The sequence below is a fragment of the Cheilinus undulatus genome, linkage group 11 (genome assembly GCF_018320785.1).
Source record: "Cheilinus undulatus linkage group 11, ASM1832078v1, whole genome shotgun sequence".
Lineage (NCBI taxonomy): Eukaryota > Metazoa > Chordata > Actinopteri > Labriformes > Labridae > Cheilinus > Cheilinus undulatus.
In genome coordinates, this window is record NC_054875.1 from 35,088,356 (window position 1) to 35,303,797 (window position 215,442).

General features: G+C 39.8%; 3 protein-coding genes and 1 long non-coding RNA gene across 11 annotated transcripts; 2 read left to right on the plus strand and 2 right to left on the minus strand.

Moving 5' to 3' along the window:
* Positions 1 to 3,240: 3,240 nt before the first annotated feature.
* Positions 3,241 to 11,565, minus strand: LOC121517860 (poly(rC)-binding protein 2-like). 2 transcript variants are annotated; one of them, XM_041799940.1, is made up of 13 exons: positions 11,415 to 11,565; positions 10,476 to 10,610; positions 10,280 to 10,303; positions 10,158 to 10,190; positions 9,915 to 10,031; positions 7,999 to 8,130; positions 7,784 to 7,912; positions 7,621 to 7,695; positions 7,332 to 7,373; positions 6,916 to 6,988; positions 6,764 to 6,819; positions 6,489 to 6,658; positions 3,241 to 4,629 (listed from the first exon to the last, which is right to left on the minus strand). In XM_041799940.1, exons 2-13 carry the CDS (start codon positions 10,542 to 10,544, stop codon positions 4,593 to 4,595), a joined length of 957 nt encoding a protein of 318 aa, XP_041655874.1. In that variant the 5' UTR covers positions 10,545 to 10,610; positions 11,415 to 11,565; the 3' UTR covers positions 3,241 to 4,592. The 2 variants fall into 2 exon arrangements, with proteins under 2 accessions (XP_041655874.1, XP_041655873.1); XM_041799939.1 differs by having other exon boundaries at positions 7,314 to 7,373.
* A 3,191-nt stretch (positions 11,566 to 14,756) lies between these two features.
* LOC121517544 lies at positions 14,757 to 34,028 on the minus strand. Of its 2 annotated transcripts, none has more exons than XR_005992562.1 (3): positions 33,946 to 34,028; positions 29,808 to 29,926; positions 14,757 to 15,015 (listed from the first exon to the last, which is right to left on the minus strand). It is a non-coding gene; the product is annotated as an uncharacterized LOC121517544 (long non-coding RNA). The 2 variants fall into 2 exon arrangements; XR_005992563.1 differs by lacking the exon at positions 33,946 to 34,028 and adding an exon at positions 33,276 to 33,615.
* Positions 33,737 to 187,804, plus strand: dlgap4a (discs, large (Drosophila) homolog-associated protein 4a). 3 transcript variants are annotated; one of them, XM_041799397.1, is made up of 12 exons: positions 33,737 to 33,858; positions 153,094 to 154,353; positions 158,641 to 158,873; positions 159,249 to 159,326; positions 159,867 to 160,011; positions 166,152 to 166,392; positions 176,918 to 177,360; positions 177,633 to 177,730; positions 180,886 to 181,322; positions 182,302 to 182,393; positions 183,876 to 184,028; positions 184,739 to 187,804. In XM_041799397.1, the coding sequence occupies exons 2-12, from the start codon at positions 153,163 to 153,165 to the stop codon at positions 184,961 to 184,963; spliced, it is 3,336 nt and encodes a 1,111-aa protein (XP_041655331.1). In that variant the 5' UTR covers positions 33,737 to 33,858; positions 153,094 to 153,162; the 3' UTR covers positions 184,964 to 187,804. The 3 variants fall into 3 exon arrangements, with proteins under 3 accessions (XP_041655331.1, XP_041655332.1, XP_041655333.1); XM_041799398.1 differs by lacking the exon at positions 159,249 to 159,326 and having other exon boundaries at positions 33,738 to 33,858; positions 153,094 to 154,365; positions 184,739 to 187,803; XM_041799399.1 differs by lacking the exon at positions 159,249 to 159,326 and having other exon boundaries at positions 33,738 to 33,858; positions 153,094 to 154,365; positions 176,921 to 177,360; positions 184,739 to 187,803.
* Positions 187,805 to 190,313: 2,509 nt separating this feature from the next.
* Positions 190,314 to 209,697, plus strand: LOC121517380 (6-phosphofructo-2-kinase/fructose-2,6-bisphosphatase 2-like). 4 transcript variants are annotated; one of them, XM_041799082.1, is made up of 17 exons: positions 190,314 to 190,425; positions 191,468 to 191,641; positions 193,153 to 193,278; positions 193,701 to 193,797; positions 194,010 to 194,076; positions 195,286 to 195,360; positions 195,452 to 195,508; positions 195,621 to 195,745; positions 198,158 to 198,365; positions 198,656 to 198,802; positions 198,893 to 198,997; positions 199,143 to 199,272; positions 202,718 to 202,780; positions 202,875 to 202,939; positions 206,059 to 206,259; positions 208,391 to 208,457; positions 208,534 to 209,697. In XM_041799082.1, the coding sequence occupies exons 2-16, from the start codon at positions 191,551 to 191,553 to the stop codon at positions 208,442 to 208,444; spliced, it is 1,611 nt and encodes a 536-aa protein (XP_041655016.1). In that variant the 5' UTR covers positions 190,314 to 190,425; positions 191,468 to 191,550; the 3' UTR covers positions 208,445 to 208,457; positions 208,534 to 209,697. The 4 variants fall into 4 exon arrangements, with proteins under 4 accessions (XP_041655016.1, XP_041655018.1, XP_041655020.1 ...); XM_041799084.1 differs by having other exon boundaries at positions 209,527 to 209,697; XM_041799086.1 differs by lacking the exon at positions 206,059 to 206,259.
* The last annotated feature ends 5,745 nt before the right edge of the window (positions 209,698 to 215,442 follow it).

The window sequence follows — 215,442 nt, forward strand, 5'->3', positions numbered from 1 at the left end:
TTTGGTGGAGGAGGGATTATGGTGTGGGTGTGTTTCAGGAGCTGGCCCCTTAGTTCCTGTGAAAGGAACTCTGAATGCTTCAGCATACCAAGAGATTTTGGACAATTCCATTTTCCCAACTTTGTGGGAACAGTTTGGGGATGGCCCCTTCCTCTTCCAACATGACTGCACCAGTGCTCAAAGCAAGGTCAATAAAGACATGGATGAGAGAGTTTGGTGTGGATGAATTTGACTGGCCTGCACAGATAGGGCCTGCCTAACCCTATCAGTAGATGCAGTGTTCTCTCATACACCTCGCTCCTCTGGCCGAGGAGGTGGCACAGGCTAATTCTCTCTCATAGCTGGAACTTCAGCCAGTTTAAACCAATGACCAGTAACATCTCATTTGAATATCATTCAGTACAGGTCACTGTACCAATAAAGGCTTACTTGGTTGTTGTGTATCGCCCACCTGGGGGTCACTTGGACAACTTTATTGTGGAACTAGACATGCTTCTCTCAGACATCCCTGATGATGGCACACCACTGGTTGTCATGGGTGACATGAACATCCACATGGATAGAGCCCAGGCAACTGATTTTATTTCACTACTGTCTTCCTTTGACCATAAACAGGTTTAAACACCTCCAACACACAAGGCTGGTGTTACACTGGATTTGATTCTAACTCACAATTGCTCCACAGCAAATTTGAGTGTAACACCACTTCACCTCTCTGACCACTATTCTATTCAGTTCTCACTTGGCTTACCTGAATTTCAACAATCTACCACTCAGTTATCATATCGCAGAACCTTTGGTCACTTGACCCATCACAGCTGTCTGACGAGGTCTCAGCTGCTTTAGCCTCATGTAACTAGTCCTTCACACCCAGGCTACAGACACATTCTGCTCCTCACTGTCCTCCTCTCTGGACAAACTTACCTCTGGTGTCCAAGAAATGCTCCACCTTGTCCCTGGCTCACTGAGGTCATCAGAGCACAAAGCACAGGGCTCAGGGTGGCTGAGAGAAAATGGCGTAAATCCAAACAATCCACTGACTTGACTGCTTAGCAAAAACTCTCCTCTTACCTCTGCTCTAAAATCTGCTGAGAAGGTGTTTTATCAAACAAAGATCTGTGCTGCCTCTGATGCACGCAAACTCTTCTCTGTTTCAACCCTCTCCTTCAAACCCACAACCCTCCAGTATGTTGACTCCGGACACGTTTGTCTCCTACTTTACTGACAAGGTTTCTACCATCAGTAACCAATTCTCTGAGCCTGTCCCACCAAGCTTTCTACCACCAGCTAGCGATGCCTCACTTAGCTCATTCTCTCCACTGAGTGAGAGGAAAGTCACCGGACTTCTGCTTAACTCTAAGCCCACAACCTGGCCGCTCGATCCGATACCATCACATCTCTTGCAGGCGACTGAGCCCACAATCGGCCCTGTTGTAATATGTATCATCAACTCCTCTCTGTCCACAGGTGTTTTCCCTGGTGCATTCAAGCAAGCACAAGTCACACCATTGCTCAAAAAACCCACTCTCAACCCAGACCAGGTTGAAAACTACAGGCCAGTCTCACTTCTCCCATTCCTATCAAAAATACTGGTGCACACAGTCTTCAACCAGCTCTCAGAATACTTGCAGAACAATGATTTACTTGATCAGAATCAATCTGGCTTTAGGAGGGGCCACTCTACTGAAACTGCACTTTTGCTGGAATCGCTGAGTTTGGCTAGAGCAGCTGGCCTCTCCTCACTTGGTATCTCAGGATCTGCCCTCCAGTCGTTTAAGTCCTACACAGGGAGATCTTTTAGAGTATCATGGAGGGGAGAAGTGTCCAACCTGCATGGCTTATCAACAGGGGTGCCTCAAGGGTCAGTGCTTGGTCCCCCAACTTTTTTACAATATAAACCACCTCACTTGGTGCAATCATCCGCTCCCAAGGCTTTTCTTATTACTGCTATGCAGATGATACACAGCTTTACCTATCCTTTCCACCAGATGACACAACTGTCTCAGCTCAGATCTCATCCTGCCTTGCTGATATTTCTGAATGGATGAGGGAACGTCACCTTCAGCTCAACCTGTCCAAGACTGAGCTTATCATTCCAGCCAGTCCCACTGTGGAACCACAGATCAATATCTATCTCCTTCTTGCCCACTACGCTAAGCCAGCGAAAGGCGACTGGTACTTCCAGCACATCAGGCTCCTAGGTCACTAGCTAGACTCTTCTTTTCTGTTGTCCCTAAATGGTGGAATGAATTATAGCAACTTCATTCAATTCGCAGAGTGCCTCTCCACTTTCAAGAGAAAGCTAAAGACCCTCTCAAATGTATGTCACTTTAGATAACAGCATCTGCTAAATGACATTGTAACATTGTGTTCTCAATCAGGCTTGCACATCTGGACAATTTTTCTCCATTCTTCTTTGCAAAACTGCTCAAGCTCTGTATGGTTACACAGGGATCAGGCATGAACTGCCCATTTCAAGTCCTACCAGAAATTCTCCATTGGTTAGAAGTCTGGGATTTGACTCTCAGATCTTTCACCTTGTTGTCTTTAAGCCATTTATGTGTAGCTTTCAGTGTATGCTTTGGGTCATTGCTCAAAGGAAAATAAATCTTCTCCTAAGCTTTAGTTCTCTTGCAGACTGAATAAGATTGTCCTCCAGGGCCAAATGTTGATAAGCATCCCCACAGCACCACTGTGCTTCATAGTGGAGATTGTGTTTGTGGTTATGTGCAGTGTTTGGTGTAGCATCTTGTCTGATGACCAAAAAAAAAAAAGCCCTATTTTTGTCTCATCAGACCATAGATTTTTCTTCCACTTGACCATGGAGTCTCCCACATGCCTTTTGACAAACTCTAGTCAAAATGCCATATTTCTTCCATTTCTTGATGATGGATTTAACTGAACTCCAGGGGAATGTTCAGTGCATTGGAATTTTTTTTACATCCATCCAGACTTAAACTTTTCAATCACCTTTTCTCTGAGTTGTTTGAAGTGTTCTTTTGTCTTTGTGGTGAAATGGTAGCCAGAAATACCGATTAACCAGTAACTGGTTCTTCCAGACAGAGGTGTCATACTACTATAACTGGAGATCCCGAGATTATGCAGTCATTTATTTTACATTATATATCTTTTTAATTGACATTACAATATAGAAATGTTTTCACTTTGACATAGAGATTTTGTTGTCAAAAATGCCAAATTAGTTTGACAAAGACTGAATTTCAAAATCAATTAAAGGGTAAAACATGCAAGGGGGGGATTTATCTTGTGTACTAGGTCTAAATATATACTTGGAAATTTCAAAATTGATGGACCAGAATCAAAAATTACAATTACAACACTTGTTTTCCACCCTAAAGTCAGGACATAGGAAGCAGTCAGGACTGTTTAGCATTTCACATCTTTTTTTTATTTCTGCATTTCATTTCTTCAACAATTTAATTGCACCCAGATCTACAATAGTTTGAAAACGTGCACAAAAACGTGAGTTTCTTCATCCTGCAAAGAATAATAAAAAATAAAATCTGACCCAGGCAAAAAAAGGATAGCAGGAAACTAGTGTTAATTCTATAATTCTCCTTCTAGTTAATCATAATTTAATACCTCAGCATAATATACTTATAAAGACAAATATGTCTTGTAGTTTTGCCCCTTGCAGCATTCCCCAGCCCTGCAGTTAAAAAAAATATTTTCTCTATTTAAAACAAACATTTCAATGTTATTATTTTCATCATCATCATCGTCATTACTATGGTCTTAGTAATTTCAGAGAAAAGAAAATATTTTCCTCTCATTCAGGCCCACCCCGTGTGACCAAGGCCCACCCACCCTCATCAGAATCCAATACACAACAACGCTCAAAAGTCCTGATCGAGAAATAAAACGGATGGAAACACAGGAATGACACAAAACAATTACTCATCAAATTGGAGGTGAGACAAAATGTAGCTTACAATTCTCCTTTGAACCCGCACTCAACAACAAGGGATAAATTACCTTCAGACTACAAAGGTTTTCACCTGCATACACAATCACCTGGAGATCATTTACACCCACTGAACCCGTTAAAACCCACAATGCCTCATTCAGGAAGTACAGACTTAAAAAGAAGATGGCAAATATCAATGAATTCTACTCTTACAATGAGCTGTGTATTAAATAAAAATAAATAGATATTTAAAAAGGAAGGGAAAGAACAGTCCATCTATAATGTTATTGTGTCTTTTTTTCTTCATTTTTACATTTTCTAAGAAAAATCTGACATAAGAAAAACATTATTTATGCCTTTTCAGATTTTTCTAAAACGTTTACCTATATCAAGAAGATCATACAGATATACAGTAAAATAAGAGAAAAAAATACAACAGAATGAAGTCTTTAAAAACTATATGCAAAGGGAATTTTTAAAACATAATAAATAAATAAAATACCAATATGATGAAGGTGTAGTTACAACTGAGAAGTTGTATAACCAAAGCAGAGGAGAAACAGTGAGTTTAGAGTACTTGGTTTTTGCATTAAGTTCAATAAGGGACCTCTTGGTAAAAAGTAGGGGGAGGGGTTACATTAGGTGCTGATGAAGATCCTCCATGTCAGTTGGCTGCGAGTCCAGTAGCTTCAGAAGACAGCCTGAGGAGGAGGACAAAAGAAAACAGGGTGACCTTAATATTTGATTTATAATATCTGACTGGGCAAAAACAAAAGTGAAACCTCAAAAAGAGGAACGCAGATAAGAGAAGGGCATTACAAATAATTCACATCCCACTTACAATATTATTGTCTCAGACTTTCCTGTCCGTAAAAACAGACTCTGCAAATCCTTTAATTATGATACACTTAATGTGTTCCAACCCACAATGAGTAACGCTTTGTTTCTACATCAACTTGCTTTCAAGTTAGTTAAAACCAATGTTTATATCGTTGTTTAATGATAAATGATAACCTTTGAATAAATAGATAACATACAAAAAAGAGTAGTGAGAAAAACCATTTAAAATCACTGATCTGGTAAAATAAAAAGGATTAAATGTGATTTAAAAAATGGGCTTGATATATTTTGCAAATTCAAGCTAAAAGGAAAGGTCTTTCGTTTGCTGCAGGTTTACTTCAAACCAAAACATTTGTTTATTCAAAGAGGACTAAAAGACAAAGCATGCAGTTCTAGCGCTCTCAATCTGAGAAAAAAAGAATTTGCATGAAATCATGGATGGGAGTTGTCACCTTTGTTAGAAAACATACGAGCCAGCAGAACTTATCTGTTGGGATTCTGGCAAATTTATGTTTCCAGTTGGGATGCAGGGTATTATCGGTATGATACCGGAATCAGCTGATATTAGCTTATGAAGTGGAATTCATCATTTTTACAACTAATAGTTTGGCTATAGAAATCTGCGTAATTAGCAGTAAATATTGGCCGAATGAACAAAGAAGTTGGTAGATTTTGTGGCTCATCTATGCTCTACACACACATAAAAATAGATCTGTGCATTTACAACCATCATTGCCCTAATACCAACATGTGTCTGTTATACTGGAGTGAGCATTGAAAAACTGATCCACTAGAGGTCGCCATCTCTCACAGATCTACTTTGATGCTGCTCCGTCCGATGAGTTTATATTTACTCATTTCATTCATTGATATATCCTCAGAAAACTCAACTAAGTTCCACCTTTTCTTCCAAACGTTTCTTCTTTGTTGTGTTTTGCTACTCTGGGTTCAACTGTTGGCTGCTTTGCTCAACGCTGCCCATGATGGGTGGCGGTATTTCTATGTTTGGTCTGTATCTGTAAACTTCAAGAATGGACAAAATGAATGTAGAGTTTGGACAGAAAGGTCCGACTGTATTTGTATGTGGTTCAAAACATAAATGAGCCTCAGCAACAGACCTGCATCAGCTGAAGTCTTTCTACACTTAAAGCGTGTCTTAAGGACTGACATTTGTAAATATGTTCATCATCTAACTTTAAATCATGCATTTTAAGGACTTATGTTTTAGGTCTGAACAACATTTAAATATCAGTGTCAGCTAGGTTAATTTAATAAATATTGGTTTACTGGATATCGACAAAACTCGACAAACTCATTTACTGTTATGAGCGAGAGTTAAATCTTACGCCTTAAATATCAATAGACACATATCTGAGAGAGGGAAATACAAACTATAGAAGGTCAGTTTTAAAATGCTATTACTCGCTGGTAGAACTGCTTTAATAAGTCTGATGCAGAAACAGCGTAAAATTTAACATCAAAACAATTTTGCTGTTTCACAAGAGTTTGACTTAAACATCACTGGGTCAAAACAGCAAGAAAAAAAAACTCCTGTAAATCCGTGTCAATGTTATTTTCCACTTAATGATACACCTCTATAAACGCCTTCTACCATCACATCTGACTCCACTCTGCAGTTTTATTATAGGGAACACTACTGTGTTTTCCATTAACCTGCTAGTCTATGATAGATGTTTTGCACGAGTATCAAGCCTCTTACCGAGCATTGATCAGGTACTCAGCCAGGCTGATGCTGGCGTGGGAGCCAGTGATGGTGACCTGTCTGTCAGTGGAGCCCTCCACCGGGTTGGCAATCTTGATCTGAGCCCCTGACATCTGACGGATCTCATTGATCTTTGCGCCCTGACGGCCAATGATGCAGCCAATGAGCTGAAGAGGAATAAAAGTTAAGAAATCATGAGGATCAGGATGCAAACAGCAAGACCAGAGAGGTAAGAAACAAAGAAAAACAAGTAAAAAGGAGATGTTTCTTACATCGTTTGGAATGGTAAGCTCATGAGAGCCAGTCTGTGCAGAGGCATCCATCCCAGCTGAAGAAATGTAAAGAAACCACAAATGTTTCGACAACTGAATATTTGAAATCCACAACACTCTTAATAGTTCCCATTTTCAATCTGCACACCTACCCTGGAAGCCCTGGTTGCTATGTGCAATAGGGAAGGGGCTCTGCTGCATGGCCAGCTGGTGAAGTTTGGTGAGCTGTTGAGCATTGAAGGAAGAGGATGTGGAGAACAAACAAACAGAGGAATCATGAGTGAGGAAAAATTTAACAAACATTTGAAATTTTGTAATTATTTCCCTTTTTGTAGTGATGAGAGGAAAATGTGAAATGGATGGAAGATGGAAGCCGTGATTTAATCTTAAAGGTAAAAGAAATATAAGTGTTAAACTGTTAAAATATTAATTAGTTAGGTTGTTGAATGGATTTCAGGCAGTGGTGTTGGTGAGGGGGGGTCAGAGGGATGAAATAAGAAGGTGGTATGGCTTCCCAGGACCGAAGTTGCAAATATATTGGATCACTTACAGAGGGCCCTTCACTTACATCAGGCTGTGGAATGGCGTGCTGCCCTTGGACAGCGTATGCCTGCAAGGAGAGAACAGCACTTAAGAGGGTGTGGTAGTGTCACACACAGTGGACTCCAATATCCATCAGTCCTCTGTCCTTGCTGTGCCATGCGAACAAAGTTGGACATGCCACAGACAGCTTGCCCTCAGCTAAAATGATAGTCCATGTATAATTTGATTAACTTGACCATTTCCTCTCCCAAAGACAGAGGAAATGGTCAATGACATCTATAAAATGACAAAAATTAAAGGTAGCTGTTGTTTACCTGACCACCTGCAAAGATGACAGGAGAGCCTGAGGGTTTGGGTCTGTACGGGATGGTCACTCCCTTTGGTGGAGACTAAAAAAACAGATACCCGACATTTATCATCAGTCAGCATTTAAAAGGAAACAAAAGTAAACATACAGCATTCCAACACTGTCCTTACCTCAAGCATGACAACACAAATCTGCTTGACACACTCGATTATGGACTGTGGGGTCCCTGCAACGGTGATGGCACGCTCTGTTGAGTTGGGCAACATGTCCCCTGCTACTTGTACCTGAGCTCCGGCTGACTGCAGACACAAAGAAGAAGAAAAGTTGAGTCCGCGTCGGGGATTAGACAGAGGTTCAAGTTACACAAAGAGACAGACGGACACACCTCTCTGATTTCCTTGATCTTGCAGCCACCCTTGCCAATGAGAGAGCCACACTGGCTGGCAGGCACAACAAGGCGCATGGTGACCGGCGGTTTGCTGGTGGCTGTACTGTTAGTCATTGAGGTGCTGATGTCCTGCAGGGAGGGTGAGACAACAAAGACAGCAAGGACATAAAAGGGTCAGATCATCTGTCTTACAGTGTTACAGCTGCTAATGGCAACTTCAAGTTAGAGCGGTGAAGATCTTTTTATAATTCAAGCTTTATTCAGCCAGGTTAGTCTCATTCAGACCTGTTATCAAGGGAGACCTGGCTAATAGTAACAGCAATACACAGTTTTAATAATTATAAACATTTATACTAGTATACCATTTTAAAAAATATCAAAACAACCAGTTTAAACATGCGCACACAGAAGGCCTGGATGAGGGTTAGCCATGACATGCATATTTTTTGTGTCTGAATCCATTAATTTCTGAAAAAATTAAATCAGTTTCTGGCATATTTAAACGCTGTTTAAACGCTGATTTTATTTTAAAAATGTTATTTGTCCACTTTCTAACAAAAGCAAAAGTAACTGTAGGTGTCCATGTATTTGCCTGTTTTATTTGAAACTGGTTGCAAATGTGAGGTAGCTCAACCAGGTAGTGCAACTGCAAGGGGCATCGCTAAATGAAATAAATAATACTATTTAAATCTCTAAGAATATTTACTTCACTTCTACTAAGATAAAGGAGGTATCACATCTTTTTTTAAAGGGTTGATTAAAGTTTTGCTTTGGAGAGCAGGTACACTTTCCATGTCAGGTGGTACAACAACTAAATTCAATTTACCATAAATTCTTTATTTCATTTCAAAAATATATCTATCCACTTTCTAAGTAGAAATAAAGAAACAACATGTATCGAGTTATTAACCTTTAAAAAAAATAAATAAATAAAAATTGCAAATGTAAGGTGGCGCAACCAAAAAGAATGAAGCCTTATACAGCATAAACCCATGAACTGATTCCAGTCGGTCCATTATCTTACAGCATCACACACCAGTTCCAACACTCTAAAAGACAATCCTTGAGCTGTGAACCCAGCTGCTGCTAACACTGGTATAGCATATTTCTGGACCCTCTGCTTTTAGAATAGCCTTACATCACTCGCATCCTTCCCTGTAAAAAAGGGCTTTCAACCAGAGCTGGATCCCTTGCATTAGTCTCCTCCTCTCAGAAACAAATTGACCAGGTAAATAAAGTAGTGAAAGCACAACATTAAGTAGTTTTGTATTCAAATCAACTGTTTGGTAGATGCATCAGAAATTGTTTAGTCATAGATTTACTGATTTACATCCTTCTCTAGTAATGACTGTCACACTGGTGTTGATCCATTACAATTCTGGCACACAAATCAAAAGCAACAAACTATGATGTAACTAGGGCTGGGAAATTAATCAAAATATAGATTAAATGTGCTGCTGCAATTTTCAAATCAGCATGGGTGAGTATGTGTCAAAATACCAGTTAAATACTTTTTGCAGCAGAGGTGTTACGTTATACACATCATGCAAACATGCAAGTGTCAAATTTTAGAATAGTTCACAGAAAATTCTACTTTCCTTATTTTTGTTTGTTTTCCTTAGGTAAACTGAGAACCTCATTAAAGCCATCACTCCAACAATTCACATCAAATTTGCAGTTTTGTTCAGAATTTTTCGGCCCTGGTTTATTCTAATATGGCATTGGTTGTAATACAGAATGATTTACTGCCAGTGTGTTTTGAAAAATACATTAGATGAACAGCTTAAAAAAAAAAAAATCGCATGAATCACAATGTTGGAAAATACTCATGATCAGATTATTTCCCCAAATTGTTCAGCCCTAAATGTAACATCTATCTGAATGTGATTTTAGTCACACCAGGCTTTTCTTACCTCCTCCAATTTCTCAATGATCATGGAGAAGGCTTTAAAGATGGAGGTGGTAGGTCCCGCCAAGGTAATGATCCTCTCCGGGCAGTTCCCCTCTGAGATGTTGATTCGAGCACCACTCTGCAAAAAATAAAAACAGGAAATATCAAATCACAGCATTATCATATGACACATGAGTAAGCAGAGCTAAAAACGTGAGCCTTCAAGAAAGAGCTGCATGTTCTTTTTCAAAATCAGACACCTTACCTCCTCTCTCATCTTCTTCACAGACTCCCCTTTCTGTAAGAGAAGAGCAAACACAAGATATTAACAAAATTAAAACAGGGTGCATATCAATTTTATGACCATGGCAGAAAATTACAGCCTACCTTTCCAATGATGCTCCCAACCTCCTGCAGAAGAGAGGCACACATTAGAGCCATGAATGCATATTCTTGTGACCATTAGAGGAAAAACTGATGTGCTTTGTTTTCATTATGCTGAGACTGCTTTTAAATCAATTAGGAGAAGAGGTGGGGTTTGATTTTAACCTTGTTATAAGACATTTCCTGCAGAGACACTCACCTTCCCATGCATGAGTAGCCTGATGGTTAAGGTGACATTAAGTCCTCCTTCGACAAGACTTGAGTCCATTGCTACAGCTGAATCCAGACTTTTAAACTGGCCAATAAAGTGGGTCTTTGGTCACTGGCTGAATGTCTGCAACAGAGTGGAAAATGTGACCATCAGAGACAAATTTACTTCCTGGAAACTATGAAAGCATCTATGTGGAGAGCATTGTTTACTATAAAAAGCTTCTGTCGATGCAGATGAATGAAGTGATGCAGGCAGTTAACATGTTGTCGATTTGAGGTTGAACTGTACATTAATAACGTTAGCTAGCCACTCTGAAAGAATAAGGCGTTTCAGTGCAGTAATTGACATTAGACTGGCCCGAGTCCACTCATTCACGCCAGCACAATGACCCACTGTCTTCCCTGTGGCTGAGTGTATTTCCTGGCATCCATTAGCTCCAGCGATATAGCACATAGCTCTCCAAATGTACTGATAAATTCAACAGCAAAAGCACCACCTTTCTATTAAAGCAAGTTTCTTTAGCTAATGAATGCAAAGTGAAAGAAGAAGCCTCACAGGATAACAACGCAAATCCTATTTTAAAGACAGCATCAGTTAGTCACGCAAGCAAGATTTGGAGGCTAAGTTAGCACCGTAACGTTTCTATCGTAACTTTCTGACTTACTGAAATAGAGAACAAATCAGCTGCAGTGATATTTCTCAACGACATCAGTAATATAATCAAGAAAACAAACTGTTTTAAACTAACGTGGTAACGAAGCTAAATACAGTTCGGTAATTTTCCATCCAGGTCGCTAGCGTTAGCATCGCCGGATTCAGGAAATAGCCTGATCCCGCGGCCTAGGGAGCGCACAGAGGCACGCCGAGTTATCCCCGTCCTTCACTCAGAGAGGAAAAACAACAAAGCCATATTTGAGGAGCTCTTACCCGAACCGTCCCTTGAAGAGTGTTCAGGGGGTGGGTAGGGTGGCAAGGGTGGAAGGGGAGAGGTTCGGGAGGGAGTTTTAAAAGGATCCGGGGAAGAGGGAAAAGACACCGCTGTTCGATCAGACTCCACTCTTCTGCTTGGCACAAAAGACAAAATGAATTCAACTCTGACTTCTGAACTGCCCCGCCCCTCTCTGCGGGTCAACTCCGCCCACTCGGGACGCTCAGGCGAATTTTTATATGTTGGATACATCCTTACGGTTGTTTAGTCAGATTTGTCAACGGGGAAAGTGCTGCATGCTGTGAATATTTCTTAGATAGCCACATTTTGTTGTTAATGTCTATAGAAAAAAACGAAGACCACTTAAAGTAGCCTAACTTGACCAATAGGATGTGATGTTAAGATATCTTAAAGCTCCAGTGAGGACCAGTAACAGTCACAAAAGCCCTAAGAGGACATGAATCCATGCAGTTCATTGAATTACTTTTTTAAATGAGAACATTTCTGTTCTCTCAAGATCTTAACTTAAAGCCTACATCTCACCATATCAACAAATGACCCCTGACTTTCCTGTGATAATGCCTTTTTTTTAAAGATTTATTTTTGGGCATTTTTGTGCCTTTACTAGATGGAGGAGGACAGTGGATAGAGTCAGAAACAGGGTCAAGAGTGGGGGAGAGACATGCGGTAAAGGGCCTCAGGCCGGATTTGAACCTGGGCCGCCCGCGTACATGGGTAGAGCCTTTAACCACTAGGTCACCTGCTCCCCATAATGCCATATTTTCAGCCGTTTCTCTGTCTAGCAAAAGCTGGGTAAAGTAATATGAATAAATACATGTCAGCTTAGGACATCCATAATTAATAGTGTTTTTTTCCCTTCCTCTTTGTCCAAACAACTCTGACCCTACTGTCTTTTAACAAACAAATGTATAATTTTTCAAATATTCCTATGTAATTGTCTACAAAAGCTGTTTCTGCAGTGTGCTGTTAATCACCTCATCTGACACTGAACCCATGTCAGTGGTTATGGACATGAAAAATTAATTTCACAGAAATAATCAGCCATCTTCCTCATGTTTTTATTTGCTTTTCTAACTTAAAGAAATGCCCCAGAATTAATTTCAAGTTAAAAACTTCTTACATAAGCTTTAAAGCTCACCTGAACATTTTCTAGGTGTTAATGAAACAAACTGAAATTAATACTGATGCCTTTATAAAACCTACAAAACCTAATGAAATCATCACCAACAACACTGACTATTACTGTGGTGTAGTTTTTAATTCCTTAAACAGTTGGCCCAGTGTGGGCACCCGACCCAGCGTTTTACTACAAGCCAGAGAACCAGCCATTTGAACTTTTTTCCCCCACAACAAGTATTCACATATACCTGACCTTTAAAAGAAAGAAGGATACGAAAAGGAAGTCACTGGGCCTATTAAGGCACAGTCCAGACCTTGAGGGATTTGGGGGTTTCTCCACCAGGATTATTTTTTTAAATAAAAAGCTCTATTTTGTAACCTGATATGCCAGATGGATTTGCTCACACATCCATCTGGAAAACCTCCCATGGACAGTGTTTGGGAGAGGGCAGAGCCTTTGAAAAAAAAACCTAGGAGGGTGATTGGATGAATGTTCTGTCTGTCACATCTGTACAGGCCAACCAGATCATGATTAGACTCTTGCCGAATCTGGTCAGGAGAAGGGTAAAAACGTCGTTTTCACAAAGAAAAGAACACAATGTTGTCCTTTGTTCTTCTTCTAATGAAGAAATGTTGTCAAGTTCAGATAAAACTGATGCTCTAGCAGCACGCTAATCTCTTCCCCCATAATTGCACCGGCATCTTGTCGCTGCTTGCTTGCATCACGACAATGCGAAAGTACTGCCTCTTACTCCTGATTGGTCCTGTCACTTTCTTACAGGGCCCTATCTGTCCACATAGGAGCTTTGCAAGGTGGATTCGTCAGTGAGAAACATAGAAACGGGTAAATCCATCTGCTTTGCAAGGTTATCTGTTTTGCTGGTTATATATGCATTTCTGCCTCTTTATTTGTAATCAAATTAATCAATGAAAATTTGAATGAGTGCCTTAAATTTGCTTTACAGTCAATATCACTGAGCTTTCATGGTTGAAATTTGGAGTTTCTGTGTATTTATTTACCATTAGTTCAATGTAATATATGAATATTTACAGTGTCATTTACAATGTCATTTAGCAGACACTTTTGTCCAAAGTGACGTACATCTAGGGTAGGTGTTCCTGATGTTAAGGACCTTGCCCAGGGACCCACACTGGATACTCATTGTGCCCTGACCTGGGACTCATACCCCCAATCTCCTGTATCAAAGTATGCTGTGTAAACCACTCAGCTACCCAGCCAGAATATTATTATATTTATACTACTATTACTATTACTACTACTACCTATCTGTCTGTCTGTCTGCCTGTCTGTCAACAAAATAAGTATTTTTTTAACAATATGACTTGAAGTTAAGCTGGAGATATGATAAACTATTTAAACTAGATAATAGAATAAAGTAGAGAGAGAAAGAGGGCAGGTTATTATAAAGAAAGAATACGACAGTAGCAGTAGCAATAATAGGCAGGTAGGTAGGTAGGTAGGTAGGGCGCAAATACAAAAACAAAAAACTATACAAGAAGGTAAGGTGAGAGGCTTAAGCAAATAAAGTATCAGATTTACTTACATATATACAAGTGGATTCAAGCATCCAAAGCAGCATCAAGCAGTTTTTATAGTGTTAGGTTGAATGGTAGTAGAAATTATTGACAAAATTTCTGTTCAGGTGCGTTCAAAATGAGTGTCTTGTAGCAAAGCCAAGACAAAAACAAAGTCTCAAATCTGCTAGCACCGATATATATAACATTGCCATATGGCTACATATGGATCCATGATGCCCCCAGATCTCATAAATGGTGCCATAAGTGTTTATATTCTTCATAATGTTGATACTTGTTGCTGTTTCGTCTGTTATAGTGTCTTATTTTGAAACTTAGATTTGAGATTAGAGTATGAAGCTCAGGAGTTCACAATCTGTTACTTTGGCGCGTCACTCAAAATGTTCAGGGCACCCGTTGGCACCCCCTTCAAAATGGCGCTCAAGGTGACTGTCTATATTGTGATGCCCAGAGCCAGCCCTGCAGACACAGATAGAGTAAGAGATCAGCTAAGGGACAAAGTGGTCCACTAGGGGCGCCAGAATCAATACAAAATAAAAGTCTCTCACAGGAGCTTTAAGAATCAAAAAGCAGAGAATATTTCATGTCATACATGCCTTCAACAGAAACACTGAAAATGGTTGCATGTGAACTGGTTTATTCTGTTTTCTTTACAATGTTGCAGATCGCTCAATCATGTACAGTTATTTAATAAAAAATCAAACTATTATTTTTCCCCAAAACAAAATAGCAAAGATTATGTAAACCCTGATGTAAAACGTGACTCCTCCACAGGCAACTGAGACATTTTCTCTTCTGTAGAGACTTTTTTTTTTTTTTTTTTTTTTTGCAGTGTCTTCATAGATCAATGCAGCACATTTGTGATTTCTTCAAGTTGCAGCTCAGGTTCCAGAATTTCATTAGCTGTAGAAAAACAAAAAGGTAATGATGAAACATTTAAAAAAAAAAAATCCCCTTTAGGTATTGCTTGTCTCTTGAGATAAATGTTCTGATTCTGACTAACTGAATCTGTCTGCACATTTGTAATTTTTTGTGTTGTGAGGCACATATTGTTGACAGGTTTAACAGGTGAATGCGGAGATGTTGTGTTGTCTTCCCCCTCCACTCCATGGAGGACAAATCATTATTAGAAATAGGGCTGACATCTCATGATAACATCTTCTCAAAATCTGACCAAGAGAAGCTCACTCTTCCTGTATTCTCTGAGTTCCTCCTCTTTTCTCAGATCCTTCCATCCATTCCTTCACTTCCCAAGCCTGTCCACCTCTGGCATGGTGTGTAGTTTAGGTAGACAATGGGTCATTAAACGAAAGGCTGCATAGGTGAAAATGGGGCATTGAGAGAAAAAATATAGAAGATATTTTTAGTGTTTCCTATTTAATGCCTAACAGTTTTAGTTTCTAAGAAATGACTTGTACAAATCATACTTTTTAGATTTCTGTTATACAGCCAGCGAATCTGCCGCCTGTTTTTGGTGCATAAAAAACATTGCTGCAGTTATCTGTAAATCCAACAGATGCCACTAGAGCTCTACTGGAAGCAGTTTGTATTTTTTTGTAAATCCTGCGTCATCTTCAGCACTCTGTGAGAGACTGGCGACCAGTCCAGGGTGTACCCCACCTCTCGCCTGATGACAGTGTAATCACCTCCACCTCCAGTCCCCCCATGACCCAAACAGGCTGCTCTGAAGAGCTAACGCATGGATGCATCGTCTCTTAGCTCATGTAAATGGAAGTATTCCAAACAAATCTTGAGACTAACACGCTCTGATCTCACTAACAGGTAACGGGTGCGTCATACTAACGCCATCCAGATGAATAAATGGCATTTCCCTCTATCAAAGAAGTAAAAATAAGCATAAGACTGATGATGAGAAGTGTTTAGGCCCAGGAATAACCAGCTGGATGAGTCAGCATCTTTAATTATACATTTTTAGACTGGCCAGCTCTTTTTGAACATTTAGTTGTGATTCCAGAAGAATCTTCTGAAGGACAGCTTAACCCCTTGAAGCCTGAAAACACAAATAACAGCCAGAAAATTCTAATTTTTTGGAACTGATATGTTCATTTTACTTTTTACTGAAATTTTTAAAAATCCAAATTTCTGTAAAATTTATCAGTTATATTTTTAGTATCTCATTTTATTCATTAGGTGTTTCTGGTAACTGATAATCCACTTGAGGGCATTTTTATCATTTATCAGATTGTATTCAGAAGTTTTTTTGAGTAATTTATTGAGCATATTGATTAGATAGAGGTATCATAAAAGTATGTATCAAATATGCGACAACAGGAGTTAAGGGGTTAATATTACTTTTGTGTTACTGCTAATCTCTCAGCATTGGTTCAATTCATACTCTGTTTGGGCACCTGAATAAGAGCAGAGTAACGTCAGAGTAGAAACGCTCTGTGACACGTAGAATCAAGTTTTTGAGATGTTATGGTCTCTTCAGCATTAAAGCATGTGCATCAATAAAAATAACCTAAAAGTGAAAAGACTTATTGCAATGACCGGTTTCTAAATTATGATTAGTCTCTTTTAGATTGTTAAAGCCAGGCACGGAAAGAAGCTAATTTATTTTACTCACATTACTTTGACTGGGTAGTTTTTCTGTGTTCATACTTTTTTGAGTAGTGTTTAGTATCTGTAACATCTCAGCAACAACACAGAGAGCCTGGGCCAAATCTCAAGTGTTGTTGCAAAGGTTCTGAATACTTGTGTCAATGCGATAGTTCAGATTTTTATTTTTAAAACACTTGTAAACATTTCTAAAATTCTGTTTCGATTTGTCTCGATGGGATACTGAATGTAGATTAATGAGATTAAAAACAAATTTAAACAATTGCAGCATCAGGCTGCAACATACCAGAATTTAAAAAAGTAAAGGGGGTCTGAAAACTTTCTGAATGCACTGTGTATGACATGATATGATACAAAACCATGCAATATGATGGGATGTGGTGTGATACAGTATGATATAAAAAGTGTCAATATCAAACCTGATATGATGCAATTCAGTGCCACCCAATACGATATGATAGCACACATGGCCCAATTAAAGGATGCCACAAAAATATTTCCAACACAATTACATAATGTATATTATCAGATTATATCATCAGATCACCTGATTAAATAAAGAATATAAAAGTAAAGTCCAGAATCAGTATATTTATTTACTGCAATTTAGTTCCAGTCTAACCTCTGATCAAGCTTCATCTTTTAACTTTTATCCACTCCAAATTATCCCTGTCCTCTTCCTCTTTTATACCACGTTCCACTTGGCCAATTAACTTCAGTTCATGTTACGCTCATTGATGTCATAATCACCCCCATGCAGAGTCATGAAGTAGAGATGCAGCGAGTATAATTGGCAGGGAAATCTGTTAAGTGTTTCTAATTTAATCATCAATAACTGGCACCACTGATTTAAAAAACACAGGAGTCTGGAGGAAAATATTTTTCTTTATTGGAATTTCATCCAACCCCTTGTAGGAAGAAGTTGTTACAGTCAAGAGTAATGTAGCCAAATACTGCTTCACTGTGGTACCATATCTTAGAGTTAAAGTCCCTGTGAAGTGAAATTCAATACAGTTTGTGTCTTATCACACTAGATATGTTGCAATAAGGTTGCTGTAAACATGTGAAAACACTGAGATCTACGTGTGACTGAGTTTTGGATCTAGACTATTAAGAGTTTTTTCACCTCTTTCCTGGCTTGGTTAAATTCGGCAGGGCAAATGTAGCAGCCCGTAACATCACCCGCTGCTTTTACCCCGCGAACCTAATGCTAGAAAATCACAGAGCAGTTCATCTCAATACACTCTGCTGTTAGCTGATGTCACTGCCTTCGCTGAAAGTTAACGGCCAGTTACATGCTGGTTTTTGTTCATTGTGAGGTAAATTTCCCAAATCTATCAGCCACTGTGGCCTACAGGTCATTAAAAGAGATTTGTGCCAGAAAACAGGGGGCAGGGTAATTACTGGAATCTATTTATTTTAAGATTTATTTTGGGCTTTTTATGCCTTTATTGACAGAGGAAGACAGTTGACAGAATCGGAAAAAAGGGATGAGAGAGCTAGGGGAGAGACATGCGGGAAAGGGCTTCAGGCTGTATTCAAACCCAGGCCGACTGCATATAGGTGACGCCTTAAACCGCTAGGCCATCTGCACCCCTGCTGGAGACTATTTTTAACTTGAAGTAGATGCAGCAGGAACAAGCACCTAACCTGGTGAAGGTGTGTTTTAATCCATATTTCATTTGTCTGTAGAAACAGACTATGGCTTTGTCTCTCTCAAAGCAAAGGCAGTTCAATTCCTCATGTCTGTCAGCGACATGATGCAGGAGTTTTGTAATGTATCAGATGATAGACATGCTCTATTCCTGCCAAGTCTGTCACAATAAAAGCCTCCGCTTCTAGTCATCATTGAAGACAACAAAGAGGTTTCATAAACAGAAGAGAGACATAACTTAAAAAAATAGATATAAGGGAAAAATTGAAGAGTTAAAAACAGGATGAGGAAATAAAATGGAGTCTTCTTAGCTCTAAACGGTCTGCCTGTCATGACATAAATGTGACTGTTTTCTCAGCATAGAAGACTGATGATTCCTGCATTCAGACGTTTTTTTTAAAGGTTGAAGGGATCGTATTTCTCATGAGTGGGGGTGGCTTCGGCTCATTCAACAGACACGCCCACACAATCCTAGAGCAGATTTTACTTCTTCATTTCTCTTGATTTTGAGCTTAATTTTATAAACTAAGAGACGTTTTTCATGACTGAAATTTGGCCTGATGGTTCATAACACAGCGGCCTGTCATACAACAAACCTAAATACGGATTCTTTTCACCACTTTACAGGGACTTTAAATATAGCATTTAAGTAATGTATTTAGTCACTTCTGTTTCTCAGTATTGCTTCTGTTGACCCTTGTCTGTAGTTTTGATCACAGGGTCAGATCACCTTATCAAGGCCGTGAAACTGCTGAGAAGTTATACTACTTATAGCCGTGGGACGGATCCACAGGAGTGTTTTGAATTACAAACTACTGTAAATACTGCTCTGACGTGTGCACCTCCAGGCTTTCACCGTGATTATATCTGAAAACCTGACACAATGATTTAAAAGTGAAACTGCTGATACAGTATCAACGTGGCCAAAAGGAACACTCCAGGAATTCACCCCGTGACCTGAAAATAATGAACCTCAGCTTTAATATTTGTGTGCTTTTGTATACAGTGAATATGATTGATGACTTTCCGCCCCATGATGGATTGCTTTGTTTTCTGCGCGGCTGTTGTTTTGTTGTTTCTGTCACATGATTGATGGGATAAATGGGGATCTTAATTGTCTGCGAGTGTTTATTTTGTATTAAGGGAGCGGAAACAAAAGCCTGTGGATTGTACAGTTAAAACCCTTTGAGTTATTTTATTAGAGTCCTATATAAAGCATGGGAGATAAAAAGGGAACAGTATAGCCCTATAACCATGTGCATGATCTGGTTGATGTGCCTGAACTCGCCTAGCACATGTTCATTAATCTGGTGCACATCACAGCACCCACAATACAATTAGTCAATGGTCAGAATAGCCCGCTATTGTCAGTAACCAATCTTCTACTCCCCTGAATCGTTAATCCTGTATAAATCCAATTCTCTATCAGGACTGATGTGGTTCACACACGGCTGTTTACATGCATGACTCATGAATCATGTCTGCCTCGCTTTAATGGATTCAAAACCATTCCTGGTTCGATTAATTGCCCCCACACAGGATGAAATGGAGCTCAGCTATTCTGAAAGCCGTTTGTCTCAGCACTTCCTGATTTCTTTTTCCCTTTCCTCAAACATGAATCCAGGCAGTAGATGTTGGTTTTTACAAAGCCATCTGCGGTGCCGCCTGAAAGCTGGTGGCAGGCTTACAAGGGCTGCTGGTGTTTTTAAAATAGAAGCATAGCTGACCAGATTTGCCCCAACCAGACACCGTCACGCTCCAGTAGCAGGTAAAACATTCACTGTAAGTACAGCCCCTGCATACTGCATGAACAGTGCTGCTTTTAGCTCTCCCTAAAAGAGAACAGTGAAGGGTAAATAAATTAAAAAACACACAAAGTGAAAGACAAAGACATGCCTTTTTTGGTCCAAACAAAGGAGTTTTAATTAGAGTAAAAGTGCCTGTGTCTTTGATGTGAAGAGCGATCACTGAGAGATGGATTATACAGCAGAGAGGAGGTGTGAGCTCTTCAGCTTTTCCAATCAGCCTGGCCTTTTATGTGCGTCTCCCCCTGTCAAGCAATTGCTTACATAATCATCTGCTTACTCTAATCTCTGCATCTGTCCTGCAATTCTGTGCTCTTTACACATCCCCACTTTTCTTCCTCGCACCCCATATATATACCAGCACAGACCCTATCTCTGTTCCCTGGTTTTCTCCTTCAGTGCTTTTATCTGACATGCCCACTGGTGCTCTCACCCTCTCTTCTGTCCCTCTTACCTCAGCTGCTGAGTGGTCATTGATTACCGTGTGTGGATTGTATGATGAAATGCCACTCGCCCACCTAACACCCTCTTGTCAGCCGCCCCTGACATCCCACTGAGCACGGCAGACCGTCTTTGGCAGCCTGTGTAATGTTGAAATACCTCTCTATGATATGGTTGGGTGTCAAAATTTTCCGTACTCTAATTCTTTTCAATACCACATTAAAAAACAATACAATTACCATTATTATAATGATTGATGATATCAATTAAAGCCAAAGCTTAGACAAAACTTCTACTCCATAAGTCTGGTGAATAGGAGAGGAATTGATTCATAAAAATTGCTAATCCTGATGAGTGAAAACAAGAAATTACCCAACAGAAGGAGCCTCGGACTTCTGTTTTTGTTGTCATGTGCTGTAAGTGAAACAGGTATTGATGTCATTTGGTTTTTACCAATATCATAATGTACTTTAGAATTTGAGTAGTGTGAAAGCCCATTGACTTTTAAAACATGGACATGGTCTCAGCGATGTTGTCAATTTGTTTCTGAAGCCCACTCTTGAAGCCAGTCAGTGGTGGTTTCCATATTGGAAATACAGCTGTATCTTAAAAAAAAATTCTGTCTGACTTCTTCAGACAGTTAAATTTCAATACATTCTAGATCAGGGGTGTCCAAACTTTTTCCATCGAGGGCCACGTGCAGAGAAATTGAAGGCTGGCCAGGTCACATTGAGAAAGCTCACTTATAATGTGTTATAGAAAAATATCCTACATGACAGCTCTCCATTAATGGCTTTTTCAAATAAAAAGCTCATAAGGATTTTGGAAAGCGCAGAGATGGCTGTCTGTTATCTTGGTTCTCAGTCTACTTTTGTTCAAAGTCATCAAGAAAAATGTTTGTTCACATATGGGCTACACTATGTTGAGCCAAACAGACACATTATTCTTTTTGAGTGGCGCATCATCAGAGGAAACTTTTCCTTATCCAAGCTTCGGTAGAAGTCGGGTGAAGCTGGTGTTTATTCTAACTTACACATTGTTGTGCCTTTTAAACTCATCAGATCAAGCAGCTCCTCCGTAAAGCAAAAGTTGACGTCAACTCCTTGTAAAAAGATTAAGAGCTGTGCGGTGTCCGGGCCATCAGTGCTCTCGTCACATGCATTGGAGTAAAAATCAAAAGCACAGGCTTTGTCTGAAACTTGTTGTTTTAAGTTAGCTGACAAGTCTTCAATTCGCCGGGCAACTGTGTTCCTGGGCAAACTAACATTGTTGAAGTCCTGCATTTTCTCTGGACATATTTTTTCTGCAACCTTAGTGAGGCCCTATTTTATGAAGTCTCCCTCAGAGGAAGACTTTCCGTGACGGGCAATAAGATGCAATCTCGTAGCTGGTGGTTGTGGCATTTTCTTGAGTTTCGTTGGCATGGAAAAAATGTTTTTGCTGAGCTAGCAAGCTGGCGGTCATCTGCTTAACTTTCTGCTCTCGCTCGGCACCGGTGTTTGAGGTGTAAGACTGATGCTTGGTTTCATAGTGTCGTTGAACATTATAATCTTTCATCACTACAACGGTTTCATTACAGATTAAACAGACACACTTCCAAATGACTTCAGTGAGGAAATATTCGTTTTCCCACCGCGCCTGAAACTTTCTACACTCACCGTCTATCTTGCGTTTCTTTGCTTCTGCCATGTTTCATCACCCATCAACTCTTCTTTGAGTGATAGCACCTGTCTTTTGACATGGATAAGCTGCCTCTTCAACAAAGCTGCACCACCTAGTGTCGAAACTAAGAGGTACAATAAAGTCAAGCACAGGCGTGATTTTCTCATACGGGCCATATTTTATTTTTAGAATGTGCCACGGGCCGTAAAAACAGCCACGGGCCGCAGTTTGGACACCCCCGGTCTTGATCCATCTGATACAAAGTGAAAATCTCAAGACTTTCTTTGCTTTAATCCTGATTATTACAGCTTATAGCTCATAAAAATCAACAAGAGTAGGTAAAAACCTAGTATCTGGCTGACTGTAACTATCTGGGATGCCTGTTGAAATGCTTGACTGAAATGTGTGTCTGGACAGAGTGATTTTGTCATGATTGTTAGTAGTTTATTATTTTTACCCAAAGTTACAGTAAGTAGTTACTGAAATGTAAAAAGCTATGTGTTGCCCCTCTCTCTGTCTGTCTCCTTCTGTATGTAATAAAGCCCTGAACAGCGTCGTCTCCCCTCCTGCTTTTCTTCTATCGCATCTGACTGGTTATGTCGTAATGTTAGCAGTATAATGTTAAGCCTGCTTAGGTCAATAGTTTTCCTACCACTAGAGGGAGCTATGATCAAAGTTATTGATTGGGTAAATTACAGGGGAAGTAGGATTTCCCTAACCTGACACGCCAACCTTCGATGTACAGCGTTTGGGAGAGGGCAGAGCCTTTGAAAAAAACCTGGATGAATGTTCTGTCTGTCACATCTTTACGGGCCAATCAGAGCAACAAAACACGTGATGTCGTAGTCACTACCAAGGAATAAACTCCATATAGAACAGCATAACGCGAACCATGGCAGCTATAGACATGTCAGTACCCGACTTTTGTCATTCTTGAATAGAAAACAACTCAGTGCAGTTCTTTTAACCATAAAACGTTGTCAAGTTCTGATAAAACTTGCGCTCTAGCAGCACCCACGCTAATGTCTTCCGCCATAATTGCACCGGCCTCTTGTTGCTGCTTGCTCACGTCATGACTCCGCCGCACCACAAAGTACTGCCCCTTGTCCCTGATTGGTCCTGTCACTTTCTAACCGAGCCCAAATGGTTCAGATGGGAGCTTTGCGAGATGGATGGACCAGTGAGAAACATGGCAAACAGGCAGATCCATCTGCTTTGCAAGGCTAGGATTTCCCATTTTCTGCAGAACACTTGAACGCCTCTTTGGTGTGTGTCTCTCGTCCAGTGTTTTTCCTGATGCAACACGTTGATGTGCCAGTTACAGCCTGTAAGAAGTCTTGCTGACATTCTAGATAAAGCGTGCAAAACAAATGAAGTTGTTGTGTGGTTCATTTAAAAAGTAGAAGTTACCACATAATTTTGGCGACGAGGTGAACCGGGTTTAAGCATCCTGGCGTTTTGTTTTGCTTGCATTAGGCTGCAGTGTGCTAGATATAGCTAGGTGGCCACATGAGCATCAAGGAGCTGAATGATGAGGAACTGCAGAGTGCAGGTGTGACCAAAGCGTCAGACTGAGCGTTCAGATGGCTGGGAATTTTTATGTTGTAGATATTCAAATTCTATGCATAAGTTTGTGCTATGATTATATTGTATTATTTTATTTTTTACCTGCTTGCACAAACATTTTAATTTAAATGAAGTTTCTCCCAAAATGAATTTCTGAATGATCTGCATATGTCTCTTAATTTGCCTTAAATGTGTACCTTTTGAAAGTTTGTGAGTCCAGCATTTTATTATTTCTTCAAAAGTATCAGTATCAGTATCAGTACAGATAAAATTACATCAAAAAATATTTGTATCGTATCGAATTTAAAAACATTCTCTAAAGTGTGCTCAGCTTAGGACCCCTCAAGGACCCAGATGCACTGTGAGCTGCCCTCTCTATGCCTGACTGGGGAGTTGGTACAGTGCTGTAATAAGTCCAGAGTCAAAGCTGTCAGCTGTCTATCTGGAGATTTTAGAGCACTTCATGCTTCCATCGGCTGAGATATTTAAAGATACTGATTTCCTTTTCCAGCAGGACTTGGCACCTGTCCACAGTGAAGCCAAAACTACTAGAGACTGGTTTGCTGACCATGGTAACTCACCTGACCTGAACCCTATAGGGAATCCCTGGGTAAATGTCAAGAGGAATATGAGAGACTATTACTTTTTCAGCCTTTTGTTGCCCCATCCATACTTTTTTTGAGAAGTTTTGCTGCCATCAAATTCAAAATGAGTACGTATTTTTCATAAAATGGTCAAATATTTCAGTTTAAACATCTGATATGTTGTTAATGTTCTATTGTGAATAACATATGGGTAATGGGGCTGCACAGCGGCGCCTCACAGCAAGAAGGTCCCTGGTTTGATTCCCGGTCAGGGCTTCTCTGTGTGGAGTTTGCATGTTCTCCCCGTGCATGCGTGGGTCCCTCTTGGGGTACTCTGGCTTCCTCCCACCACCAAAGACATGCTCATTAGCTTAACTGGTGACTAAACTGCCCGCAGGTGTGAGTGTGAGGGTACCTGGTTGTCTCTCTATATGTCAGCCCTGTGATTAAATGGTGACCAGTCCAGAATGTACCCTGCCTCTCCCCCAGTGACAGCTGGGATAGGCTCGGGATAAGCGGTATAGAAAATGGATGGATAAGAGTTCATGAGTGCCCCAATTTTTTTTAAACTGGGGTTGAATATGGTCTACAACCCTTTTATTTACAATGACATAGGGAAGACTAAATCCAGTTTATTTTCTGGTGCTATAAATTGTGTCAATTTAAGTAAATGATGTGGATTACAGTGTTAAACCTGATGACACACTCAAAGCCAGAGCTGCATCCAATTAGTCACCTAATTAACAAGTGAATGTTGTGTTAAATCATCAAAGGTCCTCAACAGAAACAGAAAACAAAAGGTTAAACCACAGCAGGAACCTCCAAGCTTTTTAATTTAATGTCAGGATTTCAGTGATACAATACGAGTTGCTGCTGTTTGTTTGTGACATACAAAGCAGAGAGTGTTTGTGTATTTGTGACAGAGGAAAGGTTGGGATTCATGTTTGACAGAGCCGTGGGCAACTTGTACAGATCTGTTAACTCACTAAAATGGAGACGCAGAGCTGCACAGTGGGGCTGAATTCACTCTGCAGGAGTGTGAACAGAACCAAAAGCCTGCGCTTGTAGGCTGACTGCAACGTCACAAACTTTTCCACAGCCATAGTTAGACATCCCTTCAGGGTCGCAGCGAGAGGTGACACGTGCCCGCGTAAACTGTCCAGTCAGGAAGCAGAGACGATGTCGAGCGGCTGTGGCTCCCCATCTTATTTTAAGAAGATCTTCCCCAAATAGGTTGCTCCCACAGAGACAAATAATTGGCGTGATATCTTGGGGGCACGAGCATGAGGAGCAGTCTGCATTTTAATGCCAACACTCCACAGGAAGAACCCAGTTATGCATGCCAGTGGGCACGATCTCTGGACTGAGAGTGTTCAGGGAAGACGTGCATCAGAACAGAGCTGAAGATAGGGTATGCAGTTTAGAGATATAGTATCGATAGAGAAATGTGTCAGATACTGCTTAAAAATCTATATTATTGCAGTAATTATCAGCAGTGTCAGTTTAAAATTAAATAAATAACAGATATGTTGCTTGTTAGTTGTATTGTTTTATTTTCACATAAAAGGTACATTTAGCTGGTTCTGAGGCAACAAAAGCCTCCAGTTGCAGCATTGACTGGCTTCGCTTATAAGTTCAATATCCATGTGGCAAAAAATTACAAAAGTACAACTTGTCATAACAGTTTGTGCTATAAGAGGAAAATGGAACTACTGGTCACTGATGACTTTTAAATTTCGTCTTTTTTTTTGTCTTCTAGGGAAATGTCTAGACAAGTATGACGAGAAATGGAATGTAATTTAGTAAATGCATGAATAAAAATAGCCTTGATGGTCCCCAAAAATTTTATTAAAGCAATAGTTTTCTTTTCTGTACTACCAGGCCCAAGCCTGGAAGACTGTAGCAAGCTCTTACTTTAAGGTATAACATGCAACTGTTAATGTAGATGTTGTAGATGTCGCACCAAACTCACAGACCAAAAAAAAGTGTGCCGTTTTAAAACTAAATCTAACTGAGGAAAGCGTTGTCCAATTTGTGTGAACACAAAGCCAAGAACAACAAACACAGAGGCAGGTTGAGTTCACTCTATTTAAAGAGGTCATTACTCAAAAATAGATCTAGTTAGGATATCTGATAGAGATGTATCAGTATCAAAGTCTCATGAGATAATACCTTGGTAACAAATCAACGGTAAAGTATTTACTGCGATATCAAAAAACCACTAAAAACAGATCACTGATCTGGACTTTGCTGATGTTGCTGTGCTCCTTGCGTAGACTGTAGATGTGGGGACTATGAACTTGCTGAGAGAGGAGAGTGAAGTGTTAGGAATGCACATCTCCTGAGCCAAAACAAAGATCAAGGCATTTGGGGATGCCTTGGATGCTGCCATCAAATCTGTCTGGGTCTATCCTAAGGTAGGTATCGTTATATTTGGGTCTTTGTATTTTATCGTACTGTCCAAACTGTCTGGTTTTAGTGTTGTCTGATTTTTATGTACATTTTTAATGTACTTTTTGTTGTATATACCATCAACCTGCTGGGGACTACAGATGGAAATTAGCCCATGGCTACAATCTGGCACATTTACATGTTTATGTTCATCAATGTGCATTGTCCCTTGTCATAAATAAATAAATAAAATAAAACAAAATGAATGGTGAGAGCCTGGAACTTGTAGAGCAGTTGACCTACCATGGTATCCATCGACCATCCATCCACTGACTGCAAGTCTGAGATCAACCACAGACTTGGACTTGTGCATGGGGCAATGGGTTTGCTGAGGAAGACAGTGTGGTATCTTTCCTGGGGTCTTTTGATTCTTGGCCCTCCTGGTCTTACTATAGTCTTGTGAGGCCTGGGTGTTGACTGATGTCCAGAGGTGCTGGCTGGACTCCTTTGTGACGGCTTCTCTTTGTTGCATCTTTTGGCATCATTGGATGGACAGTGTGCCATCTACATGTTACTGGAATGGCAGCTGTGATTTTACAGGCATGTGGTGCACTTTCTCTGGCCTGATCTAGCTTATAGCATACTGGATGCCCTAGACCAGGTCACCTGGTCCAGACATGCATTGTGAAGAGGGAAGATGGAAGGGTACCTTGGGGGATGGGGCATGGGCCTGGTGCAGGCATGGAGAATAGCCATCAGGAGCACAGCACCAAGGTTGACAGACAAAGTGGCGTATGCTCCCATGCCTGACAATATTTTTAATAAAACGTAAAGTATACTTACTGTTGAGTGGTGGATTGACTGGAAAGACTCGTCAGTAAGGACAACAAGTGACAGGCTAAGGAGGGCAGAGTGACTTAGAGGATGTGAGTCAGTCTCACAACAATCACTGCAGACTGAGAGTTGAGCTCCCGTACTGTAGCTAGTGGATGTGCAAACTCCATACGGCAAAAACAGCTGCACAGAGACTGCATGTTGTTGACTTTACTGAATGAAATTAAACTTGTCACACAGTAGGACAGTTTAAACCTTTTTCTTCCTGAGGGAATAAGAATAAATAGACTGTGCCTTACACACCACTATTAGACTTACATTCCAGATTTTAAGGTATCTTTCAGAGATTTTCACGAATACCTCAATTCATACTTGACCCTTAAATTCTGGTTCTTGAAAACCACACTAGCAAACAAGGGGCTACATGTCCTCTGCAAAGGCAGCAAAAACAAGTGCTGCATCTCTGTGAAACAGTTTGTCAGTCATGAAACAAGTACTTAATAAGAGAAAAGCTGTATAAAACAGATTGTCAATGACAGAACGGACTGATTTGATAAAGCTCACCACAGAGCCTGGCAGTTAATGATGGAACAGCTTTGCCCTCCTCCAAACGTTCACTAACTTATCATACACTTCTCAGGCCAGACACAAAGCAAAGACTGTCCTACTATTTTCACTCTCCCTGCCAATAATGTGTCACGATTTTGTATGGGTCACAATGCTGAAAAGAACCTCACTTTGATTCATATTCAAAATAAAATAGAACTGCATGCACTGCATCCCTTGAATTTTTTGTATTTGGATTAAATGAACCACATAAAGTAGAGCGAACTGACAGCGGTGGATAGATTTTGAAAGTAATTTCTATTTTGCTTCATCTGCTGCATAAAACAAAAAATAAAAAAGATTTTGTATTGAGGCAGATGGTAAAAATCACAGTAATTGGTTCGTTCAGGATCGACCTAAACAAATCCATATTGACTTACAGACTGATGGTTCTAAGCTATTTAGACATGGTCTGCTTATCTCACATCTTTTCACCACATTAAATCTCTTTAACTGTATTCAACTTCTTTACTCTTAGCATTTTAATACAGCAAAGCAACAGTAGATCCTCATTACTGTTTGACAGTTTATAGCTTTAATCATCATCTGCAACACTTAAATTCCTCAGTGCATGAAATTTACTGGAGAAGACAGACCATGACAAGACAAACATCTCAAAGCTCCTCACTTATGTGCAAGGCTTTTTATCTATCTGAGGAAAAATAGCTTATATGAGCTGAAGCATCTTCTACACTGCTAAATTTTAACCCTGCACTTGCCTTATTTTAACAGAGGTCAAGCCAATTGATGCTAGTAGTCCCACAATTGGTGAATTGGGATTATCTGAGTGCAGTGATTGTGATTGTAGTGTTAAGACACCTGTGTCTGAAAATCCAGTCACTGTTTAATCTGTATTCCTGGCTACCATTACACCAGGAAGAAAAGAACACTCCAACAACTCAGACAAAGGTTACTGAGAAGTTTAAGTCAGAGGATGAATAAAATTTTCACAAGGTACTTTACATCCATTGGAGTTCAGTTCAATCCATCAATAAGAAATGGAAGGAATCCTGTACATGTGTAAATCTGCACACCATCCCCACTGTGGAGCACGGTGGTGGCAGCATGGTGCTGTTGGGATGCTTCTCAGCAGCCAGCGCCCAGGAAGGCTTATGAAGGTAGAGGGTAACATGGGTGTGGCAAGATCTAGGAAAATCCTGGAGGACAATCTTATTAAGTCTGCAAGAGAACTAAAAGCTTGGAAGAAGATTTATTTTCCATTAAGACAACGACCTGAAGCACACAGTTAAAGCTCCACAGAAATGGTTTAAAGACAACAAGGTGAATGTTCTGGAGTGGCCGGTCAAGGCCCAGACCTCAATCCAATAGAGCATTTATAGCTGAACTCGAAAAAGGGCTGTTCAAGCCTGATCCCCATGCAACCTGCCAGACAGTCCACTACGAAGTAGGAAGCTGTTTTTTCATATTTGCTAATATTTTCACTACATCTTGGGAGGCTGACAAAAAGAAATAAGACAGACAGCATATTTATGACGATGCCTGGGTTTCTCACAGTTTTTGGAGATGTTTCAGAGAACCCCTGACACCAAATAATAAATATATTCAACTTACAACATAACAGCTGGCTGCCTCTGTGCCCCTTTGGATATTCACTCTTGGATCAGATGCAGAGTTATTAGTCATGGTCCCATCCAATCAGCCATCCTTAATTCTTGTGCTACTGGGCATTACTGTGGAGAGGACAGATTGTCTTTTATTGTCAGTTTGATTTCAAACTGGAGATTAGTCATATTCATGCTGCTGCTGGTGGCACAAGTCTGTGTATGTGTTTAGAAGTATGTGTGTGTGTGACTAATGCATGCATTTGTGCCTCCAAACATCTGTGTGGCTAATTATTCACTTTACCAAATGTTCATGACTAGCCATAGCTGCATAGATTAAAGGGAGAACTCATCCCAAAGTAGTCCTTTCGCATATTGTAAGTATGTTATTAAGAATTACCGAGCAGACTGTAGCAGTGATGTCACCGTTCGCTGCTCAGCAGACAGTAAATAATGGTGCAGCATGATGGCATCATGGTGATTTTGCCTGAGATATGGAGTATGTAGTATGTGGTGCTGTCATACTACTATACATTATATAGAGGGACTTCTTTTATGTAACAAAGCACAGAAGCTGGTTTATGACCCAAGGCCTTTCTTTGACTATGGGCCAATGGTCATCAAAACCATACAATCAGATGTCCTTGAACAGATGTGCTTGTATAAATGTTTTCAGTGTTCATATAGACAACCCTCATTCCTGTAAAAGATGCATTCAAAACCTGTGACATGGACTGCAGCAGTGACAACATACTGGGAACACAAGGCTGTGTGGAATGAGCAGTTTGCGAACTGATGTTCTGGCAATTGTTCTGGCAATCACAGAGATAATAATAAGAAACAAAATTATGGCAAGGCTCAGATACTTCCTATTGCCTTTAAAAAGGCTTTAAAGATAGCAGGAAACAGGAAATAAGCCCATGCAGCATCTGCTTTGGTGTTTAATTTATGGATTTACTGTCACATTTGGCTGAGAGTCACCAGTAAACAGATTTACATTTAAACAGAAACACCGTGAAGAGTAATAAAACATGTGAAAGAAAAAGAAAACCCTCTGATTTCATTTTATTCTACCAAGCAACAACCTGAAGGCAATGCAGCGCAAAAACTGCAGTTCCTTGAGTGTCCACTTGGGGCTGGCTGCAGAATCACAGGAATCCCATACACACCCCATATTAGATGCCGATGTGTGCAGAACAATTAAACTATTTCAGCGGTTTAAGTTCATGTCTTTACTGGCACACACTGTAATGTTTTTTTTCGAATCTTGATTGAAAATGCAGAATTAGGAGCATCGCTAATATGGGTACAAGCCGACACAGTGTGGCCATTTATCAGGAGGCTTTCAGGCCTATACTTCAGCTCCACTTTTATGTCTTTTCCAGGCTGACTTAAAGTTAGTGAAAGAGCCACAACTTGAAAGCTCACGTTATTTTCTAAAGCCTTTACGTTTTTACTTAGTGCTGGACTTGCATGTATAAACCAAATATGGATATGAATAATTATAATAATAAATTTTATAAAGCACTTTCTATGAATTTTAAAGACACTGTACAATGCAGAAAAACAATACAGACACATAAATGACAGTAAAAGAAGATAAAGCCAACAAAAATAGACAAACACAAATGACAGAATATCACAATCACAGATGGAGAAGGCTCCATCCCCCCAGGTTTGGTGCTTGGTTCTAGATGGCGGGGAGAGGATGTTGGTGTTAGAAGAGCGTAGGGTATGAGTAGAAATGTGATGGTGGAGGAGGTCAGTAAAGTAGGGGGGGGCCTGTTGGTTTAGGCCTTTATAAGTGAGGAGGAGGATCTTAAATTGAATACGAAAGGGGATGAGGAGCAATTATAACAATTTAAGAATCACGCAACAGGTTTAATCAGAAAAAATCAGCAGTGCAGCCACGTATGAATGACCACAGCAGAAATGGACACAGAATTTTGTTTATTTGTGCGGCAGATGGTTGAAATTTGCATTAATTTTTTTATGTAATAAAAATATATTTCAGGGGACTTAATGCACATAAGGGGGGATAAATTATGTGTACACCCAAATTAGAAGTAGATGTGTGAATGATGGCTCACTTTAGCTTCATTAGGTTTAGCTAAAGCTAACATAGCTATGCTAGCCATATTAATACACACAAGTTACGTTAGCTATGTTAGCTTTAGCAATGTGAGCTTTAGCGAATATAGCTAAAGCTAATGTAGCTAATGTAGTTGCTTTGTGACCTTACGTTAAACCTTGTTAGCTAGTAGCTATGTTATCTACGCAGCTAATGGAGCTAAATATGCAATGTTTGCTGCGTTACAGTGTTTTCATGGAGGAAAAAGCTTTTTCCCTGCAAACAGACTGTTCACTCTAACCTTGCAAAGCAGACGGATACACCCATTTTCTTGTTTTTCACTGGCGAATCCATCTTGTTAAGCTCCCATCTGATGCCATGTTTTGCGTTAATCCTGCGCACGCGCAGCTCGATAGCTGCTATGTCCTGTGTTTTGTTGCTCTGATTGGCCCGTAGAGATGTGACAGACAGAACCTTCATCCAATCAAACTCTGAGTTTTTCTCAAACGTTTCTTATTGAAGCCTTCCCAGATGGATGTGTGAAACAAATCCATGTGGTGTGTCAGGTTATGCTCACTCTGCTTCAATAAATATTTTTTCAGATTTTCAGGTCAGGTTTTCAACTTTTAACTTTTGGTATCCTAACCCTTATCTTATCCATAACTTTCACCCCAAACAGAGGTTGAACATGATTTTATTTTGAAAGTTTTAGCGTGTATTTCCGCTCTGACTGGTGTGGCACCCATATGAACGTGCTCCAGAGGGGCTGTTAGAAATGTAGCCTGCAGCTAGACCCCTCTCATACGGCAACAGTGTGTGAAATAGTTTGACCGCAACTTGGTAAAATATAATAGCGTTTGAGAATCAGCAATTAATTATAAACCAGTTCATATTTTACTGTAAAACTTAATATTTGATAACTTACCCGCACCAAACCGTCGAATAACAACAGTGAAAGTTAGCAAGCTCCTGGGTAAGTTAGCTAAGCTGTTAGCTATAGCCTATTCGATAGGACTTTGCGCTGTTCAAATCAATGTAACAGAAGGCTGTTTAACGATATTGGTAGGAAAATCCCATAGCAGTTGCTGCTTATGCTCACAGAATTATAATTTCAGCCACTTTTTAAAAACAAAACCCATCCTAAAAAAACATGTCTTACAAGAAATAGGAACTAAACTCGTGGTAAGTTGCTGAACTTGTTTACATGCTTACAGACAGAGAAAAACGATGTAAATATTTTGTCAATATTTATTAATTGACTTGTTTTCGTTGAGTACTGATGTAAAACACAAGACAGACCAGCCAAGTGAGTCGTCTGACTTAACGTATACCTCCATTAACCAAAATAGTTCACAATGCCACAACAGGATATTAATTTCTGAATAAATTTTCCCTTTAAAGTCTCACCCCTCTCTCCTTGAATCATCAAACAGCGTCACTCCTCAATAAAACACACTCACGCGCGCGCATGTTGCGTCTCTGTGCGCATAATGATTCATCAACCACCGTTTGCTCATGAGACCGTGATTTCGGGTCCGATGAGTTCATTTGCAGAGCTGAGTGTTTCGTCGTGGGCCCTCGGATGCCCCCACCCCCACCAACATCACCACCACCACCACCGACACCCCCACCTCCCTCATCCCGCGTCTCGACGGACCAAACGCTGCAGCAGCGGCATCACCGGCAGCCTCCAAACTGCGTTTTCCCTGCCGTGATGGATCCGTGTGTACGCCGGTGAGCTGCTATCAAAAGACCGCTGAACTGTGTGGAGGAGGACCGACGAGCGAGGACCGCAGCGAGACTGTGCCATACATCTAAAGGGATAAAAACACGTTTAAGAGGCTATTTCTCGCAATATTGTAGGACCGTCTTGTTTACCTTCAGACAAACAGCCGGGTGACAGTGATAATACGGCCGACATGTAAGAGCTGGATAACTATTCCTGTGTGAACGACACCCATCTGCAGCTGATCACAATAACATGAAAAAGGTAAGCTTGTTGACACGTTTGAGGGGTTTACATCGGGCGTTGCAGGTTTCAGTCCAAAGGAAAAAAAAATCCTTGACTCGATTTTACCTCATCAGACTGCATTGTTATATTGTCAGCACCTCCTCTTGAGTTAAAATCGCTTGTTTTGAGAATAAGTCGCTTCTGGTTTCACCTGTCGACTCGTGAGTATGTGGAAAAGACAGCAATGTGACTTCTAAATATCATGTCAGCATGGTTTGTTTCATGGATCTGACTGTGGAGCTGAGAGCTGCCTCCAGACTGCCTGAGCCAAAGTCAGTTTATATAAACCTGAAACATTTTTTGCTTTCTGGAAGTGCTATCATGTAGAGTGCAAAATACGTAGGCTCTGTGTAGGCTATATCCTGTATTGGACAAAGTTATAAAACCTGCTCTAGAGGGAAAAAAAGTGAATTTACAGAGCGTTTTAAAAGGGGGAAAACACGCCTATTGAGAACAATTAAGTGAATTTCTGTTGGCTTTTAACTGAGTCCAGAATTTGAATTAATCAGCACTAAATTACCATTTACTTGTGCTGGGTTGCTTTGCTCTTCTCTGGCTTTTGATGAGTCTGAAAATCTCAGGCTAAAGCAAAAACCACAGCGGCTTACTCCTTCTATCTTCCCTTTGAAGTTTCATCTCCCTCACTGTGAGATTAGTGAGAAATATGGCAGTTTTTTAGGGGGAATATAAAATGTGAAAAACATACTGTCCTCTGGATGGAGCAGGAGCACCCCACTGGATTCTCATTTGGATGTAACCCAGCTGGGGGGTGATCGATTCCTGCTTTGTATCCGAGGCCTGTGTTTCAGTTGTTGTCTAACAGTACTCCCTACAATTAAAAGCCCATTTTGTTAGTGGAAGGCTGATTAATTATTCATCCCCAGCTCAATAGGACCACAAATCTGAAGATGGCACAGTGAAGGATGTCTATGCAGCAGTGTGTAAGCCTGTGCTTGGACAGCTGGGGAGATTTACACACTATAGGCTGAATGGCAAACACCCCCCTCCTTTTTTTATGTTCAGTGAACACAGTTTTTAAATGCGTGCTCGAACTGTTTGCTCTTAAAATAAACAGCGGGAGAATAAAAGCATACAAGCTGAGCAGTGAGCGCTACAAACAGAAAAGCTCTGGGTGTCCTGTATGAAACAGCTCTGTTGGTGGTGGACTGCGGGCTCTCACTATAGGTGTCAATGTCATATCTGCTGCCAGGAGGCCAACAGCCGCGATGATACTGTAGCGGAGAGTTTGAAGAAAACCCAGCTGGCTCAGGTCCAGGACGGTGGGTGTTTTTAAAAACTGGCTTAGTCAGGGCTACTGCAGGCAGTGATTAGACAAGATGCTGTTCAGTATCACACACATCAGCATGACGTCAAAGGACACGCTGCTTTAAATGTCTTCTCACACCGGTGCCCAGTGGAACACGGCAATAACTGAACCAAACACTGAAATCGAGCACATGAGGTTGACATTTAGTTAAGTCTTCATCAATGTTTGTCTGTGAATGAGATGATTACAGCTGATGGATTCATGTCCTTAGAAAACTCTTCCACTGACAGTGCTAAGTACTATTCAGATGGGATTAGTTTACCTGTAGACCTCTGGTAATTTATGATTACCTCCTGACGTCAGTGTTTGTTGTGGTGCAGCCTTTCCCAAACTTTAGTCTGCTTCTGCCCAATTTGAGGCCTGAATATCTATTGGGACTCACCAAAAAGAAAGTCCTTGTACAGCCTTAAAATGAGGCAGAAATATTTACCTATCTATTTATTAGGGGCTTGACTGATACTGTTTTTTCAGGGCCTATACTGATACTGATTATTAGTACTTTATGAGACTGATAACTGATATTTGGAACCGCTATGCATTTATGTGTAAAATGTACTTAATGTGGCAAATATAAAATAGAATGATCAAAAAAAGGAGTAAGATAATCAGTTTAGCCCTCAGCATGAGAAACAGCACACAGAAATACAGTAGCAGCAGGAAAACAGGAAGTCATGCCATATGCTCACTGTGTCAGTGGCACCCAGGTGAAAGTGTTGATTGGCTAGTACGCATGTGACATCTAGCCAATCAGATTGTGTTGTATGGACATTTGGTGAGACTTTAGAGAGTGAAAACAGAGCCAGAAGGGAAGATGCACCTTACAGTGAAGCCGAGGTCGTACACTTTTTGATGAATTAATTCCATCGATTATCAAGTGCCAATTATAGGCCTCAACAAACAGCTGATAATCGGCCAACCTCTATTTGTCATAATTCTGTTTCATAAACAGATGATTTAAATGCAAATTCTTTGCTTTCCATGTAATGTTCAGATACATGAACATTACTTGTGAAGTGTCTGTGCTGTCACAAAGCAGAACTGGTGAGCTAAATTGCCATTTTTTGTTAATTGGGCATCTTTAAAGTCAACTAAAGTTTATTTTCTAATATTTATTTCTGTCAAGCTACCTTGTGGCCCAGCAAACTCTTACCAAGTAGCATTAATGTCTCAGTAAGACAGTAATAATTTCTTAAAATCGATGAGCAGCGTAGTAGAATGTTTAGCAAAGTGTCATCAGTTTATCCAAAACCAGTTAAACCATGACACCAGCTGTATACGTCAGACACAATAAGTAGGGAAAGGTGACATCAGTTAAAACTTTCAGCTGTTTTATTACTTTTGAGCCTAAAATAAAAACATGTAATCAAGTATTTTATGATAATTTAAAAGGTTATTCAATTCAAAAACAATATCTTTGATTTTTTGTTGTTGTAAATGACCTCTCACTGCCCACCAACAGAATGTACATGAAATCTCAGGATGTCATGTACATTCTAAATGTATTTTTAGCAGGAACAGTAAAACCAAGCTTCATGTGCCTTTTAAAGAGCTACAACAGCACTGTAACAACCTGCTGACAGATGGTGAGCTCTGTAGAGCACTAAAGCTAATTCTTTACAATTAAAATTAATTCTCCTAATTAAACAACAGGTTTAACAGCAGGTTGGTTCACTCAGGCAGTCCTGACAAAGTGCTTGAAACAATACAAAAACACATTCTTTTGAATCGTAAAAAAGAAGTTCAAACCGGAAACTGTAACTCTTAGGGCTTTAAAGTTGAAGGTATCAGAGTATAAAAAGAACCAAATTTAGACTCAGATAGGTATTTTGGCTTTGATTAAAACTCTACAAGCTTTTTATTCATCTGATATATTGAGGCTTTATGGTATATTTGCCAGTATATATGGTCTATACATAAAACATATAAAGCAGATTTGTCATTTTGGAGAAATGTTTATATTCGCTCAACAAAAATGGTATATCTACCAATACTCTTCTTTAACTTTTTAAGACTGACTGTGTAAGGACATTGTGTAAGTAAAAATATGAATATTTGGACTCCATACTAAAATCCGTACTGTTTCCTGGACTGTAAACATTGATATGTATTCATAAATCGAGTTTCCTGATATTTACATGGAGTTTAGATGATATTCGTAGCTACTGTGATAGCCCATCTTTATCTTATGTCTGTATGACTGTATTGTTAGGGCTCCAAATATCTCTATAAACATATTCAATCAGCTAATGATCTGTACATTGCTTGACAACTAGCCTACATCAACTTCAGATTCAGTGGAATAGTCCTTTTTTTGAAGGTCTAGCAGTGAACCAACCTAGAGATGTTTAAGTGTCTGTTGTGGTAAGAGCGATTCAAAATCTCTAAATGATGAGAAATGGAGCTTTATTCCTCCCTTCAGTATTTACTTCAGCACAGGAAACACTGGACCACCTTTCATGAAAGGAGAGACAAAAATATGACCTTTAGTCATAAAGTTATGTAAAGTGTAGTTCATGAAAACAAGCAAATGGACATGGATTGATAGAGTGGGTCATTATAGATTTGAACGCCATATTCACTGAATTAAACAATAATTTTCATATAATCAGATTTATTATTCATGTGAATGAACATGAGATGAGAGGAGACTGAGCAAAGCAATGTTCTTGATGTGACAACCATGTCACCTCACCCATGGTAGTTAAATATTCCTTTTTATTTCATCCAACCCTCCAATGAGTCCATCAATAATTCAGATTATATTTGTGTTGCTACTTTTTGATATTACAGATTAGTGCAGTCATAGAGTAACAATAGCTAATATGAAGCATGGTGTAGTTTTAAAGATAATGATGGCTCATAGACAAAACAGATTACAGTGTTTCCCATCATGAGTAAGCTAGTTAGGCTATATATTCACATAAACACATATTTGTGCATGCATACATGAATAAATAATCAAAATGTTTGACTTTATTTAATGAGGCACTTTGTTTGGCTTTATTTAAGTTGCATCGGTTACATTTTTATGATACTTACAGACAAAGCTGCCCATAAGGGGGGATAAAGGGGAGAGATTTCTGGGGCAAAGTCAACTTGGGGGCCCATGGAAGTCAGGAAAATTATGGTCCATAGTAAAGTTAATTTGTGACAATGCCATTTTTTGTATTTAACCTGAATTTTAAAGAAAAAACTTTCATCAAAGCAACAAAAATGAATCTTATTTGTGCTGCAGTACAAGACAGCATTTTTAAAAATGTGAACCTCTTTTCTGAACACAGAATTACCTCTTTCCTGCCAATAGACACACCAAAGGAAACCATTTGTAATGTCAGACTTCATAGCTAAGCCATGATGTGCACAAATGTCAGGATGCCAGAAAATAAATAGGCAGGAGTTGAAATAACTTTAAGGGAAAAAGAATTGACTAATCGGTCAAGTAAAAAGTGACAAAATTGGTGGGGCAAAAAGAGGTTACAGAGTTGCAACATTGTGTTAAATAAGGCAAAAACTTTTCACCAGTTTTTGCATCATTTTCTGTCCCTTTTCACCTTTATTTGACGCTGTTTTGCCCCGTTTAATACATTTGATCCAATTTTTGGCTATTGAATTATATTTCCAAAAAAGGGATAAAAGCTGCAAAAACTTGTGAAGATACAGTAGGTGGAAAGGGGTGGAAATGGTTAGCATGTGTTAAAAAGTTGCGGAAAATTGGTTAAAAGTGGCAAAAAGTTAAACAAAAAGTGGTGAAAAGTGGTTATAGAGTGGCAAAAATGTTTTAAATGAGACAAAAACTTCTCTAAGCTTTTTTCCCACCAATTTTTTTGCCACTTTTTAATTGCTTTTCTCCATTTTCTGCCCTTTTCACCTTTATTGAACCAAATTTTGCCTCATTTAACACATTTTTGCCAATTCTTGACTTCAGTGAACAAACTGCAAAAATAGGTTAAGATACATGAAAAAGGTCAGAAAACGGTGAAAAGCAGTTAAAAGTGGCAAATATGGGTTAAAAGTGGCAAAAATTAGAGGTGAAAAGTGGGGAAATGTGTAACAGAGTGGCAAAAATGTGTTGAGTGAAGCAAAAATGGGAATGAAAGCTGCAAAAACATGTTAAGATAGGCAAAAATGGTGAAAAGCAGTTAAAAAGTGGAAAAAATGGGTAGAGCAGCAAATTTTTTAAGTAGTTACAGAGTGGCAAAAATGTGTTAAATTAGGCAAAAATGGGATAAAAGCTGCAAAAATGTGTTAAGATTGGCAAAAAAGGTTGGAAAATGGTTTAGAGCCATTAAAAAGTAGCAAAATGGGTTAAAAGTTGCAAAGATGATGTAAAGAAGCTGTGAAGTGGTTAGAGTAGCAAAAATTTGTTGAATGATTTATGAGGTAAAAATTTGATTAAAGTTGCAAAAAGTGTTGAGAGGTGACAAGGGTTAGAAAAATGGTGAAAAGCAGTTAAAAAGTGGTAGAATGGATTGAAAGTGGAAAACATGGCAAAATGTCACATATAAATAATTTGAACATTTAAGCCCAATAATAGCTTGTCATACTTTTTGGCTCCTAAATGATGTAACAGTTAGCCCGGATGCTAGCGCCAATGCTGTTGATCCAACAAATATTGACATCATGAATAAATCATGACTAGGGAGGCCCATTCACTGGTTTCTCCTGCCAGTTCTGTGGGAAGGCCTCCTTCAGATGTTTGATAAGATTTTAGTTGTAAGACTGACATATAATGCAGTATTTTTATGCTGCTCTCAGTGTAGTTTGATGATCAATTGTTCAATCCTCTGCTTTGTGAAAACAGAGCATAAGCATTTAAATCTTGTGTGTCCAACCCTCTGTGTTACAGTGTCAGCATTATAAAGCTTTGTGAAGTATGACTGCGCATGCTGGGGCGCATTAGCCATATCGTGAGAAGGCAAAGAGCACAAATGTCACAAGGTATTTTCCTAATTGGCATTTCGATGAACATGGACAACGGCAGTCTCTGAGGCAAACAGTCTCTTCTGAGTCTCCCTTTCTGTTTTATGAACTCCCCGGCTTTCCTCTGCCAATCTCTGCACTATATCAGCCGTATGTGGTGGGTGTGAGGTCAGCTGACAAACAACAAGGTAATTACAATATTGTGCATTCACCAGCCTCTCATGTCACTCATCAAGCTGTTACATTGAATGACGGATAACTGTGTCACAGTGGATTACCTCTTATTACTGCTGCTGCTGTAGATGAAATATTTTTATTTACAACCCATTTGACCAACTTTGATTTGGATAAAATCGTTTAAATATAGCTGATATGTGATTTCAAGCTGTTGTATTCTCTCTCCATAGCAACGGTGTAAGATCACTTCAGGCCATGTGTACACTTCCTTCTTAGCACCACTGAAGTGTGTTGATGCTCCATCTGATCAGCGATTGTCTCACTGCGGCCTCTCAGATTTGAGGATAAGGAGGACTTGAATGGAGAGCGGAGCTGAAGAGAGAGAGGAGAGGGAGAGATTTTATGACCTTGGTGTAGCAGCTCGCTCTCAGTGCGTCTCCTGCAGGAGCTGATGGAGTGTTTGGAGGTGATTAGAGTCGGCCTCCTCTGATGCCGCTCACTGCTGCTGAGTCGGTGACCTTTCCTGCCATCAGGTCAATCTGCTCAAACATCTACTCTTCTCTTTTCTCCTCCCCTTTTCCTCGCTTCACATCTACTCTCACTACCTATTTTCTCCTGTCGGATCATGCTATTACTTCCCATACTCTGCTGCCCTCTCACCTCTTTTTTTCAAGCCTCTCCTCTACTTTTTCCTTCTGCCTTCTCTTCTTTTCTACTATCCTATTATTTCCTCTCCTCATCTTCATCCCCTCTCCCCTTGTGTCCTCTTTTCTCTACCCTGTTTTTCCTTCCTCTGGTCTTTCCTCCTCTCCTATTGACTTATGACTAGGGCTGTCGGATAATCACAATTTTTAATTACAATTCATCTCTGAATTTCTTTAGGTAATCATGATTAATGTCCCCTTTTTGAAATTCCACTATTTAGCATTTAAAACGGTTTGTTTCATTTTATATTTCTGTTCTCTCCTAAACTAAAGGACATTTCGTGTCAAACTGGCAGCGTGAGACGTACGTCTTGTCCGCGATGCAGTTGGCATGTTAACAAGTCAGGGCTATAAGACTGCCTGTGTGAGCGTTGCATCTCACGCAGAGAATTAAGGTCTTGCATAATTTTTTCATGCTAACCCAGGGTGTTCACAGGATCTTAAAAAGTATTAAAAGTTGATAAATCAATTTAGAAAAAAACTAAGGCTTTTAAAAGTATTTAAAAGTCTTTAGTAAAATGTTCACTAACACATTAATGCTTTAATTTTTGAGAAAATTTAAAAAAGGGGCATTATAAGTATCCTGAAGTGGCAGCTGTAGCTTGTATTTTTCTTTCTTAAACACCAAATATAAGCTGTTCTACTTTATAGCTTAAACTGCAGAGAAAAATATGCAAATAAGTACTTCTACATTGTGGTGTAACTACTTTCAGACCACTTAGGTTAAAAAAATAAGCCTTTTCGTTCAGATTCCTTAGAGCAGTGTTTCCCAACCTTTTTTCCATTGAGCCCCCAAGGACCCACATGAAAAGAGTGACATATTGCTGTCAAAAATACACATCAGTTGAATTATTTTCACCATTTAAAGCCAAACGAAATATCCAAAAACACACGTGTGACTACCAACCTTACCTTTGTAAGAACCGTTCATGTGTTTTATCATTATTTTAGGCCTTGTCCACATACAGAAAAAAACAACATATTTACGTTTTGTTCTGAAAAAGTTTTCCGTAAACACTGGATTGTTTATGCCAAGCCTGTAAGTGGCGCTGTAACGGTGCCATGAAAATGCACTAAAAGAGAGAAGAAGATTATGGAAAACTGCCCAAAACTTTCTCCTGGTTGCCCTTCTGGCTGTTTTTCACAGTGGATTTAAGAACGTCTGGTGTATGCTGTTCTCCATGACCATTTGTGCTCTGTGGTGGTAAAGGAGCATTCGATTTTGCTGTAAAAGCCGTAGCTTCTGCAGCAGGAACACAATCCTGTTATCTGCCATTGTTGTTTTGGTTAGACCCGTGCATGTGGCTTAAGTGGGCTACGTTATGTATGACGTAATCGTTTCAAGGAAGATGCGGTTAGCTGTCCACACAGGGACGAAACGTAAGTCTTGACAGATTTCTTCACTGTGGGACTCGGTTTCAAAAAGTAACGTATACGGCCTCCTAAAGCGCTGTTTCTGTGTGAATGAAACACCAATATGACAAAAAACCTTTGTGTATACTCCTGAATTCATCTCAGTGTGACCGGGCCTTAGACAGGTTGAGTGACCCTAATTTTAACAACCTCAGAGCAGACGGACCCTCACTCCCCACTTAAAATCTCTGGCGCTCCCTAAGGGGGTCCCAGACTCCAGGTTGGGAACTAAGTCTTCTAGTCTTATAGAATCTTTGTTTTGTTTTGTTTTGTTTTTTTTAGTCTCAAATCTGAAATGGCTCCAAGAAAGCCTAATTTTCATACTACAATAATAAATATTACTTACATTTTCTTTTTTGTAGTCACATTTTTTTCTATTGGCACAGAGCCCATATGTAGGTGTTGCAAATGTACGAAGATGCAGTAGTCTTAAAATGTATGAAGAGGGTCTTGAAAAGGTCCTGTAATGATTAAATTTAATGTCAGATTTTCTGTTCATACCCTGGTATCATGGGTATCTGCAAAATTTCCCCTCTCTATAACTTTCTTTCCTCTCCTACTCTATTCCTCTCTCCCTCTTCCCTTGCTTTCCTCCTCTCCCTCTTCTTCTTCTGTCCTATCTTCTTATTGCCTCTCCTCATTTCTCCTCCTCTCTTACTCAGCTCTTTCCTATCCCTCTTTCCTCATTTCACCTCTCCTCTACTGTCCTATCATCTAATTACTTCTCCTCCTCTTCATGGCTGTCCTTCCTCTCTCTCCTTTGCCACATTCTCCCTTCTCACTTTCCTCCTTGGCACTCTTCTCTGCTTGCCTCTTAAAGCCTTATTTCTCCCCTCCCTGTGTTCCTGTCCTTTTTACCTGTATTTTCTCCATTCATTTCCTCTTTCCCCTTTTTCTCCTCTTCTTTAATCTCTCTCCAACTCCTCCTTCATTTCACCTCCTTTTTTGTATGCTCTCTTCTCCCTTTAAATCCCCTTATCTCATCCTATCTCTTTATTTCTCCATCCATGTCATCTTCTACCTCTCTCCTTCAACTCATTCTCTCCTTTCCTGTCCTTTAATTCTTTGTTGATTCATCTATTCAACTCAGAAAAATAGAGCTGGAAAGGCTATTTTTGATTTTTAAGTTAACACAAGTCTTTTTTTAACAACCTTTTACTGTTCGGTCTTATAGTGTAACCCTCTCCTCTCATGTCCTTGCATCTTTTGTTCCCCATTTTCCACTAAATTTGTCATTGTCTCCTCTTTTGTCAATTTCTCTAATACTTTTTTAGTTGCTTATCCTCTGGTGTCCTCTCCTCTGCCTTTCCCTCATCCCCTCTTTTCTGTTTCCTCACTTTATCTCCTTCCTATTTTTGATTAACCCTCTTTCCTAATCCTTCCTGTACCCTTTTTAGAAGATTTATTTTTGGGCTTTGCCTTTACTGATATAGGACAGTGGATAGAGTCAGAAATTGGGGACAGAGAGAGAGATAGGGGAAGGACATGTGGGAAAGGAGCCACAGACTGCCAGTGTTTTTCTCAGCACTTCTCTTGGTGTAAGACTCTCACTGTACCAACAATTTCTCTTTTTCTGATCATGAAAATCAATTTAGGTGGGCCAAAAGATAACTTTTTTTGCCTAATGAAGAAACTATTTGATTCAACAATTAGGTATACTAGATGCCAGATGCCAATATTTGTCAGTAGGGCCAATATCAGCCAGTACTGATGTCAGACAGATGCATTGGTGCATCTCTACTCTGTACATGGAGCATGCTTACATAACCACCAGGCAATGCCTTTCAGTCCTGATGATGATGTCTAGGCTTTGTGCGGGCCAGTCAAGTTCTTCCACACTGCACTTGGGCACAGTTATGTTGGAATAAAAAAAAGGGCCTTCCCCAAAGTGTTGCCACTAAGTTGGAAGCATAGCATTTTCCAAAATGTCTTGGTATGCTGAAGCATTAAGTTTAGCCTTCACTGGAGATGAGGGGCCTAGCCCAAACCCTGAAAAACAGTCCCATACCAATAACCCTCCTCCACCAAAAGTCACAGTGGGCTCAGTGCAGTCAGGCAGGTAACGTTCCCCGGGAACCACTCCATCCGACGTTTGGCATTGGACTTGGTAATGTGAAGCTTGCATTCAGCTGCTCAGCCATGGAAACCCATGCCATGAAGTTTCCGCTGCACAGTTTTTGCGCTTACATTAATGCTAGTGGAAGTTTGAAACTCTTAAGCTCGGATATCAGCAGAGCGTTGGCGACTTTGAAGCACCATGCACCTGAGCAGTCATTGACCCTGCCCTGTGATTTTATGTATTTTCTATTTTATTCCTAAATGCTTCCACTTACTGATAATATCACTTACAGATTTACCACTCTTGAAGTCTGAGTTTTCAGAACAACACATTTTGTATTACAAATGTTTGCAAATGGCTAAGGGCTTGATTTTATACACCTGTGGCAACAGGTCTTATTGAAACACCTGAACTCAGTAATGAGCAGGCGTGGCCACTACTTTTGTCCATGTATAGTATATTCACCCTCACTTAAGGATGAACTGATTAGGTTTTGGAGGTCAAAAGTGAAGGTCATTATACCTCATTGTATGCCCTTGCTTTTAACATTTGTACCCAGGCCTTTTTCGTGACCCACCACTGTGCTTTCACTATCTGACAATTAGAAATTTTGCAGAGACATACAGTACAACCACCAGGCATTAGATTTAGTTTCTCCTGTCCCTGTGTACATGTCTCTCATATTTCCTCTCCTCCCCAGTCCTTTTTTGTCCTCTTCTACTCCCTCCTCCCCCGCCTCTTTAATTTCTCATTTGTTTAATGCAGCAAAAAATGAAGGACAAAGCAAATCGAAAGATAAACATTCTTGCACGTCACATTAAATCTCTCCCTCTCCTCTCTGCCTCTCTGTACTCGTCAAATTGTAACATCTCACATTTTCCACTTCTGGTATAAGAGCTGAAAATAGAAACAACTGTTTTACAGTCGGCCCCTGACAGGCGACTTGTTATCTCCCTGCATGTGTCATTTTACAATAAGTCCTTGCCCGGGCGTCAGCGCTGAATGGATCCTCTGACACATATTTGCATGTTAAGCTGAACACTCCTCAGCAGGGACGATTAATCAGCACACAGCAATTAATGAGCGTGTGTCCCCTGGTGATTAATGCGTCTCATGTGTCCGATGCAGGAAAGATCCCTGCAACATCTGTTTGTTCGTTTGAGTGCTTTTACGCCGGTCCATATTTTTCATTCAGAGTAATAGTTTTCTGGGGGATATTAGGCTTTAAATTTGTGCTTAAATGAATGGGAATTAATGAAGTTATTCTGCCTGCAGTTTATGAAAGGAATGCAGCTTGAAAATAATTGTTTTGCACTGAAAATCAAATGAATAAGCTGCCTAACATGACTGAGAGGCGTTTACTGTGTAAAAGAAGACGAAATACTGAGAAGCGGGGAGGATGCTGCAGAAATAATGCAGGGTGAGATTCAAAGCTCAGGGATATTTTGTTTTGCAACTACAAAGAGAATTTCTATAACCTTCGCTTGAATTGTTCTCAGGCAGTTCTTGGTTGATTGTGTCTGTGGGTGGTTGTGTTTGTGTTTATATATATAAAAATAGTTTTCTGGACAGGGACAGAGCTCACAGGGATTTATTGTAATATCTGGTGCCCTTGAATCACACTTTTGCTTTAATTCCTTTAATGTATATATAAGGCAAACACATTTCTGCTGTTTGGAAACCTGCCTCCTGCAGCAGGTCCAAAACAAATTCATATACATATCCAAAGAGCCGCTGGACAACAAAGGAGCGTTCTCATGTTGACTTTAATGTGTTTATGCATGTGGGAATGTGGTAAACAAACTAAAGAATGCAGAGAAGATGGAAGGAAAACTGTATCAGTCAAAGATCAATTCCTGCCTGCAGCGATTTTCTCTCATTAATGCAAAGTTAAATTAATTATGTCATTGTTAATTCTATACATTTGACTTTCATTTTTCTGACTCAGTTGAAGTTTTTCTTATGCCACATTTCTACAAATGCGTCAGCAGCATGCACAGACATCGGGTCTGATAGGATGCCAGAGAGCAGATCTGAGCCCTCTGAAGATTAACACCATGGGACGCCTGCCTTCTGGCTCGAGCCATCCACTCAGACTGAGCCCTGACCCCTGGGTGTGCCTGTGTCACAGCCCCGGACGGCCCCTGAGCAGCATATGGACCCAGCTTCTCGTGTTAGCATCCCTGTTGACATCCCCACTTCTCACTCACTGCAACAGAAGATTGCTGACACCTCCTGACATGCACGGATCCACATTATTTCATGCACAGATAGCTATATCAGTTCCCCGCCCCCCACAGAGATCTGACCAGCACTGATGTGGACTCATGTTTGGACAAATAGTTGCATAGTGTTTAATTAGCCTTGTAGCTGCAAAAAAATCTTGATGAACCCCACTTCCAAAACTGCCAACTGCTTTATTGGATTGTTCTTACTACCATCACCATGTTTTAAAAATGACATGCAAGAAACTATGAAAACATGGCACTGTAGCAATGTAATCTCAGTCTTGGTCGACGCCTGTATAACAAACAGTGTGGTTTAATACTACAGCAAACAAAATTTGATCTATCAGTCACAAAAACAACAATGCAGCAGCTTTGTGTTTTCTATTTAAAGCAGAACCAAACAGTCTTGTTTCAATATAGAAGTCAGTCTAATATGATTGCAATCTGATGTCATGCTACACCCAGCATGATCCTAACAACAGCAGGTCACAGTAAAGTTGGTTACCTGCAGCCTGCAGCCGGATTATATGCCTGAGTCACTTTCCTGTGGAGCAGAAAAGCAAGCATGGGAAAGGCAGACTCCACCACGAACATGACTATACACAAAATATGATGTAACACATCAAATCATCCAAAAGCTATTGAAAGATAAAATCTGGCCTTAAAAAGAGTCAAGAATGGGGTTTAGCTCTAAGCTAATGTCAAGATTTTTATCAATCCTTTGCAATATATGTCTACACAACTAAAGATGTATTCATGCTTCCTCAGAATATGAAAATATAAATGTGTTTTAAACGACATAGCCATCATTGCCGCAAGATTGGCATTAAAGTCAAATTCAACCATCACAGTCTTGTATCTACCCAACTTCTGCCTTGCTGCTATGCAGCTGACTTTCAGTTCTGGTCCCATCTCTGCCAAGCTGGTCTGGTGAAATGTGAGAGGGGTCTGGCTGCAGACCACAGATGTCAGACCACAACTGTGAGACTGCCCGCAAGTTTTAGACTTTTTTTTTTTTTTTTTTTTTTTTTAAATTCAGCCTTAATTATAAACAAAGTCTGGATGTTATATTCATGACATAACCACATTGCAAACATTACAGATTTAGCAACATTTCATAAATTAAGAATGAAAAAAGGTCTGATATTTAATCTGGGGTTAAATTTTATATATAAAGCTGTTTTTGAATGGTGGTTCACTTAGCTTTGTTGGATTTAGCTAAATATAACAAGCTAAGTAGATAATGTTACAATGTAAGCCAATGCAGCTGCGTTAGCTGAAGTTAAAGCTAAAGCATCCAACATCAGCCTAGCTAATTCTTAAACATGTCAGGCTTCAGCAAACGTAGCATAAACTAAAGTAACTTTGTTTGCTTTAGCCTTAGCTTTAGCTATTTTAGTTATTGCTGGCGTCAGGCCAAAACCGTGTATCTCCATTTTTTGTTTAATTTTTTTCTCATAGCTTTGTGCTATTGATCACATTAACATCTGTCAGTGAGTTTTAAACACATTTTTAAGTTAGTAGGGTCTAAAAAAATTGCTAACTGTGCACATTCAGTGTTAAATTGATTGAAAAAGATACCGCAGTTTTTCATTCTCTGAAAGGTTTTGTGTCAGGAGATTCAAGGTTTTGGCCTGACACCAGCATTATGTCGCTTCAATACCTATGTAGCTTTCATAGTAGATTTGGCTACATATCTTTGTAGCTTATGTAGCTAATGTTGCTTTGTTAGCTTAAGATTTAGCTATGTTAACTAAGTTAGCTACCTTGCTACATTATTTAAGCAGTATGTAGCTTCATTAGCTTAAGCCTTAGCTACATTAGCTGCACAAATGTTTTAATGGAGGAAAAGCTTATTTTTTTATGGAACATTTTGTAATCAGGTTTTGCAAGAGCAGTTTCTGATTTTTAACTTTTGATATCCTAACCCTTGCTTTAACCTTTATCCTAACCAAGTTTAATCCGATTTTATTTTTGAAGTTTGAGTATGTATTTTGATTCTGATAGAGCATCTCACCTTAGTGGTCTACAAGGAAGGGAGCTGCGGTCTGCAGCCAGATGGAAATATTGGTTACTCTGCTCCATGCTGCCCCCAGGATTCCTGCTGATATTACAGCATTTGTTTTGTATCTTTAAGCTTTCAGAAAATTTTCAGGAATGCAGAAGAAATGCAGATTGCAGTCAAAAGGCTCCCCCTGTATCCGTAGTCAGTGACATCAAAATGCCATCAAATTTTTATGTTTTTGTTCTTCTAATCTAGATATACCATAATATAGAACTGTTTGTATCTAATTACAAGAAGACTTTTGTTTAAGGAGGTTTCAAAGAAGTTCCTTCCTTCCAAAATCAGGACTATCAACCATGACAATGCTAAATTATTATGTTACATCAGTGCATCATGCAACATGGACTCATAGTCTTCATGTTTTCACTGTTTTCTTAGTTTGTATCCCTATGCATATGTCAGAAAATTAAACATAAATGTCATTTATCTTTTACATTCTAAAAAACTCAGTCATAACTGCAGAAACGTAGAGCTCTTTAATGTCAGATAGAGTTTGCTTTCAGCCAGGAAAATACTGGGGTTATAGCACATATGTAAGTGGGGTCGGGGGTAGGGTTGAGCAATTTTAACATTTGGTTAAGTTTAGGTGGCATTGGTTGGCCTAGTCCCCCATTCCCTACTCGCCTTGATTTCCTGCTGTATCCACTGCCTTTCCAAATAAAGGGAAAAAATCCCTGAAATGAATCTAAGAATGTCAAAAGGAACACCTAGTTAAGATTAGGAAAAGATGGTTCATAGTAATTAAAACTCAAAGATTCACTGCAGGTCAGTGCTGGAGCTTCATTTTAATGAGGCAGTGCAGTCCCTGGATGTAAGCTTTGAGATGTAATATCCTCCAGTATTGATACAATCCCAGTAAAATTGAAAATAGATATGAGCATAGTTCAGTGAGAAAAGGAAAAGCACTCTTATAATTCATTCTAAATATGTTAGATATTTGTTCATTTTCATGTGAACAGTTCCTCCCTGATTTGGACATATGGTAAAACAGACAGGCTGAACTGTGAAATCCCCCCACGTCTTTTTTATTTTAAACCACTTTCACCAGAAGAGGTAGTCACAGTGTACAAGAAAGTAGGTCTCTGTGTGCTAACAGACTGACCTTTTTAATATGTTTATGTGTCTCTACAGCAAAAGCAGTAACCAGGCATGTATCATCCCACTGAATTATGTTCCTAAAACATACACATGAAACCATTTTAGATTAAGTGAACATACAATGCATGCGGGAAACATCCAATTTAAAAACTAACAGAAAACTTCACATTGCTTTCATAAAAAAACATATAACTATGATGGAAACTGCAGCACCTCCACTGACACATGCAGACACACATATTCTTTGACTGGAGGATTTTTAGAAGGAAACTGTAGCCCTGTGTGAACTGCAGATTAAACTAAGCTTGAGTCGGAGACTCAGAAATCACACCATGGCTTTGCGTTGACTTAATCCTGCCTGTGCACGGTGTCAAGATCTTGCATAATGACACAAAGTCACCGGCATAGCTGGAGATAACAGAAAGTTCGAAAGCAGCATAACTTTTAACTGTAGTGTGAAATTTTTTTTACAAAACCATCAACAAGGCATGTAGTGTGACAACCCTATCTCTAAAGAAATGACACCAGAGCCTGCTTTTTGTAAGTGCAGGAAAAAATGTGTAATGTTGGCACTGCTTCTTTTTTTTGGTCCTTAAATACAGCCATTGTTATCAATGCATTTCAATTGAATGTTAATGAACCTGTGCCTGTTGCCTGTGCAGCAGGTTACTTACTTTCAGCTCAGTTTTTGGTCTCCACCAACTTTTATGTGAAATACACTACAAGTACATCTCAAAAACTTAGAATAACACAGAGTGAAATATTTCAAGCCTTTATTTCTTGAAACGTTGATGATTATGGTTTACAGATAATGAAAACCCAAAATTCAGTGTCTCAGAAAATTAGAATATTGTGAAAAAGTTCAATATTGGAAAGTCATGGTGTCATACCCTAATCGGCTAATTAACTCAAAACACCTGCAAAGGTTTCCTAAGCTTTTAAATGGTCTCTCAGTCTGGGTCAGTAGGCTACACAATCATGGGGAAGACTGCAGACTTGACAGATGTCCAGAAGACAGTCACTGACACCCTCCACAAGGAGGGTAAGCCATAAGAGGTCATTGCTAAAGAAGCTGGTTGTTCACAGAGTGCTGTAACCATGCATATTCATAGAATGTTGAGTGAAAGGAAAAAGTGTGGAAGGCAAAGGTGCACCAGCATAAGGGATAACCGCAGCCTTGAGAGGATTGTCAAGCAAAATCCATTCAAGAATTTGGGGGAGCTTCACAAGGAGTGGACTGAGGCTGGAGTCAGCGCATCAAGAGCCACTACGCACAGACCAACCCTAGACATGGGCTGCAAATGTGGCATTCCTCGTGTCAAGCCACTCCTGAACCAGAGACAACGTCAGAAGCGTTGTACCTGGGCTGTTATGGCGGAAGACATTAGCATGGATGCTGCTAAAGCGCCAGTTTTATCAGAACTTAACATTTCTTAGTTAAAAGAAGAGCAAAGAACAGCAGTAAGTTGTTTTCTTGACATGTCTACAGACGCCATGGTTCGAGTTATGCAGTTCTATATGGAGTTTATTCCTTGGTAGCGGAGACGACGTCACATGTTTTGTTGCTCTGATTGGCCTGTAAGGATGTGACAGACAGAACGTTCATCCAATCACCCTCCCAGTTTTTTCAAAAGCTCTGCTATTTCCCAAACACTGTACATCGTAGGTTTTCCGGATGGATATGTGAAACAAATCCATCTGGTGTGTCAGGCTAACAAACCAGTGTAAAATGCTGAAAAACTGGCTGTCATTACTGAAAGTCCAACCACCATCCACTGCACATGACCTGACGTGGCAGAAAATTTGTCCCCATTCATTGTGTAATGCTGCTTTACTACCCAAAACATACGGGGATACAAAACAATGTAGACCAGGCTAGTGGCGCCACTTTTTATCAGCTTTTCCCTCTCTTTAGGTCATAATCCTGCATTTAAAGAAAAGGGTGCTGGCCTACTGAGTTAATAGACCTTTTAGGAAACTGGTTTGATGGAATAGACTCCTCAATTAAAGACTATAAGAAGCCAGTGTAGATGGGCAGCGTGACTCGTGTGCTTTGGGTCTGTACTTCACAACTGTCACAGCAGGTGGAGAGCTTGACTACCACTGTGATAGCTAGCAGGAGTACAGATTATACATAGTGAAAACAGATGGTACCAAAAAACACAGTTTCTCCCCTCAGACAGATTCTCCCAATAGACTGCATTTTATATTACAGTGCAATTTATAATCTAGATTTTAGGGTAAATGTTGGGTTCCCTCTTTTCAGTGCCTCATTTGACATCTACCAACTTTGAAATTGAATGAATATATTTTAAGCTTCAAACTAAGGGTAACAGTTTCGTGACAGGGTTGCTAGTAAACACCTAATCAAATTTTCACTCTGTGTTTTGTAGGAGTGTTTCTCCATGTGTGAGCTTGGGTGGTTTGTGGTGCGATTTGAATTTAATGTGTTTTCGTGTCTGTTTTGCTGCCCCCGTGCCTTGTTTATTACTTTGGCAACCAACCTGACCATCCACTTTTGGTCAGGAGAGACTTTGTGGTGAAACCCACACAGCCCCCTTCACTGTCAGGGCCACAACAAGTCAAAAACAACCATCAAACCTGTGACATTATACACCACCATTCCCCTCTTCCCACACACACGCTGCCACACAACTGTGACTGCAGCGAGGAGTGATGGTGCACTGTGTCATCCTCAGCTGCGAGGAGGTTTAAAGCATGTCTCCCTTTTTCCCAGATGGATGCCACACGTCCCAGAGGACCGCCGAACACAAACACTCATGATCAATAACACTCACTATAACCTTGAAGCTAAATAAACTAAACAGTTTATCACCTAGTGTGCTGCTATATTTATTCTCTGTAAATACTCCACAATGTGCTCAATCTGTCAGCCTCCATGTTATTTACTTATTAGTTTACTTGAAAGAGACAGAGTACATTAACCACACTAGTATAAAAGTACAGAATATAACCAAGCAGGACTTAATAAGAATGCTAATCTTCATCTATGAGCTGATTTTTCGGCACCAGCATTAGGAGTGCAGATCCCACATAGTGAATGTAAAAGAGACTTTGTCTAGATGGGGGCATATGTTTCTCTTAAACCTCTTTATTCTTTTCAGCATAGTGCCCTTCCAGATGTGTAAGCTGCCAACTCCATAGGCACCGATGCAACCCTATACCATCAGAGATGACCTGTGCACTGATAATAAAATGAGTGGTCCCTCTCCTCTTTAGTCCACTGGAAACGACCTTTTTGGTTTCCAAAAAGAATTTCAAATTTTGATTTGTCTGACCACAGAACAGTTTTCCATTTTGTGTCAGTCCGTTTTAAATGAGAAGACTAGGCAGCGGTGTTCTGACTTCTTCTTTGCATGATACAGCTTTAACTTGCATTTCAGGCTGATTCTGGGGACTCCAACTTGAGAAGTAAAATAATCTTATTGACAAGGGATGAAATTTCACTGTAGTCTAAGTACTGGAGTACTTCCTATTGGACAAGCATAATTGAAAAAAGATGGAAGATCAAATTCACACGTGACTCATCAGCATATAAATTCCTAGATCTAAAAAGAATAGAGATGCTATGCCATGCAAGCAGTTAACGTTACTACATAAGCAAGTGTAGCAAAGTTAGCTTTAGCAATATGAGCTATTGCAAACATATCTAAAGCTAATGTAGCTAGGTAAGCTACATAGGTAACTTAGCTATGTAGATTATGTAGCTTTTGTTAGTGTCATAGCTTTGTTAGTATAGATAACCATGAGATTTGTGAGCTTTAGCTATGTAGCTAACGTCACTACTATGTAGCTCATACAGCTAACAGCGTTATCTCAGCTATGTTTGCTAAGCAAAATTTTTTACCTCTGCCAAAGGGGTTATGTGATTGGCTGGGTTTGTTAGTTAGTTTGTTAGCAACATAACTCAAAAAGTCATGGACGGAGTTTGATGAAATTTTCAGGAAATGTCAAAAATGGCATAAGGAAGAACTGATTAGATTTTGGGAGCGATCAGGATCACCGCCGGGATCCAGGAATTTTTTAAAGGATTCTTTACTATTGGGAGATAGGGCTGAGTTGCCTTGGCAGAGGTCTGTGCTCTCCGAGTACTTTTCTAGTTTCATAAAACACAAGCTTTGTTTTCTGTAAGAATACTCAGCTTTATGAAACATTTTGTCATTAGATTTTGCAAGTCAGATCTTTAACACAGTCATGGTCTGAGAGATGGTCTGCAGCCAGACCCTTCTTGTCTTGTCACTTATGGTCTTGTTTGTTAATGTAGCCCACATAGAGTCCCTACTATCAGTATCAGTCTATTTCATAGTCAGTTAAAAACTCCTCACAGGTTCTTGTTATACTAAAAGTTGTTCAAAATGTTGTGATTTATCTTTTGTTGATCCCCTCAGTGCTAGACCTCAAATAGGATGACACATCACCGTGTAAGGTTGTCAAATTTTCTGAACCCCCAGTAGGCCAACCACATTTTTTAAACAATGTAATAACTGTTTACATGTGCAACAGCTTTAAAAGACATCAAAACTTTAAAGATCTGCAACTATTTCATAATAAAAGTACACAGGAGAGGAAATAATCCAACAAAGAGTTTATGCAAATTTCTTCAGACTGCGCAAACTGCACAACATCACTAACAGTGTTTCAGTTTTGTGCAATTTAGACTGTTTACAGGAGTTCTGCCTGTGCTGAATGTACTAAAAGACTGGAAACAAGAGAAGTAACAACATTGTAAAATGACAGCTATATTATAAGACAGGATCATAGAGGAGAAGTAAATCTCTCAAAAAGTACAGGCAAACTCCTGTCTTAACTGCACAAAATGTTAAGGTACCCATATTTTTGTTGATGTATTTGTGAAATTCAGGCTCTGCAGGATTTTGAAATACAAAGTGAAAAAAATAAATCACCCATTCTACTTCTGTTATAACATTCAGTTTTTACCAGTGTAACAAAATTTAAATTCCTGCTATTGCGACTACCCTTTATTTCTAATGTTAGCTTTGCAAGAGATTTGCATGACAATTTGGCCAATTCTTCACACTTATATCTGCTTTAGCGCATTTAATGGCTGCCTTTTCTTCCATGCTTGAGTCTCATATTTTATTCACGGTGCCTCCGTGTGCATTCACACTTGATGCACAAAGCGGAGCTTGTTGTGTTTAAGTAGCACTCAATGTTGCATGAATAATAAGTAAAGCACACATTTCCATGAGGTCCTGTCATAATAGACCTTTTCATTAATTATGTCATCTTCATATATGTTAAAGAGCAGATTAGGATGAATGTTTTAGGGTAAAACTAAAGGAAATTAAAGTAGGAGCTAGCAAATAATATACTTAATAGACTTAATTGTGCTGTGTTCATTAATGTGTGCTAATAGACGTTTGCTCTTTCTGTTTTCACTGCATTTAGAGAGAGGATTCATGATGAAATAGAGAAACTTGTGTTGCTCCGTCACTGCAGCAGGATTAGCAACACAGAAAAAGAACTGACTTCTGCAATTTCTCTGCTGTCTTGTGTTTGTGTGAACCTAAACCCTTGCAGTCTCCACCGCAGGCTGTCTGTTATGCTTAGATTTCTTCAACGTGACTTGTCTCATTGTCGTCTTTCCGCGCTGAGTCGACGAGCAGGTCACCCTGAGCTGTCTGCTGTACAGTGCTACAGCGATTACTGTAAGACAGGAGCACGCCCAGCCTCCTTCCTCACTACACCGAGGCTATACGTCCTTGTTTGTGTTCCTACAGGATGTGCGCCTTCATTGTAAACACCACTGTTGCATAATTCACATCAGGAGGAAGGCAGCTGTGGCAGGTAATGGGGCAGAGAGATGCTTGATAGTCTCACAGGAGGCTGGAGGGCAAATCCTGAATCACTCGGAGGTGTTAACGCAGTTCCAACCTTTTCCAAAGGGACCCTGTCTGGGACTATGATTGTGGGTCGTTTATAAAGGAGCAGCGTTTGGAGCTGACTGATGATAGGACTAATATTAGGCTCAGATTTTGCTACCTGCATGGAGAGCATCTGCCCGTCATCAGAAGGCAATCTCACTCTTTATTAAGCTGCTGGGGGTGGTCATAAATTTCATCTGGAGAATTGCAAGGGCTCACAAAGGTCACTGTTTGCACTTTTGCTTCCTCTATCTCTTCGTCTGTGGCTCTAATCCTCCTCTCCTCTGTATTAGTTTGCTGTAAACACCATCAGGTTATGCAAAATGAAAAATCCTTAAAATTGAGCCATGCTTTTCTGGGTTTTATTTGAGAGACATGTTTGATGGGTGGCTTACCCAAAAGTATTTGAATTTGGAGAAACAAATGCACATTAGAAAAATAGAATTTCATGTTGTGTATCTCTATGTATAAACGCAACAAACTGATGCTTCCTTTTCTCCTACCTTTTTCTTAGACTGTTGTCTTCCCAATGTGCTACATACGAGAATACCTTGAATTTGACAGGATGTAGATTAGTAACGTGATATTACAAGCACTAGTTTTCAACCATCTGAGCATTAACCGTAATGAATTGTATTCAAATGTATGTACTTTAAAAAGAAGTAGGCCCCTGTTTTGTAGCTTTAACAGCCTAGACTTTTCTTGGAAGGCTTTCCACATGATTTTGGAGTGTTTCGTGGGAATGTATTTCCATTCATGAGCATTTATGAGGTCAGGCTCTGATGTTGGACAAGAAGGCCTGGCTTGCAATCTCTACTCCAGTTCATCCCAAAGATGCTTGATCAGGTTGAGGTCAGGGCTCTGTGCAGGCCAGTCAAGTTCTTCTACACCAAACTCATGAATCCATATCTTTGAAGTCCTTGCCCTGTGCACCAGGGCGCGCTGATGACTTCAGATGCAGAAGTTTTGCCGCGTACAGATCGAGCCAGCTTAAAAACTATTTTTGTACTGTTCTAAGCACACTTCTGTCTTATTAATTTAGTCGCTAGAGGCCCTGAATGTGTATCAAGTCCTAGCTCCAAACGTGCCGCTTTTACTGTGTCTGGATTGTAAGCTTTTACGCTTTAGACTCTGTGCGGGCTTACCGCCCTCAGCAACACTGTTGTTTACCTTAGCAACAGTCTGGTCTCTACCTCACCTGAAACATGGAGACTATTCACTGCGAGGATCGCCTCCTCCCACCGTCCCAGGCTGCTCATGGAGGCTGTCAACAGACACTCCAGTGGGCTCCCTTACCTTGAGCCTGCACGGGAGGGATCTTCCTGTTCACAGCCTCCACCCGCCCCGACTCACCAGGACAACAAGTACGACATCCGGGACAAACTTGAGTCTCCACTGCTCCCAGTCCTACCAAACTCCAACTTTGCCCACCCAGTTTGCCACAGGAGCAGTCTGAAAAGTCTGTCAGGATCCATTAAAAACAGACACCTCACCGGGGAAATGGCCACATGCCCACCTCCTCTCCATCAGACGACTCCTCCATCTACCCTCATCATCGGGGATTTGATCATGAGGAACATGCGCATGAGGGGGGCGATCACACTCTCATTCCCTAGAGCCACCGTCATGGACATAACAGATAAAATCCCCGACGTCTTAAAATCCTATCCGGAGGTCACCAGTCTCATCATTCATGTAGGCACCAACGAGATTCCTAAACAGCAATCTGAACTTTTAAAACAGGATTTCCTCCACCTCTTTCGTACAGTCTCTCACTCCCACTTCACTGTTTTCATTTCTGGCCCCACCCATCTGTGACCGAGGTGTGGGGCGTTTCAGCAGGCTGCTTAGCCTAAACACCGGGCTCTCCTCTGCCTGTGGCTCCCATGACGTGGGCTTTATTAACCATTTTGACTCCCTGTGGCAGAGGAGACATCTATTTGGGGCTGATGGGCTTCACTTAAACAGCTCCGGTAGACGTCTGCTCTCCGTGAACCTGGAATTTGGCGTCCTACACGCCCGCTCGTCAGCTCCCTCTCACTGCTACAAGCCCACAGTTGCAAGCCAGTCCGTCAGTGACTGATGTCCCCCCGGTCTTAGTGCCTATGACTTTAGTTCCACTTTTAGCAGTAACATACACCCTACTAGACTCTGACCCTCTGACTCGCTAAAAAACCCACCTATTCCTGTCATCACCCTCTTTCCCTCCTTTCCTTCCATACCAATAATTAACAATCCGTTGACCTCTGCGAAGTGGAAAAAACACGTTTGCAGGTCTTTAATGATATCTGGAAAAATGCAATGAAGAACTATCAAAAGGCAGTTAAAGACACAAGGGCAGCATTTTATTCTAATCTAATTTTAGTCATTCATTCTAATCCTAGAGTTTTATTTAAGGTTTTAGAGTTCATCACCGTGCCCTCCCCTTCCCATTTTACTGATGCTTCCAACGACACATGTGAGAAGTTTTTAGTTTCCTTTGATTAAAAAAGTCAAGGACATCAGGGATAGTATTACACCCCTAGCCTATATTTTAAACACAAGGAGGGAAATTTGTAACTCTTTTAGCAGTTTTGAGCCGGTGTCCTTGTCCTTTTTAGCTGAAATTTTATCCCACATGAAAACAGCTGCGTGCAGTCTTGATTTTATTCCCACCAAATTTCTCAGAGGTTTTTAGCACATTTGGGCCCAGTATTTTATCAATGATTAATAGTTCTTTTACAAAACGTGTAGTTCCCTCTGTTTTTAAACACGCTGTTGTCCAACCTCTTTTTAAGAAACCCAACCTTGACCTCTCTGATTTTAATAATTTTAGACCTATTTCAAAGCTTCCATTTTTATCCAAGGTTTTAGAGAAGGTGCTTTCTTCACAGCTTTTATCTTTTATGTTGCAGGACAACCTCTTTGAGAAATTCCAGTCTGGTTTTAGAGCAGATCACAGCACTGAGACGGCCCTCCTCAAGGTGACCAATGATTTGTTTTTAGCAGCAGATAAAGGGGAGGGAGCCATTTTAATTCTTTTAGATCTTAGAGCAGCTTTTGATACCATTGATCATACTATTTTAATTGAACATCTTAGAAACTGGGTGGGCATCAGGGACATTGCACTTAGTTCGTTTTATTCCTATCTTTTAGAGCGAACCTTTGCGGTCACCATAGGTACCCACTCCTCCTCTACCTCTACTCTTACCTGTGGTGTACTGCAAGGTTCGGTTTTAGGCCCGATTTTATTTTCTATTTATATGCTGCCCCTTGGCTAAATCATTAAGAATCATAAAGTCTCCTTCCCCTGCTACGCAGACGACACACAGCTATACCTGCCCCTGAGACCTGAGGACCCAAGAAGCCTAGCTGCTGTCATAGACTGTCTAAATGATATTAACAGCTGGATGGCACAAAACTTCCTACAACTCAATAATTCCAGATCCGAAATCATTCTTTTCAACATTCCAAACTCTCCCAATGCAATCACAAAACAGCCTTGGTCCATTGTCTTCAAATATTAAATCAACCGCCCTAAATTTTGGAGTAGTACTTGACTTCAACCTCACCTTCACAACACACATCAATAAAGTTATACAGTCATGCTTTTTTCATTTTCGCACAATTTCCAAAATAAAACCTATTCTCCACCAGTCAGATATGGAAAAGGTGATCCACGCTCTCATTTTTTTCCCGTCTGGACTATTGTAACTCTCTCTGGTCAGGTCTCTGCCAAAAATCCCTCTCTCACCTTCAACTGGTTCAAAATGCAGCAGCTAGGCTTCCAATCAGTTTTAACAGATGACATCACATCACCCCGATACTTTTAAGGCACTAAAGGGTTTGGCTCCAGAATATATTATAGAACTTTTAATCCCCTATGTCCCAATCTCAGATCCTTGGGTGGGAACCTCCTGGTCATTCCAAAGTCGAGACTCAGATCTAAGGGTGACAGGGCCTTCTCCATCAGAGCCCCTCGACTTTGGAATGACCTGCCCGAGGATATAAGGCATGCAGAATCATTGACATCTTTTAAATCACTTCTTAAAACTCATTTGTATACACTTGCTTTTATGTGATGTTGTCTTCTTCCTATTTGGTTTTTATCTTCTCATAGATTCTTACCTATTTTAGTTTAATTTCCTTTTAATCTCACCTTTACTCCCTGTTTTACCCTGTTTTGATATCTGTTTTTGCCCTCTTATTTACATTTTACTGTTTCTCTTTTAATTTTTCACATCTTTAATTTTGGTCCTCTCGATCTCAGCCTTTGTAGCTGGGTTCCTGCATTGCCTGGGTTCCTACCGTTTTTGGTTAGTTTCTTTAAATGTTTGGATTCAGCTCTGATGTTGTCACGTTCTGTCTTCTTGTCTTTTGTCTGGGTTTGTTGCTTTGTTTTCGGCTTGCTTCTGCACATGTAAAAGCACTTTGTAAACCCATGTTTTTAAAAGTGCTATACAAATAAAGTTATTGTTATTGTTATTATTGTTATTTCATGTTGGAAAAGAAAAGGGCCTTCCCCAATCTGTTGCCACAAAGTTGGAAGCATAGCATTGTCTAAAATATCTTGGTATGCTGAAGCATTAAGATTACCCTTCACTTAAGAGAAGTAGCCTAGCCCAGACCCTGAAAACAGCCCCATACCATTATTCCCCTACCGCCAAACTTCACAGTTGGCACAATTCAGTCAGGCAGGTAAAGTTCACCTGGTTGGAATAGGGATGGGAATCAAGAACTGGTTCCAGTTGAGAACCAGTTCCAATTGATTCAAACCATCTACATCATTTATACTTAATCTTAATGACTCCATTATCAATGTTGTACTTTCACATGCCTTTAAAAACACAACCTTTCAAGAAGCAGTCAGCACCAGCAAGAGCAGAGAAGTCAAGGGGAAACATGGCAGACTGTCACAAATACAGACTTAAGACCTAAAAACCTATATAGTCTACTTTTTTCAAAAAGAAAAGTCACAGGAAGCAATTTATAAGGGAATCAATAAAGAATTGAAATGATAAGAAGAACTGACAATGGCATCAATATCAATAGAATCTTATCAATTCCATCCCTATGTGGAATTGGAGTATTGGAAAATAACCTGTTGAAGAAAAAAACAGTCTACACCTTTAAGGTGGATAAAAGGGTGGATGTGGCAAGTAATCATGGCCTAGGCCAGTGGTTCCCAACCTTTTTTCAATGAGCCCCTCTTGTATCGAAGAGGAGCTGTGGACCCCAGGACCCACACAAACAAAAGGTGATACATGGATGTCAAAAATTAACATCAAGTTTTAAAGTTTTCATTGTTCAAATCTATATGAAATAGTCCCACACAAAGGTTTTCTTATCATGCATGCATGAACTATTCATAAGTATTTTATCATGATTTTAGTTGGTACGAGTGAATCCCCAAGGGGGTCCCGGTCCGGACCCCAGGTTGGGAACCAATGACCTAGGCTTCCATCTGGGCAGGTAGAGGGGTTACCACGAGTCCCTGGTCATGCTGTGGATATCAGCTCAGGTCAGGTATGGGAGCAAATGCCTGTTCAACACTTTGTTGTTTCAACCTTGAACTTGTACTGGTCTGGCCTCCTGATGGCCATCATCCACGCCTGCACCAGGCCCATGCCTCATCTCTCCAGGTATCTTCCCAGCTGACCCCTCCATAGTGTACGCCCTTGGGTCCTTGGCACCTAGTGGATGTCCAGAGGGCCCAGAAACCGTAAGTGGTCTCTGGGCGTTTCACCAGGGTTGAAAAGGTCCAGAGAAATGAAATGCTGTCAAGCTTGACCTTGGCTGCCAAGTGACATGTGTGTGTCTGCATGTTGAGCTTGACTCTGCTCCCCACCTCCAGCCTTGGGTCAAGGCACATAGGGCCCATGATGAATCCTTAGTGCCCTACATGCCTAAAGCTTATGCACATGACTGTGTATTGCACATCCCAGCATGGATACACACACTAACATTACTGCTCTAGTCCAATTGGCCTACCAAAAATGTTAATTTATCAAAATTAAGGCTTAAACCATTTTAAGAAGAGGGGCCCATAAAGCTGGATCTTTTCCCCCTTTAAGGGCAGCTTTGGTTACTTGTAGGGAGATTTATCTGGGTATTTGGACAAGGCTCTGAGACATTGCTAACATGTAGTGCATAGACCCCTGATATGAAAGCCATGATGGAGAGCTGGAGCCGACATGTGCCGCAGGCATCATGCAGCAAACAGGCACCAAGTAAGAAACAGGCGGGTAACAATAACTTGATGTTTTCCTTTTAAAGAAGTGTATTCAAACCAGCATCTTTTGTTTACATTTTTACCATACTGCAGGAAACGCAGTGTTGGATGCTCAAAATTTATAGAGAGCACTGATATCATATCATATATGGTACAGTGGTATAGTATCTTAGTGTATGGAATCATAGCCTGTCGTGCTATACCATGTTGTCTCATGAGTTACCCTGTGATTTCCACCCCTGGTAATTCCTGATGTTTTTGTCTTGCTGCCCTACTGCTTAGGATTCTGCAGTGTGCATGCTGTAAAAACAGTTTTATGTTGTAAAGATAAATCTCCTTGTCTTTATGTCTCTGTTTGCCTTCATCTATTTGTAATCAAATACTAAAGTAGACATTCAGTGCTCAGCCTGCAGCATATTCCTGCACTAACTGACCACAGTGTTTCTTCCCTGCAGTACTGTGATTGATGTTTGGTCGTTTGCCGGGGCTGCATTGTTGTGAATGCTTGGTGTGCAACATATTCGTCAAAATATTTTAGAAGTGGAGTGGACAGAGATGGAAAATAGAAAGGAGCAAATAACTTTTTTTTTCCTCCCTGAATGGAGGCGAGAAGAGGGTTTTCCACGAGGCAATATGCTCTGTGGTAGCTGCGTGATTGTTTCTGCCTGATCCTCCTGCATACGCTCGGTCACTGCGCTGCGTAGAGTCTCATTAGTATGGGTGTCACTACCTCTCCTTCAGCTGAACCTGCCATGCCACTACTGTAGTAGAGCTGCCTGCATGCCGCATTGTCCCTGGATGGCCGATGTGAAGCTGCCAGCTCTGTCTCCTCCAAGGATGACTGAAATGTGGGCGAGCGTCAGAAGCTGAATGTCATGATTCAAGCAAAGGAAATGTGTGTGTGCTGTGCGGCAAAGAGAAGCATGTTTCTATGATGTTAAAGGAACAAGGGACATAAAAGAGGCCTTTATGGTTATGACTACTACCAGATGCAAACATGAAGCCTGCAATAGACTGAATAGTGACCACAGAGGGGCTATAAAAAAAAACATTAAATCTATGTGAGAAAGGAGGACAGTTTCTTTTATTGAACTGGTTAAATGTAGATCTTAATATATAACACCACTGAAGTCCGTTTCCTTTCTCTCTCTGGTCTTTTTAATATATAATAAAGATGAAACGCTATTAAACATCCAATGTGTGGTACTAAATCCTGCCTGATTCTATAGCTGTAACTGCGGTGTATTTTTCCTATGTATACAAGCATTTTTTACTCCATTAGTCAGAAAAGGTTCAACATCTTCCAGAGATACGACACTGACAGCCGAGCGTATTTGTTTGTTTATGCTGACAGTTTTGGCTGTAGCTCCATTGTACCCTTTGGAGGTATCACAGGTGTTGAAAAATGTTAAAATCCAAGGGTATAACTGACAGTGAAAAGCAAAGAGGAGACATTATTAAGATACTAAACCTCTCAGAGAACAAACACATGTTTGTGAGGCAGGCCCAGCTTCTTCATGTGGGAGAAGATGACACAAAAGAACGTGGAAAGGAGCTCACAAAAACAAAACAAGCGAAGAGAGCCTGCAGTTGGGAATCTCGTATAATGCAAGAGAGCGAACCACGTCATTGAACTGTCCGGTCACAAAATAACGAGTAGGGTGAAAATGGATGAAAATGTACCTAGGAATCTAGAGGGTAAAAGGTATGGCAGAGCTGGCTTCTTCTAAATGTAAGAAAATCTATGCATTTACTCCTATGATAATTCATTATATTAATATTATATGTCTGTGAAAATTGATATTCATTGAAGGGCTAGACCAATTATTGACTGGGCCAATTTCTTTAAAGACTATTTTTTGGCTTTTCTGCCCTTATTTGGATAAGAGATAAATGAAATATGGGGAGAGAATAGGGGGAAGACATGCAACAAGATTGAGAGTTTTGCTTATGAGTGCCTGCTCTACTGACTGAGCTACTCTGGCGTAAGGCCTGGCTCATGTTGATGCTGATTGTGGGAAAGGCTGCTCATACAGAAACTGTCGTACACCCTGCAATAGGGCTTAGTCTAAGAAACGTACGTACACACTGAGCTTGTTAAGTGTCTGGAGTCAGAGTTTCTGGCATTCAGGCATTTTTCAAGACAAAACCACACTCACATGACCACTTACCAACAACACGAATTAAACATTAGGACTATAAATCCTCTCTCTTGGCCTTTGGCCATCCATATTTGCCAACCCAACAATGAACATCCAAAGGTCCAACCTTTATTACACTGATATTTGACACTTAGTCGATTATTGATATCTGGATTCCCCAAAAATCAGCCAAAATCTATATATTTAAAGGTGTGCTACTTTGGTTTCACTGCAAGGTGCGTCTTCATGTCTAGTTCTGTTTTTACTCTTCACAGCTGGCCCTAATATCCTGCATACAACACTATCTGACTGTCTTGACGTCACACAACTACCAGCTAATCAACATTGAGGCCAGGGTGGCCACATCAAATACATTTTGTCATATCAGATGCATATTAGTTCCAAATATCGGTTATTGGTCTCTAATAGTCGGTATTCATATCTGCCCTGAAAAATCGATATGGGTCAGCCCTTAGCTTTGAGTAGTTTGGCTTAGACTACACAAATTTTGTCCGATTTTGGGTAGGGATGAATATCAAAATCCAGTACCAACATAGTACCAACATATCCGAACTTCATTTCAATACCCTGCAAACCTCAGTGCAACCCTCTATCACCCCAAACAAAAGAAATATGTTATGGAATGTGTGTGATTTATGTGTTTAGTCGCACTGGTTTCCTTTTATTATCCCATGTTTGACTGCCATCTTTTCAAGATATTTCTGTAAATTACTTACGATACCCAGACAGCTTTTATTCTCTCGCTGACTTTCACACACGTTTTTTCTCTTAAAAGTATCAATACAAGCACTGTTTAGGCACTGGCACAGTATAAAAAGTATCACTTTAGTGCCGTATCAAAAAAAGCCCCCAAAATATCCAACCCTTATTTTGGCCCAACTGCATTGTTGCAGCTCATCATCAACATCGGGCCCAGGATCACCAAAATGCTCTTACAGAGTGACACCTTACAACCACAATCCGGCAAGACTAGTATTTCAGAATTTCTCTTGCATTGTCTGTCTAGTTTCATACCCTGACCTGACGTCATCAACGTGTATCCTGATGCCTACCAAAAGGAGAGCATTTGTTCCACATCTTTGTATCATCAATCACAAGAGTGACATTATACCAGCCCCTCTTATATGTTAATTTAGTGAAGCTGCATGTACTAGCTAGGCTAACTAAGTGTATTTTCTTTACATGTTACAAGTAACCAACCAGTGCTACATCAACTGTGCACCACTTTAAAATCCTGCATTATAATTAAAAATTGAGTCCTACTGTCAATTATCTCATATTGGTCCTCATAAACTGATGATCTCAACTGTAACCTCAGCTAAAACAGTAAAATCAAACCATCATGGTTTATTTAGAGTAGTCAAAAAGAAAGACAAAGGTGTCCACTGTGGATAGCTCAGTACAGTCCTCCTCTCATCAATGGCTTTTCCCACATTGCCGCTGCTAGTATAAGCTAGATTAGCCAGGATGCCCCGGGCGTGAACACCCAGCAACAGTAAAGTGAGTTGGTTCTCTCGCGGTCTGCCCTTACACTCAGTGCCCTTCTGCATGACATGATTCTGTGTTGAAAACAGTTTCATTTCATCTGAGAATTGGTCACAGGGAGATTTACCTACTCAACTAAGTCCACTAGTACAACTCTCTGCTTGGCCCAGGCCGGTCCTTGTCCCAGCTCAGCTATCTGCAGTTCCATTTGTTTTGGCCTCTTTATTACGAACTCAAGATCCTTCCATACTGCTAATTTCCCAGCATAGATTTCATTAGCTCTAAACTTCCCCAGAGGCATGCTTTGTTTGACGTCATCCACGTTGATCACTCAAATATTCACTTGCCGAAATTAGCCATGTGCTAGGGTTTTAGACAAACAACCCCTAGCAGCAAACCAAAAAAGGGTAGTAGAAAAAAATGCTTTATCTGCTAGGTAACACAATATATAATAGGCTATTGATCACATTTTGGCCTATAATACTTTTAACTGCCGGACTTTCAGCAAGAAACTCTGACTTTAAAATCAGCTATGTGACTTAAAAGCTGTGCCAAAAACAGCCTGAATTTTCAGTGTAAGCCTGACCTTAAAACATCTTTGTCTGGTTCCTCACAAACTGTACACTGAGCTGCTCTGTCTTGACTGAAGCAGACAAACAAACTGCAGTCGCATTGACTTCAAGAAGCTCATTGAGATGTCAAACCCACCCTGAGGGGCTTTCAAGTTCACCCTTTTCTTTAGCTCAGTGTTCTCAGCATTAAAGTAAAGTGAGGTTTATACTGGCATTGAATAGAAGGAAGGGATAATTGTATAAGCACGGAAAAGAGCTGAGCGGGGCGATGTTTATATATTCTTTCTGAGCGCACTCGGAGCCATTGTCCTTTGTCCCTCCTGGAGGCCAGAGGATAAACTCTCCTCTCACTTCCTGCTGCTATGTCATCACTCCTGGACTTCATTCAATCAGTATGACAATAGGATGAAACTGCGCTTGCCTTTGCAAAGTCACCTGATAATGCAATATTCTGTTTTTAGCCTTCACAGCAAACGCTCATCTATTCCTGTATTACTGCGCTTCAAAAAGCCACACAACACAAAAAAATCAAACCTAAAACTTTGTTATTATTAGAGCTTTGCTTTGATATCATATAAAATGTTTGGCTTCGATAGGCTGCGATTGAAGCGAGACCCTGCTGTGCGGCTTTCCATTATGAACAAAATCAAACCCACAGCATCATATCTCACTTTTCATGGTATATTAGACCCCCCACCTCCCACCTGCTCTGTGTAACACACCACAGAAATGAAACAGACCCTGACACCCACCAGTTTTGTTCCTCATGTGCTCACAGTGAGACATATTGACATGTTGTCTCAGTGTTTTTGATAATGCATTTGGTCCTAGAAGATAACAGGGCCATACATCAAATCTGACAGGTCTGTGGAGCTGCAGCCTCACCTCATCACTTAAAGTCTCTCATTCATCCTCTACTATGGTTTTAGTCTAGATACTCCTACGTATTTCTCTTTACCTACTTTTATTTTTCACTCCCTGCTGGCCTGCTTTCTCTTCTAAATGCTCCTTCATCATTTATATTCTCCCTCTCTTCTTCTTTTCTCTAAAGTGTTTCTCCTTGTCTCTGTCCTTGTTACTGTCAGTTCCTTCTATTTAACGCTGTTGCCATCCTGGCACACAGTCTGTCGCACTGACTCCAAATATCAGTTTGACTCAGACTCTCTCCTCTCCTCCCTTCTTCTTTCATTGAGGCTTTAATTATTGTAGTTTTAGCCTAACAATAAGGTGCAGTGCTAACCCTTTCTCCCCCTGCAGGTCCCAGCAGGCCGGTATGAATGGAAAAAGTAAACACCTGCAGAAACTGTATTTAATAATCAGGGAGGTCTGGGTTTGAAATTAGCTGTGTTAGCAGCTCCTTAGGGTAAACTGGGTGGCACAGGCTCATTTGTCACAAGCTGAAGCCTTAAAGGCAGAGTGGACTCGGCCGAACAGGTGTAACACAGAGGAAATGTCAGCTGAAGTAATGGTGCTTATGGTGTAGTGGAGAGGGCTGTTGGTGGTCACATAATGATTTACATGTGCTGTCATTCCCTGACATGATGAAGATAGGTGGCCAAATGTAGCTATCAATCTCTCTTGAACATTTGTGTGATCTCTGATAGCTTTGCAACATCTAATACTTCAAATTTAACCTCATAAAGATAGGTTTGCAATTAAGATGTTTCAGTTTAGTTGTGAACTTTATTTTAGGCTGTAGCATGATACATAGAGCAATGCATGAGCATGAGCATGGCAGGCTGTAAGCTTAGAGTTTTTCCTTGTTGCCTGATTGTGTTAAAATGCACGATAGGTGGTAGAATTAATGCTTCTATTCACCACAACTGATCACCTTGTTAACGCCCTGGTGTCTGCAGCTGAAGTAAGCACTTAATGTACAGTCCAATGTCATGATAAAGGCTAATTGAATTGCCAGCCAATGGGTATTAAGCACAACAGCATAATGCATCCAATTATACTGAATTACAGCCCTTCCAATGTTGTCTATTAAAAAGAAAAAGTCCTCAGTTCTTTTGCTGTTGTGCTGGTTGGTCGCCCTTGTCCATGCAAAGTAGCTTTGGTAAGATCCCTCAAACTAAGTAAAAAGTCCAGTTAGTTAAAAATTATTGATCAAATGTTAACTCTTTAAGCACCAAAGTCGCAAAATTGCAACAAGCAAAAATGCTGAATTAAACAGGCTCTAGCTGCAAATATGGTGCCTAATGTTGTTACTACTTTACACCAGGAGATGGCGGACATGAGTAACTTCAATCCCAGCAGCATTTGTGGGTGTGTTTCTATTCATCGCGATGTGTCTATACATTGTGAATAGTGATAGAGGTAGTGGGAATAAAAACACACCACGGAGATAGGGCAGACATGTTAGAAGCTGTGAGAGAAAACACACAGCCAATGGTGGTGGAGGCCACCTGGCGATGTCAGAATATGCAAATTAGATGAGTTAATTTACTCCCATCACAAACTTTGGGTCATACTGAAGATTTTTCTCATTTACAGTATGTCTTTATCTCTAACCACTTTCAAGCTACAGCCTTTTGAAATCTTGATATCAAAATTGAATATTTTCTTCAAAAAACTCTGGCACCCAAAGGGTTAGTTGAAACTGGCAGGATAAAAGCTAGTTAGCTAACTAAACAGAGTCAAACTCGACACAGGTGTGTTACTTGGCAGCCAAGGTCAAGCTCAACGGCATTTTTTTGTCTGGGCCTTTTCACCCCTGGTGATAAGCTCAGAGACTACCATGACTACAGGCTTGTGGCACCCAACTACCCACCTAGCCAGTGCTTATTCACCACATCCACCTTACCCCACCTCAAAAGTGTGGACTTTGTTGATTGTCAAGAGATTATTTTCCATGCCTCTGGTAATGTGCAAGGACATCTGAAGCCTGACCTGGGTTCTGTCAATCCTCATTCTCCGCTGATGGTGCTATCAAGGGGACATTCCTGCCATTACACACCTTGCTAAATATTTTGTTAATACTGTATACTGACACACATAATGAATGAAAGATTACACTGTACAATACAGTTGTCCTTTCTGTAGGATGCATGTTGTTTACATTATGGATAGATTTGGTGCTCCTTTTATCAGGTAGCGCTGCCACCTGTAGGACATCTCAGTACACAACATGGTTAAGTTACAGCCCACCAAACAGGCTGCTTTATCAAAACACACAATAGAATTGGTTTCAGTATCCATATTTGTATCTGTACTGGATCAGTATCAGCCCAATGAGATTATCAGTAGTTTTTTTTTTATTTCATGACATTATTATCAGTTTATTGAATGTTGGTGGAGGTCTTCTTGAAATAAAAAAGACCTGGATGCAAGAACAAGTAGTGACAAAACTCTTGTCCCTAGTTGGGCCTTTGAGTAAACAGTTCATAAAGATTTTATTTAAAATGTGTGCCATTTATTTTCTAAAAAGTTTAATATTAGCTCTTGACATGGATTTTGTGGCTGTTAACTCACTTCCATGGGTCTTAAGTCAATAAGGGTTGTACTTTATTTAGAAAAAAATGCACCAGGAAGTTGATCACCCAGAACTCATCAGCCTTGGTCCTCATCTTGTTTGATTCATGGGACACCTCCTCTATTGATTGAACCCACTTTGTACTGAGATCAAGGCCTACCCCCCAGCTCAACATGTGGTCAGGATTTGCATTCAGCATTTTATTATCAAAGACTTGACTGCACGCTGCTTGGTACCCAAAATGCTGATCACTTTTTCTGAGTGATTTATCCTTGAACAAAGAAACTCTACTGTACCTTTTGAATTATTTATGTCTGTGGTGTTTGGTATGCTAATAGTAAGGATTATTATTTATTTTCCCACAACATATGGCTGTTCTCATAAAAGTGGAACACAAACCAGGCTGACAGAGACCAGCAGTGACATAACCAGTGAAAGAAGGACAACTTTTCTTTTTCTCCCTATTATTAAAGGTTTGATATGCAACCTTTAAATGTTTATATAACTGGTATCAAATATATCATAACTAAATGTATCCTTTAGTAAGTAAAACTCCCTTTGGGTTTGTTGTTCTCAGCTCTGTGTTTACGCTGATCTTTTTGTTTGTTTGTTTGTTTGTTTTCTGGGTTTCAGAATTTTTTTTTCCCTTGTGTAAAGCTCTGCCTCTCCAAGAGAGCCCCACTACTACCATGTTGGGGAAGAGACATGGTTCTGCTCCCTTAGGGAGAGGGCATCAAAATTGAATCCTGAGAGAGGAACCAACCCAAAGACCCATAGAAAAGACTTTATGGTCTAAAGACTTAAGAAACAAATTTTGTTTAGCTGCATATCTGAATGGATATATGAGTACTTTTTTTGTGGGTCCTATTTATCTAGTATTTCTATAGTGATAAGTGTAATTATCTAGTAACTTCTCAAGAATAAGGTGGCATTTTTCAGTAATATTTCTGAAGTATTTCCCTAGTAATAATGTATTGATTATCAAGCAATTCTTCCTTGTAATATTGCAGCAGTTCTCTGGTAATTAGGTGGTGTTTTACCAAGTCATTTCTTAGAAATAAGATCATCATTTTCTATAGAACTTACTTGAAAATTCCCAGGTATTTTTTTTATTTTTGCCCTGTAAATCAAAGTAAGTCCTTCCTGAATAACTTTCAGGTAATTTTAAGGGTTCGGTTTAGGGGTTGGGTTAGGCCTAGGGTAAAATACCAACATATTACCAGAGAATTATTATTGCAACAAAGAATATCATACCAGATGAAAGATTTTGCCCTGAACAAATACCGCAGTTGTGAACCTGATCAATTTATTCCTATTGCTAGAATTAAACGATAAGGGAAAACCTGATTTAGTCCAGGATCATCACACTCTCATTAGCAACTGGGCTTAGAGGGGATATTGCTGAAAAATGAAGAAAACACACAGCCAGCATCAGGGAGGACAACTCTTGTCCAACCAGTGTTTTGAGTTCAATTTTGTGTAAATGTACAACTTTATAAAGTTAGTTCAGGCAGGCCATGTAGTCAAGCACTGCCATATAATTAAGATCAGCTGATATCACGCAAGCCCTCATCAGCTGATGTCCTGCTGATTTGCTCCAAGCATCTCATTGGCTAATCACATTCATGCTAGCGTATTAAAACTGCTCTTACCTCTACCTAAAATAAGAATGTATGACTTCTTAAACTAGAAAATTTAAATAATTTTTTCTCATAAATGCATGACTTAAAAACTTTTAAAAAAAAATATGAGTTTCTAGATTTCTAACTCAAAAATCTTCATATTTTTCTTGAAAATTAATGATTCAATTTAAAAAATAGTCATTTGTGGCCCTAATAAGACTCATAAACGTCAAACTTTTAATGGCATGGTTATTTAATGCATCTCTCTTTTACCTTTTTAACCCAAAGCCCTTAAAGCCACTATATTTGATATAACAGTCTTCATGTTTTCATCCATCATTACTGTTTGATGCAACAAAAAAAAAAAAAGCCTTAACTAAGTAAGCCCTTTATCTTGTCACAACCCACTCAAGATTTGAGATAACACATTAATCCCTTTTATTTTTTAAGCAGCTGCTTATCATTTAATGTATCAACCTCCTGCTCCAGTGAGTCTGCTCCTCAGCAGAAACCTCCACATTAAGTTAGCCTCAGAAATGAATCTGAATCATTAGCCTGTAACTAACCAGCCGGCCAGCTAGCTGACTCACAGCAGCGGGCTGTTTGATGTCATCAACTGGTTGTGCTGATGTCAGGAATTATTCCTTGCAGCCAGACTCTGCAGTCACTGAATCACCAAACACTTTTTTCTCCACTCTCTAAAGCCTTATTTCATGGGGTTCAAAATTATTTTGAGAAAAAGCGTTTTAAGAGCAGATTTAGAGACTGCATAACAGTAATTACAGTTTGTATGTGATTGGTTACACAACTTGTGAAAATATTGGTATAAGAGCTTATATTCTATGATATTTGATGCTGCCTCTACATTTCTGTCATGCTTGATAAAATGCAGACTAACAAACATGAAGAACCATATATGTATCAGCTACAATGCTGAATAGTTAATCTGAATATACAGCCCCGTTTATATTTTATTCATGCATGTTCCCAGACGTTATTCATCCACATTACATGCAATAAAAAATATAAATTAATTATCAAAGGCAGCACATTTAGCTACTGGAGGCAGAAATTGGCATGTCCTCCATATTCTGTACGAGGGGGCTGTAAACATGGCTGAAGACCAAGCATGGAATAACTGCAGCAACAATAGCTGTCAGATTATAAATTTAAACCAATGCTACTTTGAGATTTTAGCACCCAGTCGTTTCCTTCTCTTTTGATTATTGGTATTAGAGCAATAAAAATGGTTTCATACCATTCTTCTGTTCTTAATCCCCTTAATATCAAATCTCAGTTTGAACTCATAAAAGGCAGAGGTTTGCCTTGTGTGGGCTTAATGTCAAAAGACAAGGCCAAATCCAGCAAAAAGGGCTATAATTTAATACCTCTTTGGTTCATGCTTATGGTCTGTCTTCCTCAAGGAGAGACCTCATCCATCACTCAACCCTTTCACTTTCTTCTTTCAGTGCTTTAAGCCACAAGGAACTGAGGGTTCAAGTTATCATATGTAATTTTCTTTGCATACAAGATATGTCTTCATTTCTATACACCTTTTCTTTGCTGATCTTTGTGTTAATAGAGTTCAACCTCCTTGACGGGTCTCACTGTGCTTAGCAAGTATGATGTTTCAACATAGGCTAACCCCAAAGCAAGATGCAATAGAATTTTGTTTTGGATGTTTGCATGCATGGATGCATTTTGTTGTACTCTGTGCATCATTCAGTCTATAATTCAGTGATATACCAGTAAACATGTTTTATTCGAGATGGCTATGAAGTAGTATGTTCCTATGTGACGAATTGAAAAGAGAAAAAAAATCAATTAATGACTATTTTTCTCCTCTAAAGGATGAATCAAGCTCTGCTTTCCATCTTTTTCAATAGCAACATGTCAGATGGTGCAACAAAAAATCTTGTCCTGTCTTGGACGGCAGACTGGCAACACTAGAAGTGTGATCCCAACCAGTCATTGCATGTTGTCGTTACCATTGTCTTTGCAACTGTGCACAAGTTCATAGGTTGTCAAGGAGGCAGTTTGAGGAGTGTCAATCATATTTACAACAAAAGCACTCTGTGTGATGTTAGCGGGCTTGTGCTCTGAAAAGAAGAAGCAACAAAGAGGAAAAGAATGTGGGATCATCTTTATGTATCAGAAAAAAGACAATATGGACTTCAAAGAGAACTTTGGCTAAAAATGTGTAAACATGTCAAGAAAATTAGCGCAGTAAGCTTTGCTAAGCAAACTTTGCTGTATGAAGCAGAAGGACCCTGTAGGGAAAAAGATCTGGTATGGAAAACTGCATATTACTCTGGCAGAGGACAATGCAAAGTTGGGGGGGGGGGGGGGGGCAATTTGTAAAAAAAATAGGCGCATCTTGCAACTGGCTGTTTATCTACAACCATACACTGCGCTTTCAAGCATATTCCAAAATGGTTATTAAGTTGTGCAACTGGTTTGCGGTGCATAGGTTGTGGTGACACAGCAGCTGGCCTAGGCTTAGTTAGCTACTCCTGACATGGATAAACATGGCATTTTTCCCATGTTCGTACACCGTCTAAAATCACAATGACCGTAATAGAAAAGCCTGTCCAATGTTCCATCCACATTTATCATAAAAGAACGAACAGACAAGTTGCTTTTAAGAGGCAACTCTGGCGGGCTGGTAGTCGAGTATTTAAGGCGTGCACCATACACGCAGGCGACCCGGTTTCGTATCCGGCCCGTGGCACTATTTCCTGCATGTCTCTCCCCGCTCTCTTCCCTGTTTTCAACTCTATCTACTGTCCTATCGAATAAAGGCAAAAAGGCCAAAAATAAATCTTAAAAAAAAAAAAAGAGGCGACTCTTTTATGTGAACCATGGGAGACAAAGCATATTGGTTTTATTATTATGAATAATTTTGGACAATAAATGCATATTCATCAATCATGAGTCAAAGCATTACTGAACTTGACTGATTTAATAAAAGCGAAAATGAGCAAAAGATACATCTGAAAAACATATAAACGAGACTTTTAAAAGGAACTTACTGACATTCACTACAGTCCGACCTGATTGCACTCATCGTGTGAGAACTCAAACCATACTTGGCTATCAGACAGTAATGTGAACACATTAATCTCTTTTGGTTTGAGTCATGAACGTTTCAGTTGCACATGCAGTATGGTGAATGGACCACTACTGTTGAAGGTGGAAGTGTTGTCAAACTTTGGTTGTATGATGTCTTGGATGCTTTGTTAAATTACACCACACTGCAACAGCATGTCATTCTTGACATTCGTATACAGATGCAGTCGGACCAGAATCTTGCTAAGTGCAGAGGTGTCAAAAGTATTCACATTCATTACTCAGGTAGAAGTATAGATACTAGGGTTTAAAAAGACTTCTGTAGAAGTTGAAGTATCAACTCAAGCTTTTTACACAAGTAAAAGGATAAAAGTACTGGTTTCAAAACTACTTAAAGAATAAAAGTAAAAATAATGTAAAATTCAATTCCACAATTCCATCCCATTCTACCATAGTGCACTACCCCACCTCCCCCAAAAAACATTTTTCTAAAGGCCATAATGACTATAATGTTATATTAAAATGTTAATGTTGAAAAATTTGGGATGCACCTGTTTCAGCCATATTTATGCCCATTGAAAATGAACGCCTACTAGTTGACTAGTTGCCTATAAGTACTGGTCTTCTTGGCTACCAACCTCCTCACTGGTGCTTGGTTGGGACATTTCGCTCCAGTTCTCTTGAGTCTCTGCCATGGACATCTTCGTACTAGGCTACATACGTCTGCTATTTCCTTGCTGGAGTGTGACGTGATTTGTGTCGTGTCCAAAGGTGCAATGGATTGCGTACAAACCAGTACGGTGTCAGAATGGTATTATGTTTATACTTGTTATCTGACCACAATCAAATTCACTCTATCCGGATGGCGCAATTTATCTGGATAGTTTTTTGGGGGTTTTTTATTTGTGTTTTTTTTTAACGGTGCCGAGCTGGAATAAAAACAAGCTGAAATGAAATAGGGGTAATGAGGCTATTTTTAAAATGTAAGGAGTAGAAGTAAAAAGTCGGCTGAAAAATAATTATTCCAGAAAAGTACAGATACCCAAAATTTCTACTTAAGAAAGGTAACGAAGTATTTGTACTTAGTTACTTGACACCTCTGGCTAAGTGACAGTTGGACCAGAATCTTGTTACATGATAGATTTTGGTGCTTCATTTTGGTACCCCAACATGATCCCTGTCACTCCAAAGGAAAGGGACGAAATATGTTAGGTGAAGAGGTTACACATGTTTTCTTTACTTATATGTTCTATTGGCATTTTATTTCAGAATCATTTACAACACCAGGATTGCTTTAATTCAGCTGCTGACTTTTACAAACGTTTTTTCTCTAAAAAATATAAATTCAGGCATTGTTTAGGCACTGGCACCTTTTAAAAGGTATCTCTTTAGCATCGGTACTGGAAAAACCCCAAACAGTACCCGACCCTACTGCTCTATCTTTGGGTTAAACTATATTATTCTTTATTGTTATATTATTCCACAGTATTTATGTAATCACCTCACAAAGATGATGTTGCAAATGTTTGTCAGTAGTTCCCATTTACGCATCCAATGGATACAGAGCAAAAATGATATCCAGTGGATTTACTTTTTTCTGCTTTCTTTAGCAGAACTAATGCCAGGAAGTGAAAACTGCAGGTGAGTTTTTGGACACTGCTTAGTGTATCTTAGTGTATCTTGGCAAAGTTCTGTTTATTGCTAAGTATTTTTTGAAACGGATGTATGAGAAGATGAAATCTTAGTAAAGTACATTTTTAAAACAAATCTTACCATTATAACTTGGCATCATTTGCTATCAGTGAAAGATTTCCATTAATTTGATTCCATAAAAACAGTAACTTACAGTCTATTGATTTTTAATGACAGTGCACCAATTATAAACCCTGTGATGTATACTTTCCCACAGTAGCCTGTGGCTGTAATGTACAGATGATTTGTATTGATTAGGACATGTTTCCTTGTCTAGCTAGTGTTTACAATTCCCTCAAAGCTATAACTCACTGGTGCAGACAGCAAGCCAGTGAGGATGAACAAGTGGAAGTGCAGCGCCTATGCATCAATATAATGATGATTTCTCTCGTGACGTATGTGACTCTGTTGTCCTCTCAGCACCAGAGTCTCAGTGATAATCTGTGGTACCCAACGCCCCTCCGCTATGTGTGTTTTTGTGTGTGTGTTTTGGTGCAGTCGCCCTGACAGCAGCATGATGGCTGTGTGTGATGGAGTGCTCACAGCAGGACGACCAGAGTAATGGGAAGAGCTTGGCTGCAGCTGATACTCCAGGGCCAGGCTCACCTGAAATGGATACCAACTCACGCACCCACACAGCCACAACCTTGCTATTATACAATAAACTTAAAGCGTTTTAGAGGACGCTCATATCACTTAATTTATCAAGCTTTTTTGGACCACCTAGCTCCTGTGAGTAAGATTTATGAGTGATACTACCCAGGCTTTAATAGTGTAAGGCCTCCTTCACTTTATCAGAGATATTGACCAAGGTCTCATAAATGTTTCTGTGGAAAAATTGACAAGTTTAAGAGGATTGACCCATAAGGAGATAAATTCTTCCTATTTATCATGTCTGGCTGTATCAAAGCTTGCAGTAGTTCCTTTGGTCATGGATACAGCGGTTCAGACCTCAGGCGGGTCACTCAGGCATGATGTCACCATCGAATCGATAACATGTTCAGAGAAGTCTCCTGGGTTGTTGTCCTCTGAAGCCCCTCTGGCAGACATTTGATCAGAGGGGTTTGTCTTTAGTAGCTACAAAGACAGATGGGGAGAGGGGTTATTAAGACCCAGTGACTGAGCTGTGGAAGAATCCATCCAGTAAGTGCAGCTTGCTGGATCCAGTTTGTGGCTTAAGGCATCTGTAAAACATGAAAAAAGATCCAGAACGTTTATGAGCAGAAATTCAATAATGTATTTATGTGATACAACATTTGGATTATTAGGCAGGCCATAGTTGTACAACCCCAATTCCAAAAAAGTTGGGGCGCTGTTTAAAATGTAAATAAAATAAATGCAAATCTCATAAACCCATATTTTATTTACAATAGAACATAAACATCAGATCAGATGTTGAAATGAAGCCATTTTAACATTTAATGAAAATATTAGCTCATTTTGAGTTTGATTTGATCAACACATCTCAAAAAAGTAGGGACAGAACCATGTTTAACTTTGTGTTGCAACCTCTCTTCTTTTAACAACAATCTGCAAATGTCTGGGAAATGAGGAGACCAGTTTCTGGAGTTTAGGAGAGCAATGTTGTCCCATTCTTGTCTGTAGGACACTAGCAGCTCAACGGTATTGAGTCTTCATTGCCAGTTTTTTAATATAATGAGGCACCAAGTGTTTTCTCTGGTCTGGATTGCAGGCAGGTCAGTTCAGCACCTGGACTCTTCTCCTGCAAAGCAATGCTTTTTAATGGATGCAGTATGTGGTTTAGCATTGACCTGCTGAAATATGCAACGCCTTCCCTGAAGGAGACATTGTCTCAATGGGAGCATATGTTGCTGTAAAATATCTATATACTACTCAGAATTGATAGTTCCTTTCCAGATGTGTAAGCTGCCCACGCCACAAACACTGATGCAACCCCCCAGAGATGCATGCTTTTGAACCGTATGCTTGGTGGTGTCCTTTGTTGCCCTGTTCCTACTTTCTTGTGATGTGTTGCTGCTATCGAATTCAACATGAGCTGATATTTTTCGTGAAATGGTAAAATGTTTATGTTTTAGCATCTGATATGTTGCTTTTCCTTTACTGTGAATAAAATAAAGGCTGTGAGATTTTCAAAGCATTGCATTCCGTTTTAAGCACCCCAACTTTTCTGTACTTGGGGTTGTGTATCCTCCTAAGACCCAGCATGCACATATGAGGACATTACACTTCGGCTTTCCTACAACTAAGTAATCATTTCTGCTATTAGAATTTTTTAGATTTTTGCCCGGAATACCCATTTAAGTGTAAGAAATAAAATGTTGAGAAAATTTATTTTGGGATATTTTGGGGAATTTGCTTGGAAATTAGAAAGTCATTTTCAATGAAAATTTAGGGATATGTTGTTACATTTTTGTGAGTTTTATTGGAAGAATTTGGGCAAATTTGCTTAATTTTTTAGGCTTTTTTCAAAGGAAATTGGAGAATAAAACGTAATTTTTGGGGGATTGAGTTGGGAATTTGGAGGTAGAGGTTGTTTTTTAAACTTTCCAGAAATTTTCATGGAAATTTTAAGGAATCTATTCGGATATTTGGATGTTTCTGTCATTTTCAGGGAATATTGGATAAAGCATTGGTAATTTTTTCCAGAATCTGTGACAAATTTTAGGGTGAATGTTCTTTGATATCTGGAAAATTTGCTCGAAAATTGTCATGAATTTGCATGGAATTCTGGGGGATTTTTTTTATTGGGAATGTTTAAGCTTTATGATAAAGCTTCATGGAAAGATTTGATGATTATCTAAAGGAATTTTTGGGGTACTTTTTATAGGTTTCTTTTTGGAGAGGAAATTTTTTCAAGAAATTCCACTTTAAAACCAGCCCAATGTTTTAACATATCAGACCCTACTTACCCCAAATAATCAGGAAAAACTCAAAATGCTTTCCAAACAAAAGCTCACATCTCAGGAGGTTAATTCAAGACTATTGTGAGATTTACAGTGAAAATATTGCAGTAAAGCTACGAAATAACCCACAAAACTTTAAATTTACACTTGTGTGTTGTGATGGTAAGACTATCTAACTGAGACCTTGCTATTGTTTTTGGAGGCTTCATAAATTAAAGTAAAAGATCAGTGCATTGACAAGCAGAGTTTCCTCTAGATTTCAGCCAAGCCTTTGCTTGTGAGTCAAATCAGCTGTTACTCTTCTGCTGGATCCAGATCCTACACCTTTTTCTAAGCGACAGACTGAGTGTTTTCAAAGCACAGCTAAGCCAGTTAAGCTGTGTCTCATTCATTTGGACCAGGAAATGATATTGATGGGCTGTTCTACTCTGCCAAGTCACTTCTCTATTAATCAAGCTGTCTTAGATCTTTTTTTGTCTGAAAATGGCTTTTTGTAGTGTCTGTTGTGCTGTCACATGGAGTCCAAAGCCTATTAGTGGAACAAGACCATCTTTATGGAAAGGCCCATCTGGCTGAGAGATCCATTGAGATCCAATTAAAACACAAGTGAGTTCTCCATCATCCATTCAACCCACCATTCTTTAGACTTTGATACATCTGTATCATCAGTCTGGAGCTGTGTTTAAAGGATAAAGATATGATTTTATTTCTTTACTGTTATCACAGCAGCTCATCTTTCCCATCTGAATGAAGGCAGAAAGCCTAAAATGAAAAGTCTAAAAAATAGATTTTCTTTGGTTTGAACAGTCTTAGGTTCTCCTTGATTTGTACTCTGCCACTGCGTCTCTATATATAGTTTCTCTTAGTGGGCAGGGTAATGTCTCTTCCCCTACACGGTGGCAGAGCTAATGACTAATGTAGAGGGAAGGGATCACATGAAAAACATGTATGAAACACGTTTGAGCGTCTGAGAGAAACATAAGCTGAAGAGGCGATGTCAATATTTTTAGGTGAAAGTTGCAATGAACAAAAGAAAGATAGCACAGTTTAACTGGTACAAATACTGTACATTGTGCAACACATTTTTTTGCCATCAAAAACAAGAAATCATCCTGTATTGGATGCCTAGGACTTGTGTTGTTGCTGTGGATTTAAAACAGGTATTACTGGAGGTTATTTTCTCCTAGAAGTGTATTAAATTCTGGTATCGTGACAATCCAAGAAAGGTATTGTGTTGATGCACGAACAGGAAAAGCTTTTTGGACTTACCTAAAAGCACATTATGATTGGCATTAAGTTGCTTGACCTCTTACTTATCCTGAAGCTCTTATGGTGCACTCACGCTAGGACCGGTACTGTGCTGAAGCATGCATGTCTCCTCTACCCCAGTCCCCTGCTGGCTTGTACCTACACTGCTCCAAATCCAACAGGGCCTGGGCATCACATCAACATACATTATGTGGACAAAAGTATTCAGCCGCCTGGCCATTATTTTAATAGGAACTGGAATGACATTGGACATTTTATTCAAATACATGTACTTTAATATGGACTTGGATCCCCTTTAGCAGCTTTATCAGCTTCCACCCTTTTTTGGAGGCCTTCCATGAGATTTTGGAGTGTTTTGTGGGAATTTTTGCCCATTCATTCTGTAGAGCATTTATGAGATCAGACACTGATCAGACACTGATGTTGGACAAGAAGGCCTGGGTCAATTTCAGATTGTTCCAATGGTACTCAGTCATGTTGGAAGAAAAAAAGGGCCTTTCCCAAACTGTTGCCACAAAGTTGGAAGCATAGCATTGTCCAATGTCTTGGAAGATTTCCCTTCACTGGAAGTAGAGTATTATAGTTAACTAAAACGAACTAGATAATGAAAACAAAATTCTAAAATCATTTTAGTTAACTGAATCTAAATTAAAAACTAAGCTTTACCAAAAAGAGAACTAACTAAAACTCTGTAGCGTGCTTATAAAACTACGTAAAATAACATAAAAAAGAGACAAAGCATATCCTTAGTTTTAGTCATTGACACAACTATACTGACTCACATCTACACCCAAGCCTGGGGCATGTGAAATAGCCTGATTTGATTGGTTGATGGTAATTTTATGTCTGGAATTGTATTCAAACATAATCTTTGAATAAATAAAATGATAATGAAAATGTTCACCCAGCCCTGACATCTATCCAAAAAACACTACAATTAACACTGAAACTAATTAAAACTAAACTCAACTAAAACAAAGCATTTTGCAAAACTAAACTAAACTAACAAACCAGCAGTAAAAACTAATCAAAAATAAAGTGAAACTGAACACAGAAAGTGAAAAGAAAATAAAAATAAAAACTTAAGTAAAACACCAAACTATTGTAACCTTGGCCCAAACCCTGAAATAAAGCTCCATACTTTTATTACTCCTCACCAAACTTCACAGTTGGCACTCTGCAGTCAGACAGGAAATGATCTCCTGACATCCACCAAATCCAGACTCGGCCTTCTGACTGCCGAACCAAGAAGCAGGATTTTCAATTCACAGAAGACGTTTCCACTGCTCCACAGTCCAGTGTCAGAGTGCTTAACACCACTCCATCTGATGCTTGGCATTGGTCTTTGTGATGTGAGGCTTGCATGCAGCTGCTCGGCCATTGAAACCCATTCTTTAAACTTCACACCACACAATTTTCGTGCTGACATTAATGCCAGTAGAAATTCAGAACTCTTCTGTGGAATCAGCAGAGTGTTGCATTTCAGCAGTCATTGACCACGCTCTGTCATTTAATGTCATCTTCTGCTCTGTAGTTGAGTTGCTGTTGCTCCTAAACGCGTCCACGTTATAATAAATCCTTTAAAGCGTCCTAGGCATGGTGCAGATTGCCACCTCTAGTGAGAACACAAGGTCTCTTAACAACGGAGTCTTTAAGTTCAACACAGCCTTCCAAGGTCAGCCACACTTAAAAGAAAAGAGGGGGTTATAAACACATAATTTAAGTTTAGGGAACAATTTCTACTTTCATTCAAACCATACAGTATGACTGTCTATAAAGAGTGTGAACAAACAATGGCCTCGTCAGTTCAGTCACTCATGAACAATCTGTTTTGTGTGTTTAGTTTGTTCTATTTTAGTTAAGCAGTTATTTTCTGCCACTCAATGATTGTAGAAGTAACTCCCTGTGCAAACACATACAGCATGTCTGCAGAAAATCATCTAGGCCTGCTTTCGGGGCCTAAAATCTTCTCTAGCATCACTCATTCCAATCCAGACCACTGCATCCTCTTCTTCTTATTGATCTATTTCTGCTTTTACACTTCAGACAGTTATGAGAGCAATCTTTGCTGCATTTATCTGTATTTCTTTATTAAAACTATAACAAAGTCCATGAACTGAACTTTGGTGAAAAATCACAGTTCCCTTCCAAGTCTGGCCAAGACCACCTGCAGATTGGCTGTGTTGTTGTTTCCCGTCCTTGTTGAACCACAGAAGTTGGCGCCGCTTAATTCTCCTCATGAAGTAACTGATCAGCAGGATGCCTGTGCAGCTCTCTGATGTTGCTAAGCTGTTTGCAGTCTGCTGTCATGTCCTCCAGTGTCGTACATCTTGTCTTTGCTCTCTCTCCCTCTCTCTCTGACACTGACACTACCCAGTCATACTTAAAGATAGCTGAGATAATGACAGAAGCACAGACCATATGTTGAAACATCTGCTGACCGGATGTTCTCATTGATGTTAATGAATCCTGTCCCCCATCACTCGAAAAATCTTATTTAAGATTTCTAAAAGTACTGATTTTACCCCCTAGAGTGCTTCTTGTCCTTAAAATTAAGTAAATTCATTTTGATGTATGCCAGACAGTAAGTGGAACAGAGAAAAGCTAGAGACTTTTGAACCGCTCTGCACAGGTTTATTGAATGATTGAATTGTCTGAGCATGCTACCAATTTTATAAATAAACTTAAGTCACTTTAGAGGAATGTTAAGAGACTTTAAACTAGTGAGCACTGTTGCCTCACAGCAGAGAGATTCCTGGTCTTAATTCCTCTCTGTGTGGGAGTTCGCATGTTCTCCCTGTACTTGTGTGGCACTCCAGCTTCCTCCTGTGGTCCAAAGATGCGCTCCATAGGTCAATTAGGGACTCTACTTTTGCCCGTAGATGTGACTGTGGTTATGTGTGTTTGTTTGTCTCTATGAGTCAGCAGTGTGATTGCGCTGCGACCTGTCCTCTAACCTGATGACACATGGTATCAGCTCTGCAGCCCCGCGACCCCAAATGGCATAATCAGTGTAGATAACTGAGTGATGTTGTTGCAAGACATTAGCATAGAAATAGAGCTCTGTTTTGTGCCAAGTGTATGCATATAACTTCATTTACATGAAAGCACCAGTGGATGGTGTTTGCTTAGTGGAGGAGTATTATGCACATTAGACTTTTGCGGATGCTCTTTGAATCATCCAGTTTTTTGTAAATTCATGCAATGTGCATGTGTTAAGCACAATCTTTATCTTAATTCCACCCTAAGTGTGCAGGAACTACAGCTGTGACGTTGAAACAAATTGAACAATGTTTTGTTCAAACACTGCTAGCATATAACCTGGCACACCAGGTGGATGTCAAAAAAACTCGGAGGGTGATTGGTTGAGCGTTCTGTCTGTCACATCTTTTCGGGCCAATCAGAGCAACAAAACATGTGATGTAGCCGTTACCGAGGTGCGAACCTACCGAAGGAGTAAACTCTATAGAGAGCTGCATAACGCGAACCATGGCGACTGTAGACATGTCAGTACACGACTGTTGTTGTTTATGAAAAGAAAACAACTCACTGCTGTTCTTTGTTCTTCTTTTGACAAAGAAATGTTGTCAAGTCCTGATAAAACGTACGCTTTAGCAGAATCCACGCTACTGTCCTCTGCCATAATTGCACCGGCCTCTTCTCGCTGCTTGCTTACGTCACAACCCTGCCACACCTGAGAGTACTGCCCCTCAACGCTGATTGGTCCTGTCACTTTCTAACCAGGCCCAAACGGTTTAGATAGGTGCTTTGTAAGATAGATTCGCCAGTGAGAAACACAGAAACAGGCATATCCATCTGCTTTGCGAGGTTAGTTAGCATGAGCATGCTAGGATCACTGGCCTTAACAGCACCAAGACCACTCTCAGCTAAATCAATAACAACCTCCTGATTCTGGACACATCAGCCTAATCATTCTCCTTGACCTCTCCACAGCCTTTGGCACTCTCCCGCACCTCCCTCCTGAACTGCCTGTCCAACCACCAAGGTATTACTGGGACAGCTCCATCCTGGTTTCAGTCCTACCTCTCTTGTGGAAAACAGTTTTTCACCATCTTTAAGTCCTGCTCTCCCCAAGCCCCAGCTGACCGAGGCATGCCTCAAGGCTTTGTTCTTATCATTTACATGCTCCGTCTTGGTCACATCATACGCAAATATGGCCTCAGCTTTCAATCTTATGCCAATGATGCACAGTTTTATCTACACACCACACCATCCACTCACTGATCAACTGTCTGCAAGAAATCAAAACCTGGATGTCAACCAACAAATTCAAACTGAACGGCAACAAAACAGAGCTAATGGTTGTGCCCCCCAAAGCACTGTTCAGGAAGGTTGGAGATCTCTTGCTCAGTGAGAACAATAATCCCATCCTGGCCTCCACCCTGTCCTTCCAGTCCCATATCAAAATTGTGACTAGCACTGCCTTTTTCCACCTCAAAAACATCTCCAGACTCAGACCATCACTTTCAGACTCTTTGGCTGAGACCCTCATTCATGCATTTACCTCCTGTCTGGATTGTTGTAACAGAGTCCTGTTGGGGGTACCCAACAAAACCCTGGACAGGCTCCAGTATGTCAAAGCTCCGCTGCCAGGGTTCTCACCAGCACTAGGCCCTGGCAGCACACCGCTACCCTCATCCATCTCCACTGGCTCCCAGTCAAGTTCTGAATCAAGTACAACATTTTCTTTAAAAAAAGCCTTCATGCCCTTGTGTCCCAGTACCTCTCTGACCTCCTTCACCCATACATGCCGACCCAGAGTCTCCAGTCCTCAGCCTTCTCACTATTTCCAACACCAGACATTATACCTACGAAGACAGAGCCTTCAGGACCACAACCCCCACCCTCTCTAAAAATATAGGCTCCTTCTGTTGCCATTTTTAAATAACTCCAGCACCATCTCTTCAGCACAGCCTACGATCTCTCCTTAATCTGCCCCCTAACAGTAATCTTAGTGTTTGTCTTTGTGTTGTGTCTTGTCCTCTGTACTTTTGTAAAGGAAAGTTGTGTCCCATGAAAGGTGCCGTATAAACCAAAGCTATTATTATTGTTATTATTAAGTATTTTCTGGGTTGGTAGATCCTCCAGATACTCAAATATATGTGTAAACTAGAACTACCTCCTGGAGGCTGCATACCCCTGTGAAGTTTCTGGACAGTGAAACTGCAGTGGTTGGTCAAAAAGAAGGGCTGGGGTATTTTTGTGGTGTTAATACTTCAAGCAAAGGCTGAAAATGAGGCCTTATGATGTTCACCTTTGACCATTGACCTCCAAAATTGAATCAGCTCATCCTTGAGTGTAGAAAATCCCTAAAACACAAGAGCTATTGCTTTCACAAGCAAAGGAACCTGTGACCTTGACCTTTGACCTCCAAAATCTAACCAGTTCATCCTTGAGTCAGGATGAGCATTTGTGCAAAGTCTGAAGAAAATCCCTCAAAGCATTCTGGAGATACACTTTGGAGCACTTTGTTCACAAGCATGTTCTGGACAGACATATGGATGTATGGACAGACAGACAACCTGAAAACATAATGCCTCCTGACTCAGCTGTCCTCAGTGCTGAGGCATGAAAATATTAGAAGAGGGATTGTCATGATATGTCCCCTTTAAATGCAGAGAGAACTTAGCAGCATGATGGGGCCTAAAAATTGATTTCAGGGATATTACATCACTGACAGCAGATGGAAACTGCTGCCTGAGCTTGTTACAGTATTAGTCAGCATTTTTGGACAATTGTGTTTCCAACTCAGATGATGCAGTATGATTGTAGTTTTTGTTTTCTAACATAGAGAGTTCGAGCCACAACCTGACAGTGATTTTATTAAGCACTTAAATTTTATTGGTCTTATGTGAAGAGAGTTGCTGTGGTACATTCGTAGGCATGTTGAGAATCTGTAAGTTTCTCTTTAAGACTGAACGGCATCGTGTGCTTTGATGTTAGAAAGAGCGGGAGAGAGAGAGCTTCTTGAGGCGGGAGGGAACATAGTTTTTCCTACAGTGTGACGGTGTGTTTTTGAATTTTTTTGTCATTAAACCCTTCTTTTGACCTGATACAATCTCCTGTCATTCACGTCAGATTTAAGTGACTGTGCCTACAGCTCTGTGATGGCCTATTCAGACATTCTGAAGGAATACTAGACATAAAGCAAGAGTAAAACTTTAAATTCTAGCATGACTATTAAGTAAAAAAAGCTAAACATGTAAAGGTTTGCAGACTCTGGTTCACCTGTAAGGTATGAAGTGTATGTGGACAAGTTAAATAGTCATATAGTCATAAAGCAGTGGTGTCAAACTCAAGGCCAAATCTGGGCCATGGTACATTTATACCAAGATCATATATTTCTATATAACTGGCCCACTGGTAGGAAGTCTGCAGATTTCCTCCAGCATAAAAATGTAAATTTAACCATGATTTGAGATATCCTTGTTGAGTCATAAAAATGTGAAAAAGTACAGACTAAAAATAATAAGATAGGATGTGGAAAAGATCAAAAATTTTGTTTTCATTTCATAGTTTCAATTTTGCATCTCACAATTATGACTTAAACTTTTCTTCCATATTTTCCGTTTTTATAATTCTGTCTTTTTATCTCATATTTTAACCTTTTAGGTTCACAATTTTAAATTTCAAGTCATATTTTTTAACTCATTATTTCACATTTTATCTCACATTTTGACCTTTTCATCTCCTAACTTTGACTTTTTACCTCGTATTTTGACCTTTAAAAACATTATTTTGATATTTAATTTAGTGTTTTGACGTTTTCAACTAATAAATTTTGAATTTTTATCTATTTTAGTAATCTTTAATTACTGTTGAAAATAAGATTGGCAGTTTATGGATAAATGTTGACCCTCTTAGGTTAGACCTAAACTCAGCCGCTGGCCCCTGCTGTGGTTCAGTTTGACGCCCTGCTATGACGAGTCTTAGCTTGATTTTACAAGAGCCACTAAACCATGTCCTTTTAATGAAAAATGTGCATTTGGACCTTAGATGGAACAAAACAAACCTAAAACAAGAGAGAAGGGACACAAACTTTTTTTTTCTTTCTTCCTATGACAGCATGAAAATTCTGGCAAATTCATGAGGAATTACTTTGTTGGGAAAACCGACTTTTTTATCCTGAGAAAAGGAGATTAAAATCTTGAGAAAATGTCTAAAATATACTTGTTATCTCAGGAAAAGAAATAAGAAGTATGGATATGTGGCCACTTAGTTCTCTGATATAATGTGGACTTCCTGACCACAATTTCATTCTTAGCACTTATTTGCAAAAAGAACTGAAAGGGCTCCGCGACCCATTTTTAGGTCCCGACCCACCACTTGAGAACCATTGTTATAGATGACCTTATCACCATTTAACACTCAGGTAGTTCATGATTAGTGTGCTTGAATGGTTATGACATTTTGGCTAATAATCATGTATTAAAGCTGCATAGACTGAAAGATGTGGCTGATAACGGACAGCAGAAGGGAGGGAGGGGGCGTGTCCTATCCCTGCTCCCTCCCAGCTCTCTCTATGATGTTCTAAAGGCATTTTTTTAATTCCAGGGTAGATGCACCTCACCTTTTATTTGTTAACCTTGAAGCACCTCTGCTCTCAGACTCTTTTTTCCTTCTTTTTCAAACCCTCGACAAACAACACCAAATACACGACGTACTCTAAGCTGTTGAAATGTATCTCGAGCTTATTTTGACACATCTGACTTTTCCACTCAGGATTTGAGTCTGCTTAAAGGATCTGTCATGCAGGAAGAAGATAAAGGACTAGACTTCATTATGCTGACAGAGTTTACATATCTTAATTTTGATGAGGAGACTCTAAATAGAATTAACGCACGTAATTACACACATAGACTCATGCATGCTCACATCTGCCAAACTCTGAGTCGCTGCTTAGCAAGCAGTACCTATTTCCTACGGGGGTGGGGGGGTGAAGTCTCTGGAGGGCAGTGCCTATTAGTGCATGATTGACATCAGTGGAATTTGTTATGTAATCCGTGGAGGGACAAGGACGTTGTTTTTCGCTCGCTTTTTTTCTGTCATCTGAGTTTAGCAGCACTTTTTACCCCTGTTTGGTTCTGCTCCCAGGGCCAAATGATTCAGAGAAGCTGTCACATGACACAAGATAATGAGTCGCCTGCACTACTTCAGCATGACAGCAAGGAGGTCTGCTCAAATACATTGCGGCAAAGCGTGCCTGAGCATCCAAGGACAGTGCTTTGTCACTTAACTGTTGTGTGCATAGTGTGACATTGAGGAGAAGGTGTGTTCCAAAAAAATACTATGGCCTTGGTACGTAATTCAATCTAATATACTAACAAGCAAGCCTGCCAGTAAGAATCTGTGTCCTACATCCATAAGCAATCTGAGTTGGATGCAACTTTTTGTTTGTTTGATGCACAAACCCTACACGTTGTTAAAGCTGGAAGCGAATGCAATAGCGCGGTTGGATAATTTTCTCTCTAACTGATTTCAAAATGAGCACAGGAGTCGCCAGATGTACACCATGTGCTCTTTAAAACGTCTCTTTTCATCTGCGCCATGTGATGTGTTGTTTTGAGTTCTTCTCTGACAGCCACAAGGGAGACGATGGTTTCAGCACAAGATCTTCTCCAGTGAATTATCATACTGCTTTTACTGACTATTCACCGGAGACTGCAGTAGTTTAAGATTCCTCATAAGTCTGGATAAAAATGAAGCTTTTAATATATTACTTTGTAGCGCTCTTTTTTAAGTAGTACACTCAATACTTGCCCTGAATCAAAACATTCCCAAACAGAGAGATTATTTAGTAAAACAGGACACAATTCCAGGAGTAATTAAGTCATTTTTCTTCCCCTCAGTCCTGCAGGATTTTAAAAAAAATGCCTCAAAGTAGAGAAAAGTTAGAAACAGATGCAGCTTGCCTACAAGGTCTCTGGCCTTTATGCCTTCATAAGGCCAAGTTCAAAAACTGCGTACTCTACAGCTCCCATACTGCATCTCTACAGCCAAATAAGGAAGTGATAACAGGATTGCAAAAAAGGGTAAAAAACTGAAAAGGGTAACAGGTTATCATGGTATAAAAACAGGGCATGGTTTTCATACTTACCAGCAGATCAGGCCATGAAACATTTTGAAAACAGCAGCCAACCCTGGTTCTTTCAGCTGTTAACATTTAAAAATTCTTTCTTTTAAACACTTATGCCCTCTGACCTCTGACCTGGGTGGAAAGTAAATGATTACATTCACTGAAATTGCTTGTTCTTTATTGAGTATATTTCTAAATCAATCTTTTTGCTTTGTCTTAAAGGGGACATATTATGCAAAAATACTCTTTTTTCAGGCTTCTCTAACAAAAATATGTGCCCCTGGCCTGTCCACAATCCTCCCAAGAAAAATTCATTCTCTCCCCTACTCTCTTTTCTCCAGCTTTCAGAAAATGTGTGCTGAAACAAGCCGTTCTCAGATTTTCCCCTCATGATGTCATGTGGGGTTTTAGCACCGCCCCCAGGTTCGCTTGGCCGTCCCCACTTGAAAGAAAGTTCCGCCCTCCTCTCCTGATTGGTGAGGATCAGGAGAGCCACATACATTAAGCCACATACATTTCCTGAGAGGGGTGTAGTCAGGGGCGGAGTCAGACTGCTCATTAACATTTAAAGCTACAGACAAAGAAGCAGTTCGTTCTGAGCAGGGCTGAAATAGAGGCGGGTTTTTTAGACGTGCAAAAATCAAATACTGGAGTGTTTTTTCAGCAACAAACTGCACAGGCATGTTTTAGAGATCTCTGAGACCAATATAAACTTATCTTAAAAGGCTAAAATATGTGACCTCTAAGATAGTTTTAATCAGAGTTACTGTACTTTTACTTGACTACAATACTCCTGTACTCTTTTTCTGCCTCTGTTGACCTGTAGCATAAATAATTTCAGATCACATCCCAAACAGTTGTTTTACACAGCAAAAATGAAGTGTTGATACCTTGGGGTTAAATATTTCAGGGTTGATTTTAACTCAACATGTAATTTTAGCTACATTCTGAGTGAACTGGTCTTCAGTGTTAGAGTTACTTGACAGTGTTGATCCACCAGTTTTAGTTCAACTCTGTAAAGAGTCAATAGCTCAAAGCTCTGCCTACTGTCATTTCAAATCTGAGGAATCTGTGGGCAAAGTTACCCATCATGCCCTTGGGCAGAGTGTTTACATGTTTTCTGTGTGGTTGAGGGGGGGTAGTCTGGGTGTGTATATGCAATGGGAGCTGATGGAGTGGTTAGCTCAGCTGTAGCAGTGGTACAGTTGCAGTTTTTATCAGAACTGGAACACATTTCTTCAGTAAAACAAAAGAGCCACACTGTAAGCCCATCTTGGCGGAGAAAACGTTTTATCCCAACCGGCCACGGTGTTTAATCCACATCATAATCCACAGTTCCTAAAGTATGGTAGTGTTTGCTGGTAGGTTTTGTTACAGAGCTGTGCATGCACGCAACCACGGCATGTTTTGTCGGTCTGATTGGCCCATGATGAATGTGGCGGAGAGAACGTTTGTCCAATCACCTTCTGAGAATTTTTTTTTTAGTCATGCCTTCCCCAAATGCAAGTTTTCCCAGATGATTGGGAAATATCAATGCAATGCATGTATGAAGCAGTTTATCTGGTGTGTCAGGTTATAGATGTGTGCTTGTCAAGAGCAAAATTTTAAAAAATCAACCGTGGTTGTGAAAAATATTTATAACGTAGCAAAATGATTTTGCTGATCTGAAAGCTTGCATTGACTCTCTAATGCTTAAAAAATATTTTGTGCCAATTACTCACATGAAAAAACACATCTGGTGTGCAGTAGTTTTACAGTTACAAATGCCCTAATAATCCACCAATAAGCCCTTTATAGCTATGTTAAAAATTATTTATTTATAATATTTTGTATATGATGACTTAAGCTTTACTTATATTTTACTAATGCATCTATAGAACATCTCTAGCTTACTTTATAAATGACTTATAAAAGACTTAAAATGCAGAAGATGGAAGATAGAAGATGGGAAAAGCATTTACTCTCGCTTTGTAAGTGATTTATCAGTGCTTAAAATGTGCAATCATTATCATGTTTTACCTCAGTTTCCTATCAGTTCTCAACCTTTGAGGGCGTAACCATACTGCTCCTCCAAAGAGATGAGTCTGCCTGACATCAGGGGTCATGATTAGTTCAATGCATCTGAAAACAGCAGGACAGAGGGGACTGTGGATGACTATGGGGGTTACAGCCAAAAAGTGAGCAAGTCAAATCTAAAAAGAAAATGATGGCTCATTTTTCTTCTTCTTTTTTTTTCCAAACATTTTTGCTGCTAAGACATGAACAACATAATGATGACATCAGTAGTTCAGCTCCTGAAATGGGCAACCTTTAAAAGAGTTCTGCTGTCATTACAAATACATCAGACATGTTTTAGAGGCTAATTTATACAGATAGAGATTTTGCATGATATCTTTTCTGATGAACACCACATTAGATGATGGCTCATTAAGCACTGGTGAGTAAGAGCTATGCAAATATTTTACAATCACAAAACAAGAGCAGTTCTAGCAGCTCTAGGGAAAAATATTTACTTAACTCAATGTGGCACAATTCTTCTACCTTAGTCTCACTGGACCAAAAAAGAGAGGCACTTTATATTGAAATATATGTATTAAAAGCTCACTAAGAGACACCCCTTATTCTCATTTTACATTGTTATCTTTTTTCTACTTACAGTAAGTACTTTTCTTTTTTATTTCTTTATATAAATCATTATTTTCTTTATTTATAGAAGAGCTATAGAGCCAAAGACATAAGTACTACTTCTAACAATGGAGTGCAAAACCAGTGCTGTTCCCTTTAAATTTTTGTCTTTTTTAAGGTTTGTGACGACGTTGCTGTATAGTATTATGCAATACCCTTTTAACCTTTAAAATGCCAGCCTATTTTTAACGGAACACTTGAGTGAATAATGTCCTGAATGTAGCAACAAAAACAAGCACCACCTCGACAGTTCCACTCTGTGAACTGAGACTAATATCTACAGTAGAGTGTAGCTCTGGCTCAGCAGTAAAAGGCCACTCGTCACTGTTTTTTTTTTTTCAGTGTTTGCTAACGCTCCACCGAGTCTTCAGACACACTATCGGCCCGTGTTCTCATAAATGTACTATACATGTCTGTGTTCAGCGTCTTAGTCTTTTTCAGCGCAGAAAGAGCAGGAAAAGATCAGTCTGGCCACTCATGTGTATTCAGGCAGAAGGAACAACAGCCGGGCGCTTTCTGTAGCGACTACGGTGACTTCTATCTTCCTCTCCACATTTAGAAAGAGCATGCAGAATTAACCTGCCTGCTCGGGAGGCAAGCAAATCTTCTGTTCTCACATTCCTGTGCAAAGTGCCGACACTCACATTACCAAAAAGAACACACACAGGTTTATGGTGCAAACACAGCATGGGTACAACACTATGCATGCACACAGCACGTGCACGCTACATAAGACCCCCATCATGAATATAGATAGTAATGAGCTTTTCCTCTGTATCGGGCTTCATGCTGCTGAGAAAGGATTGTCCCTTATGGCAGCAGCAGCACTGTCACCAAATGAAGATATGCAGTTCATCTAAAATTGAATATCACCCTGGCTGGGATCCATAATTCATTATCTAAGTGGAGACGTGACTCTCATGAAGTGGATGAGATTTAAAGGCTCAGTGGGAGGGGTGGATAGAACAACGGCCCACACCAGGTGCCCTCATTCAGACGTTAGCCGAGATCACTCCCTCTGTCTCTGCCGTAAACCTCCGAGAGGTGAAGTTCAAGGCTTGTCATTTCAGAAGGTTATCTCGGTCTTCTAAAGAGCTGCCACCATCCCTGCCGCTCACTACTTATGCTAATGAACACGAGAAAGCACTTAAAAGCTTTTAATTTACGCCGTTTGACACTGTGCCATAGGTGATATGTCTAATATAAAAGCAGAACAGTAGTAAGCACGAAGAAGAGACATGGTCAGTGTCACGGTTCAACTTATTTGCATTTCCCCAAGCATTAATTACATATTTATATATAATTCTCGTATATAAGAGTATATCTTACATAGGAATAAATACAGATTTATACTGCTGCTGTATGTACAAAACCTGCATTTTACATTGCCTTACATGCAGTGTAAAATGCAGGTTTTATTTAAACAATATTATCTGAATGCCAACGTGCTTATAAATGATAAATACTAGGTATCACCGTGGCTGATTGGAATGCAGTTGTTTCTGCTTCTTCTGAAATCATGACCTAATAATGGTGCTACAGGAAAGTTCGTCAAATCACCACTGTTTTATGATTTCAAGTGGTTCAGAGAGAGGGTGCTTCCGAAGATTTCCAACTTTCACCTCACAACATCACAGGTCTTCTTGATGAAGGTCCCTTCCCTTCCAGAAAAGAATTCTCTTGAGGTTCTCTCACCAGCATTTCTGTCATATGGTGGATTTTACAGGATAGGGTTGTTGGCCCCATGTCAAACCCCCAACGTGGAGGACCAGTGGGTCAGTGGGTTCCTCTGGCCTCTACCTTTTGCCCTATCCAGCTTGGGTGGCCCTACCAGGAGTTAAACTACCACTGGCATAGCTCTAGATGTCACTGGGGTACACAATCTCCCTGACCATGACAAGGTGGTAACCCATTCATTCTTGCCTTCTGTTTTTTCTTCACTTGGTCAGTATTGGGTTTTTTATGTCATATTGAAATATCCTGCATTAACCTGAAACACCAGATAGACTGTTTCATATATCCATTGCATAGGCAGGACTTTTTAAAAAAAATTATTGAAAGGCTGTTGGATTAACACTCCGTCTGTCACATTCATCACGGGCCAATCAGAGTGACAAGACAAAATGAGGTAGAAGACATGCAAAGCTCCAGTACTAACCTGAGCTCTACAGGTTAGCGCTGCCGTAGTTTTTGAATGGCGGAACTTGTCGGTGGATAAAATTTGAACCAAAGCTGCTCAAATGACCTGCAAAAACATGATCTCTGCCAAGAGAAGCTTTGGGTGTGACTCTTTGCTTTTATTTTTATAAAGAAAGTGGTCCATTTCTAAAACAATGGACACTTTACTATAGCAACACCAGGGCTAATCCTTACAACGGTGGCAGCCATTGTTACTGGCTTCCAACAAGACTATACCACACCTGTAGCTACGGCCTTGGTCTCCTCAAACAACGCTAATTGAATAGATCCTTTTTGGACCTGGCACACAAGTTAAGGATTGGATCTTTGCAAGATGGATTTGCCAGGTGACAGACATGGAATCTGGCCAAACCATCTGCTTTGCAAGGTTAATCCTGCATGTCATGCAGCAAAACATTATAGGAGAAACAGGAAGGCCCTTCAACACATGTAAGCGGGAACATGGAAAAAGAATGTAAAAAGGAAACCTGAATAGGAAAACTTAAAATCAGCCATATCAGACCACTGCAAAAAGAGAAAACCACATCATGGATTGGGAAAATGCCAAGGTTATTTGTTCAGAGAGAGGAAAGAGGAGGCTTACATGTTGAGCCACACCTGGGATGCTATCCTAAAGAAGCTGACAGACATCAGGAGGCTTGGTCATCCTGTCAATCAAGACACGATACTCAGGGCGCACATGGCCTGATGGTTGGAGGCGCCCCAAATGCATGGGTGGCCCGGGTTTGAGTTAGACCTGTGGCTGCTTTCCCGCACGTCCTGCCCCTACTGTCGTACCCCTGTTTCCAACACTTTCCACTGTCCTCTATCAATACCAGCATAAAAAGCCCCAAAAATATCTTTAAAAAGACACGATGGCCAAGCCTGCGTGTAAGACATCGTGTGACTGTTCTGAGGAAGACGGTTCGAAAAGGAACAGAATTTTCTTTCTTTATAAAGTTGTTCTCTAAACTGCAAGTATTGCTGGAGATTTTTGTTCCCTTCAAGACTTTCTTCATCCTCCAAGTACCTTGGAAGTTGGTGAGGTTGTGCCAGAGTTACCCACTTCAGCTCTCCTTTGAAGACGGTTCGAAAGTCAGCAGTTGAAACATGCTTAAGACCACGAAACTCCACTCACTGGTCAATAAAAAAACTTTGGGGAAAAATAGTGATCATCTACTACAGTGAAGTGCCTGTCACTTATTGTATAGATAGGAGCCTGTTTTTATGAGTGCATGCTGCATTTTGTGTTTATATTGTGCATCAAAATGTGTTTTTCTTTGCCTTTACCACACTGTTTAATCAATTTGCTCACAAGCTTGATAATCATTAAATGTGTTATAATTTAAGTGTAATGTTGTTGGTTTGAGGAGTAAATGATTTAAAAGTATCTCATTATACTGAAGTGGTGTTGTAGGCTGGATAGCACTTTAAAACTGATTTAATCCCTGTCTCTGGCCATTTTTATTGCACTATAGTTCATTAAGTATAATTTAACACCGTGCCAAGTTTAATGGAGAAACCTACCTGACTGTTACTGTTACTCAGAGATTTTTCTCTCACCCTGTAGTAGCAGCTGCATCCAGTTTACCGTTATGAATAATTCAAACGATACACAAGGCCACATTTAATTTAGATATTCCGAGCCGCTATGTTTACTGCGTCATCCCTTTCACAGTCAGCATTTTTTTTCCCCCGTTTTGTGTTAAGCTGTGAGCGAGGGGGAGGGTGTGAGGAAGACAATGAGATGAAAGAGGAGGAGAACACGAGGAAGCGTTTATGCAGCGGGGAAGATAAGACTGTGACAGTGAACGCACCGCGCGCTGCAGCTCTCAGGTAGATCGTGGAGAGATGTGAGGCTTGTACATCTGCTCTCTAATGTCACACTGACATACCGAAACAAACAGCCGGGGTGTTGGTATTCAGACAGCTTGTGCAATCCACGGCTTACTGTAACCTATCACTGTTGGACGGTATAATTGATAGCCCTGTTCCCAATTAGAACAATAATTATACCTGCTGTTTTGCTGGAGCAGTGTAACTCCAGGAGGTTCAAGGGGATGTTTTCTCTGCACTTTTACCCTAGAATTACTGTAATGATTGTGATTAATTCACTGTAAAATAAAGTAAATTCTCATTACCATTGGCCTCGAAACATCAAATATTGACTATAGGTTTAACAGATGAGTTACTTTTAATTATTCCTCAGTTTTTCAGATGCACTGGTAAAATAACATGAAAATTAGGCTGTTTGAGTAAACAAGGCCAACAGTGTGAGATTGCAGCAGCCAAAGTTGGATACTTCTGCTTCTGTGAGCAAACCCTTCTCACGGCAGGACATGCCAGTCCACATTCACAGCTTTAATTATCCAGAAAGATGTCTTTGCTGCCCATCAGGCCCCAGCAGGACAGACAGGTGACGGACACGCAGGGATACGCACAGGTGATCCAGAAAGACACGCAATACTAAACCACCACTCACCTCTCAACACGGATCTCGTGTCAAAAAGGATCGGCCTGAGAGGGATGATGGGACAGGAGGTCTCTGCGGCCTCTTTTGTGTTTGCCTCTGTGTGCTATGTATATTTGTACACGTAAAAAGTGTCCTATTTCATTTCGAGCGGGGCTAAAGAAAGACAGGATGAGTCATACTGAGACTGTTTGCACTCAGAGGGGAACCGTAATAGTCTGTGATGGACTTCACCTTGTCTGAATCAGCCCTTTTATCAGGGAATATTCTCTGACCATCATTATTTCAGGGAACATAAAGAAAAGCCTTTCTGTGAATAATTGATGACTGACAGGAAGTCAAGTCTGTAGTTTGTTTTTTAGACTAACTCAAAGTTAACTTTCAATCCAAAGTTAGCAAATATAGCTCAGTTAGAGACTCAATTTGACAAAACTTGTGCTAGGAACCCACATCATAGATGTGTCCCAATTCAGGGCTTGCATCTTTTGAAGGACAGTAAGAGGACTGATTTCATCACAGTTATGTAGAGGGATTGTATATTTTAAAGGCTGCTTCAAATGCAGACAACAACTGTGCTCTTTTCCTTGGGAATACTTTATGGTCCAGAGTATCCCATGATTCATTGGTGGACTCTTATGTAGCGGAGGACTACAATTTTAAATGTGAGTAATTAATTCCAACTCAGTTAAGTAGCCAGCAAAACTAATTCTAACGAACAAAAGGGGCCTTAAAGCAGCAAGAGTGGTACTTGTGCTTTGATGAGTAATTATGTTTGTTTGTAAAGCTTGGCCAGGACACTCTTGAAGAAGAAATCTCAATGAGTTTTCATTAATTAGATAAAGAATTAAAACAAAATGAAAGAAGGGATAGCTCTGTTGCCTTACAGCAAGTAGGTTCCTGGTTCCTGTTGTTTTGTTTGTTATGGTTTACCTGCTGTTTGCATGAGTTACCCAAACTGACAATGACGAGTTAAATTTACCTAAAGATGTACATTGTGGCACACAGAAATGATGTCCAGAAGTGCCATTAACCCATTTTTGAAACATCATTTAAGCACGTTTGGATGTCATTTTGAAATGACTGAACACTAATGACAAAAAAAAAAAAAAAACAGGACGGCTGAGTTGGAGCTCAATTTCATTAGTGGTATTTAGAAAGGTATTTACTGATTTGCGTTTTTTAGAAAGGTATTTCCTGATTTGGAGTTTATGTAGATGAGTGGGAGAGAAGTTTAGGTGTTTTTTTTAGCTGATTAGGAGTTATTTTTTGGAAGAGTAGGGGAGAGACAGGGAGATAGACAGAAACAAGGTTTCAGCTGTTTGTGGATGAGAGGAGGGAGGAGGAAGACAACTGGATATTGTCCGGAGTAGATGATTGTTTGTAGACAAAACGCTTTTTTAATGAAAGTCAGTCGTGATAGTAACAGTCAGCCTCCTTACTTTTAAGATCCGCGCAGCTCTGAACTCTTCTTATGAATATTAGAGGATGCTACGTTAAAGCATGTCAGAGCTTAATTAGATAGCGAGAACAGGGCTAAACCACAGGATGAATAAACTCTTTAACCAACCAGTATAAGTCAGAAGAGCTGATGCTCTAATAAACTCTTCAGCAACAAGCAAAACACAGCTATGTATCTATGTGTCTGTGTAACCTGCAGTCAGAGAGGATCTCATGCAGTGTCTTTGGATCAAACCAACTACAGGGAGAGGGGTGGATGTTTTTGAGGTTTGGATATAAGGCACAACTAGAGGACTTGCTTTGACTTGAAAAATATTAGAGATGACATGGCCATACTTTAAAATAGGGGGATAATCGGGAGAAATTACAAGTAGGGAGTAGAGCGGGAGACAGTGTAAAAAAGCGGCTGCAAAATGAAGTGAAGTTGTATGTAACAAGACTGAACGCGAATGGTTTATGGAACGTTGAAATGGGTGGGGTCAAACACCGAATGTTGAGCGCCACCCAAACTGCACACTGCAATCAGAGGCTCTCGATGGCTTAGTGTCATGTATACTAGAGAACCTTTGTAACTTTTCTACTACTGTAAAACCTGTTCTTCGCAATCTGGGTATTTCTTTAGCCAGTCCTAGTCTCTAGACCAACATGTCAATAATCTGGTTCGTTCTTGTTTTTGCACCTCAGGAATATCACTCAACTTGGACATTTTGTTTCTACAGCTCAGATGCAGATGGTTATTCACACATTAATTTCCTCCCGGTTAGGCTGCTGTAACTCACTTTTCATCTGTCTCAGTAAAACATCTCTAAATGGTATACAATTAGTTCAAAACGCTTTAGCCAGACTACTTACCAAGTCCTCAAAAAGGTCACAAATAACACCATTCTGTGTTCTCTCCACTGGCTTCCCATACATTTCAGAATACATTTCAAGATTCTGATGTTTACTTTTAAAGCCCTGCATGGTCAAGCACCAGTATACATTTCTGAACTCTTACAATCCCAGCAGGACTCTTCGGTCCACTGATCAGGGTCTATTGGTTGTTCCACACTCCAGACTTAAAATAAAAGGAGACTGTGCATTTAAGGTAATTGCTCCAACTATTTTGAACTCACTTCCATCAGGTTTAAGATCAGTAGACTCTGTTGATTCCTTTTTAAAGCAACTTAAGACCTACTTGTTTGGTCTGGCCTTTACTTAATCTATTTTGTGCATTGCATATTCTTTCATTGTACTTTTGTATCATTGCCTGTGTTTCTTTTATCTCTTTCTAAAGCACTTTGTGACTTTGCTGTTCTTGAAAGGCGCTATATAAATAAGCTTATTATTTTACCTCCACCAAGGAGGTTATGTGATCAGGTGGGTTTGTTAGTTTGTTAGTTAGTTTGTTAGTTTGTTAGCAACATAACTCAAACAGTTGTGGACGGATTTTCAGGAAATTTTCAGGAAATGTCAGAAATGGCATAAGGAAGAACTGATTCGATTTTGGGAGAGATCTGGATCACCGTCTGGATCCAGGAATTTTTTTAAGGATTCTGTCCTTTTGGGAGATCAAGCTAATGGCATAGCTCTGCGCTGTTACCACTTTACACCAGGAGATGGCGGACATGAGTAACTTCAATCCCAGCAGCATTTTGGTTGTGTTTCCATTCAAAGTTTTGGAGTTTATAGAGTTTGAAAGACGCACGCCTGGTCGAGGAGACGAGTTGGAGCATAACAGAGAGAAACACAGAGAATTGTAGCAAGAATACTCACAATGCTGGGAGGAATAGAGGAATATTCACCCTCTGCCATGACTTCCAGCCATCCAGTGAGACCATGGGTGAGACTGTCAGGGCAGCTGTCGGCACTAGTAAGCAATGCTTCCGCCATGACAGTCTACCCGTAGCAAAGCCAATGCTTTGCCTCACTGTGTTTCCATCCCACCGGGGGAGGGAGTAATCGACGAATGCCGTGGTGGGGGTACATGGGGACAGATCCAGGAATTTTAGGGTAAGGGTTTTATGTAGAAAATTATTGCATCTATTTCCATTCTGACATAAAAGGCATCTCAGATTAACAATCTGAAAGTGGTCGTCAGAGATGAATGGTCTGCAGCCACACTGTCTTGCAAAATGTTGCCCTCACACATTGTTACCCATAGGCCAGTGGTTGTTGCATGTTCAAAAATGTAAAGTTCAACATTTTAAGCACTTTCAACAAGATTTATTTTTACAGTGTCAATAAATAAAATGTATGTGTCTTTAATAACTAGTTTCACTACATTATTTCAAATCAATGCAAAAAGTGCATGATAACCCTTTTTTGCACATGTTGGTCATATAGGTACCGACTGACATTGACCAATTGTATTATTTTGAAGTTTAAAGCTGTAGACCAAACAGCCATGGTTATTTATAAGTCTTTTCACTAAAAAGCCTTCTCAGGATGATTACGCTATGGTACAGATAAAATGATTGAATCATCTTTGGTAGAAAGCTTTACAGCTCACCATTTTCTTCTCTCTTAGTGCTGTATCATACATCCTAGAAAAAAAGCTGTTCTTTGCTTGCCAGAGGTCTCATCATGACAAATAGTCTTAGCAGAGCCTTTGGCCCCATAATTAACACCAGTCTAATGTGGGGCCGTCTTTACCTACAACATGACAGGCCTGTGCACTCTCGCCTCACACATTAAAGGGCCACTGTGTCAGAGCGGATCTCTGTTCACACCCATTTCTGTCCCTACGAGTCTCGTCTCTTTGCACTGCCCGGGGTTCTGCCGACACTGTTCCCATCAACTCTCACGAACTGTTAGATCAATACGATGACCGTCTGAATCAGTTTCCCTCTGCAGTTTCTATCGACATCGTAACATGGATTCTTTTGTGAGAGATGAATTTTCCTTAACCTCAAAAAGGCAGAGTGAATTTTGGGGAGCACGGATTCTATTTCACCCGAAAGAAATCCACCATGCTCTTGTTAAACCACGACATCCTCCACCGCTGCACCACCTCCTTTGACAGAGTGCCTCTTTAGTATGGAGGTGGAAATGGACAAAAGCGACTTGGGAACTGAGGGCTCAGCAAGATTTGTCACATTTTGACACTCGCTTTGCTCCAGTAACCCGTGTCACACTGGGTCAACGTAATCCACCCCGCTGCAGCAGAGAGATGTTTCCCTGAGCAGATGGGATGATAGAGGTCGGTGTGTGGCTGCTGTCTTATGTGAGAACCAAAGCTGTGCAGGTAGCAAGATTTAGCACCCAGGCGAAGTCGCACCTTGTGGGCCAGACGCTACAGTGTCAGAAAAAGTCAAAATAGTTGAGTTTGATTCATTCACCACATCTTATGTAGGGTTTAAAGACTCCTTTGTATTTTTCTCTGCTTATACCATCATTACTAGAGCTGTTCAATCACGTTATTGACAACAACGCCTGCAAAGTTAACCAATGCATTCTACATGGCCCTGCAATTTTGCTTAGCCGCTGAAACTTTTCAGCAGTTTTCTCCAGTCAGCCTATTTTTTGTGCAGTGATTGTGTACTCTTTCTTTCAAATTGTGATAAACCAGGAGCAAACATCCCACATTTATTCTAATCACAGAAACATATGATTTAGTTAACTGTTGGTTAACAAGCTACACCACAGAGAAGCTATGATACGTTGAACAATGCATTACAACTAGCAAGCCTAAATTACTTCATGTTGTCACAGATACTTAGAAATTCTTGACAATGATTTCAGAAATAATCCGTTTTTAAGAATTTTTTTTTTTTTGCCTTTTGCCTCTATTGAAGAGTCAGAGGACAGAGTTGGAAATAAGAGAGAGAAAGAGTCAGGAAATGACAAGAAGAATAAAAGCCTGAAGTCATACTCAAACCTGAGCCTCTTGCTTTGAGGACTGCAGCCTGCTTGGTTATGGCAAATCAGGAAAGCTGAGTATATTATGAATCATCTTACCAGGGGAATAACATGGTGTAAACTTCCCAAGATACACACACTGCCTAGCTCAAGTCTGCAGTGATTCCAGCAGAGACAGCAGAGGGGACTCATGTTAAACTGCACTCCCAGTGAAAACATAACTATAGAGTAAAAACAGTATTTACACAGTAAAGTTAAGGCACATGATAGCAAATGGAGTCATCACAGCTGCCACACTATGATCTAAATTTGTCACCAAACTCCCTTTCTTGATATTACAAACTGTACTAACACTATTTGGTCAGCCATGTCAAGAAAATAAGGAGCTATTGTTTATGTCTTCACTGTACTGTAAAGTTTTATGCTTAATACCTCTAGGTGTGATTGTCTGTCTTTTATAAGCCTTGGGATTCAGAGTTAAACTGTAAGGTTTTTGCAGAGCCTCTAGACAGTGACTCAACAATAAAAAAATCAAATACTTCATGTCTCATAGCCCTTACTGTCCATCTTTCACTGTAGAGAGGTGGGGGTCATAAAGGGCAAAGTGGTTATAAAGTTCTCGTCCAGTGGTTGAAACCCTCGACACTGAGTGGGACCAATGTAAATCAAGAGTTACAATAAGGTTTCTCTTATTTACTGTAAACTTGGTCAAAAATAACGTAATAGTGAAAACTGATAAAGTTTGACCAAAGTTAGAAAAGCCCATCGACCAAAGTAAGGAACGCCAACCCACCAAAGTTAGGAAAGCCAAGCACTAAAAGTGACGTGCGCCGTAAGGCAACACAGTGGTAGTGTAAAAAAAGAAAAAAAAGTATCTGTGTCTTGAAAAGCTGGTTGTAGCCGTGGTTACATGAATAGTGTTTTTAAATTCCGATTGAATTTATTCTGATTAGAGATTTAAAATTTATCCATTCACATGGACGCCAAAAGATATGATCCGAGTCAGATGCGTGTGCTCATGTATCATACATTTAATGTGAATAAAATCGCTGACACTCACTCATTTTTTCAACTCCTACTCGCACGAAACATTGGATTGTTCAACTACTGCTATACCTTATATTATCAAATCAACAATTTGGTGCTCTTTTTAAAGTTTTGAGTAGAGAAGCTCGACAACAGACCAGTTTTATTTTGCACCCGCAATGTTTCTGTCAGGTCCGTCCGTGAGGCAGACGTGCGCAGTAATACAAAACTCACCCCGAACAGGAGGAGATGATCAGATTAAATGTTTTCATGGATGCTGATCCGAGCGACTATCAGCATAAACCACCCTTCTCGATCGGAATCTAAACAATCTAAAAATAATCTATTTGACCTTGCACTGTCAAGTAAAACAAAGAATTTCGGGAGTTTAACCTACTATGATCAAAATGCTTTTTCATTATGTGTTAGCATAAATTTTTGTGCATCTCTTTACATCTAAACCCCCTGCCCTTTCTAGAGATTATGCACTAGCTGCCACTGACTTTTTGTCCGTTGTTGGAGTTGAAATGGGTTAGTCATCCACTTAGACGTCTCTTCATATATCTCTTGTCAAAGGTTATGTTCCTAACTTTCACAAGAGGCTCTGTTGCTAATGTATGTGTCATTGCTTATCCAAAAAACAGTCATTCTAATGTGAAGTAGATATCCCATTGTCTATTTTCAATGGTTTTACCTGCACTGTACCCAAGAAGAGGAAGCAAATCAACATAATGAATATAGTGTAGATACTGCTTTGTACACTTGTAAGCAATCTAATGGGCCCATGCATTGCAAACTAACTTTTGGCTGAAACAGCTCACTCAGGCGAAACATAGCTTTCCTGGAGTGTTCGCCCCAGTTACACATGCTGGTTGTGCCATTTGCTGCACAGAAAGGCCTCTCGCAGCAACTTGCATTGCAGTTTTTTAAAATAGCTATCACAAAATCTGCAACAACAATCACAGCATAATCCTACAAAATCCAGGAGGGACTGATTAACAAACCAAATGGTACTCATACGGAAGCAGAGTGACTTTATCCTTTAACAGCTCGCACATCCCTCCACACCTGGACAGCACGCACAGCGAGCCGCAAAGCCGAAAAAGTAACTTTGAGAAGCCGTCTCAGCCGGCATTATCACCTCCCCCTGGGATGCTCTGATTAACTATTCCTAACCACAGAGATTTATGTGCTGCTTCTTTTACATAATTCCTTATCTCTGCCACTATGAATAATTCATGTGAAACTGGAGAAGTGAGAAGACACTGTGCCAGAGAGAGCTGCATGACGAGCGAGGACATCACGCCTGGTCTTTGTTGTAAGTTTGTGACCTGAGGTAAATACTGAGGTTTATAATTAGACAGCTTTTCTGGAAGGACTGGGGGAGAAGAAAGGCGAGCCTGAAATGAAATCATGTCACTTTAGCTTTGGTGTTTAACCATCTGTATCACTTTTTTGGTAACCAACTTGTAATTATTGTCATATACAGATTAAATTGCGTTATAAGTCCATAAAATCATGCTCAAATAAGGATAACTGTGACAGCTAATGGGGGAACCTTTAAGCACAATTTAACCCTGTCTCTGCTTCAGTGACTCGGGTCAGTCACGTGTCCTCTTATGCTCCTCTTTCTCACTCCGCATGCCTGAACTTTCATTAAACTGTGTTAGCATTTAGTGCTGGTACACACTCATCTATTGATGCCCCTGAGCAAGGCACTGAACTTTTTTCCTCTTACAGCCTGCATCAAAACAAACCATTTAAGCTCCCATAATATGCTTTCAAACGTGTTATCTAGTTCAATTCTTTGACCATCATAGTACCTGAATATACAATAGCTGTGTTCCCTGGGGCCCTGCTACATCCTGCTGCTTCATACTGTTTGAAGGAAGCCTACAGCTTTTCTACTCTGGGATGGCAAGAAGGAGCTGCATGGTTATGCAGTGATGAGGGTTTGTTGCCTCACAGCAAGAAGGACCCTGCTTTGAAACACTTTTGGAGTTTGCGTGTTCTCCAAGTGCACACAAAGGTTCTCTCTGGGTACTCCGGCTTCCTCACAAAGTCCAAAGACATGCTTGTTAGAATAATTGGTGAGCCCAGTTTGCCCATTGGCGAGATTTTGAGTGTAAATATTTGTCTTACTCTCTGATTGGCTGGCAAGAAGTCCACCTCTTGCCTGAAGACAGTGGAGATTGGCTCCAGTCCCCCTGGACTGACCATGAGTTGGATAAACGGTGTTGATTATAGATGGACATTTGCAAGAAAGTACAAAATGTTCCAAGGAAAATTTTAGAATGGGATGACTACATATTCTTTTACATGTAGTTTGTTTTGACGAGGAATCAATATGATGGAAATAATCTGGTACAAAGTAGAGTACATACCATAGTCTTTGGTAGTAGTTTCAGTCTTAAAGGACTGGAGCAAGTTGCCTTTAAGGACATGAATGAGGATCTGTTTCTAATGTTAATGAGTCTGCAATAGGTGCTGAAGATTTTAAAAGTTGTATTACAAACTAATGCAAAAGGAAAAGTATTTTTGCTGTTACTTGATGGCACATCAATAAATGGAAATGAATTGTTAGGAGATAGACTCTTGTTAAACAAGACATAGGCTGCATACAACTTTATCTCCAAATATTGCCAAACCATGTTGCACCTTTAGCATGCCATCCATCCTGAACCTGATAGATAGACCAGATGGACTTTTATGCCTATTCATGGCATGGGATATTGTTCACATCCATCTGGGCAACACCCAATAGTTTGTTGCCCAGATGAATGGGCGAATTGCATAACCTGAGCTCAAGAGGTAGCTGTAAGTGTTAACTCTCAGTGGAGCCAGTTGCTGAATTCACCTCTTGCCTGCTGTCCATTTTGAATAAAACTTTATGATGCTGTGTCAATTGCTTCACAGGTCACCATTGTTGACTAGCTTGCAGTAAAATTAAACTCCACCTGTAGCTACTGCCTCATTCTGCTCAAATGACTCAACCTTTTTTCACAAAATAAAAGCAATATTTCTTGAATTTCGACTAAGTACAATTGCGCTTTCAATGTGTTTCCATTGTAGGGAGTTTTGGGCATAAGCCTAGCTATTCTCGTAAAATTTCATCTTGCGAAACTCTGCTGCAAGGAAGCTGGATGCTAAAAATCTATTGCGTGTTAGTACGGTTATAATTAAATCTACAGCGGTTGCCTTGACAATTTTAAACAAAAGACGAAGGCAAGGGATGATAGTTCAGAGGCAAAGTCCGTATGTATGGCAAAAGCCACGTGTAAGGGTGTAAGTATGATGTTAAGAAAAGTCTCGTCTCCCCTTCTGTCCACATGTACCGTGACATATTGTCTCGCAGTGAACTGGTCATATGACATCATAGGTTGGGTCCTGTGACTTGTAAATGTGGAAAAGGTGTTTCCATTGCACTTTTGCGGTGTTTTTCTATATTGAAATGTCTGAAAAATCTCCTCATGAGAGCGTAAAAACTTTTTAGCTAAATTTGAGAGGGTATTTACCAAATTCAGGTGTTTCCATCACCACTTTTTTATTGCACTATTTAGATTTTGCACATTTCTAAGGGTAATAGAAATACAGCTACTGATTGGTTCATTCATTATCAGACTTGGTACAAACATTTCAGCTTGAAAATGATATACCTGATGACGGACATGAAATCTGGCCAATCCATTAGCTTTGCCAGGTAAATCCATCCCCCAAATTTGGGAAGAACAGGTCAGTTAACCAAGGCTGCAACTTCACATAGTGGCAGTTGGCTGCTTTGCAGCTTATGCAAAACATTAAAGAGCCACTTAAGGCATGACTTAATATATTAAAAAATCAGTAACATGTTTAACAAACTCTTAACTCTGTTGCCTATTTTTAAGGCTGACATTTAATTGTAAAGAGATGTGTAATCAGTCACATCCATACTTGAACAGTCTTTTTTCTTTTTTGAAGATATATTTTTGGGAATTTTATACCTTTACTTATAGAGGAGGACAACAAATTGAATTAGAAATGGGGATGAGAGAGTGGGGGAGAGACATGTGGGAAAGGAGTCACAGACAGGATCTGAACCCTGGCTGACCACCAACGTGGGACACGACCTAACCACCAGGCAATCTGAGTGCCCTAGTTTGAACAGTTCTCTGAAGGTTTCTTGGGGCTTTCTTTTTCTTAGTTGATTGTTATTGTATCATATCCGAGCATGACTGCTCACCTCTCCCATCTCTCTCCCTGGTCTGCTTTCACATTAGTAGAATTGTTCAATGCCCGAGCGCACTTCATGTTTTGGAATGTGTATGTTTTTATTGCTTTTTTAAACCCCACAACAACCCTTATCTTACCTCCACATCTACCGTGTAGCTCATAGGATGAAACGGGTTTGTGGCAATGAATACAACCGTTATAACAAGACAGGTCAGGTTAAGTATGGGAGCATATGCTGGTTTGCCTCTCCAGCCTTGGTCCTGTCTTCCTCTGGCTGTCTGATGGCCATCCCCCAGGCCTGTGTCCTGTATCCTCCCAGCTGGCCCCTCATTGACCCACGCAGCTGCCACAGACCTCTGGACCAGCCCAATGGGTCCTGGCACTCAGTATGCAGTGAGCTGGAAATCACACCAGGTGCCTGATCACAGCATCTTCAGCAATGTTCAGATTAGTACTCCAGACATCATCAAACAACACTCCACAGCTCACTGCCTCTGTTAAGGGGGCTGTAATGTGTGGGATGTTAAGAATTGCCTTTACAACTCTACTCCCAGATGAGTACCCCATACTCGAGCATGGATGTGCTTGCATCTCCCAAGGACCATGCTCAGGTGCATTCAAACTGTACCTGAGTCCACCTCTTCAAGCAGGTTTGGTAGTGTCCTGAGTTTGGTACCCTAGTATTCACACTGATCAAATGAAGTGGGCTTTTGGGTCAAGTGCACTCAGCTTTAGGCCTGGGTCCCAACTGTGGACCCAGCTTTGACCTTCCTTCTATGCAGTTCTTGTGAATACATTTAACTGCTAATATTGCCCATCACACTACCACTGTTTGCCTACTTTTTCAGTAGACCTCCTTGAGATACCATTAAAAGCACAGGAGGATTCATCTATAGGAGCTTTCTCTATAGGAAATTTCTGTGATGTGACTCAGAAATTCATTAAAAGGAATGATATCCACCTTGTTGGCAGAGCTGTAGTCATCCGGGTAAACTAGATGTGGACTTGCTTTATGTTTGAAAAACAAGAGGTGCTCTTTTCTCTCTTGAGCCATGCTGATACAAGCTTGCTGACTTGCTTTATGTAATGCATTCAGAGGAGTTTTTGGTGAAGTTTTTTTTTTATTATTCTTCTTTGAAATCAATTCAAAGTCTTGGCTGTCAGTAAAATAGCCAGATGTTTTCTGGTTGGAGCTAAGCCTGCTTTTGCCTTTATGAATTTTCAATCTCACCCTCTAAATCTTTCACACACACACACGCGCACCCTCTTTTCTCTTTGTGCCTCTGTCTTCTCTGCCTGCTTTATTTCCCTTTTTCCATTTCTCTCTTGCCTTGAAAGTCATTGACTCAGCCAGCTACCAGAGAAAATGTGGCAGCATGAAGAAAAGATGTGGAGGGTTGGTGGCGACCTTGAGGGCCTATTCATACATATACAATGACAGAAGGTTCGTTAAGGTCTCCTGGGTTTAATGTGTTTGTGTTTAATCCTCTCAGTTTATTCAAACAGTGTCTAAAGTACTGTGCCTGTTGTTTGCAATTTGGCACGGTGCTATTAAAAGCTTGAAAATGCTTATGGTTCAGCTCTTACACACTGTTTTGAAAAGTAAGTGGTGATTGTGCCACTTGAAATGTATCAATCTGCTGTCAAGGCTGAGGTTGAAGTGCAAGTGCAGATTAAGTATCTTAGAATTTTTGGCAAATTTATTAAAAGGAAAAAACTGAAATATCACATCGACATGAGTATTCGGACCGTTTATTCAGTAGTTAGTGAAAGCATCTTGGACAGGAATTACAGCTAGCAAGCTTTGCCACCCTTCTGTGCAATCCTCTCAAGCTCAGTCAGCTTGGATAGGGATGATCAGTGGACAGCCATTTTCAGAGGGAGCAGCTGGGAGGATACCTGGAAAGATGGGGCATGGGCCAGGAGGATGGCCATCAGGAGGCCAGAGCAGTACAGGACCAAAGTTGACGCAGCAAAGTGCCGAACTGGCATTTGCTCCCCTACCTGACCTGACTTTATATCTCTGTACTTTGCGTCATTCAGCTCTCCCTCAGTTCTGACCAGTCTCCCAATCCCTACTGATGAAACACCCCCACAGCATGATGCTGCCACCACCACGCTTCACTGTTAGGATGGTATTGGCCAGTTGATGAGCACTGCCTGGTTTCCTCCAAACTTCACATTTAGAATTGAGGCCAAATAGTTCAATATTGTTTCTCACGGTCTGAGAGTCGTTCAGGTGCTTTTTGTAAGTCCAAGCAAGCTTTCATGAGTTTTGCACTGAGAAGAAGCTTCTGCCTATAGCCACTCTGCCATAAAGTCCCATCAGTGGCGGGCTGCAGTGATGGTTGTCCTTCTGGAACTTTTTCCCATCGCCACACAGGATCTCTGGAGCTCAGTTAGTGTGACCATTAGGTTCTTGGTCACCCCTTTTGCTAAGACCCTTCTCTCTCAGTTGCTCAGTTTGGCTGGGCGACTGGGAGAGAAGGGTCCTGGTTGTGCCAAACTTCTTCCTTTTGAGAATCTTGGAGGGCAGTTCCTTTGACCTCATGGTTGGGATTTTACTCTGATATGCATTGTAAGCTGTCAGACCTTTTATAGAGAGGTGTGTGCCTTTCCAGATCATGCCCAGTCAATTTAGTTTACCACAGGGGAGGCTCCTATCAAGGTGTTGACACATCTCAGCAACTATCAAGAGAAATGGAAGAAACCTGAGCTAAATTTCAGGTTCTGAATACTTAGGTTGATGTGATATTTCAGAGCAAAAATGAGGAGATAAGAACTACCAAGATACAAAATAAACAAAAAGATACCGATGGACTTCAACGTATTTCTGAGATTTGCAGAACAGTGCTGGTATGCATCAGTGAGCAACAGCAGGGATAGGGAGGAATGTTTAAATTATGAAAACAAAATCTTTTTCCATCTATCATGAATATTTTAGCACTTTAACATGTTTCAAAATGCTTAATATATTCAGAATATGTTTACACAGCTCCGTAGGCCAGTAAAGCACTCATTAGTGATTATTTTAACAGGAATCTCTCCCCACAGAGCAGCAGGCTGGTATAGATGACTGTCTTACAAGATCAAATTACTGATATCTGTTTAATGATATCCTAATTTAATGTCTTTATAGTGTAATTTTACAAATGTTTAGTCTTTCCCATCTTCGTTGTGCACAAGTTCTTTATGAAAGACCAGTCTTTTATGGATGTCTTTCCCTGATAAAGGCAGGGTCGTTTAAGTTCATCAAAATCCAGCCTACTGATTGAAGTTTTTGGTAGTTGCATAATTCAGAAATGCTATTTAAGCTCTACCGGGTTCCAGCTTACGTCCTCTAATTTGTTGCTCTTTACACTGAGATTTGAAAGATCTGAGGAATCCTTCTTTTCCTTTAATGCACCTTGGGTATGAAATAATCTTCAAAGGGCTACAATTAGATACACTGGTACATCTGAACAAATTGAGAGTATCATAAAGAAAGTGGTGACAGAGTAATGAGGTTGTTTTCACTGCAAAAGAGGTTTTTTAATATCAGTAAGACTTCCTGGTAAACTAAAGTGCTGTGAAAAAAGTATCTGCCCCCTTTCTGAGAATCAGAAAGGGTCAGATAGGTTTGGATTTTTCCCTCCTTAATAAATTTAAATAATCATTCAGACACTGCATTTTCTATTTACTTGGGTTGTCTTTGTGAAATATAAAAATTGGTTTGATGACCTGAAACATTTAAGTGTGACAAATATGCAAAAAACTCACTGCACTGTATTTGTTTTACATGGATGCTCTTAAAGCTTTTAAAATGTTCATACCCTTTAATAAAATGATGTTATTATTACACACTTATGGACAAACAGAGCTGTTCTCATGAAGGAAAGTGAGGCTGAGTTGGAGTTGTTTTAGAAGCCCAAGACACTACCTCTGACCTTTGAAATACTAAGGAAGCCCTGAAAGGATGTCTGTATTGTACCCCCATGATGGCAGGTAACAATAGGTTGTTTTCTTGGAATTTTTTTGTAATTTATGCAGTTTTGTTAGGAAAACACTGATTTTCCTGGGATAGTTAGTTATTTTTTCAAGATCCCAAAACAAAGAAGACTTCTCAGGAAAACCATCTGTTTTCTCAAAATAACGGGACAAATAAGTCAAGAACTGGGATAACAGCCAAAATTGTCCCCTATCAATGGAAACTGAAGTAAAATCAAATGTTTTGACATGTCCTTTCAGGGCCTCTGTAGCGTATAATCCAGAGTTCACATAATGTCATGGACTCAGATCACCTAGAATGATAGTGGGAGTCTAGTGTTTTTCATGTATTACATGTAGTTTTGTATTTGCTATTTTACTTTCTTTTCAAGAGGTGTGAATTCTGTGCCATTTAGCCAGAGGTGGAAAAAGTACCAGACCATTGTACTCAAGTAAAAGTACATTTCCTCTGGTTAAAATATACTTGAAGTAAAAGTGCTAAAAGATTTAGCATAGAATGCTAGCTATAGGTCACAGCTGTCAAACTCAAGGCCCGGGGGGCCAAATCCGGCCCGTGGTACAGTTGTATCCGGCCCGCAAGATCATAAGATCTTTCTATTATAACTGGAGCACCAGTATGAGGTCTGCAGATTTCCTCCAGTAAACGTGTAAACTTTACCTTGATGATTTCAAATATCCTCATTAAATTTAAAAAAAATCTGAAAAAGTGAAGAGTAAAAGAAGTTAGATTAAAAGTCAGAAAGATGGGTAAAGAAATTATTGTTGTCATTTCATATTTTCAATTTTGCATCTCACAATTCTGACTTAAACTTATGATTTTGACTTTTTTCATGTTTTGACTTTCAAGATTTACGATTCAAAATTCTAAGTCATATTTTTACCTTTTAAACTTGTGATTTTGACTTTCTATCTCATTTATTTGCATTTTAAAAATATTATTTTGCCTTTAAATTTCATGTTTTGACCTTTTGAACTAATAAGTTTGACTTTTTATCTCAGACTTTGAGCCTTTAAACTCATCATTTTTGCTTTTTTCATCTCAGAATGGTTTATTCTCAGTGTTATTTATATTTTATCATATTTCACTAATAGTGAAAATGAGGTTGACAATTATTGTTTAAATGTTGAGCTTGTTAGGCTCTTAGGTAAGGCCTAAATTCAGAACCCTTGATTGACTTACATAATCCTGGCCTAAATAGTCCAGTCCTCAGGACTTTCCTCAGAGCAAATCTGGCCCCAGACTCAATATGAGTTTGACACTCCTGCTATAAGTTGTTGACAATGACGTGATTCTGAATGTCTGTTTGGGGGCAGGAAGTGGAGGACAGCCATTAGGAATGAATGGGAACAGAGGAAAGTTAGTACATCACAGCTGCAATTATCATAATGTCTACAGACATTGCATACGATGCTAACACTTTACAAAAAATATGATTTTCCCCCACAGTTTAACAGATTTACCTGCCGCTGAGGGGATCAATATTGCAAATTACTCAGTCCTGCAGACCTTCTAGCATCTAGCATTGTTGAGCCAGTTGAAGGGAGACAAGAGTCTAGAGTAGTCTTGTTCTGAGCTAAGAGGCTAGCTGAGCCCCTTTGACATATAACAAGTCCCTCATTTTGTCACAAACATGCTTTTAATTGGTGATAGACTCTCAGCCGTATAAAACTTGTGGGGTAGGTGATCGCTGTTCACAAACAATCTGTGCTATGAAATGGCTTTTTAATGTGCGCTATGGCTAGCTCCTCTTTGAGTGCCAGTTTCCTCCATCCTTTGTTGTTTAATCCACTTAAAGCTGTTTGGAGCCGAACAACCACCTCTACTGAGCTGAGCCATTTGATCTGGATCTCTTAAAAGAGACTGATTCCCCGTCACAACAAGCAAGACTGGGCGGACATCAGCTAAAGAAAAACGAATAAGATCAGAGTTTAATGTGCTAAATCATCACAAAACTGTACTGAACTAAAGCAGACTGCTTTGAGGAAACTGACCATAGGCTTTAGATGGAGGCTTTTTATAATTCCTGCCTGCTGCCATTTCTCCATAGATACAAAAGTCCATCCATCCACTTTCTATGCTGCTTATCCTGTTGGGGGTTGCAGGGGGCTGGAGCCTATCCCAGTTGTCATTGGGTGAGAGGTGGGGTACACCCTGGACTGGCCAGTCAATCCCATAGAGACGAACAAGCAGACATGCTTACACTCACACCCACAGCCTCACGGGCATGTCTTTGGTGGTGGGAGGAAGCCGGAGAACCATGAGAAAATGTTTTTATTTTTGGACTTTAAACACTTGGCATTGTAACGACACAAATCATGGCGTTTTGGGTGGCCTTTCTCAATGCTGAAATCACTTCCTGCCCCCCATTGGGAGTTCTCTGCTGCTGTGTGACATCATATGCAAAGAAGAAAGATATTCCTGTGTTTCAAGTCCTAATCTTTAGCTAGCTAACCTAACTGACATGAAAATGGCAGCCTTTTTTTCAGTAAACTTTAAGCAGAAAACAAAGAATCAGTAACACATAATTTGATTTTAAGTGATGCAAGCCTCATGGTTAAACGCCTCTGTGAGATATACAATGACTGAGAAGTGTGAAGACAGTGGTGGACCATGTGGTGGTTGTGTAGGAATAAGCAAGGGATAAACATGAAGTCCAATGACTTTGACATGTGACCTCCAAAATCTTGTGAAACCATCCTTGAGTCAGAGTGGACATTTGTGCAGTGATTGTAATAAATCTCTCAAAGGCTGTCTGCAGCATAGAGGCATAATGACATTAGCAGATTTTATGACAACCCACAGTTTTCAGTTCTAGATTTCCATTAGTCTATTATAAGTAAGAAAGTATGGAATTTGACTTTGCATTTCCAAACAGACCGATTTTTTCACTAGAAATGTAAGCACTCCCTGTCACACAGTTAGAATGCCTTTATTTTCATGGAATAGTCATGAATGTAGAACTTAATAAAGTAACTTTCCATCAAGCTGTCATCAACTTCTTTGACTTCCTTGGAGCTTTTCCTGTACTTCACGTATTCTGATCCAAAGAGAATCTCAAACCCACACTTTTTAGAGTCCAGAAAGCTCTCCTTCATGATTTTGTTGTAGCTATGTTTCACCACAGTATAAATAATTTCTCTAGTGCTGCTGAAGAGTTTCCACATTTCTGATAGATACGTCAAGATTTCAAGATTAAATTTTTAAGTGTGGTTTTGTTGTCCTTGGGATAAAAAATCCAATTTTAAGAGCAGGTACAGAAAAGAAACTGGTGTGAAGATTGCTCTTCAGCCATGCAAAGACAGAGATAAAATTACCATTTCTTTTTTAATAGATGATAAATTGTAAGGTGGAGAAACTGTCCCATTCTAGCAGTATGGGTGAACTCCACCAACTGCTGACTGTTCATTCTCCTTTTTTGAGTTAAGAAGTAACTGACCTCACTGAAGTCTTCTGTATCTAAAAAGCAATGACGCATATGCAGGCCTTCATTTACATTAAACTCATCCCAGGGAGATTACAATGCAGGCTTCTATCTGCAGATCTTAGTGTCATCCCGAGTGCGATGAAGACACCAAACAGCTTGACGTTTGACCCTTTAACCCGGCGGCACTAAATGAGATGCGGCTGGAGAGGATGTGAGAAGTGTAGCTGTGTATAAGCCGAGCTTTAGGCTCCACGGAGGGTTACAGATCTCTACTTATTGAATGTTGAAGTCTCCTTTAAACACACTGACAGAAGGTTTTCTCTGAGCTGATTGGCAGCGAGGTCAGAGTGGATGGAGCTGTCCAGGGTCCTGACCTTTGCTGCTGCTGCTGCTGCTGCTGAGGAGGAGGAGGAGAGCATCTCTGAGCTCTTTTTAAACTCTTTGTAAGCTGAAAGCACAAACCGCACAGCTATTTGAATGGTTTGATGTTAGTGGGGATGGATTTAGGTCAAATACTTAATTCCACATACATGTTGTTTCTCACAGAACTTAGAATAGATGCATAACCCCTCCAGACCACCATGCTTTTGTTTGTGGTTTTCTTTCCCTCTTTTTGAGTGACTCCTTAACCTCTTTATGGTTTTTGTACAATGATTAGTCATGAGGCTTCACAGCATCATTTTCATTATCTTCTTCTGCTGCAAGCAATCACTCACTTGAAACACAAACAATACGTTTTTAATGACTTTAAGTAGCATAAATCATGGGAGGTAATGGCTCCATTTTTAAGTCAATTTGACTGCAGAACTATTCTGAGGTGGTGATGGGGTAATGCATTCAAAGCTGATGTATACTCACTATCATTGTGTGATTATAGTCCCAATCAAATAGCCTCAAGTAAAGTCGGTCTCTCACATTGCTCTCAGGTGAAAGGTATTTTCTTGCTATGCAGCAAATGTTCCATCCCGAAGAAAACTTTATTAAAGTTATTACTTGTAGGAATAAATTTGCACTCACCTGTGCTGAATCATAATGATGTCTACATTTTTAGACTGTTTTTTATTTCATATCAAAACTTTGAAAGGGAACTATTTTGTTGACTGATTTTTAGTTTAGATATAAATATTCTTTTTTTTTGGTCACTCATTTAATGACTTTACGAGTTTGTCATTGAGAAAATTCCCACAAAAATGGTTTAAATCAGATTCAGAAAAAGCATCTTCATCATTTCATTATCATTGTCAAGTATGAGATCACATTTTTAACCCTGGCTTTGTATTACTCTCAATGTACAGACAAAAAATGATATACCACACTAAAACCAGTGGTGGTTTATAAAGTAAATATTGGTACATATTTTTTAATCATCTGTACCTGACTTCAGCTCTGAGTTGCTAAGTTAGCTGATACATTATTGTGACAGCTTTTGAATATCCATGCTCAATTTTAATTAAAAAAACAACAACATCCGATTCATTGATGAATCGAAAAATTATCATCTGATTAATTGATGATTAAAATCATTGCTGGTTGCAATGTTAATTGACTTTATAAACAGATCTCACCCGGATTGGATTGGATTGGTGCTGCAGTGGTTGGTGTTGCTGCCTCACTGCAAGAGGGTTCTGGTTCAAGTCCTTGGGCAGACAGGGGCCTTCATTTGTGGAGTTTGCATGTTCTCTCTGTGCATCTATTGTGCCTTACTTCCACAGTACAGAGACATGCTTGTTAGGTTAAGTGATGACTTAGCCCAACAAGTGCAAATTAATGGTCAGTTTTATCACTCATCCTTGGTTGACTGGTGCAAACATTTCTAGAGATATTTACAGTTTTTGATGACATAATTGAGAGTAAATTCGTCCAACTTTCCTCTGGTGCCACCCTGGTGAGGTTCATAATTGTTCTTGCTGGTGATATAATTTAGAAGTACTTATGCTGGTGCTAGTGCTATGCAAGTCCTTGGGCAGACAGGGGCCTTCATTTGTGGGGTTTGCATGTTTACTCCGTGTATGTTTTCTGGCTTCCTTCCACAGTCCAAAGACATGCTTGTTTGGCTAAGTGATGGCAAGTGCTATTTATAAGTCAATTTTTATCACTCATCCTGCAATCTAACATCACCTGGGTTGCTTGGTGCAAATTTTTCAAGAGACATTTACATTTTTTGATGACATAATTAACAATAAATGCATCTAACTTTCCTCTGATGACACTATGAGGTTCATAATGGTTGTTTCTGGTGATATATTTAAACAAGCGTAGCACAGATGGTCTTGAAATTTGATACACATTCAAGATCCACTCCAGAAGAATTATGATTACTTTAGAGACCTATCCATTTATCACTTGATGATTTCAAATTTTTGGGATGTGCAATTCTTTTTTTTTATATCATGCAGTTTCTCAAAACCAGTAACAGGTGTTTATTGATGCTAATGTTAGCAATAATTTGTTTTTAACTCACTTTGAATGTCTCTCTGTATGAATTGTGCTCTATAAATAAACTTGCCTTGCCTTACATTTGAGTAGAACTTTTCTGAACGTCCCTGTGTGTGTTCTGAAAGCTGAGAACTCTTAGCCCAAATGTGTCTTGTTCCTCTGCTCTGCTGTTCACTCTGAATTAGCACTCCTGCTCCAGGCCACAGTGCCGCTGTGCTCCACATTGGCTGCATATTTGAATTTGCGACGATGCAAGGCCGTCTTGGCATTGCTGCGGCGCCACAGATCTTGTGAGAACAGCCTCTGTGTTGCTGCCTCCTCGGAGCATTGTTCCTATTAATCAGAAAGCCATTTGTGATGCCGCATTAAACCCTCGGATGTCTAAAATGTGACAAATGATGATTACCTGGGGGAAATCGATGATGATCACCGCACTATTAATGGTCCCTCTGCGGGAACAGCATCCATCGACGCACAATTCTGGCAAAGACTTGCAGGCGGAGAAGGAGCTTTAATTCAGAACTAGCTTTGTGTCAGGTGATTCATTTAATCACAGAGGGGGCTCGGGCTACTTCATGCCTCTTCTGACATCAAACAGACTGAACAGAGAAAGGAAACAAAACCTGCATTGTCCTACCCAGACGGTGTGAGCACAATCGCGTTGTTCTGTGAGAGCAGCTGGTGAGTCAGACTGTGTCGTATTCAGCTGCAGATACAGGATCACAGAGATGAGAGTGCAGGAGGAGAATGCATGATAGTGTATGGATGGTGTATTATAGAGCTTCTTCGGGGTCAGAAACACACTCACTCATCACTTCTTGCCCTTGGCCTCCCTCAGGTCAGCGTGGGTCAATGAGCTCAGTGGCATTGAGCAGCGTGTCGGTGCAGTCGTGTGTTCAGGCGCATGTCACTTTTCCTCCTGAGGATTAAATCCATATGTCACCTGCAATTTATGGTCTGCTTCCTTCATGTTCCCACACATGAATAAGTTATCATAGGAGAGTGACTTTCAGTTGGTTAGATAAGGCTTTAGTGTCTGTGTGTGCAGGATCAGGTGTGTAGAGCACATAGGGGCCAGAGGGGTTGGTATTTATTTATGCATGAGGCAGCGGTTTTCCAGCTGATCTCTGATTCGATTTGCCATGCGCGATCGTTCCTGAGATCTTACTGCCTGTGAAAGTCCCGCAGGATAAAAAAGACCTATAGTTAAAACATGTAGCTGAAAGAAAGTGCAACTCTAACCCTGTTTGTCCTCCACTTTTTTTTTTTTTGATATAACATTTGTGTGCTCAAGACAGTTTCTTTTCCTTCTGTGTCCTCCTTACCTTCAGCACCACTTATGTTCATACTGATGTATGATGTTGTACAAGTTTGAATCATCCAAATCTTGGTCTACAGGGGCCAACTGGACTTTAAAAGGTTCATGAAGATGTTTTGCCTCTCCTCCAAAAGGCTTCTTCAGTTCTAAAGGAACTGGGCCAGAGTCAGAAATATAGCTTTGGTTGACAATGTTGATATGCTTATGCTATTGCTGACCACTACAGTTCTGTCAGTATTAGTGACATATTTTGCTGGAAGATAAAGGTCTGGCTTTGACATTCATGAAATTAACACAACATTAACATTGCAGACTAAGCAACATTTCATAAACAGCAGAAACAAAGGTCAGAGGTCTAATTTGGGATGAAATGATGCATAGACCCTTTTAAGAAGTACTTATGCTATCATTGGCTCACTTTAGCATTAGCTAAAGCTTAAGCTAAACATTAGCTTGACCTTTAGCTCGCCTAACTACGCTAACTATGTAGTTAACATTACCACATAAGCCCATGTGGGTACATTAGCTTTAGCAACATAAGCTTGACCAAATGTAGCTTAAGCTAGTTTAGCTAATGTAGCTAACATAGCTAATGATATCTTCATAGCTAAGTTAGCTTTAGCAAATACAGCATAAGCTAACATAGTTTTATTATCTTTTGCTGGAGCTATATTGGCTACATAGCTACATTATCTAAGTATGTAGCTTCATTAGCTTTAGCCTTAGCTATGTAAGCTGCATTACAGCAGGGGTTCTCAAACTTTTCAGCCCCTGACCCCCGAAATAAAAGTGTCAAAGACCAGGGACCCCCCTGTACCTGGAGGTGGTTGAACACAGCCATGCAAGTTCAAGAGTAGGGATGTGCACCATGGTCCATTGTAGAGTTAAGCTGTGAAATCCCTGTTTTATTGCATTTTTTTTTTACCTGAAAAATAACCACTCCCATTAATGCAACAAATATCTTTTTTAAATTTGTGTCATAGATTATCATAATTTTAAAAATGTGAATCCATTTTCTTAAAAACAGAGTTAAAATTGGTTATAAATGGTTAAAATGGGTTTAAAATAGCTCAAACTGGCAAAAATTGTGCTGAAAAGGAAATTTTAAAAGTAGAAGAAATTGATTAAAAGGAGCATAAAAGTGGCAAAAAAATAAGCAAAAAACAGTAAAATGGATTCAAGTGGCATGAAATGAGGTAAAAGGGGTTAAAAGGGGGCTGGTTTAAAGTGGCAGAAATGGTGGAAAGGTGGTAGAATGGGAATAAAAAGTTGGTTAAAAATTGGTTTAAAGTGGCATGAATTGTAAGGAAAAGGGGATGAAACTGATTAAAATCTGGCAAAAGTGGTGTAAAGTTGCAACAATGGTTAACAAGAGGTACTAATGGGCACAAATTAGGCAAAAATTTATGAAAAGTGGCAAATTACAGTGGCAAAATTGGGCAAGAAAAGTGGTCTGAAGTGGCACAAATACATATTTTCAACATTAGAACCCAGTAATAGTTTGACACACTTTCAACCCAAAAATGAGGGAAGTGTTAGCCAGGATGCTAGCACCAATGCTACTGATAAAACACACATGTGATGATATCATCAATGACTCTCAACTGGGAACTGGGTAGTTTAAGGGCCTAGACAAATCTATGGACAGGTCCGTGTGCAGAATTACTTTTAACTGATGTTTTGAACATTATTGATTTCATTATTATTTAATTATTGATTTTGGAATTAATTTAACCAGGCCATGTTTTTATTTTACATTTAACTAATTTTATGCATATATTTCTTTATAAAAAATTAGTCAGATATACAATTTGAAATCATTAAAAAAATGTTCTTAGTTTTTTTTTTAAGCGTCTGGTGACCCCCCTCTCAGTGTCTTGTGATCCCCAAGGGTTTCCGGCCCCCATGTTGCATTAGAGGATATGGGACTCTGGGGACTTTACTTTTTAAACTTTGTACAAACATCTACTCAGACTTAGGGATACACAAAGTTGATTTTGTAGGTCAAGGTCAAAGGTCAAGGTCATTGGGCTCATATGAAACATACAGTTCAACACAATATCTCACCACCATGGATACCTTTTAGAGGCATGTAACCTCCAGGTGTTAGTTCTAGGTTTAGCCCTTATTTCAAATCTATTGAACCAGGAAAGCCTTGTGGATATGAAGAGCCTCATTTACGAGGCACCATTAGGCTGGTGATTATGTCCACACGCCCCCTGAGCAGAGGCCTGCCCAGGAACAAGTCTGGCCTGTGGTTCCCTTCCCTTATGTCATTCCCTATTCTTTGCCCCTCTGGTTTACAACTCTGTCCACTGTCCTGTCTCTTGGATGAGGGAATTCTTAGTTGCTAAATTCTCTACTATGCTCACCTGCTTTTTGCCAACTTCATTTGCTGTTTACTAGTCTGAGGAGTAACCATGATCTGGGTTGTTTTCTCACAGTGTTACTCACAAAGTACTTTGTGCTTAGCCCTGAGGAGTAAGAAATGATCCTCAGGAAAAAAAAACAAAACTTGAAGATGTATAAAACCTGGTATGTTTACTTGCTTAAAGTTTCACTTTTTACTTTCTATGCTCTTGCATCATTGCATTTTTGATGCATGTAAGAGGGATTTTTTTAGCAGGGCTGAATCAAAAAATACACTGTAGTGCCTGAGACCAACAAACACTGCCCTGCAGAGCAACTAGTGGTCAAAAACTTCACAGGGTCCCTTTAATTGAGCAAAGATCCAACATGTGAATCGATAGTAAAAACCTTTGTTAGATGCAGGTCTAATTAAAACCACGAGTCTGATGCTTAATTGCATTTTGCACCTGTGTGTGTTCTTTCTTGCATGTTGGTCTTGCTGCAGAACACCAATAAGGCGGGGGTGATAAAGAGGTGAGGAGAGAGTCTCATTGTCTTTTCACAAAGCAATCACAGGGCAACGAGGAGAGAGTAAATACGTGTGTGGGTAGACGAGAGAGGAATTTGTATACCCATGTATGTGTGCAACATAGGAAGAGAGAGTCGGAGACGGAGAGGGCGGAGGAGATAAAGAGGGAAATAGGGATAAAAGAGAAGGAGGAGATGAGGGGATGGTGTGGAAGTAGGAAGAGAGGTGGCAGGCAATAAAGCGCCCCATCAATCTGCTAAATGAGTGTCCTTCCAGCAGAGGGGACTCCGAGACATGCGGCCTGCTCTGTGCTCATCACTCACAGGTTCAGCACTCATCCGCAATATCTCGGCCTCTGCTCCAACACTTCCTTATCAGAGGATGTAGCAGCTGAACAAATGCTTGATGTGTGGGTCAATCTGTCAATTAGACCTCATTTACTTAGTATGAACTCGTACACATGCTACTCTGGAGGCTCACACTAGCATGAGGAAGATTTGCTTCAATTATCACCCCATGAAAGTGACACTTTAAGTCCGTTTATATGTCTTTATTAGTTAGTGTTCATATGTTGTGGCTTCAGTTTACTCCTCTCTGTGCTACAAGCATCAGTAAACCTCTGCATGGCAGCTTTAAGGGTGATTTCTTTTATCACTGTTGTTAAAAGTAAACTTTGTATGCTTTTGTACAAGTGCTGCTGCTTGAATAAAACTGTAACTTTACTGAAACATACAGAGTATCAGGCTTTTTAGAAGAGTCCTAGTTAAGGTTCTACACAACTGTTACTCCCAGTTAAGGTCTTAGTTACAGTGCCTATAAAAAAGTATTCACCCTGTTGGATGTTTAAACCTTTTATTGATTTTATAAATCAATCACAGTCATATAATTTGGCTTTTTGGACCAGAAAAAAAAAAACAATTTAATGTCAAACTGAAAACAGATTTCTACAAAGAAATGTCAATTCAATGAAAAGTATGTAATGTAAATTAAGTGACTGCATAAATATTCATCCCTTTCAAGTCAGTATTTAGTAGATGCACCTTTGGCTGCAATCACGGCACTGAGTCTGTTTAGATAGGTCTCAATCAGGCTTGCACATCTGGACTCTGCAATTTTACTCCATTCTTCTTTGCAAAACTGCTCAAGCTCTGTAAGGTTGCATGGGGATCTGGAGTGAACAGCCTGTTTCAAGACCAGCCTCAAATTCTGTATTGGTTTAAGGCCTGGGCTTTGACTCCAGGACACTCCCATTGCTGTCTTTAAACCATTTCTACGTAGCTTTTGCTGTATGCTTCAGGTCATTGTCTTGATGGAAAATGAATTTTCTCCCAAGTCATAGTTCTCCTGCACATTGAATAAGCTTGTTCCTATAGTTTGTTGCATTTATTTTGCCAAGAAGCATCCCCACAGCATGATGCTGCCACCACCAAACATATTAACGTCTCTGATGGCCAAATAGCACCATTTTGGTCTCATACGACCAAAGAACTTCCTTCCACTTGACCATGGAGTCTCCCATATGCTTTCTGGTGAACACTAGTCCAGATTTAATGAGGATGTGAGGATGGCCTGATCTAGGCAGATTTACACATGTGCCTTATTCCTTCCATTTTTGATGATGGCCTTAACTGAACTACAGGATAAGTTCAGTGCCTTGGAATTTTTGTTGTGTCCATCTGCTGACTTATACTTTCCAGTAACCTTTTCTCTGAGTTGCTTGAGGTGGTCTTTTGTCTTGTGTAATGATAGCCAAGAATACTGATTAGCCGGTGACTTGATCTTCCGATCACTTCAGACACATTGACTGTTCTCAGGTGATCCCCATTGTACTATTTGTGAGTCTACTAGCACCAGTTGGCTGGACAGTCACTTTTGAATTAGTCCATCATTAAAAGGGTAAAACATAGTTGAATACAGCTGACTGCTTGTGGCTGAGGTGGTAAATGTGACCTTGTTTAAGTGTTGATTGCTAGCTGAAAGTATCCCAAGACTTTGGTTTGGATACTCTCTGAGCTTATCCCCTTTCACAAACATAAAAGTAATGCAATGCATTGTATATTCATTGTTTTACCTTCAAGGAAATAAATGTTAATGCAACTAAAAAGAAAAGTAGCAGTGGTTTCTGCTGTCCTTAATTTCAGGGGCCATCAGCATGGAAGTAAAGGGTCTTACCTATCCCAGACATCTTGGTTGAGTTTGATTGCTTTATATGCCAACATGCATTATCTACTAAGAGACAGGAAGACACACAATCTAAGCCGCAGATGGATAACATCCATGAAAACTGAAACCTCCGAGGAGCTTTATATCCACATTTGGAGAGTTTTTAGAGCCATTCTTTACTAAATAAAACATTCTGCATGTTTGAAAGCTTTAGAACTGTATTTTTGTTCCGAGTGATGCCATTGTCAAGGCCGAGCTTTGTTGGTGGAATTACTTAGTGATGATTTGATGCTCAGAGCCAAAGCAAGCCGGGCGTTTGTCATTGTTGTCACGAGCATTGTGAGTCGACCACACAATCCCAGAGGCGTTAGTGGTGGTGATAATGTGGGAATCAGTAATACACTGCTGCGAAGAATGTTAGGGCTCCATTCTGTACTCACACAATGATGATGAGTGTCAGTCATACAGTCATAGAGGGAGAAATTATACATAGCTGAGACTTTAATGAATGGGCAACATTAGCTATTATGCATTTATGTTTCTGTGTTTTATTATCATATAGCACAAATATCAGAACTCTATAATTTAAGCAGCTATATTTAATTTCTGTTCAGTTTCCTCTGTTGTTGAAAAAAATTGAATAGGAATTGAGCAGGACAACAAAATAACATTTGAGTTTCCACTCAGACATCATGATAACATGGCCGCCATTATGGGCTGTGTCCAAAATTACATACTAATCCTCTACTCCCCATTCCCTATACCGTGAGCTGTCTGTAGTGGGCTAAATGGTTGGCACAGTAACAAAATGATTCTGAACACCGCACAGACCGTGGACATTGTCGTCATTGCTGTGGCATATTTATAGAATGTACAGCAGCAATGACAGCGGGAGCAAATTGGGGTTAAGTGTCTTGACCAGGGACACTAACATGTGTCAGGAACCAGGTATTAAACCCCCGACCCTCTGATAGTGAGACAACTGACTGTACGCACTGAGCCAAAGGAAAATATAACACTCTGTCATTAATCATAGAATAGATATTAGTATATGATTTTGGTTAAAATGCGAGAAAAATGGAGACCCTAAAGGGGCCGGACTTCAAAAAAATAAAATTGAACAACAATATTTTGGTCAAATTAACATATTTTTGTTAATTTTTTTTTCCTTCAAAAATCCAAATAATGGTTTGCCTTTGCCAGTGACATCAGTCCCAATCGCTTAAACTGCAACTGCCACTAGGGGGCGATTGCAATATTTTGGCTGCATATATCTGGGGCTGGCATGTTGTCCATCACTGGGTTTGATGTTAAAATGCAGTGTTGTGATTGGTGGGGAAAAAGGAAGGAAACTAGTCTATTGATGTGAGTGTCTGGCAGAAAAAATTGTACTCTCAAAGTGCCTGAAGCAGAAAGTTGTCGTGGAAAATGGCAGCTTTAATCAAGAACAGTCTAAAGAGTATGTGTTTATCATGCATCAAATTCACTACCAATGACTGACGGATGGATTTCTGCACATTTTCTGATTTTGATCATCTTCTGGGGGCCGGATGGGAAGCTGTGACAGGCCTGATGTGGCCCCTGGGCCGGAAGTTGATGATCACCGCTATATAAGGTATAACAATGCTTACTCAGGATTCAGACGTCAGTACAACATTATATTTACTGTATTATTCATTATATTAAATAGGGCGTGTTTTTGGTTACAGCCAGGTATATTGCTCATATCTTTTACAACACTTTTTCCTCTTAAAATGAAAAGGACATACATACAATGGTAGCCAACCCTTTGGCAAGCTGTACCCTTCTTAGTTACAGTTACTAAATTTGACAAAATATCTTGTTTTTCATTCAAAATAAAAAAAAAAAAACCCTGCAATTTGCCTAACTTTTCCTAACATTCAGTTGATTATATTGGGATTTGTAATGCCAGATTTTGGTTGTTTTTAAAATACTACTAATCATTATCATATTTAATGGGGCACCACCCTGAAAACAGAGAGTCAACACTTAAATACTAATATTTGAAAAATATTGGTATTCAAATAAATAGAAGGTGTAAAATCCTACACTGAGAAATCAGCCGTTACTACTGTGTGTATCCACAACAGACATAGACAACTTCTATAGATCTATAATAGAATATATTTAACAAAGTAGCATCAATCAGAATCAAGGACACTTTCCCTAGCAAATAACTACTATAAAACTGGACTACAACAAACAAAATATTCTAAGAGTGGTGAACATGTGTAGGGGTGTTTAAGTGTAAGTGAGAGGAAAAATGGCAACATGTGACTAAGATGGTGTGAGAGGGAACAAAGGAGGCTCCTTGGCATGGCCTCGGGCCTACAAAATGAGGGATTAAGTTAGACTCAGTCCTAAGAAGGTTTTTTAAACCTTGAGTGGATGAGCGTGGCTCTCAGCGCATCAAGGAAAAGCAACATCCAGTTTTTCTTCTCCAGTGGCAAATGCATCCTTCGGCCAGGTCCCTTCTGCGGGACAGGGGTGACATGGGATCTACAAGTCTAGATCACAAGTAGTCTTTGGGATGTGCCCACAGGATCAGGCTGCATGGTGTTATGAGGCTGTCCTGGTTCTACTCAGGCGCAGTGTTTGCCAAAAGGTAGGAACGTTTGAAGGGTTAAAGTGGCCTAGTCCTTAGAGGTGTGTTTCATCTGTGAACGTGGCACAGGGACTCGTGTCATCAGGGCTTTTTTTTAACCATTTCTCTCAATGGGGGAGGAAAAAGTGTCCTTTTCACATCTTGGTGTGGAGTGCTGCAAGGACTGGACGAGGAGTCCCTCTGTTGTTTTATGGCTCTTTGTTTCCCTCAAAAACTACCACAACTCAGGCTTCTACATTGTAACGCAGGCCGAGTCTTTGTTCTCACTGGGGCTGGTCCCAACAATTAAATTCTTTTATAAACTTTTATAAACTAAGTTGTACATTGACACACCAGTTATCTGACTTTTCATTAAGCAATATCAACATATCATTACTCTGTTATTATAATATAACGCTAGTAAGTTTGCTATGAAGTAAAACCAGAGTTAGTTAACATTAGCAGAGTATTAAATATTTGAAAATGTTTTCTCTTACCTTTGAGCAAATGTCAATATTCCTTGTGACTGTCGATGGGTTGAATCATCAGTTGGTCATCCACCGAGCCAAATCCAAAGATGGTATTTCTCATAATGTACCTTCAGTTTATGAAACAGGATACAATGAACTTGTGGGTTATGATGTGGATATCTTCAGTCATTCTTGTAGACACCTGAAGCACACCTTTGAACCCTGTTGAAGAAACAAAATTAAGGCTGCACACTGAAAAACCTTGGCCCATGTGAAAGTTTGTCCAACCAGATGCTTTGTGAAACATTAAGAGTCAATTAAAAAAACATTACAAAATTAGATGTTGCATGAAATAAGGATGAAGACTTCTCTTTGATTGATGGCTTACAGGAACAATCATAGATAAGGGTTAGAGGTGAAGCTTATCTCATATATTGACAATCTGCTGTGTGCATCATTTAGGTTAAATTTCATGTGGTCCATAAATGGGGTTTCCATGTTTGATTTGTCTGATGTCTCATTTATGTATCAGAAATATCCATTGTTTATTCCTTTGATGCTGCATAAATCCTCCTAGCCAATACATTCCTTAAGGAAAAGGAGTCTTCTTATAGAAAAGGATCCGTTTTATTCTAAATCTAGTAACAGATTTTGTCACTTTGAGTTTGGTTCCTCAAAAGGTCTTAATTTTCCTCTTACCATTGCTAAAAGATATTGTCCAGACATATTCTTTCTGCATGGAAGTGTACCTTAACCACCTGCAGCTTTAGCTGTAAAATCAGTGAACGTGTAGCTGAAAAATGGCCTCAGGATGAGCAGCTTTCCACTGACCTAGCACTGACCTATAAAGGTTCTTGCAGGTGGGTGTTCAGTCATCTTCAGCAAGGATCAAACAAAACTTCCTCAGTCACTCCCTGACGTCAGCACATGCAGATGTCTGAGCTTGTTATAAATGTTTCACTGATAACAGTAATTTACCCGGTGCTGTGATTGCCTTTAGTAATTGCTGTGATCTTGTGGCCCACACACCTTTCCACAGCACACTGCTCTGTATCTGTGCCCGGCAGACGGCTCAGGGAGACATGAGCACCCAGGAGACGAGCCCTGCTAAACCCAACTCTGTCCTGCAGTGCAAAACAGTGCCACAGGGGAGGACGTTCACTTCTCTCAACTTTTCTTTTTCTAAAGGTGTCGTACTGGGCCATCTGGCTGCAGATGAGGCAGGAGGAACCTGTCCTCTGTTTCGGTCTGTGTACCTTTCAGCTTCTGTCGTATAAAAGTCCAAGTTAAACTACATTTCCTTTTCTTGTCTGCTTAAACAAACAACATATGTTATCTCTGAATAACCTTCACTGAATCTCCTTAAGAAAAAGAGACTTTTGTATTGTTTTCTAAAGTTTTCTAAATTCAGTCATTTGCCTGTCTATGATAACGTAAAACATATTTAGCACCCAAAAATTTGCATGAAGCAAAAGTGACTCCTGTGATGTAATACCATCAGTACAATACATAAGGATGCAACACTGTACAATACAATACAATATGATATTATTAAATATATCATAGGATACAATATAATATGAAACATTAGGATTTGATATTGTACATGAGGATATGATACAATACTTAACACTATAAGTACTGTGCATTATAAGAAAATGTGATTTAATGTATTAGCTGACATGAGGATGTGATTCAGTAAAATATGAGATGATAAAATAACATGAAACAGGGTAGGGTTGTTACTTACTTTGTCATAATTATGAATTACCGTCCTATAATTTTGTCTCTTTACCTAAATTATTTTTAGAGAACTGCCTGATTTTCATATTAACTTTTTTTAAGTGGCAGAATTGTGCCTCCATAAAAACATTCTGGAGGTGATATCCTGTCGACACTGTGATTGCCTGGAGTTGCAGAATTGCTGAAGATATTGCTTGACTTGAGAACTTGTCAGCCAGAATTATTTATTGCCTTTGGCCAGTGAGCTGTTGCTGTAGTTACACCCCATAGGTTTATGGGATATCTAGTAATGAGAGATATCCCTTGGTGATGCTCAGCTGGCAACTCTGGCTCTGGTTGTACTGCTGCTACTGGCAGATACTTGGTCATCCCTTACAAACAGGTTTATGTAATATTCCTTAAATTTATAATGTGCAAGTATTTTACTATTTCATCACACTGAAGCTGCACAGTAATAAAAATAAACTATTCCTCTTGTTTGTTGTTGTCTTGGTGTACTGTAGGAAGTGAATGTAGCTCTGTGTCAAAAGGAACATTTCCAAGTATATCTAGCCCAACGATAATTTAGTAGAATATAAAATTTTGTGACTTTACAACGAGTCAAAAATGCACAGTATGATACTGACCCTGGCATTAAAACATCAGACTATTTGAAAATGAAAAATGAAACCTTAATTATTATTAATGCCTTTTTTCCTCTTCTATTCTCTTTTATTCAGCCAGCCTTGACTATAAAAGGATTTCTTCTTTCATAATGAAACAGCTCTGCCTTCTCATTACAGGGGATGTTAAAAATGTAGATGCCCTACTGTACTATAACTCAAGTGTGTTGGCAAGCACACGATGAGCTGTGAAAATATACATAAAGTGCGAATGAGAATGAGTCAAGCTGCAGTGTGACACAGTTGGGATCGCATTTGCAAGCTCATTTTTCTGCTGCTATGTTTATAAACTGAAATCTATGGGTTAAAGCATCATGACCCTGGTTATATTTATATGTTGGGAGTGGATCTACCGCAGAAAGAAAAAGGGCTTTCTGCAATAGACTTAACCCCTGGCTGCAAAAATCTTCAAGCACAGCCTCTAAACTCCAAGAACCTTGTTCTACTTTCACTGCTGAGGCTTAGCCGCTCATCTCACTTGCAAGATGACAGCGTAGTCAAGGATAAATTAGTCTGACACTGCATTGGCTAAACACTGCCCATCATGCCCCGTCTTGGTCGCTGCCTTGATCCACATTTACTCTGCCTCATGTCCTTTGGTGTCTAGAACGCATTAGATCACAGTCCAGCTGGAGAGCGCTGACTGATGAGCTTTGTCAGCGCAGAGATGGCAGCAGAAGCAAAAGGAAATTCTCTCAGCACCCCCGCCCCCCCAAGATGGACACTCAAGATGGGTGTCATCTAGGACATGTGGGGAGCCCATATTTAGCACACTTCCGGTCCATCGTCAGTTCAGAGAACTGCCTAGTGACAGGGTTTAAGGTCATGGAAGTTGCGGAAGACAATGACTGGAGCACCAGCCAGTAAGGGACTGCATTGTCACATTTAATCAGACAAATTTGAGCTAAGATTTCTGCAAGAGCATGCCACCATTATTATACTCTAGCATGTCACTTTATTTAGTCTGACAACGCCGTGTTTAACCCAAGGACAGTAAAGATCCTATAAAATCCATCAAATGTTCTTTTTAAAGCCGCATCCTCTAAACCTCTTTTTTCTCTGCTGGGGGACAGGACACAGTGTCAGTGCCTAAAAGGGGAGATAAGTTCACAGCCATGGCATCAGTTATTGTGATTCTCTCTAGCCCTAAACCTTGCCCGGACTCAGCCCAGCTGGCAGAGCCACTCTGCTCTGTGACCAACACTCCCCCTGCTGAAGCTCCTCAGCCCCGAGGCTCCTTCAGCAGCTCCCGCCTGTTCTCACAGCTGACAAAGAGAAGAGGGCCCGTCTCAACCACCAGCGGCACTGACTCTGTTCTCAAATATTTTTCACTGAGGCGTCGTATGTTCAAGAAATGATTGTACTTTTAGCATTGCCATTGTTTTGGCAAGAATGTAGCAAACATCCTGCAGTTGTGCAACCTCTTCCTCATTAGATGTAGATTATTCTATCAGAGAAAATGTGATGGGTGTAGCATATTCTATCTAATTCTATCTATTCTGAATTTGGCCTTTTTCCTCATCTGCATTTTTGGAGAAACACATGTAAGATGTCCCTATAATTATTCTGTTTTTGGGAGGATTCCTAAGACATGTCTTCATTGCCTTTTTGATGCAACACATAGCCTGATTCATGCTGGGGTCAGCTCAGTGTACCGTAAACAAACTAACTAGCTGACAGTTTTAAAGATTCAGGATATTTGGAGAATTCCCTGCTGCACATTGATAGTTGTACTAGTGGAAGATTCATTTTATTAGCCCTTTAAACATTCCGAATATGAATGAGTGACACAACCCAGGTCATGCTCTGGATGTCCTTGCATATTTTGAAGCATATGGGAAAACAATCTGTGGAAAAAATCAAACATATAGCGTTAGTTCTGGCAAGCCACAGAGTTAGCACTGCCACATAATTGAAATGATCTAATCTCACACAAACCCTCATCAGCTGACGGCCAGCTGATTCACTCTAAGCACGCTATTGCTCGTGCTGGCATATTTAAACTCCTCTAGCCTGGCTATGCTTTGCTGCTTCCTCAGCAAGCTGCAATTTGCAACCCTCCTCCACCCCAACTCCTCCTTTATGCTACATTTAGCTTAATCAAGTCATTCTGTTGTCATTGATGCCTGCTCTGCTCTGGGTTTATTGCTGCCTCAGGCTTTCCTTGTATGCACAGGAAGAGCAAGAAGGTGTGCTGTTCCTGCTTGATACTTTCCATGTTAGCTTGCTGAAGAGCAGGGGGACCCTAGAACAGCCACACTGCCAAATATAAATAACAGTTATAAGAGAAAATTAATAACTACCAATAAAGAATAAAATATTAGAGCTGCAAATCATGTGTTTCTTGACAAAGTGATCTTGACTGAAATAATAAAGTCCTCACCTTTAGGAAGAAACAGGGGTGGATGTGGAGAGTAAAAAGTATCATATCATATTGTACTTTATCGTATCAAATCAAATCATATTGCATCGTATCTACAATGTACATTTTAGGACATCCTCAAGTCTCAGAGTGAGGTGTCAGGTGTAATATGAAAAAGCCTCAGGTCTCAGGAAAACAGGCATCAAAAATAAAGGCGTCAGGTCTCAGGAAGAAAGGCGACAAGTCTAAGGAAAACAGACATCAGGAACAAAGGCGTCAGGTCTTAGGGAAAAAGTCATCAGGTCTTAGGATAAAAAGGCATCTGGTCTCAGGAAAACAGGTGTCAGGATTAAAGGTATCAGGTCTCAGGAAGACAGGTGTCAGAATTAAAGGCATCAGGTCTCAGGAAGACAGGTGACTTCCTGACCCCTTTTTTTCTGACCTTGGTTTTCCTGGGACCTGATGCCTTTCTTCCTGATGCCTTTTTCCTGATGCCTTTTTCCCTAAGACCTGATGCTTTTTATTGTAAAGTTTTGTACTGTGTTGTATCATAATGTATCCTATCATTTTGTATCATATGGTGTCATATTGTATTGTATCACATGGTATCATGTAGTTTTGTATTGTACCAGATCAAACCACTCCTAAGACTTACATCAACACTGATTTTGGCCACACATCATGTATGTTATCACATTGTATCCTGTCCTATTTTACACTATCATATATGATACAGTACCATTTTTTAGTTACCCTGTAGTTCTCATCCTCACTACTAAGATCTGCTTAACTCTAAAATACCCAAAGAATTACTTTTCCTTTGAATCAAGCTCATTCTCTCTGAAGCTTAGAAAGACTGCACACAAAACACTTCCATGACGTATCTAGAGGAAAAGACTAACCTTTGGTATAGGATATTATTACTCTACTGAACATACATGTGCAAATGGACAGTTTGATGAATTGGAGGAGAGGGAAGCCATTTTCCTTACGTAACCCCACCAACAGATAATTTATCTGCTCTGCCTTGCTTTGCGGTTTTGAAAGGATGCATAGGCTGAGGATGAAGCACAGACCTTTTCTCCTACAGTGGAGAAATAGAGGAGGATTTTTTTGTTTGCAGGACGGTAAATATCTACAGTAAGAGGTTGATGGTCATGATAGGGGCAAGACAGTAAAGAAAAAAACACGGAGCTAAAAACATAGAAAGTTGAGTGGAAGGAAAAAGTGTGGTAGGAAAAGGTGCACCAGAATAAGGGATAACCACAGCCTTGGGAGGATTGTCAAGCAAAATCCATTCAAGAATTTGAGGAAGCTTCACAAGGAGTGGACTGAGGCTGGAGTCAGCACATCAAGAGCCACTACGCACAAGAGAATCCTAGACATGGGCTACAAATGTGGCATTCCTCATATCAAGCCACTCCTGAACCAGAGACAACATCAGAAGCGTTGTACCTGGGCTGTGGAGAAAAAGAACTGGACTGTTGCTCAGTGGTCCAAAGTCCTCTTTCCAGATGAAAGTAAACTTTGCATGTCATTTGGAAATCCAGGTCCCAGAGTCTGGAGGAAGAGTGGAGAGGCACAGAATCCACGTTGCTTGAAGTCCACAGTCAACGCAGCCGTCCATCAGGACATTTTAGAGCACTTCATGCTTCCTTCTGCTGACAGTTTTATGGAGATGATTTAATTTTCCAGCAGGACTTGGCACCTGCCCTCACTGTGAAAGGTACCAAAAGCTGGTTCAATGACCATGGTGTTACTGTGCTTGACTGGCCAGCAAACTGGCCTGACCTGAACCCCATAGAGAATCTATGGGGTACTGTCAAGAGAAAGATGAGAGACACCAGATCCAACAATGCACATGACCTGAAGGCTTGAAATTTTTTTATTTTGTGTGTAATGAGTCTATATAATATATGTGTTTCACTTCCTGAAATGAGTGACAAAAAATATTGCACTTTTTCATGATATTCTAATTTTTTGAGATGTACCTGTATATTCAGAGTAATAGTAATAAATGTTATCCTGTGGCTTCTCCTGATCCTGTTACTTTTGTTGCTGGCTTAACACGCTTTGATGTTCACTCCAATTAGACCACTTTGCAGAGCTTTTCAGAAAAAAAGCATCCACACATATTTAATAAGACCTTGGTGTAATCCTCACAACAGCCCCTCCCCTATTTGAGTGTGTCATTCATGGCCAGATACTCTCCTCCTCCTCCTCCTCCTCCTCTCGCCCCGTGCTTTGCAGCCTTTACCTGACCATGGCTGCTGCATTTGAACCGCTCTGCTCTGCCTGCTCATGTGCACAAATGCTAATACTGTTGCATGCTCTAATCCCTTCAAATTACAGAAAGCAAAACAGCACACTAATTTAACTTTGTTTTTTTAGTGCCAGGGCCAATTTGAGTGGCTGGGGCAGCTGCTATGCGGCTGGCCTGATCTTGCCTCCCATAGGATTTATGTGGGTCTATCTCTGAGAAATCCGTTTAATATAACACCCCGAGGTGGAATAGGATGCAGCTGGAGCTGTTGTGGTTTATGGTAATGAACTGCAAACCCCTGCTGAAGCAGTATGTTGTTGTTTATATTGAAATATTATGCAATAGGTCAAATTTCAGAGCCAATTTTTTTTAAATAGGCCTTTTTTTCCATCTTTAGTTAACCAGACTGGTATCATATGCACTTTTTATAGGCATGCATTGTGTCTTTATGAAATGGCTTGGACATTTTTAGGCTTAATATGGACAATTTAAGGTAGCTGTACTGCAGAATATTGGAGAAAGTGCATGTCCACTTTGATTGTTAGCTGTGTGTGGCTTATCTCTTTGAATGCTAGCTGACCCCCAGAAGGATAGATTTAATCCAGCCTGCAAAGACTTAACCCCAATAGTTGGAAAAATGGGTTAGAAATGCGAGATACAGTTGTGCCAGACAGCAGATTAGTTTAAAACTCAAACAAAGCTCAAACAAAGAAACTGTGCCGCTTCCTATGGCGCAGCATTGTCCCTTTTTTCTTTTCTGTTTCCAGAGTAGACTGGAGCGTTTCCTCTCTAAGCCTGAGCCCCCGGGACTATTAAAGCTTTGACAGCATTTTAAACGAGCACTGGTGGAGGATTCACCCTGGAAGCTACTAACCAATAGCATGCAATTATTCCCATCGGCTCAGGGACTGTGCTGCATGTATGGGCAGCTTGTTTAACTGTAGAGATGTTGGGCTGTGCTTGCTTAGCATGCATGACACAACTGCACATGACTGTAGAGGTTAATGCACAGCACGCAGCTTATTGGGTGCTTTATGTCTTGTTTCGCCTGAGACCAATACGGTGTCAAAGTCATTCAGTCAGGAGGGCAGCTCTCAGCACTCGCCCCATAGCTCCTGCTGCAGCCCTGCTTTATGAAGAAGAATCATTCAAAACAATTTCATTTCTTTTCTTTCTGCTCATGACAGTCTATTATTGCTATTTGCAAGTGATGGTGGTGATTTATGCAGCTCTACATTCATGCGTTATAGCAGCGCTATACAATACGAAGATGGCAGCCCTCTTCTCTTCAAATTAAACTCAGAAATGTTGACCCATCTATTCAGCACCATGCCTTGCATTCAATCTTGCAGAGTCACTGAACTGGATCGCTGTGGTCAGGCAGCACTGGCACAAGATGTTACCGAATGAAAACATGCAGAAAGGAACCAGCAGCAGTACAGTGAGGATGGTAAATGGCCCTGGGGAAATGTGCATCCTCTCTCTCTAATTACACTTCAGTGCGTGCACCAGTGAACGAGGGAGAGCGCCGCGCCGTGATGCTTTAATGGGCAAAGCACTGATGAGAATCCTATGAACGCCGAATGCTCCTACCTCTCTGAATATTTCAGCAGGCTTCACATTTTGAGAGCAACAACCCCCCCGTGTTCGACAATGTGAGAGGGAGATGCTTTCAGCTTTTTTGGAAGGCGTGTATATGCCGTTAACAAAGTTCTCTCAGTTTTCCTGACAAGCCAGTTTTTGAATGAGATGAGCAGGTGTTTTGGAAAGCATCTACCTACAGTAAATACATGGGAGAGGTGTGAAAGCTGTCAGCTGTTCAAGCTTGTGCTGTAAAGGAAAGTCGCCCATCTGCTTAACAATCTGGCTTTCCCATAGACCAAACAGACGAAATACAGCATGCTCAAAAGACCTTAAAGTCCAACATTATTAACAATCTGTTTCTCAGGTCATGTATGACACCTATCCACAGAATGTGTCATCAGCCTTAAATATAGACAGTGTTTTAACAACAGTGCTAACCTCAAATGAAGCAAAAGAAACTGCAAACATCTGCAAGTGCACTGACAGAAAGAACAAATAGACACAAAGTCTCATTACCCGTTGTCTTAAGGAGAGCAATTTTCCTGACTGTAGTTGATTCTTTCTTCTAACTGTTTTAACAAACTTGACTTCTTTCTTTAATGTGATTGACCAGCATTTGGCCGAAAAATCCCATCAGCTGAGGACAAATGTCTTAAAGAAACAGCCTGCTGGGTGTTATGGATGCTGTTTGAATCAATGGTCAGACTGAATCTGATGTTTGTTTGTTTTGTAGTTTTAGCTTCAAGCTTATTCAACAGTCAATAGAACAGAGGTTGAACTCACAAGTTTTGAGACATGAAAAGTATTCCATAATTTTGTTTTGTGTTTATAAGTGTGTCTTCATCTTTCTGGGGATCATCAACAGAGGGCGCTATCAGTGTGTTTCACCAATTGGTCTGGTTTGGTTTAGTAGAGTTTGGTCTGATTAGGACCTTTTAAAACCTTTATTGGAAAGATAGGACTGTGGGTGCTTTCAGAAGCAGTGATGAGAGAGTGAGGAATGATATGCAGTGAAAGAGCCACAGGCCAGACTTAAACCCAGGCCACCTGCATACATGGGGTGTGGCCTAAACACTTTGCCATCTGTGCCCCTCCCTGACTTACTTTTAATTCACCAGCCAACCGTAACCTTACTCTTACTTTTATTTTACAACAATTTTGTTTATACAACAATCACTTGTGACACATTCAGTGGACTTAAGTGAACCCCATTTCACCAACTGTGAATCTATTAGTACCAATTGGCTGGACCTCTGTTGAATTAGCTCAGTCACTTTAAAGATTTTTTGTGATTTTTTTTGTCTTAAAAAAGCACAATTATACTGACCATGATTGGTCTATAAAATCAACAAAAGGGTAAAAAAAATCCACAGGGCTGAATACTTTTAATAGGAACTGTAGCTTAGCACACAGCCTAGAAATAGGGAGAACCCCCTCTCTGCAGGGAATGTTTGGACGGACTTCACAACACTCAACCAGAGCCAGAATCACTGCTTCTATCTTTTTCCCAGTCTTATCTGCTTAGGTAAGCATAATCAGGCCGGCTGTGTCAAAGCCAGAAAACAAAGGGGCGTGCAACTTCAGTGTTGATCAAACTGCTGGTGACACAAATTTTGTGACTTTTCATCAAAGTAGCTTTCTAGGTAAAACTCATTATATTTTACAGTTAAAAATCCTGAATACAGAAATAATTATGCTTACTTCATTGGACATATGAGGAAAGGATTCTTTTTTTTGTCCTAATTAGCTCTGTTGTCTACAGAAATTAGTCTCAGATCTTGTATGCTCCCTAGGCAGTGGAGAATAACATTTGCCACATGAAGAATAACACTTTCTTTATCCACAGGAAGCCCCGATGACATAACTTCATGACAGAAACAAGCTATTAGTAGATTCTCACCAGACAGTGGGGATAACAGAGAGAGTTGGCTCATCTCAAATGTTAGTATTGAAAACTTGGACCTTGTACTTGCTTTAGCTCAGAGGAACATTTTCACTGTCTATGAAACAAGTCTATTATGGTGAGGATAGGTACAACATTATAAAGGATAATCTGGAGAGTTCATAGTTAATGTATGCAATTATTCATGGTAGTCTGTTGTGTAAAAGTGCAGTAAGTGTGGCTGACAGAGAGTGGATGGCTGGGAGAAGGAATGAGAATAAAGGTGATTATTGAAGGAGACTGCAAAAGCCAATACCCAGCAGCTGTATATTCACCCTAAGAACAAGGAACGAGACCCAGATCAATATTCTCTCTCTTTCTTTAGCGACCCCCCACCCCCCCACCCATCCCCCGCGCCTCACCCAAGGCTGCAAGGGAAGTGCACATCTACAGGAGACATTTATTACAGGCCTGCTCAGTGGCTCTGTGGGACACAGCACAGCATCCCCTGGTTCTGCTTGTTAGCAGGCCTCGTGTAGATCTAACAGAGGCTGTATGTCAGCACAGGGCCTGCGTGACATCACCTCCCATTGGGTCAATGATGGGGGGGGGGGGGGGTTGACAGAGCAGTAGCAATTTTACTTGCCCTGAGAGGATGATTGTTTTGTCAAAGAACATTTATGCTTAGGGTCGCTCTCCTATTTGGTAAATTTTACACCTCTGTGTGAAGATAAACCAAACATGTAGCCTATTATATTGCAGATATGTACACATTTCCTTTTTTTATTCTGCAAACAAAGCCACATTTAAGATGTTTACTCAGTTTTTATATGTAATTATATTCTAAAAATAAGCTTAGTCAGAACTTGGTACTTAATTACCCAGTTATGTAACTTGATACAAAACCTAAACACAAGTAAGCAGAGATGCAGCTATCTAAGTAAGATTATCAAGATTAAATCTGATAAATTTATTGCTAAAATCAAAATTAGACCTTAGTTATGGATGACCAAATCTAAAGCATATGCTACCAGAACTCAGTAAACAAATCACATCTAAAAAGCATCTTTAAATGTTGAAACCCCATTTCCAAAAAAGTGTAGAGGTTGTGTAAAATGTGACTAAAGCAGAATACATTGATTTGTGTAGCCTTTTCAGCCTAAATGTGATAAAATACAGAAAAAAAAGATTTAATGTTCAAACTGATAATCCTTTCTTTTGGTTTTTAGTTATACACACATTGTGAATGTGATGCCTGTAACATGCTCCAAAAAGTTGCGACTGGGGCATGTTTACCACCGTCTTACATCACCTTTTACTCTTAACAACTCTCTGTAAGCGTCAGGGGACTGCAGACTCTGACTACTCAAGCACTGAAAGTGGGATTCTTTCTCACTCTTGCCTGATACACTTGTTAAGTTGCTCAAAAGTGCAGAATTTTGCATGTTTTGCACTTCATAATGTGTCATACATTTTCAATGGGACTGAATTCAGGCCAGTTCAGTACAAACCTTGTTTCACTGTGAAGCCATGCTGTTGTAACTCATCTAGAATGTGGCTTGGCATCATCTTGCTGAAATAAGCAGGGACGTCCCTCTCAGCATTAATGGTGCCTTTACAGATGTGCATGTAACCCATGCCATGGGCACTAATACACCCCCTTCACCATTACAGATGCTGGCTTTTAATTTTCTGTTTATAACAATCTAGGTGGTCCTTTTCCTCTTCAGTCTAAGGGACTCGACAGGTATTACTTCCTAAAGCAATTGAAATGTGGACTCATTAGACCAAAGCATGCTTGACCTCTCAGCTGTCCTATCAAACCAAACAAAGGCAAAATTAAGGAAAAAAGGCTATGTTTGCTATATAAGATATGTTAGCTACATCAGCTATGTGAGCTACATGAGGTATGTAGATAAAGTAGATAAAGGCTAAAACTAAAGATAACAAAACTACCTAAGCTACATAGATATTAAAGCTACCAAGCTAAATCTAAAGATAACTACGCTACATAAATACTAAAGCTACAGAGCTAAATCTAAAGATAACAAAGGTATGTAAGCTACATGGATATTAAAGCTACCAAGCAAAATCTAAAGATAACTACGCTACATAAATACTAAAGCTACAGAGCTAAATCTAAAGATAACAAAGGTATGTAAGCTACATGGATATTAAAGCTATCAAGCAAAATCTAAAGATAACTGAAGAGCTCCGTGACCTCAAGCGTGATACTGTGGTGAATACCACTTTAAAACAGTTTGTGAAATTTCCTCCCTGCTGAATATTCCATAGTCAACTGTAAGATATATCATTAGAAAGTGGAGGTATTTAGGAACAACAGCAACTCAGCTACAAAGGGGAAGACCACGTAAAATCACAAAGCAGGGTCAACAACTGCTAAGGAACATAGTGCGTAAAAATCACCAACACTACTGATTCCATAACTAAATAATTCAGAACTTCCGCTGGCATAAATGTAAGCCCAAAAACAGTGTGGCGGGAACTTCATGGCCGAGCAGCTGCATGCAAGCCCCACATCAAGTCCAATTCCAAGTGTCAGATGGAGTGGTGTAAAGCACATCGACCCTGGACTGTGATGCAGTGGAAATGTGTTCTGTGAATGAATCTCACTTCTCTGTTTAGCCGTCAGATGGGCGAGTCTGGGTTTGGCAGATGAGGGTTAATGGTATGGGACTGTTTTTCAGGGTCAGGGCCAGGTTCCTTATTTCCAGTGAAGGGCCATCTTAATGCTTCAGCATACCAAGACATTTTAGACAATGCTATGCTTCCAACCTTGTGGAACAGTTCCAACAGTTTGAGGAAGGCCCTTTTCTATTCCAACATGACTGTGCCCCAGTGCACAACACAAGGACTATAAAGACATGGCTTGATGAGTTTGGTGTGAAAGAACTTGACTGGCCCACACAGAGCCCTGCCCTTAACTTCACAGAGTGCCTTGGGGAAGAATGAATGGGCACAAATTCCCACAGACACACTCCAAAATCTTGTGGAAAGTCTTCCAAGTAGAGTGGAGGCTGCCATAGCTCCACTCCACTTTAAAGTACATGTCTTTACAATCCCTGTTGGTGTAATGGTCAGGTGCCAAATACTAAATTCATTCCCTCTAGGTACCAACTTTTCCCCAGAAAGATCAAGCTTCATATTATGTAACTTCAAGGTATTTGGAAAGTCTCTGACTTTTACAAACAAGACAGGGATTCTACTTGCAAAGCTGCATTTGCAAATAACATTTGTGCTTGTTTATTGTTTGTCATCTTGCTCTTAGTTTCCTACATAACAACATGTGACAGAAACACTGAAGAAGAGCCAGCTTAGAAGTCCCAGATCTTCCTGCCATACAGGCTGTATCACAGGACTGTTTTACTGAGGAAATGAATGGGTAATTTCTTTGACCGTCATTTGCCTTGATATGATTAAAATTTCACTTAGAAGTCACTCCACTTTAAAAGAAGTAGTGAATCCTTTGATACTGTGTCCTCGGACAGAAAATTTCAGAATTATCAACCTTTATGAATATTTCTTTTGAAACGAATGAACCCCTTTTATCTCGAGATGCCACGTTTTATTAAGTAATTAGCAGGGATGTTAAGAGTGGGTTCATTATGAGAGAATGTACAAATCTGACTACATGTCCCTAGAGCTGGTTCTTACATGTAGAGTAATTGTGTTAAAGGCAACACCAGGATGGCGACTTTGAATCACATGGAGGGAATTTCTATATTGCTAAATGTAAAAGTTTAACACTGAATAAAAAATAATTAAAACAAGACGTTACAGGTCAGTTATCATACTTCATTGAAATATGCTTGCAGTGTTATTGCTACAGCTACATGAATTCAGTTGATTAAATAATTTTCCAGTTAAAAAAGCCTTAAATGATTACATGTGTTTGTTTCACAGCAGTGAACATGCAGAAAATATAAACCAACTTTGCAGTCCCCTTTACTGTGTCTTTTTGTTTTTGATTTTCAGGCTTGCATCTGCCACCACTCTGAAGGCTTTGTTTACAGTCTTACCAACCAGCTGTTGTCGGTGGAAAAATACTAAAATAAACCAAATGCACTCTATTCGCCTTGCACCAAACAGCAGAAAGAGAAAATAAGCATCTGGCTTGTGAATTTAGTGATGCATGTAGAAGTTTAAAAGCCATTTATTTGACTCAGGAGCTGGTGAAAGTCAAAAACAGACACTGTTATTTTATGGCAAAATGGCAGGGAAAAAAATTAAGCTTAGGGTTAGATAAGGCAGGACATTGAAGTCATACGTCCAGCTGATTTAATTATTGCCCCACTGCTCAACCAATCACTGCTCATTCTCTCAACAGGGCGGTCCTTCTCAGATTCCTGCCACACTAACGCTGATGTCACTGCCCTGCTGCTGCCCTGCTCCTTTATAGCCTAAAGCTTTTGTTGCACCCTCTCCTGCACTTTTTTTTTTCCTTGCAGTGCACTCCCTGGAAAGTCAAAGCAAGCTACGTAGCAAGCACAGGGAGCATCTTTTACGCAGAGCCTTCAACACCAAGCAAAACAGTGTATCCGTTTTGCAATAAATGGTCAGATCTATGAAAAGAGCATTCATTTTTTTGCTTGTTTGTTTGTAAGGGCAAAGAAATATAGAGTTATACACACATCTACAGTACTGTGCAGCACTTTTAGGCATGTTTGGGCCAAAAATTGAGGCCATGTGATGAGAAAAGGCTGCCTGAGGCCACCATAAGGCAGGAAGGAGGATTAACACAATCCCTCCGGATGCTCTGGATGTCCTTGCATATTACCTAGGGCATTAGAAAACAATGTGTTTAAAAAAAAACCTGTCTACACCTTTAAGGCAGAGTAAGGGGTGGATGTGGAGAGTTAGCACAGCCAGTACCATCAGGTACCATCATACCTTCAGTACCATCCAGGCAAGACGCATGGTTACCACAAGCCTCTGGTCGTGTTGTGGATGTCCCAAGGGCCCAGGGGCAAAAAGGCCCGGACAAAAGAGATTTCATCAAGCTTGACCATGGCTGCCAAGAAACACACGTGTCAGAATAATGTTGAGCTTGACTCCCCACCCCACCCTTTCTCCACATTGGACCCATAAATCCTTTGCGCTCTACATGTATAAAACATATATAAATCAAGGGACAACTACTGGTTTAAAAAAATGAGGCAAATATGAAAGTGCAAAAGCTGCACTTTCTTTAGTGTCCACTTGAGAGTGTTTCCAAAAGCCTCTGAAGTCCCATTAATATATGCTGTAAAAGACCCATTTAAACAGCAGAAATGAATGTTTCAGTCAGGTATAAGACAAATCTTTTTTTAATAGCCCATGCCTTCATTTTATTAGAAGTGATTACTTTGATATTCACCTATTTTTATTTTTTCAAGCCTTGCAGTTTTGCTTAAATTTGTTACATAGGGGTGAACTGAATTGGCTTGCAGGCTAGCGTAGTAGCTTTGTGCCAGGAAGCTAAAGCAAGGCATTGAGTGCATTCCCAGGTGGCTATTTCCCTAATCAACTAAACGTGCATTCAAACTGGGACTAGTCTAAAATGGAGAAAATGCTCAGAAAACAATCAAACTCATCCCAGGGTCACTGTGTCAGTAGGAAAATATGAGGCTGGTGTGCTAACTGGAGCATGGCTAAAGTTAGCAGCTAGCTCTGCTAACAATCAATTCTCTTTGCAGATTAATATCACGCAAAATGTGGTTCCACATCACTTCAGTTGAGTGGTTATATGTGAGAATAACCCTGAACAGCCTATACACAACTTTGTTTCCATTTTCTCGTTCAAAAAACTGTCATACTGCAAATCCCTTAAATGCTAAAAGCTAAGCTACTCATGTTTATTTCTGGCGAAGTGCTGGGAAGAAGCTCAGGCAGGAAGGCAACGGCCATTAACTGAAGCTAAAGAGGCTTCTCGTGGTGGTAGGCGACATTAGTTGTAAAAGAGCATTTGGCAATTTCAGGCCCGTGATTGTAAAAAATGATATGTAATTAGTTTTAACTGACTTGTAGATATTACTCCAGCAAATTTGATACCCAAATTTAGCTGTTTAGCTGGCTGACTGTGTGCATCCCTATCAAGCATGGGAATGTTGAGCCGTATGGCTCACTTGAAAGTGGGGCTGACTTTCAGTTTGAACATAGCGGCACACGATGGCAGACCGTGGCTCAATCAGCTGCCCCAAACTTGCTGATTGGATTTAATGGCATATATTGATCATACAGCTGTAAATACTGGCACAATGAGAGCAGACTTTTTTTCTTTGTAAAATGCGGGACAGCATCTTTAATAATCACCATTAAAACTGCAGGAATGCCTTGTTGATATGCCATCGCTGTAATAAAGGAAATAACTGAGCAGGAAATGGGCCTAAACCTGCAGACCTCCAGGTGACACTGAATATTTGTTATTCTGTAGCTGCTACTTGTGTTTGTTGGCAATGCTGCATTTGTGTGTAAGAGAGATGGCAAAAGCATTTTGTTGCTGTTTGTAGCTATTTAAAATGTGAAGAAAAGATGATAGATATGACTTAGGTTAGATATGACATGGGGGGCTGGATACCTCACTGGGTTGGTTCCCAACCTGAGGTCCGGCACCCCCCTACGGGGGTGCCGGACCTCAGGGGCGGGCATGAGGAATAATGGTATAACACTTTTAAATAATTTGTTTGGATTTACACAAAAAAATACTTTAATAATTTTGGCCACAAAGTATCATACATTTTTTTGTGTCAGTCCTGGGGGGGCTCAAGTTTTCTTAGATACAAGTAGGGGGGCTCAAAGAAAAAAGACGGGAACCACTGGGTTACACCATTGACTTTGGTATGGGAGATTGATGGTTCCCATGAATCCCAGTCAGTACAAAACCAGTATCCAGTCTGAGGCCCTGGGCAAGGTCCTTAACTCCTGGAACACCTGTCTACCTGCCAGATGTAGGTCACTTTAGATAAAAGCGTCTGCTAAATGACATTGTAACATTGTGACTTCAACCTCAATATGTGAGACTTGGCAAATGAAACCCAACTGAAATGTATTACAGTCTGTTCAGACTTCACTTTTACAGTGAGAGCTCTCAGGTCGTGTACAACCATTGGACTGTACAGTTCCAGCACATAAATCGTGCATCATAAATGATTCCATCACACAGTGAGAACTAACATTCCACCACGACTGATAGAGAATCAACTTGAAATCAAGCCAGATGTTAAAATCAAACATCTTTTTGGAATCGTTAACTGAAATAAAGATGGATTTTCTTTTATAAACGTAGGGTTTTTCTGCCTTCCAGTGCAGGCTTCAACCCTCGGACCTGCTCTGACCTCCATAATAAAAGAGGCCCTACTTGTAACATAGTATGTTAAAGCTTGAGACATCACTCTACTTTTTAAAGGCCTCGGTGGATCAGCTGTCATGTTTTGTCCTTAAGACCTTATTAGCACTGTGCTGTAGTGTGGGGGGAACAGACAGTGCTTCTTTTATCTCCTCAAGCGTTCAACAAGACAGTTTTTGTGATGCGACTTGACACTTGGTGGGTTTTGTTCAAGCCAGTAAATGGACAAAACATGTAGAATATTATAATCAAATGTAGAGCTAGAATTCAGGTCCAGAACTTTATATATTCTTAATCAATACTCAATAGAAGTGGGAACAGTGTTGCCAAGCCAGCTAATTATAAGCAACTTTGGGTTTGTTTTTCTGTACTGTCACTTAGAAATATTGCCAGGTGCAGCTGTGAGTTTTTTTAGGCTTGTTTTGAAAGTGTAGTTGCATGAACTTGCTTTGCCCCCTGTATGAACCCCTTCTGTTTCTCTTCTAACTCTCTCCAATAAAGCAAAAGATGATAGTCTGTCCTTTTGCAGGATCCCTTTTCCTCTGTTTACCCATGAATCCCCCCTCTACAGTCCCAGTGTCATGCCACGGGGGGACAGACAGTGAGCAACAACAAAATCACAGGCTTGATGGACTATCTTTGGCTTTACTTAGCTAACAATGCCCGGGACTAAGTGGGCGAAATACCTGAAAAGGTACAATACAGAGTGGGAAGGAGACTTGCATGATAAGAATGGACTTCAAGTGGGAGATGAGTCAAAGGAACTGTGCAGACTTGTTGGAGTTTTTCTAGGGTGAAATGCATGCACATATTGCACATCTAATTTAACATGCCAGCACTGATAAAGGCAAAAAATTCAGCACCTTTCCTATTGGATTCAGTGTGTGAAAACAAAATAAAAAAGTAAAACCACAAGTTAGAATATGCATACTAATACATATGGGCTGTGAAGTGGTAGGGGAGGTTGCTTTTTTCAGTTATTTATTTATTTATTTATTTGGAAAGGAAAGTCACTTCTTTTAGACTTATTTTTATAGACCTGGTAGCCTGTTTCTCTTGCAAGATCTGGCAACACTGGGTCAGAATTCATTGCAGGGTAACTTAAGATATGATGCAATATGTGATACATAGCCCATGATAGAGATACAGAGACTGTGCAATAACTGACCGCATGATTGTGGCCAAAATGGTTATCATGATTATTTTGATCAACATTGACGTTTATTTTTAAAAACATACACTATATGGACAGAGGCATTCTGGTAACACCTGTCAATCATTGAATTCAGGTGTTTTATTTGAAAACAATGTCATCGTCCCTGTTGGTGTGATGTTCAAAAAGTCAATTTTGTCCTTGTAGTGTGCTTGAAATTAATTACTTTTTATTCATATTCATTTCATATCATATTTTTATTCACATGCATTTTCCATTTTTGGTTTGTAATCTAGCTTGAATCTATACTGTGACTAAAGTAATCTCAGTTAACCCTTCAGAGCCACAAACAACCTGGTCACTTCTGATAAGTCTCTTTTTAAAATTTTGTTTACAGGTGATTGCTCTGCATGTTCGGCCTCCATCAGACACCAATCAACATATTTTATGGCACAGTTTAACCCTCCAACTGACTCCAAGTGGACCAGAGTAAACAAACATGAGATCAATCTGTGTTACACAACCACTCTACACTGCAACCACTACAGCTATATTTGACACCACTGAAGGGTTACACTGTTGATGATGTGAGAGCTGGAGGAGTGCACGTGTAGCTGCTGTTGAAGGAGATGTAGCACTCCTGTCGATCAGCGAGCGTGAGAGATTCTCTGAGATAATTCCCACAGTTTGTTATAGTTCACACTTTAGTGTGAAGCAGAGATATACTAGTCTAAGAACTCATTCACATTATAATACTTTAACATCCTGTGGGACACAGTAATTCATACTGAAGAGGATAAGGGCCACTGAAAAAAAGTTGAGACATTTTTTTTTTACTTGTGAGAAAAAATCTGAAATCTAAGATTAAGGTCAGAACTCCAACTTTAGTCTCAGAATTCTGACTTTTTTCTCACAAGTTAAAAAAAAACATCGTCTCAGTTTTTGTTTTTCAGTGGTCCTAATCCTCCTCTGTAAATATGCAAAAACACAGAACAAATGATTGTGAACATTTTTATCAGAATTATATTCTGGTTCTCGGTATTGTCCACCAAAGGGAGATTTGTTATGCAGCTGGTGCACACAAAACAACACTATATATTGGTTCATGAGTTAGCACTGCTCGAGTTCCATTTACAAAAAGAGTTGTGGATTTTTGCTGAAAATAAGCTACGCGAAACACACCACAACTACACCAAATTTGACTGACTTCAGAGTTACCACCACTAAGTTTCCAATTTTTATTTAACACTTTTTTTTTTCTTTAAAAGACTTTCTTTTTAGTGTGAACAACAGATTGCAGGTTCAAGTCTAAATATTTTTAGCACAAAGAACACACCAGGTGAAAGGTAGAATAGCAATAGTTGAAGAGCAACTTGATAGCAGCCACCTTTTGTTAAATGTAAAAGGAAATTCAAAATTCACATTTGCTGCACTTCCAGATATATTTTATGTAAAAAGGTTAATATCTCTCAAGCATGTTTTCCACAGACGTCATTTGGGAAGTCTAACTAGAAACTTATTCAGAAGTCTCATTGACCTTGAGACGTTGGAACCTGGAGTTTGAACACATGTCCAGGTTTTTGAACTCCTTACTGCAGCACTCTATACTAAGATAACATCAACCCCAAATCAAAGACTTTGAAAATAACAACTTGGTTTGCCTAAAAAAAAAGGTAGTGTTCAGGCTGCCTCAAAAAATGGAGTTGAATAACTTTTGTTCATTTTAGATTTTTCACTTTCTTATACTAAGGGAAAATATCTTCCTGTTTGGATACAGACCGGCTTTTATTTTGAAAGAAAACAAGGAACTTTGTGTAGATCTAAGATTATGGCATTAACTGAATCATGGAAAAAGGAACTTGTCATGGATTGAAAAGGACATAATGAGCAGTACAAAGGTAAATATTTGATAACACAAGGTGGAGAACTTTTGAATAATCTGTTGGGCTGTCTGTGACTTTTTTAAAGTCAAAGACATTAAGGGGCGGGGCCAGGTCAGCCCCTCAAAGTCATTTTAAGTGGCCCTTTAAGTAGACTTCTAATGCTTAAAAAAGACTCACTTGATAGTTACATGGCCATGTTCATGTTAGCATATAAGCCAGTCAGCCAGACAGAATGTGTACTTTGACTTTAAAAAGACAAAAACTAGATGCAGAGAATAAACATTTTATTCAAAATTGTTATGTTGCAGCCTGATACCTTTGAAAAAAGTATTCTCATCAATCTATACTTTAGCAACCTTTGCTGAAGCTCAAGTTTGCTAAAGCTAACTTAGCTATGTAACTAATGTAGCTAAAGCTAAACTTACAAAGCAGCCTGTAAGCTATGTAGATAGGTTATTTACATAGCTACGTTAGTGTTGGATACGTTTTTGAAAACTCACTGCTGAAGCTGACTTCACTACATTGGCTTATGTAGTTAAGTTAATCAAGTAGCCAGGGTAGCTATGTAACTAACGTAGCTAAAGCTTTAATACAAAACAGCCTGTAAGCTACATAGATATGTTATTTACATAGCTATGTTAGTGTTAGGAACATTTTCAAAAACTCACACTGCTAAAGCTGACTTTGCTACACTGACTTATGTACTTAAGTTAATAACGTAGCTAGCGTAGCTGTCCTTGCTTAAGGTAAAGCTAATGATGCTAAAGCGAGCCACCATTCGTGTCACTTCTTCTAAAACAGGTCTGTTAATAATTTAATCCTCGATTTAGACCTCTGACCTTTTTCTTGGTTTCATAGACGAAGATATGTTATTTACATTGCTATGTTAATGTTAGCTACGTTTGCAAAAACTCACACTGCTGAAACTAACTTGGCTACATTGGCTTATGTAGTTAAGTTAATTACATTGCTAGCATAACTATGTTACTTATAACCTATGTTAGCTTACAAAGCAGCCTGTAAGCTACATATATGTTTTATTAACATAGCTATGTTAGTGTTAGCTACATTTTTTAAAATTTCTGACTTTACTACATTGGCTTATGTAGTTTAGTTAATTAAGAAGCTAGCGTAGCCATGCTTGCTTAAGGTAAAGCTAATGATGCGAAAGCGAGCCACTGTGCCACTTCTTCTAAAACTGGTCTGTACACAATTTAATCCTGGATTTAGACCTCTTACCTTTTTCTTTGTTTCATTTATGAAGTTTCTTAAAGTCTGTGATGTTTGCAATGTACTTATTTCTTTAAAGTAACTGCCAGATTTTTTTATGAATAAAGTTGAATTAAAAAAATATCTGAGATTGGAAATAAGTCTCACCTGCAAATTACAGCACTTCCTTTCTGAGATATATGGTGACTCAGATGAACAGTCTGTGAGGGTGGCAGTCAGAGATGTATGGTCTGCAACCAGACCCCTTTCTCCTTTTTCAGGAACTGGCCCCCATTCCAAACTAACTGAGCTACCCTGGCCTAGTGGATATGCTGTGCCCAATACACGGGCGGCCCAGGTTCAAATCTGGCCCGCTGCTCCTTTCCCACGTGTCTCTTATCCCTGTTTCCATCTGTCCTCCTCTCTAAATAAAGGCGTTAAAAGCCCATTGATGTATCCTAAAAAAAAACATTGTGGACCTTTATCACATAAGGATTCATTCATTAATGCTGACAGCCCCAGTTTTAATAATTGGTTGACTAAATGTGCTTGATTTCCAGTCCTTTTTGAATGTTCTACATTCCTTTTGATATCTTTGCCTTTCACCATTTTGGCTTCATGCCATGCCAGTTATTCCAGTGAGTTGTCATTCCACTCACTCTCTCTCCCTCTCTCTCTCCTTCACCTCCTGGATCTGTCTGTCCACTGTCTTGTCTCAGTGGAGGCAAAAACTAACAACTGTCAATGGTGAATTTAGTGTGGACAACCATATCTTTAGACAGACCGGTGCACCAGGCCTCTGGAGTCTTCATCCCTCTTCTCTCTCATCGGCCTCTGTGATGTGTAACACTTGACAGGGTTTCGTTGGTGGATGCATAGGTGGATGGTTAGCATGTTAATGTGTGTGTCAGTGTGAGTCGGTGTGCCAGCATGTAGGTGTGTGAGAGTTTGTCAGCAGTGGCGCCTACAGGTCGCTGACACGTGGGGCTACAGCCAGCACGGGCGGATGAATTACAACAAGCAGCACAGTTGTAAGAAAAAAAAAAAAATGCTGGTGTATTTGTCAGCGCACCACGGTGCCTGTCCAGGAACACTGAGTCAGATAAGTGGCTGCTCTCGCACTGTACAGAGCGTACGGGAGGTCAGAGAGACGTAAGAAGTGGCAAACCAGCACAGTGGAGTGAAAATGTGTTGAGTTAACGCTCCACATTCAGCTCCCAGGCAGGATTTCATGCCTGCTGTGGGAGAGGGCTCTTACCATTGACTGATCAGTGAGTCACTCCACTGTGATACACACAGCATCTGTTCGAGTGAATTTAATGTAGCTTGGATTTGTGCTGTGTGAATTATGAGTTCTCATAACCTTGATGCAATATTACTGTCTGTGAGCTTTGAGAATGAGTAGGCAAGTGATAAAAAAGACGATTCTGTTGCCTTAAATCATCTTTATTGCTCTCATTTGCTCTGCGTGGTGCATGTTTCACTATACTTTGGTGTGATGTTTGCTTTAGTAGCAGCGATGTATCAGAAACTGTAAGATACATTTTGACAGCGAGGTCTTATTAGATTTAGCTTTATCCCAGGAGAGCGCTAGAATGGCTATAAGCGATATATCAGAGCTGCAACTTGCTGTCAGCTCTTTAGTGATCTGTTTTCACTGAAAATAAGGAGCTGGAGCACATAAAATAGCCTTTAAATAATAACAGGACAGTTTGCTGAAATTCCACCTGATTAAATTCATCCCTGCATATAAATGCCGCTGAAATACATCTGTGAAATATTTTCCGTCGCCCCAGAATTCTTCATTTCTCACTGAGCATTAAGGAAAGACATATTGTTCCCACTTTAAGTGGATTCAAGAGGATGGCAAAGTAGCAAAGAAGATTTGTGAGGGAATGAGGTTTCATTTCTTGGGAACAAATAGTGCTCTTTAAATATAAAGCTCATTTACATGTATGAGTCACAATATGGCTCTCCTATGCATTGTCAGCAGAGTGACTGCAGGTCGTATGTCACTGGAGCTTCAGACTGAGACCTCTGGCTGTCTTGTTTCCTGCCATGCTGAAGCTCTTCATGCAGTCAACTAAACTATTCTCCTCAATAATGTGTGATTAAGTCTCTTTGTCTTGAGTTTTTCACTCTCATTGTTCTTATTTGTTAAGTGGCAGCGTGATGGAGCACTTGTAAGCAGATGTATTATTCAGTTTTAGAGAGTCAAAGCTCTTGAATCACTATTTTTTTCCCATACAGTTGTATTTTTTTGTGCTGCATATGCTTGATTTATTTTTTCAAAATCATAGTCACACTAACTTAGAAATTAATCCAAAACACTAAAATGAGGCTTATGTGGTTGTTGTCCTTGTTTTCCTTCTTGCTGCTGCTGCTCCACCTGGTGGTCCTCTGTGTTAAACAGCAACAATAGAGCACACTAGCTCTGATCTCCACATAACTGACTGTTACGATGCAGCAGAGACAGACTATGAAGTCTTACAGCTTGTGCTGGGTATTCAAGGACACACAGAGACAAACACTCCTGAATGGGCTCTAACTGTAATGTTTCATTAACTTTAAGTGTTGGTAGGAAGAGTTTCCTTGGAGTCTTGTTGGATGCAAATGGCTGTTTCATTGTTGTGCACTATTAAGTATAATCTCTACAAAGGGACAAAGACTTATAGTAAACAGACTTGAGAGAATTTCCCACTAAACTATAATTAAAACCATTGTTAATCAGAGAAAACCAGTAAACAAGGCCAGAATAAGCCCTGATGTGTTGTCAAAGCTTAAAAGTTTTATGTTAATTACTCTGATTATGTTATTTATTTAAAATTTATTTAACAAGAAATGCCTCCCTGGGGTTAAGAATCTCTTTTACAAGAGCTCTCACCAAGACAGGCAGCACAGTTGAACTCAGTTATGGACGTACAACACACACCAGTTTCAAACAAGGATCAAGGGTCACGGAGTAGAAAGCATGCATCCCACTATCCTCCAATACCTGCTTTTAGTCTGATTATTATCTTTTAGTCTGTTCAAATGATTTAACGAGAGAATCTCTCTCAGACCCAAATCCTGAAGCAGATTTAGAGTAACCTTGCGTGGCCTGACCAGATTCTATGTCAGCAATCAGGCAGTTCCATCCAAGGTTATTATAGCTCAATCAGGAGAGAATTACACGAGTTTAACAGTGATTTATTTTACAAGTTTGGAAATGTTTGGCAATATTTGGAATTGTGAAATGTCTTTGGCGTACAGACTCCATCTTTATGTCGTTATGAACTTGAAGGAGTAGTGAGACGGACAGCAGGATAGGATACCCTGCTATGGAGTCTAGACACTGATGGTGGTGATGGAAGGAGTAAGATAAGATGAGTAAGAGACTCCTAAAGAAGAGTAGATTTCAGAGGACCTTGACCCAGATGCTGCTGAGATGTAATGGAGGTGGCTGGGGAGGAGGAGGGTTGCAGCGATCACACTGAAACGAAGTGATTAGCTTGGATATACAGTGCTTATAAAACGTATTCAACCCCCTTGGATGTTTTACCCTTTATTGACTTAACAGATCAATCAATATAGTAATTTGGCTTTTTTTTTTTTTACATAAATATTACAAAAAATATCTTTAGTCAAAGTGGAAACACATTTCTACAAAGTAAACTCAATTGAATAAAAATATATATAAGGTAAAATAAGTGATTGCATTAATATTCACCCCCTTTAAAGTGACTGACCTAACTCAACAGAGGCCCACACAATTATGTGCAAGTAGTCTCACAATTATTGAAAAGGGGATCATCGAGTGCAGTGAATGTGTCTAAAGTGATTGTAGTATAAAGTCATCTGTCTTGTCCAGAATTCCTGGCTACCATTAGACCACAAAGACAAAAGAACACTCCAAGCAACTTGTCAGGGAATGGACACAAAAAAATTCCAAAGTTCAGAACATCCCCCAGAGTTCAGTTAAATCCATTATCAACAAATAGAAAGAATCTGGCACATGTGTAAATCTGTCTAGATCAGGCTGCCCTTACAATCTGAGTGACCGCGCAAGAAGGAGACTAGTGAGCGAGGCCACCAAAACACCTATGACTACTCTGAAGGAGTTAAAAGCTTCAGCAACTGAGATGGGAGAAACTCTGTCTGCAACAACTGTTGCCTGGGTTCTTCACCAGTTAAAGCTCTATGTGGCAAAGAGAAAGTCACTGTTGAAGAAAAACTCATGTTAAACCTGAGTTCCCCAAAAGGTATGTGGGAGAGTCCATGGTCAAGTGGAAGACAGTTCTTTGGTCTGATGAGACCAAAAAGGGCCTTCTTGGCATCAGACAAGGCACTATATTTGGCTGACAACAAATACTGCATGGTGGTGGCAGCATCATGGTGTGGGGATGCTTCTCGGCATAAATATAACATCACTGTAGTAGATCAAAGGCAGTAAAATGGCATCAACAAGTCATGTTTTTGCAGCAGCTTCCACCTGAGTATAATAATGCATAACAATAAAGCTGCATTTATCAATGATTTCTGTCTCTCTCCTTCTGTCTTTTCAGGATGAGCCTCTCCGGTCAGTAGACCCATTCTGATTGGAGACATGTACTAAAGACGACACCTCAGCCGCCATGAAAGGGTTAGGAGCCAACCGCAGCCGTCACCTGTCCGACTCGTGTGAACCACCGGGCTGCACTCAGAAGCCCCTCTGCCCCCTGACTTCTGACCCTCACAGCTCCTTCCTGCTGAGCCCCACCATCAACCACTATGGCACCCTGGACCCCCATCTCCACCAGTGCCCACCCACCAGCCCCACCTCACTGACCCCAGACTGTCTGCTGCCTTTCAGCCAGATCTCCAGCAGCAGCACCTTCCCTCGGCTGCATTTCACCTCCCAGGGTGAACAGGGGGACTGCTCACAGGCATGCATTGCAGGCGGTGGCGGAGTCGGGCAGGGTGGCAGGGCAGGCACACTCTCCACTTCCCTGTCTATGGGAATGGGGCTGGGGCTAGGGCTCACTCCTATGATCACCAGTGGATCGGCCACCATCTCCTCTGCAGCAGCCGCCAAGATGAACCGGCTACCCTCCAACCTTTTGGATCAGCTGGAGAGGCACCTCCCCCTGCAGCGAGACGGCTTCAGCACACTGCAGTTTCACAGGGGCCGCATTTCAAAGCAGCGCAGTGAGAGCCCGGGGCGGATCCGCCACCTGATGCACTCTGTTCAGAAGCTATTTGCAAAGTCACAGTCACTGGAAAACTCTGCAATCAAAGGCAGCTTAAATGGGCGCTCTGGGGGAGGAGCAAACACAGGAGCAGGCGAGGATGGAGGCAGGCCATCACGCAGGAGCAAGAGTAAAGATAGGGCTAAAACTGAGGGGCCGAAGCAGAGACCCAGGCCCAATGCACTAGGCCTCTGGGGCTCAGACGACGCTCTGGACACTGACACCACCAAAGCTGGCACCATTGCTGTAGGTTACCGCAACCCGCTGAGCATGATGACTCTGGGCAGAGCGGTGTCGGACAGCCAGGCCAGACACATCCCACAGGGCTACAACACCATTGCTGCACACACGCTCAAGACCTCCAAAAGCAGCAGTGACCTCAAGTTTCTGGCGTGCCCAGCGACGCAGGTAGGATGCAAAGAAGAAGAGGGAAGAAGAGGAGTTAGCAAGGATGACACGCTGGTGAAGAGGGGCTCCTGGTCCACTCTCACCCTCAGCCAGGCTAGGCAAGTGTTGCAGAAGGGCTCAGCTACAGTCAACAGGACGCTGCTTAAATCAAAGTCATGCCACCAAGATTTGGCTCAACAGTTTCTACAGGTAGGAGGGACAGTGAGTATTCATCTTCATCATCATTCTTTGTAAGTTTGCATGCTTTTTTTATTATTTCCCTCAGGTTTGTTGCTTTGATAGATCACTTTTTTAGCAAAATTCATACTTTAACTTCTAATTTGCCTGGATTGATCCTTATTCTTTTGATCATGTAGAGTTTGCCCTTTATTATTTATCCTACTTATGAAAATTATTATTTATAATTTTCTCATAAATCATAACTTTTCCTAAACCATATTTTCTGTCTTAAAGCTCCTGTGATGAACTAGAGGTTTGCAGGTATTTTGATGCCCCCTGTGGACAAAGTGTTACCTTTGGAGCTCTGTTTTAGATAGGATAGTGGATAGAGTAGGAAATCAGGGGGAGAAAGTGGGGAACAATATGCATGACCCACCTTACTTTGCCTTAGCTGTCTTCTTGTTTGTTGGCTAAGAATAACAGAGTAAGCCAATGAGAGTCAGAGAAGTGCAGGTCATACTTCACATTCTCTGGGATATCTAGTGATGTGAACAGAACTACTGTACTGTAAGTTGAGAGTCAATTTAGTAATACAAAAGTCCTGTTTTTAGGTGTACTAAATATGTAAGAGCAGTGTGTAAATCATTTGTTCTTTACTGGATGGCTTGCTTAAAAAATATCAGACATAAATTGAGAGTATAGCCACTTGGAGACTGGTCTGGCTGCAGACCATAGCTCTCAGACACCCTCTCTTGCAGACCATTACTATGAGATGCTGCATCTGTCAGAATGGAAGTACACACTAAAACTTTCAAAACAAAATTAGATTAAACTTCAGTTAGGGTAGAGTATAATGTAAGGGGTTTAGATATCAAAAGTTAAAAGTAAATAACCTGACCTGCAAAACCTGATCACAAAATCTAATTCAGACAGATAAACTTCCTGCTCACAATGAAAACATTCTAACGTAGCTTCTGTAGCTCCAGTAGCTGCGAAAGCCTTGTAGACAGTGTAGCTACCTAGCCAAAGCTAAAGCTCAGGAAGCTCATTGATACAAACAAAGCTACATAAGCAACGCAGCTGCGTAATCTACATAGCTCGTGTAGCCTAGTTATGCTAGCTTTAGCTAGATTTGCCAAAGCCCTCGTTGCTATAGTCCTCGTTACTAAAGCTCACGTTCCTAAAGCTATCGTAGCTACATTTTCTTACATAGGAACTTAAACTGCATAGCTAGCATAGCTATGTTAGCTTTAGCTAAAGCTAACAAGGTTAAAGCCAACTACTTATCATGTATCTACCTCTGAAACAGCTCTATACATAATTTACCCCCAGGTTAGACCTCTGACCTTTTTCTCTATTGTGTTTCTGAAATGTTGCTTCGTCTGTACACTGTAAAAAATCCAACTTGATTAATGTTGAGTGAACTATTATGAATTAGAGGGTGCTCTTTTGATAACTTACTAGTTTATTCAACACATATTCAGTTTTAGTTTCTTAAACTATGATGACTATAGTACAAGTAGAGAAATCTATACTAGTTGTATCAGAAAATTTTGTTTCAACATTTTTTAGCTATTGGCAGGTTTTGTCAGCCAAAAGGCAACATGAAGTATGTTAGTAACCTTGAAAAGCATAAGATTCACCCGTTTTAGTGTTTCCTACTGGCGAATCCATCTTGCAAAGCTCCCATCTGAACCATTCGGGCCTGGTTTGAAAGTGGCAGGACCAATCAGAGATGAGAGGCAGTACTTTCAGGCTCTGCAGAGTCGTGACGTAAGCAAGCAGTGACAAGAGGCCGGTGCAATTATGGAAGTCGTTAGCATGGATGCTGCTATAGCATCAGTTTTATCAGAACTTGACGTCTTTGTTAAAAGAAGAACAAAAAAACAGTATTGAGTTGTTTTCTTTTCAAAAACAGCAAAAGTCTACAGTCACCGTGGTTTACGTCTATGGAGTTTACTCCTCTGTAGCGGCTATGACGTCCCGTGTCTTGTTGCTCTGATTGGTCTGTAAAAACGTGACAGACAGAACGTTCATCCAATCACCTTCCGAGTTTTTTTTTTTTTTTTTTTCAAAAGTTCTGCCCTTTCCCAAACACTGTCCATGGGAGGTTTTCCAGATGAATGTGTGAAACAAATCCATGGCGTGTCAGGTTATCATGTTGGCCCATCAAGTCCAAAAAGCTGGGAAATTTGGTACCTTACGTTGGGCCCTTGTATTTGTTTTTACAGTTTAAGGTTTGCAGTGTGGTTATTTTATAAATCTAGCTGCCAGAATTTGTTGAACCAGCAAAATACGGCACTTCCATACTGATAGCGTCTCAGAGTAATTGTCTGTGAGAAGGGGCTTCTGAGAGCTAAGGTCTGCAGCCAGACTGTCTACAGGCGCTGCTATACCAGTGAATGGGACGCAGCTGAACTGCTCAGTAGTCATTGCCCCGATAAGTGGTACCCCTCCTTGCTTTACTTACTTTGTCTTGCACATGTGTACGCTGTGTTTTTTAATTAAAAAGTCTCATTCTTGTGTCTTTTATACTTTTCATATCAATCCTTGCAATGTAAAATGTAATAAAATTTCCAGTCTTACAGCCAAGGGTCATTTGCTTTCATACAGGGGTGCCAGCATTCATTTTAGTGTTATCAAAGCAGCAGAAAAACCCTCACAGGAACTTTAAGTACCATCAGTTCACATGTTCAGAATCATAATATGAAAATCTATCCCAAAATGTGAACAAAATCAATGTTTTAAAAAGCACTCAAGTCAAAAATGTAGTCACTTTGATTTAAATCAAATAAAACAGCGGTAAAATGTCTGTTCTATAAAACAAAACCAGTTAAAGTAAAAAGTCATTCATTTAAAGTTTATTGAATGTATTGATTACTGCATGTTAACTTTTGATACTTAATGGGGTTGGGTTGAAAAGCAAACAGGAGCAGGGAATAACTTAATACATGTCCTCATGTTGCTGTACTTGAGAATCTTTTTGTGTACTAGAATTTTTTTGAGTAGTTTTAAAAAACAGTAACTTTAGATTTTCTGAGGTATATTTTGAGGGAAGTATTGTAATTTGCTACATTTTATATAGAAACCACTAGTGAGTAAAAAAAAAAAAATCTAAACTAAATGGCAAAAAGAGGAGGTGGAAGGCTTCTATCAACAATGTGTAACTTCATAGTTTTGTTGCTTAATCTACGGCAATGTTAAAACATAACCTTTATGAGCTCATATTTATCACTGTAGCTTTAATGTTCATTCACTGCAATAGACTAAGAGAACTTACTGAGTGATGCACATTTTGTACTCCATCAGTGTTAAATTTTAGTTTTTCTACAATTAACCAACATCACAATGGTATAGGGTAAGTACAGTCAGATTCTCTTCACTTCTATTCTCCTTTCCTATCCTTTTACTCCCACATTTCCTTGACCCTTTAAGTTTTTCATCATGGTTGAGGAAAAGTGGATAGGAAAGGACTAAGGGAACGATTTTTTGGACTTTTCAGATGGACCACAAGCCATGAGGTCAAAGGAACTGCCTAAAGAGCTCAGAGACAGGATCTGCACAGATTTGTCTGGCACAACCAGGACTCTGCCAAGAGCCAGTCACATTACCACACTGAGCAATCCAGGCAGATATACCTTAGTAAGAGAGGTGACCAAGAACCCGATGGTCACTCTGACTGAACTTCAAAGATCCTGTGTGGAGATGGGGCAAAATTCTTGAAGGACAAATATCACTGTAGCCCTCTACCGATCTGGGCTTTATGGCAGAGTGACTAAACACTAAAACACAAGAAGGCCTGCTTGGAGTTTGCAAAGAACCCCATGTGAAAGCCAGCTGTGAGGCTTTCTATAGAGAGGTGTGGGCCTTTTCCAAACAAAATTGAAAGAAGTGAAGGGAGTCTGAATACTTTCTAAATGCACTGTAATTAAAGGCATACCTTTATGATAGAGGTAAATGCAAAAGCACCATTTACACAGTATTTAGAATCATAATCTTACTACAGACCAACATGGTAGCAGACGCCAAAGAAGTGTCCGGATTCATGTACTGATTAAAACCTTGCACCATCTGTTTTTGCCATTTAGTTGATTTTTTTACTCAGTAACAGAAGCTATTTTAGTATAGTAAAGTGCAATGTTTTCCTAAGATATACTCCAGTAAAAGTAAACTCAAAAATGTACAAAAGCTGCTCAAATACAGTAACGTGAGTTGATGAAATTTGTTATGTTCCATCCCTGCAGTGTTAACCTGGATACTCCTGAACTTTTATTGTAAACAAGAGTCTCACATCTGTATGTATGTAACTAAATCCAGGTCCCAGGGGAATGGACAGGAACTCTGGGTCGTGGCCGGGCCAGAGGAACAGAGATCCCCTGTAGAAGGATGCGCAGCGGCAGCTATGTGAAGGCTATGGGTGACTTAGAAGACAGCGAGGACTCAGAGGGAAGCCCCAAGCCTTCTCCTAAGTCTGCTGCCCGCCGCCACAGCTACCTGAAGGCCACCCAGCACTCCCTCAGTGAGCAGCAGCCACCTCCACCTCCCCGCAAGTGAGTCCCATTTTTTATACCATTTTACTGGGATTATAACCCCAATTACCATGCTCATTGTTTTGCCATAGTGATCCTTGTGCTTTTTACTTTACATTCATTGAAACAGAAACCAGCTCTGAAGAAGAGTTGATGAAAGTGTGGGGATGACGTTAGTTTCTTTTGTCCCCTAAAGTAGTCAGCAGGTGGCAGCATTGAGTCAGGAATAGCTGCCTGGAGTTGAAGCAGCACTATTTTAAACAGGCTCATAGGTGCTAATTTTGGTGCTAGACATGTGGATTAATCAAAGAAGGGAAGGTTTATAATTTTTTACATATAAAAGCAGTAGCAGATGAATTTTTGCCATGTTTTTTACCCCTACATCCACACGTGCAGGCCTCGTTGCTACGCTCTCATGCGGGAGGATTATCTGTGGTCTCCACTGCAGAGTGCATGCTCTATGCAGCATCTGAGGTCAGTGTCATCCTCAGGCAGGCAGTGTGGCCCTCCAGCCCACCTTCACTCTCCCCACTGCCACTTCCCAACCACCTATTTTTTGCCTTTCCCTCCTGGTAGTTTTCCTCTCTGCCCCCCTTCTCTCCATCTCCTACCCTGAGTGGTGTGTTACTATTTTAACCCGCTTCCTCAAGCCTTTTGATTTCATAACATGCAAATGTTTCATGAAAATCACCTCACCACACCCTGCTGCTCAGTGCGTACACCTTTTCCCTAACACCAGGTGTAAAAAGGGTTATCCAGAACAGAGGAAACTTAAGAAATCACATCGATGCTTGAAACACAGTCAGGAGTTTTACTCATAATTGTTTCCTCTGTGCTGGTATTCAATGAGTATCCCCCTACTCACACATCTCAGCCATATTTAATTTCAAATCACCTAGTGGATTTTTAGAGAGTGTAATTAAATATCCTCCTGGATATCATCAAACAAACACAACCCTTATTTATTCCGCTCTCTGGCCTCTGAGAGGATGATTATAACATTCACTTTTACAGCTCCCTGCCATCCCTGAAAGAGCTGTCGACCAACCGGAGCCTTGATAACTTAGACTGTCTGGTGAGCCCGCTGGAGGCCCCGCCCCGCCACAGGAACAATGATTACAGCCAATGCTCCAGCACACTGGGCAGAGTCCCATCCCAGGTATGTCTGTTATTTCATCAATGAGGTTGCTATAACTGTAGCATGGTATTTTTTTATCATTAAGATGCAAATGCACCTAACTTAGTGTTGGAGTCAAAACATCTGAGCAAGTGTATTTGTCAAATTTACAATCAGAAATATCTAATCACAGGGCACAGATGGCCTAGAGGTTAGGTCAAGCCCCATGCATAGGCAGCTTTACTATTACAAGGTAGGCAATTGGCTGGGTCCTTGTGCTCCAAGGGGCCTCGAAAAATAGCCACTGAGGCATTTGGGGGTTTTGTACTGTAATGTTAATTGATTCCCTGTTTTTTTGCAGTCCTGCTTTTATTTTGAAAAGATAAAAAGGAATTTTGGGTAGATTGAAAAAAGGAACTTGTTCTTGATTGAAAAGAAAATAAAGACAATGAAGTGAGAGGTTTAATTACACAAGGTGCAGATGACCTTTGACTTCTCCACTAAGCTGTCTGAGAATTTTAAAGTAAAAGAAGATATTAAGAAGCAGTCATGTATTTATTTCATATCACTGTGGCTGCAGGGATGCATTAAAGGTCAAATATTATACCCCTTTAAGATGGGTAATATTAGTCTCAGAGGTCCCCAAAACATGCCTGGGAATTTGTTGCTAAAAAAACACTCCAGTATTGGATTTTTGTAGGTTTAAAAACCCCTCTGTTTCAGCCCTGCTCAGAATGAGCTGTTTCTGTGTCTGTAGCTTTAAATGTTAATGAGCTGTCTGACTCCGCCCCTGACTCTCCCCGTCTCAGGAAATGGATGTGGCTCTCCTGATCCTTCTCTGAGCTTGCAGCTGAGAGGAAGCTCCGCCCTCCTCTCCTGATCCACAGTAGGACCAAGAGAGGAGAGCGGAACTTTCTTCCAAGTGGGGAGGGCCAACCGAACCTGAGGGCGGTGCTAACTCCCGTCATGACATCATCTGATTCTTGGGGGGATTGTAGACAGACCAGGGGCACATATTTTGGCTAGAAAAGCCTTTAAAAGTGTATTTTGTATAATATGTGACCTTTAAAATGTGCTTAAGGGAAAATAAAGCAGGGATTTACCACCTTTTTTCCTAAAGCCCCCCCCACTCGTATCAAAGAAAGCTAAGCCCCAGAGGACCCACTTGGAAAAAGAAAACATCAATTTTGATCATTTTCGTTGATAAATTTCAACATAATAGGCCTACATACTTAATAGGTGCTTTTCAAAAGATCTATGTATAAGCTTTATACTATTATTATGACTCAATTTAAGGCCATATTAAAAAAATTAAATGTAAGGATGATCTGTTAATTCTTGAGAAAAAAACTCAAAATTTTCAAGTTAAAAAGTTGTATTTTTGTGGAAAAAATTGACATGAACAGAAATGTTTTTATAGTCAGATAAAGCTCAATCGCTGGAAAAAATATCATACCAGATAAAGCCTTTTTCCTCACAGTTGAGAGTCAAATCAAATTATACTTATGGGACTGATCAATAATGAATTATTATCAACTGGACTAAGAAGGCACATATTTCTGAGACAGTCTAGCTGCAGCCCACTCGTTTCTGATGTCCACTTATCTGAGACGCTGTATATCTCAGAACAGAAATAGGTGATAAAACTTTCCAAATACTATCAGATTAAACTTCGTTTAGGGTAAGAGTCTGGATACCGAAGTTAAAAGTTAAAAACCTCACCTACAAAACCTGATTACAAAACATTTAATAGCCAGTTAAACAACCCGCTTACAGGTTAAAGCTCATCCTCCTTGAAAACATTAGCTAAAGCTAATTGGTTCTGTAGCTAACAAAGCTAAGCACACAAAGCAGCTACATGAGCAACGTATCTACATCTTCTGCATAGCTACGTTTGCTTTAGCTACTTTTGCTAAAGCCATAGATAGCAATACATGCCAAAACTCACTTTGCTTAAGCTAACTTAGCCACATTGGCTTATGTTGTAATGTTAATTATGTCGCTAGCACAGCTATGTAAGCTTTAGCTAAAGCTAACAAAGCTAAAGCAAGCCACCATCTGTGTAACCACTCCTAAAACAGATCTACTATTATTGAATTCTGGGTTAGATCTCTGAAATTTTTTCTCTTTTTTATTTACGAAATGTTTATTAGTCTGTAATGTTTTCACTGTGGTCATTCTGTTAGTGTAATTACTTTGTTTATCAATAAGGTTGAATTTAAAAACAAATCTCAAACAGGCAATATGTTGTGCTGGCAAATTAAAAACTTGAAATCTTTGGTTATTAACATCAGAACATACAACTTTTTAAACTCTGAATTTTTCTTTTTTTTCTTATAACTCTACAAATTGTCAAACTCTGAAATATGGAGTTTAGTTTCGTGTAAATTCATGACTCTATAGCCATAAATTCTCAAAAATGAATAGACACAGATCTTTTTTTATCACTGCAGATTATGTCTCTAATCATGGTTTTGAAAAATATATGCACATCTAACTTTGACATCAGAGCAGACAAGGCCCCACGCCCCCCTTGAGATCTGCCTCCACCCCCAGTGGAATAATTGTGAACCTTAATCGCATCCTGATTAATGCATTAATACTGACAGCCCTAATGAAGCTTCTTAGCTATATATCAATGTATTTTCTAATGAGATAAAAGGGAATTGATTGTTGTAATAATCAAGAACTGCAGGAAAAACTCCTGAGCACTCAATCTGAACTGCAAGATACACTGGCATCATTTGGAAGAGTGGGTGGAACTGATGAGGAGCTGGGAAACCTCTCTCAACTCTCTTTAAGAAAAAATATAACCAAAGACCATGACCGTGTCTGTATTTTTTGATACCGCAATTATTGATATTATGGATATTTTATTATTTTGAAGCACATGCTGTTAAGGAATACAGATATTTCAACAACCTCAGTATTAGATGTGTTGCCAATGAGTTTTCACAATTTAGACAGTTGAGTTTTTCTGCAGTGTTTGATCATTAAAATGAAAAGTTCAATTACAGTTGGTGTCTAGGACTTCTATTTTTGTTGAATCGTGTCAAGGTTCTGGTCTTGTGAGCACCATTTTTCAGAAAAAAAAAGTCTTGTATGCCAATTCAGCTAAAAAATGTTGACATTTTGGTCCATGTTGCCCAGACTTAGATTTGGATATTTCCTGTAGTCCTCTGGCTTTGTTATCTAAAGAAGCTTTTTATCTCTTAAAATAAGATGTTTAACTGGGCCTTTCATATGAATGTGGCTAAAGTGAGTGAAATAAGATATTTCTGACAAGAACTACACAAACAGGTTTGCTTATATTTGACTTGTGGCTCTGTGATGAGCTGACTTTTCAACAAAGACAGCTACTTTTAGGGAGTAAAGTTGGGAGATGGCGGCTTATTATTTAACTGAACTGTGATTTCCCTTTATTGGACTGATTCCATTGACACAAAAGGAAAAATAAATGTGATCAAAGCCGAAATCAGCCGAGGAATCTCTATAATTACACGACACATTGACAGGGCTCTGGAGGTTTGAAGCTACCATGAGAGGATAAAAGAGTGCATGTAAGATCTGCTGGGATGGTATACTGTATAAATAAGCCAGCAGGGAACAAAAGAGATGTTTGAGCATGTTTGTAAAGTGGGACGTATGGCTCAGTGTAAACCTGAGGGAGCTTGTATATCTTCATCCACAGGATTGCACTGGGACGCACACAGGACTAATGCAAACATCTTTAATAAGGAAACATCAGTCTCTCACATGGGAGCTTTTGTATTTGGCAAGTGAGAAATTCAAGAGAGAGAGCTAAGAGATTCAATTTCTTTCAGGTTGACAGAGAAGTCAGATAGAGTTAAGAATCTTTGGAGGGGAACGGCTGATTTCTAGAGACTGTTATTCACATTTTTCTACAACTCAATATAAATTCAGATTTGCTACTGAAATACCAAACACAAGATGCTTCTGGATGTTTTTGCTCTTTTGATGTTGTTTCATCAAACATTTAAGTCATTGCTTGGTGTCACTGCTTATTCATCATAGCGGACTGAAACAAAGCTATTTATAGTAACTCATACAATGCTGCAAGAAATGTTTGTTATGTCCTTTCACCAAGAACAAAATGGAGTCATGCAGACTAGTTTAAGCTCATTTTAAGCTCATCACAGTATTTAATATGAAAAAGCAATTATACCATTGAAGATGGACATTTTTAACATTTTCATTCACTATAAAAAATCACTACTGGAAATCTAATGTATTCTGTAACCTCTAAGGAAAAGAGAGCACTTAATAGCCCTGCACATTTACTCAGGTAGAGTAAGTATTTGCAGTCAGACTTAAAAAATAATATAGGATTCTTATTATAATTTTACAACAACCCAAAGAGAAGGTGGCACTTTGTACAACTATAAACACATGTATAAGATGGTATTAGATGCCATCAGGATGAAAAAATGATATTAGAATATTACATAAACATAAAAAATTGTAGGGAATGCTTTCATTTCCAAACTTTTATAACCCTGAAATGTAGAATTATTTTCTCTGTTGTACTTAAGATGTCAGTAAGGTCTTTGAAATTGCAAATTGGAGAAAATATTTGGACAAAAGCATTCTGCCACCTGACCATTACACAGCCATGGATTGTAATGACATTGTATTCAAACACATGTACTTTAATATGGAATTTGTCTTTCCACAAGATTTTGGAGTGTTTTTGTGGGAATTTGTGCCCACTCATTCTGTAAAGCACATACAAAGTTAGGCACTGATGTTGGACGAGAAGGCCTGGCTTGCGATCTCCACTGTTCTTCTCAAAGGTGCTTGATGGGTTAAGATCAGGGCTCTGTGCAGGCCAGTCAAGTTCCTTCACACCAAACTCATCAAACCGTGTCTTTATAGTTTTACTTTGTGCACTTGGGCACAGTCATGTTGGAATAGACCTTCCCCAAACTGTTGCCACAAAGTTGGAAGCATAGCATTGTCTAAACTGTCTTGGTAAGCCAAAGCATTAAGATTGGCCTTCATTGGAAATAAGGGGCCTAGTCCAAACCCTGAAAAATGGTCACACCCAGACTTGCCCATCTGAGAAGCATGATTTGGCACTCAAGCAGAACACATTTCCACTGCACTACAGTCCAGTGTCAGTGCGCGTTGCACCACTCCATCCAACACTTGGCATTGGACTTGGTGATCTGAGGCTTCCATGCAGCTGCTCGGCAATGGAAACCCAATACATGAAGCTCCCACTGCACTGTTTTTGTGCTTACATTAATGCAAGTGGAAGTTTGGAACTCTTCAGCTATGGAATGGTGACTTTTACGCACCATGCACTCTCGCAGTTGTTGACCTTGCTCTGTGATTTTATGTGGCTGAGTTGCTGTTGTTCCTAAATGCTTCCACTTTCTAATAATATCACTAACACTTGACTGGACTACCCAGGAGGGTTAAAATTTCACTGTCTCATTGCAATCCATCGCAGTGCCATGCTTGAAGTCACTGAGCTCTTCAGAAAGACCCACTGTGTATCAGAAATGTTTGCAATGGAGACTGTGTGGCTAGGAGCTTGAGCTTGCCCACATTTTAAATAGTCAAGCACATCATGAAGCTTGTGCTTCAACTAAGTCCTCTGATTGGATCTGATGGTAGCCAGAGCTGTTGGCCATGGTGACCGTGAAGTCTGTCAAAATATTCCAAAATCCCTAACAATGATTGGCTGTTTGCCTTGTTAGCCAGTAAATTGGGTAAGTGTGCAAGGCTATTTGTTTTCTTACCTGAGATGTATGCTGCTTTTCCTGGAGCAAACTAATTTTAACACAAAGGTGAGACACATTAAAGTGGACCAGTCATTCTTACATTTTCTGTATGTGGCCCTCAGTGAAAAAAGTTTGGACACCTCTACCCCTAACACCTTATTTGTCTAAAAAAAAAAAAAAAAGGCTCAACTTTGAGAATGTAGTAGAAAATGCTGCTTATACATTTCTATTTGAATCAGTATAAATAGGCTTATTGTTCAGAATGTATTGATCAGTTACAGGCAACATTAACTGTCTATTTGCTGATAAATGACTTGTGATTCAGTATGCTTGTGCATGTATAGATCAATAAAATTTCAGAGTACTTCTTCTTCCATTAGGTACACAGGAAGTGAATAAGTGCATGTTTCACAGTCTGCCCTCTGCCCTCAGCGTGTGAGTCTGCACACGTTCTTTCAGGTATGCGGGCAAGGCTTTGGGCACTCAGTACCGTACTGTGAAGGGGAATCGCAGGCAGTGGAGGCTCTGGATCTGCCTGCACCTACGTGCTTCCGGTCACGCAGCCACAGCTACCTGCGGGCCATCCAGGCAGGCTGCTCCCAGGATGAAGACACAGCCTCTGTGGACTCAGACTCACCACCCCCGACCACTGCAGGATACTGCTCCAAAACACGTGAGTACCAGAGAGGATAGAGCTACTGAAGATAAAATGGAGGAAATGCATGCTATTAAACATGAACCACACACACTTAACCTTAGGAAAGTAATGTTGCTCCCAAAAGCAAGGAGGACAGTGAACAGAATATTTTCTTTTGCAATACATTTACTGACAATTTAACACACAAATGTTTTTTAAAGTACATCATGTTCCCACAAAAATCAAATATGTGACTCATGGGGTGTAGAAAAGAGATCTTGTATTTGTGTTATAATAACCATCACACCAGTTCAAATAATGTTTTTGGATACTTTTTTAAAATCAGTATAAGTCCTTGACAAAACAGTCATAAAGCAACAGGGACACGGAGGCGGACAGGATCAGTCCTCCTCTGAATGGATGAGTCAATAAAAGCAGAAGAAGAGTGAGAAATTTTGTGGTTAATCACTGCTTTTTGAAGAGTGGAACTTCAAGGTTTGACTCCATTCAGCCTCCACCAAATAACATTAGTCACTGTTTGATTTCTGACTTGTGCATGGACTTTAAAGAGAGGCTAGAACTTGCGGGAGTTTGGTTGAATTTCCAACTATTGTTCCTTGAAAGTGATTTATTTTAAAGGCCCCAGCTATAACTCTATTCAGTCAGCTCTCTTTTATGTGAATAAATGAACATTTTTAACTTAAATGTTCCAAATGCTGTAACATGAAATAAAAATAAAACATAATTTTATCGTCTGAGGTTTTAAAGAAAACTGAAAACTTGTTTTAATATGCCACTGAATACACAATCTTTTAGATATTCTTTCTTTGTTCTCTTTTCCTTACAAGTGTATTTTCTATGTAAAATAAAAGAAAAAATACTGCAGGATTATGAATTTAAGTTGCTAAATTTAATTTAATTTTATTTCATGTGTTGCGAATTATGATACAATCAGATATATTTTGCTGAAGAAAAAAACAATGTCACAGAAAATTCATTCTGTAACAAATTTGTCTTGTTTGTAAATTTTTTTTTGACACTATAAAGGAATCAGAATTTTTATAGTCATCCCAGTGATATAAATTGTTTTCATAAGGTGCCTGAGGGGCAGGGGCAAAAATGATAAATTCAGAACCTGCTATGGGCTACGCATTGGGGCGCCAGCACACACACATTTGTTTTACATTTGTCCAAATAGGGAACTTAGGAGGGCACTTTCATGAATTTCATGAATTGCCAAATGTTGTCCATTCAGAGGGCATGTGAGAGGGCTAACTGTCAAATTTTGAAGAGAACTAAGGAGGGCACTTTGTCAAACATGCTCTCAGAGGGCTTTCAAAGGCAATTTGATCACTTACAGGGCCTTTAGGAGGGGACACTTAAGAGGGCCTATAGTCAAATTATGTCCACCAGAGGGGACAAAAAGAGGATAACTTACATTTTTTTTTCTACATGATTGCTTAAAGTGAGCACTCTCTCAAATTTTGTCCACATAGAGGGAACTAAAGAGGGCACTTTGTCAAAATGTTACCCCTCAGAGGGCATTTAAGAGGCAATATTCAAAAAGTGTCCACTTCAAAGGACCTTAAAGAAGCACTTTGACAAATTTTGTCCAATGATAGGGCACTTAGAAGGCACTTTGTCAAATTGTGTCTACTTATAGGGCACTTAGGAGAGCACTTTGTCAAATTGTGTCTACTTAAAGTCATTTTTTATAGGACCTAAAGAGAGCACTCTGTCAAGTTTTATCCATGTCGAGGGAACTAAAGAGGGCAGTTCATCATATTTCGTCCTCTTTGAGAAAACTTAGGAGGGCATTTAAGATGCAATTTCCAAATTTTATCCACTTAGAAGGAACTGGCACTTAGGAGGGCCCTTTGTCAAATTTTGTCCGCTGATAGGGCACTTAAGGAGGGCACTTTGTCAAGTTGTGTCCACTTAAAAGGCACCTCGGATGGTACTTGGTCATATTTTGCAATTCAGATGGCACTTAGAGGGCTAATTGTCTGTTTTTTTCCACTCAGAAGGCACTAAAGGGGAACAGTTCAAATAAAATTTTGTCCACACAGAAGTATTACAGAGAGCACTCTGTCAGGTTTTGTCCACTTAGAGGGAACTAAAGAAAGCTTCTTGTCAAATTTTGTCCACTAAGAGGGCACCAAAGAAAGCTCTTTATCATGTTATCTACCTATAGGGGCATCAGAGAGGGCATTGTAAGAGCATTCTTTTAAACATTACAGCACCAAGGGGGCGGTTACCCCCCTGGCCCCCTTTTGAGTCCACCAGTGTCTTAGTGCATAAACATTTCTTAATTATCTAAAGCACATATTTACAATGATTCACACCTTCATACAATGCTACTTTTCTGTTGGCATTTAACGTCAGGCCCTCTAATTGTTCTTTTCAGGTCACTCTTTAAATAAAGCAGTAGTCATTTTAAACCAGTTTATTGAAAACAATGATCATTAGATATTTATATATTCAGTTTAATGCCTACCCACATTAAAACGGGGCGGGGACCACGTTTACCACCGTCTATACAGAGCTCTATTGTTCAGGTCACAGTGGATGGAATATGTATGAGCTTTATGTCAGGACTCTTGTCTGTTTCCCGCGGCGTCAGACAACAAATGAAACGCACCTATCAGGGAGACAGTCATCAACAACGTTAGATATAGATTTCTACCAATTGCCTTCGAGTTCGATGAGTGCGCGGAGCAGTGTCGTCCAATCGTTGGCCGGAAAGCTGTTACGAACAAAAACGTGGACTCCAATCCTCGTCGTCAAGGGCGTGTACTACAAATCTTTTCTTCACAGCGTCGCTTCTGTGTATTTCACGGCAGGACTCCGTAGCCCGTCTGCTTCTTGTCTGCTTCTCATGAATGGCGAGAAAATAAGGATTTTCTACTCGACCGTCTCACAGTAAGGTTTTGTCGCCTTTTCCCGAATACGCGTGAATCCTCTCACTGACAATGTGTAGTCGTTACGTTAGCAACAGCAGGCTAACGTAAGCTAATGGTGTTAGGTAAGCTAGCGTAAGCTAACGTGGAAGAAAGGGAATGAAACCCCAATACGAGCAGCGAGCAGGCGAGGCTGATAGGCAGTATCGTGGTTGCTGTGGTGATAACGAGGTGAAATGCTACTAGCAGCAGCATGTCTTTGTTGGCTCGCTCTTATCGCTGCTTTTCACTGCCTCCGGCTAACGTTTCTCAACGTTAAATATCCCGTGTGATCTCACGCCGTAATGAGCCGTTACTAGCAAGCTAACAGTAGCTTAGGCGTTAATAGCTGAGTATGGACAGCTCGGTTACCGGCTAGATTGGCTAACCAAGCCTTCCACGTCTGTCACACCGAGAGCTAACACTGGCTAATCAGTGTGTGACAGAAACAATTGAATAACCGTTTCTTATACAGAAGTTAAAGTCGTGGCATGGATCATTCATAAAAAACGACAACGAACCACTTGTTTCTTCTAAAGTCACATTGATTTAACAAAGGTTAATGAGCATTTACATTAACGTTAAGGATTAACATTAGATTTCAAAAAAGTTAAGTGAGGTTAACAGGTTCTCTCTCATGCCAGATTCAACATGTGACAGTAATGCGAGCCCAGGGCAAGGAGGAAGCTATTACTCATGATCAGCTTTATTTATATATCCATTTACAAAGGCAAAACCAACCATTCTTGTCCTACCAATTGCTTTTTCTGAGTCAGTGCTTCTTGTGACTAGGTAACGATTAATTTGAAGCAGCTTCACACGTTTTATGTTACTGATACTGAACTCATTGTTGTAGTATTAACTGACCAAGTGTGAGTAAGTCTGGTTATATGTGCCTTCTTTTAGGGCCACAATTAATAGTGCCATTTTTACTCAGTAGCTAGCACCAATGTGTGAAGAGACCTGAGGACACAATCAATTATTTATCAGCTTCCTGTCCTACGTAATGCTTTGCATTTCAGTTCAGCAGAAAGTACTCTTACCTTTACTTTAGAAGGACTATCTTCCCAGAGGAGGAAGTGCACCCAAAAAGAATGTGACATCTGAGTCACCTGTGTACCTATAATATAATCTTTGATACCTTTGTGGTTGCTTTTATTCCAACTCTTGTAAAGCAAACTATGATTTGAAGTTGTAAAAAAGACTGCTGAACTGGCTCCCGAGTATCACCAGCAACACTAGCTTTAAAGCTTCATTGTAGCGACAAGGTGTGTTCATTGTATCCAGCACCATATTACACAACACATGGTGAGTCTATATCTCCATGGATAGACAGTGAGTCATCCTTCACTGTATTACACGCTCTTCCTCTCACCCTCATTGATGAGGTAATCTCTTTACTGAATGGGCGAAGCAACACACAGTAAGGTCAACAACAGGCATGCGTCCTGATGATGTGTGTGGAGTTTTTAGTTGTTATAGGTAGAAGTAAACTGGAGACATTTACTGCGCTGATGTCATGCAAGGTGAGAGAACTTTGACATAGATGTTAAAGTTATCTTTTGTTGTGGCGGAACTGGATAAATGCACTCAGTATAACATCCTGTTGTGGGTTATTATATAATGATAAACGATTTCTGTATGACAGGATATGACACTTTTTTAATACCTTTGATATGTGCTAAAATTTCTTCAAAAGCAAAAGCATTTCACTTCTTAGAGTAGTATTTATTTGTCAAGCTGGTGGGGATGGTGGCACCTCTTAGTACTATACTTTAGAGCTGAAGGATTGAAACAAAAAAATCTAATCGTAATTATTTTGACTCATGTTGCAAACACAATATGAGTTGATGTATTCAAGGGAATAATCATTTTTATGTCATTCTCATTTCTAATGATAAAAGTATATACAAAAATAAGGAAAGTGGGATTTTCATTGCAAACTTTTTCTAGAAAAAAACTGATACTTGAATATTTGCATGATTTGTAAAGTATAACATCTCTGCTGCTGCTGCTGCTGCAAAAAAAAAAAACCTGGTGTTTTGAAACTCTTTTCAGTTAAAAAAAAAAAGATATTGCACACTGCAAGTGGAAAATGCAGTTTCATATCTCATTGCATAGGATTATTTCACATTTATCTTGAAAACTGCCTGTAGTAAACATTTGGGAAGGGCTGGACTTAAAAAAAAAAATCTCAGAAGGTGATTGGACAACCATTTTGTTTGTCAGAATCCTTGTGGGCCAGTTGATAGAAACAGTGCGATGTCACTTGCCCAGATATCATCAAACTGCTGCTATGCTATTGCTACATCTGAAGGATAAGGATAAGCATAAGCTTAATTGTCTTCTGATCTTAAACTAAAGTTGGCGGCATATCTGTCTGTGTTGGTTTGTACGCCACAACGTTGCTCTAATTGTCCTTAATACCTCTCAGAAGACCTCTTGAATGTACTTGAAACTGGTGCCATGAAAAAAAATCCTAAATATGTACAGATTTTGTCTAATATTCCCAAATGTTGCATCATCATTTAGGGACTTCACCTGCGTCAGAGCTCAGAATGATGTCAAACCTCATTTGAATCCTTTTGATTTGCTACAAAATCAACCAAGCTAATTGCTACACCGGCAGCAGCCATTATTGTCAGCTTCCAGTACAACCAAACCCCAGCTGTAGCTTCTGCCTCATCATGACATTTGTCAGGTCTGTTTTCATACCTGGCACAATCATTTCTGATTTGAGCTTTGTAGTATTAAATTGCCATATGACAGACATTGAATCTGGCCAGTCCATTGGCTTTGAACAATTAAGCTATATTGTGATTTGATCTAAATTTCAATTAATTGCCCTGCCTTACACACTTAATCCCAGGCAGCAGAAACAGAAATTGATACTGATTAAAATCCACAAAAAGAAAAAATAAAATGTGTAATACCAGAATTAAGTATTAGATACTCAGATACAGTAATACGCTAGTTTGGCATCTTAAAGGGTTTGACCTTAGAGGAACTTGCCACATGTCTTTACATCAGCTGATTAGGATGTTACCTAGGTTGTTGCTCCAGACCAGGAGGTCAGTTTAGGATCCACAGGATACCTTAAGGATATCACGCTTTACAGTTGCTAAGATGCACAAACCAGCTCTCCAGGAATATAAAGGGTGGACTAATTTATTGGCATTTTGTCTCACTTGCAGTGGGGCTTCTCAAGGCAAGATATGTTTCTCTTTTTTTAGATAATTTTTGATGACATGTTCTATTGAAAAAGAAGCTGCAGTAGAAACTATCAAAACAAATAAGCTAAATGTTAATGAAATAAAAGCTGTGGTTTTAAAATACATTTTTGATTTTGGGTGTTGTCACTCCTGGCTGTGTGTGTGTTCTGAAAAATGGCAGCCTGCCTTTCGTTGTCTTTCCAGGTAGTGCTCGCCTTTCATGAAGTCGGTGCACCATGCCTGTCTTTGAGCTCGTTTCTCTTGTTCATGGTGCTATTTTGGGAAAACAGCACAGATTTCATGACGGATTCTTGAAACTCGGTGTTAACAACAACAAAAAAACACTGTTAAGTGATGAAATAATGAGCAGTGTCAGGGGAGTGAAAACTGAAATGGCTGAGTTTATTGTTTTAATGTGAAAGTGACTCAAATTTACATAAAAGCCCCGCATGATAGCTTTAGACTGCTTTTTAATTAACTCGCTTCAACATAGGAATTGGTGGGGGCTTACACTCACGTTGGATATTCTAGTGCAAAATTCCTCATGCACATATTGAATATTTGTAATTCAAGTAGCTCAACACAAAAACATGTCTAGTTTTTTTTTTTTGATTGTGTCTTGGAGTAACACTCACATTAAGTTAAATGCCAATTTTAAATTGATTCAGCATAGTACCATGACCTTAGCAGATTTAAATGGCATTTCGTTGAATGCTGCTCCCTGTGTGCTTAATCTGTTAGTCAGAAGTCATGCTTAGCTGTCTGTCCTGGTCTAATCTTTCAGTCAGTGATTCCCACAGCCTGCCATACTTCCTTATAATAAGACAGCTAATCTGTGACACAGCTCTGCCATCACCTCTTTTCATGAAGGTTGGCCTGTATCCAAATTTTTACAAAGGCTTAAAGCCACAATCCTTTTTATAAGGTTTGTTGCGTTTGTATTTTGCTCTTGTTTGAGCTTGAAGCTTCAGTTAGATCTAATGTTGAACTCTTAACTTGTTCCTCTCACAAAATAGTTCACCCTGCAGCCTAATTAACACTCTTAACTGTGAGTCAAAAGACTCATGAAAGAGTTCAGCTGTAATCAAGACTTCTCAAATCCCAAACCAGACAGTTTAAATGGAGAATTGGAGAGAAGCTGCTGCTGCTTTTTTAAAACAACATTGAAATAGTCAATCATGTACACTCAGAGTTCTGTCTGCCATGGAGGACCCATTAGTGGTCATCTGATAGCTCTCAGACAGGCCTGCTGATGGAGCCAGATCATATCCTGGATTAGAGACTGCATGGCTTTCATAAGCATGCAGTTTAGGTGATCAGAGCTGTGTTGACAGTGTTGTAATTGATCTAAATTGTTTTTTCATTGGGGCCCTTCAAAGAAGTGATTCATAGACAGCTGCTGTCTACATAAGTTGTTAACACAAAGATGTAAAGCAGAGTGATTTATTTTTTTATCTTCCCTTAGCCAAGCCAGCATTTTAGCCTTAATAGACTCAAAGTAAGAATCGCACACTTAATCATTTTTTTAATCACTTGTAAGCAAAGTTAAAATCTTACAGGAAGCAAAGTAGAAGTTAGTTGGTGTTAACATAAGGATTCAACATAACATACAGATGAGACAGAATATGGAACGAGACTCGGACAATAATTTTAAAACGTTTACAGTGGTAAAATAATAGTATAGACTCTCCTAATATCCTAGAAAACAAACCTGATTCCTGTTTCTTTGAACCTCTGGTATCCACTTTCAGTTGTAATACATAGTTTCAAAAAGTTTGATATGATCAATTCAACCATCACAAGCTCTTCCAACCCATTTGTTCACTTTGCTGGTTATATTTTTTAAAATGAAGATGAATGATCTTTTGAATGATGGTGCGTCTGAATAAGTAAAATGTAGAGTTCAGCTGCCGGCTATTAGCATGCCCTTCCCCACAAGTCCAGGATCTTGGCAGCTTATCCATCTCTTAATCACCTCTTGGCAGTGTGCCCTTACTGTAGGTAGGTGATGTGGAGCCAGCTGCCACACTATATATCACACTAAGGTGTGAATAATCTGCATTTAGCACACTTCACTTTGACTGTATGTTCATAAACATTATTTAGCCTGTTTGCTTTTTGCCAGACCTGCACATGCATGGTTAAAATACATTTGGCACAGAGTAGATGATACATTACATCGTGGGAATGTTTAGATTTATTTCTGTAGAGCTGGCTGTGAGTAGGAGATGCAGAGCAGCCTTATAGACACGCAAATGGGGTCGAGGCATGTGTTTGGACTTGGGGTGTAGTAGTCAGGACTCAATTATTAACTTGGGGAATGTCATGCATCTCTGCTATGAGGACTACAAGAAGTGCATCTTTGTCCTTTTAGGGTTGGATGATGAGATTTGTCGCAAACTGCCGAGGCTGTATGAGCGACTCATGAGCTACATGCAGTGGATTCCATAGCCATGTTTGTGTATGTTGGTGGGATTTAATGAAGGCTTTACTGTGAGTCACTGACTGATGACGGAAGTGCAGCACCCTCCCAATTACAGGGTGTTAGGCTGCTATTTAGATTGAAACCAACACTAGAGGGTATAAATACTGCGATTTGTAATTGACTTCAAGTCTTACAATAACTTTCCTGGTCAGCAGATTTTTGTAGACATATTTTATCCATGTGAATATAGTTATTGATTGGAGGTATTTCTCTGCTGTTGCTTCAGAAATTCTCTGTGTCACATGTTAACAGTCAGCCAGCTGTCTAAATAGCATCTACACAAATTCCCCCTTCGATTCCTGTAGAAAGCCGGTGGTTTTTCCTGGTTTCTCATGTTGTTGTAGTGCTGTGGTTAACCCTGTATTATCCACCACAACCCTGTAGTCAAGACTGATGACAGAGAGGGAGGAACCAGCCCTGTTCCATGTGCCTGAGTCAGACTGTCGTGACCCAATGCTTGTCCTCTTTCAGGCCTCATTTCAGTTTCTGGTGAAAGAGTTTGGGAACCAAAGGGTCACGTGTGTCAGAGTCAAAATATGTCACTCTAAGTAGTCTCCTGAATGTGGGTATTTATGGATTTGCTCAAAAAAATGATGGGGATTGAATTGTAAAAAAGTATGGATTTATGTAAGAAAACACAATACTTTAGATATGTTATTCAGAAGATTTGTAAATGGGGTGAGAGTAAGCCTATTTTAAAAAGGGAGGGGGTGAAAAAACCCAGCAAACAGCTACTACTGCTGTTAAGTTCTAAAGCAGATTATTTCCTGGGGGGACAGAGCCTTCTCCATAGCCACCCCCTCCCTCTGGAACTAACTCCCTAACCATATCCAAGACTGTACGGACTCCTCCACATTCAAATCCCTGCTCAAAACTCACCTTTTAAAACTGGATTTTAATTTTTGATTCTGTTGTCTTGTCTTTTGCTGCTTGATTATCTGCTTGTCTGATTACTTGTTGTTTGCTTGTTGTCTGTTTAGCTGTTATAGGGTCTTTGGTATGTAATGTCTTAACTTTTGGACAGTGTCTTTGAGTTTTGAAAAGCGCTTTATAAATTAAATGTATTATTATTATTTACTAGGGAGATGGGTGTTACTTTCTCCCATTTCTTTTTCTTCCTTTGCAGGTCTTCATGTCGTCATTTCATAACATCCACTTGATGCTGCTCCCTAAAAGTCAATAGTTGAAGTAATCAGCTGAGGAGCCCAGTGTTGAATGTTATTTCCCCATCATTAATGCTCTCATTTTTAGCTGATTGTGTACAGAGCAGAGCAGGAATAACACATGACTAGCAATACACTTAAAGTCATATGTTAAAACTAACTAACAGCAGATTGGCCTGTAAATAATGGAGATTTAACAAAAGGCATTTCAACACAGCGCATCTTCATTTTAGCCTCTAAGATGCTTGAAGCTCCGGTACTCATGGTTGGCAGTGGAACACAACATTAAAAACATAAGCATTGAAAAAAAAAGGATATGACTGTTGTTATTTGCATATTTTCATGGTCCTTGCAAACAGGAAAAAGCAAAAGGGATGCTTTATTTCCTGTTCTTCGGTTGTTCCTTGAAGGCAGGGTTGTCTTGTGTGACAGTCCCCAGAGCAAAAGGGTTGTGAAGGTGTGTCATGTTACAGAAGATCCCCATAGACACGCTGACGTCAAAGAAACACGGCCAACAGCAGATTTATAGAAAACACAGCTAGCTTTACAAACAGACTGATAGAGGCAGCAATAAGGGCAAAATGCAAGTTTATTTTGCAGATAAGCCGTGTTTATGGTTTTATGTCTGAGAGCTGATAGGCACCAGATGGCCTCTGTGGAGAAGCAATCCCATATTCCCTTAGCTTTCTTTCTGATATCTAAATTTACAAAGATGACATTTCTAAGCTATTCTTTTTGTTTTTAATCTCTGTTTTCAACCAGAAGTCAGCAATAGGAGAGCGCCACCTCCAGTCCCACCCCGCACCACATCCAAGCCCCTCATCTCAGTGACGTTACAGAGCAGCACAGAGTCAGCCCAAGACACATATCTTGACCAGCAGGACCGTGGCAGCGAGGCCAACAGCCAATCAGGACGCAGCAACTCCGACGACAGTCTCTGTAGCATCCGCACGGGCAGTCTGGCTAAGGGGATCCAGCCTCCACCAGCCCTTGCCCCCACTGCAACCCTTACAACCAGTGCAGCCACTGTACCTCCTGTTCCAGCCCCTCGTGACCTCCATCCCGCCACCACCACAACCACCACTGTCGCTGCTAGCACTATTTCCACTTCCACCCAGCTCCAAAATGACACCCTGAGCATAGGTGTCACCCTAGAGCAGCCCCCAACTGCACCCAAGAGGAAATTGTCCTCTATTGGAGTTCAGGTAAGATCTATCTGCCTTTTACAATACAATACAATACAATACAATAACTTTGTTTATCCCTGAAGGGAAATTCATTTGTCGGGAGTCTCATCTGTTTATGGTAGAATTATATATGCTTATTGCTGATGGTATGAAAGATCTTCTATATCTTTCTGTCCTGCAGCGAAGAGAGAGTTTTTTTTTAATATATTTGATTTGATTTGATTTGTTCACATAGAGTTGCATCATCTTAAAGCTGTATCTAACTGTTCTTGTCATCAATAATGCTCTAGGTGGATTGCCTTTTGCCAGTTTTAAGAGAGGAACCACTACCCCTGACTGCACCCCTCAAGTTTCAGTCGATTGGAGTCCAGGTGGAAAACGGCAGGCCGTAAGTATACTCTCAGATTTTATGTAGCGGTGAAAATAGCCACAAGTCACCTGGTTATATGTATCTGTTGCATTCTTAAAAAGGTTAATGTAAAGACTAGGGGTGGAGGTCAAAACAAGAGTACATGAAACCCTGTTCTGTAATTTTCAAAACCTGAAAATCAATAATGTTTTAGCATATGAATACTGCTATCAAGTGTTATGGTTCTGTGACTTCATGCTATTTCATCTTTTTTTTGGTGCAAAAACATGCGCCAGTTCTTACAAGAGGGAGCCTAAGCTCACAGCACATCAACACTGTGCATCAAATCAAATCAAAATGCTATAGACTCAACTGTCGGATTGACGAAAAAGGACTCCAGCTGTGCTGGGAGTGAGAGCATGCACTGATAGAACTGGCCTTATTCTGCTACAGAACAACTTTCCTCCTCATCTGCTCAGATCAGTGCTAAAACGTGCTTCATAACTGTGTAGCAAGTCCTGTTCAGAAATATTAATTCAGTGTTGAAATTTGTGATGAAATGGGCAGAAGAAAAGCAAATTAGCTCACTAGTTAGCTGACAAATGGTTATACTACGATGCATTGAAGGTCTTCTCACTAAAATGACTGTTATGTGAAAATAATAATGCAGTCTAATAATAATAGTAAAGATCTAACGGATTGAATCAAAACCTTTTTAATTGGTTTATGTTTTAGGGGCTGTCCACACAGAGACTAGTTTAGGAGTTTCCGCTAAAGTTTTGATCATATCTGCATTTCATTCACACGGAACCGGTGTTTTTGGAGTCCGGAAATGCTACTTTTTGAGACCAGGTCCCAGAGTGAACAAATCTGTATATGCCAACTGTTTCATCTCCGTGTGTACAACCAAGTGTAGGGATGAGTATCAAAATCTGGAACAGACATGGTACCGGTACCAACATATTCAATACCTATTGGACTGAATCATAACACAGGTATCAATACTTCATATCAGTACTCTGTACAGTGTTTCCCCTACCATTATATTAGGGGGCGCCCCAGCTCCCCAACAGCACCCCCGCCCCCCTTGAAGGTTGAGTTAATTTTCATTTAATTGTGTTTTCTACATAGCGCCCGATCACAACAGAAGCCATTTAAGGATACCTTTCCTACAGAGCAGGTCTCTACTTAGTCCCTTTATGAAACAAACTTAATAGCCCTATGTTATTTATTCATCTAGTTTACATATGTTATATTGTTATATTGACAGTTGTCATTAAAAGAAACATGAGGACACTGGCACTGTGTAATATGTATCGATTTAGCACTGGTATCAGAAAAAATTCAAACGATACCCAACCCTAACCAATTGCATCTTTCCTGAAACAATCACTTCATTGCCCACCTAACCAGCATGCGCGAGTCAGCCAACAGCAACAATTATTGAATATAACATGATTGTGTTCGTGTCTTCTGCTCTTCAGCTACCACCATGTAGAACAGCATATACAACATATTCTTTGATCCACTGGGAACTGCTGCTGTCCTCCATGTTGTCCGTTTGTATCCCACATTGTATTCTGACTGGGCTGTAACAACCAATGGCAGGCTGTTCTGTCATCTCGTCATTCTTTGTCAAACTGCGTGTATATGTCCTGTACATAGCCAGAGCAGCTTATAATGGAGAGAAAATAAGCAGCTAGCCTGTGATGTGGCCCTCTTTGTCACTGCAGACAGGACCTGCTTTGAAAAATGACTCAAATAAAGCTAACACAAAGTAGCACAAGGACTTTTTTGTAGATAGGTTAATATTGTGAAGACCCTTTGACACAGAATTAATTATTTTTGCTTTTTTTTTTTGCTTTTCGTTCTCCAAGAGATGAGAGAACACATTTGTGCGAAAGAAGTCTTTGTTTATTGTGTGTCACACATGAAAAAGTTTTAGTTTCTGTTTAGTGTTGTCTTTATAGTCCCGTAACTTTTTTAAAAAGTCAAGTGACATTACTGTAGCACACATTTTTAAAGCCCAGGTTGTCCTGAAAAAAACAAAACGAAAAAAAAACGATGTTTTGAGCTTAATTGTACATCACAGGGTTGATGTTTTACAAGCTTTTTAAAGACAGTAAGTCCAGGAGAGATACCGTGGTTAAAAATAGCTTAGGGCTCAGTGGTTTAATTTAAATGCTACCCAGCTTACCACTCTTTTGTTGAAATGTATCACCATTTTGTCCTTCCATCGAACAGCATGAAAGCCTCAATAGTATTATTGATAATGACTCAGATTGATATCATTTAGGATTTCAGTATCAATAAAAGTCGATGATCTCCATCCCTGGTGAAGACAAGGTGTACTTCATATATTAAAGCATATTGTGTGTATGCCTTTCCACTGATGCCTAACTTAACAGCAGAAACATATGGAGAAACTGAGATGATTTTGTGCACAGTAAATATGCGTCTTTAGGGAACAGGTGCTATATAGAAAAATAAAATTGTTGATATAATGAGCATCCAGACTGAATGCACCACTACTGGTAAAGTGCTGCCAAAATAAACCAGGTTAATGGAAAAATGCCCCTTTTAAACATATATATCAATGTACATTTCCATACCCCATGGAATTTTTCATCATTAGCACTATGAAACTATGCTTTTTCTTCCAGAACTGCTAATGATCACAATGTCATTCTTTTATTATTCACCCATGTAGCTGGGAAATTTGAATTCTATGCAGTGGAGTGTTTCTAAGGTCATCAGCAGTCAGTCTGGCAGCAGCACAGCAGCCCAGGGCACTGATTGATGTCCTTTTAATCTTGTTTTGACTGTAGAGAGCTGAACATGGAGAGAAAATTGTCATTTAAACTTTTCAGCGAAATGTAATTTCCCTTAATTAGATTTGTTTTACAGCCTGGTTACTTTTTCTCTCTTCCCGATTATCTCTGAAGCCAGCAGTCCATCAGCGTTCATGCTATATACCTGATTCGTGTCTTATTCCCTGTTGTATACTATCCCTCATGCTATGTATTTCGTGACTTTTTGTGCCCCTTTGCAAAAGATGATACTGCACCATCAGCTGCCTTAATGTGCTGTCAGTTAAACTCACTGACCTCAATCTGTAACTGGGAGACTCGTTTGACACTTTACTTCAATGTCTGATGCCTGTCACAAGCTGATGTTTATGCATGTTTCTGCAGTCTCAGCCGGGACAGCAGCATGGCCTCCAGACAAAACACAGAGACTGAGCCTCAGGAGCCCCAGGATGCCGCACCCACAGAAAACAACACAGCCAACTGCACCAACAGTAAAACAGAGAATACCAACGCGCCCAGCAGACAGGACAAAGCCATGGAACAGAAGCCCCTTAAAAACAGCTCGGCCTCATCCAGGATACCGACCTCGCCCCCGGAGACTTTGGACCCAGCTTTAGACCCCTCCTCGCTGCCACCGCCAGATCCCAGCCTGGAGACGGGAAACTGCAGCACCCCCGGAGATGGCGTTCAGTCCAGCACGCCAGCTTGCCTCAGAGACGGGAACTGGTTTCTGAAGCTGCTGCAGGCGGAAACAGGCCGCATGGAGGGCTGGTGTCAACAGATGGAGCAGGAGACCAAAGACAACAAGCTTTCAGAGGAGGGTGAGTGAGTTGTATGAAGACACTTTGGAAATATTTACATATGCCAATACGGAGGTTCTCTGTGTATCTTGAATTCTGTAAATTGCTGTGATATAAGCCATTAATCTGCCTTTTTTAAGCAAGAAGGGAAACTGTCACCAGCCTTTTTCATATGTATGACTCATAAGTGGAGTGAAGTTTAAAGGCAGCGTATTAAATCTCATCCTAGTTTTATGCTGATATGAGAGACCTCATATCAAAAAGAAGAATACATTTGAACAGAAATGGATTTAAAATCCCACAAAAAATCACTGTTTCTCATTAGGTCAGGAACATCAAGGATGTTTTGGTCTCTGTTACTAAGGTTCACAGGCAGGTTATTGGGTCAAACCTCATACATGTTGACAGCAGACAGTGAGACACAGCAGGATCATTGCAGCCATTGACTCACAGTACAGCTGCTCATTATAGTAGGAGGAAGCTTTGTTTTCGCCGTGATAACAGCCACCGCAGTCATTGCACTGTCTCATCTCCCAGATTCCCACTCAGGCTTTTAGGCTGATCTATCTCTGCAGTGTCTTAAATATGAATGAGTAAGACGCAGACCAGCTGTAGAGGCTTCATCCGATTATCCTTCCTCCTGCTCTCTGTGAGCCTAAATTATGAATTTCCATTTACATGCAAATATAAGTCAGAAAATAGCTGAATAAAGAGTCATTTGTTATCCTCCCAAAGATCGAGTTACTTGTAAGGAAATCATTTACTGTCAGTGAATGTGAAACTGTAAATGTTAACATGAATATTTTATTACAAGACAGGAGCAATAAACTCTACAGTCATCCTGTCTTAGTGCAGTTCTCGAACCGCTTTTACATACTGTATCTCTAAAGTTCTGAAGAATTCTTGTTTGCATTTTCAAGCAGGAGTCTCTTCATGTCTTCTTCATTTTGTTGTGTATTTATTTACTTACCCCGGTTTGTTATATTCATCTCCTTTGTAGTGTTGGGGACGATCCGCAGTGCAGTTGGCAGCGCTCAGCTCCTGATATCTCAGAAGTTTGAGCAGTTCAGAGGGCTCTGTAATGAGAACTTGGTGAGTGGCTGTTCTACATCCTACCCTATCCTCCTTTCTAACCATCCAGTCTTACTTCATGTCATTTAATAGTCTTCCAGTCCCTTACTGACCCAGTTGTCTTATCTTTCTCCTGCCTACCTAGTTAGTTCTCAATTCAGTGGCATGCAAACATCCTGTTGCATTTAATTTAAATTTGAAATTGTCTTTTCAAGCAGAAACATCATATTCCTGTGGATATATGACTTCTTATTACTGTTACATTTTACTTTGTTTATTTGTCTCAATCATCCTGTTGTTCTCCTGGATAGATGTCCTCTGTTACAGACCCCGTTTCATCATTTAAAGAGTAACTAAACCCTGAGGTTTCAGCTGAGTTGCATCTACCCTGGAATTTCAAAATATGTCTTTACAACGTCATGGAAAAGGCTAGGAGGGAGGGGGGATAAGACATGCCCACTCCTTATCAGCCACTACACCATTCAGTATCTGCTACTTTTTAAATTTGGTTATGAACAATATAGTCACAATCATTCAAGGTACACGTGAAGCAAGCTACCATAGTGTGAAACGTATGGCAAGCGGTTTTAACATTTAAAAGCTAAGTTTGACTATCCGAAATTAACATTAGGCAAAATTGAATTACAGATATCTACAATGTCAATTCCGGATAGTCAAACTTAACTTTTAAATGTTAAAACCACTTGCCATAGAAACGATGTATGGTCATGCAAACCATGCAACTTTGTATATTTTACACTAAGAGAAACACAATTTATTCACAATCTAGGGCAACAGCACTAGACTACCCACAATCCTAGCTTCCATCAGCATTTTGATTGGTTGATCCTGCTTTTACCTACGAAACTTCCGCTTATTGCCACTACCAATTAATTAAAGGTTGCTTTTTAATGAAAGATGGTGTAAATGGGGAAACAATGATAGAGAATACATAAGCTTGTTTATTATTGGCCTGTTTTGTAAAAAACAGTTTATTTGCTATCCTGGGCAACAGCACTACATTACAAATAATTCTGAAGTGTCACAGCGATGTCACGCTGTCATTGGGCGGTAATTGTTCTGTTGAGATTAAACTTGGCACCATGTACATCAAGAAGCACCAGGTCCGCCAGTAGAAAATTTTTAAAGAAATCAGTTGCAGTAGATTTTTTTAAACTGTAGAGGGTAGTTGCAATGCATATTTTGACCCCCTGAGAATCAAGTTGTCGTGTAAGATGCGAAGAGGCATAGGTTAAAAAAATATATATATATTATTAACTAACTGACTTTACTACTTAATCCCCATATGGATAGAGTTTATTCTGAAAAAGATTACTCTTTAATATACTAAGAGTACTTTATTGATATAAAATGTATTCTCCTTTATTGTTTGCTGAATTGGAGGCAGCCTGAGAGATTTATAATGAGGGAAATGTCAAGTCCTCTCTGATTTGACTAAAGCTAGTCATTCCTCACATATATGTTCTGTCTTATTTTCCTCAGAACGCAAACGCCAACCCACGACCAACAGCACAGGATCTGGCCGGGTTCTGGGACCTGCTGCAGCTTTCGATAGAAGACATCAGCATGAAGTTCGATGAGCTCTACCAGCTAAAAGCCAACAACTGGCAGCTTCCTGAGAAACCAGAGAAAAAGGTGATTGCTGTTGCATTGTCATTTTTGAAGTAGGAATACAACATAGTGTTGACACCAGCTTCTCCAAAGTGAGGCCTTGCCGATTTGTCTTTATAGATCATTGGGAATTGAAAAGCTTTGCTTTTTAGCTTGTTAATCCAACCAAACAAATTTTGGCATATCTCAGTGTTGACTGGGAAAGATTTGAAACAACAACTTCCCCAGTCACTGGGGAAGGTTTGAAACAAAAGCAGATGCATGAAGTGTTGCATGGGAGTGGAAAATCTGGAAAAATGTGTCCCTCTGGTGCTTGTCAGTGTAGGGATCCAGCTTAGAAGTTAGATGATTGATGTTTAGGATGAAAACTAGAACCCCATCACTCCCGTTGTCAAAAATGACAGAAATTTCAGAGATAGAAGTCTAAGCCAATCTGATGGGTGATAAAAAGCTTTTATTTCATCAGAGCTACAGACTCATTAAAACATACCAACATGCTCAGCTATGCAGGCCATCATCAGACTGATTTGAGGACCTCAAACTTTCTCTTTTGTCAAGTTTCTGACATTTTTTTGACAGTGGGATCTAGTTTACATCCTAAACGTCAACCACTGAGGAGTTTTATTATATGATCGTCTTATAAATGCTTAATACATAACAGCATTTTTTTATTGTGATGGTTACATTTACAGCTTGTACCTCATCTCATGCCCTTTGTGACATGATTTCTGCAGGATGAAAACAAGCAGCTTCCATCATCGGTGCCAAAGAAGCAGTCTAAACCCAAGCTGTCAGCAGGGAAAGACAGGAGCGTGGACTCAGCCGTGGACAAGCAGCGGCAAGAAGCCAGGAAACGGCTGATGGCAGCGAAGCGCGCAGCATCAGTACGACAGAACTCCGCCACAGAAAGCGCAGACAGCATCGAAATCTACGTTCCCGAGGCCCAGACCCGCCTCTGAGAGTGAACCAGCAACCGATCATCGAGCAAAATTCCTGACTCACTTCAGATGTTCATTGACACAAAAAAAACACACAAATAAATCTGAGACAAACACACAGATGTACTACGGATGCACAGAGGCCTGATCCCTGATGACAGGAGGGGATCACAGGGCACAGAAGAACAATCCAGAATAATGCAGATCATCACGCTGCTGCCATGGGACTGAAATAATCTTGACAGATGTTTAATACTATTGTTATTGTTATTATTGACGTTATAATAATTATTATCTCCTAAAGTATATCAGGACTGTCTTAAATGTGCAAGTATCTTGGAATAAGGACATCCTGTACCTTGTGAGCTGAAGAAATCTTGGTATCCCAGAAGTTTACTCTCTTAAAAAAACTCCCTTCACTGCTGAGTCTACCGGCAAGTCGTGGCTGCCTGGTTTACGAGCTGAGCTACCATCCACACACACTCAGGACACACACATGCAGGTGTACTCACTGTCCACAGAGTCTTCCTGTTCTCTATTTGTATTAGGCTGCCACTCGTCGGGTGTGGTGTGTACGCTTTACTGTGTAAGAATTCTAAGGTGATGTTAATGTACTCAGAGGTTTAAAAATGCAGAGAACCAGAGGAAGGCAGTAGCATATATATTCTAAAATATCACACTATTACAATGTTCATTTTGTAAATGTTGTATACCAGATTATTTGTTAGAAAGAGGTCAGTGTTCAGTACCAAGGTAGTTTTTTATAGATCAAGTACATGTACTGTCATGATATATTAGCACTTGATGCAATCATTTCACTCCGCCTCTCTCTTTCCTCTCCTTTCTCACAAACACACACTACACAGTCTGTGTCTGTGAATATTTCCCATTGTTAAAGTCTTACATTTGTTTGTTTTCGTGAAGGGATGCGAGGTAATGACTGCCCAGCCAGTGAGCTACAGAGGAATGTATGAAATGTTATGCATTAACAGCTCATGTCGACTTGATCACTGCACTTTTCCACTCACCTCAGATCAAGTTTGCCCGCCCTTTATTTTGTTCACCTAATCATTCTGACTTTCACTGCATCCCTCGCGTGATGCAGGGGACCAAGACATTCACCACTTGATATGGCATTCCCATTCAACCAGACTATTTGTGAGCGGGTGGGGGTTTGCTTGCTTCTGGAACGGAGAAATCATGGCATAGCAGAGCAATAATGAAGTGCAAGCAATGCAGTAGGTACCCAGTCTTAAATAATGAAACCCAACATTTCCAGTAGGATTTTTCCTTTTTTAGATGAATGTTTTCTTTATGAACTGACAAAAATCTCAGGTTGAACGTTCTAAACTGAACAGTAAAAACCACTATGGATGGATTATTTATTATACAACAAATGAATTAGCCAAATTCTCAGAGACATTGCCAGATATTTCAATTCCAGACCAACTCAGTGTTCTAAAATTAGACAAACTTTTGGCAAGGTTTGGTGCAGTGTCGACCAGGCTTAATGTTCCTGCTATCATCAGCTGTTCTCTTCACTCCCCCTTCTAGCAGCTTGAACTCCCACCTCTGTTTGTAGAGAGTGAAAAACTGTGGTACACTTTTTTTTTTTGGTTGTTTTGTTTTTCATCCAAAATGAGGTCAGCCTAAACACGTGTCGACTTCTGTAATTATAATTATAAATGGTGCTGGGACTTCATTTTGTGCCAAGATGGCAGCGATCATCAACATTTCAGTGTCATTAATACAAGCTTTATTTAAAGTGAACTTTTATTTAATCTGCTCATGATTTCTGTGTGCATTCTCAGTAGAGTTATGTTTTTGCATCAGCCCTCTCCTCATCTGTTATGCCCTGAAGCTCATGACACTCTGATGAAAGCACTGGTGTCTTCTGCCACACTTAGGGTACATGAGTGAAACTGGACATAGCTGTGCACAAATGTAGGTTCACTCACTTGTTTCCTTTGTAAGAGCTGGCTCTCCCCCTACTGGTCAGTCCTTGTATGACACTCCAAACATCTTTTTCTGCTCCATTTTGAATCTTTGGTTAACATCGAACAAAAAAGAAGTTGAACTGGGAATGCTGACACAACACCGAGTTGTTGATTTTCTTATTCTCTTATTTGTATGACATCAACAATGGACATGTGCATTTCATTGTCCAAAGAAATCATTAAACATCCCTTTGCTACATGTCCTGGTCATCATTCTTGCTCTTTTTATCGCACTCATCCATAAAACAAAAGTAATATTAGCTTTTGAGTTAATATTACACAGAAATAGATCATAAGGTTAGATTAGACTTTCTATTGTTACTGTGTAATCTCTTAAAGCATGGCCTTCTCACATATGAAATTATACAAAGATCCTTGCCAGTGAATTTTCAGTACTCCTTTTACTGAGTCGTGCAAAATGACCTGAAACTTTTGTGAGGCATTCAGGGTATGTACTGTGCATAAGAGTTTATAACTGTGACACAATGGTGAAAAGTTCCTCCTTTATTTCATACCATTTGAGAGCTGGATCCCTTTATTTGCCCACACACTGAACTTTAAAGAGAGCATGACCTGTTCAGGGATCTTCAGACAGTTTGTTTACGAGTACTTCCTGAGTTTTAAAGGGCTACAAAATGGACAAACGATGACCAGAAGATGCAACTCTGGAGGCACATGATGCAGATGTGCTATTCAACCACCATGTGGACGAGGCAATTTTCTCTACGTTGATTCAGTTTTTGAATTTACAGAATTGCCTGAGACATTCAAGCTTGTTTTTGCGACTATCTTTGGGGGTAATAATGGGGGTCATTGTGTACGCTTGATGGACAGAAACACAGAATCATAAGCCCGTTCTGACTTCAGCATAGTCATCTCTGTCTGGCTGCATATCTACTGTCCTCTCAGAGGTCCAGCTAGAATAATGAGCAAAAAAACAAACATGTAGATCCAGAATATCTTTTACTGAAGAACATAACAAAATAAGCACATATCTTACTGACGAAGGGTTGTTTAATGTTATGGTGTAATAGTTAGACACTGTGAGGCTAGTTTCTTTTAAGAGAATAAATTATTGTGATTGCAACAAGTTATGTGGCATATTTTCTGTATGAAATAAGCTGTAGAATTAAAAGGGGAATGCCACTCAATTTTGCAATGCATGTATGCTTTTTTTCCTTTAATATATGTTAAAAACAATTTACCTCAACCCTATTGATTTGTCACTGGATCTGGAGTAGGACAGTAGTGTCCAGAGAATCCCTCTTTGTGACCCTTTCTGTTCTTTTTTGTGCTGCATTGTTTCAATTGTTTTATAAGTTAAAATAAATCAAAGATCAGTTAAAAATGTTTACCTGCCCATATTAGTATGTGGTCATAACAACTGTCTGTAACAAGAGATTATAATGCTACAACCTTTGGCTACTGGATGTTACTCTAGAACATTTGCTATGGGTTTCAGGAGGCCTTGTTGTCCAGCTTCAACATTTCAGTGCATGAAATTACTTTATTAAAAAAGAACATCTTCATGCCTTTGTAGCCTAATGGAAATAGATACCAGTACTACAGACCCAAATAAAGCCCCCTAACCATATGTGTATGTTTTCACCAGTTTGAGGTTGCCACATAATTTTTTTATATTCATGGTTTCGCATGGAATGTCCAACAATTACACAAAGACCATTATTTTTTCTCAGGAGTATCCCCACAGCATGATGCTGCTACCTTTGTGCTTCACAGTGGGGATGGTGTGTTTGGTGTCAGCTAAACATAGCGTCTTGTCTGGTGACCAAAAAACCCTATTTTGGTCAAAGTAGACCAAGGAATTTTCTTCTACTTGACAATGGAACCTCCCACATGCCTTTTGGCAAACTCTAGTCCAGATTTAATGAGTTTTCTCCAACATGCCACTCTCTAATAAAGCTTTGACTAGTGAAGAATCCAGGCAACAGTTGTTAGGCAGATCTCACTCATCTCAGCTGCTGAGATCCATCCCCTGACTTACACTTTTCAAAAACCTTTCCTCTTAGTTGCTTGGGGTGTTCTCTTGTCCTCATGGTGTAATGGTAGCCTGGAATACTGATTAACCATGGCTGGACCTTCCAGACACAGGTGTCTTTAATCACTTGAGACACATTCACTGCACTAAGGTGATTCCCAATACACTAATTGTTGGATTAGTAGCACCAATTGGTTGGAGTTCTGTTGAATACAGTTAGTCACTTTAATGGGAGTGAATATTCATGCAATCAGCATAACTGATTTATGAAATCAATAAAAGGGTAAAAATTCAAGGGGGTGAATAATTTGTATAAGCACTGTAAATGTGGGATTTACCTGTTGTCAAAGAAACAGTGCTGTCAATTTTTGAGTTTTTCTTTTAAACACAAGTTATGTATTACAATTCCATGACCCTCTTGAGGTGGCAAATAAACAGTCATAGTACTGACTCAACAAAAGGGCAGCAGTGAGTCAGTTAGTGCTACTTTGGTAGGGGTGAAGATGTGACATTGTACCAGCAAACGGAAGTGACTCAATGCAGTGCTTAATACGAGAAGAAATAGATAAAAGTATTATATCTACATGCAAATTACAACTTTATGAATGCCTTAAATGAATAAGACTGAAAAATGATCACTTGCCTGACTTTGTAGGCACACCTCTCTAGATTTGGTGGCGTTCTCCTTTAAGGAACTTTAGACTGTAGGATTGGACGCCTTCAAGAGCGTCTTCATACGTCACAGCCGATGACCGTGGCGCCCTCTGTAGGATTTACGAGGAAAATCTTGAGCAGGTGCGTTAATTTGACCGGGAAGGAGGTAACACTTTATTAAAAATCAAAACATTTTTACTTTTAATATGGGCAACTATTAGCTTGAAAGAGACTTTTCTCAGAAAAAAGAATATATGGGTAGTGTGAAGTCAGCAGCAATCAATAAGAATATCAAACATAAATTATGACAGAAAAAAAATCCAAGGTTAAAATGTGCCAGGCCTCTAATCTAGAATGCAGAATTAACATTAATCTGAGAATGATGGGCATAAATATACTTTAGGATTTTTCATACAAGGGTGATTGCTTGAATAAAAAGATTAAAAATACATCTTTAAATTCTCAATTAATCGGTCTTTGTGTTACTGAATTTCCATGGACATAGACCTCTGCTAACTTCTAATCACAAGGATATTGTGCGTTGATTCATCAGTAGAAATAATTCCCAAGTTTGTATGATGGATGACCATTAAGTAAAGAATAAGATTTACAGTCCCCAAACAGAAAATTGAGAAACAACTGATGTTCTTAAAGTATTTTAATTTGGAATGCAAAACCGGAAGCTGTAGACACGAATTTTTAACGCTCGAGGAGGCGGGCCTTGAACACCAGAGAAGAAGAAAACGGAGTCTCCCCAGGCGGTAGGAGCCAACTGATGCCAGCATCGTAACAAAGGAAAATAACGAATAATATCATACACCTGCAGAATTGTGGTGGGTTTATTTTGCTGAGTTTTTATAACACATTTTTCTTAACGTATTTTGTGTCTCTAGACGACGCCTTTTCCTGTAAAAGCAGAAGTTAGGAACTTTGCAGGCCAAGAAAGGAGTGTTAATGTACACCGGGGGGCAGGTCTGCTGACATTATTTTACAGGATGTGACAGTAAAACTACAACTGCTTCGGTGGCGTACTTTATATGATAGAATGGCAAAACTCTTGAACTTACTTTCTACTTCGGCACATTTGACATCATCATACTTTACCTGCTAGGCTGTGGCGTTTAACCTGTGCATGTATCACTCATCATACCGCTAATTGTGAAGGGCAGGAAGAGGTTATATTTGGACTTCAGAAGTGGGTTAAGGGACTTAAACTAACAGACTTATGGCACAATTAATGTAAACAAGTCTGACGGCTTTCATATGTTACGGCTAACAATAACTGGGAGGAATTGCCCGAGGTTGACTGTTAAAATGTCTTCTTTCTCTTGGTGCAGCTTGCAGTATAAGTATGCAGTGTGGAGTCATCTGGCATACTAAGCTGAATATTTTGCGTGTCCAGGCAAAAAGACAAAACAATCCTTAAACATGCTATGAATAGGTCAGCTCGGGCTGTTGGAAACTCCCTTCTAGTTCCTGAAATTTTAAACAGAGTAACAAAATATGCTTCTAATTGATCTTGGATTATTTACCTATAACTGTTGGTTACTGAGGAAAAACAGGTCAACAAGCAATTTGTCACGTTTGAGAATTTGTCCTCAACAAATATTTGACAGTAAGTCTAATAGGGTATCATCAATGGAATGTAATAATGATTAAATATATCCTGGGGTTCTTAAATATTTTGATACCTTTAATTCTCATGGAGATTGTCTCTGCCAGTACCCTCTATGGATCTCTGTATTCACCGTTTGTCTTTGGCACCTGAGGATATCATAATCCCTTCATATTGGAAAGTAATTACAGTTGGTGTTTGCTGCTTTATTGTTGCTGATTATTTGATATGATACAGCATTATCCTTTTTTTCCCAACAGAGAGATCTGACCTTATCTTATCAGTAACACCAGAGTTCATCACCACCAGACCAGCTGAGACAGGACAGCAGATCAGACCAGTCATGGCCGCCAGATCTCATAAGCCTGCAGCTCCTGCTGAGGGCTCCTTAGAGGCCAAAAGGACTGACCTCAGGGTCAATGAGAAGAAGTGCTGTGAGTGGCTTGTCTATCAGTTTAACACTCTGACTTACAGTCTGATGCTCAAACCTGCCTTGATAGATACTAATGCCTTTTCATCTTTATGGGACCATTGTTTATTAAAGTTAAAGAACTTTATGCGAAACTATTAACTCAATTCACACCACAAGTCTGATGTGCATACATAGTTTGCAGACACTAATTTTAAATCATAGCTAACCGCTAGCTGACTGTTAGTTTTGTCGTGTGCAGTAAATGTTTGTGTTTGCTGCTTTATTTTGGCCACAAGAGAACATCACCACTACCTCAAACCAGTTAATTTATTTTTATTATTATTATTATTATTTGGATCAATTATTAGTTTAATATATTTCACTTTTTATATTTTTCATGCATTTATCCTCATTGATTGCTGGCTTCTTCATAGAATTTAGAATGCTGAAGTGTTAAGATTTTTAAGTTTGATAAATGTATTTGATGCACATGCTGTAAAATTGATGAGTAGTCATGTTCACTAATCTTAACATTATTTGCCAAGGCAGGTACAACAACAAACCCCTTACCAGCATAGAGGTCAACACCAGGCTTATAAAAGCATCACTGAAACTGCAGAGTTGGAATTTCAAGAATTTTAAATAAGGGACAGAGATTGATCTTAATCTCACTTCATCAAAAGATGTCCTGAACACAAAGCGATCCTTTCCTGCTGGGTCTCAAACATGCAGGCATCTGCTCAAAGAATCTGCGCTCAAGTTTAGTCCTGCCTGGTTGTTTTGTGTATAGAGCTGAGCTTTGTCTTTCACCGACTCTGAAAAACTGGAAGAAATTCTGTCATGGTATTTTCCATTTCATGTCCCTGTTAACATGGCGAAAGTTGATAAGTGAGCTGGGTTGATGAGGGGCAGGACCCTGAGAAATATTAACCAGAAGTCTAGAGATGAGAACAGTATGACAGAAATGTTTCATTAAACTTTAGCCAGCTGGTGTATAAACTGCTAAGAGATGATAATGGATTATTACACAACCCTTTATCTCATTGCTGCCATTAGTCTGCACATCTGCCCTTTCATATGCATGGGACTTTAAAAGCTTTTTGAGCTCCTCTGAGGAGTTTTAAGGTAGCTAGCTGAATTAACACTGAAGCCTTCATATGACCTAAAGAAGCAAATAAAATCACCAGCAACAGGACTATTTCTAGTTTGTCATTTTTAAGGTTAATAACTGCTTTTGCAGGATAGGCATCAAATGAGACATGCTGAAGAGAGCCGTCTTACATTTTCCACAGCAGTATTTAAAATGAGTGATAACTTTGACCTTTAAAAGATAGAAGGATGAGACTTATTGTCATAAAACACAGCCTACACATGTACAGAACATCAGCAAAGAGATGAGAGGTACACATTTGTACATAGGAAGCACCAGAGAAGAGAGAAAAACAATTTGTCATAACATGACTCTGCATGCTTTCTAACATCTCCAATTGTGTGTTTTTGTTTTGTTGCATGTTTTTTGTGTGTGCACTATAGCATGGGCCTCCTACATGACCAATTCTCCAACAGTCATAGTGATGATTGGATTGCCTGCTAGGGGGAAAACCTACATGTCCAAGAAGCTGACCCGCTACCTCAACTGGATCGGAGTGCCAACTAAAGGTTAGTGCAGAAGCACTTCGTTAAAATTGATCTGAATATCAGAAGAAGATAGAAAAAAGGCAGGTCAAGGTTAGATATAGTGCCTCTGTGAGCCCTATGTACAGTAAGTGGTGGAAAAATGAATCTGTTTTGATATTTGCAGGATGGAAATGTGAGTGTGAATAATTAGGATTACAACAGGCCCCACTGCATGCTGATAATTTGCTTTGCCTAAGGCTACGCTGTGTTAAAATTGTTGTATTTACATCAGCGCCCTGGTTTATAGGCTTTGTTTGTAGTTGTGCGCTCACAGTCTCACCTGAATGGAACGCAGAGCCAGAAGAACTGGTTTTGCAGAGTCAGATGTAGGTCACTGCACTGAAAGGGCATACAGCAACCTTTATCACTGCCTTTACATGTCTCTCTGCCTGTCTCCTCTATAGTGTTTAACCTTGGAGTTTATAGGAGAGAAGCAGTGAAGTCATACAAGTCTTACGAGTTCTTCAGACATGACAATAAAGAAGCCATGGAAATAAGAAAGTGAGTATTTCCCCTTGATAGGAATCCTGCCCAACATTATCATTCTGTATAACCTCAAACATCTGCGGTCTTTCCATGTAAGCTAGCCATGCAAATGTCTTTTTTGATTAACAAATATGGCTGCAAAACCACAGCACGTTTTTTTTTCTTGAGGACACATTAAATAGCCAAATGCTTTGATTTTTAATTGATTTTCTTATCTGTTTTCACAGACAGTGTGCTCTGGTGGCACTGCAGGATGTCAAGGCCTACCTTAGTGACGAGGGAGGCCAGATTGCTGTAAGAGCAGAAAAGAACTCAGCTTTTCGTGATTATTACAAGATTTTATTACAAAAGAAATTCCCGATACTGTACAAAATCAGGCAATGCAGCAAGATGTATGCACAAGCAAATGTTATCTCACAGAGGTTTATTATGTGCACAAAAGAAGTGAGGAAGTCTCTGTTTAGACACAGCAGCTTGAAATAAGATATTGCTATGCATTGGTTTACATTTTTTTTCAGACGGTACATTGGACTAGTAATCACCAAAAATGTAAAGAAGCAGAGCAGACTTTACTTTTGAAGCTCAGATCTTGTTTGTTGTTTGCTTGAGCCTTAAAAAAGCTATCTTGAGTGCTACTTTAGCTCAGTTGGTGGAACCCTCAGAGGGCACATTGCTAATTGCACTGGTTGCTGGTTTAAATCACCATCAGCAACCATTTAGATCACTTGTTTTCCACACTCACTTTCTCATATTTCCAATCTCTCTTTAGCTGTCTTATTAAGTAAAGACAAAAGGTCAAAAGTATGATTGTAAAATAAGCAAAGCAAAAGCTGTAACATTGTGAGAATTATTTTATAAGCACAACATTTTAATGGGCTCTGAAGCAGTTCTTGGGCTTTCCCTGTATTAGTGAGGACAGCTGATGAGAGAGAGGAAATGTTGGGAGAAAGATGGTGGCACCACTTGGTAGTAGACTGAACTAATGATTGCTGTGGGAAGAATTTTGCCTCAGTACATATTTGTGTCATTCAAACTGAGGCTCTGAGCTCATACTGGCCAGCTTGTCTTTATTTGAACAAGTTAATAATTAATTCATATGACTCCACCCTATGGAGTGTTACATCCCTGCCAGTAAGCATAAACAAACTCCCTTTGATGACAGAAAGCTTGACTTTTTGCTTCATACTGTATATTTAAAATGAGTGGAAATACTTGATTAAATACCCACCTTGTTCATTCAAAAAACATGGGGCTGATTCCTCTCCACAGCAGGTGTTTGTTTCCTTCACTGATAAGCAGGTCAGTGGATCGATCTTTAACTAGCACAAGTAGGTGCTGAATAAATCCTGGATGTTTCTATTTTATTGTGTTTGAATTATTAGATTATTTTGTGTAGTGTGATGCATTTTACCTGAACGTATGAATACGTTTTAAGCTGTATTTACTCTGAATTGCCACTCATCTTCACTAGATTTGATGTGTGTTTCCCGTGTCATCTGTCAGGTTTTTGATGCCACAAACACCACCAGAGAGAGGAGGGAACTCATCCTTAATTTTGCCAAAGATAATGCATACAAGGTCAGTGATATATTTATGCTTCAGTAGTTCAGCTCAGATATGTCATTTGTCATGTGAACAATGCATTTCTAATATGAATGTCTTCTCTTAGGTGTTTTTTGTGGAATCAATATGTGATGATCCAGATGTTATTGCCACAAATATCCTGGTAATTTTATCTCTCTTTTTTTTTTAACCTTTAAGCTTAATAAGAGCACTGTTTAGCTCCACAACTGGTGAACACCCTAGTTACAATCTCTTTAAATTTGTTTTTCCTTCAGGACGTGAAGGTGTCGAGCCCAGATTATCCTGAGCGGGACAGAGAAAGTGTGATGGAGGATTTTCTGAAGAGAATAGAGTGCTATAAAGTGACATACCAACCTTTAGATCCAGATGACCATGACAAGTAAGGGACTGTTTTTCAGGCGACTAGAAGTTAACTGTTTCAACACTTTTAAACACTTAAACAGTGGAACAGAAGGGGATATCAGCCTCATTTAACTTTGTCCTTGTAGATTCTTTGTAGAGACTGGAACTTGTACTTGCAGAAACTGTCCAGCAGGGGGTAACAGAAGCTCAGAAATTGTACTGATTGTTATTGTCTCCTATGAATGAGTATGAACTTTTTGACCTGGTATTTGTTTAAAAAAAAAAAAAGTCTTAATCAACCTTGTGGGCTAAAGTATTGGAAATTTAAGGAAAATGTACAGATTCAGTCGAACAGATGACAAAAATGAAAAGAAAACATTCATCTTAAGACATATTTGCAGTTTCTCAAAGTTCAGGATCATTCCTCTGTAGGAAACGTCCCTCTCTCCTCTGCTATAGCCTTCCTCTACTGCTTCCTTTACTGTCTCATCTCCTTTACTAATCTGTGTATCTCTTTCTGTCATCTTGATTTAACTGGCTGCACTCTCTCAACCCTTTTTCTGTCATGAACTTCACATCTTTCTACACCATATGTCTGGGGTGATCTGCTACATTTGTACAAGGGCCAGTTTTCTCCTATGCAGGCACTTTGGGGGCCAAACTTTCAAATAACTAAATTCATTTTTGAAATGGTCTAATTAACAAATCTTTGTTTAAATATTTCATTTTCTTTTGAATGTACGTCGTTTTCAGGCTCTAACAGTGAGATCAGTCCCTATATCGCAGCCGGCCACAAGGGGGCGATTGAGGAATTTTAGCTCAATAATTCTGTGACTGTCATTTAGTCTGATGCTGGGTTTGATGCTAATATGCTATGTTGTTATAAGTGGAAAACCCAAGCAGGAAAAATGCACTCCCAAAATGCCTGAAACCAAAAGTTACCCCAGAAAAGGGCAGTTTTTCTCAAGAATGGACTGATATACAGTGCTTAACAAATTTATTAGACCACCTGTCATATTTGTCTCAGAGACCATACAGCATCATGAAGTGCTTTAATGCGGACTCTTTCATTTTCAGTGAGCTCTCCATGTTTTACCATTTTGAACAGGAATGAGGGATTTCAAACTGAATTCACCCAAATTTGAGCCGGCTCACTGGGCTTCTCTGAGAAATCAGAAATTAATCAAGCATAACATTCAACCACTAAAACTCATTTTTCTGTTCGGGAATGCAAGTAGATAACTATAATTTGACATATTAATCAAGAAATAATGATGCGCTTAACTATTTTTTCAGTTTTTTTGTAATTCAGTAAATTTGAAAATTCATGGATAACAATAATAATAATATTTTAGCATTAAAAATATCATTTTGGTTAAAGAGCTTCTACATATTGGTGTATTAACCATTGCAGAAACATAAAAAATGATTTTGGTAATTACCATTGCTGTTAATTTAGAGCAGCTGTGGCATAAACCTTACTTTGGTTAGGATTAGGGTGGTCTAATAAATTTGTTAAGCACTGTACGTGTCTAACATCCATCATATTTACTAGTAAGGGCTGACAGGTGGATTTCTGAAAATTGGATGGAACATTAAGTCATTCTTGATAAGATTTTTTTAATCTCAGTAGTTATTTGGAGTTGTTTTAATAGCTGTAAGGAGTTTATTTAAAAAAAAAAGAAAAAAGCACCACAACATATGTTTTTCCTCTGCACATGTTCTGAATTTGATAACGTTCTGGGGTCCAGATGTGGCCCCCAGGCCGCCAGTTGATGATCACTGCCATATGCGTGTATAATAACCCCTATCTACTCTACTAACATACTAGGTCACTATTTACTGCCTCCAACTCTTTCCTGTCCCTTGCCCTAGGGCATTTAACTCTAGCCTTCTGCTCACAGGTTCTCTCTTTGACTGGCAGGTTGTCCTCAGTGTCATCCACATCCCTTCCCCCCTTGCTGTCCCCCTCCACTGCAGTGCCAGAGTCGCTGACATCCTGCAAACTGTGGTTTTCTACCTGCTACTGGATTTCAGCTAATACTATTATACATTTTGGAAAATTTAAAAAAATAGATTGACATGTGGGCTGCCATTGTTTTTAATTATACCCAGGGATGTGGTGTCATATGGTCCCATAACCAATGAGGACATTTTTGATTTCTTTTTCAACTGTTGATTTGCCGTAAACCATATTACATGTGTACGTTATTTTCAAGAAACCCTGCCAGAAAAGATTCACATACTTATCTGGAATCTTTAGTGAATGGACAAATCGTTATTTGTCTATGATACTCTGAATTACATCAGAGACAAATAACAGGATATTTAGACTACACTTAAGGTACAAGATAACCCTTTTCTATCCTTTAGTCACTGTTGAAGGTCTCGACTTGTTTTTGTATGATTCTTACTATTCCGGATTGTGTTTTGTTTTCTGTTCACACAGGAATCTGTCCTTCATCCAGGTCATCAATGTGGGCCGTCGTTTCTTGGTCAACAGGGTTCAGGACTACATCCAGAGTAAGATCGTGTACTACCTCATGAACATCCACGTCCACTCCCACTCCATCTACCTCTGTCGGCACGGGGAGAGCCATCACAATATAGAGGCTCGCATCGGAGGAGACTCTGAACTCTCTGAGAGAGGGAAACAGGTGCTCTACGAAATCATTCAGCGCTCACATTTATAGATATTTTAACATTTCCATTGTTTTTTTTTTAAATTCACATTAAATACAAACATACAGAACCCTCTCTAATTACTCACACCTGGTCATCACCACTGATGCAATCAGCCTTAAACATATTCCATGAATTTTGTTTCTTATATTTTTTGGAGTAAATCCAAATATTTATCACTGATATATATATTCATTTCTCACATCGGTTCAAAGCTATTTGGCCAAAAATCTGCAGTTTGACTTGACAATATGTTCATCGTCAGTTTGCAGCAGCTCTGAAGGGTTTCGTGGTGGAGCACCGTCTGTCAGACCTCAAAGTTTGGACGAGCCAGCTGAGACGAACCATCCAGACAGCAGAGGAGCTGGGAGTCCCGTACGAGCAGTGGAAGATCCTCAATGAAATAGATGCTGTATGTCATCTTGTACATCACAGATGCTACAAATATGGTGTGTTTGCACGGTGAGGATGAATCTGACAGTGTTTTTACGTTATGTTTCAGGGAGTGTGTGAAGAGATGACCTATAAGCAGATTGAAGAAATTTACCCTGAGGAATTTGCCATGAGGGACCAGGACAAGTACCACTACCGCTACCCTGGAGGAGAGGTAAGGCTTCTTTCTTCCACTCAAGTGCATCAGATTTAATCATCATTTTCACTCTGACAATTTGTGCAAACTGATTATAAACTGTTCTTATGTTTTCCAAAAGCAATAATGAAAAAAACATGCATATCCTCTTCTCTTTTTTTAGTCCTACCAGGACCTGGTTCAGCGGTTGGAGCCAGTCATCATGGAGCTAGAGCGACAGGGAAATGTCCTGGTTATCTGCCATCAGGCTGTTATGCGCTGTCTACTTGCGTATTTCCTGGACAAGAGTGCAGGTTACATACACAACAGATACACAGTGCATATCACAGTTTACTCATACAGAAGAACAACAGCAGCAGGCTCCTACAAAATGTAAGATGTGGTGCTTTTTGCAGATAAAACTTGGTTGATTTAAGTTCGTATATTCTTAACTCACAGGAAATGTTTGGAAAGAGCTTTAGGTATGTTGCTTGTTATCGTAGCCAGAATCATCCACTTGGTTTACCGAGCCTGAGTAAGCTCCACTCTTCTGTAAAAACCAGTTTGGACAAAAAACAACACTTCACAGGAGTAATATCTCTGACTGCAAGACAAGGCAGCCTTATGTGTAAATCACCTGTCATACACTGAGGCAGAGATGGGGACTCAAGTCCGCGACTTGGACTTGAGTCGCACTTAAGTAGCACACATCAGTGACTTAAGACTTGACTTGGAATTGTGTGCTAAAGACTTGAGACTCGACTCGGACTTGTGATTTGGGACTCGTGCACAATCTTCAATTTTTTATTTTTGCACAGAACACAGGCACAGAGCTAGTTAAAAAGACACAGCAGTAAGAAATTAACATTCAGTAAAATAACTGAGTAAATTCACTTACAATCAAAAGTGCAGGTACATAGTTACAAAGTATATTTAAAGTAGAGCTTTTAAATATAAAGATGGAGGTTTATTCCAGGTCTGTGGGTACAAAACATTACTTTCAATGCAGTTGAGATTCACATCTGTATAGTTGCCAGAATAAGGATGAAAACTGTCTGACAGCAGAAGGATGGCATCAAATAGTCTGAATATTATGAGAGAACGAAAGTTAACATTTCTTCATGTTTAGAAATAATTTGACAGAATTTTATTGAACCACAAGAGGGCAGCAAATCATTAATTTTCAGTAAACACAATTCCTTTGAAGAGCTGCTGTATGTTTCAGTACATGATGATTGTGGTGCTACAGTGTCTGGGCACTGCAGCACAAATTTACAAAATGTGGGCACAAAAAATCAGGACATTTTTACATCACAAAACAAAGTGTTTTGCATCTTGTAAACGTTTTTTATTTTTCTAAAATTTAAATTTGCTATGTCCTTGTTCAGTAAGTTACTGTTGTAGTTTTAATGAGTGTGGAGAAACGTTTACAAGCAGAATCCTTTACCAGTTGCAAAAGAAATTTACAAAAGACAGAATCTTTGACGAAAGGGAATGTATCAAGTGCTGCAAGTGGTTAAAGGAGCGATCATTATCAGGGTCTTAAATATAAGAAAGTATTAAAAGTTGATAAATCAGTTTGACAGAAACGAAGCTGTTTAAAAAGTATTAGAAAGTCTTCAATGCAATACGATAGGGTTTAAATTTGTAGTTATTTTCAGTGAGGTTCTGATGGAAGTCCTCCAGATCTGACGTCAGTCTGCACTCTTGTTTATGTTATGGCCTGTTGAGCCGTCAGTGCATCCATAAAGCTTGGCTGTATCCCTAACTAGCAAGTTGACTATGTGATTGAGTGATGTGTGCATGCAAATGATAGGTAAATGCAAGTTTTCTGAGTAGTGGTTGGAGGAGAAGCTGTTGGAGCTGACGCTGGGGCTTTTTATCTGAACATCTCTGCACAAAACATGCACATGACTGTCACCAACAAACTGGTTAGAAATTGAAAATCCAATCAGGTATTAAAATACATTGAGAGGGTGTAGAGGCTTCAAGAAGTATTAAATTGAGTGTAAGATTTTCTGTATCTACTGTGTAGTTTGTTTTGGGAGAAAGACTGCAGAATTAATTTATAGTGATAGCAGGGTTTATAGTGATCAGCGGTGTCACTAACTATGTCCTTCAAAACTGCCAGAGAATGCCACACGATAAGCAAAACTGAGTTAAAGGTGAAGTGTGTAAAACATTTAAACTTTATATCCTTGAATGGGATGCTCACTTCTGGTAGTAACTGTGGCAAACGGTGGAGTTAAAAAAATGTTTAGCTGTTCAACATGCAAGGCGTTAAAAATCCAAGATTGTAGAGTCCATTGAGGTCACCCTCCCTACATATCGGTAAATGCGTATTATAAGGTAATTAAGAATATATTCATGTGATTAACACTTATTTCTATAGGCCTACTGATGAGAATTATATTCCATATTTACCAAGTTTGTTCTGCTAAATGCTACCAGGCTAAATATTACACGATGCACCTTATATTATCTCAAGTGGGTTCCACAAAACTTCCAGACTTTTTGACATTTGCACAGTGGCCACATGTGAACAGAAAAATAGGATTATTAGACTTCAAAGTGTCTCTGTTAAGTGAAATATGATTTGTTTTAAAATGGTAAATGGACGTGAACTTGTACAGCACCTCTCTAGTCGTCTGACCACTCCAAACATTTTTACACCACAGGACACACTGAGCTTTTCATACACACTCACACACCACTGACACAGCAATTTGAGGTTCAGCGTTTTGCCCAAGGACGTGTGACTGCAGGAGCTGGGATCAAACCCCTGACCTACAAGACGGTAATCAACCAAGTGATCCACAATGCTCAAAACAGAACAGTAGCTGTTATTGTGGGCTGTTATGAGTCTAAGAAGTTTCAACCATTAAATTAAGAGGATATCAGTGATAAAACATCAGTCATCACAATAAAGCCTGTAGAAAGGGGCGCAGATGGCCTAGCATTTAGGCTGTGCACCTTATATGGAGGATAGTCTTCAAAGTGGGTAGATACCAACTCTTCTGTCCTTTCTGAATGAAGGCAAATGCCCCAAAATACATGAAAAATAAATGAAGCTCAAGAGAGAGGATTCTGTACCTCTTGGTTGATGGTGTTTTCAGACTATTTTAAATTTCAAAGGTCAACAGAAGCGAACAGTAGAACCCTCTGTGGGAAGCCACAAAAAAGTCTAGCAGTGATTTTGCCCACTTAGATTTTGCAGAAGTTGAATGCTGGAGTGTAAACAACAACATAATTTAATTTGTCCTGAGTGGAGTTCTGAAGCCCTCTCTAAACTGAACCATTGTTTTTGTTTATAAAAATCAAAAAAGGAAACTTTTAGGCCTTCATGGGTACATGAAATGTTCATGTACTTGAAGTAAATATTTGAATGTATGGTATAAATGATGAAGTGTAAAAATGATTAATATGTGGGTGGTTAGAGGGGAAAATATGGCTCAAAAACAAATCCATAATTAGGTTTGGGCAGACAGAGTTTTGTCAGGCAGCAGAGGAAGTGGTCACTGCTGTTCAAAGCTTTAACCACAGCCAAACCAGCCAGTGTAGGCGCAGCTCTGACTGGCATTTTGTCCCACTGCATCCACCCATTACACATGTAACACTAAAGTCCACAACTACATGCAGTATACAAGAAAACAGCATGAGCCTTGGAGAAAAATCCACAGTCATTCAGGAGGAAACAAACATGACTGGATGAATAAACCTTAACCCAGAAAGTCTGAAGATTTCTTTGCTTTGTCACAGATGATCTGCCTTACTTGAAGTGCCCCCTGCACGCTGTCCTAAAACTCACCCCTGTGGCTTATGGTGAGTCTTTTCACTGTCATACTTTTTCACAAAGCATCTTTTTCTCTTTTTTTTGTTGTGTTTTGATGTTTATCATCCTGTCTCCCTCCTCCAGGCTGTAAAGTAGACATGTTTGACCTGAAGGTGGAGGCTGTCAACACTCACAGAGACAGACCAATTGTGAGTTCTGCCAAACATGTTGGGAAATTTCTGTCCACCCAATTTAGTACAGACCATGTACTCCAAAGTGCTGTGACCAGGGCTGTTTTAATCTAATATATAACATTGAGCTCTGTGTACTTGCAGAGATAGACTTGGATATTAGAATAATTTACATAGTCAAACATAGATACTAACAGAAAGACAGAAGTTTCACCATCAACTGCAACTTTATTATTGTCTCAACGGAAATTGGATCTGCAGCAGACATCAAGACAACAGCAAAATACAGATATACAAAAATCCCAGAGCTGAAGTGAAAAACAAAAGAAGTTCAACCACACTGAGCCACAGGACAACTGAATGGTTCCAACCTAACACATAAAAGTGTGTTAAAGGTGCAGTGTGAGAAATTGTGCGCATTTTACAGGTTATGAAATGTTTGAAAATGTAAGATGTCTTTGGCGAATAGACTCCATCGTGATGTCTTTATGAACTTGAAGAAGTAATAAGGCCAGTATCAGGATAGGATACCCCCTTATGGGTACCAGACACTGGCGGTGGTGATGGAAAGAGTAGGATAAGATGAGATGACTTAAAAGTAGCGATAAAGGGATGTAGGATACATGGAGGAGCTCAACGTGGACACGGATTAGATGTGATGGAGGAAGCTGGGGGGGAGGCGGGTTGCAGCGGTTGCACTCAGCAACAGACCGACTCTGGAGTAGAGGAGAACAGATTTAAAAATATGACAGCAGCAGGATGATTGGATCGAGAGAGGTCGTAGTAGAATGGGATTGGCTCAGGGCTTCAGTGAGTAGACGCCCGTACAAGCTGTCCATTAGTCGTCCATTAGATTAGGCTATATAAGTCAATTATTAAGAGTAGAAACAGGGTGAAAACTGGGCTGGCTCTGCTAAAATGTTACATATTTGCCCTTGCCAACACCTTTAAGTGTTTTTTTTCACTGAGTCCTGTCAAAACAAGGTTATCAGACAAGCTGGAGCAAGACTTCACAAAGTTATTAAATTACAGCTTCTGGAGCACTGGGAGCTTAGTGCATTGTTTTCTAAAGTGTGGGAGGTACTGTACGTGGGCCATGAGAGGTCATTCCCAGTTAATGAAAACATGATTAAAGAAGCTAAATCTTGTTTAAAATGGTCATAAAATACTTAATTGCATGTTTGCATTATATTTTTTAAATTGCCAGAGCTATCAAAGCACACAGGAAGATTTAACTTACATGTTTATTATTTATTTTGTCTGATGAAACCAGTGTCACAGTTTGGCTGCTACTGAATTACATTTCTGTAAAAGGGCTGGTGTTACAATCCATAGTTGTGCTTCAGAGCTTTTTCTCAGATTAATTTAAATTTAGAATATTCAACCATGTTCCTCATTTTTAAATCACAAGACTCTCAGAGACGATGACATTAGTAGGAAAAAAGTTGCAGGGCCACATACTACGACTGAAGAGATGAACATTTGGAAAACAGGTAACTTTGCAGTTGTAGCTCAATACAAAATACTAACTTTATGACTCCATAGACGCTTTCTTAATAACATTAATTTCTCTTAAAACTAAATGTTTTTACTACAGTTGTTTAGTCATGGAAATATGGAGGTATATCTGGTACTTTGAGTCTTGTGTAATGAAGGCTTTGGTGGGCTATAGAAGACTGTCAGGTTTCACATTGGTCTTTGGGTTTTGTGTGTGCACCCCATGCGCAGAAGCTGTAGTCCTTAAAACCACTAGTTCTCAACTGGTCTCGTGTCAGGAGCCGTCACCTCCTCTTTGACAAGTCTTGCCCTAATTTTCTTCCACATTTCAATCATAAACAACTGAAAAAAAAGGGTCAGTTTGCTCCTACAATGGTACAAAAGATGTAGTAAAAAAGAGGTGAAGACATACCTTTCAAAATAAAAGCACTTCATGGAAGTTTGTCACACATGTTTTTTCAGGCATAACTCAGGGACCCTTGAAAATGACTTTTATCCAATTTTTGGGTCCTGACCCACCAGTTGAGAACCAATGCTCTGAATGGCCGATCCAGGTTCATCTGTGGCTCCTTTTCTGCATATAATTCCTCAGTCTCTCTCTCTACAAATTTCCAATTTTTTCATCTGTCCTTTCAAAATAGACACATGCAAGCCCCCTAGAATCTTGACATAATCTGGTAGCTCCATCAAATAAGATCAAGATCAAGAAATAAAATAAGATGGTTACTATCTGAAACAGCTGGAGATTTAAACTTAAGAATCACGAAATGAAAAAAAAATTGAGTGCGAAACAAAGTTATGCCTTTAATTTGAATTTTAAAAAATCTACGTAAACATCCAAAACAACCAGCATCAGGCCAAAACCTTGTATCCCATTATTTTAATGTTTTTTTTTCATAAATCAGTGCTAAGGACAACCCTTTACATCTGTTGGTGTTTTTTTAACAAGTTTTAAAGCAGTGAAAAGTGTTAAAAAGATGCTTAATGTTATCATTCAATGTTGGATTAATTGGAAAAATACAAGGTTTTTTAATTCCAAAAGAGTGGTGATTTTTGAGATATAAGGTTTTTCAAAACGCCAGCAGAAAACAAATAAAAACTTTGAACTGATTTGAATAACGATACACAGAATGCCTTCTTCTGCTTCTGGAAACAATCATAAAACTTTCAACAAAACTAAAATGGCTAAAGGGTACACAACTAAATCACCCATCTGAATGATTTCTAAATGCTCGGAAGGACGGGGGGGGGGCAGGCATCTTGAGTCATTATCTTAATGTGTATTAATGTCGGTAAACCCTTTCTCTGTATTTCCTCCTCAGACAGCTCCTCCTCTGTCCCCTTGTGCAGATTAGTGGCGAGGATTGAAATTAACAGTGTAGACAGGTGGGCGTTAACATATAAACACATTCACTTGGAACGCTCTTGTTTAATGAGGTGAGAAATATCCTGTCTGCTTAGAACAACATAACAATGACTTCTAATTTCGTTCTGTTTTTCCTCAGCATTTGCTCCATTTTACTTTTACTTGAACAGAGCTCAAGGGTTTCTAGAGTCCTATAGAAGAAGAAGTAAATAAATATGCCTTACAGAGAACACTTATATCAGTCCACCTTGTTTGTCTGCTCCTCACTCACCAGAAAAACGTCCGAGCAGACAACATGCCACCAGGTTTTCACAGACGGAACAGCTTCACGCCGCTGTCTAGCCAGGACCAGGTTAAACGGCCCCGTCTGTACAGCGCAGGAAACCCTCAGCAGGGTCGTACATCCCAGGCTCCAAATTTACCCAGCATGCAATGCTCTGAGGCATTTGAGGGGGCAGAGCTGCTGCAAAGTGAGGTTAGTGCTGAAGTAATAAACATTTAATGATGTCTGACGAGGAAAAGTACAGACATTAGACAGGAAGTTGCTTGTATGACAATGGTAATGGTTTTACCTTACATCTATTATCTATTCTTTCTTTCATTTTAAAGTGAATTCAAGAACTAATCAACTTGAATTGCTGTAATTCCTTCCCCCGTTTTCATTGCCATTATTATTGCTTATGCTAATATTACAACGGTCAGTTTATATAGTTGTTTGTGGAAATACCACCCGCACTTTGGCTATTATTTTGGACATCAATGACCTGCTGCTGTAGACCCCCCGTTTACAACTGCCAACATCAGTTTTACATTTTTTTACCAATATTAAAAATGTTGAAGTGGATCCAAGAGCAGCTCAACTTCAACTGCTATTCTTACCAACATCAGTCTTCTTCATTTCATCATCATCCAAGCTGCTAATGCTAGTATTTTATCATACAGCCCCCTATCATTCATGGCTTTTACTGCACATTCTTCTTATATTGTTACCATTATTACTGACATTCTAGCCATAACCTAAACAATGAGTTTAAGATGGATTTATGGCCATGATGGAAATAGATCCATCTTAAACTCATTGTTTTTGCTTTGCTCATTTTCTTGCTTTCTGCATCTCCCTCTTCTCTTTTTTGCATCTCCCTTTTCCCTCTTTCTGCATTTTCCTCTTCCCTCTACAACCCCAACACAGTTTCAGCAGATGGCTGTTCAGCATGAGTCTGGTTCTGCTTGAGGTTTCAGCCCGCTAAAGGGAAGTTTTTTTCTTGCAATTGTAACTTTACTAAGTGTTGCTTAGTACTGAGCACATGGTGGATTAACGTTGAGTCTTTCTTTATAAATAATACAGCAGAGAGCACGGTGTCTTTAAAGTGGTTACAAATTGGTGCCATACAAATAAAGATTGATTGAGTAACAGGCAATGTTTACACCACACTTCTTTCAGTCAATATGAAAACCCTCAAAGTGGTGGAGCTTCATTGCTTCACTTCAAGCGTCATTGTAGCAAACAGCTATAATACACCCACTTGAAGTAGGGATGAGTATTGAAAACTGGTACCAAATTACAACACAGATTTTGGTGCTTTATTTTGGTAACCCTACATGCTGACACAACCCCCACCACTCCAAATGAATAAATACAGGATGAGATGAACAGAAGATCCATGAGGATCTGGATTAGATGCTGATGAAGTGAATGGAGGTAGCTGGGGTGAAGGAGGGTTGCAGCATTCACACTGAAACAACAGACTGATTGGGGAAGAGAGGACGAAAGATTTAAAAGATGATAGGTGCATGGTCAAATGAGGATGTGGCAGAATCTGAGGAGTTTAGGAGAGTGAACGCCCATAATGAGCTGATCACAAGAGCAGGAAGATAAAAAGAATGAAAGAAGGGAGAGGTTTGAACAAGTGGTGAAAAATGAATGAGTAAAAACAGTCGTCCTGCTTCCACTGAGTTCCATGTTTGCAAAGTTGTGTCTGCAGACTTTTTTCCACTGAAAGGCTACAAACAAATGCAAACCAATTAACTATTTTTAAATCATACGAAAAACTGCAAAATGTAGTGATGAAAATAAGGATATCAGGGAAATATTAAACAAAGGGATGCACTCCAAGAATAAAAAACAGGAAAACTTAGGAAGAATTAAGGCAAGTAACCTGAAAATAAAGAAGAGAAATCTGATCAGCCGTCTGGAGGGGAATTATCTTATATCACACATTTGATTATTTGTTGGTTCAGCTGTCATCAACTTACAAAAGCCTCATCAGTGTTGTTTCATGTTTTCCATTTTTGTTATGTAAGTGTTTGAAACAAACAAATGAGCCCTTCACAAGCCTCTTTGACACAGGACATAAATCTCATAGCTTTTTTCCAATGTTATGTAGCCTATGTGTTTGCCCACAAAGTGACCATTATTAAATTCAATGTACTTCAAAGTCTGGAGGGAAAACTGACAGGGTGTGCTTCACTCTGCTTGGTGATCTCAGATTTTAGTATTAGCTTGAGTTCAGTCAGTGCCAGTCCAAACAAACTTCCCATTCCTCTTTTGGTCCGATGTTTTCGTTAATGCCGTCTACTTTCCCTCCCTTCCTCTCTCCATCCTGCAGGACTCTGTGAACGGTTTCAGCGCAGTAGACACAGGCGACTGTGTTCACAGTTAAAGAGGCAAAAAAGGTATTTTTCATACTTATCTGGCATCTGTTCTTCCACACTAAATATCTTACTCATATGTTCTGCTTATTTATTCCAGGATGCTCTCCATGTTGACACATTGCAAGATGTGAAGACCAGCATTTAAATCCCAATCATCACATTATTAACCACTGTATTACACCTCATATCAGTGTACCACATCTAAGATATCACACTGGTTTTTGTGCTGTTAACTTGAGTTTGCACAACTCAATGACTTTGCACAGCAGCCTTAAAGTCAGGCTGAGATCATCTAGAAAGCTACTGTTAGACCTTTAATAAAGAGAAGAGCCATCCATTAGTCTGTAGCACACTCGTCCTACTGAAACCTGCAGTGAATTATGCTGTATTAGATGTGTTGATTTTGAATTTTATACCTCATTGAAAACTACTGCCTTGAAGCAATCCAAGCACAGCCTTAGTTTTCCTTTTTAAGTTACTTATTTAAACATTCCCTGGTAAAAATCCATCCTCTGTTGTGTAACTTGCTTACTTATATTGTCTTGATTTTATTCTACGACTTTATTTTAAATGTAGGGATTTGCAATTGGTCTTCAGCATACAGACACAAGCTTTAAAAAGTGATGAAGAGTTTTGTCTAGCTTTAAAAGTGCAACAGCTACTGTTCACAATGATGATTTTTATTTTATTATTTACTGAAGCCTTCCTCCATATTATGCCTAATTAACAGCTTTAATACGGTCAGTGTTTTGTCTGCCAATGGGGTTTTTGATTTGAAATGAGAAATTCAAAATCAAGAAACAAGCTGATTTCTAGTTACTGACAAGAAAAAACGTGCAAAAGCAAACCTGTCCATGGCTTATTCAGGTAATTCATAATAAAAGTCACATATTTTATCCCTTCAAGACAAGTTTATATCGGTCTCAGAGGGCCCCAAAACACGACTGTGAAGTTTGTTGCTAAAAAAAAAACCAGTATGGGTTTTTTGCATTTTTAAAAACCGCTCTGCTTCAGCCCTGTTCGGAATGAGTGGTTTCTGTGTCTGTAGCTTTAAATGTTAATGAGCTGACTCTGACCCTACCTCTCTCAGGAAATGGATATGACTCTCCTGATCTTACCTGAGAGGAAGATCTCCTCCAGGAGAGGAGGGTGGAACTTTCTTCCAAGTGAGGAGGGCCAAGGAGGGGGCCAGGCTAACTCCCCACATGACATTATTAGGGGAAAATCTGAGAACAGCTTGTTTCAGCACACATTTTCTGAAAGGTGGAGGAAGAGGTGGGGGGAGGGAATGGATTGTTCTGATTCTTGGGGGGACTGTGGACAGGCCAGGGGCATATATTTCTGCTAGAAAAGCCTGAACAAATGTATTTTGCATAATATGTATAATACCCCACCACCACCACATTTTTTTAGTTCCCTTTTTCCAGAAAGAAATTAATGTTAATTGTTTTTGATCTAATGTTTTTTGTGTCCTGATAAAAAAGGAAGATAAAAGAACAGAACACTAGTGATGTAGCATTATTTTTCCCAACACATGCAGTGGGTCACACATATAGGTACTCTGCATGACGTCACGTAGCAGCGGAAAACTCCCCTTGGGGGGCAAAAAGTGATTTCTACATAGAGAAATGCTACCAAAAAAAAGCTGAATTGGAGCTGTTCATGACTTTGCCAAGCATTCAAAGTGTGAAAATAATAACATTCTTATTTCTTACACTACGTCTGTGTCTCAAAAGCAGTGAAACACCTGGCAAAAGGTTAAAAAACTCACAGAGTAACGGCAGCAGGCAGGAATTAGAAAAGCCTCTGTCTAAGCCTGGATGGGTGGTGTCACACAACACTCTTTCATGGTCCGATTCCACAAAGTGGTCTGGTTTGGTTCACTTTTGTCATGGTTAAACAAATTAAGCTCTGATCTAATGTATTTCCTCAGCTGATGTTCATCTCACCAACCTCCAGTCTCGCTCGTTGTGACAGGAAATCTGTCTCTTTTGAGAGATCCAGATCATTTGGCTCAGCAAAGTGGAGCTGGTTGTCTGGATCCCAAACACCTCTTCATTTGTACCAGTTTAACTTTTTAAATGTGGATTCCCACAAAGGATGTGGGAAAGAAAACTGGTACTCAAACAGGCGCTAGCTACCCTGGCTAATGTAAAAGAGCTATTTTGTAGCACAGACTTGTTCATGAACGGCTCATCATCACTCAGTCACTCAGGTTTATTCAGTTGATGGTTTCAATCGAAAGCAAGTTTGTGAAAAAATGATTTTTTTTTTAATATGTCACAGGGGCTCAGCTAGACTCATCTCCCTTCATCTGGTGAGATGATGCCAGAAGCTAGGATACCTGAAGGACTAAGTATTTGTGATGTTGATGATCTCCATGTCAGGTAAATAGGTTAAACTGTGGTAAAGATCACTTTTTTAAAAAAGTGTAGGATTGTATTAGAAGTATGTAGAAATTTTCTGATAATTGCAGTGTAGAGATCCTTTTAGAGCTTTACAGGTCTAACTTTCCTCCGATCCCATTCATTCCTAATGGCTATTTCCCAGTTCATCACCGCCAACAGACATTAGGGATCTCATGATTTCAGACTACGTATTGGAAAAAAGAATGCTACAGTCCCAGTGTTCCAGTCTTTGATCGTGCTTCTTTGTTCAGAACACAAAATTAACAGGATGAAATCTGATTTTTTTTTATTAATTAGTGTTGGAAAATGATAGTTATTTTTAAAAAATGGATAACAGTTTTGATTTTTTTTTTTTTATTCACAATTTTTATTCGATGGCAGTTTTTTCAGGGTTTTTCTTCCTACTTTTAAACAGTTATCAGGAAACAGTTTGTCACTTGGTTCTGGATTTCTCATTAAAAAATAAAACTCAGATTCCTGTGGAAAACACTGACCTAATACGCTCAGCTGTAAAAGCTGGACACATTTGAACTCATGACTGATGCAAATATTTAATCACAAGGTGCTCAAGCATTAAAAAGCAGGTAAACATTGCATGTAAAGGACTACCATCATATTAGTGGATAGCATCAATCCATGTGGTTTTGATTTTTGTATCAGGAATTAACAAATCAGATGTTAAAGTGCCTTTGTTTTGAAGGACGGCTGAGCTGTACTGGTACGTTATGTAAAATGTTTTGGCATGTGCATAAAATGCAAAAACATTTTTGATGTGTGTTTAAAGATTGGTAAAAATGTGGAGTTCTTTGAAAGCTTTAACTCCTTGTGCTGTATGTTTCATTAAATGAGGATGACTCAACTGTTTGAGGGTTTTCCTTTAGATTTACGACCAGTGATCTCAGAAATAAGTGTTTTCTTTCTAGTGGAAAAACGCCTGTGAGCTCATTGGGAGTATCCCTCCTGATGCTCAATGTCATGTCGCCCGAGACACAAAACAAGACACAAAAACAGAAAAAAACATGAAATCTCTGCATATTTCACCTAATATCTGACTTTTAGTGTTTATTTCATTTTCTCCAAAAGGGATAAGACAGTCATTCTCTCATCTCCAGTTATTACTAAACAGTCCGTTCTGTTTGAACTGATGATAAAATGCTCCCAAATATTAATAACAGTCCTGATACACGTATCATCACTGAGTTACTCTTAGCTTCTGGATGTTATCTGTCCCTCTGTAAATATATTTGTTTGCCTTCATTTAGACAGGACAGTGGAGAGAGCGGGGAATGACACAGGAAAGGAGCCACAGTCTAGATTCGTACCCAGCCTCTGCATGTATGTATGCAGGGGCACAACCACCAGGCCAGTAGCACTCCATAATCTGTCCTTTTAAAGTTTTGTGGAGTCATGGTTGTTTTCCTTTCCTCCCTGGCTGTTTAAACTAATCTTACTTTGTTTACTGATAAAAGTTGCAGTCATCTGGGAGGCCAAGCAGGAAAAGGGTCAGATAGTCTGTCTTATTTCAAAGCATTTATCTGCAAAGTTGCTTTGACGTCTGGAAGGATCCTTGAATGAGCAGATTCAGATACCAAAAAAAGCTTGTGTTGACTTTTATGCTCATCAGTGATAAACAACATCACAGGCAACTAAAAGAATATGATTAATTTAAATGGGTTTGTTACTGTACAAAACTATTAAGGATTACTTTTAGATAACTAGGGGTTTATACAAATTGACTTTCAGGTTTGGGTCTCAATGAGGCCTATAGATGAAATTTAGTTTAATTTTTAGATGAAACACAGAAGCATTTACACCATTTTTATAGCAGCTGAAACCCACAGGGAGGCTAAATTGAGGCTGGGCAGACAGTGAGGTACACTTTATGGAGAAAAGTATTCGGCTGCATGCAAGCCTTGCATCGTCAAGTCCGTCATGGAGTGATGTAAAGCAGTGATTCTCAACTGTGCTAGTCTCAGGACCCACCTATATCTTTGATGACGAATCACAACCCAAATTCCCAAAAATTTTCAACAGTGCACATTTAAATAAATAAATAAAAATTTTGCACTTAAGATCTTGGTTAGACCAGAATATATGACAGGAACAAGCAACAGGACAAAACTCATGTTTTACAACCTCCTTTCCCCATGATAACGTGTAAATTTTAGCCAGTTTTCCAGAGATCTTGAGAAATTACTTCATTAATATGGTAAAAGCAGCTCTTTTATTGCAAGAAAAGGAGATGTTTTCAGGGTTTGGGCTAGCCCCCTTATCTCAGCAGTGCCCGACCTCATGAATGCTCTACAGAATAAGTGGTAACAAACTCCCACAGAAAACCTCTTCCAAGAAGAGTGGAGGCTGTTAAATCTGCAAAAGCAGTCTGACTCCATTTTAAAGTTCATGCATTTGAATACGTCATTCCCACCGACAGTCCCTGTTGTTGTAATGGTCACATAACCAAATACTTTTTTCCATGTAGTGTATGTATTTTTCTTTTTCCTGTTTGTGCAGCTTTATGACCACACTACACTTTTTTTTCCCAAGAAACTATTGTCCGTATGACTACTACATGCTTCTAATTCTGTATAGTCATGACTCAACAGACACTGGTGGTTAAAATCTTTTTTAGGCAAACAAACTGGCTAAATACTCACGTGGCCTATTTTTAAGGAATATTATGGATTTGTTTTGTTTTTATAAAGAAAAAAAATCAGAAGGTAGAATCTCTCAATAATAGAATGACTCTTTAGATGATCCTGACCAAAAGACTTGAAAAAAGGTATATTGGTATTACGTACTGCACAGATTTATATTTACAGGCACCATAGAGTAGCTTCTCTTTAAAATACAACTGTAGCATACATGATAAATTACTCTGAATTATTTACCAAATTTTCAGATATTAGTTGCCAGTGCAAAAGTTAATACTCAAGCTCAAATGGAGTATGTTATTTTTAAACTGTGATATTGAGTAAATTCTAGTATTTGGATGTAAGTTCCCCAGCAACGCTCATGTGCGTAATCACAGTCATGGTGAGTCAGAAACGTGCAGACTAAAGTTGGCTGTGACTCCACAGGAAAATGTTTGCTTTGTGGATTAAAAATAGCCAGATATAAACTGCCTGAAAACTGTACAATTGGGTCAAGAGCCTCATACAGTAAAAACAAAAAGGTATAACAAGAACCATGAGGAAGAAATAGCATAAAAATGTATTCTGAGAACATTTACACTGGCAGATAAAATCCAGGGAAAACCATAAAGCTGATGAGTTTTACATGAGGATTTGTTTCATGCACAGTTGATATAATTTGTTTGTCACATGTACAGACATACAGTGCTGTGAAAAGAATTTGCCCCCTTCTTGATTTTTTTATTGTTTGCACATATGTCAGACAAAGTTAACCTGGGTAAATACAAAATGCCATTTTTAAATGATTATTTAATGTATTAAGGGGAAAAAGCAACCAAACCTACCTAGCCCTGTGTGAAAATTAATCGCCCCTCAACCTGTTAACTGGTTGTGCCGGCCTTGGCAGCAACAACTGCAACCAAGCATATGTGATAACTGGCAATGGACGAATGTTGTCACACTCCTCTTTGTTTTAATTCAGCCATACTGGGGGGTGTTCAAGCATGAATGGCTTGTTTAGGGTCATGCCACATCATCTTAATTGGACTTAAGCCCAGACTTTGACGAGTCCATTCCAAATCCTTCATTTTTTTTAAAGCCATTCAGAGGTGGATTTGCTGGTGTGTTTCAGATCATTGTCCTGCTGTATAATCCAAGAGCGCTTGAGCTTGAGGTCACAAACTGATGGTTGGACATTCTCCTTCAGGATTTTCTGGTAGAGAGCAGAACTCATGGTTCCATCAATTGTGGCAAGTGGTCCAAGTCCTGAAGCAGCATTAGGGCTTAACAATTTGGGAATATAATCAAATTGCGATTTTTTTTCCCCCCCTAATATTGCAACTGCGGTTTGAAATGCAATTATTTCTTAAGTTCCTCATCTTATGTATTTTCCAAAAACACAAGCAATTAAGCAACTAAAGACTTAAGAAGGGCTAATCAATTTGGAAAAAATACCTTACTGTGCTGATTTTGACTCGTATAGCAAACTGGATATGAATTGTTGTATTGAAGGGAGTGATTGTTTTATGTCATTCTCAATTTTAATAAGAAAATAGCACAAAAATGAAGAAAATTTTATTTTTTGTCGACTATTCAGAAACAATGGCACTTGAATGACTGCATGATTATGTAACGCATAACATCTCTGCAGCAAAAAGTGTTTTGAATAATATTGCACCTTCTACGATTTGAAAAGTGCAGCAGGCAATATTGCGATTTGATCTAATTTTCGATTAATTGCCCAGCTCTATCCTGGATGAGACGTTGATGCGCTCTTGGAGAAATTCTGGTAGGCTGCCCACTCCTGGGAAGGTCCGCCCCCGTTTCAAGTTTTCTCCATTTATGGATAATGGCTCTCATTGTGGTTCGCTGGAGTCCCAAAGCCTTTTGCAACCCTTTCCAGACTGATTGATATCAGTGACTTTGTTTCTCATCTGTTCTTGAACTTCTTTGATGGCAGCATTCTAT

Bases quoted from the DNA above. Each gene is read 5' to 3' on its own strand.
- LOC121517860 (XM_041799939.1), bottom strand. From the start codon at position 10,544: ATGGACTCAAGTCTTGTCGAAGGAGGACTTAATGTCACCTTAACCATC. The intron at 10,191-10,279 runs GTAGGCTGTAAT...CTTCTCTTACAG, and splicing joins TTGGGAGCATCATTGGAAAG to AAAGGGGAGTCTGTGAAGAA. The intron at 8,131-9,914 runs GTAAGAAAAGCC...CCCTCCCTGCAG, and splicing joins TCATTGAGAAATTGGAGGAG to GACATCAGCACCTCAATGAC.
- dlgap4a (XM_041799397.1), top strand. From the start codon at position 153,163: ATGAAAGGGTTAGGAGCCAACCGCAGCCGTCACCTGTCCGACTCGTGT. The intron at 160,012-166,151 runs GTATGTCTGTTA...CTCTGCCCTCAG, and splicing joins TGGGCAGAGTCCCATCCCAG to CGTGTGAGTCTGCACACGTT. The intron at 166,393-176,917 runs GTGAGTACCAGA...GTTTTCAACCAG, and splicing joins AGGATACTGCTCCAAAACAC to AAGTCAGCAATAGGAGAGCG.
- LOC121517380 (XM_041799082.1), top strand. From the start codon at position 191,551: ATGGCCGCCAGATCTCATAAGCCTGCAGCTCCTGCTGAGGGCTCCTTA. The intron at 194,077-195,285 runs GTAAGAGCAGAA...GTCATCTGTCAG, and splicing joins ACGAGGGAGGCCAGATTGCT to GTTTTTGATGCCACAAACAC. The intron at 198,803-198,892 runs GTATGTCATCTT...GTTATGTTTCAG, and splicing joins TCCTCAATGAAATAGATGCT to GGAGTGTGTGAAGAGATGAC.